At 37.6% G+C, this 288,358-nt stretch overlaps 3 protein-coding genes across 7 annotated transcripts in view; 2 read left to right on the plus strand and 1 right to left on the minus strand.

The window, feature by feature from the left end:
* Positions 1–12,988: 12,988 nt before the first annotated feature.
* On the plus strand, positions 12,989–51,439 carry hmgcra (3-hydroxy-3-methylglutaryl-CoA reductase a). Of its 3 annotated transcripts, none has more exons than XM_051929507.1 (20): positions 12,989–13,084; positions 23,229–23,410; positions 24,286–24,397; positions 24,490–24,577; positions 27,811–27,895; positions 36,831–36,936; positions 37,581–37,687; positions 37,856–37,975; positions 38,297–38,454; positions 39,293–39,534; positions 39,621–39,790; positions 40,987–41,181; positions 41,519–41,677; positions 42,627–42,784; positions 42,879–42,984; positions 43,076–43,246; positions 43,765–43,905; positions 44,099–44,257; positions 47,860–48,014; positions 50,599–51,439. In XM_051929507.1, exons 2-20 carry the CDS (start codon positions 23,246–23,248, stop codon positions 50,651–50,653), a joined length of 2,652 nt encoding a protein of 883 aa, XP_051785467.1. In that variant the 5' UTR covers positions 12,989–13,084; positions 23,229–23,245; the 3' UTR covers positions 50,654–51,439. The 3 variants fall into 3 exon arrangements, with proteins under 3 accessions (XP_051785467.1, XP_028661519.1, XP_028661518.1); XM_028805686.2 differs by having other exon boundaries at positions 12,991–13,074; XM_028805685.2 differs by having other exon boundaries at positions 13,020–13,378.
* Positions 51,440–63,110: 11,671 nt separating this feature from the next.
* Positions 63,111–181,970, minus strand: LOC114654858 (ceramide transfer protein). 2 transcript variants are annotated; one of them, XM_028805687.2, is made up of 18 exons: positions 181,241–181,970; positions 174,101–174,235; positions 159,187–159,303; positions 125,802–125,909; positions 124,818–124,956; positions 120,394–120,477; positions 118,676–118,833; positions 116,264–116,356; positions 113,258–113,344; positions 112,316–112,408; positions 111,774–111,851; positions 90,742–90,837; positions 84,926–85,058; positions 82,137–82,207; positions 77,306–77,434; positions 71,837–71,966; positions 69,749–69,885; positions 63,111–68,713 (listed from the first exon to the last, which is right to left on the minus strand). In XM_028805687.2, exons 1-17 carry the CDS (start codon positions 181,334–181,336, stop codon positions 69,758–69,760), a joined length of 1,875 nt encoding a protein of 624 aa, XP_028661520.1. In that variant the 5' UTR covers positions 181,337–181,970; the 3' UTR covers positions 63,111–68,713; positions 69,749–69,757. The 2 variants fall into 2 exon arrangements, with proteins under 2 accessions (XP_028661520.1, XP_028661521.1); XM_028805688.2 differs by lacking the exon at positions 111,774–111,851 and having other exon boundaries at positions 181,241–181,962.
* Positions 181,971–197,853: 15,883 nt separating this feature from the next.
* The window catches only part of polk (polymerase (DNA directed) kappa), a 109,400-nt gene continuing 18,895 nt past the window's right edge, over positions 197,854–288,358 (plus strand). For both annotated transcript variants that reach the window (XM_028805690.2, XM_051929509.1), the window contains exons 1-8: positions 197,854–197,967; positions 217,028–217,227; positions 220,629–220,748; positions 237,524–237,676; positions 256,776–256,907; positions 274,289–274,439; positions 281,287–281,481; positions 282,372–282,496. In XM_028805690.2, the coding sequence (XP_028661523.2) occupies positions 217,096–217,227; positions 220,629–220,748; positions 237,524–237,676; positions 256,776–256,907; positions 274,289–274,439; positions 281,287–281,481; positions 282,372–282,496 (1,008 nt within the window). In that variant the 5' untranslated portion in view covers positions 197,854–197,967; positions 217,028–217,095. The remainder of the gene's footprint in view (positions 197,968–217,027; positions 217,228–220,628; positions 220,749–237,523; positions 237,677–256,775; positions 256,908–274,288; positions 274,440–281,286; positions 281,482–282,371; positions 282,497–288,358) is intronic.

Genomic DNA, 288,358 nt, shown 5'->3' on the forward strand with positions numbered 1-288,358 from the left:
CAACTGCTGGATACTGGTGTTGAATGCTGAGCTGAAGTCAGTGATCAGCATTCTGACATAGGTGTCCTTATTTTCCCGATGAGACAGGGAGAAGTGGAGAGCAAAGGAATGGCATTCTCAGTGGAGTGGTTTGGGTGATAAATGAACTGCAGGCAGTCATATGTGGTGGGAAATCTAGCTTTCATGAGTCTTATGACATACACTGATGGGAAATCAAGAAAGACAAACTGTTCTGGAATGAGAACTTTAATTATAGCTTGTGTACTTTTGAAAACAGCTGTTAATTTATTTTAGCACCATAAAAGTGCAATACAGCTTGAGCAGTCAGGCACTGCAACTACCCAAACATACAAATGCTTCTTTGGTCTTGGTGGAACAACACCTAATGAGGTCACCTTTAAAAAGGCCTTAATTTAAAGCTTAAACCAGAGCAAGAAATAGGCAACATGTAATCAGTTTTCTGTGCACTAAATGCAAGGGAGAGGATAATTTGCCTGCATTGCCAGACAGTAAGGATTAGGATCCCAGCTGCACCCCAACAAAAAGACAATGTCAGGCCATGGATTTGGCTGCCATGGTCACAGCCATCCTTAGGAATGTGGATCTGCAGGTGCAGCCTTGGCCTACCTTCTGTCCTGACCTTAACCTCATAGGACATGTTTTGGAATGTTCTAGAGTCACAACATCTAGATATGTGACCCTTTGTCTGCTTAAGGCAAGCGGCTTTGTCTAGCCCATCTGCAGGAATAAGATAACAACCCACAACTCTTTGATTTTTTGCGTCAAAGGTTACATGAGATACTGAAGGGCTGCAAGATGACTGTTGCCAATGTTCACTGCTGGTATTGTGTTCCCGTTTTGTTGTTGTAGTGTTTTGTTAACCTATTATTCTCATTAGTTTATTGTTATTTTAGCTGTGAAGGTTGACATTTCAGTCCAACAATTGTTACAGTTCTTTGTTTCCATTAGTGTATAAAATTATGTGCATCATTTAAGATTAACATGAAGGATGCTTGGAGTAAATGGTAGCTCATTGCTTAGAGTTTGTGGCTAGTGCTTGCCATCCACCCATACTTACTTGGACCAGTCTCATTGAGCATCCATATTAAACGTCCAAAGTGCTGGCTTATGACATCAGACCCATGACTAAAGCACACCTGTGCTGCTAATAACAGTAAATAGTAGCAGCAGTGCTAAGACCCTAGTCATATATATCTGTAGGTGTTCTGAAGTAATGTGTAACTCAGCTTGTGCATCTAGAAATGCTCTCTTCTCTTCATAGATAATCTTAATAATGATATGGCTACAGGTGAAAAAACAGGGTATGGTACATAAAGGATGTGTTCTCATGCATAACACATGAATGACAAGTAATCAGAGAGTTATGAAATGTTGCATATTAATCTACTCACTATATATAAAGTCCTAAGCCTGAAAGTGCAACAACGATTTTATGTGATGTTTTTTGTCACGCTTTAAATCTGGTTTATTTTAAAACCTACGTACTGTATATATGTTTGGTATCATTCTCTTCAGAATTTTTCAAACTTTAATGTGATGTTGTTAGATTTTCAGATTCTTATTCCGTTTTTAAATTATAAACTAAAAAATATCAAGAACTCATGTCCCACGAGATGAGACTTTGTGCCAAAAGATTTAACTACGTCAGGGGCCAGAAATAAAAGACAAAGAGTAGGACAGCTGCTGTACAGGCTTTTAAACGTTCGAAGCACCACGAGAGATGCAGATCACATGGCTCAGCAGCAGCAGCAAGCCAGCAGCTGATCGAGCAAAGAGGAGGTAAAAATAAAAACTGTACTTGCTTCCCATTATATCACCATTAAAGAGGGGGTTTCGGAGGAGCGACCACATTTCCTTGGGGTGCGTTTAGCCCCCACTCTTCATAACGCAAGTGTCAGAGACGCAAAGTGGCGGGCGCATAGCGCAGGCCGGAGGGTTGGCGAGCTAAGCTAGCAGGGGGAACCCCCTAGTATACCAATAAAGATTTCACTGAACTCTGTATATGTGACAATAATGCTACTACTTTCTGATCTAGATGGAAAAGAGGATGGATGGATGGATGGATCTCCTTTGGTGTCTAATGTTATCAGTGGAAGATGTACTACATTACCTTTCTTGTTGCCTGTTAAAATTTTACATGTCCAAATTGTTCGACCAATTTTGAACACAACTAATCTTGTCCAACTGCATAGCCCATCACTCATACATAAATTACGCAATAACATTATGAAACATCCTTCTTTCAACAGTAATTTGGCTGGTGAAAGACCAAACGGTGTTAACGGTTGTACATATTCTGCGGGATATTGTACATTGATGTTTTCATCTTCCGCATGATCCCCACCAACTGTTTCAGCATAGTCTATTGATATGCATTTAACCAATTTGCCGTGTAACCAATCGACAATTTGCACATTAATTCGCTTGACTTCATTGCTTCTCAGTGGAAGGATTGCCCGTATACTAATTTCTTTTGTTGATAACCCTTCAGAATGAAATTCTTCAATAAGATTTGGACATAATTAAGTCTTCTTTTATTGGGAGCTTAAAGTGAGAAAAACGTAAACATTTATAAGAGCTGAGAGCGCAGGAACTGTGTCTGACAAAAGCAGGACTGTGGCTGTGGGCCGTAAACCCGAAATGGTTGAGAGGAGGGTGGGACCACTTGTACCAACTTGAAAAAATCTCTTGGCAATAGTCTCATCTTGTCTTAAGATTTTCTTTTATAATAGAGAGACAAAAAAATAAATTTATATGCAAAGAACCCTTCCCCGAATGAAATAGTGCTTTAAAGTAATAATTCTATGAGGAACCATACAACCCAGTAAAGAATAATATACAGTGGTGTGAAAAACTATTTGCCCCCCTTCCTGATTTCTTATTCTTTTGCATGTTTGTCACACAAAATGTTTCTGATCATCAAACACATTTAACCATTAGTCAAATATAACACAAGTAAACACAAAATGCAGTTTTTAAATGATGGTGTTCATTATTTAGGGAGAAAAAAAATCCAAACCTACATGGCCCTGTGTGAAAAAGTAATTGCCCCCTTGTTAAAAAATAACCTAACTGTGGTGTATCACACCTGAGTTCAATTTCCATAGCCACCCCCAGGCCTGATTACTGCCACACCTGTTTCAATCAAGAAATCACTTAAATAGGAGCTGCCTGACACAGAGAAGTAGACCAAAAGCACCTCAAAAGCTAGACATCATGCCAAGATCCAAAGAAATTCAGGAACAAATGAGAACAGAAGTAACTGAGATCTATCAGTCTGGTAAAGGTTATAAAGCCATTTCTAAAGCTTTGGGACTCCAGCGAACCACAGTGAGAGCCATTATCCACAAATGGCAAAAACATGGAACAGTGGTGAACCTTCCCAGGAGTGGCCGGCCGACCAAAATTACCTCAAGAGCGCAGAGACGACTCATCCGAGAGGTCACAAAAGACCCCAGGACAACGTCTAAAGAACTGCAGGCCTCACTAGCCTCAATTAAGGTCAGTGTTCACGACTCCACCATAAGAAAGAGACTGGGCAAAAATGGCCTGCATGGCAGATTTCCAAGATGCAAACCACTGTTAAGCAAAAAGAACATTAGGGCTCGTCTCAATTTTGCTAAGAAACATCTCAATGATTGCCAAGACTTTTGGGAAAATACCTTGTGGACTGATGAGTCAAAAGTTGAACTTTTTGGAAGGCAAATGTCCCGTTACATCTGGCGTAAAAGGAACACAGCATTTCAGAAAAAGAACATCATACCAACAGTAAAATATGGTGGTGGTAGTGTGATGGTCTGGGGTTGTTTTGCTGCTTCAGGACCTGGAAGGCTTGCTGTGATAGATGGAACCATGAATTCTACTGTCTACCAAAAAATCCTGAAGGAAAATGTCCAGCCATCTGTTCGTCAACTCAAGCTGAAGCGATCTTGGTGCTGCAACAGGACAATGACCCAAAACACACCAGCAAATCCACCTCTGAATGGCTGAAGAAAAACAAAATGAAGACTTTGGAGTGGCCTAGTCAAAGTCCTGACCTGAATCCAATTGAGATGCTATGGCATGACCTTAAAAAGGCGGTTCATGCTAGAAAACCCTCAAATTAAGCTGAATTACAACAATTTTGCAAAGATGAGTGGGCCAAAATTCCTCCAGAGCGCTGTAAAAGACTCATTGCAAGTTATTGCAAACGCTTGATTGCAGTTATTGTTGCTAAGGGTGGCCCAACCAGTTATTAGGTTCAGGGGGCAATTACTTTTTCACACAGGGCCATGTAGGTTTGGATTTTTTTTTCTCCCTAAATAATAAAAACCACCATTTACAAACTGCATTTTGTGTTTACTTGTGTTATATCTGACTAATGGTTTAAATGTGTTTGATGATCAGAAACATTTTGTGTGACAAACATGCAAAAGAATAAGAAATCAGGAAGGGGGCAAATAGTTTTTCACACCACTGTAGTTCCATTAAAGAACCATTATTTTCATTAAGAGCTATTACCAGTATCTAGATAAAAAATTAAAATATATACACTAAAATAAAACAGATAAATTAAATATTAGAAGTCATATTTAGCATAGGGCGGCACGGTGGCGCAGTGGGTAGCGCTGCTGCCTCGCAGTTGGGTGATCTGGGGACCTGGGTTCGCTTCCCGGGTCCTCCCTGCGTGGAGTGTGCATGTTCTCCCTGTGTCTGCGTGGGTTTCCTCCGGGCGCTCCGGTTTCCTCCCACAGTCCAAAGACATGCAGGTTAGGTGGATTGGCGATTCTAAATTGGCCCTAGTGTGTGCTTGGTGTGTGGGTGTGTTTGTGTGTGTCCTGCGGTGGGTTGGCACCCTGCCCAGGATTGTTTCCTGCCTTGTGCCCTGTGTTGGCTGGGATTGGCTCCAGCAGACCCCCGTGACCCTGTGTTCGGATTCAGCGGGTTAGAAAATGGATGGATGGATATTTAGCATATTGTAAAAGCACAATTTTTTAACAGCATTACTGTGGGACTTGTGTCTTTGTACTGGTGCCAAGGGTTTGGTGCTCTGCTACACCCCTACTGGCCACATCTGGCTAAAGTGCCTTTCTGTGTTGCTCACAGCCGGTCAACTCAGAGATACAAATCAACCTAAAATATACAGTATGTCTCCAAAAAAAAAAGAAAAAAATTACAAATTAAAGTTTCCAAAGACAACTTACATATAAAATATGCAAACTCAACACAAACAGTGGCCAGGACAGGCATTGAACCCAGGTCACTGGAGCTGTAAAGCAGTAGCAACAACCACAAAAGGAATTTTAGTAATGAAAGGTCAGACAGTCTGCAAAAATATTTTCAAAATCCAGTATGATGGCTTATAACATGGAGCTGCAACAGGCTAAAGCAAACATGTCTCCTTAATAAATCATAACAAACAGGAACTGAGGAAAATTGACACTAGTCATATCTGAAGGTAGAGTAATGTGAATAGTGCTACCCATGAGAGGACCTAGTATCATCATAATTTGTTGCAGATTGACCTGCAAATCAAAAACTTCACAAATAAACATCATTGTATTTTTAAGGGATCAACTATACATTTATCCCTTTAGATCTGTGGTTCTTCATCTTTTTAATCAGAGGTCCCAAATAAGAAAATAGATACCACACTAGGACTCAAGGAGAGGATTATTATTATTAATGACAGCAATCCATACATGTCATGTCATTTTCTCTCCTGTTTAATCCAGACCAGGGTCATCAAGTGAGGTGGGGTGGACTGGAGACTATCCCAGCAAGCATGGAATGCAAGGCAGGAAGAAACCCTGGACAGGGTGCCAGTCCATTGCAGGGTAAGCACACACACACATCCTCACGCCAACCACACACAAGGGCCAATGCAGTGTCACCAGTTCACATAATCTCATTTGAATAGCGGGAGGAAACCGGAGCAACTCGCTGACACTCAGACATAGGAGCATGGGCAAACTACACATGGAGACTCTTAAAAATAAAGGTGCCAGATCCACATGAAGGTTTCAGAAAGATTCTTTGTTTATTTAGATCCATAACAGGCTCCATACAGTAATTTAACATGAACAGATGATTACAAATCTGTGAATTACCAATGGGTCCTGATTTTAAAAGGACTCTTGCTGCATACATATAGTTACACAAGGTATTCTTAATCTGTTAGTGTCCTATTATAGGTAGCCCATAGAGAATTAATAATTAATGTTTTCCTACATATTAGGAAGTTTTTCAAAGCCCAAAATAAAACTGTTTCCAAAATGAAATGGTGCTTTGTACAGCAATGGATCTACTAGGAACCACACAACACAGTAAAAAACAAAGTGCTATTAAAGAACCATTATTTTTCAGAGTGGTCACGAGCCAGCCTTACCACTGCGCCACCATGCTGCCCTCAATTCATACATATACTGAATTAGACAAAAAATAATGACCTCACAATAAATACTGTGGACTTTATTCTTATTTTAATGAGGCACTGTTCTTATCCTGTTGTTCCTCAATTTATCGCTTTCAAAATAATTAATAAATAAGTAAACGCTTCTGTTTCCGTTCAAGTATATTTCTTACATGAATATACTAAAGCAGATTACATCTTGCCTGAAAAAGGGATCTGAATTGCCTCGAAAGCTTGCATATTGTAATCTTTTTAGTTAGCCAGTAAAATGTGTCATTTTGCTTGACTTTTCACTATATTCATAATGGCTAACACAGTACAACACCCTAGTACAGTAAACATATTGTAAAACAAATAATTATCATTCAAAACATGGAATAGCATGAGTTATATTACTGTCGATGTATGCATTAGCAAAAGTGGAGAAAAAAACAATTCTTCTTTATAACGGGTTTGACGCGAGGATAGGATTCTTTTTGAAATCATAGTCATGAATAGTCACATAAATTAGTCCCTTGACTCATGGCGCCGAATTAAGAATAAAACAGACAACAACAACCAAAAATGATGCAGTTTATTTACCTTGTCTTATGTAGCATTTTTAAAATGACGTTTTTCAATCAACCGAGTTCGCAAGTTGTTCAGCGCATCCCGGTTTTCGTTTAATAATTCGGTAAAATTAGTAAAAAAGTTGAGTCAGTTAGCAAAATTATTCCTACAAATGTATGCCTTATTTGTATTTTAGACAGAGGATAAATCTTAATAAAGAATTCTCCAAACAGTCCAGTTTAAAATGTTTGAACGGACACGCCGTGCTGAATGCCGAAGGCTTCACTCTGTAACTGGTTGCGTCTGTCTCTCCCCCTTTTCTGGATTTCGTCTGATCCCACAGACTCGTCCCTCACGCTACTTGTAGATTGAAATGTATCCGTTCACTTTAAAATAGCCTTAGGAGAAAATCGACCCTAGCCAAGGCATGTTAAACTGAATACAAAATCTTTGCACCTCTCTTACCGATTTGGATTCATTCTTTGGCGCAACTGCGACTATTTACGTAACCACACAACACCATGAAAATCATGACGTCCTTGAGCCTCCCTCGTTATTTTGATTTCACTATTTCAGGCTTAACGGCAGGGCGGCTTTCCCTCACAAGCTTGTCTAAAGAGAGAAGACGGTGTCATGGGGGATATTTGTTGTATTTTCATACCATAGCAGCTAAAGCTCTCAGTGATGCATCAATTCTTTATAGGCTACCTCTTGGATCGCTTGCCGCAATACGCTAAATAGAAACATTCTTGAGGTATATCACTCGCCTCAGAATTTGCGACTGTACGGACTCGGCTAATTTTACTACACGATCAGTCATGAACATGTCCATGTAGTTTAAGGAACATTGCTTTAGATGAATAATGTGGGTCATAAATCCCATTACCTTTAAAACCACTACATTGTGGCCCCTGCGGAACAGTTTACAAATACAAAAGTGTCATTTTGAGACAACTATCTTCATGCTAGTTGGAAATAAATGGAGAATCCAATTATGATTCGTCATGTTTCTGACAAAAACACAATCCATCTGCTAAGAGAGATACTCATTCGTATCGGTCAATTCAGCAATTATAGTTTCACACAACAGACCACTGGTTGTTTAAAGTTTATGTTTTGAGATAACAACAGTCTGCTATAAAGGCTTAAGAACAGAACTGGACTATCAGGAAATGTTTTATATTTTTATGATTTTTAAACAGCATTATGGGGGAAAAATTAAAATACAAGTTAAAAATTAAGAATATTCTGAAACCTTAACTGCGGTATCGGTACATTTCTGTAACTGATACGATTAACTTGTGTCAATAAGATTAATATGTCAATTAACAGGGCTCTCTTCGTTAAAACAAACTTTTGATTGTGGAACCATTTTCACCCCATACACATAATCTAGGGCGGCACGGTGGCGCAGTGGGTAGCGCTGCTGCCTCGCAGTTAAGAGACCCGGGTTTTCTTCCCGGGTCCTCCCTGCATGGAGTTTGCATGTTCTCCCCGTGTCTGCGTGGGTTTTCTCCGGGTGCTCCGGTTTCCTCCCACGGTCCAAAGACATGCAGGTTAGGTGCATTGGCGATTCTAAATTGTCCCTAGTGTGTGCATGGTGTGGGTGTGTGTGTGTGCGCCCTGCGGTGGACTGGCGCCCTGCCCGGGGTTTGTTTCCTGCCTTGCTCCTTGTGTTGCCTGGGATTGGCTCCAGCAGACCCCCCGTGACCCTGTAGTTCGGATATAGCGGGTTTGAAAATGGATGGATGGACACATAATCTATTATAATTAAACTAATGTAATCCTTTGAATTTACAATAATCATGCAGCGGTATCGTTAAATGGAATCCTGACAGATCTGATATCCTTTAGCATAAGTCGCAGTTTAGCTTATATTATATCAGACCAGCACTCTGTGTTGGAATGCTGCAAATGAATTTCCGGCCAAATCCTGAATGAAGAAGGATAAATTTATACTCAATAATAACTAAGCAGATCTTTGGTCACTGGGAGGGCACCTGAGCCACTAAAGCAGGGGTGCCCACACATTTTCGTCTTGCGAGCTACTTTTAAAATGAGCAGGTTGAAATGATCTACCTACATTAAAAATTATATATATATATATATATATATATATATATATATATATATATATATATATATATATATATATATATATATATATATATATATATATATATATATATATATATATATATATATATATATATATATACACACACACTGGGGCGGCACAGTGGCGCAGTGGGTAGCGCTGCTGCCTCGCAGTTGGGACACCTGGGGACCTGGGTTCGATTCCCGGGTCCTCCCTGCGTGGAGTTTGCATGTTCTCCCCGTGTCTGCGTGGGTTTCCTCCGGGCGCTCCGGTTTCCTCCCACAGTCCAAAGACATGCAGGTTAGGTGGATTGGCGATTCTAAATTGGCCCTAGTGTGTGCTTGGTGTGTGGGTGTGTTTGTGTGTGTCCTGCGGTGGGTTGGCACCCTGCCCGGGATTGTTTCCTGCCTTGTGCCCTGTGTTGGCTGGGATTGGCTCCAGCAGACCCCCGTGACCCTGTGTTCGGATTCAGCGGGTTGGAAAATGGATGGATATATATACTGAGTATACTTTATACATAAAATATATGTTGTTGTACCTTGCATAACTGAATAACCCTTATGGCACAATAACAATTCAATATATTTATGGTCACTAAAGTATTTGGATTTAATAATCTTCATGTGGGAAAAGGATGACTCGCATAAATAAGTACAGCACAGCAGAATAATGCAGTCACGGAGGTAGCACCTTTCCACATGTTTGGGTACTTTTCCTCTGTGAATAAGTTCTAAAACTGTCCAAGTGCCCCAGACTTCAGCTGAATGTCATCCTGTAGTGTCAAAATCTCATCCTCCACTGTAGAGGAGTTTTAGGTGAAACAGTGTTTCAATTTTTGATGCGGGTGAATCACCCTCAACATCTTCCCTAAATGGATAGCACTTAAATGTAGCGATTGGCTGAAGTAAAGCTGAGTCTTGAAACTGTCTGTCAAAGTCTGACTTACAATTTTCAATCTGCTCTGTGTAGCGTATGCTGTCAAGTTGCGCACACGCCTTCCATTGAGTCTCCAGCTCTGACACGAGGTTTTGGATGTTCCCCAAATCAGGGCGCTGCAGCTTTGAGGACAGATGTTGTATTTTTCGTTTGAAAGCATTAACTGAGATAATCATATTGACCACGGTTTTTGTCTTTTCCTTGCAGCTGTAAATTAAGCTCATTCAACATGTTGGTCAGATCGGAAAAAAATGCCAAGTCTAGCGGCCATTGATCGTTATTAAGTTGCTTGTATTCTGCATGTTTAATGACAAGGAAACACTCCTTTTTCTCCGGCCAGGGGTCTCGAAATCTCAGCAGGAATTTCTCCCTAGCCATCTGCCTCAACGAAGGCCTCTTTTATCATCTCTCCATCTTGGAAGGACTTCTTATGCTTAATGATCGAGTGACTCATCCAGAATGCTTTGGTGTGTCTGCCTTTGCTTTTGAATTCAGCCGAGTGAAAAATGACGACTGTCCGATTAACTGTGATGTTAGTTCCCTCTTCTTTCTCTTTCTCAGATCGCTTTTCGGAAGGAAGTCAGTTTCGTAGTTTTTATGAACAGTTCGAAAGTACCTTTCCACATTTTCCTTCTTTGGAATAGCAATGATAGATTGACAGATCAGACAAACGCACTTCGATTGTGACATTGTGAGAAAAAAAATCCTCTTCCAATTCCACATCCAGCCCATACCCTCCCACGAACAATTTTTTTTAATCCCTTCTTTAGTCGATATAAATTGGAATGCTAACTAGATCACTTAGATAGCCGGAGTTTTGCAGTAGCTCGCGCGTTTGATCGTGCGTGCGGGATGACCAGTGTGTTAGAAGAAAAGAGATCTCAGACTGCCCACCCTGTATGTCAATCAAGCGGCAAATGCCATAGGGAGGATATGATAGACTAACATTTAAAAAAACATTTTTTTTTAATGCAACGCGATCTACCTGCACTATCTTTCCGATCTACTGGTCGATCGCGATCGACGTATTGGGCGCCCCTGCACTAAAGGATACCCAGGTGTTAATCATACAGGGGCCTAGTGTTGTAGGGTGGCAATGCTATGTTCTACACCACTATACTACCCATAAATCCATCGTTATTTTATAAAGTGCATTTAACAGTCATCAAAAATTGCTTTGCAAAGCAAGCAAAAATATAGTAGATCATTAGCCAGAGACTCATGAATAAAAGAATAGAAACAACAATTAAATATTGAAAGACACTAAAGGGTACATCATTATATATCTAGTACGATTCTGAAAATTTTAAAAGTCTGAATTACCCAAAGCCGTCCTAATTCCGGGTTTTCATAAGACATGCAATGATTTGCTTCATGATGTAAAAGTACATAATAACATGAAGAGTTGGATCGAATATTTGAAATCTTAAAATGTTTTAAAGCCTAAAATATTATCGATTTTAATAAAGTTTGTCATTTTCACCCACTGTAAGGGGTCCATAGTCCATAGATGGCTCGATCCCTAGTGAAGGGGCAAAAATCTAAAATAACATATTTGAGATCACTGACCATGAAATAGTCTTATGTTTGACATTTATCTGTTTTAATATTCTGAGAGTGACACTTGAAGGGCTAGAACCACCAGTAAAAAAATCAAATATTAAAAATATTATATTCATGATTGGTCACCTTGAACTATGGCATAAAACGACACTCCACGTGCATATATTACCGATCCAGATTTTTATGAAAAAGAGTAACTTTGACCCCTCGTATCCCAATAGGGGGTGAAGTCCTGGGGTCGGTTGATGCACAACTCCAAGGCCTTCTGATCATTTTTGCTTTATCATATAGGTGTAATTTCCGGCGCAAAATATTGCCTAAATTAAGTCTTTTTTAGTTCTCGAGGGCCAAAAATAAGAAGTAAACCAAATAGCGTAACGTCCTGCATAAGTAGACATCGACAGAAATCGAACGGTGTATCATACGTCGGCATTTTCTCGTATTGGCGAGCCAGGAGGCGCCAGATATAAAGAAATAAACTTAGGTGGTTCCTAGCGTTTAATCGTAAGTTATATATATATACAGTATTGTAATAATATATAAAAGTGTAATTATGGAGGTTAACTTTATATATATATATATATAGAGAGAGAGAGAGAGAATATATATACAGTATATATATATATACAGAATATATATACAGTATATATATATATATAATTAACCTCAATAATTACACTTTTATTATTATTATTATTATTGTGCATATATGTATGTATTTTTGTCATTTAATGTGGGAGCCGCTTTTTGTGGAACCTAGTTCAACTGCAGTATTGGCAGTTTTGCACCATGTAGTCCATGGTAAATCCGGCACTATGTGGTGCCCCCACTCCCGAATGTCCTGAGCTCGTGCTTATTTTGCTTGATGGTTAATCTTAGTCCTGCTGTTGCCTGCAAATTTAATTAAAAAAACAGCTGAGTAAACCGTATGCTTGTATCCTCCTTTCCCCACGCCTCGGTATGACCACCATTTTTTTAATACTGTATTATGTCTTGCCCAAAGGTTTGCAGATTTACTGCTTAATTGCAAAAAATTTTATATAAATAACTACGTTACTTATTTTTTGTCTTTTAACTCGTATACAGTTGATCCAGAATATAAAATACGAGTTTATTCATCTTATTTTCCAGAAAAAAATAATTTTCCGTTACATCATCTCACCATAAGCGTATGGTTTTACATCTAATAAAGACTAGTCAAAAAAACTAAAGGGGCGTCTGTACGGTTTTCGAAGCATGCCACCAAACTTCGCATCAATGAGCTGTTCTTCCACCAATACCATCGCTTCGCTGATGAGCATCCTCACTGAAATTGGCCCTGGTAGAAGTGGCGAGATCACGCGTTCCCTCGCGCGGGCCACTCTGATCTTGTTGTTATGACAACTTGATGACGTAACGTTCGCCATCACAGACACTGCGCCTCGATTGGATAAGCCATCGGACGATGCTGTCGCATTGCACACTCAAGTTCCTGCTGTAGTGGGTGTACCGTCCTGTAGGCTGTGGCCAAAGAAAGGTGTTCAGCTGTCAGTTCTTGAGTGTATTTTATGATTAATTGAATACACTATTTATTATCATTTACACGGTTGGGTGGCCACAGGTTTTATTGGGTTGAGTTTGACAAAGTAACAGGCAGCGAGTTGGACGCACCAAGGAAATAGTGAGGTCCTGTGAACATTTCCGCTTGACAAGGCAGGCAGGCAGCAGTAGCAGTGGCTGCGGTAAGGCTAAAGTGACGAAATCGTGTAGCGTGTTTTTTTTTTTACCAGTCTATTACCGAAAGAAGGTCATACGAAAGAACAGCTTCTGGCAGTGCGGTGGTAAGTGTGGCCTGGTCATAACATTTTTCTTTCGCTTATTTTACACACTTTATGTGAATGTTGTCACACCTATCCAGTCTCTCGTCAGTCTGTCATTTTCCCTTGACAGTGAATACTGTTCATGATTGCTTATTTTGGAACTTGTATATATAACAGGTCATTTAATGTGAGTCGTGAGTATATCGGTGTCCATAATTTGTCTAATTTTAGAGAGATGAACTCGCAGTGTTCATCGGGGTTTCCCTCTTCAGAACTGATATGCTTGTTATTTGGAGCAGTAGAGATGATACGATGTTTTCGGAATGTTGTGCTTTCTTTTTGGATATCTGAGGAAACCGAGTTTATGTAGCGTTAAATTTAGTCCGCTTTAGGGAGGTTTAATAAATAGTCATTTGTAGAGTTGTAATAAGAAAATGACTTACCAGACTACAATGTTTGTCTTAGGTTTTGTAGCTGTTGCCATTCTAGTAGCAATAAATAGGGGCAACTTGACTAAATAACGATGAAGTGGAATTTTTAACAAAGAAATGTAGATTAAACCGGAGTAAATGTAAATTAATCTGCACAATTAATACCGTGCCTTTCACTTTAAACTCTGCACGATAGGCTGTAAAGTATGTGCACAAGCACATTTACGGGCATTCAAGTCACGTTTTATTTATCACATATAGTACGATATGTAGTGAAATGCTTAGCTGCTTAACTCCAAGACTGTGCATTAAAGTCAATATAAAGCATAATAATACATGTGTTTATAGTATCAATAAATATATATTAAGTGAGTGCAGTAGCACACGTTATAATGGGATGACAAAGTGGTGTCATAAATAATACATAATAACTAAATAAATATCTCGATTTAAATAATGTAAGAGAAATAGCAATAGGGCATCATGTAGCGCTGCGCAGGTGGACTGCGGTCAGAAGCTCCACCTCAGTCTCTCTGAAGTGGTCTTCATGCAGTCATGTAGCATTTTCCAGACCACAGCACAAAGAGGCCATTGTTGGGATGTCTGGTATTACTGGTAATTAGCCCTGGTACAACATCACTGGATGTAGATGTCCTGGAAGTTAGGGAGTGCACAACCAGTCCAGCTAGTTGCAGAGCCTTGCAGTTTTGTTTTATAAGTAAAAATTATAAGGAAAAATGAAACTTGTGCTTGTAGAGACTTGTGTTGGTTCCCTGTGGATTGTCATAATTGTTTGCTGACATTAAGATTTATATCTGCTGAAAAAAATGATGAGGCCCCTGTAAGTGTATGGCAACAATCTCCTCCCTGGCCATCGGACCTTACTCTTATTCTGTGTTGATTAGTGTTGTCTTATTTTAATTCTTTGTCTTTTTTTCTAATTTCTTCATCATGTAAAGCACTTTGAGCTACATTATTTGTATGAAAATGTGCTATATAAATAAATGTTGTTGTTATTCTAGACCGCATTATCTATATCAAATGTTTTATGTAATGCATATAAATACCTCCAGCGCATCTGAATGATGGGCTTGAGTGAAGTCCCAACACAGAGGCTGTATAAAAGAATGGGCAGAGTCGCCTATATTTTCCAAGGAGATTTGAGGTTGAATGGTGTATGCAGACCACGCTACATATTTTCTACCAGAATATAGTGGCTAGTATATTCTTCTATATGGTAGTGGCATTAATAATCTGATTTAAAAAAGGTGTTTCAGTTTTGAGTGTTAGGCCGGGCTCACTGGAGTAAGTGGGAGAACAAAGGACACTCAGAAAGCTGCTTGGGTTTGGCTAAACTGAGACATACATTTTAGTAACAGACTGAGACAACTGTGTTGCACCATGAAGCGCTATGCAAGGTTGTTTCTACCCTCAGCCATCGGGGACTATAATGAGTCATCCCTCTGCCGAGGTGGTATTCTGTTCTCTGTGTACTGAATGGTACTGAGCCTGTCTATGAGATATCTGATCAGACAATGATACTATGAGCTAGTGCAATAAACTGTGCAAATGTCTTGAATCCTGTACTGTGGAGTTGTAAATATAAGGGTGTGAAGTTCTGTTCACTTTATATTTAGTAAATACCCACCCTTTAAATTACTTAAAGGTAATTGTTGTTACATTTATATTTTTAACTTATTAGCATACTTAAGATTATTATAATTCTTCTTATATGTATGTTTGTGCCTTTTTGTCTGCCTGTCAATCTATCTAGGAGACACTTGACAAGTGATCGACTCTGTAACAGTAAATTGCAATAACCTGGCATGTCACTGTCCTGCTCCACAGACAGATTGAGGAGATCGTTCCTCCCCCAAACTATGCGACTCTTTAATTCCACCAGGGGGGGTAAACGTTAATATTTAACATTATACATAGTTATTGTCTGTTTTTTTTTTTTTGTTTTTTTTTTTTTCACCTGTATTATTATCATTCTTTAATTTAATATTATTTATTGTATCAGTATGCTGCTGCTGAAGAATGTGAATTTCCCATCGGGATTAATAAAGTATCTATCTATCTATCTATCTATCTATCTATCTATCTATCTATCTATCTATCTATCTATCTATCTATCTATCTATCTATTTAAAATAAGGAAATGTAGACCAAGACTCCATTAAATAAACTCTGCCTAACAGGCTGTGAAATATGTACATAGACATGCTAACAACAGTTTACTTTATAAGTTAAAATTAAACTTGTGCTTGCAGAGACTTGCATCATAATCTTTTGTTGACATTAGGTTATTACTGCTGAAAAGTGATAAGACAGTATGTGTCTGGCTTTATTCTAGACCATGGTATTCATGTCATTTGTTGTATAATGCTAGTTTTTACAGCACAATTTACAATATGACTGTTAAAATATAAATTAAATATGTGCATGGGAAAATTTAGTAAAAGATCTATGATTTAATTTGGGTAATCCAATTTACCCTCTAATGCAGTACTCTTTCCTAGTTCTATGAATAGCAAGAATTTATTAGTTCTGCAGTGGACTTTGCAAACTCCCAATATGAGTACAGCCTCTTAATTCTACTCTACTTTCTAGGAGTGGGCACAGTTTTATGAATAAATAATCAATTAATCTTCAGATTAGCAGCACATGCTATTTTACTTTTCCCAGTGTACAAGTTCTTAACTCGTTTGTTTTCATTATAATTTCAAATTAGAACTTGTTAGAACCCTATAAACCTATATAAGCTGTGTGCAAACTTAGTGAAAATCCTCAAGTCCTTGTTTTTTGTGTACACAATAATCATTCACTGTACAATATATATGTACTTTTAATTCTCTCTTTTGGTAAAGTACTATGTCCGAAGCAGACTTTGGTAATCATGGCCTTCCACGTGTCTCTTTCCATCTGATTTCATCTCATGTTGCTCCTGAACCATCTCACAGCTTTTCCACTGATGGTGCTTCTGTATTTTAGTCTTGCTGTCTTCCCATTGGTTTTACACAGCAATGCAACGCTTTCTGTTCAGCTCTGATGATTTGTTCCAAATATTTTAATTGTCTATTCTTATATCACTTAGTTAACATCTTTTTACATGTGCACTGTTTAATACCTCTTCATTTATTACTCGAGTCTTCATAATTTTTGGCATTCTTCTAAAAAAACACATCTCACAGCTCTCTAGTCTGCCTTACATTGTTTGCTCACATTCCATGTTTCATAACCCAAATGTCTGGTTATGTGTTTTAACTGCATAAAAGCTGTTATGCCATAGCAATCTTTCTCTTGATTTGCTGATCTCTTCATCTATCTTGTGTTAATATGCCTCCTAGGTAACAAAAGTGATCCCCTTGCCTGCTGTTTTCAGATTTTACTTTTAACTGGCATTCTAGAACTACTTTGCCTTTGTAAACATAATGCACTTTTCTTGCAATTCAATTTTAATTAGCATTATGTAAATAATTGCAGAGCATTTAAGAATGTATAGAAGTCAATCTATCTTTTGGCAGTCCCATTTAATTAATTTTCAGAGTGTCCTGAAATCTGTCACGGATTGGGTGCTAATTCATCATAGTATACATTCAGGCACCAAACCAGACTTGCTCATGGGACCAGTGTTGTTTGTATAGTTATGTACTGCAATTGACTTATTACTTTGTGACCTGCCAGCCTTGTGCAGTAGAGTAGGACAGTTTTTCAAAAATAGAATCATTTAAACTCTCTGGTTGTCTCTGGGGTGGTCCTGGGTGATTTAATCTACATGTAATAGGTATATTATATTGAAGAGAGTGGTCCACTTGCAGTTTTAATCATGCTAATAAACAACTGAGCACGAGGTCCTTGAAAATTTCGGGTACCAAAATTAACAAAATGCTGGTACCATACCATTTTGAAGTTTGGGTTTTTCAGTATTGGTATACCATGTACTACTTCCTTATCTCATTATTCCTGTTTTCTTTATCTGAAATAATGTCTTTGCCTCAGAGTTAGAATTTAATTAATAGCCAGGAAGAAACATACTCTTTAAAGATGCAAAGTATCTTAAAGAAATATTTTATAAGTTTTTATACAGAAGATGCAGATCAAGATCATAAATTACTAGGGTACAAAATAAAAAGGGAGTTTAGAAGACAGTTTGTAACTAGGGCTGCAACTAATGATTATTTTGGTAGTCAACTAATTGTTCATTTTGTTTTTCGATTAGTCACAATTATTTCATGCCTGACTGTTTTGATGCCTGCGACCTGTGGTTGCACATCCTGTTCTGGGCTCCAGTGCATGGCTTACCTCATCTGCTCACGTCTGTGCACCAGTGAATGTCACCCTGATGTCTCTGCATTAACACAATTAAAATTAATAACAATCAAAATAACAACCAGTGAAACATACGAATTTGAAAATAATCAGATGTTTTTATATTAGTGTGACCATCACGATAAAAAAGAAATACATTAAACAATACAAACTAAAGTGCACGTAGTCTTTAAACAAAAAAAAGTGCATTTAACTTAACCAGAAAAATACATTGTCAAAAACAAACGTTTTTCATATTTTAGTAATAAATGACAAAATGTAAACATAAACTATATAATGTGTAAAGCCTGCAGTGCAAAGATCAATAAACACTTTCACAAAAGGTTCAAGGATGATTCAGTAGCTTCCGTGGCGCAGCGGTAGGAATTGCTGACTTATAATCAAGAGTCCCCCTGTTCGATCCTGACTGTCTCGTATATTTACCGTTTTAAGTAGTGAGTTGCTCTTATTGTTAATATTATACAATAAACACATACATTTGATTTGCGTCTGTAACAGCCACTGTAAATGTATAGTACTTGTAAAAGTTACTGGGTTTTTTTTTTTCCCACTTTTATTCTCTCGGTCACGATCACGATACATAAAAAACAGAGACATAGGTATATATGATATTTGGAATTGTTCATTTTATGACCTTTATAGTACATTTTGGAAAATATTTGTGGCACAGATGCAACATTATTCATATTCATTCGTGTACCTTCTTGCGCTTGTAATCAGTGACCGCATTTTTTTTTTTTCCCCCGACCTTGCCCAGTCTGCACAGGACTCCAGGACATGCAGAGGAAAGAATGTCAGTGGACCCCGTACATGCCTTGATTGCCGCCAGGTCAAGCTTGTTATAGCACAAGCAATCGGCCACCTGCATGCTCCTGCTAGCACTGAATAAGTTTAAGCCTTCTGGTGCCAGCGTGCAGCACCGGTGGAAAAAAAAAAGAAAGACAAATATATGTGACATTTTGAAGAAATCGTTGTATGACCTGAATAGTACCAATCAGAAAACATCATCGCATGAATGCAGTATTATTTGAAAACGAACAGGTCGGGTGTAAATTTATTACTTGTAAAAGTTCGCTTTTTTCACTTTTATTTTCTCAGTCTCATTCACACTCTCCCTCCCCTCCTGATCTGACCCTAACTAACAGCGCCAGCATAGATTCTCAAGAGACAGCTGCATCATAGCTCCAGGATGCTTGCATTTCGGATGCTCATGCACCGCGGTGGTGCTGCCATGAAAAGAAAGCTCCGCTTTGCATAATCTGCATTCAACTTTTTTTCTTTTTCGGTGAAGTTCTCCCACACGTCAGAAAGTTTCTGTATAAATATTTTTCCATCACCTTCCCCATCCTCTATCTGAGTCACCATTGCAACCACGTTTATTTTCCTCTGCATTCTTCTCCTCAGACATTCTTCTTCGTTGGTAGGACTGTGAGCAGTCTTGACAAACAATAACAAATAATACTGCCCCCAGACGTTCATGTAGTGCATTGCAGTTACAAAAATCAATGTGGTTTTTTGTGACTGGAGCCTCTATTGAAGGCTCTGTTTATGACAAGTCGAAAATGAAAAAATCATAGTTGACGTTGTCGATTACGTCAACTAATCATTGCAGCCATATTTGTAACTGTCTCTGAAGTTTCCTCTCATTACAGTCGTTTCCTCCCTTATCTCAAAAAGATGAAAGGAACATTTATTGAGCATCTCTAATATGGCCCAAATTGGATGGGTATGCTGTAAAGTGGGCCTGTGTCTCATCTAGAATTGGTTCTGGCTGTGTGTCCCTCTTTGTCTCCCTGTGAATGTTGGGGTAGGTGGGTGTGGTGAATAAATTTATATATTATTGTCCTGCTGAAATGGTGTGCTGCTTTCCCAAATGATACAGGCTTTACTTGCATATGCAGGCTACCCCAACAAATTTGTAGCCAATTAATTAGTATGTGGATGCACAAACATTGTGAAATTTCCCAAGTCAAGACTTAGTGGGATTCACAGCATCTGCATATATGTGACAAAAAAATCAGGAAAATTGAAAGGTCAAGTACATAACATACCAAGATGTTATTTTTGAAATGTGCTATATTAATATGAATGAGGCAGTTGCATACAGAAATCTGTAGCTATCTAGTTACATAAGAACATATAGTAAGTGTGACACACAGGAGGAAGCCACCTGATCCAACAAGCTTATTTGGTTAATAGAGGCGATAGTGTGCAAAGATTGGCTGTTTTTAGCTAACTCCACTGATTACATTGTTCAAAAATGTTTGTCTGGAAAATCCTAATAATGCAGCAGTCTTAAAGTACTGTTCATCTATTAGTTTTCTTTTAGTCAAATGCAGTGGAGTAGGTTTTGATTGACCTTTTCCCTAAACTTCAAAAGCCTCACACTTGTGACTAGTCCTGGAAATTCCAAGTAATCCTAAGAATCATGGGGTTGTTAGACCTGGGAGTTTCCTGAAGGATTAATCTTGTAGCAGAGGGAAAGTTTTGGTTTCTTTCTTAATAGGTGCTCATCAGAAAGTTTAGTTGGTGTGTGAAAAATGAAACCAAATCACACTTAGTAACTCTATCAGCTTGGGGTTTTATTCTCATCATAGTTTGCTTGCAATTGAATTTCTGCAATGGCCAAACCTGGAACTTTCCTGAAGGTCTGTGTGAAAAACAGGTGGGCGCCTGCAGTTTTGTCACAGAGTGCAGTTTTTGAGTATGTCCTTGATAGGTGTACCTCCAGCAGCTCCCTCCCTCTTAACTTTGATATTATAAATTACCAGAAAAATATATGTCTAACAAGGCATTGTTGTTTTGTGATCAACATCTATATGGTATGGAATGAGATACTACATACTCAGTGTTGATTAGTGGGTGGCATTGGTTACTGAGCTTGGTGGGGAAGGGGGATGTGGATGTTCTCTCTTAGAGAGGTGTAAACAATTAAATTAATAATTGTAACAATAAATAAACAATGCAACAAATCTTTTTAAAACAAAAAAATAACATTCTTAATTGATTTTTTTTTTTTAATTTGACTTACTGTCACCTCATTGGTTTGCCTAAGACAGATGCCTATAAAAGATACAAATACATAAACAAAAATGTTAAAATCTCAAACTTGCAAAACAGGTAACTATCTTTAAATGTACCTGAATATTATGCAATGCATGTGTTTTCTAAGTTGTTATAATAAGTGGAATGCCAGAACACTGTTTGCTCTGCATTATATGATAAGTTATTGAAAGATGAGATAATCGTGAGAATGCATTTGCCGAGGAGGTCAAGTGGGATCATATTACTGTCTAGAGGAGTTTCAGATTTATGTCTTGAAACAAATTGCAGCAAGGTTTAGTCTGAACATGTCACAAAAGTACAATAGCTGAAATGTTGACATTCCCTAGTCAATGGAATTGTGAGCTTAAGTGAATTACAGTGCATGATTTATTACACAATTGTTTTGGAGTTTCCACACTGATTCAGAGTTGCAGATAGTACAATGTTATGGTCATTTTGACATAAAAACAGGAACACCATAGGAAAGTAAACAAACACCATCGACAACTCGGGTGCAGTGTTCCATTTTTAAAAATTCTAAGTGATTTATTAAATTGATTTAATATATTTCAAAATTGGATGCTGCAATGTCTTTACACTCCCCACCCCAACCCATGGGTGGTCAAGATTGCAGGACAGTGTGCCCATTAATTGCAATGGTAGGGGAAACACTGTTACAGTAAAGACAGCTGATGCCATATTATGTCTGGTTTTATATTCTGTGGTTACTGTCAGGGTGATCCTGGCACCAGACCATGACAATAAGATATTTATTGGTCGCCCTAAAGCTCAACAACACAGATCACTAATGATTATTTATTTTTATTTTGAGGCTTCTATGCTATAGACTGTCTTTGCTTGAGAGTCAAGTTTGAGACTGAACTCTTCTCTTTTTTTGAGCTGTTTTTGTATAAAGAGTTTTTAAAAAGTGCTGAATCAACATTTATTTTATAGCATTGTGTAGTGACAATTTTCTATGAGCTGTACTCTTTTAAAGTAGTCTTTCCCTAACATGGGTAACCTTCCCACCACTTGAAATCTGTTTGATGTAAGCTACATTTTGTTGAAATGTCACATAGTCTTCATTTTGCTAACTAGGGGGAAAAAAGAAATACAAGAGGGTAATGTAAGACGGACGTAGAGGGAGTGGCGTCACAGAAAATGTTTTTTAAGTTAGAAGTTATTGATGGTGACTTCTTGTTCCTCTTTTCTAATCTACTGTTGTCATAATGTCTTGAGCTGCAGTCACCTTTGAACATATGTTGTTAATTGCTAATTTCAGGAATAAGAGAGGGGCTTAATTTAGGGATCCATGATGTCTCTCTTAATTTCATGGTTAGGAACCGCACACTACTTTCACAGTGCTACTTGTAAAGCATACATTTTTAAGGCAAGTAGTGGGGAAAGACACTTCTTCCTCTGTGCTACATCTTTCCTTGTTAGAGTCTATGAACATTAGGTGTTATTCCTTGATGCAGTTGCTGTGCTCATTCTGCCATATTTGTGAAGATGTTTGGTTTTTAAAAGAAACTTTTTTTAAAACTGATAAAACTTTAAAGATCTGAATATTTTGGCATTATAACAACAACTGTATGCAATAGATAGAGATTTATATAAGTCAAGAGTTAAATGTTAAAATATGTTGACATTTGATTGACCTTAAAGTACATGCTCCCGCTCACACTTGTTTGCAGGTTTTCAGTTTGTAGTCCTTTTTAAATAAGTGCTCTACTTTGAAATATTACTTCAGGGAGACCCTTGGAGTGTTGAGGCTGCTAAGATACAAATATTGTGGGGTGATTGCAGCTCCCTCAGAGGTCAGTGTGTGTGCTGCCAGTACACAGCCATTAACTTTCAGTACCACGTTTAGCATAATGCTGGCTTTAAAAATTTGATCCCATGCAATACTACTCAGGGTAGAGGTTATCACACTAATAAGATGAGTTTGCCTTTCAGAAAATAAAGAATTTTTTATTAAATTCTTCATTCCCTCAATAAAATGTAAACATCTTATTAATTGGTAGTGTCTGAATTTTATTTATTTATTTTTGTACATATTTCAGGGTAACCACGAGTTAAAATGTTGACAAGGCTCTTTCGGATGCATGGGCACTTTGTAGCCTCCCACCCTTGGGAGGTGATAGTGGGGACAGTTACTCTGACCATCTGCATGATGTCAATGAACATGTTCACTGGAAATGATCAAATCTGTGGATGGAATTATGAATGTCCAAAATCTGAGGAGGTAAGAATAGAAAGGAATCATGGCTGTCTCTCTTTGGGCTCGTTTCCTAATAATGTTAATAGAACTCAAATTCCAGATTAGCAAAAGCACAAACACCAGTACATTCTTAGTAAGGGAAAATTGTGCAATGAAGGTTAAGGACTGGTCTTTGGCTTGAAACTGTTTTTATATGCCAAATTGGATTTTTCACACACACACCAAACACTAGGGACAATTAGAATCGCCAATGCACCTAACCTGCATGTCTTTGGACTGTGGGTGGAAACCTGGAGCACCCGGAGGAAACCCACGCAGACACGGGGAGAACATGCAAACTCCTCGCTGGGAGGACCCGGGAAGCGAACCCTGGTCTCCTTACTGCGAGGCAGCAGCACTACCACTGCGCCACCATGCTGCCCATAATATTGTTAGGATATAGGTAAAAGTAATGGTTTTACTGAATAATTACTGGATTTTCTATTGCAGCTATCCTAAATTTATGTTGTGCTTAGCCACTGAAAAAAACCTCACATGGTTCAGTGTGGTGCTGAGGTGTCACCCTCTGCACTCTAATCCCAATCTGGGTAGTTCATTGTGTGGTGGGTGCTGCCATGTCTTGCAGTCAGCACAGGCTCCCAACCTTTCTGTATTGTCTGATACCTTATATTATCACCAGTCAGTGTTCGCAAAATACTTTATAAAATGCAATTGTTATTTACCTTTTGATGGTATCTAGTATGACACTTTTTATGTAAAGTTCACTGAAACAATATTGCATTCCTTACCTAGCAAAAGGTTGGCTAGCAATGAGACTCTTGTCTGGCTGGGCCATACAGCCTCATCTTCTTTACTGATTTGTATCATAACTAATGGTTTTCCTTGGTCTGCTTTTACAGGATATTTTAAGTAGTGACATTATCATCCTGACAATCACACGTTGCATAGCAATTGTCTACATATATTTCCAGTTCCAAAATCTCAGACAACTTGGATCAAAATATATTTTAGGTATTTCATATTTTTCTTTTGTGTCTTTAAATATACATGTTTTTGAATATAATTTCTGTAATTAATTCTGTGCATATGCTTTTGCTTTTTAGGTATTGCAGGCCTTTTCACAATATTCTCCAGTTTTGTGTTTAGCACTGTTGTTATTCATTTCCTTGACAAAGAGCTCACAGGACTCAAGTAAGTCTTCTGTTTTTGTTGTGTGCCATATTACTACTTTAGAGCAGAGTTCACCTTTTTTTTTTTATTTATTTAAAGACTTTATGATGTTTTGCTTTTAGTGTAGATTGATGTACAGCAACTTGTAAATGCCAGCTGTGTTCAGCAGGGAGCGCTACCTCCTTGGATGGAACAGGTTCTGACCAGGGGCCTCATGTATAATTTAAATCACAATGTATAAAACCTAAACTTGGCGTAAAGCCACGCACATTTTCACAGTAGCTAAATGCTTGGCGTACGCAAGTTCTCCTCTCAGTTTTGCAAACTGGCAACACCCAGAGTCAAAGCAGTGCTACTGTTCCAATGTGGTTTCCCTTTCTTTTTTAGATCCACATCCCTGACGCGGCTTTATAAATACACTGAAATTAACAGCATACTGTTTATTAGATTAATGCATCTGATTGTAGTTGACCTGTAACAATATAATGGTCCACAGAATGGTCAAACTATTCTAAATACCATAGCTGCTTTAGCGTTGTTACTCTTGCTGCACCTTCTTCTTTCAGCTGCTCCCATTAGGGGGTTGCCACAGCAGATCATCTTTTTCCATATTACTCTCGCTGCACCACTCGGAGTATTTATATCACTTTATCTGAGTGCGGAATCACAGCTCTACAGCAGCTGATTGGAAAGATCAGTATACAGCATGAAGCACACGCTGCCTCAGCCATGCTGTCTATTGAACAGCTCCCATACGGCAAACACTTCAGAGCCTTTCCTCGCTGTTCAGAAACAATTTCATCCCAAGAAATATAAACGCACTCAATCAGTCCAAGTGCTCCTTGTAGAACGCTTTGTAATTATAAGTACAATTACCTCACTGTAAACTTGTGATAGTTGTAATATTGCACAACCTGAGCCACTTTATAAAGTGCATATTTACATATGATGACAATATCATTTTTAAGATGAAATGTATTAAAATATATTATACAGATAAAACTTTAACTTCATTTAAATAATCTATATTGTTAATTATTAAACATGTGAGGACACGGTGCAGCAGCGCTAGCAAGGAGCGGGCGCTCCATTCACGGACTGTTCCGGTCTCTCGCTGTATTCTTATTGGGGCTGGCGCGACACTGGAAGGATAGATGGATAGAATAATTAAACATGTACTACAAAGATATTTCGTTCTAAGCTTACAGATGGCTTAACGTTTATTACAGAGCTGATTGTGTGGTGATTGGGTATTTGGAGAAAGAAAAGTAAGGACAGGAATTGGAGGTTAGTACGTTTGAAAGAGACAGTACTGCTGCAATAAATTATTTAATCGAAGGTCACGCACGGCGTAGCAAGCATCTTGCGTGAGGCATGAACAATCACTGCGCCAATGTGTTCCCATGTTTAATAACATTTTTAACTCCTCTGTCATCATGAAAATGATATCAAGTATACATCTCAGTATTTTAATTATTCAGAGAGCTGTAATATTACGAATGTAATGGATTCTCTGTCCTGTCGGAGGAAGAGAAAGCCCGTTTAAGAAGCACGTAGTGATTCACACACACAGAGCACACAGAAGAACAAATACAAAACAAAGCATCTAATGAGCTACTGTAGTTATAATGGGATTTGAGAAACTAGTAAATTAAGCGATTTTAAGATGAAGTTTATGATGTTCTACTTTAATGACAAAATAAACTACGTGATTAAAGTGGACATTTCAAGATATTAAAGTTGACATTTCGTGCTTTTTTTCCCCCACTGTGCCTTTTCACGGCAACTTTGATATGTGACTTCTTTTTTATTTCGGGCACTGCAACTTTGTTAACTTGAGCTTTCGCATTTCTCCGACACTGTCACTGGATCAACTTCCTTTTGTTGTTTATACCACTGTTTAAACCAACAAATAGTATGTTTTTCCTTGCCTCCACTTGGTATTCGCTGAAATTCTTCTGTTTTCCCTCTTGCTTTTGCCATTGTCTTTTCACAGAATGCTGTGCTTAAGGGCAATTTATATTGATTTGCATATTCAAAGAGACATAATTCTGGGAGGAGTTTGGGGTGTGGCAGCAGGCGCGTGTACGTGCGTTACTTTTCACGCTTACTGGGATTTATGGAGTGGAAGAACGTGGAAGTTGGTGAACGCACAGATTTATGCATCTGGGTTTTTTTGTCCTTACGCCATGTTTTAGTGTGAATTCTACACACAGCGTTATGCATGAGGCCCTTGGACTGCACTGAGAAAGATTAATTTCACTCAAGTTCAAAGTCAGAATGGTAACAGTATAACCACAACACCAAAAACAAAATATAATTTTAGAATTTGTTTCTATTAAGTAATATTTCAGCATACAAACCCACAAACAGGTTCTGTTGGGAGACCCAACCCAAAACAAAAATTGACAGATATGAATGAAAAGGTAAAATGATGTGTTGGCTCTTATCTTCTACTGATGTTGTAGGAGTGTGCAGACTTTTAAAATGTGTAAGGTTACAGAGAGCCACAATTCAAAAGTCCTAGGGTTGAGCAGATCAGCGGCTGTGGGGCACCAGAAGTTATGGGGTCTCCGTATACCAGGGTGGGGTAACACTTTTTGTAACTTTAGGATAATGTTTTGATACAATAAACCAATCAGTGTGTAAATTATTCTCTGAAAAAACAAAGAACTCTGTTACAGCAGAGCCCATGAAATGCATTTTCATGGATATATACAGCACAAGAATTAAAACAAAGGCAAACAAGGCATAACAAAAATGAAAAATGTATACCATAATGCAATGATAATCAGAAATAAAAATGTATATGAAAGAGTAATATTTCATAATGAGTGCAAAGCTTTTTAAATACACAATTATAGGCAATAATAGTAGTTGTAAGTAGAAAATAGCACAGTTGTACCTCTGGCAAAAAGGCAACAACTGAAGGCCAATAATGGTTACTATAGCCACCCTACCACTTAGGAAACAAAGGTTTAGTTGAATTTAGCATAAGTAATGAGAGTTCAGAGTCTATATTCAGATAGATTGGTTAACAGGGGAGCTTGTAATTATGCATTACAATTAACTATTTTCTTGCTGTATAGCTTTATAACTTTATAGTTATTTCTTCATTATTACTGCGGCTCTCTGTTGAAGTTTTGTGTACAATAAGTTTTTTGGTTTTTTTTTTTTAATTACAATGTTTCAGAAGTGGATTTTTTTGATTTTTTTTTTAAGGAATACCCTTTTCTTTTGTTTTTATATTTTAGTGAAGCTTTGCCATTTTTCCTGCTTTTGATTGATCTTTCCAAAGCATGTGCATTGGCCAAGTTTGCTCTGAGCAGCAATTCTCAGGTATGTACGGTATAGTTGACTAATGACTATAAAAGTTGAATTGTTCAGGTACATGAATGAATGGATATCCTTGAAATTTTATAATTTCTGTAATCTCAAAAGAAGACCAGAGTGAGTCTATTCTGGCAGCTGAAAGCATTCACACACACACTTCATTTAGAAACCACACACGCAGTTTTTAGCTTGCCTGTATGTCTCTGGAGTGCAAGTGCAAAGTGAAATCCATGTAGAAAATCTAAACAACAATGAGAAGAACTTAGTTATAAGACCTGAACATTGGTTAATGCCCGACCTTAACACAAATAAAGTTCCCTGTTTAATATAAATAGATAAATAGCATTGAGACACAAATACTGTACTAGTAAAAGTCATTAAATTGGCAGTGCTCCATAACTACAACATCAGAGTGTAGACATCACTGATGATGGTGGCGCACATGGATGCAGTGGCCCGGCGCTCATAGGTTTAGATGTGCTTTCTTCTTATTGTTCACATAACATGCAGCATGCAAGAAGTACTTGATATTGGAATGAAGGGCTTTATTTTACCACCACCTCCCAATATCCTGGATATGCTTCTCAACACATCAGTGCCCACCTGGATTACCACTCCAGCAACGAGGCGGTGCAGGCAGAGATGAGAGAGGAAGCAGAAATGGAGTAAGAGAGCCAGTGTTCATGCTAGACTAAAGAACTCCCTGAAGAAGCCAGCTCTACCCAGCTTGTTCGTCGCAAACACCCAGTCTAAAGTCAGCAAGATTGACGAGCTAAGTCTGTGAATTTTGTCACACAGGATGAACAGCTGGGCCTCATTTTTCATCAAAACCTGGCTGAACGTTAACGTCCCTGATGCGGCTATTGAGCTTGCAGACCGGACTGTTTACCGCTCGGATCGGACGGCTAAATCCGGCAAGGACAAAGGCGGTGGGGGTGTGTATATATGTAAATAATGCTTGGTGTAACTCCACAGTCATTACTGAACAATATTGCTCTCTGGATTTGGAATTCATAACACTTAAGTGCAAACCTTTTTATCTGCCTAGGGAATTTACAGTCGTGTTCCTCACCGCAGTTTTCATCCCTCTACAAGCTAATGTCGAGCTTTGGCATTGACTAAATGGCACGATGCTATGAACAGTCTGTAAAATATTCATCCAGATGGCATATTTATCTTGCCGGGCAATTTTAATCAGGCTAACTTTAAAACTGTGCTCCCCAAATTTTATCAATTTGTTGATTTCCCAACAAGAGGGAATAATACACTGGATTACATATACTGCAATATCACATTTCTTTGTTCTTGACTTCTGCATATAAACCCCTTATCACCAAGACAAAGCCTAATGAGCAAACAGTCAGAGTCTGGATTCAGGAGCCATAACTGAATTACAGGACAGCTTTGATGATACTAATTGGGAACTGTTGAAATAGGCAGCTAAAAAGGACAATCACACAGACTTAAATGCATATGTCCCCTCTGTCTTATCCTACATTAACTTCTGTATGGACAATGTCACTATTACTAAGAGCATCTGTATTTTCCTTAGTAGGAAACCCTGGATGAACAGGAAGGTCCAAGACCTACTAAAGGCACGTGACATTGCTAACTGTATGTGAGACCCAGAGGCCAACAAAACAACTAGGTCAAATCTGAGGAAAGTCATTAAAGAGGCAAAGTGCTGCTATAAAGCAAAAATAGAAGAGCATTTTAACAGCTCTGACTCCCTACCCATGTGGCAGGGCATTAGGTACATCAGACTACAAGGGTAACACCTGCTCAACCAACATTGAAACCTAATTTCTCCTGAGGACCTCAATCACTACTTTGCACAGTTTGACAAGAACAGTAACCAATATATCACCAAACTGACACAAGCAAGAGGCCCCATTATGCATTCTAGTGTTGAATGCACATGAGGTGAGACAAGCTCTAAGCCACATTGACAGGTTCCTGGATGGGGTCCTGAAAGATTGTGCAAAACAGCTGACAGTAGCGTTCACCAGCCTGTTTAATATCTCATTAGAACAGGCCACTGTCCCCACTTGCCTCAAGTCTGCTGCAATTGTTCGTATTTCAAATCAGGCAGTGGTGAAGTCTCTGAACGATTATCGCCCGGTGGCCCTGACCCCTATTTTCATGAAGTGCTTTGAGTGACTTATTCTTAAACACATTAAGAGCAACATCCCCACCTACATTGTCTCACTTACCCATCACACTGCCCTATCACACCTGGAGCAGAATGCCAGCTATGTGCGGATTCTGTTCATCGACTACAACTCTGCCTTCAGCACAACCCAACAACAAACTGGCTATCAAACTACGCAACTTGGGTCTCGGCTCACACCTGTGTAACTGAATTTTAGATTTTCTCACTAACTGACCACAAAATGTGAGCTTGGGTAAGCACTTCTCTTCATCAGTAACACCGGACACTGGGGTACCACAGGACTGTGTACTAAGCCCTCTCCTTTACTCCCTCTTTACAAACGACCGCAAACTTAACCCATAATACTAACCTTATAATAAAGTTTGCAGACAACACCACAGTGATAGGCGTGATCTCTAATAATGACAAAGCAGCCTACATAGAAGAGGTTTGAGAATCTGGAGAGTTGAAGCCAGAACAACAACCTTGCACTCAATTCCAGAAAAACAAAGGAACAGATTCTGGACTTCAGGAGACTGAACTACAGTGGTCGCCATCCCATAAGCATTAATGGCGAGAGGGTGGAGATAGTCCAGAGTTTCAGATTCTTGGGAGTCCACATCAGCCAGGACCTGTCATGGATAACAAACATGATCGCAATGGCCAAGAAAAGTCTTCAGAGGCCTCACTTTCTGAGGTGCCTAGAGAAAGCACAACTCCCACAACAGCTGCTGGTTAACTTCTATAGGTGCACCATAGAGTCTGTTATCACGTACAGCATCATAGTGTGTTTTAATCTGGCTGCACTTCTGAGAACAGAAATACCCTCAAGTGAATCATCAGAACCGCTCAGAGAATTACTGGCACTCAGCTACCATCACTGGAAGATCTCTTCACTACCTGCTGCAGCAGAAAAGCAAAGAACATTTATAAAGGTCCAACCCTCCCCGGCCATAGCATTTTTGCTCCATTGCCCTCTGGCAGGTGCTTCAGAGCCTTGCAAGCCCACATTACCAGGCTAAAGAACAGCTTTTACCCCAAAACAATCGGCCTATCAAAAGTACAGCAATCACTGCTCATTCCTATAAGAGAAACCACCGATTTAACTGAAATTCTGAAAATAGTCATACAATTATACATGACCCATGTGAAACTTATGACCATTACATTGATTGTAATCTTCACTGTGACTTCATAATAGTAACTGTGCTTCTCATAGTTAATGTTTACTTAGATGCCTTAGATAAAAGTTTAAGAGTAGAAATAAACTATCTATAGGCTTCCTTCAAATGATATTTCATTGTATTACACAGTGACAGTAAAGGTATCGTGCATCTTGCGAAGAGGTAGTGTCATTTTCTATCTCTGACTCGCATTTGTGATAGTGGGGAACTTTCCTAATGTACCAGTTTTCCAAAACAAATAAATACATAAAGAACTGTGTTATGAACTTGCGAGTTGTATGTCACTAAAAGCATTAGTTAATCAAATTTAAGTGCTGATTGGTTAGTCAATATCTACAGCAAGGAGCCAGTGGAGCCTTTGGTACTAGTGAATATAAAAGCAAGTTTAGTGGTATGCTACTGTAAATCATTGTGTTGGTTATTTGAATAGTAGTTTTCTGATTGATGGAGTGCATGTTTATTGAGGACAACGTAACAAAACATACCACAAAGACAAGCAGTTTATGATGATATTCTGAGCGTCTGGGTGCTATAAATGATCATCCAGAGGTTAGTATGAGTGGCAATGTGTGCTGACTTTCATGCAGTTTTTCATGTTACAAAAAAAAAAAAAAAAAAAGTGAAGCTGTTACTATATTGCTTGGAGGGTTCCTGAACAGTTAAAAAAAAAGTAAATACTGATGCACATAGTTTGCATGGCAGACAGGAAAGTCCATTCTAGAACTGTAAATAAACAGGTTCACCTTAAATATGGTGTGGTTTTCTATTGTATTTATAGTCAAAATAAATGCATTGTTCAAATACAGTATGAAATGTTTTACAGAGTTGTTACATTCAAACCTGGTGTGCTATGCTGTTAAATCGGCAACACATGACTCTTGAAAAAGCTGTATTTTGATGTAAATCTAAAGTCTTGTACTATTGTATAAATATAATTACAAAAACTCTGATCATTACCCTTTTTATTTATATGTATGTGTGTTTATATATGCATATGTCTGTGTGTATGTATGTTGTTTGTGTGTGTGTGTGTGTGTGTGTGTGTGTATGTATATATGTATAGTGCATCCGGAAAGTATTCACAGCGCATCACTTTTTCCACATTTTGTTATGTTACAGCCTTATTCCAAAATGGATTAAATTCATTTTTTTTCCTCAGAATTCTACACACAACATCCCATAATGACAACGTGAAAAAGGTTTACTTGAGGTTTTTGCAAATTTATTAAAAATAAAAAAACTGAGAAATCCCATGTACATAAGTATTCACAGCCTTTGCTCAATACTTTGTCGATGCACCTTTGGCAGCAATTACAGCCTCAAGTCTTTTTGAATATGATGCCACAAGCTTGGCACACCTATCCTTGGCCAGTTTCGCCCATTCCTCTTTGCAGCACCTCTCAAGCTCCATCAGGTTGGATGGGAAGCGCCGGTGCACAGCCATTTTCAGATTTCTCCAGAGATGTTCAATCGGATTCAAGTCTGGGCTCTGGCTGGGCCACTCAAGGACATTCACAGAGTTGTCCTGAAGCCACTCCTTTGATATCTTGGCTGTGTGCTTAGGGTCGTTGTCCTGCTGAAAGATGAACCGTCGCACCAGTCTGAGGTCAAGAGCGCTCTGGAGCAGGTTTTCATCCAGGATGTCTCTGTACATTGCTGCAATCATCTTTCCCTTTATCCTGACTAGTCTCCCAGTTCCTGCCGCTGAAAAACATCCCCACAGCATGATGCTGCCACCACCATGCTTCACTGTAGGGATGGTGCCAGGTTTCCTCCAAACATGACGCCTGGCATTCACACCAAAGAGTTCAATCTTTGTCTCATCAGACCAGAGAATTTTCTTTCTCATGGTCTGAGAGTCCTTCAGGTGCCTTTTGGCAAACTCCAGGCGGGCTGCCATGTGCCTTTTACTAAGCAGTGGCTTCCGTCTGGCCACTCTACCATACAGGCATGATTGGTGGATTGCTGCAGAGATGGGTGTCCTTCTGGAAGGTTCTCCTCTCTCCACAGAGGACCTCTGGAGCTCTGACAGAGTGACCATCGGGTTCTTGGTCACCTCCCTGACTAAGGCCATTCTCCCCCAATCGCTCAGTTTAGATGGCCGGCCAGCTCTAGGAAGAGTCCTGGTGGTTTCGAACTTCTTCCACTTACGGATGATGGAGGCCACTGTGCTCATTGGGACCTTCAAAGCAGCAGAAATTTTTCTGTAACCTTCCCCAGATTTGTGCCTCGAGACAATCCTGTCTCGGAGGTCTACAGACAATTCCTTTGACTTCATGCTTGGTTTGTACTCTGACATGAACTGTCAACTGTGGGACCTTATATAGACAGGTGTGTGCCTTTCCAAATCATGTCCAATGAACTGAATTTACCACAGGTGGACTCCAATTAAGCTGCAGAAACATCTCAAGGATGATCAGGGGAAACAGGATGCACCTGAGCTCAATTTCGAGCTTCATGGCAAAGGCTGTGAATACTTATGTACAAGTGCTTTCTCAATTTTTTTATTTTTAAATAAATTTGCAAAAATCTCAAGTAAACTTTTTTCAAGTTGTCATTATGGGGTGTTGTGTATAGAATTTTGAGGAAAAAAATGAATTTAATCCACTTTGGAATAAGGCTGTAACATAACAAAATGTGGAAAAAGTGATGCATTGTAAATACTTATATATACATATACATGTACATGTATGTGATCCAGTATCTGCCATGTAATACAAAGAGTACATGAGTCGTGTTTTTCCCTTATTGGGGCTTGTCAGGTGCACACCCAATAAGGGCAAAACATGTGTCCTGTACTCTTTGTATTATTTGGCAGATACTATATCACATATCTACAGTTGTGCTTGAAAGTTTGTGAACCCTTTAGAATTTTCTATATTTCTGCATAAATATGACCTAAAACATCATCAGATTTTCACTCCAGTCCTAAAAGTAGATAAAGAGAAACCAGCTAAACATCCATCCATCCATTTTCCAACCCACTGAATCCGAACACAGGGTCATGGGGGTCTGCTGGAGCCAATCCCAGCCAACACAGGGCACAAGGCAGGAACCAATCCCGGGCAGGGTGCCAACCCACCGCAGCACACAAACAAACACACCCACACACCAAGCACACACTAGGGCCAATTTAGAATCACCAGTCCACCTAACCTGCATGTCTTTGGACTCTCGGTGCAAACTCCACGCAGGGAGGACCCGGGAAGCAAACCCGGGTCTCCTAACTGCGAGGCAGCAGCACTACCACTGCGCCACCATGCCACCACCAGTTAAACAAATGAGACAAAATATTATACTTGGTCATTTATTTATTAAGGAAAATGATTGAATATTACATATTTGTGAGTGGCAAAAGTATGTGAACCTTTGCTTTCAGTATCTGGTGTGACCCTCCTTTGCAGCAATAACTGCAACTAAACGTTTCCAGTAACTGTTGATCAGTCCTGCACACCGGCTTGGAGGAATTTTAGCCCATTCCTCCGTACAGAACAGCTTCAACTCTGGGATGTTGGTGGTTTCCTCACATTAATTGCTCGTTTCAGGTCCTTCCACAACATTTCGATTGGATTAAGGTCAGAACTTTGATTTGGCCATTCCAAAATATTAACTTTATTCTTCTTTAACCATTCTTTGGTAGAACGACTTGTGTGCTTAGGGTAGTTGTCTTGCTGCATGATCCACCTTCTCTTGAGATTCAGTTCATAGACAGATGTCCTGACATTTTCCTTTAGAATTCTTTGATATAATTCAGAATTCATTGTTCCATCAATGAATGCAAGCCGTCCTGGCCCAGATGCAGCAAAACAGGCCCAAACCATGATACTACCACCACCATGTTTCACATATGGGATAAGGTTCTTATGCTGGAATGCAGTGTTTTCCTTTCTCCAAACATAACACTTTTCATTTAAACCAAAAAGTTCTATTTTAGTCTCATCCGTCCACAAAATATTCTTCCAATAGCCTTCTGGTGTGTCCATGTGATCTTTAGCAAACTGCAGATGAGCCACCCCTGTTTTTTTTTTGGAGAGCAGTGGCTTTCTCCTTGCAACCCTGCCATGCACACCATTGTTGTTCAGTGTTCTCCTGATGGTGGACTCATGAACATGAACATTAGCCAATATAAGAGAAGCCTTCAGTTGCTTAGAAGTTACCCTGGGGTCTTTTGTGACCTCGCCGACTATTACACGCCTTGGTCTTGGAGTGACTTTGTTGGTCGACCACTCCTAGGGAGGGTAACAATGGTCTTGAATTTCCTCCATTTGTACACAATCTGTCTGACTGTGGATTGGTGGAGTCCAAACTCTTTAGAGATGGTTTTGTAACCTTTTCCAGCCTGATGAGCATCAACAACTCTTTTTCTGAGGTCCTCAGAAATCTCCTTTGTTCGTGCCATGATACACTTCCACAAACATGTGTTATGAAGAGCAGACTTTGATAGATCCCTGTTCTTTAAATAACATAGGGTGCCCACTCACACCTGATTGTCATCCCATTGATTGAAATCACCTGACTCTAATTTCACCTTCAAACTAACTGCTAATCCTAGAGGTTCACATACTTTTGCCAGTCACAAATATGTAATATTCAATAATTTTCCTCAATAAATAAATGACCAAGTATAATATTTTTGTCTCGTTTGTTTAACTGGTTTCTCTTTATCTACTTTTAGGACTTGAGTGAAAATCTGATGATGTTTTAGGTCATATTTATGCAGAAATATAGAAAATTCTAAATGGTTCACAAACTTTCAAGCACAACTGTAGATATGTGATATAGTATCTGCCAAATAATACAAAGAGTACAGGACACATGTTTTGCCCTTATTGGGTGTGCACCTGACAAGCCCTGCTTCTGCTTCTCACAATTGAGAGGGTGTGGCAGATGTTTGCCGACTGGCCAACCAACCACAAGCCTTTCCTGGTAGACAACTACCCAAATAATCAGATTGCAACTCAGACCTAAGAAAATATATACACAGACACAGGTTTCTTTATTTACATTTATACAATAGTACAACTGACACACACACACACACATTCATACATACGATGTTAATTATGAATGTACTGCATCAGAGCTGTGAACCTGAGAATATTTTAAGATGGATAGTACAAGTAATTAAATTTTGTAACAGTTCTCCAGAACAGTTTCAACATCTCTTAAATGACCACACTTGACTGTTAATTCTGCCTAGTAACAAATTTGAACACAAGGTCTTCCTGAGCCTCACAGATTGTTTTTATTACCTTTTCCTACTACATCACACAGATTGTTTTTATTACCTTTTCCTACCACATCAAATAACTGTACATACAATGTTAATTGGTATTTCTAGATTGGCAAAGTATGAGTAAGCTCTAATGTCCAGGTTTTGTTCCAGCCTAGAGTTCACTGCTGCCAGATTGGCTCTGGCTTTGTGCAACCCTGTAATAAAATAAATGTGATTAGTAAATGAATGGATGTCTGTGGCATTCATTGTAGAATATTTTCATCAATTTAAGTTTAACAAGGATTTTGCCATGTGGAGTATTACTACCATGAACAAATATGGTAGTGGTGTACTGCAGTGTTTAGTCAAAACTGGTGAAATGTTTTGCAGGAGGAAGTAAGGGACAATATTGCACGTGGAATGGCCATTCTTGGACCCACCTTTACACTTGACGCTCTAGTGGAATGCCTTGTGATTGGAGTTGGAACCATGTCTGGTAGGCTGTGTAGCTACTGTATATCAACTGTTACAATGACCATAATAAATGATGTATAGCCATTAAGTATGATTTATATTCTTTTCATTCATAGAAATATTTTGGGTCCTAATGAAACGCATCTTTTTCATGATCCGGTTAAAGTTTGTATGTTAATTATGGAACAATGTCCTTTAATTGGAATTGATTTAATGAAATCAACCGATTTGTTTCCACTAAAAATCTTGCAGGTTCAGTAGAATCTTGTTTGTTCACTAAATATATGTGAATATAAGATGTTTGCTAACAGCCCAGCTTCTGCCTATTTAAAAAGCTGTAAAACAGTAGCCAAATATAAATGAGTATATACAGAAACAAAAGCTATGTCTACAGGGAAGTGTCTTATTTATTGTCAGGTATCCCTTAATCTAATAAGGAAAAATAACCCAGTAGTTAGAATTCTTCGTACCATAGCAATAATTTTTCATTGCTAAATGTTAAGCTGCATGTTCATCCACAGATGGTGGAGCAGAAGCAAACATCAGGTGATCAAGGAGATTTAAGTCAGAAATGTTAACGCTCATACACTGGTTTTGTCAGTGTGAAGCAAAATGATTTGTAAGTATGTAATAACTTAATGAAATGATTCCTTTTCTTTTAATTAGGTGTTCGTCAGCTAGAAATCATGTGCTGTTTTGGGTGCATGTCAGTCATGGCAAACTACTTTGTATTTATGACCTTCTTTCCAGCTTGTGTATCTTTAGTTTTGGAGGTGAGTACACTTCTTACACAGCGAGTAAATAATTTGTTACAGTACTTAATGACTACTGTATTAAATGTCATCTGCATAATTAAAACGGAAATCAGATTTATTTTTGTTGCCTTGAAAACCATCTGTTAAATTGCATGCTTTGCTTTTTCAATTTTTCATTTATATCAGCTGTCTCGGGAAAGTCGTGAGGGACGTCCTATCTGGCAGCTGAGTCACTTTGCTCGTGTTTTAGAGGAGGAAGAAGACAATAAGCCAAATCCAGTGACCCAGAGAGTGAAGATGATTATGGTGTGTTTACTTTCTTTTTGTAGTTTCTATATATCAACCATTTTTTACTTTCAGAACTAAACATATCTACGACACACAGAAGCCCCCATAATAGCATTTATTTTTTGTAGTCTTAATGCAGTTACCTCTCACACTGTGCATTATCAAAGTGGGGCTGATCTTTCAAACTAACTTGCTAACTATTTGATATATATTTAGTATAACTGGTATATTATTAGAGCTGGAGTAGAAATAGCCATTCATCTCTTTATTGCTTTCACTTTCCATATAGTTTACATTTTGTAATATTTTTTTTTCTCCTATTTCTCCTTCTGTGGAAAGTCTTTGGGTCTAGTGCTTGTCCATGCACACAGCCGCTGGATAGCAGAGCCTTCTCCTCAGAATAATACAGCAGACAGCCGCAAAATTACTGCAGGGCTTGAAGTAATGCCAAAAAGAATTGAACCTGAAATGCCACTCTGGCAGTTTTATCTAACCAGGTAAAAACAAGAAATACAGATTTCACATTAATAATAATTTCCAAAATAAAGCCCAACATAATACTTTCCTTGTTTAGTGTTTAAAGGTTTGTTCTTCTGTATGTCAAGAGTTTTCTTGAAAGTAAATTTGAAGTGAGAAATTTATTTTAAAAGCTGAGTCATTAGTGAGGCCAGGAAATCAAACTGAGTGAATATTTAAAAGTATCACAATTTATATCAGTGAATCACTCCCATTGCTGAGTTTAAAAGTGACAACTGACATTGAAGTCACATTTGTAACTTTCTAGTCTTCAGATGCTTCTCTCATTTTTTAAACAAACACTCCTCCCAAAATTAAGTTACTCACCCTGCATTTGTAGTAATGACTGAAAATAAAACTGTTATATGAAGATTGGAGACAACTAAATTTCTGTTACAATGTGCTTCAGTTAGTACTCGGCTTACATGAAATAAATCTGAATTTAACTACTATTTTCCTATATTGTATTTAATAGGTGTTACCTCATCCTCAATAACTCTGTTTTCAGAATCTTAAATTTTTGTTATGATGATTTCAGATTTATATAAGTTGTGTTCACTGTTGTTGCAGGGGACCTAACTTAACCCGCAGTAATTCTGACACGTTTCCTTAAAACGTACTGACACGCAGTTTAAAAAGATGAGGTAAAATATGAAAGCAGATTGCTTGCTTAAGTTTTGGCATTGTTGCAGAGGGTCATTTTAAAATCTTTTTGTCAATATTTCATTACCAACAGGCATTAAATATTTATTCATTGTAATTTATATTTAAGGAATTTATGTTTTTTCTTTTTTTTTTTTTTTTTTCTTTTTTCAACAGGATGGCCAGCATGGATTTGGAGCAAGTAATAACTCTGAGTTTAGCTTTGTTGCTCACTGTCAAGTACATCTTTTTTGAGCAATCAGAAACTGAGTCAACACTGTCTCTGAAAAAAACACCAATGTCAACAATATTAAAACAGGATAAAATAACTGATGAATGTTGTAGGAAAACTGTAAACTCTTCAAAAAGCCCCCAGTGTCCTGCAGCACCGGAAATTTCATTTAAAAAAGAAGAGAGAGGTATTTGGATTTTAGGTATTTTTATTGGATGTGCAGAAGATTAGGTTTTATGTGTTTCTTAAAATGCCCTAAATTTTCATTTTCAGATGAAGTTATTAAACCTTTGCCTGTTGTGAGGACACCACAGGCCACGTTTGTTGTGGGTGACAGTGTCTCCCCTAATGCATCAATTTTGGAACCATTTCAAGACACAGAAAAAAATCCATTGGAACCTAGGCCTGTGGAGGAGTGTTTAGCAATATTTAAAAATCCAGAGGTGAGACTTAATATTTAAATCAAATAGCAGAACAGATTGTATGCTGTACACAAGATGACATTTGATCAAAAAAGTGGTTAAGGAAGACGGTAAAACTGATAAATTCCAGGGCAAGTGAATGAGTTAGGAATCTGTCTTATGTCTGTGTAGTCCTTTTGTGTGCCAGTGTACTTGGAAAACATACATTGACACTTAATTTGGTTAATATATGTTGGTGCCCTCCACTAATTTTGTCAGTCTTGGTAAATGAAAGCAAAAATGGCTGAATGAAAAGCCTTTATTTTTATGCTCTTGGATTGTTAATTCAAAATTCTGCAAAAATTCCAAACTTTGTCTCTCTATTATAATAAAAAAGTTCTGGGATAAGACAGGACTTTTTAGGTTGCAACAAGTCGTGACTTTTTCAGAGAGATACTTTCACGTCCCACGAGACAAGACTTTGTGCCAAGAGATTTAACCACGCCTGTGGCCAGAAATAAAAGACAAAGGATAGATGACAAAGTAGAACGTCGTAAAGAATTCAAAAATGTTGGCACGCTACACATGCAGAGCAGGTTAGAGATAATGAAAGTACTAAAATTTCGAAAGTCTCAAACAAATGATAGTAAAGATTGCATTAGTGCAAACAAATGAAAATTATTACTCTGTGAAATAATGGAACAGCGAAAAGAGATCGAATATATTTTTCGGAATTAAGTTTTAAGTACGAGGTTTGTAGATCGTCTAATTCGTGTTGGAAAAGTAGTGTTTCTTCCCAATGAAGAGGTGTATCTGCGAGAATTAAAACATTTTGTTGTTTGGTGAAAGTGAAATCCACATACGTGAGTAGCCGAGATGCGAAGTGGCTGGTGCATAGCGCAGGCCGGGGGGGTTGGCGAAAAAAAGGCGAGCAGTGGGCACAGCCCTCTAGTATACTAAAATAATTGAAACGAAAAAGAAATTCTCATCATAAATTTTTTTTATTTTTTTTGGAGGGCATGATATGTAGTTTGGCTGCTCTCACTTTTAGAAAAGTATTTAATCTTTCATTTATTGTTTTGTTTTTACATTTAAGGTAGTCATTAGTTTGTTAAATATTTTGTTGCTAATTTCTAAATATGCTGTTTTTGAGGTTAATCTACAGAACAGTAAAAATTTATTTTTAAATATTGTTTGATCAACTTAATATTCACAAAGGCTTTTTTTTTTTTAAACAGATGGGCCCTACATTTTTAAGCAATGATGAGATCATTTCTTTGGTTGCTGGAAAGCATATTCCATCACACAAGTTGGAATTTGTTGTGGAGACTCCTGAGCGTGGTGTAGCAATTCGGAGGAAAATGATTGCAGCCAAACTTAAAAATCCATTTGCCCTGGAATTTCTTCCACACAAAGACTATGACTATAATCAGGTAAGTTGATCTGTAATGAAAAAAAATGCTGAAAATGTATGCATTTGAGGGAAGTGGTTGGTCATGTAACACACCCATTTAGTTTCTGATTTCTAATATTCTGATGAATTAAGATAAGGATTCACTTTTTAGTTGAAACTGAAACCATGACAACCTTCAAGAAATATCTGAATGAGATGTTGGTACAGCTTACCTGTTAAATAAACAAAAAAGCTTGATGGACTGAATGGTGACTTCTCGTTTGTCAGTTTTATGTTCTTTTAGTAGCACTGCAGAGCAGTGCCATATTTTAGTTTGTGGATTTGTATTTTGAAATCATTGAATTCTCCTTTTATAGGTGATGGGAACTTGCTGTGAGAATGTTATTGGGTACATGCCTGTGCCAGTTGGAGTAGCAGGGCCCTTGACTTTGGATGGCAAGCAATTTCAGGTGCCCATGGCAACAACAGAAGGATGCCTTGTAGCAAGTGTTAATCGTGGTTGTAGAGCAATCACTGTGAGTATCCTATTATCAGACATCATAATGCAATGGCGTTCACTTATTCAGGGGGAGATTGGCACAAACAATTACAAATTTTGTTAATTAAAAACGGTTTCTGACTTTTTGCAATGTTTATACAATGTATTATTAGGCAGTAGTTTGGTGGCGGACCATTTCCTGTTTAAAACGTTTCCTACATCATTGCACTGCTACAAAATGTTTGTATTGCATTGCTATGTGTAGCAGTAGGTCTCGCATCTAAAGTGGAATTGTAACTGCTTCCAGTCAGTTTTGTTTGCTTATACATGCCAAAAATTTAGTTGAGATATATTTCTTGAAATGAAATTGATCAGTCCAACAAAATATCTTGCAGTTTTTTGATTCAAAATTAGCACTGTAACCAACTTCTAATGAAACTATGGCTCTTTTTAATAGAAACAACTCATACATTTACTCTATTTAGTTAATTCTTTAGTGTTACTTTAGTGCAATCAATCAAGTCTTATGTTATGAGGAGCCTGTCTATAGTGAATATCATTCTCCTGTTTATGCTTATTTTTGTCAGGCACAGAACAGGTATGTCACATAACTTGCATAGGGTCACATAAAGGGTTTAATTTTACATTTATTTTTTTTTTATCAGTTCAGATACAATTACGTGCAACAATTACTTGTGCTGTTAACTCTAACATGCTGAATCATTTTAGTGTGTGGCGTATTTAGGTCAGTGCAAGGTTTTACAAGAGTCACATGCATATTAAATCTACCATTGTGGGTGTGTTTTTGCAGTATATTTCTAGAAACCTTATTAAGCAATTGAATAATAAGTTAGCACTTGTAGAAATTTACATTATTAAGGTTTTTAGATGTATGTAATGTTATACTCTGCAGGTTATGTTATACATAGAGTATAGTATTATCTTGACAGTATTTTTTTTGCCTTTTTTTATTTTTTAATTGGAAGCTTGGGGGAGGAGCCAGCAGTCAAATCTTAGCAGATGGCATGACTCGCGGCCCCGTGGTCAAACTACCTTCAGCGTGCCAAGCAGCAGAGGTGAAGGCATGGCTAGAAAGCCACGAGGGATTTGAGTGTGTTAAAGAAGTATTTAACAATTCTAGCAGGTTTGTTGATCAAATATTTCCACACCAGTCTGTTATTTTAACAAAGTTTGCCAAAAACAGCTGCTTATTTCTTCTTTTTTTTATTTTAATAAAGATTTGCACGTCTGGAGAAGCTTCTTGTTACGCTTGCTGGACGAACCGTCTTCATTCGGTTTCAATCTAAAACTGGAGATGCTATGGGAATGAATATGGTTTCAAAGGTGTGTTGCTTTATCTTTACCTTATTACTGTTCTGTGTGCCATAAGAAAGCTCATCATGGACATGTTAACCTTTGTGCAATATTTTGGCAGGGCACGGAAAAAGCACTTGGCAGACTTAAAGAAGAGTTTCCTGAGCTGGAAGTTGTTGCTCTTAGTGGGAACTACTGTACAGACAAGAAGCCTGCAGCCATTAATTGGATTGAGGGCAGGGGAAAATCTGCTGTCTGTGAATGCGTCATCCCTGCAAAGATTGTCCGTGAAGTATGTGCTTTTTAAGAAGCTCACTGTGAATTTAATTTCAGGACTACAAGTCAGTCTCTCTCTCCCCCACTGAAAACATAGGAACAGATTATTTGTACATTTGTTTTTTTTATTATCAATTGAATGTACCAGTTGCTATCTATACCTCTTAGTCCATCCCAGCCATAAAGATCAAAATGGTTTGTAGTTCACATTGAATAATCTGATTTACATCTACAAGTTTGCTTCATCCTTCCTTTTCTGAAATTATGCTTTATTGGTTTACTGTTTTTAAACGTGCAGTCAACTAATAGTCTTATTTTGGATTTAATTTTTGTCTCCCTTTCAAGCCAATCATATTTTTATGATCCCAGTGTGTATCCTTCTAATTTCTGTGGAACACGAATGTGGCTAGAAGCTGTCCTAAACTAAATCCCACATATCTGGGCAAAATATCAAAAGTGTGAGCATCCAATATATGTGTTGAATTGATCATAACAAACTTAATAAAATATTTCCATTTTTTATCTTTTGTTCAGGTTTTGAAAACCTCTACAGCTGCACTAATCGAAGTTAACATTAGCAAAAACTTAGTTGGTTCTGCAATGGCTGGCAGCATAGGAGGATACAATGCTCAAGCAGCAAACATTGTAACTGCCATCTATATTGCTTGTGGTCAGGTAAGGCTTGTGATATTCCTCATATGTTTAACATTTTTAATACCAAACATTTTATTTTATTTTGGAGTTTATTTACGGTATTTAAAACTGCATTATTTTATATTTTGCAATACATCTTCATGTAATAACTCTTAGATTATAATTGTATTGTTAGCTTTTATTATATAGTTTAAATAGACCCTGTTTACTTCAGGATCCTGCACAGAATGTTGGGAGCTCAAACTGCATCACCCTTATGGAAGCAACTGGTCCCACAAATGAAGATCTGTATATCAGTTGTACAATGCCATCTATAGAAGTTGGGACAGTGGGAGGAGGAACAAATCTTGCACCGCAACAGGCTTGCTTGCAGGTATGTAATAGAAAGAACTACTTTCTTTGCTAGTGCATTTTAGTTTTGGAATTTTTTTCTAGTAGGACAGTGACCCACTACAAAGCTATCAAATCAAAAATAACTATTACACTAGTTTGTGTAATTTATGATAGTGTGTCAGATATCATTATAACTTTGCTTAATATCCTTCATTTCCTAATCCTTCTCTTTTTTACCTTATTCCCCCTCCCCAAGGTGCATTGCCGAGCAACGAAAACTTGCTGTTACTGGGCCTGAATTGTCATAAAAACGACTATGATAAAATCTGTCACTTCAAAAAAAAAAAAAAAAAAAAAGTTGTGCTGATCAGTTAATACCTTTTTGTAATAATTGTTACAGTACTTGCAGTTCCAGGAAAGGGGGAAAAATTAGGTCTATGGTTATTTCCATGTTCGTGAAACTATTTGCAAATTTGAATTGTATTCCACTTCAGCCACTGTTCAACCTCTTGGCCTACCTCAGTTTGATTGCCACGCTATCTGTATGTATATAGCTGTCGTCTAATGCGTATGGTATTTATACTCTGCAGTGCAATTGCACCAAGGTCCTGCTTTTTGGATTTTAGTAACACAACTATAAGAGGACTTTTCTGTAGTAACACATTGCTTTATAGACTGTGTAGCAGAACAGTTACCAGCCAGTGCCACTGGCACCAGGTACTGTGTCAACTCTGCATTGTTTCTGTCTGTACTGCTTTTATCCCAGCAAGCGAAAAACTGCACCACCAAGCAAATAAAGGTTGATATCCCTCTTTTGATTGTTCTCAGAGTGAAACAAAAGTGCAGTATCTAATGACAAAAAGACTTTATAAAGAGAGTTCAACCTGTTGTCCACAGGAATCACTTAATGTGTGTCACTTGTTCAACAAACATGTACTAATCTTGTTAAATCTCCCATCAGTTAAACAAAAGTTAAAACTTGCCAACCATCTCCACTTTAAAGGAGCAAGTTTTTCGATTTAAGAAAACGTGCCTTCCGCTATTCTAAGTCATGCTTATGACAGCAAAAATAAAACTGGAAATAGTGCATCTTTTCACAAATTCTTGTTACCGTTTTCTTGAGGCAAGGATACGTTTCCTAGCAGTGGGTGTCATGGATGGAGTTTTAACACTTTTAACTTGACAATTTAGTTTTTTTTAATGGCCATGGCTCCGTAACAACAGACAATGCACATTCAAATCACATGATTATTTTTTTTCTTAACGGCAACTACTTTTCCCCTATTATATTCTGTGTTATTTTATGCAACTCGTGGAGGGAGATTTACATTGAGTGGCAGCATAGTTGCAAAGATTGCGCACATATGAATTTGATTGTATGCTGGAAAGCTGAACTCAACTGATTACACCGCATTGCTCTTTTTTTTTAAATTATATAAAAGCGCTAGATTTTTTGACAGAGCCAAGACGCCGGCACATCAATACTAGGTTCATAGATCCAAGCAAAACACTGACTACTATGCACTTTCCATAGTGTATGTATCATGTGCACACATGATAAGAAAATACAGACAAAGTAAAGGCAGAGAGTACGATGGAGTAAACCATAATTAACAGATGGATGCTGTACAAACCAGTCATCAAATTTAATAGGACTGTTGCTGAGGATATGGTAATAACTGAAAATGTTTCAGAGCTAGTAAACTCACCGATACCAATCAATCCAGAAATACACAAGTAGAACATGCAAACTCCATGTAGACCATAGGCACTGTGAGGACTGTTTTCACCCTGCCTATGCTAAAATTTCTGTTCTGACCTTTCTAAACTTTACCATGACTAAAAATAAATGTATGCCTGTAACATCTGTTCAGTTCTTGTAAACCTATTTCACATTTTGTCTGAGCTTATTTCTATGCTAGACCACTGAGGCACAAGCTTGGTGATGATACCGGGCGGGAACAGGTAATATCTTTGTGATATAACAAAATAAGCTTACATATAGTGAAATATAGTGAAAGATTGAGTAATCAAGTGTGACTTTAATCAGTGATTATTGTCCAGTTGTCTATAGAGCACAGACAGCAGTTCACATCTGGGTATCTGCATTGAATAATAGCAGTAAACAGTGCTTTGTGATGACCTGTCAAGGTGAAAAGTATATGCTGGGGAGAAACTGCACACCCAGGGCTGAAACGTTTCCAGGGAGCACTGCCTGTTTTTTGTTTTTTTTTTAAATGGCTAACTCTCACAGTAGTAGTTTTGCTTTTTACTCTTCCTAAAATGACATGGATACGCTGTTTCACAATATTTGTACAATCTCTGGACTCAAATCAAGACTTGATAACATTTTTAGATGAAAAAATGGATATATTTATATTTTTAAGGCTTAGGCGGGGAGTGTTGGCTCTGAGGCTAGGGATCTGCTGTGGCAATCGGAAGGATGCAAGTTTGATTCCCGTAAATGCCAGAAGTGACTCTACTCTGTTGGTAGGCCCTTTTCCTGCAATTCCTTCATCCTGGGTCCTCCAACTCACAGGGAAAACTTGGGGGTTGGTGGCAGGATTAGCACTCCAGCCACCGTAAAAAAAAAAAAAAAAAAAGAAGCCTCACATTGTTTCAGTTTGGTGCTGAGGTGTCACCTGCTGCACTCTGGTCTCAATCCAGGTGGTCCATTATGTGGTGGGTGCAGCAGCGTGCTATCAGTGTATGCTCCCAACCTTTTCTCCTCTCTCTCTCTCCCTTTTACATTGGTATTCTGGTACCCTTCACATTCATTAAATGCAAGAGTAGGCTACATTTTTTTTTTTTTTAAATAAAGGAATGTTTCACTTTAGACCACAGTTTCACATGTCAAACTAATACATACCTTGATGGGGAATAAATAACATAACTTGAAAAATACTAAAGTTCTCCTTTAATCCCAAGACCTCAGTTTTTTCAAACAATATGCATTTAGAGTTTTCTTACTTTAGAATTTGATGCGGCTGCCCTTTGTTGCTTTGAAAAATGCAACAGCTGTGTTTTTTCTGCATTTGCAGATCATTCTTACTGATAACCTTAGTATTGTTTTGACATACTTATTTTTCACAACAGCATTTTTAAGATAAGCTGTGACAGTTTCGGATAGGCAGAGCATTTTACTACTCTCATCACAAGACATGGGCCAACTCAGTTCAAAATTGTAAATCTCTGCATCTCTGTCTAGGTTAGCATTGTCACAAATCTACCCTAGATTATACTTTTCATGAAAGATTTGACTTCCACTTGTACCCTACTGAATTATAGCTTTCACCTGCCTATTGTGAAGCAGCCATCAAATTCCATGCTTTCATTGGGCACTTTGAATTAATATAAGATGCGGTGCCATTTCCCTATGGACACTCGGGACTTGTTTTGCTCAATTGGAAAAATCCTAACCTGTCTGTTATAGTATGGTTGAGGCAGCATGTATATTTAAAGATGTTAATTATTACAAATGGGTCATTAATTATTCCTTTACAATGAATGTTTACTTTTCTATTTAAATTAATCAAAAGAAAAATCATGCCCATATAACTGCTTCATTTATAAATGGCGTCGTTCAGAACTTGTATTGCATAGCTTTACAGTCTTTTAATTAATATTTTTGTATGCTTGCAGATGCTGGGGGTTCAAGGTGCTAGCAAAGAGAAACCTGGTGAAAATGCCCGCCTACTGGCAAGAGTTGTTTGTGCTACTGTACTGGCAGGAGAGCTGTCTCTAATGGCAGCACTGGCAGCTGGCCATCTTGTAAAAAGTCATATGATTCATAATAGGTAAGAATCCTTCATATTTGGTATATGACTAGTAATTATGTTCATTGTAAGTTTTGTGGTACTATTTTCTATTTGTGTAAAGTTTATTCATGGTAGTATAATGATTTGAGCTACAGCTTCACAAGTCCAGTGTCCTGGGTTCAGATCCTTTTCTCATACACCACACAATTGCTAATGTGTGGTGAGCATAACGGTGCAAAATGGCTGCCGTCGCATCATCCAGGTGGGTGCTACACATTGGTGGTGGTTGAAGTGGCTCCCCACTCTCTATGTAAAGTGCTTTGAGTAGTGAGAAAAACAATATATAATATTATAACAGTCGTGTCCAGAAGTTTTGAGAATGACACAAGTATTAGTTTTGACAAAGTTTGCTGCTTCAGTGTTTTTAGATCTTTTTGTCAGATGTTTCTGTGGTATAGTGAAGTATAATTACAAGCATTTCATAAGTTTCAAAGGCTTTTATTGACAATTACATTAAGTTTATGCAAAGAGTCAATATTTGCAGTGTTGGCCCTTCTTTTTCAAGACCTCTGCAATTTGCCATGGCATGCTGTCAATCAAATTCTGGGCCAAATCCTGAATGATGGCGGCCCATTCTTGCATAATCAATGCTTGGAGTTTGTCAGAATTTGTGGGTTTTTGTTTGTCCACCCAACTCTTGAGGATTGAGCACAAGTTCTCAAAGGTTATTAAGGGCTGCGGAGTTTCCTGGCCATGGACTCAAAATTTCAATGTTCCTCAAGCCACTTAGTTATCAGTTTTGCCTTATGGTATGGTGCTCCATCATTCGTCACCAAACTGTTCTTGGATGGTTGGGAGAAGTTGCTCCCTGAGGATGTTTTGGTACCATTCTTTATTCATGGCTGTGTTCTTAGGCAAAATTGTGAATGAGCCCATTCACTTGGCTGAGAAGTAACCCCACACATGAATAGTCTCGGGATGCTTTACGGTTGGCATGACAAAGGACTGATGGTAGCGCTCACCTTTTTTTCTCCAGACAATCTTTTTTCCGGATGCCCCAAACAATTGGAAAGGGGATTCATCAGAGAAAACTACTTTACCCCAGCAGTCCTGAGCTGTCTGAGCACTGTACCTTTTGCAGAATATCAGTCTGTCCCTGATGTTTTTCTTGGAGAGAAGTGGATTCTTTGCTACCCTTCTTGACACCAGGCCATCTTCCAAAAGTCTTTGCCTCACTGTGTGTGCAGTTGCACTGGTGGTGCCCACCGATCCCACAGCTGAATCAACTTTAGGAGCTTGCTGGATTTTCTTGGGTGCCCTGAAGCCTACTTCACAGCAATTGAAGTTCTCTGTTCTAACTCTCTGTATGACAGAGTGATCTCCAGCCTTGTCCTCGTCAACACTCTCACCTGTGTTAACGAGAGGATCACTGAAATGTCAGCAGGTTTTTGTGGTGCCTTTTGTGGTGGAAGTGTTTTTTTTGGGGGGGGGGGGATTAAGTTCATTTCTATGGCAAAGAGAGACTTTGCAATTAATTGCAATTCATCTGAGTGCTCTTCATAACATTCTGGAGTAGATGCAAATTGCCATCATAAAAACTGAGGCAGCAAACATTTTGAAAATTAATATTTGTGTCATTCTTAGAACTTTTGGCCATGACTGTAGTGTTTCTGGCATAGGCTTTGGACCTTGTGTTAAGTTAAATTTTGTACTGTAAAGCAGCATCATTTGTAGTTGGGATTGGATGAGAAAAGAACCATGATGGCTATATTTTAAAAATACAAGAAGGTGCCTTAGAAAAAGCAGCTAGTATAATTGACATAGTTAACATTTCTGTAGAAATACAAGAATAATATTTTGTGTCAGTTAACCAGTTATTTAGTGTGTTTCAAGTGCCGTATGAGGTTTTTCAGCTGGTACTTCATGTAACACGTGCATTAAGTTATTAAAATGGAAATCAAATACTAGAAAAGCTTCCTTCACAACAAAATTTAATTTTTACTTACAATACAGCATCTAAATTGCATATTTTCTTGTTGTTTTGTTTGTTTTTCGGCCACACAGTTTCATATTTCAAGGGCCTAACTCTGTCATCACAAATTAATTACTATCCTCAAACGCCAAAGGTGATGTGACAGCAGTCAGTACAGCAGTTTGTTATCCAAGGCACCTGAAGAATCACCACCTCATTAATGTTTTAACCATTTCATTGTTTTTGATTCAACTTTGACCCAGTTTTTTTTTTATCTGAAATCAGTAAAAGCATGTGATATAAGTGTCTACTTAACCCATAAAAACATTCGAAATGTCATCCGTTCTAATAGGTAGGATCATCAGTTTGGGGTGAAAGATCACCTAAAAGTGGTGTCAGAGTCAGGTCAAAAAAGGCCTGTTAGGTTAGTATTGTAAAAATTAACGTTCACCTTTGTCACTATTCCAGTATTTTCAGTTTGATTTTTACTAGATTGATAAATATAGACATTTTTCTTAATTTCCAACTTCTGTAAAAGGTCATCTAAAAACACTTAGGTCATTTTGGACAGGTTACATATTTGTGTGAATAAATGACATAATAATGGTAGTGATTAAATATTTTAACTGTGCTTGATCTCGTGATTTTTAGGTCAAAAGTAAACTTACAAGAGCTCCCTGGTACAGGCACCAAGAATGCGGCTTGAAGAGAGGGCACTGCCATTTCTGTGAAATGCTGCTGGGAAATGAACCTCTCCAATGACGTGAAAACACTGACAGCTTTTTCTGCGAAAAGTTATTTTGTAAAGGCCATTCAAGAAAATGTGCTTTAAGGTATACGGTACAGGTAGATTGTAAAAAAGACGGATGAGTTCGTTGCCACTTTTACATGTTTTCTTATCTGTAAATTCAAAAGTGTTGTGCTGCCAAACATCCCAACTAACCGTTCTAGTTCAAAAGACATGGCTGCCTGGGGTGAGGATGGAAGATTTGGGGTACAAAGGCTGCAATGAAAGACCAAATTTGTTTTGTTTGTATTTCTATAAATTCAGATTCAGAAAGCTTTATACTGTAAGTTCTTTAAAGACCACCATTGTTTGCTGTACAATTTTTAGTAATTACATAGAGAAATCTGGGGTATCTAGATCAGTCATCATAAAAAGTTGCAAACAGACCCAATAACGGATTAATCCTGCTCTGAATGGTTCAATTTTGCAAAAACTGGACTGTGCCGATTAACAGTTTCTGTCCTTTGGATCCCCCCCCCCCCCCCACTGTAAATTACTTTTTTTTCCTCCCATTTTCTTTGGTCCATTTTATTGGTTCCAGTAATGTGAAGATTGGGGTTATTTTACAATACAGGCACTTAATGTGCGATTTGATTTTATAAAATGCAAATATCATGTGCTAAAATTTCTCAGTGTACAGAACTGAGTGAAACATTGGCCCACCAATCAACATGCAGCAATAAGCAGAGCCCTCCATTGGGTGGAGCGCATACTCTGCAGGAGGTGCCCTCTCTTAGGAACGTCACGAGAACGCAGATTAACGTGCACAGTTTACAGGGGCGTTAAACGGAGGTGATGGAGGGCTGCAGCTTTTTGTTTTCTTCATTTACTTTTCCCCGGCCTCACCCTGTTCTTGCACTTTAAAGTATTGTAGATTTTTAATCCTTGAGAACTGAAGCAGATATGTTGGGTTTTTTTTTTTCTCTCCTAATTTTTTCTTTCTAAATATTTTTTTTAAACTCTTCCTCTAAATGCAGACACATACCAATGGAGTAAAAATATTAGCCGTTGTCTCTCTTATGTAATGTTAACTGGCTGCAGGTTCAGGAAGTAGAGCAAAAAAAAAAGTTATGAAACTTTAAGAAGCCTATAACTGACCAAAGTGAAAAGTGGCAGCCACTGCAGTCCTCCAAAAACGGTGCGACTCCCCATCAGGCTGGGGACTCTGACCTGAAATAGTCTTTCTGTGCGGTGCTACAGAAGACCCCAAATTAGAGTCCCTACCTCTGCCCCAAGGGGGCCGAGCAGGTCGGAGAATGTTCTGGTGGTTTGGGGACGGTTGTCTTTACAGTGGGGTCTTGTGACTCCATGCTGCGTCTTTGCCAACAATGTTAGCATTTGCGGCCGAAGAATCGGATGTAATTTATTGATGAGCCTACTGTATGTACAGTCATTGTATAAAATGTATTATGGGAAAGAAGGTGTCAAGCTATTGTACAGTTTCTCAAATTATTTAAGTACAGATGTCTTAAAATAATGAGTCTATTTAAGCTATTTACATAACCAGGTTAGTATTTTTGTCACAAATTTGGACTTTGTTCCTCTTCAGTTGTAATACTGTGCCATGTATATTTATAAAATAAATAAGGAAACAATGACTGACCATGAGGACTGTTGGAACTTTTCAATCACATTTGTAACCGCAGGTTAGCCGTTGTCATCATGGTGGTCCCGTGGTGTACTTGGTGTATTTTTGCGTAGCTGGTTTAATTGTAATGCACTAAAAAGAAATTGTTACGTAGATGTATCTCACATCTACAGTCAGGAATGTTTTTGTTCATTATTCTCAGAACTGTTTAAAACTTAATTTTGTTATTTCTGACTTTGTGTATATTTTGTTTAAAAAAAAAAAAAAAAAACAAAACTTGATTTTAAATAAATTAATATAGACTGGCCTGATTTTTTTTTTTTTTAATTTGTAAAACAGCATATTAGTGCGCCGATTAGTGTTTCTACAAGTAATTTCATTCATTTTCTGCATCTCCTTTATCTTGTGCAGGGCACAGCAGATGTTCACACACACTTTACTTGATGGCTGACCACCTCAATGAGGACGCCACAAAGACCACACACACAAGGGCCGAGGAGCCGTCAGACGCTTTTTAACAAGCCCACTGCACAATCGAACAGAAGCAGACACCTCTAAAAAGACCTCATCCTCAGAAGCCCACTCTAATGTCAGAGCTGCAACAGATGACAACAAAGTGGTCTGAATTATAAGTTACAAAATAATTGATCGCATAAGTATGTATTCAGTCCCATCAAGTCAGGATTTACTAGATGCACTTTTGTCAGCCTTGTGTCTGTGTGCTCAGCTCTCTCATTCTGACGTTCGCCGTTTCTTTTTGTTTTACTGCAAAAGTGACCCAAGTTCTCCATCAGGATGCATGGAGCTTGTGAGTGATGAGCCTTTGTCGAGTCCAACCACGTGAGCCGTACAGTATTAACACAGCGACCGTGAATGACGTCACCCCTTCCCGCAAATTAACACTCAATATTTTAGTTTTCTGATACGAACATTAAGGGTTAACCACAAAGATGACAATATTAATCAAATTAGAATGACAAGGAGGATAAAACAACGAGGTAGGGTACCGGCACCATTAAATTTGGCAGACCTGAGGACCGTGATTGAGGGACTGAGGGCAGAAGAACGTTAAGAAAGGTGTAGTTTACTGTTCAGTAATTACAAAATGTGGTAACTAGTTGATAAAATGTGCTATAAAATACACAACAAATATATAAGGAAAAACAAAATGTGAAAATACATGAAGCTTCTCCCATTTTTGCCGTCTTTCTCTAGAGCTCTAAGCAAGAGCTGCGTTTGGGGGTGACCACACATAAGGGGCACCAATTTGAGGTCCGCGTGGACCTTTCGAGAGGATTTGTCAAGTTATGTTCTCCAATTATATTTTTGATAAAGTCTGTGTGTTATCTTGCAAAAATGTAGCTGAATACTGTAACGAGAAAATCCGGTGTATCCATCCATCCTCTTCCGCTTATCCGAGGTCGGGTCGCGGGGGCAGCAGCTTGAGCAGAGATGCCCAGACTTCCCCTCTCCCCGGCCACTTCTTCTAGCTCTTCCGGGAGAATCCCGAGGCGTTCCCAGGCCAGTCGAGAGACATAGTCCCTCCAGCGTGTCCTGGGTCTTCCCCGGGGCCTCCTCCCAGTTGGATGTGCCCGGAACACCTCACCAGGGAGGCGTCCAGGAGGCATCCTGATCAGATGCCCAAGCCACCTCATCTGACTCCTCTCGATGCAGAGGAGCAGCGGCTCTACTCTGAGCCCCTCCCAGATGACTGAGCTTCTCACCCTATCTTTAAGGGACAGCCCAGACACCCTGCGGAGGAAACTCATTTCAGCCGCTTGTATTCGCAATCTCGTTCTTTCGGTCACTACCCATAGTTCATGACCATAGGTGAGGGTAGGAACATAGATCGACTGGTAAATTGAGAGCTGAGCCTTACAGCTCAGCTCCTTTTTCACCACGACAGACCGATGCAGCGCCCGCATTACTGCGGATGCCGCACCGATCCGCCTGTCGATCTCACGCTCCATTCTTCCCTCACTCGTGAACAAGACCCGAGATACTTGAACTCCTCCACTTGGGGCAGGATCTCGCTCCCAACCCTGAGAGGGCACTCCACCCTTTTCCGGCTGAGGACCATGGTCTCGGATTTGGAGGTGCTGATTCCCATCCCAGCCGCTTCACACTCAGCTGTGAACCGATCCAGAGAGAGCTGAAGATCACGGCCTGATGAAGCAAACAGGACAACATCATCTGCAAAAAGCAGTGACCCAATCCTGAGCCCACCAAACCGGACCCCCTCAACGCCCTGGCTGCACCTAGAAATTCTGTCCATAAAAGTTATGAACAGAATCGGTGACAAAGGGCAGCCCTGGCGGAGTCCAACTCTCACTGGAAACGGGTTCGACTTACTGCCGGCAATGCGGACCAAGCTCTGGCACCGATCGTACAGGGAACGAACAGCCCTTATCAGGGGGGCCGGTACCCCATACTCCCAGAGCACCCCCCACAGGATTTCCCGAGGGACACGGTCAAACGCCTTTTCCAAGTCCACAAAACACATGTAGACTGGTTGGGCAAACTCCCATGCACCCTCCAGGACCCTGCTAAGGGTATAGAGCTGGTCCACTGTTCCGCGACCAGGACAAAAACCACACTGTTCCTCCTGAATCCGAGGCTCGACTATCCGACGGACCTTCCTCTCCAGAACCCCCGAATAGACTTTTCCAGGGAGGCTGAGGAGTGTGATCCCTCTGTAGTCGGAACACACCCTCCGGTCCCCCTTCTTAAAGAGGGGGCCCACCCCCCCGGTCTGCCAATCCAGAGGCCCTGTCCCTGATGTCCATGCGATGTTGCAGAGACGTGTCAACCAAGACAGTCCTACAACATCCAGAGCCTTGAGGAACTCTGGGCGTATCTCATCCACCCCCGGGGCCCTGCCACCAAGGAGTTTTTTGACCACCTCGGTGACCTCAGTCCCAGAGATGGGGGAGCCCACCTCCGAGTCCCCAGGCTCTGCTTCCTCATTGGAAGGCATGTTAGTGGGATTGAGGTCTTCGAAGTACTCCCCCCACCGACCCACAACGTCCCGAGTCGAGGTCAGCAGCGCACCATCCCCACCATATACAGTGTTGACACTGCACTGCTTCCCCTTCCTGAGACACCGGATGGTGGACCAGAATCTCCTCGAAGCCGTCCGAAAATCGTTCTCCATGGCCTCCCCAAACTCCTCCCATGCCCGAGTTTTTGCCTCACCAACCACCAAAGCCGCATTCCGCTTGGCCTGCTGGTACCTATCAGCTGCCTCTAGGGTCCCACAGGACAAAAGGGACCGGTAGGACTCCTTCTTCAGCTTGACAGCATCCCTCACCGCCGGTGTCTACCAACGGGTTCAGGGATTGCCGCCACGACAGGCACCGACCACCTTACGGCCACAGCTCCGGTCAGCCGCCTCAACAATAGAGGCACGGAACATGGCCCATTCGGACTCAATGTCCCCCACCTCCCTCGGGATGTGGTCAAAGTTCTGCCGGAGGTGGGAGTTGAAGCTACTTCTGGCAGGGGGCTCTGCCAGACGTTCCCAGCAGACCCTCACAACACGTTTGGGCCTACCACGCCTGACCGGCATCCTCCCCCACCATCGAAGCCGACTCACCACCAGGTGGTGATCAGTTGACAGCTCCGCCCCTCTCTTCACCCGTGTGTCCAAGACATGTGGCCGCAAGTCCGACGACACGACCACAAAGTCGATCATCGAACTGAGGCCTAGGGTGTCCTGGTGCCAAGTGCACATATGAACACCCCTATGCTTGAACATGGTGTTCGTTATGGACAATCCGTGACGAGCACAGAAGTCCAATAACAAAACACCACTCGGGTTCAGATCGGGGGGGCCATTCCTCCCAATCACGCCCTTCCAGGTCTCACTGTCATTGCCCACGTGAGCATTGAAGTCTCCCAGCAGAACGAGGGAGTCCCCAGAAGGTATGCCCTCTAGCACCCCCTCCAGGGACTCCAAAAAGGGTGGGTACTCTGAACTGCTGTTCGGTGCATACGCGCAAACAACAGTTAGGACCCGTCCCCCCACCCGAAGGCGAAGGGAGGCTACCCTCTCATCCACCGGGGTAAACCCCAATGTACAGGCTCCAAGTCGGGGGGCAATAAGTATGCCCACACCCGCTCGGCGCCTCTCACCGGGGGCAACTCCAGAGTGGTAGAGAGTCCAGCCCCTCTGAAGGAGATTGGTTCCAGAGTCCAAGCTGTGCGTCAAGGTGAGTCCGACTATATCTAGCCAGAACCTCTCAACTTCGCGCACTAGCTCAGGCTCCTTCCCCTTCAGAGAGGTGACATTTCACGTCCCAAGAGCCAGCTTCTGTAGCCGAAGATCAGACCGCCAAGGTCCCCGCCTTCGGCCACCACCCAACTCACACTGCACCCGACCTCCTTGGCCCCTCCCATAGATGGTGAGCCCATGGGAAGGGGGACCCACGTTGCCTCTTCGGGCTGTGCCCGGCCACCAGGCGCTCGCCATCGAGCCCCACCTCCAGGTCTGGCTCCAGAGTGGGGCCCCAGTGACCTGCGCCTGGGCGAGGGAAAACGGCGTCCAAATTTTTTATTCATCATAGGAGGTTATGTTGAACCGCATTTAGTCTCATCCCTCACCTAGGACCAGTTTGCCTTGGGTGGCCTTACCAGAGGCATAAAGCCCCGGACAACAGAGCTCCTAGGATCATTGGGACACGCAAACCCCTCCACCACGATAAGGTGGCGGTTCGAGGAGGGGATCCGGTGTATCTTAACATTATTTTTATTTAATTCGCACGCAAGCTTATACAGTCCACACGTACCGGTAACAGCGTTTGACGTAACCGGCCCCGCACACCCCTAAGGCCGCCTCTGGCTCTAAGGGTCATTCAAATTTCTGTTTCAAATGAATTCCAGCGGGCGGCACGGTGGCGCAGTGGGTAGCGCTGCTGCCTCGCAGTTGGGAGACCTGGGTTCGCTTCCCTGCGTGGAGTTTGCATGTTCTCCCCGTGTCTGAGACATGCAGGTTAGGTGGACTGGCGATTCTAAATTGGCCCTAGTGTGTGTTTGTGTGTGTCCTGCGGTGGGTTGGCACCCTGCCCAGGATTGGTTCCTGCCTTGTGCCCTGTGTTGGCTGGGATTGGCTCCAGCAGACCCCCGTGACCCTGTGTTTGGATTCAGCGGGTTGGAAAATGGATGGATGGATGAATTGCAGCCACTGTCATGCAGCAAAACACACCGATATCCATAAGCAATAACCTGGCTGATCGAAAACACACACAAAAAAAAAAAATCCCAGCCCGGCTTTTATAAAGTTCTCCCGCGCGCGCTCACCCACCTACCTGTTCACGAGCACCCCCCGACTCCCGCGCCCGAAAAAAAAAACGCGCCTTTTTAATCCCCAGCCGGTGCGCTCGAGTAAAAAAGATTTTTTAAAAACTTTGCAGTCCTTTCACATCTTATCACTTTAAAAGTAGCAACAGCGAGCGACTCTAAAAGAAACAGGCAAGCGGCAACCGACGCGGGACCTGGAGGACCTTTCGAGGAGAGACGCCGTCAAAAATCCTCCGAAGACGCATCGCCGCCTTGCCGCTGACGTCGTACTACACACCTTCACGTGCACCTGAAAGGATGCAGGTACGTGCCATTTCTTCTCTGATCTTTATTTCAAAGGCTGCAGACTAACAGGGCACCGTCTGTATATTGTTCACCCATCAATACTTGATTTACGCCGCGAGTTGGCAAGTTAATTATATTCAACAGGACGCCACAAAGAGAACCGTAGTGTCGGGGGCACATAGAAAAACTAAACGGTTGAGAGGGGAGTTGCATCCTCACATGCGCGGAGCTGCACGTACAGTAATTGTAGTCACTTGGCTCTGCCTAACTTTCAATTTTATTAATGGGCAGCAAATATACAAGCTATAAAAACTTGGACATTGACACAAATAGATGAACATACACAGGCTTGGACCACAATAGAAATAAAATCCTGCAGTACTTCTTTATATTCCTTGCTTTGTGCCCCAATAAACACAAGTCATCACCAATATACTAACAACCCAATTGTGCTTCACTAACTCAGAATATGGAACCAATGTAGGAAGCATTTTAAGATAGACAAGCTTTTATCAGTGGCACCTCAGCCCAAGAACCACCTTTTTCCACCCTCTCAAATTTATGCACTTTTTAATATCTGGAAAACATTTGGGATTAAATCACTTAGAGATCTGTACACAGACAACTTCTTTGCATCCTATGAAGAATTACACTCCAAATTGAACTTTCCAGCAACACATTTCTTTCACTACCTTCAAATTAGAAACTTTGTTAAACAGAACCTGCCCAATTTTCCTCACCCCTCACCTACCTTTATGCTGGAAAAAATATTGATCAGTCTTGAGGACTCGAGACAGCATTTCCATAATATATATATAACCGTTTTACAGTCCCTCCCTTTCAAAGATCCAAGAGGACAATGGGAAAAGGATCTCTCACTCAGCATCTCAGAAAAGGAGTGGAAGGTAGCAATGCAGAGAATTCACTCGAGCTCTATATGCGCAAAGCATACAATTATTCAGCTCAAAATTATATATTGAGCACATCTGTCTCGCTTAGAATTGTCCAAAATGTTTCCAGGGCAAGATCCAACCTGCGAACGCTGCAATCAAGTTCTGGCCTCACTGGGCCACATGTTTTGGGTGAGTACCAAATTAATATCATTCTGGACCAAAATCTTTAAATGTCTTTCACAATCCCTCCTAATCCACTAACAGCTGTGTTTGGTGGACTCGCAGATGGGCTTAAAGTGGAAAAGGACAAACAAACTGTGATTGCCTTTACTACACTATTGGCACGTAGACTTATCTTGCTCAACTGGAAGAATCCTAACTCTCCTCTTTTAAGTCAGTGGGTAACTGATGTTGTATATTATTTGAACATTGTACTTCACCCTCTGCATGAATGCCTTTGTAGATTTCGAACTGTGTTTTGGGTCATTGTCTTGTTGGAATATCCAACCCCTGCGTAACTTCAACTTTGTGACTGATGCTTGAACATTATCCTGAAGAGTTTGTTGATATTGGTTTGAATTCATCCGACCCTCGACTTTAACAAGGGCCCCAGTCCCTGAACTAGCCACACAGCCCCACAGCATGATGGAACCTCCACCAAATTTGACAGTAGGTAGCAGGTGTTCTTCTTGGAATGTGGTGTTCTTCTTCCACCATGCAAAGCGCTTTTTGTTATGACCAAATAACTCTTTTGTCTCATCAGTCCAAAGCACTTTGTTCCAAAATGAGTCTGGCTTGTCTAAATGAGCATTTACATACAACAGGCGACTCTGTTTGTGGTGTGAGTGCAGAAAGGGCTTCTTTGTCATCACCCTGCCATACAGATGTTCTTTGTGCAAATTGCATTGAATTGTAGAACGATGTACAGATACAACATCTGCAGCAAGATGTTCTTGCAGGTCTTTGGAGGTGATCTGTAGGTTGTCTGTAACCATTCTCACAATCCTGTTCATATGCCGCTCCTGTATTTTTCTTGGCCTGCCAGACCTGCTGGGTTTAACAGTAACTGTGCCTGACAGTTTAAACCTCTGAGATAGCTTTTTGTAGCCTTCCCCTAAGACATGAGACTCAACAATCTTTGTTTTCAGATCTTTTGAGAGTTGCTTTGAGGATCCCATGCTGTCCCTCTTCAGAGGAGAGTCAAAGGGAGGCACAACTTGCAGTTGACCACCTTAAATACCTTTATATCTCATGATTGGACACGCCGGTCAATGAAGTTCAAGGCTTAACAAGCTAATCCAACCAATTTGGTGTTTCAAGTAATCAGTATTGAGCAGTGACAGGCATTCAAATCAGCACAATGACAAGGGGACCCACATTTTTGCACAGCCAGTTTTTTACATTTAATTTCATACAACTAAATACTGCTTCACTAAAAATCTTTGTTCGGAAAACACCGCAGTACTCAGATGTTCCTAGGAAATGAAAGACATACCACTGTTATCTTTTTTGTTCTTTTGAAAGTAAGAGTCAATTAGTATGCAGGCTGAGAGGGGTTCCCAAACGTTTTCATATGACTATGTTCTTTCTAAATAACTTTATCACTCTTAAAAAAGTAACACCTGTGATTTTGCTGAGCAGGTTTATAATCCACCAATACTTTAATCAAGAGAGCTTGCTATTAAAATGCACGTGTACAGTATAGGCCAGTATACATGGTGGCACCCTGAACTGCTGCTCTTCAGTGCGGTGAAGCTATCACGGACTGCTTTAACTGGACTCCAAGGGACTCTGGAGATTTTCTTGTTTCCAATCTCTGATCTTGTGCCTTTATGGGTGTCATATTAAAGGGTTGATCAATTATTTTCTGTTTTATATTTGTAATTTATTTAGACCCCTTGCAGAGATCAGTTTTCACTTTGACCTGAAAGAGCCTTTATGATGAGCCCAATTAAATCCAGTGGGTTTCAACAATAACAGTAAAATGTGAAATCTTCCAAAGAGTGAATACTTTTATAGGCTCTACCAGTACACCATTGAGCTGTAGTAGCACTCAGCGTTGCTCTATAACTTTATCTGCGCGTCTTTTTGTAGCTTAAATCATGCGTTTTTCTCTGTGCTAGCAAAACAGCCCAAAAGGTATCAATGTTCTAAAATTACGTTCAAACCAATATCAGTGTTTTTTATTTGCACATTAGCCACAAGAAAAATACCAGATGTTACAGTTGGAATTGTAGTTATAGAGTACGTATTTGAAACCCAAGTGGTGACATCAGATAAGAATTCGGAGACTCTGACTCCACAACTCCATATGGTTTATTTTCAGTGCCATCTCAAGGGGTGAGTGTGGCCCACAGAGTTGTGTGTTGGCAGCGTGAGGGTAAGACTGGTGTGAGCGCAGATTGGTTACATTTCAGTGGGTGGGTTGGTTGGTTTGAACATCCCAGGGCCACTCCTTACTATGCTTACTGAACTCCTCAGTAGTCACGTGGTAGTAGATATTGCTGTACTAAGCAAGATGTTCTCTGCACTTTCCACATTTTCAATTTAGAATTTTTTTTTTCAGCATACTCCATGATAAATGGAATACCCAAATTCTTGCTTCTTGATCTTTCCTGTTATGCCAAATTAGATATACAGTAATCCCTCACTTATCATGGGAGATAGGTTCCAAGGCCGACCGCGATAACTGAATTTCCGCAAAGTAGGGACACCATATTTATTTAATTATTTAACGTGTATTTGGACGTTTTTAAACCCTCCCTGTATTGTTTACAACCCACCTTTACTCTATTAATAACAGGGACAACTGCTAAGCAATATGAAATCAGTAGATAAGTTTACACTTACTGTATAGCGAAGTACACGTAGCTACATATGACGTGATGATGGTGATGAATATGCTGCACAGTAAAAATGATGACGATGAAGGTGATAATCCCCTGAATGCAGTAGCAAGAGCACGTTAATGCTGAATGAGATGAGACTTCCTGGTTAATGCAGCACTCCGTCGCTGAGCCAATCAGCAGCACACAGGAACTTAACTGTATGCTCTGATTGGGTAGCTTCTCAGCCATCCGCCAATAGCATCTCTTGTATGAAATCAACTGGGCAAACCAACTGAGGAAGCAAATACCAGAAGTAAAAAGACCCATTGTCCGAAAAAACCCGCGAAGCAGCGGAAAATCCGCGTTATATATTTAGATATGCTTACATATAAAATGCGCAAAGTCGTGAATCCGTGAAAAGTGAACCGCGAAGTAGCAAGGGATTACTGTACTTGGGACTGAAGTGGAGATTATGAGGTCGTTAGCACTGATCACAAAGTTGATAACCATCTACTAATACCATGCAGTCTGTTATAATACCGTAAGTACAGCTTCTGCCATAGTTTTCTACAGAGCTTCTCATCTTTAAGGTAAATTACTTGCGATCCCTCAACAGCCTTTGTTAGTAACTTGTGAGGTATCAAACCATAAACCTTTTTGAGGTTAATCCAAATTAGCATTCAACCTCTTTTTAACTTTTAATTACAAGATGAATTGCCTTTTTATTTAAATATTATATAGTGTACAAATTTTTATTCAAATTTTTGATTAGCCATCTTTTGCTGATATAACATCCAAACTATGGTAACCCTTTTGATTCAGTTACTCTGTGCAAGTCACCTCCTCAACATTTGACAGTTGGCATCACACACTGAGGAACCATCCTTTCACCAACTCGATAGCGTACAACCACCCTGTGTGATGAATCAAAGATTTCAAGTTTCGATTCATTGGTCCATAAGACTTTCTTCCAGTCTGCAGTAGTCCACAGTCGGTATTTCAAGGCCCTATTTTGTCCTTTAATGAATGGCTTTCTTATTGCCACTCGCCCTGTCAAACCTGCAGCACGAAGTCACCCCTTCACAATAGAATCAGTCTTGCTTTTTTCTGCTATCTTTAAGCTGTGCTTGTGTGTGTATGTATGTATGCATCCATGTATATACAGTGCCCTCCACTATTCTTGGCACTCCTTGAAAAAAAATAGTAAGAAGGGTTAGAAAAAAATTGCGTATGTTGAAATGATCAGAAAGCAACCTGTAAAACCTTGATAAAGCCAGATTTTCAGCCTGTATCAGATATGTCTCCCTTTTTTAGTTGCAATGAGGTCAGTCAGGAGGGCATGTCTCGAGTAGTACAGGGGCTGCAATGGTAGAAAAGCAAACCAAAAAATAAACATGGGATTAATAAAGGCAAAAATGCAAATGTGGACAACCAATGAAACTTGAATTTTCAAACTTGGCACAAGAACACACACACACACAAGATTTCAGTCCATTATATATTTTAATTTCCTTCAATTTAAATACTGTGTTTTAAGTACATAACATGGAAGAGCCAAACTCTTTGTAAACGGATTTACTTGGAATTCTTAACACATTTTCAAAAAAGCTTTACAGACCGATATCATTGTGACAACAGGACCAATCTTTCTTTGTACAGAATTCCCATAATAATAAATTTTATATAAAACAAAACTACACTCTGTACACTTGAAATTGACAATAAATTTTATACTAGATACTGGATAAGCCAATAATCAACTATACTTTTCAGCCTAGAAACATAACAGAACATGTTTATTTCCAGGCATGTTAATCCTCGACATGTTAACGAGGTTTAGAAAAAAAAGTGGAGGACTCCATGTGGTCTTGTGTACTTGATTTCGAAAGAATGCAGCCTTGTTCCAAATGATCTTGGTGTCCAAGATTTTGTGAAGCTGATTTCAGACCTCCAAACTGATCTAGTGATCTAACAGTCCTTTTACTACTTTTGCCAGGTTCTCCCTTTCTGGCACAGATAAAAGCAACGTGTGTCAAATTCATCAATATAAAGCTATATCTGTTGCAAACTGCTCATTTAGTGTAATCAATCACCTTATGTACAGAAATTATCAAAATTACATCACATTATTTGTGCAAAAGTAACTAATGATAAAACTGACAAGACAGACAATCCATGTAAACGCCCCAAACTATTTATAGGAAAGCTTTTTAAAGTCTGAAGAATCTTAATTTCAGTGAGAAATAATCAGATAAAAGTAACAATATTTATATTCAAAAAAGATTTTTGATGTATGAATTTAAAATAATCATATTTGAAGTATTAAAAAAAGCAAGTGCGACTATGAAATTTACAGCTCCCAATAAAAAGTTTTTTTGTTTTGTTTTGTTTTTTGGGTATTTGACAGTCTAAATGATAAACCATGCAGTATGCCTTACTAAGATTAATACAGAGGCACTTCTCTACAGATTTACCTGGTGCATGAAATAGAATTTGCATGTAACTTACTAAGGCATATGCAAGTTAATCTGAATATATTCATCTTGTAAGTGATGGGAAATGCAGAGGAAGTTTTTCCAAAATTTTCAACTGAAATCATGCATATGCAGGGGAACATAATCGATTACTTTTCAAAATAACTGTATGAACCAGTCAAACAGAACACCAAATGCTTTCAGAAATATTAAGTATGCACACCAGCAGATAAAGCATTTTAATTAGTTTTGGCTTGGGAAGTATTCTCAAGGGCAAACTAATTATTGCTATTATTTTAAGCACACCACAGCCTTCATTAGAAGGGTCGCTGTTCTGGTCAACACACAGTGTACTCTAACAATTGCACCTTTACTTCCAAGGCTTATCAATTTGATTCAAGTAATCCCTCTTGACAGCTCTCATGTTTATATACAAATTATGACTTTTTTTTTTTTTTTTTTTATATAATCACAACACAATTGAATAACACGTACAACTAAAAATACAGTAGAAATATAAAAATTTCTGTAAAAGAAAAATATAAAGCTTTTCAAACTTTCTCTCCATCAGAACCACTGGTTTTCATAGGAGAGAAACAGAGAAAATGCAGTCAAAGTTCATTAACAGCCCTCGACAAGTATTACAAACAATACATTTGTTTAAGAAACAAGATGACCCATTTTTAGAAAAATTAGCAGCATGAAAATAAGCCATGAGATCAATGATTATACATAGCAAATTAAAAGAACAACATTTGGGACATTTACAAAAGCAAGACCAAAAGACAAACAATTTACTTTAGACCTGCAAAATGACCATAACACAGTGCTTTGAGTGGGCATTTGTGTAACAGACAGGAGTACGTCCTTTCCTTCTGAAATCAGAGCTACTGCAGTCTTTGTGTACACTGGCTGGCCACTTCAAAATGTTGCTCAGACCCTTTCAAAGGGTTCAAAAAACTAAGCAACTGATGATTGTGTCTAGAGAACATGGCGGTGAACAATCTACAAGACAGTTAGAACCAGGTGTTCATGATTCATTTTATTTCAGCCAATCACATAATGTATTACTACTCCACCTAATCACTGCAGCTGTCCTACAACCCAAGATTTTCAGCAGCCTTATATTTGCTGCAAAATTACTATGGCATTACAAGGAAATTACACTTTTTCTATCTAATAATAATAATATACTTGCTTATATATTAAGAAAATTATTCTTGTGATCTGAGATAAAATATATTGCATTCCCATACACTAAACAAACAGATTTAAAGTAAAAATCTGCTTACTATAAGGTCCCCTGAAATGGTACTTTTTTCTGTTTTCTTTCTTTTTCTTTTTTTTTTTTTTTTTTAATAAATGTGAGAATTTGGAAAGACATTATCTATATATGACCAATTGTGATGTGCTATTGCCCATTATGTTATAGATCATTTGTTTCCATTTTGATTTTGAACATTTTTGTTTAGAATAGCATGTTGCCATCTTGCTCAGTTAACAGACCATCCCTGAGAAGCGTATCATGGCTCTCAATTTCTGTTACAAAGTGCATCTCATAATATAGCCCACAAAAGCCACTGCTCTCCAGGCTGCAGTTCAGTCTCTTCAGAACTAACACTGTGCCCTGAACAACTACCACCTCAAAGACCTGGTGAAACCACTCTACACACCGCATTCAGTTAACAATACAAAATAAAAACTATTTTTGTATTTGGTGCCAGCCCATATCCTCTACATTTTTACGGGGATTTTTTTAAAAACTGTTACAGCTCTCTCATCAGGTTGATAAATGATCTTATTACAGGAATAGCAGCTCAGAACTCTTCATTCATAGCTTAAACATTGCAGCATAGGTTTACTGGTATACTAAAGAAACTCAAAATTTTGATTTGTTGCCTCATTTCTTACTGTGTATAGATATAGTCCTGCTGACAAAAAAATAGGCCAGGATAGTTACATTATGTAACACTGACCATTAAAAAAACTGCTTCTAAAACTAATTAAAACAAGAATAGTAAATGTAATATTCTATCAAATATTTAGCATGAATATGAACAGTATGAATCATCTTCAGAAAGGGCTTCAGAACGCAGAAACATTTCATTGAAGCCAAACTTTAGCTAATATTTACTAAAAAGAGGCAAAAATCTGCATTACAAAAAATAATTTCACATTTCTTGTGTAAACAGAGCTGTTCATCTCTTTGAAAAAATGTAATTTCCAAAGGAAATGTCCGAATGTAGTCCTCAGCTCTGACATACACGCCAATTATGTATTATTTAGATAGACTGTCAGTAAAGCTTCAGTATTAGCCTAAAAAGGGTATTTACAAACTAGTGCCAAAAAGGAAAGAACCTAAAACAACTTTACGACTAATGACTTTATGGTGGTAGTGTTGTGCAAAACTGGCAAAAGGCACTTCATTGTGAACAAATCTGAATACCAGAAAAGAACGGTGCAGCGAATAACACTGAGATGAGGACCATGATAGAATCATAGGCAGTACAAACGATGTGCCGTTGTAAATGTCTGATATTAAGATTGCTGAAGTTCTATACTTGCATAGTCTTACAGCAGTCACTAGAAACTATCATGATTGGAAAACTAAGTTGGTGTGGACAGGACTAAATACAAACTTTATATATATAAAAAAAAAACAAAAAAAACTGCAGTTTCCATTACAATCTTTGCCTTGGAGTACAAGAAGATGGCAAGGAGTGCTGCAGAATGAAATTCCCTCGCAGGGCTATACTTCATTACATTAGGAACATTGTCGAGTACAACTGGACATAAAGCCACACTGGAAATGTTAGCAGAAATGGGTAATGGCTCTTCTAAACAAAATTATTAGTTCTCAAAAGTTAGTATTGTTTTCAAATTCAGAATGCATATCTAACATTCTGCATAATTACTCTTTTTTTTGTTTTGTAATTTTGAAGAATTGTTTTTGTTTATTTTGTAAAAACACAAGTCTTTCATTCCCAGCCGCATTTATTTCCCAGAATACAGCTGACTTTTAGTTTTCAGATGACATCCTCATTACAGAATACCAAACAATATATTAAAACAGAATTGCTTCAGCTGAAGTCCAAACTGCATGAAAATTGCTTTTTTTAATTTCAAAATAACATAAGATTTGACACTGCTACTTGCATTGAAGCATGTTCTGCTCTACAGTTCCAACAGTTAAGCTTTTCTCTTACAGAACACTTAACCTGTAAATGTGTATCAGCATAACCATTTAACTAACTGATGTTCTAGTATTGCTTTGGTAAGGAAACAGCTCATTACTAAATAAACAATGCACTGGGGCCAAAAACACTTGCACTGTGGTAAGTATGCAACAGTTTTAATGACAAGGTAAAGGAATGCGATTAGATTTTGCCCTATGCCAATGCTGCTTTTCTTGTTAATATGATAAAGTTGGAGAGGAAAGGTAGAAAATTAACATTTCCCATATCTACTTTCATCAATATGAATAGTCAGTAATTTATAGATTGGGCCAAATCACAAAAACAGTCTTCTTAAAAAGGTTTTTTTTTCCCCCCACGAATACTTATTTTAAGTAAAACCATTACACGGGAAAAATTGCAGTTTCTTTAAAACTGATTACATTAAAATGTGATATCACTATTCTTTTTATTGAGAATATGCAAATAAAACAACTAATCTCAAGATACAGCCTCTCAGTTTGGTTATATTCCATCAAATTAACCCATTTTCCTCCTCCAGTCTCGATGGTTACATCTTACAGCAGCAGTTGCCTTACTTCTGATCCTCAAATATGTGTCCCTCCACCCTGTTGAGTTCTGAACACTGGAATTAGTTACAATGCTTCCCTTAGCTGCAAAATGAAAGTAAATACAGATGGGAAATGAGTGTGTTAACTAGACATTCTAAATGAGAGAATTTACAGCAGTATTGACAATTCTTTTGTCGGGATGCTTTATCTATTCCTGAATTTATTTATTTTTTTCAGAAAAACATCTTCAGTGCACAGTGCCAACAACATTGTCAGTTCTCAAAACAAACAATATATTTTGTCCCACTGCAGCACTTCCCGTTTTCTAGAGTGTAACTGTCTTTTTAATTTTGCAGATGTACTCTCTTTTGCATATTAGTCATGAATATTGTTGGACACAATGCAACAGGGGTGTTTTAAAGGTGATATACAAGGATTCTAGTTCTCCACATTGTTCATTACAAATCCATAATTTTGCAAAAATGTGGTAGTTGGCTATTATTGTAGGTCTAGAGTATTAACATAACTTGCTTATTAAAGCCATTCAACCAGTAAATCAAAATTCTTAATGTATACATTTGTCACTAGAGCAATATAAATTACAACAATATTTGTTTTTCTCCCCCCAATTGACACAGCAAGAAGTTTTAACGGTGCACAGGTAGTGTTGGATAATCTGGCCTCAAGGTGATTTGTTTCCTATCTAGTATTACTTTGCAGACGCCAGTACTGAAGATCACAAAATGTCTTGACTTGGATCCCACACAGTTCTTCTGCCCAACTCACTTGGAATGGAATGGTTGCACAGTCTTATTTTATACCACTTGAGCAAAGCGTAGAAGACTTGGCAGCAAACCAATGTAAAATTCTAAAGACAAACAAGAAACACTTGTCAATTTATACATCTGGTTTACCATAAATATTACCAACAAGCACTCAAATGCAAAGACAAAAGACTGAGTTCTCAGCAAAGTTAGTTGGGTTGAACAAGTCTCTCTGTACTGTATTACATTTTCATTGCTATCTCTGACACAAATTGATTAACTGTAAAGTTCCAGTAGAAGGATAAGCTTATCTGAATACATCTCCATTTAGCATGCCCACCAACATAAACCAAAAATACCAAGTGCTTCCCAAGTGCATTTAAAAATGCTTTTTCTTATTCATGGAAAAGCATGAATAAAATGTTATGGTTATGAATTTATAAAATTAACTATTAATATTGCAAACATTGTGACTAATAAGATGCCATATTATTTATATATATATATAATTTATTTTTCATTATGGTGCAACACACATACTGTATATTGTAATTCCCCTTAAGTAAAATATTGATGCTTCAACGCTCACTATGTTGTTTGGCCCAAAATTTAAATGAAGCATTGAGCATAAATTATCTTTTGGGTAAAATGATATTCTTGCCAATGACTTTTTCCAGTTTCAATAATCTCTAGCCCCCCTTCCCCTTAATACTTCAAAGAGGTCTGCATTAAATTAATTTGGCTCCAAGTGATTGACTGTGTTTTTAGTGTGCTCTACTGGCAGCTAGTTTCTGCTTTGGTAACAATCAGACTGGGATAGACTTGGCCCCCATATTATTGAACTGGACAAAATTGGTTCCATAATGGGTATGTAGGCACATTATGAGAATAAATGCAGTGTAGAATATAAATCACAAAACAAATGCAAAAACATAACATATAGTACTTGGCAAACAAATATGACTAATTCTAAATATGGTTTGAGAATCTGGCATAATACAATTACTTGTCCAAGTTTACTGTATCCTTCAAACTTCTATTTCCTTTGAAACATTAGTAAAAATACAGTATACACATTTATTAAAAACAGTGTCAGAAGTCATTGTTCATTACTTCTAGATGTTCTTACATTTATTTACCTTGTGATGTTAGAAAAGAATAGTCTTCCCAGAGGTCTTTTCCTGTACATATGTTGTAAATCGTTTAAGGAATTTAGGATACTCCCTCTTGGCTACAGCTCTCAAAACTGATGCTGGTGCCCATCCACCTGGGTTCACTAAAACAAAGAATTCAAATATTTTGAAAATCTGTCTGCATCTTTAAATTCCTAAAACAAGCATTTCATGTTAAATCACTCCATGTAAATGGTTTGTTTATAACTTCCTATCAATCACAATAAAAGGACAAAATTATACTGTTCATAAACTGTTCAGCAAGATATGAAGCCCAGATATACTGTAGAATCTTCTGCGGAAATCATAGATTGTCTTATATAGACCAACTTTTGGAAGAATGCTCCTGTCAGCGGAAAAGCTCAAAAAGTAACTGTTTAGATACTGCATGACTGTATAGTACTCTGCAATTATGATCAGTTTCCTAAATAAAAAACTGAAAACAGTGCTTGAAGCCCCATACCTACAGTTAGGTCCATAAATATTTGGATAGAGACAACTTTTTTCTAATTTTGGTTCTGTACATTACCACAATGAATTTTAAATGAAACAACTCAGATGCAGTTGAAGTGCAGACTTTCAGCTTTAATTCAGTGGGGTGAACAAAACGATTGCACAACCAACTTTCCTGATGCTCTGTTTCTGCTTCCTGTGTGTGTGTGTGTGTGTGTGTGTGCGCACATATGACCTATAAGTCTGAGAATGTTAAGTTTCTATGACATATTGTATATTTGTGTATGTTGTGATGTCAACAGCTATCAAGAGAACTCAAAGCTATTTTTCTATCTAAAGGAGAGGCAGCTCCAATGAGCTTAGTGAAAAAGGGGACCATAGGCTTGCATAAGTCAGGAATATCCCTTGTAGCTATTTCTAAAGAAATTCAGATTCCAATATCATCAGATCAAAGAACTCTTCACAAGTGTAAGTTAGTTAGAGCTATGGTCACTTTGCAAATGGTCTGGAAGACCATCTAAACTGTCACCCTCAGCTGAGAGGAAAACTTATCCAGATGGTCACATGCAATCCAAGAAACACAGAGAAAGAGCATGTTTTACATTGCCACAGGCTGATTGTTCCAATCACCCTTTGTTCTCTGTAATGACGCTCAACCATCGTAATACTGTGCGGGCTGTTTGTTGAAGCCAATGCATTCTTAAGGTTTTTATAATCACTGAGAAAGGGGGGAAAAACAAACACCTCTCTGCAGGCCAAAGAACAAATCAACAGTGACCTTGATTTTCCAGCTGAAAACACCCACAGCAAGTCAGCCTAGTTCAATCAAACTACTATGAACTCTGCTGTCACCACTGGCTAGCAGAAAGAAAGATGATGTGCAATTAGTAAGTCGAGTAAAGAACAGACGTGCAAAAGCCAGCATGAGCTTTCTATGAGCTCAACTATATGCTTATAATAGATGAAAGATGATAATGTAAATATCAAAAGACCCAACAAAGTTATGTACAGTACTGTCCTATTGTCTAGTAATGAATATGTACATGATTCTGCACAGGAACACTATTCAAGTGTGTTTTTTGATATTTTGCTTTTAGAGTCTCTCTTTTCTGCTAAAAACTGAAGAGAGGTTTTTCTGCAAAAAAAAAAAAAAAAAAGGAAATGATTTTCTGTTTGCCATCTTAAAGTGGTCAACATTCTTTCATCTCTTTTGTAATGTAATGAAAAATGCTAATTTTAAAATTTGCCGATAACTTACTTAGAGGGGAAATGAGAAAAGTATAAGCAATGTGTCCATGGTCATTGGATTCTAGAGTGGTTAGGCAGCTGCACCATCCACTGTGCCAACAAGGAACAATTTACAGTACTACACAATGTACACAGGTTTATTTCTAATAATTAGCACACTGCTTGACATATAATGAAAAATTAACACTAAAAACAGCACTACATAAATATATTATGCTACAGACTACGAAAATAAATTCTACACTAGGAACAGGAATCCCCGCGATTTAATTTTGATTCTATAAATATTATATATATTAACACACAGAAAACAAAAAAGTTTATTCCACTTTTTTTGAAAAGAAAATTACTTACCATTAGCAACGTAAGTGATCTTGCACAAGATATTATCTCTACTGATATCTTTGTTACCCTCAGGTGGACTTACAAGTGTCTGACATATCATGGCGATGTTTATTTTGGCACGCACACATCTGTTAGTAAGCTGATTAAGAAAAGGAGGAAAACATTGTACACACAAGTATATTTTGATGGTAAAGTAATATTTAGTGCAAGACATAAATCATATAAACAAACTTCATCTTGGCAACTATGAAATAAGGTCAAAAAATTTCCCTTACTGTAATGTGTTACAGTACAGCTCACAACATAAAATAAAATTATGGAAAATCTTGTTTTAAATAATTTCTGACATACTTTCCCAGAATATATGTATATTAGCTTTCAAACATTTATATTATGGAATAGTATACAAAGCATAATATATATTATACTCATTAACATGCTCAACAGTAAGGATGTGCATGCTCTGCAACTGTAAACAATTTGTGCCTTCCACCCCTTACATTCCATAACTTAGTCCAATAGTTTTCATGTCTAATAGCATGTATGCCAGTGTCATGCAAGCACTTGCTATGTGTATGTAATGCTGTTGATTGTTAGCAAACTACTGTAGTTATTGAGAGTGCTTAAAAGATAACTATTTCACAATAAAGTTCAAATTTGCTTAATGTTTGTAAAACCTTTCTACATGTATTTTACTTGTCTACATTATAAGTAGTAAGTTAAGAATCACTGCTCTGATAACAGGTAATTTTTGGAAAAAGTTCCTAGTCTGAGAAGTATGGCTTGATTACCTATTACCTCCCTCTATATCACTATCTGTACAGAAAAAATGATCCACTACTATCATTTATAGATCAACAATCCTGTCCGCTATCGAAAAGCCCATCACTGTGTGAAGGAGCTCCTGTTTATGGACTACTTTCATTTACAGGTGGTATTTAACAATATTTTAGCAAACATGCATGTTTTGCACATTATAAGCATAGGAATGGATGGCTGGACATGTGAATTGTGTGTCAATTTGTTCATGGACATTTTTGATATGTTTGCTGTTATCCAATATTGGTCACCAGAGGGTCCCATTCTGTCTGAAACGATGCATCTGTTCTCCACAAAAACATGACATTAAAATGTTTTTTTGGTCATTGCTATAAATTACATCTAAGTAACATATAAAGGGGGGGGGGGGGGGGGACTCCTTTAAGCTACTAGGCTTCAATTTGTACTCAAATACATCAACAAAATTCAAAATATAAACATCAATTATATATCTTCTTATATATCTACACATAACCTTAACATTAGAATTACCAGAGCCTATGAAAAAAGTCGTAGATCTGGCCCCCCTTAAATCCCATCGCACCTCTCCATTAGCGTCTTTTGTCCTGTAAATGTGCCGATAAAGACAAGCAGCAAGCAGCCTACTATTTCATGCTCCCACCGCCGCAGAACGGGCGCAAAGTTCTCCCAGTTAGTCAGATCAGTTATGGGTCGTCGTTGGGGGGTGAGTGTGATCGTGATTGTGAGAATAAAACTGAAAAAAGCTAACTTTTACAAGTACCATAAATTTATACCCAATGTCCCATATATTTGTCTCTTTCTTTTTTTTCTCTGTGCTGCGTTGACAATATGCATCAGAAGGCGTGAGCTTATTCAGTGCAAGCAGGAACACGCAGGTGGCCAGTTGCTGTGTGCTACAACAAGCTTGACTTGGCGGTGATCAACGCACATGTACTGTGCAAGGCATGCACGGGGGCCACTGACAAAAGAAAAGAAGAGTGTTCATGGCTCACCTTGCAGTGGAACTTCGTCATCGCTTCTTACAAGAAAAGGCGATGGAAAAAGAAAAGGAGGATGCAACATCGACAAGCTTCTGCTCCAAGACAGCCGCTTTCCCCAGGAAAGTAAACTGAGTCAGTGTCAGGTGCCCTTTCAATGTAAAAGGAACCACAGCATAGAGAGAAGTGTGTACATTGCAAGACGTCGTATATGTAGGAAGGACGGCCCTTGCGCGTGTGTGTGTGTGTGTGAACTGTTAACATTTCAAATTTGATGATTGCATATAGCGCTGAACTGACCTCTCTTGTACTCCAGGACATGCAGAGGAAAGAATAGTACAAAAACACCACCATACAGCACATGAGACTGGCAAGATCGGTGGGGGGGGGGGGGGGGGGGGGGGCGGACCACACGGTCATGGATTACATCCGCAAGATGTTATGCGAATGAATATGAATAATGTTGCATCCGTGCCACAATTTTTTCCGAAATGTACTATACAGGTCATAAAATGAAAAATTCCAAATATATATACCTATGTGGCTTTTTTTTTTTTTTTGACATCATGGACCATTAGGTGCATACTAATTCAGAGTGAGCAGGAAAAAAAAAAAATCAAATGATGGTGAGATACGAAGGCGGCAGATTCACCAGCATTTGATCTGGAGGGATAAAAGCTGACACACAGAGAATGTCCAGTACCGTTCTCTCAAAACACCAGTCACAGCTACAGTTATTCCCATTTTCAGATAAAAAGCAATAGCGTCAGATCCCTGGGGGGGCAGGGCGGTAGTATGTATCGTGTCCGAGAGAATAAAAGTGAAAAAAACGGTAAGTTTTACAAGTACTATAAATGTACATCGTCTGTTACAGATGCGAACCAAATGTATGTGTGTACTGTATAATATTAACAATAAGAGCAGCTCACTACTGAAAACGGCAAATATAAGGGGCAGTCAGGATCGAACCAGGGACTCTAGATTACAAGTCAGCAAATCTTACCGCTACACTACGGAAGCTGTTGTGTCATCCTTGAACCTTTTGTGAAAGTGTATTTGATCTTTGGACTTCAGGCCTCACACATCACACAGTTTATACAGGCAGTCCCCGGGTTATGTACGAGATAGGGACTGCAGGTTTGTACTTAAGTTGAATTTGTATGTAAGTCGGAACAGGTACATTATTTTAACAAATGCTATTGTTGACCGACTGTAACCAAGTGCTCTGCCAATGAATGATGGCGTTTCACCTCTTTCTGACCTTTTTATTATTTCTACTTTATTTTCAATGGTGATGGTTTTTCTCTTCTTTATTATATCAGCAGCACTTGCATCAGATTTGTGTTTCAGAGACACTGTTGAAGGGTGAAGACAAAAGGTTAAGATGAGCTCTACTGCACAGCACTGTACACGCCATCACAGCAGGAAGGCACCAGTCGTCAACATGTCTGATGTATAGGGTGGTCCAGATCTAATTATGCAATTTTCATTACGCTATAACTTATTCAGTTTATTACATAGAAAATCACCCGAAAAATCCCGGACCATCGTGAAGTGTGCGAACTGACGACATGAAGAATTGTCTTCGCGCCAAACTGGAATCGTCCCTGCATAAATCAAAGTCATTCAGACAATCTGGATCTGCATAATTAGATCTAGACCACCCTGTACTGACAAGAGACAACTTCCTGCTATGTGCGTAACAGTACAAGCAGGCTTGCTATTGAGAATGAATGGGGGCAGCGAGGGGGCGGTTCATCACCAGCCCACCTCACAGTCACCTCCACTACAGTATGCTGCCTGCAACGTATGCAACACCACCACCCCCATTCAACACGCAGCCATCCGAGGCACATTACAATGCTACCCCCCGCCGCCCTGTTCAGCCACAACCGGATCACCACTTGCAGCATTACCAGCCACGCACCGAGAACGAACGGGGCAGCCATGTGTGGTGGGCGGGCAGTGAAACCGCTTGCTGCCGGGAGCCACCCAAGGGACACTACACTGTGCGAGCAGCGGAATCACCCCCCTCCAGTCTCCGTCCAGCCACCGCTTGCAGGGTCCGCAGGCCGAAGATGATGGAGCGGCAGTTACTGAGGCGCACGCGTCACAGCAGAGGCCCCGTTCATATGTCGTAGGTTGGATGTCCGTAACCTGGGGACTATCTATACCTACATTTTGTCATTTACTACTTAAATATGAAAAACGTTTGTTTTAACAATGTGTTTACACAGATTATTGTAGAAACGGAACGCGCATGAAATGCATGTGTTCCAAATAACAATCTATTATTTCCACTCTAAAACTCGAGCACTTCACTCCCAGATAAGCAAGACATGAGCTGGGAGAACTTTGTGAACGTTCTGCGACGGTGGGGGGGAAGGAATAGCAGGCTGCTTGTCTTTATCGGCACAGTTACATGACAAAAGAAGCTGATGGAGAGGTGAGATGGGATATAAGGTGGGTCGGATCTACAAGTTTTTTTGTAGTGTCTGCTAATTCTAGTGTTAAACAAAAAGTAACAATAGAAATATCCAGAGGAAACAAAGCAAAATAAAGGTATTTTCTTTACTACTATCAATTAACAGTTTTTATTGTCAAATTTTTTTGTTGCACTTTAGATACAATTATATAATCCCTTGCATCAGTCACTAATGTCTGTATCATCTTACACTATTTGAGATGGGTAAAGCTTTAGAACTGCAACAAGGATTTGGACTTTGACTGCAGCTAATGAAAATGAAAAACAAAAGCAATGAAAAACAAAAGCAGTTGAACAATATGTGTTTATATATAATATTATTGTGCACGTTTTTGATAATTTCTGGTGGTCTGCACAACAAGCAGGACTTGATGAAATCATCTGATTTAAAAAAAAAAGTCAAGTCAAGGGAGGTTTTACAATAGTGAACAATACATTCACACTTAACATACAGTATTCATTTATAGTTCCTTAAGAACATTGTGAAAATTAATCTTTAACTATACTCTGTGAAAAACACCTCAATGTATTACATAGTCCACACAAAGATACCAGTAAATATTCGAATAAAAAAAACAGAATACATCATAAAACCAAGACTTCTAAGTTTATCAATGAATATTCAAACAAATTGAAGAATACATCATAAAGCCATGACTTGAAGTCACATTTGCCAACCAATCACAGGTTTTAAAGTGTACAGTATCTCCACAAATGAAGTGCAGTGTTAGTTTGATGATGTTTAATAAACAGCTGATTTACACATTCTTCAATGAATAATTACAAAGCCCTGAGCACCAAAAAATACTTTGTCAGCAAACAAAATGAGTAAAGTTATTGTGAGCCCGGATCTGTGTTTAATAAATGATTGTGGGTTTGAAGAATCATGCAAGGTGAGTTGATGAGTGGGAGTCTAAAAATGTATAGATCATGCAATGACCAATGGACAGACAGAAACCACTCTCCCAACAGTTTTGAATAACTGGACTTTGAAATCTCTACCAGAAAACATTTTTTTTTGCAGTTAAAGGGTACTACATGTGAACTCACTGAAAAGAAAATACTTGAGAGAAAAAATAACCACAACAAGCATAGTTATGTGGCAGGAAACCTGTTTTTAAGCATGTCAATGCAGTTAGATTATTAGATTCATATAGTTATTAAATGTGTATAACCACATGTATAAACAAAGACAGGAGAAAAAAAAACACTTACAGGAGCACTGTCATGGTCTACAGAAAAATTACAAACAATCCATGTGTCAGGGTCATTTTCATTGTTAGCCAGGATTTTACGTATTGCTGATAAATACAGCACATCCCTCTGAGAGGCAGGCCAAACTCTCTGAAATTAAAATTCATTAATTGGCTTTTTGAAAGAAAACAAAAAACAAAAACATCAGAATGCATACCTCGCATACAAGGATTAGAATAAATATAAAGTCAAACTTGTGAGAAATTACATTTGTCACTTTTCTAACAAAATTCAGTACTCCTGTATAGCAATAACAAATAAATATAGAAAGAAAAAAAAAAAGACATTTAAATTGTGCATCACTTAACTGCACAACTTGGAATGTTAGAGTACTTCGCTCACAAACACCCCCGGCCTGTGCTACACGCCAGCCACTTTTCGTCTCTGCTGCTCACATACTGTATATGGATTTCACTTTCACCAAACAGATCTTTTAATTCTCACGGATAAGCCTCTTCATTGGGAAGAAACACTACTTTTTCCCTTATGGCTATGCGAATTAGAAGATCTACAAGTCTATGACTTGAATCCAAACAATATATTCGATCTCTTTTCGCTGTTCCGTTATTTCACAGAGTAATAATTTCTGCTTGTTTGCGCTAACGTGATCTTTACTATCATTTTTTTTTTTTTTTTTTTTTTTAAGATGTTTGAATTTTAGTACTTTCATTATCTCTAACCTGCTCTGCATGTGTATTGCGCCAACGTTTTTGAATTCTTTACAGTGTTCTACTTTGTTATCTACACACACAAGGGGGCTTTGCCCCCTGCTCGCTTCACTCACCAACCCCCGTGCCTGCGCTACGTGCTAGCCAGCCTCTTTGCGGCTCTGCCGCTCGCGTATGGGGATGCGAATGTACAATTTACACAGACTGTTATTTTCATGGGGATTGTTACATATGCATAATAGAATTAACTATTTTACATTACAGTGAGTAATTAACCATATTAAAAAATAGTAAAACGTAATAATTGGAAAGTAAATTATGTTTCTTGTTGCGTTCAAGTTTTTCATTGCGTTATACGATTTCATTCTGTTTGGCTTTGAAGTTAACGCAAATATTTTTAAAACTTACACTGTAAAACTTCAGTAAAAACTATTTTTTATTTAAATTTTCTTCAATATTGCTTTGAATTTTGAATCTGTGTTTGGACTTGCATTGTGACAACGCAACGTATAACTGTATAAATAAACTGACTTTTTTGAATGTTTGTCTCTGTGATTTGTTAATTATCTTTGCAAAATCTATTCTAATGGGAAACGGTTAACGTTTTAATATGAATGGCATACCAAGATCTCCTTTGTTGTCTAATGTTATCTGGGAAAGATGTACTACATTACCTTTCTTGGATACATCCTTCTTTCAACAGTAATTCTGCAGTGGAAAACCGGACGGTGTTAATGATTGCAGATATTCTACGGGATATTGTAAGTTGATGTTTTCATCTTCCGTAAGATCACCACCAACTGTTTCAGCATAGTCTATTGATATGCATTTAACCACTTTGCCGTGTAACCGATCAACAATTTTCGCATGAATTCGTTGAACTTCGTTTCTTGGTGCAAGGATTGCCCGTGTACCCATTTCTTCTGTTGATATCCCTTCAGGATGAAATTCATCAATGAGATTTGGACATAATATGTCTTCTTTAATTGGGAACTTAAAGTGAGGAAAACGTAAAAATTTATAAGAGCTGAGAGAGCAGGTAATGTGTTGGTTAAAAGCATTCACACGAATGAGATGAGAATGGACCATGTGCGTGTTTGAATATGGTTGACAGGAAGGCGCAACTTGAAACAATCTCTTGTCAAAAGTCTCGTCTTGCAGGACTTGGAAAAAATGTCGTCTCAGGATTTTTTTTATGTAATATATATGTACAGTGCATCCAGAAAGTATTCACAGTGCATCACTTTTTCCACATTTTGTTATGTTACAGCTTTATTCAAAAATGGATTAAATTATAATTTTCCTCAGAATTCTACACACAACACCCCATAATGACAACGTGAAAAAAGTTTACTTGAGGTTTTTGCAAATGTATTAAAAATAAAAAAACTGAGAAATCACATGTACATAAGTATTCACAGCCTTTGCTCAATACTTTGTCGATGCACCTTTGGCAGCAATTACAGCCTCAAGTCTTTTTGAATATGATGCCACAAGCTTGGCACACCTATCCTTGGCCAGTTTCACCCATTCCTCTTTGCAGCACCTCTCAAGCTCCATTAGGCTGGGTGGGAAGCGTCGGTGCACAGCCATTATTAGATCTCTCCAGAGATGTTCAATCGGATTCAAGTCTGGGCTCTGGCTGGGCCACTCAAGGACATTCACAGAGTTGTCCTGAAGCCACTCCTTTGATATCTTGGCTGTGTGCTTAGGGACGTTGTCCTGCTGAAAGATGAACCATCGCCCCAGTCTGAGGTTAAAAGCACTCTGGAGCAGGTTTTCATCCAGGATGTCTCTGTACATTGCTACAGTCATCTTTCTCTTTATCCCGACTAGTCTCCCAGTTCCTGCCAGTGAAAAACATCTCCACAGCATGATGCTGCCACCACCGTGCTTCACTGTAGGAATGGTATTGGCCTGGTGATGAGCGGTGCCTGGTTTCCTCCAAACGTGACGCCTGGCATTCACACCAAAGAGTTCAATCTTTGTCTCATCAGACAAGAGAATTTTCTCTCTCATGGTCTGAGAGTTCTTCAGGTGCCTTTTGGCAAACTCCAGGCAGGCTGCCATGTGCTACTTTTACTAAGGAGTGACTTCCGTCTGGCCACTCTACCATACATGCCTGATTGGTGGATTGCTGCAGAGATGGTTGTCCTTCTTGAAGGTTCTCCTCTCTCCACAGAGGACCTCTGGAGCTCTGACAGAGTGACCATCGGGTTCTTGGTCACCTCCCTGACTAAGGCCCTTCTCCCCCAGATCGCTCAGTTTAGATGGCTGGCCAGCTCTAGGAAGAGTCCTGGTGGTTTCGAACTTCTTCCACTTACGGATGATGGAGGCCACTGTGCTCATTGGGACCGTCAAAGCGGCAGAAATTTTTCTGTAACCTTCCCCAGATTTGTGCCTTGAGACAATCCTGTCTCAGAGGTCTACAGACAATTCCTTTGACTTCATGCTTGGTTTGTGCTCTGACACAAACCGTCAACTGTGGGACCTTATATAGACAGGTGTGCCCCTTTCAATATCATGTCCAATCAACTGAATTTACCACAGGTGGACTCCAATTAAGCTGCAGAAACATTTCAAGGATGATCTGGGGAAACAGGATGCACCTGAGCTCAATTTTGAGCTTCATGGCAAAGGCTGTGAATACTTATGTACATGTGCTTTCTCAATTTTTTTATTTTTAAATAAATTTGCAAAAATCTCAAGTAAACTTTTTTCACATTGTCATTATGGGGTGTTGTGTGTAGAATTCCGAGAAAAAAAATGAATTTAATCCATTTTGGAATAAGGCTGTAATATAACAAAATGTGGAAAAAGTGATGCGCTGTGAATACTTTCCGGATGCACTGTATGTATGTGTGTGTGTGTGTGTGTGTGTTTGTGTATGTATATACTGTGTGTATATGTACACACACACACACACAAATACATAAATATACACAGAGTCAATTGGTATATTAAAAAAAAAAAAAAAATGGCACACCTGCACTTCTCCCAGAAAATTGTTGCAGTTATACATGCTTTGGAATGCACATATTTATTTCTTTTGTTTGCATTAGAACAACACAAGGCAGAGAAAACAGGTGAAATCTGGTATTATATCACACAGAACTCCCGAAATTGACTGAACAAAATTATTGGCGCCTTCAACTTAATATTTGGTAGCACACCCTTTGAAAACAATTAATTGAAATCAACCTCTTCCTGTAACCAAGCAAAATTACACCTTTTTTTGGCTAACTGAATAGATTATAATATGCAAGCTGCTTGCAGTTGCCTGAAGAAGGGGCATAAGCTGCATCAAAAGTTTGCAGTTGCCAGACTTCTCATTGCATCCATTATGGCTAACATGATACAAGATCTTATGCCTGTAATCATGAATGAGGTGTTGTATAGGATTTAGATGCACACTCATTGCTGGCCAATTCAGAACTTTCTAGCTCTTTGTCTTAAATAATTTATTTCTTGGTGCTTTTTAAGATATGCTTTGGGCGATTGTCCTTCTGGAAGTCCCATGACCTCTGAGGGTAACCCAGGTTTCTGACATAGGCCCCAACATTGCTCTCTGAAATTCTCTGGTAGCCTTCAGATTTCATGATGTCCTATACAGTCAAAGCATCTAGTGCTAGAAGCAGCAAAGCAATCCCAAAATACCTATGAACCTCCACCATGTTTGACAGGGTTGTTCTTTTCTCCATGCTCAGTGTGATACACATAGACACAAAGATTAAGTCAACTTTACTCCAGTTAAACTAGTTGCTAGTGTGATTTCTATTCTAACATGTTATTTGCCACACAGAAGTTTAAGTGAAATCTAGTGATTTCTTTACAATTTTGAAAAGATACCAATTTTGTCCAGTCCATTTCTGGAGTTCAGTGTGGAATGGAATCAGATGACTTTTTTTTCCTCTGCTTTTTTATGTTGTTTTAATACAAGCAAAAGGAATAAACATGCGACTCCCAAAGCATTTGAAATTGTAATAAGTTTCTGGGAGAAGTGGCACAGTTTCTGAAATAAGTGAAAGGGTGCCAGTATGTTTGACCATGCATATATACACACACATTCATACACAAAACACACATACATATTCACAGAGATATATATAGATTTACACACTTACCTTGTGCGTCTGATAAATGATGACTGCATTATCTGCCAACGTTTCTACCACATTGAAATTTTCAACAGTTGCTATGGGTGAAGAAAAGGGAAAAATCAAAGATAAAATCAGAGCTGTTAAGTAGCAAGATACAGATGTAAATGCACAATTATAATAATATTTTTCAAAGTGTAAAAATATTAAAAATGCAGATCTTTATGTGAATACAAAAAAGTGACCAAATCACAAGATGCATTAAATATTAGCAAAACAAAATCAGTTTAACTTACTACAACTAAGATATTTCCATTGGATAATATGCTAAATGTGTTAAAGTTGATAAAAAACACTGTTTTAAGGCACCAAATGTACTTAATTTAATTTGTAAGATAATATACTTCGTAAAAATGTCACTAGAAAGCGGTGATGTTATATAATGATTAGCATGTACAAGTATGCTGTATCCTGTACACAGGACAATTATGACCCTGCAAACCTATTAATTTGGTAAAGTGAGCCAAAATTCAAGAACAACCTTGTAAAGACAATTTCACAGAGCAACTTCCACAAAGCTGAATGCATCTGTAAAGATTTGGAATATCAGGCAAGCTAGACTGCTTTAGTAGGTCTCAGCATGCCAGAAGTGTAAGCAGGGAAAACAAATATTGGCCCAACATTTCATGATTAGTTAATGAAGAGTAAAAATTTAAAACTAATTGTTTAACTAGGAACACAAAGAACCTCAGCATATTACTGCACAGGATAAAATTTGCTAAAGCAGCGATTAATACAAGGAAAGATACAGCCTTTTGCTACCAGTGCTAGGGTAATACGGTATGAGTGTGTTACTTAGTCAGATTACTTATTAAGTAACATGTATTGTTATACAATACTTGTATATATATAAATGTAGTCTAAGTTATTAAACAATAAAACATTAACATTCAAGAAGTAAAGATACATTTAGCACTACTGGAGTGGTTTCGGGTAAACTACATTTTAAAGGTGCTATAACACAACAGGGATCCCTTGTGAAAGGCGCTACGCGACCACTGTGGTATAGAAATTACATTTTCTATGTGATCATCCAAATTTCTGCCTGACAACCTTGTACTACGTGTCTGTGATTTACTTCTTAAAATAATCATAAAAGCAACCTTGAATGTTGCGGGGTTTTAGTGACCCAAACTCACCTTAAGGGACAGTAAGTAGTCGTGTAGGGCAATTTACAAACATAATCCTGCTTCGATGGAGCCGATTACACTCATTCGCAAAGATTTCCACTCTCCCAGGAGCCAACGGGGCACTTGAAGTGTCACAAACAGTGCGAGAAGAGAGGTCGCTGCCCGACATTCCGTGCCTCCCAGGGTCCACTTTGGTCTCACGACCCCTTGCCGCTGACAGCAGTCTCGTTTTCACATTGTTTACAGCTCGGTGCAATTAAAAAGTAGAAAGATGCAAAGCTGTTTTCCTCATCTCTTCTACTATCAAGTACTGCCAACTAAACAAAAGTTACAATGTGGCAGTTTCCGCGACAGTCACGTGGATGAATAAATAAAACTTCTCTGTCAGAACGCGCCTGGTGGCAGCCGGCTCAGCGCTGTAGTCCAGACAGGAGGGCTGGGAGAGGGCGACGCGGGGCGCACTTCTATGAGATAGATCGGTGTGTTTGTGTTTACTTCTTTTCAATATCAGTACAATAACTCTCACACAAATAATAATTCGTAAAGACGATATAAAAATGGCGTCTACAAACCAAGTGATTAGTTCCTGTATTATAATACGTTCTGTGGTCATATGTAATTTCTGTTTCAAACACGAAATGAATTTTATACATATAAAAAACGAAAAAAAAAATAATATATGGGTTACTAATCTTTCTCCCACTCCAAAAAAAAGTATTGCTTATTTCATAGAAGTATTGCCTACTGCTGCAGTACACAAAAGTTATTAATATACATTTAGTCCTGAACGTGCTGAGGGATAAACTTTATCCAGCCCATTTAGGTTCACAGGAAGACATTGATCACTGAAGCAGCATTGGGTTAACACAAGAAGCTGATGGACTTTAACAGCTAGGAGACACTGTCAAAATGCTCTCTCAAGTGTCATGACAAATTTTCCAAAGTATCTGGATGAGATACTGGAACAGCTTAGCCATTAGCTAAACAAAACAAGCTTGATGGACTGACTAGTCTCCTCTCATTTGTCAAATTTGTTATGTTCAAACTAAGACACACACACCCAACTTCTTAGGGGCAGCTTTAAATAGCTAAGCTTCTCCTGGTATTCCAGCCACATCAGACAGGTCTCTGCCACCCGAGGAGCATGCTCCTCTCAGGTAAAGGCCCAGGGATGCTATCATATTGATAAAACACACTAAAATTATCACATTTTGCTGTGATTTCCCAAAACCATTTGCTACATACTGTGGCTGTGAAACTCAATCTACTGGACCAAACCCAACTTACAATTCTTATCCCTCTTGCACAGCAAAAAATATTAACTATTCTTCTTGAGCTTATGGAACAAAAAACTAGCTCACATGTTCATCAGTGAGGGAGTGGTACTGTCACTATACATTTCCTGTAGAAATTTAAATGTAACAGTAATCAAACAACAATTCATTAATTACCTCAAATAGAAATCAAAGCTCTCAAAATAAAATATTGCGTGAATGTGTTTGGAAGAGGCTTTTTCAGAAACATTTTACAAAAAAAGTCTAAATTCAGACGTCAAATAATTCTAAATTAAATTATTATTCATACCTCTGCAAAAGGCTTGTTTATTATGCATATATAATAACTTACTTTCCCAGTCATTGCGAACCTCCACATTCCAAAAATAGTGACAGACCTCATGACCTGTCACCCCTTTGACTATGTGAGTTGCTTTTAAAGGATCAAGAACAATGCCATTTTCTTCCACTTCTCTTCTATAAACCTGCATTGTAAACATATTTACATTATTCATGTACATTTGAGTCTATTTAAAATAATCTTAAAACAAAGTATTCACTGCATAGAACTATAAAAGTAGAGCTTATAAACAAAACAAAAAATTGACTAAGCAAAAACACTGCTCAAGTCTGCAAAGCATTTAATACTAGAAAATATCTCCTAAAGAAAGGGAATGAAAAATGGTTCAAAGAAATTTTACAATCAGTACCACTGAGAAATGCATTACTTAGGACCATCTTCACTCCACCTGGAAGTAAAATGTACAGTACATGAGTGAACCTAACAAGGAAGCAAAGCGTAAAATGCACAAGAATTTTGAGGACTGACACTTTAGTCTAGTCTCTTTGACAACTAACTCACATTGCCAGAAATAACACAACTTTAATTTATTTTGTGGCAGGAGAACGATGTGTGTGTGTGGGAAGTGGGAGGGGGGTAATTCATTGGCTTGTGAGGGATTTTAAAGTGTTTACAAGGAATGGTATGAGCATCATGGACTACCTGATTTAATTTGCCATGCGCTGCATACAGAATTAATTCACAGTCATTCTTTCTATTAACTTAAAAATAAATCCAGTCATGTGCCAACTCATGGCTCCATTTGGGGGTGGCCATTTAGCCATACATCAGATTGGACGTATAAGGGTCACAAAGTGTGCAGGTCATTGCAATTCAGGCAATGTGTGTCTGGAGTGGGTAACCAGTATGCCTACTTTAACTGCCAGTAAAGAGTAACATAAACCATGACTCTACTGCTTAAAATCAATTCCATTTGTAAGATTGGTTACTGCCTCACAGCCAGAGCACTTTGGATAGTATTCTGATTCCCAATAACACGGAATCCAATGAGCCACTTAGAAAAGGGATGGATGGATGGAAGTCATGTCCATTGCAATCAGAGGATAAACGCTGCAATGTAAGTGATTAAATAAGTTAGGAATTATGGGAAGGATAATCAAATGTGAAACACAAGTTGAAATATTGTAACTGATAGTTGAGTCTTAACACCCTCACACTGTCAAAGTCATTATTTTTACTTCTAAACTAAATGTATGCTGTGATAAAAGAAATAAGTTCTGATCGTAAGAATTCACCTCAAATTACCCAATTTTCAGAAGTTTTTCTTTTCTTATTAAACACTACTACAATAGCAATGTCACAGTAAAATCTATATATATAATTATCTAAGCTGCCGCCAGAACGGGCAAGACACCCATGAAAGCACGCAGGAAGGAGCCACGCCCACACCCATGAAAGCACGCAGGAAGGTGCGACGCCCACCAACTCAAAGACCATTGGATACGACGAAAACTCGCAGAGCCACGCCCACCAACTCGGACGCGACGCCTCGGAAAACACGCCGACATTTCTGTTTGTCTGTGCTACAGTCCACATGCAGCTCTGAGCCACGTTGACTTTTCAGTTACGACCGCGTGCAACATTGCAAACTGTTTTACAAGCTACATACAGCAATTCACATCCGCGACAAACATGCGTCTTCTTAGATGGTCCTGCAGGAACACGGAAAACATTTCCCCGCCCACCAACACTCCTTTTTCCCCGGCCCGCGTCCACCCTCGCTCTCTAGGCATTCCCACTGCCTGCTCATGTGCCCAGACACAACAACTCACTGACCACCCCGTAAGTCGCTTTCAGCTGTGCTAGGAGTCCACATGCACCTCTGAGCCACGTTGACTTTTCATTATTCTTTTCGGTTATGACGCACGCACCACCATCGTAAACTGTTTTACACGCCATGGTCCTAGAGTTGGTGGGCAGGTCTCCGTGAGTTGCTGTTGCAAGCGGACACATGACCAGGCGGTGTGTATGCTTTGAGAACGAGGGTGGACGCGGCAGGACCATGTAAGAAGAGGCATGTTTGTCGCAGATGTGAATTGCTGAATGCAGCATCTAAAACAGTTTGCGAGGGGAATCCCATGGGATCCTTAAAACAATCCTTTAAAACTGAGGTTAAAACACAATGAAGGAAGCAGTCTTTAAAAACCAATAAGCCCTGTGCCTCTGTTTCATTAGCGTCTCACCTGCTTCACCGATGCAGGCCCTGCAACAGTTGAGACGCTCTCTCAGCCGCTGACCTTCTCTGTGCCTGACTCCACTATAGGCTGCAACAAAATTATGAAAGTTACGGGCGCATTTGTTTCACACAAGCTGTGTGTGTGGGTGGGTTGGTGTTAGTTAGTTAATTAGTTACTCGAAGGATTTCAAGATTTAATATGCACAAGCGGTAACACTGCAAAAGCAGCCCAAACCAGAAAATACGGCTGGCAAAAAGTGGCCGACAAATTAAACGCATGTGCATTGTACTTACTGAAAGCAGTGTTAAGGATTTTGCAAATGTTAATTTTTTCCCTCTGCTTAAAAAACATTTAAAAAGCAGCGTTATTATGCGGCGTATACTACGCCGCGGGTTGGTATGCAGCGTGTAAAACAGTTTGTTTGTCGCGGATAATTTGCCTTTTACTATTACACGAAGAAAATTTCCTGTTAATACTTTGCTACATTGATATAGCGGTGTTCTCAGTATTCAAAGCGCTATCCACACAGGGAGGAACCGGGAAGCGAAACCACAATCTTCCACCGTCTCCTTACTGCAAAGCAGTTAAAGAATACACTGGGCTCGATTTTGTTTTCACTTCTGTTTACAGAGATTGGGTCGTAGATAGCATTGTTGCAATGTTACTTTTCTTGGTGGCTTATTACATTACGGATGTTTCACATGTTCATTTTTTCCCCTGTGCTTAAAAGACATTAAAAAAGTGTTTCTCAACTGTGACTCCGGAACATCTCAGTACGCAAGCTATATTAAACGTCAACAACAAAGACTCGCTATACCTTAATCTACAAGTACTGACATCCCTACAGACGAAGTAACTTTCACCAGCGTGGCCTTCATCACAGATGATCCCGCTTTCAGTCACGGACAATTATATATGCTCTCTCCAGAGGTCCATCTTTTCATTCACTCACAGTGGTATCCACAAACCCACCCCATTTGGACAACTGTGTTGTTCAGGAAGTGTTCACCCATCAATACATAATTATGCGGCGTATGCTACGCCGCAGGTTGGCTAGTGTGGCATTAACTTTCTTACTGGTGCTATGAGAGAGAGAGATTAGGAGCAGGCGTTGATACAGCGCATTTCCGCACCCACCACACGACAAACCAACTCAGGATCCCAGATTACAACTCGAGTGCAGCCACACCGATTCAGATGGAATGGAACAGTGTGAGGTTTTTTTTATGGTGGCTGAAGTGCCAATTCTGCCACCAACCCCCAAGTTTTTCCCTGCAGGGTGCTATGATCAGGATTAAATAAATCACTGATATTCACTGCTGAGGAGGAGTACAAGACACTAAAATCTTACTAATGCAATACAATTTAATTAAATGCAATACACATGTCATCATCAATTGGTAGTCAGTGGCTCTACAAAGAAAACATTTTCCTTTAACTCAACTGGGTAGGAAGGCTTGATTTTTGAATTCCATAGAGGTCATGCAGCTATTTTCGGTATCAATTTTTGCAACCTGAATACAAGTGTCCACTCACACCTGCTACACAATTAAAAAAAAAAAATAAGCAATTGTAAAAATATTACTATAGTGAAGATTAAGCAGACTTTCACTTGTAACATACAGTTCTATAATTTAACTCTTATTATGCTTTCACTTGAAGACGTGTCATCTTGCCGTATGACCCTGACGCACCATTTTTTAGCTGTTATTTTTATTGGCTGTTAATTGACTGGTTCCTGGTGTCTGACAAAGTCCACTTTGCAAATGACACCAGACAACTATCATGATGTGTCCTTAAGTTGCGTCTACGGTCTTGAAATTTCTACCTTTAATACTGTTACACTGTGAATGCTTAAGAGCCGGTTAAAAATATTGACCAGTGTGGTCTCACATTTTATTACTTGTTCTTCACCACTTTTCCAGATGACAATAGGATGCAGTTTTTATTTATCAGCTCCAAGGCACTAAAATTTTCCATCTTTCAACATCAAGTAGCACTAAGCCGGAGTGACAAAACTGGAAAAAAGTGCCTCTCAGTCTTGCAAGAATGAAACTGCATGCACTTTAAATAGGCACAGCAGATAACTGAAGTAGTGTGGTGCACAATTTAATGTAAAAAGAGAGATTACAGTTTCTAATTCAATGGTTTGTTAGTTGCTCCAATATTTAGCACCTTGGGTACAAGGCTATTCTTCAATTCGCATCTGCAATACATGCTACCAAATCTTTTACGGCACATAAAAGTGATGTTTTATACACGCAGGAACAGCTGTACCTGCATCCGTGCAAAACTCTAGACCAACCTGTCACACCAGTGCCTGTGTGTTTGATCCACTGCTGCCTTCTGGGCATTTCCTCCACAAGTGTGTCTCATTGTACATTTCCCAAATTTCCAATATAAACATTTCCAGATCATTGTTCTTTTAATTCTTATAACTTTTGGTCCAATTGAAAGAGTTCAACTATTCTTCAGGTGTAATTTTTTATTGCTTACAATTGCCTTTATCCACATAATTATTACATATTTTAACTTTAAATAAATAATAGCTTGGGTGACTTTCAAATCATATTTTTTTTTACACATTGACAAGTGCAAGTTTAAATATGTTTTATACTTTTAACACTTCATAACAAAGTGTAAAAATTGATTCTCCAAAGTATCCTAAATTTTAACAAAGTTTCCTCTTCTAACCAGAAAACTCAATTTTTAACTTAACTATAACAATTGAAAATTGGGATGTAATCTGTATACAAATCATAATATATTGCATCCTGGTTTCAGTTTTAAATGCACTTCCTCTTAATTTGCACGTGTCCTCAAATTTTTCCAAGTACATGCATCATCAAAAAAATTAAATGATTCTGCTGGATCAACTTTACTAATTGTCATTTAGAATTGGAGTTGGATTAGACCCTTCTCAAACTATCTTTCTCTAACATTGACATCTTTATCAGTATATATACAAACTACATGTACAGGACAAGCTCTAACAAAGAAAGGTTCAAAACAGCATATATACTTTATTTTTAATATGATTGAGCTGCTAGTGTAACTTCATAAATACATAAACAAGAAATAAGCTAATTGGTTTCTGCATGATTAATCTCTTTTCTTTCATCTAAATTTCATCACAATCTCCAAATTAACACTACACAAGAAATCTTAAAACAGGGAAGAACAAAGAAATATGAAATACGAGAGGAGATCATTCAGTTCATCAAACCTGCTTGTTTAGTTAATAGCTTAGCTGTACCAATGTACCTACCACTTGCCTAAAATTTAAAGGTCATGAACTTGACTCAAGAATAAGCAAGATTTTACACAGGATGAATGAAGTAATTAAATTTTAGTTAGTTAAACTGTATTACTGTATATTGTGATTGTTGTTAGGCAAATGTGTCTTATTAGTGAGCGCAATTTCAAGACAAGTATGACTAATACATGCTTCCATATCCTCAAAGAGACACTAAAACTTTCAGGTAAAAATTAAACTCCAAGATAAAAATTGCTGCTGAATGTAGTAAGAACAGCTGCTGAATCAATAAAAACTGCACAACTTGGCAAAAAAGAAATTATAGCAAGGTTTAATTGTTTTAAAAATAGTATTGTGCATTTTTGCAATCCTACCTTCATTTCTCCTTCTTCCACAACAAGTTGCCAATTGGCATCACCGCCTACATCTTGCAGGGAGTATGTCATGTGATTCTGTACCATTTCTTCCACCTACCACAAACAAAAGAAAACCAGTACACCATGTGAGTAAACAGACCTGTACTATCTGCATTTATTGAAATGATTTTTCATTTTTGTCAAAATGCAGAATTTACTAGAGGTCAGAGAGAGAAGAAAAAAAAAAAAAAACACCCACAGGAATTGCAAGCAAGTTTTTCTTTTCTCATTGTTAAATTAAAGGTATTTACAATTTACAGTACTATTTATTTGACAGTACCTACTTTTTAAGCGAGTGACTCATGATAATTAGCCTCAAATGTAGTTCATATAAACAAGTAAACTTTCAATGTAGTTCAGCCCTTACTAGCTTCTGACAGTGCAAAAAATACCAATACAATTAACCAGTAACTTTAAACATTCTATGAAATATACTTCAACTGTGACATTTTTGGCATTTGCATTGATGGCACTAGCAAACTTTACTTGATGGAAATGCCTGGCTTTACCCCAGAAATCCTAGATGTGAACGTATCAACTTAAGACCTACAAAATGCTATTCTTTGTGTCTGTGGCACTCTCTTTTCCTTAGACTACTACATGCAGCCTAAGAAGGAAAGAAAATGATGGTTAAAAGCCTACAACAGTTCCATACATTTTCCAGGTTGAATCACAGCACTACAGCTGAAAGTGAAGTGGGATGAAAAATAGAGACGTATAGTACAGTATTGGCAATAAAAATGGTGTTTATTACCAAATCAAATACTATATAGGAGAGTAGCTCTTATGTAGGTCAGCACAGTAGCAGAATCAATAGCACAGCTGCTTTATAGATCTATCATTATCATTGGAATTGTTTGTCGAGTTTGCATGTTCCCTCCATATCCACATGCAAAATTAGCAATTTTGTGATTCTAAAATAGTGTGAGCAGGTATAAAATGCTAGCATTATGACTAAATCCTGAAAACAATCTTACCATAAGTGCTCAAAGCACTGTAGCACACATAAATGAAGCTACCAGAAACCACACCCTGGGGGTGAAAGGTTGCCATGAAGGAAGAATGGCAATGAGGTGAAACACACAACCAAACTTGCATGGCAGAATATCACAAAAACATATACAGTATACCTTTCCAAATATTACATGATAAAGACATATACATGTGTAATTTCAAGATGGGGCAAAGATATTAAAAAATATTCATTGCTTGAAAATGGTAAGTTTTGAGGCTTTTATTTTCATGTTTGCACCAATGTTTTGTAGATCCCACTTTAAAAAGCAAAAACAGGCATAGAATAAGTTAACAACAAAATCTGCAGTGAAATTAGGATGATTGGGGAGTAAAGAATATTTTTTTAAATTGTATTCAATGTGAAGTCCTCTTATACTCAAATACACTACAACTATCTTCCCTTTACCTAGCTGAATTATGTGGATTTAACTTAACATGAACACCTTTTTATGTTAATGCACACAATGTTACCACAGAGTGGGTTATTTCTGTGTACCCTTGAGAAAAAAAAAATTGGTTGAGTTTTAGATATACTGTATAGTCTATATGACACAACTGCTTCTGCGTTATTCTGGGGTATTTTTGTTGACAAAGTCTTGCATAAAGTAGGCATGTATGTAAAGAAACACCCCATTTGTTGACAAACTATCGCAAAGAGTTTCAGGAGGGGTTCTCATGCCTTTGTACAGGAATGACATTTGTAAAAATACTAAAGATTCTAAGACATCTTATTTCTGCCCAAGTGACACAGGTTTTGTAAGGTTGTGGATGCTTCTTTATTGTTGAAATTTGTTTTCATTAAACTGGCAAAATTGTTGCACATCTTACACCTGTGTTTCTTAACCTTTCTGGTGTTGTGACCCACTTTTTCCCTATATAACTGTCTTGGCAACTCAACAGAGTAGTTGAATCGAATGTGACAATCAGAATGCGGGTCTCTCTTGGTGAATTAGGTGTGATCATCAGAACAGGTGGAATATAGTGGGATCCTTGGTGAACAGTGTGTGATTATCAAGGTGGTGTGGGTAATCAATCATCGGACCCACTGCCATTGTAAAAATATAACTGCAGACCCATCCCATGATAGCCCACAATGACCAAGTGGTTGAGAAACACTGTCCTACATCACAAAACTTTTTATTCTTCTGAACGGTAAATATTATACTTTAAACTAAAATTATGTAATAATACTCAAAGCTTCATTTTATAGATAGTGAAATGTACACTTAATTTTCTAACTGGCATAGTAATTAACTGGCAAGTTTTAGATTAGTTATGGTGAACTATAAACCTCCATAATTTCATCATTTTATCATTTTCAGTGAGGTATGATAGCATATTCAAAATGTTCTTGTGTGAATAATGTGGGGACCCATCTAAACCTTCATGTAAAAAAAGCCACTGGTACAATTTCCCCAAAATTCTGGTTTGTTTAGAGAGATGTGGAAACGCCAATCACATTCTAGTACAGATAATTAACTACACAAAGACCCTTTGGAATCGGTGGTCTTGGTGCAGTACAAAGCAAACACTTGGATGATTTACATGAGGTATGAAGGCGATTAGACACAGGGTGGACCAAACAATGGGAAATACTGTGCATTATGAGTGGAACTGTGCATGTTGTGGTAGTCTGACAGGAATTTAATTCATAGCAAGAGTCCAGGGTTAACATGGCGCATTAGAAACAATAAAAAGGTAAAAAAAATAAAATGTTGGGGTGGATAAATTGTAAATGTAAATAATAGTTTACTGCACTACCACTTTTGCAAACCTGCAAAGTTCTGGTATGTACTTTGGTACTCTGGACCAGCTTTATATATGGAGTCATTTGGGGGTTAGGTTTTGGGTGGTTACCTGCAGCTTTTTACAGCAACATTTATTTCTAAAGTTTTGCTGTACATGAGTGTATATAAAGGATTATGTCATACTGATGCTTTTTTTCCCAATGTACAAAAAAGTCACTTTATCAAAAAATCAACATTAATATGCAGTAATATTGCATTCTCAAATTTTGTTTTCATGCCTAATTTAGACCCCATCAATTACTTTTTCTGTCAAAAAAGCATCACTTTGACATTAAGGGCCATTTTGAGATGAAATTATGTCCTTTATGGTGTCATACACCAGCTGCATTAACTTTTATCACGCTTGGACTAATAAGAGGGACATCATGTTGTTTAAAGATGAAGTTTAGGCCTAAAAATGCATGTTCACATTCTGAGGTTTTTGGGCTAATAGTAGAGAGCATTTTCATAACCTCTAGTATACCTGTTAGGAATGCAATGGTTTCCTCTCATGTCCTTTCTGTAATTGCACAAAGCATGATCTGCTTGGAATGTAGTACTGCTCTCGGATTTAATTTTTCTAAAATTCTCTAAGGCTGAACATTTTAAAATTTCTGACATAAGCATTGCTGGAACATTCCAGCAAAGCCAACATGTGATGAAATTCAAGTTTTTGAATGTTTTAGACAATTTTCTCAGCTATAGTAAGCCCCAGCAGTTGAAAAGAGTTACCTGCAGATTCAGTATACATTTTTATTTCCAGCACTGCATCAGCATTTCTTAAAAACAGTCTAAAAGTTACTGTGCTTTCTCACCTTTTCAATTCTAAAATTAGCTTTAACTGAAAGTAAGTACCTCTTTAACCAGCTGGTTTTTGTATACTCTCTGTATAAAACGGTACATTCTCTGACTTGGTTTTCATGCTGCCCCATCCCTGCAGTCATCACTGCTTTGCAAAATATCCTCTGTATTTTATCTGCTAAAAAGTTCTTCTAGTATTTGAAGTTGGTTTCTTTTCATTTTTGTTATAATTCTTGCTTGTTATTTTGATAACTTTATTGCCAGTTACAAGTGAAAGAAGTAATGGAATGGTTTGCCTTATATATACTCTCACTCTTTTTAATTCATTACAAATTAAGTTATTTCTGTCACAATAAATGATGAGAGGATATGGTAAACGTTTGGCACTCTTGCCCTCACTGTTCCTGGATATGCACATAAAGGTGACAATTCAAATAAAACAACTTGAACAATTATCAGTCAATCACAGCAAGCCTAGCACCTGATCAGGCACCTAATAAATGCCTCTGTGCATGCGATTGTATAGCAGTTGAAAAAAAAGGTGTAATTTCATTTGTGATTGGGTTGATCAAAACACATACAGAGATGGAGCGCATAAAGTAGACTTGTGGTTTAAGGCAACCTAAATTGAGGTTACATTTATATGGTGGCTACTGGGGAATGTAAAAACAAAATATTATACAGTAAGTGAAGCTGACCTGATCTGTCATAAAACCTGAAAACATACTTGCCTTCTTTAGTACACTTGCCAATTTGAAATGCACCTTATTTGTTCTGTATGCGGTAAGCACACAAGTACTTTTTTCAGCCATGCGATAATTGGTGGTTTTGTCATAGATCTGCGTTTGGTAAATAAACCAAATAATTATGGAAAACACAGCAGTGCACAAGCACAACTGTTGTTGACCCTCAATGATTTTTTTTCCCCCCTGGGGAAAAAGTGTTTCTGCCCAATGATAGAAGTTCAACACATGCCCATGAGATGTTTATTTTTATGTTTAGTTACTTTGCAGTGTGAAATGCAACTAAAACTGGAAATTTAACCAAATTAAAAAAATCATTTATAGTCCATTTGCTTTGTTCCACATTAAGGAATGTGAAAACCTCTTTAATTAGGATTTTTCCTTTTTAAATTGCACTCGATACTATCCTACTGAGACTACTGCTTGGTCTCTTATTAAAAAAATCACCAATTCGACACTAATACTGCAAAAGAAATGCATACGTTGCCAAATGCAGTTGTCATAAAACAGGGTTGTCTAACTCCGGGCCTGGAGGGCTACAGGTTTTCATTCTGACCCTTTTCCTAATCAATGACCAGTTTTCACTGCTAATTAACTTCTTTTACCTTCATTTTAATATCCCTGATTTTAAGGATTCAGTCCCCTGAATTTATTCCTTTCTTCATTAAATGGTAGCAGAAATGAAATGTGAACCGAGCTCCAGCTAAATCAATTTCACTCCAACTAATCTTTTAATGAGAAGCTGATTCTTGCTGTTAATTAAACCCGTTATTTAATTAAATGGCTTATTGCTGCTCTCATTCTGCCACAGCAGACATTTCCAAAACTGTTGATTTTTCTAAGAACATTGTCAAAATTGTCTTTCTTTATTTTTAAATACTATATGATGGGCAATGGTAAGATGGTCATGAGGCAACTTGTTTTGCGTCTCATTATTTTTTGGCTGCTAATTAAGGAAAAAAACAACCAAGGGGCCTGAGTCAAGTTAATTAAAACTAAGACAAAATTAGTTAATTAGCAGCAAAAACTGGTTAGAATGAAAACCTGCAGCCACTGCAGCCCTCCAGGACTGGAGTTCGACACTCGTGTCATAAAAGATTGCACATCACTTCTGCAAATCTAATGATGAAAGCATTCTTAATTTCACTTTTTACCATTTTTAATGACAAGAAGGTATTATACAAGCTAATGATCTAAATATCATTCAAACATAACATACTAGCAAAAAATGTAATAGTTAATATTGTTTTCCCTCTATTTCGGTGTCACTTAAAAAAATGTATTGAGAATTTCATATCCATTAGACACTCCAAAATGTTGACTTTAGGTAAATCTCTTTTGCAGCTGGGTGGAAAAACAATGACAAGGGTTATCATGATCCTAGGCTTCCTGGCGATAATTACCTTACTACTATCATAGATGTAAATTTTTTCATCTAAGGGAATCAAAAATATGTTTCATATACAATGGATTCTCCCCATTGAAGCAACCTCATAAACTTAATGACAATAGGCTAAGTATTCAATTCAAAGTAAGTCATAATGTAAATGTTAAAGTTATTTCATCTAAAAAAATAACCAGAAATCTTGCATCCACAATTCTTATAACTCACTGTCAAATCACTAAGACTACAGAAAGGAAAGTAGATGTCATTGTGTTTGTTATTTAGGAAGGGAAGGGTTGATCCAGTGGCTGAAAAACTCCACGACGAGTAAAGTAGAAAGCTAAGAAATCTGTGTCCAAAAAATGCACATGCACTAGATATTTTGGAGAGCCACGTTTACTGTGTCTCTTCCTTTTGGTATTAGCTTTGGTTCGGTACATTCCAGTGGAGTTTCAGAAACAGACAAAAGGTGATGTTCACTAAACACATACACTCAAAAGAAGAAGAAAAAAAAAAAACTTGAGCATCCCTGTAAAACTCTACTGGTATCATGCTCTAGGGTGTTGTGGCTAATGTACTATGGGCTATGTTTTTAAGCATGCATGGTTTTAATGGGAACTTTGTTTTCACATTATAAAACAGACAGGAATGGAAAACATGGAAAAGAGTGATAGTGTACTCTTAAGGTGCTGTGTGGCAGATGCTGCAAAGAATCTAAGCTACTGTTAAATACCATTTGCAAAGTGAGCTGAATTTGCAAATTTTTACCTTTAGTATAAATTGGTTAAACAAAACCTATTCAAGGGCACTGCCAAGTTCACAGATGTGGCACAGGATTTATCAATGTGAAATCCTAAAAAAGTATGTTACTCTCTGCAGGTCAGGTGTGAAATAATGTAGTACTATAACTCTTGCTCATAAGTCATGGTAGAAATGGTTGAAAAAAATCTAGAGAGGACAGCCCCACGGCACCTCCCAACATAAATATGTTGAATATGAACAAAAGCCAGATGTAAAACCAAACAAGTTAGTTCCAATAAGCACCTCTGACAGTGTGACTTGTATTGCTGCCATTCAACCAACCATTACGACTAGTTTATATAAATGACATCACACGCTAGGTGACATTTTTTCAGGCATGCACGTCTCTGAACTTTTTCACAGAATCTGTCTGACTGAAGAAAAAAAAAAAAACATTTGCCAAGGTGCGGTGATATCCTCTGTAAACATTTACAGGCACCAACCTGTAAAACCACTTTTCATTTGTATACTTTGTAGTGTAATAGCTTGCTCTATGAAAGGTGCTGTTGTAAATTAAATAATGTTATAAACCATCACAATAGGTGGATCTGCATGTTTATATTGTGTCTTTTAACAAGAATTTCTCACACCTAATGAATTTTTAGGGTTTTCTGCATGGACTTAAGATGGGAAGTCAGGCTGGAAACCCAGCTGCTAGATAAAGTTATATACTGAAGGGTCAAAGATAAGTTTTGTTTCATTCAGTAAGTAATTGTAAGCCCTCAAAAACAAATATACACACAACGGGAAATAGACACTGAAGGAGAGAAGACTTGTAAATCAAAGGGAAACAGCAATTAGCTTGAGTTCTAAAGTGGACAAAGCTTCTTTGAAGAAAGGGAAAAAAAAATAAAGCTGATGCACTATGTCATTAGAACGACAGTCTCTGGTTAAGGCTATGCTCTATAACTGTGTCCAAGTTTACAAAGAAAATGTCCAAAAAGCTATTTGATTTAATGAACTGCAAAAGGAAACCACTCAGATGTTAACCTCTGTTAAAGATAGCTAGCAACCAGCAAGTGAATTCACTGCTGTTCTATTATTCAAACCTCATTTACAAAACCTCTCCCACTTTCTCTCTATAAATGGCCCAAGTCTATAGAATCCTTGACTATATACGAGATTTTTAACTTGCATCCAGTTCTACTTTTTTTTTTTTTATCTGGAAAATTACATTTGAAAAGGTCCTCATCTCAGAAGTCATATTAGCATCTAATATTATCTTTAATTAATTACTAACTGAATGCAAGACATTCCTAAGCTGAAAATGAGCAGGTTTACAGTGGTAATTCTGTTTATTATTGCCTATTTCCTGTCATTTATAGTCATTCATTTCAAAATGCTATGAAATGAGCTAGACACACACTGAATGTGATGCTATCAGAACAACTGCCAGGTCAGGGTGAATCATAAGAGACAATTGACAATTTGCACATTGTTGTTTTGCTATATTTTAATGATGGAACAGCACTCAAACATTTAATAACCCTTCATATATGTCAAGCAAAACCAATATAAATGTCTCTGTAAACTATGTCATATGTCCTAGGGGGAAAAATTAAGAAGGTGGAAAAAGATACAAGACAACAACATTTGAGGGTGAGAGAAAGAGAGAACGAAAAGGGAGGACCTAAAAGAAATTCAGCTAATGCTAAAGAGCAGTCAACGAGCTATCAGGGTGGTAACAAAATGGGGAGATTAAGCTTGGAGAGTTAAGCAGGATGGTGCAACATTCCCTATAAGAGAGGGTTAGGCCATGATTGCCTTTTTAAACAAAGATATATCCAAGGCCTCCCCCTTCAAAGGCAATGGAAAGAATGTAGTGGTCTGTTGGACCACTAGAGCAATGTTTCTCAAAACTGAATGACACTCTACCCAGTTTTTCTGAAGTTTTTTGACGACTCCCAAGCACAGTTGGTGGGGCAGGGTCTCCTTGATGAAATGAGAACTAATGTTAGAGATGGTTGCCCCCCCCCCCCCCCCCTTCATGATTTGAGTGTAAAAGGCATAGGGGGGTTCCCACTTGGTATATCAAACATACAAGTGACAGAGTGGGAAGTGGAGGATGGATTCTTAGTCCCCCTGGAACCCCACTCATGCACCCAACAATGGCAACCTGTGACCAATTGGCAGGCACCGGTTACCGAAAAGTAGGTCATGACCCAGTGGTTGACAAACACTGCACTAAATGAGATTGTAGCTTAGTGAGAATATTAATACTCTCAATCAAGACAGCCTGAAAGCAAAAGTCCATTACATGGATGTTAATTCTAGCAGTGCAGCATGTTTTCAAAAAAGGAAAACCAAACATTGAGTCAATGTTACCTTAGTTTTAGGAGTAAATAAAAGTAACTGACAAAATGTCAAAAATTATATACATAAAAAAAGATTTCTCATTTAACTCATCTATCATAAAGAATTGTGGTGGCAATTTCCATATAAACAAAATACTGAGTAAGCAATAAGAAATATATTGTTATAGGAATTTGCTGCCTGTTCTGTGAAAGAATGACTAGCACCATCAGCACTATTAGCCCAGAATTTGTGTATCAGTGGACCCCAATCAATAATTATAAATAATAAGTTGCAAACTACATATTCCTCAAACTCACACAGAAGAAACATATACTTTAAAGTTTGTATCACATGTTAATTTAAACACAGAACTGTACTTTTTTTTAGATTTGTTTATCTCCGGGTTCTTTAACAAATAGGACAATACAAAATTTTCAAAATAAAGCTGTAACTGTATTTACTTATGGATTTTTAAATTTAAAATAAATCATTAATTAAAAACAGTCATCCAGGATCACACATTTTAGATTATATTTGCTAACGAGTGTGCCTTGATAAGCCAATTCACAAAAATCAGATTTCTAAAATGCCATGTAAACACTTATTCTAGTTACAGAAACCAGGTTATTGGTCTATGAGAAACCTGGTTAATTTCTTCGCAAAATAACTGTTATTTGGCCATCTAAACCCTTAAACCGGGTTAAGGATTTTGTAGTCCGTGCATTCCAGTTGCACTCTATGCAAATGCTCGTCTTTGAAGTTGCACAGCACTGTTTGAAATGTCAAAATGAAAATAAAAGGGGCGGCACAAGGTTGTGATGATTTTCTGGGTTTTGTGAGGGATGTGTCAATAGAGTGAGGGTATGTGTAGTGCTGTGGCAGTGGTTTATACAAAACTGTTTTAGAGGTCTTGAACAACTGGTTGGTTCCTCATTGCATGTTTGCCTTTACAGCACACACTGAATCTAAATCTGCAACTGAGGTGCAAAGACAACTCTTTCAAGTTTTAACATGCCTTGTTAAGGAAAAAATCCTTTTTATCACGCTATATTAAGGTGGTTTGATAAAAATCAATTTACTGGTAATATGAAAGGCATGAGGCAGAGAACTGTAAGAACAGCAGAAAATCTCAAAAGGATAAGACAAGCAGTAGCCACTCAATATGATGTTAGTTAGAGGAGTTAAACATTTCAAATTGGACTGTTCACTGAATTATTATTATGATTGCTTTAGGTTCAAGCCCCAGGTGCTCTGTGTGTGGAGTTTGCATGTTCTCCCCAGGTGCGTGTACTTTCCTCCTGCAGTCAAAAACGTGCAGCTTAGGTTGATTGGGGGTGCTGAATTGTCCCTAGTTTGTGTATTTTTGTGTGTTCTCTGCCTGTGATGAGATCACACACTTTCCAGGAATCATTCTTGCCTAGCACCCCATGGTTGCTGCAACAGGTTCCAGTTGTCCCATGATCCTGTTCTGAATAAACAGATTTGGATTATGGATACACATTTTTTTCTTTTAGTAATAGTCATGTGAAAAAAAATATGTTTGAAAGGAAACAAAAACAAGTTAATTTTCTTATTACTAGGGGGTTTTGCCCCCTGCTCGCTTCGCTCGCCAACACCCCTGGCCTACACTTCGCATCTCTGCTGCTCGCATATATGGATTTCACTTTCACCAAACAACAAATCTTTTAAGTCTCGCCGATACGCCTCTTCACTGGGAAGTAACACTACTTTTCCCTGATGGCAACATGAATTAGACCATCTACAAGTCTCTTGCTTAAAGTTTAAATCCAAACAATATATTCAATCTCTTTATCACGGTTCCATTATTTCACCGAGTAATAATTTTCGTTTGTTTGCGCTAATGTGATCTTTACTGTCTTTTTTTTTTTTTGAGACTTGCAAATTTTAGTACTTTCATTCTCTATCTAACCTGCTCTGCATGTGTATTGCACCAACATTTTTGAATTCTTTACGACGTTCTACTTTGTCATCTACTCCGTCTTTTTATTTCCGGCCCTGTGTGTTGTTAAATCTCTTGGCACAAAGTCTCGTCTCGTTGGACGTGAAAGTATCTCTCTGAAAAAGCCACATCTCGTCCCAGGCTAAAACGTCACGTCTCGTCCAAGGATTTTTTTTATTTTAATAGAGAGATATGATCATTGTTATTTATCTCTTTACAACTACATTGTCACTGTAATAAAAATACTCTTCTTGGGTTTTAATACAGTACCAAGCTTCTAATTCTGGTCCTTAGATTTAAAAGTTTAACCCCTCATGTAACTATGTCTTATATGGTCAAACAAAGTCAACCACAGATCACTGCTCAAATCTCCTTTGAGACTCACTGCTGGTTGGAGTTATTGTGTTTGCTTTATTACCTCTTGAGCCTAACTGCAGCTTGAAACTGCCAATAAAGTTCAAACTGTCCTCTGTATCTACTGCTGCTATTTAAAACATCAATCAGTTATGAATCTGGTACTTGTTAAAGCATAAAATATAAAGCCACACTTTTAGAAAACTGGGTAAAGAGAACAAAATTTATGCAAGAGTTTAGTTCACCAAAAAAATGAAACGCAAACCAAGAATCAGAACCATTCTGCATCAACAATTCTGTTGCTTTCACCACGAGAGAGAGTGTGAGAGAGCAAAAGTTAGGCTTCCTAATAGAAAACATTTAGAACCAAATCTCCCAATGTTTGAACATTAACCAAAAACACACTACACAAGTAGCGAATGCTGGAGAAAGACTGAGGATCTGTGAAATGCTATGAAGCTACAGTAGTCTATGCCTATCGCTTCATTTATGTGAATTCAGCATAGTGCTTGGCACACTGCAAATTTAAGTTTTACTTTTCAGTAATGTTTGATCCACTGTTGAGCGAATCCAGAGTTGCAGTTTAAAAAAGTATTCAGTATTAAATTTCATGAAATAATAGGAATATTAACTTAGACTCTCTTTCCTCTAGTATTGATTCCCTTATGGACATTGATAATTTATCCACTTCTGAAGAACTGGTCTCACACTATAACACTGGACTTAATGGTATTCTTAACTCTGTCGCTCCATTAAAAACTAGATTGGTTTCTTTCTCCTTTTCTGCTCCCTGGTTCACGCCTGAACTTCGGCTTTTGAAAGCCAAAGGCCGGCAACTTGAACGGTTATATTAAAAAAACTGGACTCTGTTCACAAACAGATGTACAAAAACCATATACTTTATTACAAGGACTGTATTGCCCAAACTAAAAATAAACTTTTATACCCTCATTATTTCTTCCAATGAAGGAAACACCAAGTCACTGCTATCACTACTTAACAATATCGCACAACCCCCAGATTCTTTACCTTCTCACCTTTACTCAACTGAATTTTGTAATTCCCTTATGTCCTTTTTTAATGAAAAAATCCAGAAGATTCATCAATCTCTCTGTACGGATTCTTCCAGTACTTCATTTGAATTTCACCCATCAACTCACTCATTTTCCTCTTTTCAGCTTCCTACTTTCTCAGAAATCTCAGATCTTGTCTGTAAGTCTAAGCCATCCACCTGTCAACTGGACCCCCTTCCTACAGTTCTAGTCAAAGCCTGCCTCCCCTCTCTGGTCCCTGTTATTTCTGATATAATCTACTCTTCTCTCACTACTAGTACTGTTCCTTCATCTTTTAAAACTGCTGCAATAACTCCAATACTGAAAAAACCTGGTGCCGATCCGACTAATTTCAGTAATTTTCGTCCTATTTCTAATCTACCCTTCATTTCCAAAATTCTTGAAAAAATAGTGGCTATTCAACTTCATTCTCATTTATCTCAAAATAATCTGTATGAAAAGTTCCAGTCTGGTTTTCGTCCCCTCCACAGTACAGAAGCGGTACAGAAAAATTACTAATGACCTCCTTATGGCAGCGGATTCTGGTTTAATTACTATTCTCATCCTCCTTGATCTGAGTGCAGCCTTTGACACTATTTGTCACAGTACTCTTCTCAATAGATTATCTTCGATTGGCATTACCCACACTCCACTAGGTTGGTTCAGATCCTACCTCTCAGGCGTAATTCAGTTTGTTCAGCTTAAAACTTTCACATCCCAACCCACCGCTGTTACTTCAGGTGTGCCCCAGAGCTCTGTCCTGGGGCCCCTCCTTTTCATTATTTACATCCTTCCCCTTGGCAATATCTTTCGTAAATACTGTATAACATTAGCTTCCACTGTTATGCTGAGGACACCCAGCTCTATCTCACTAGCAAACCTACTGCTTCCTTTCCACCCTCCTCACTTACTGATTGCACAGCAGAAATCAAATCCTGGTTTTCTTCAAATTTTCTTAAATTAAATAGTGACAAAACTGAGGTTCTCCTCTTTGGTACAAAATCAACATTTTCCAAAACTGATCATTTTTCATTTGTTATTGAAAATTCCTCTGTCCCCCCTTCCCCACAGGTTAAGAGTCTGGGTGTCATCCTTGACGGTACTTTATCCTTTCAGTCCCACATCAATAACATCTCCCGGTCTGCATATTTCCACTTGCGTAACATTAATTGTATTTGCCCCTCCAATCACTCCCCACACCACTGCTATCCTTGTTCATAGCCTTGTCACTTCGTCTGGATTATTGCAATTCCCCTTTTCTTTGGTCTTTCTCACAATCTCTTTATAAGCTTCAACTGGTCCAGAATTCAGCTGCCCGCATCATTACTAGAACCCCCTCTATTCACCATATCATTCATGTTTTGCAGTGGCTTCACTGGCTTCCAGTTGAGTTCCAAATTCAATTCAAAATTCTCATACTAACTTTTAAGGCTATCCACAACCTTGCCCCTCCATATCTGTCTGACCTCCTCCATGTTTCCATTCCTCCATCCACTTGACTGTCCTCTTCGTCCATCTTACCACTATGGGGGAGCAGAGCATTCAGTTGCTCTGCTCCCCAGCTTTGGAACTCACTACCATCTGATCTTAGAAATATTGAATCATTTTCACTTTTCAAATCTAAACTTAATACTCATTTGTTTAAGACTGCTTTTTCTCGGATTACAATTGCTCTGTCTGATTTTAACTTTTGTATTTTACTTTTGTTTATAATCTGTTTTGTCTATTGTTCGGTGTCCTTCTGTTTATATAAAGGTGCCTACAAATAAATAAAATGTATTATTTTTGAATACAATTTCAGAAACCTAGCGCGTGTTAAATCCTGAATAGTCTTTTGTATTCTGAATACACAACGCTGGTACTTGTATTCCAGCACTGCCCAACCCTGGTCATAGGTTTATAGTGCCACTAGCACAAATTAAATGTTGTTGTCTAAATATATTTGTATAATTGGGTAAGGTAAAAGAAAGTATTTTTGTGTTTTTAAAATGTTTCCCCTTTTGCCATTGTGGGCTGAAAAGCAAGTGTACCATTTATCATTCCTACTACAGCTCTATCAATTTCTTTGCTTCATGAATCAAGAATTTGTTCATTTTGTGTATGACTGTCTTCCATAATTATAACTCTTGCTGGACTGGAATTAAGAATGCCGTTTCCTTGTATTTCATAGTTTTCTGTTATTTCACAAATATATGCTTAATCCCTCATTAATGAACTAGATGGTTTTTTGAATCTCTCAGTCAATGATATGACATACCAGCTGGGCAAAACTACCAGCTTGTGTGCTTTTCCCTCTACTGAGCCCCTAATCATGATAAAATGTTTTAAACTCCATAAACTCTGTTAAGTTGGGTTAATTGTAATAATACATATACAAAATATTATGAACATCCAACTTAGCTATATGCTGCATGGCTTTTTGATGCCAGTTTCCTTACCTGAAATATCTCAGAAAACATTTGTCTTGCTATCAAGTATACCAGCCTATATGCACAACGTGAAACCATATACAGGTAAAATCCTGTTACAGGGAATACCGAAGTAACAAAATTATTGAGAATAATGAATACTTTTTGCTGGCCTGGTCAAACATGCATGCAACATGCATGATTTAATTTTAATAAAATGTAAATTTTAGTATAACAAACATGTTTGACCAAAAATGGCCACCAAAGATAATAATGCAATGCAAAAAAAAATACTTAATGCCACCCCTATACTTTTGCAGAGTTTCAGGAACCCTGCAACAGGCTGTCTCTTTCTTGTTAGACCAAAAGAAGGTGACAGTGTTGCAAAATTTCCAGTCTCAGGCAGTCTCAGTGAGGCTCAGCGAGTGTGTAGGCACATCATCATACATGTATAGCCGAAATTCTGAGTCAGTGCTCCACCAGGTATCCGCATAGGTAGTTTTGTCGTGTGCGGATATTGTACTGTTCGAGTTTCACAGCACCTCTCAAAGTTTTTTTGTGATGAACAAAAACAAACACAAAAAAGTTTGAAACTGCATCGGTTTACTTGCCTGTTTAATTACCAGACGCTGCAGGGCAGCTACGGAGCTGTCCCTCCACCGCTGCTGTTAGAGATGGCAAATCGCTTGCGACCCCAGTCACAATAGTATACATATATTCCCCATATTTGTTAGAATGAAATTTTTATGGTGCCATGAATTTTGTTACAATGGGATTCCACCTGTATTAAATATAACATCAGAGGATATACAGTATACAAGAAATGTGCAGAATGTTACCTCGGATCATGTTTCTCTTATTCAAAAGCTTACTTCTTGTTCATGCTTTTTTCAAACCAGACTTAGTTTTAGAATATTTGGTCATTGAGATTTGATATGGTGTGTTTCATAAACCAAATTTACTTCAAAGTGAATAACTACCAAACTGTACACAAGTAACATTTACAATATGTGCACATAAATGTTGCTACTCTTAGGATCCAGCTTAGGTCCATTAGGTTACCACCTACTAAAAAAATGAGCCTGGACTTGGCCAGACTCCAAGACCAGGCTGTTTCTAACGAGTTTGCATGCAGTTTGTGTGAGGAACTTTCAGATTTGGGTACGACTACTGATCCTAATCCGTGACAAGACCCTGAAGGTTGCTGAGGGTTATGTTGGTGTTACCAGTGTTCCCAGAAGGAGGTGTTTCATCTCACAGGGCACACTGGATATCATTGAGTGGAGTCGCAGCACACGGCTCAATGGCAACTCTGGTCTGTACCAGGAACTGAGAGGGACGGCTCTGAGGGCAGATACAGAGGCGTTTGTTAGAGGAATCTGTGAGCAAGTGACACACCATCTGTGGTCTAGCGACCCACATCCTGCTTACAGAGAAATCGAAGAATTACACACATCTGAATAGGGATGGGAATTGATAAGATTTTCACGATTCTGATTCCATTTTCGATTCTGTTTAACAATTCGATTCTTTATCGATTCTCTTATCGATTCTGATTTTTAAAAAAGGAGAACACACAGGTCGATTAACTTAGAACTTTGTTTTATATCTTATCTTTGAACAAGATAGAAATTTAGGAGTAGCATGACCTTACAAACCCAACAGTGAGATCTTAAGATATCCACAGCCTACGGCTCCTCGATGGGGTGCCACGGGGTCCCCAGAAAAAAATGTGTAAATGTAAAATAATAATAAAATAAATATTCTTCTGTAGCAATAACAAAGTATAACAAATTATTCTGTGGCACAAGAATGTCCAGTAACATTTACACTCTCCTTTTTAAAAGTATATATGAGCTGAGCACTCAAAAATAAAACTACATCAGCCAGCAACAAATACAATCAACTCAAGTCCAATGGAACTGTGCACAGTGCAATTCTGCAACCATCAACTATTTTGACAGCTACATCCATGTTGGCCGCATTATCAACAGTGGCTGCCACAACCTTGTCTTTGATAGCATACTCCTCCAAGATCTCATCAGTCTCCTCTGCTACAGCTGTCCCTGTCTGTGCCTGGTACACTGATTTGGTTTTGAGGACTTTTTCTTGAGCCTGGCCATTCCTGACATAATGCAGCGTTACTGTGAGGTAATGATCTTGACTAAAACTTGTCCATCCATCTGCAGTGACGGCTGCCTTCAACACGTTTCAGCTCAGAAATGGAAACGGATGAAACATCTGGTAAGAGGAGAACACGCAAATTTGACATTCCCTGACTTAGCCTACAATTAAACACATTCACTTACCGAAAATCGGGGGCATCTACTGTGGCAAATGGGTGCAAGCCTTTTACCACAAACTTAGTCACTGCTCGGTGACATTCGTCTATCCTGGCCTGTGTCATTTTACTTTTCCCCGCCTCTGTGAAAGGAGAAGCTACCGGTAGACTGCAGCGAGAACTGCCAGCATCTGAGACAGCCAGACTCTGTCTGTCTGTCTGTCTCTCTCGTCATGGTCATCTAAATGCAATGCACAGTAATAGCAGGTTTTGCAATAAGGCAAATCGCGCTAACATAATATGCAATGTTAGTTGATTAGTTACCTGCCGTATTAACTGGAGAGGACCTGCAAACGTTACCGCTGCTGCTGGGTTGAGATTCACTAGTCCGGAGCGGATCAAAAACACAACATTCATTTAAGGTTATCGCGTGTTTTGTGTGCAAATGCTTTTGCATATTCGTAGTGTTTCCTCCCTTTGATGAAATATCTACTTTGCAAGTATTGCAAGTTGCCCTGTTGTCATCCTTTCTCGTAAAGTATAATCAAACTTCTGAGCATTTGTGCCGCTTAGACGCCATGTTTCCTGCTGGGTAAATGACGCTACGCAACGTGGTGACATCATTAGAGGCGACTGGAATCGATAGGGGAATCGTTTGCAAAAATGGCAAACAATTCCAAGGAATTGAAACAGTGGGAACTGGTTCTCAACAAGAACCGGTTTTCGATTCCCATCCCTACATCTGAATCTGTTCCTCAGAGAGTCGCAGTCAGGGCAGCTGATGGAATGGTCCTTACGGATGACACTGCAGTTGTGACCCACTGGGCTGGCTACTTTGAGCAGTTGTTCAAAGCTGATCCTCCGGCTAGGACGTTGGATATCTCTGGGTCCACGGTGCTTGAGGCTGATCCTCCAATTAGATGTGAATCACCCAATCTCACTGAAATTGCACAGGTGGTGAACCAGCTGGGTGTGTGTGTGTGTGTGTGTGTGTGTGTGTGTGTGTGTGAGAAAGGCTGCAGGGTATCTGGGGTGAACTTCTCCAGGCTGGTGGTAAGGCTGTCCTCCTGAAATTGCAAGAAATCTTTGCTTCCATTTGGGAGACTGGCATCATCCCAACTGACTGGAAAACAGGACATGTCATCCCTATCTGGAAAGGGAAGGGTGATCACCTGGATTGCAGCAGCTACAGGGGGATAACACTGATCTCGGTACCGGGCAAGGTCCTTGCTAGAGTCGTCCTCAATAGGAGCCGTGATCACTTGCTCACCTACCAGTGACTGGAACAGTCTGGTTTTACGCCTAAGAAGTCTACCATCAACCGCATCCTGGCACTGAGGGTTCTCATGGAGTGGAAACTCGAATATTGGCAGAGTTTCTTTTGCAGCCTTTGTTGATTTTCGCAAAGCGTTCGACTCAGTTGATCGAGCTGCCCTGTGGGACATCCTGAGGATTCGCGGGATCCCCTTGAGGTTGCTGGATATCATGGCCAGCCTGTACACTGGTACTGTGAGTGCTGTGCAGAATGGAGGCAGGACCTCTGCGTTTTTCCCAGTTGATTCTGGGGTTCGTCAGGGGTGTGTTCTTGCTCCTACTCTGTTCAGTGCTTGTATGGACTGGATGTTGGGCAAGGTCATGGGGTCCAGCGGCTGTGGGGCATCTGTTGGTGAAGAAAGGTTCACGGATTTTGACTTTGCCGACAATGCGGTGATCTTTGCGGAGTCAATGGAAGCTCTGATCGGGGCACTCGAAAGACTGAGCGAGGAATCTGACTGTCTGGGCTTACGAGTGTCCTGGATAAAAACCAAGATCCAGGCCTTTAATGACCTCTTGGGCACAGCCATCAGCAGTGTGTCCGTTTGCGGAGAGAGTGTTGACCTTGTTGAGAGGTTTGCTTACCTTGGCAGTGACATTCAGGTCTCTGGTGACTCTTCCTATGAAGTCAGTAGATGGATTGGGAGAACATGAGGGGTCATGAGGTCGCTGGAAAGGGGTGTGTGGCACTCCCGATATCTATACAAAAGGACGAAGGTCCAAGTCTTTAAGAGTCCTGGTGCTTCCTGTCTTGCTATATGGTTGCAAGACATGGACGCTATCCAGTGACCTGAGACGAAGACTGGACTCCTTTGGTACTGTGTCTCTCCGGAAAATCCTTGGGTACCGTTGGTCTGACTTTGTGTCAAATGAACGGTTGCTCATGGAGTCCTGAATGAGGTACATTACCTGCATTGTGAGGGAGCATCAGTTAAGGCACTAGGAAATGTGGCGAGTTTCCCCAGAGGGTGATCCAGCTCGTAAGATCCTCATTGTTGGGGACCAGAGTGGCTGGACCAGACCAAGGGGTCGCCCACGTAACACCTGGCTGCGGCAGATAGAGGGTCATTTCCGGAGGGTGGGACTGGACCGCGTGTCTGTCTTGGGTTGCAAACCAGGATCCCGAGTTGTTTCATTGTGTACTGGGTGCGGCAACCCACTGTACCAGTGCATGCTCCCCAACTTGACTTGACATAAAACAAACAAAGTCTCTCAAGTTTAATATCAGTTTTCAATGGATCTGCCTATTGAGCTTTATTGCCAAGTTACAATGTATACTTTCAAAAGAGGGGTTCCCCCCCACTTGCTTCGTTGTGACCATTGGAACTAGTTGTAGGCTCACATACAGGTGGACTTTAGAGAGAATGTTGGTCAGCAAATAGGTAGTAGGAACTGGTTCAGTTTCTTTTTATCAATTAGTCACACTTTTAAAAATAAGCCTGCCAATGGCTCAATTTTTCTTTTTGGAAAGTATGGATAGCAGTCTGTTTTACTAATTGTAATGCGGTCTTCAAGATGAATAAAATTTTAAACAGATGAAAAATACACCAAGGTCATCCCTTACATATATGCATATATGTGTCAAGTAAGAAAAGTGGGGGGGTAGGGCAGTGGTGAATGGGATCAAAAAAAAAAAAAAAAAGATCAAAATCATCTTACTCGACATGTTACTACATAACCACCTGTACCACAACACAGGTTGAGTGTCACTAATCCGAAATGCCTCCTGACCTTAAGTATTCTGGATATTTTCAGATTTCGGAATATTTACATATACATAATGAGATATCTTAAATTATCATTTAAGATAAATTTCTTGGTAATAATTCTTATTACCAAGCAGCTATTATGTGACATGACAAACCTTTTAAACCTCAAAAGTGATAAATATGATGCACATTTATGAGGGACAATGCTGTGTATTTACACTGAGAAGTTTATATAGGCTAACTATTACCACTTGTCAAGGAACTGTCTAACAGGTCAGGAATATCTTGACCAACCTTCACTCCATCATGCCTACTGTGTGCTGGAAGCCATTAACTGGCGACGCCCTACAGCCAAGCTTTTTTAATTCAGAATTTTCAAGCATGTTTGAGACACAAAAATACAGTACTGTGGTCTTCAAGTAATCCTAAAAATAAACTCAGTCATGACCTAGGCATTTCCAAAAAATTTATTTACTGCACACCTTTGATTTTCATTTATGTTTCTGATGATTCACAGCTATTAAAATATAAAATATTACTTTTGAATAATTTTGTTAAGTCATAATAAATACTCTTAAAATTCCAAGATTGGCGTCAACATTTATAACTTCACCCAGTATTGTTTGCACAACAGACATCACTAAAACTACCATTAACCACAAAAGCTTTACAGCTTGTTCCTGCAGGACTGGTTTTAGTATCTTATATTTAACTTTGTGCATGAGATATGTAAAACTATACTGAAGTATGGGTAGACATCTTGGTAACAATATAAATTTAATGTTACTTAAAAACAGCTTTAGAATAAAATTGCTATATATGATTGAGATAAATATGATGATTATTCAGTCGCGCATAAATAATCTGTTCCACACAAATCAATGAGGGGATTAACATCTGATCAAGCTAACAGTAGTTAGAAAGAAACACTTTAAAAAGTAAAACCACCAATGTTACAAAAACTGTAAATACAAAACAGCTTCGAGTGACAAATAATGAAATAGGTATACTAAAAACCCTCAGGTTTAGAATGTATAAGAGTAGCAAAGAAAAACAATGAAGACTGCTCTCTGCTTAAATACAGTACCTTTGAGCTGAATCTGTGAACATCATCAGAGGCACTGACTAGATCAATGGAAGACATGGAGGGAGAACGACTATAGGGCTACCACAGAGACAGACAAAGAAAAAACCCAGAAATCAGAACACAAGCACAACAAAGCAATTAAATCAAAAGCTTTTGCACGAGATAATGAAAAGTAAGAAATAAAGATCCATTAAGAATTAAGCACAGCTGGGCCCTGCAGCTTTATCGAAACATGCAGCTGATTTAATAGCATTCAAGTACAAAGAAAGCAATTGCTTCTAGAAATGACTTATTTTAACAAAGATCAGCATAGCCATTGCTAAAAACTGAGCTATACCAATTTTTCAGATGCTAATGTAAAATTTAGTTGCGAAAAAAAAAAAAACTTATGAATTACATCCAAATGGAATCTATCTTATCATTACTAGAAACAAAGATGACAAGCAAATAATCACAAAAGCAAATGTAATTTTTTTTTTTTTTTTTTTTTTAATAAGTCTCATCTACACATTCATTAAGCAAATGCTTAAAAAGAAAAATACCTGTTGTGCAAATCTGTGCGTACCAACCACTGAATATGCATCATCAGAAGGCACTGCTGTGGGTCTGTGTATTCTGCACTTTTCAGACTGGGTCTAGGAAAAGAATAAGCAGTATTTAAAAAACATTGTAAAAGAGAAACCATTTCCATACATAATAATGGTTCTGATTTCATTTATAAATTGTCCATAGATAACATTTTGTTTTATCATTACAAAAGGCTGTTTATGCTATAAACAATTAACAGATCAGTCTGTAAATTTAGCTATCTTAGTATGCAGCAAAGAAACTAGACAGACTACAATGCTTCATCTGACAACAAACAGTATCCCTGTTTAGTAATGGACTTTGTCATATAAATTTATTCTCACTAACCCTGAAAACTTGACAGATTAAAAAAAATGCTACAACTCAACTTATAATTATTGATAACTACTATACTTACTCTACAACTAACTAAACTATTATTGTGAGGTAATTTGAAAAATACATAAACACTAGATTTATTGCTAAAAATTCTAAAATGCAGCTACAACCAGTATGTAAAAATGTGGGAGCATTGCAACCAAGAGCTTTGTCTCAACACAATAGAAATGTAATCTGCAAAATAAATTCAACTTTTATCCAGTTTTCATAAAGTAGAATTTACAATACCCTTCATAATTTACCCTCTGCTCCATAGTTTAAACTTGTAAATTAAACAAGTTGGACATGACTAAAGTGAACATTGCTTAGTTTATTTTAAAGGTACAGTATTTGCATACATGTTGGCACAGCATGTAGAAACTGCAGTGCTTTAGACAATTCAAAATACAACAGACATCTGCTTCTCCAGCAGTTTAATATAATAAATGAACATTTAAGGACATAGTGAAAAAGTTTGTATCAAACAGCAAAAATCGCATTGCTGAGAAGAAGAAAAACAAAAGAAAGAAAGAAATTACCTGTTCTTCAATTTTGTCTTGTCTGTCGAGAGCAGCTTCAACTGCATCAAAAAATTCATCTTCATTAATAAGGCTGTTTGGCCCCTCCTGAAAGAAATTGGAAAAACCACAATTAACCAGGATCAAATAGCTAGATAGCAATGAAAAATAACCTCTCTCAAATACACACAAAGAACTACTGATATTAAAAAAAACACATCTGAATTGGCAAACAAATCACAGAGGTGAAGCATTACATGAAGGTACCAAGGAGCCATAAGCAGTCTTCAGGTTCACCTCTCTTCTAAGGAAACAATGAAATAAGAATCTAACACTAGTTTGCTCAATATGACAAATGTGTTACATGAGTATTTTCAGGCAAGGATGATGGAAATTTTGAGATGTTACTTATATTCATTCACTAATCTTGGTACCACCTGTATGCTGGTTAGTAAATGCAAGTTAGAATTTCAGTATACTCCGTATATATAATAATGACGACTCAATAAACCCTATTGATAAGAAAAGGGTTAACTGGACCATGAACTCCCTTCTGAATAATTACTGTACCTTCTATGCAGCAATGATTTAAGTTTCTGGTTCGGCAATAATGCAATAGCAACATGCAATCAAGGGCTGTCAAATTGAACAGCTATTCAAATTTATTTTGAATTTAAATAAAGGTCTTATTTGAAGGCAAAAGCTGACATTTGATTGTAATAAGACAGTTGCTTCTTTCACCTGCACTAACTCCAGACATGTTGTGTAAAGCTGTAGTATATTGTAGTTTTGTTTTTACACTTCACTTCCACCATAACCCATTTTGTAATGTTGAATGGGTTAGCTTATCTTTATTAGCAAAACTTACAGCTGTACCACTTCATAACAGTTTTTTCCCCTCTCTCAAACCCACAAGTGTACTTGGAGTAGTTTTTCTCTAAACATTTTTCCAGTGCCCTGAAGGATTCACTTTGTATCTGATCCTGTCCTGTTCACTATTAAATGTGAGATCCCAGACTGTTAAATATTAAGACCTTTACATTAAAGCAAGTGGAAAATAACTCCTAATTCTGATTTTCCTTTAGAATGAACATTTTAAAATCCCAGATTTAAAGAGTCTGCATGCCATGTCCTACAATTAATCTCTGCCATATGTTGCAGATTTTATACATGATATCTTAAACAATGATGGATTTAAACATTTTCAGGCTACCTACATTAAAATATTTCTGCATCTGTGAATAGGGTTGGAGGAGAAAAAAGCAGATTGTGTGGACCATAACTTCATGCCATGATGATCCCATAAGTCACTCACTTTCCCAGGCATGTCCACAGGTATTAACAGGAATTTTATTATGAAAACTGATATTAACTGTACCACGTCACTGGCCATTGGACACCTCCAAAATAATAAAACAAACCAGCTTCAACCTGCCTACCTCTTTATTGCTCTTTTACTTCGCTCACTATTCTCCATCTGTCACAGCCCTTCTAACTGACTCATTTCCTTGTGATCCTTGTCAGCACAGCAAGCGATAACAGCAGCCACGAAATGGAGTCTAAACCTATTGACACTGCACTCTTCTATGTTATTAAATTTCTTAACATTTTCTCATTTGTGGTGCCTATGCAAATCACAAAATGCTTTTAACAATGTTCCATAGGTACTAGATCACTCGGCTGGTGTCCCTGTGCTATAAAATGTATTGTGACTGTTAAATTCTCCAAGTACTGCCAGGATTTTTGTTTTTTTGGCTGGTGGTGTTTTTTGCAGCTGTTATTATAATAAAGTGTAAAAAAGGATGTACCAAATGCACATGTATACATTTTCGGAATCTTTAACCTAAGTTTGAATATATCTGAATATTAATGCATTTTTAAAGTTATTAATATAAACTTCAAAGTTTCTTTTATGAATAATGACAGCCCTAATGGAAACATTACAATATGTATAAGCTTTTCAATTTAAGACTATTGCCTATGTTACATTACTATAGGAAAAGGCCACATAAATGGGAAATTAAGTTTTAGTGAAAAACTATCACACTTACCATTACAAAATTACAGGCTAAATTAGAACAGAAATACTTCCTTTAGACCCTTTGGATAGAAAAGTTTCAAAAATCTCCCTTAGGATAACAGTGATGTTAACACTCATCCCTGCAATTCCTCTTCAAGCTTAAGCTACAACTTGACATATCGTCTGTAATAGTAGTAAGGTTCAGCATATACATAAATGGGAAACGCTAAGCCTCATGGGATTGCCTTGTTAAACTGAACAATCTCCCCTCTCCCTGTCCTCTGTTGACCAATGGTCCAGCAGATAAACCCTTGCTTAAGGAATAGTGATGGTCATAGAAACAAACTTGATCCCTTAGCACTAAAAAAAAAAAAAAAAAAAGGGTGTAAACTAGGACTGTGACCTAAACGTTAAACTTCACATTAACCATATTAGTAGGACTGCATTTTTTCTAAGGAAGTTTACAAAAGTTAGACCTCTTACAAACACTGAAAGATGCTGTTTTTAGCTGATTACTGTAATGCAATCCTAATAGGATTCACTATTAAAAATTATGCATTTCATTTTACATTAAGTTAGGCATTTTGTAACCTTATTTTCAGAGTAACCTGCAGCTCCTTTAATTGTGTGCACAAATAAACATTTTGAGACTTGAGTGGGAAATGATGCATTGCTTCACTCTGGGGACACGTGTAGCAGCACAATTCAGTTAACTTATCATTACAAGCTGCATGAGGAAGAGAAAGTGTCCCATGGCAACTATTGTCTTCAAGAATGTAAGTAGTGTTAGTGATTTATTGGCATTTACCTCTGGTCATTTAAATTTTGCATGGAATGGCAATGGTGAAGGACCTTGTCTTTTTTCACCAATGTGGGGATGGGATGTACTTACAGCATGGCTTCTACCCGGTTTAAATAAACAAAAAAAATCAAAACACCCAGTGTTAAAACGACTGGTCTACTTGATGAAACCTCAAAATGTCTGACAACAAATCTATTTTCAATACCTCATAATCAGGCCCACCAAAATGAGATTTCTTCTTGAGTTCTGCCACTGCAGTCTTATAAGCATCTTCAACTCTTCTTCTTTTTTCCATTTCCTTAAATCAAATGAAAGAACAATGAAACAGAATAATAGCTTAAACTATTTAAGAAAAAACATGATTAACTTTATAGGAGAAAGAAGCCAAACATGTTTATGTTGGGTATTCCTAACAAAAAAAAACCCTGAGCTAAAGTAACACAAGTGTTAAAAATGTATAGTTCTGTTAATTGAAAATTATTTAACATAAAACTTCTTTGGAAGAAGCTAATTTACATACATACATACACACATACATATGTGTATGTCTGAGAAGCTAAAAACTTTACACTTTTAAACAAAAATGCATTTTAACATTAAAAATCAATCACCTATGATTTTAGAAAGCCAAACAAGATTTTTTTTTAAATAAAGCGCTTTGATTAAGTAATTTACATTAAAACAAAGTACTCATTATTTACAAAATCATGGTTATTAAGGATGGAATATATTTTAAAATACTGGAAATTTGAATTCTTATTTAAACGTTCATAATCCATTTAAAAATGCATCAAATAACTATAGAAGAGAATGAAAAAGAGAAATATGCAAACAGGTCAATATATAAGCACACAGTTTTCTTATGATAAAAGCAACACAACAGAAACAAACTTAACAAGTGCCTCAAGGCTTTCTAAACCTAAGGACATGTCAAATTTAAATATTGTCAATAATCAATGTTCTACAATCTTAAATTAGAACAGCAAAAAGCAGAATATTTTAAGAATAATGCAAGGCACTGTACAAAAATATCACTCCTTGTCCTTAAGAAAATCCATTTTTGTTTGCTGTATTTCAGAGCCTCATTCCCTAGGAAAGTTTTCATCTTCACAGAAAGTAAGCCTGGCTGTCGGACAGAGTTCGAATTCATTTTGAGCAGCAATACTCTGGTTCAGCAGTCTGCCTTGTAAACGTCTGTACACTATCTACAAATTGTCAAAATGCAGTACTTCCGGGGTGTCAAGCTTGAGTAAAGCAGCTGAGGATTAACTGGTTTTACTGCTTCAGTGTCACTTTCCTAACTAGCGATCAGGAATTTAAAAAAAAAAAAAAAAAAAAAAAAAATATCAAACCTGTCGTATAAAAACACACACAGGAGATTGCTCAGTTCAGGATGTCTGAAATACTGGTATGTATAAAGTATTCATTATTACCAAATACTTTTTCAGTGTTTAATTATAGAAGTTTTAAGACCAAACAAACCGGTTACAACAGGGTGTACAGTACAATGAGCAGACATGACTAAGTTACTAACTCTTATCAAATAAAGACAGGTCAACTTAAAATTTAAAAAATCTAATACTGATTTATCATTGCTGAGAATAAACTTTTAATTCAATGATATTTCAAAGTACCTTTGGATTCTATGTTTATATTAGGGGAGGGGACTATAGAAGACTTCCTAAAAAACTGACAAGCAAGCAGTGTGTGGTGGGAAAATATAACTCTTTTCCCACCCCAGTTGTGCTTAAGAAGGCTAATAGCACAAATTACCACTAAAATTGTATAAAATAAACACAATAACCACCCTACAATATTCATATAATGGATATAAAAGTATGAACTGGTATTTCTATTCAAGGAAGTTACTGTGGTGTATAATTTTTTTTTAATTTGATTAAAGAATAAAAGTAAAATGTAGGAATTATATGAAGCCTTAAAAAGGAGGATAGCCACTCAAAGCTGTCACCATTTTATGCAATTGGCACATTAAACTCCATAACAATGAAACCAGGCAACAAGTGCAGAATGAAACGGGTCACAACAGAGAAACTGTTGTTAAGCAACTGCATTCTTGTTGTTTTGATGAACTGCCTTAGTCAAACTACAGACGGATTATTTTTTATTTTTTCCCCCAATACAAATTCAGAATCCATATAAATGAGTGCATATTCTGGTTACAGATTGCAGATACATCAAATTTACCGTGCATTTAATTCAGCTATGTTGCTCAACTAAAAAGATTAATGTTATGAAGCTTTTAACACAAAAAGGGGTGGTGGTACTGCAGAAAGCCTGACAGAAAACATTTAACGTTAACTTCATTTTAATTGCATCATTGTGAACTTCTGGTTGTACTATGGTAGAAGGTGAACCTTTGATTTGTTTTCTCATTGATTTTGTTGAGTTAATGTACATTTCTCATAATGGCTGCTGTAAAAAAATCATAAAATAACCATCTTAGGAGGTGTAAAGCAATTTTAAAAATACAAATTTTAGGTAATAAAAATGATTTACAAGCAGACCCTGCAATGTACTACAAGGTTTTAAAGTAAGTTATCCTAAAATAACCTGAAATATTCTGGGCTTCAACAATTTTCCAATGGCAATTACATACCTTATCAAGTCTTTTTTGCCAGCTATCCTCACGCTTAACCATTAGATCAATACAATGTGAAAGAGTTGCCAATATTCCCGCTGTGGTGGCCTTGAAAGTTATAGCTTCTCCTTTGAAGTCAATCCCATTTATTCCTTTTGGAGTCACACAGGGGAATACTGTAATTTGCATGAAAAGTAAAAAATAGTATTATCATGACTGCTGACAAAACAAATTTTCAATTACACTATAAACCTTCGAAATCCAGAATTACTGACTTCAATTTACAAATAACCACATTCAGGTGTACAATAACTCAAAGAAAACTGTTATTGCCTATAATATGCTGCACTGTGTATTATTCAAAGATAGTAGCATTTACTATGCATTGTTGACTTCACTATAAAGTAACTTAAAACGATTATAAAATTTATCTTCAATTAAACATCTTTAATTAAACATTCATTTAAAAACAATCTGGGCATGGTAAAAATGATAAAGAACTGTTATGTTTTCACCTTTTTCATAAATATACACTATAAATGATAAACAGAAATGTAAATATAAGACTGCATGAAGAAAGTGTTTATGGTAAACATTTAGAAAAGATAATCTGTGCACCAAGTAAATAAATGGCACTGAAGGAGGTGTTGGGTCTGTGAGGCACAGAGGATAGACGTTAAGCAATGCTTTTCTTTTCTTAAGAATATGCAGTCAAAGTTTCCAAGTGTCTAAAGAACAAAAGTGTAGAAGGCAGTAATTTAAATTCCTGCTTCTGACTTAGTGTAGAATGCTCATCAAGTGATCAAGATTACATTAAGGGGTTAGCATCCATTAATAGTAATTAATATTCACTTTGAGATTATGCAGATGTTGACTGGTAACACACCATGCTATGCTGATATGCATCCCCTTACTGAGCCAAAGAAAATGATTCATTTTCTCATTCAATTTTCTCAAATTGCAATAAATAAATGACTAGCCAGAGTATCCCAGCATTACCTGGTATATTTTTATAATGGGTCAAGATAAGAAAGCAAATACTTGACTGCTTTTTTAAAATGACCCTTTTTTTTATTGCAAACTTAAATGCAAATGTCTCATCCATCTTCTACAGTACCTGTCTAGAAACTTTTTTGCTCTTAGGAGCCAAGAATTTGTTCTTTTTGAGTATGATTCAATGCCGTAACTGCAGCATCTCCTTGTTGGTTTTGAATAACGAATGCTACCAATTTAATTTTTTCCTAGTTTACTGTAGCTTCATGAACAGATGTTTAATCCTTTATTAATACATTTAAAGGTTTGCTGAATAATTGATACTACATGATAGCTAAGGAAAACACCCAAGTTAAAAAATGTATCATTCTAAATCTCAGAATTAGTAACAAACAGAAAGGATAGTAAACTTTAGAAATGGACAATATCTGCTGGCTGGAAGCAAGCATGACAAAGGAATTTGCAAAATAAAGATAGCAATGACAAAATGCATTCAGCAGCTAGAGAGATGTCGGAGATGCAAATAAGGAAAATTACTCAAGGGTCCATTCATGCACATCACCCAATCCAATTAGGAATCATTAATTAAAAGAACCTATACATCTTTGTGCATGTGAGAAAGCCCAGTGAAAACTCAACAAAGATGACACCCTAGTTTACATTCATACATTTCTGACAAATGTTCTTTCCTTATCTTTACACAAACTTTAAAACAAAGATATATATACAAATTTTCAACTCACACTTTTCTTTGCTGCCATTGTTATTGTGTAAAAAATCCCCATCAGGTCGAGAAGTAGGAAAATCATCTTCATCGTCTTCCACAACTATTAATACAAATTTGACAGAACAAACCAATCTAGTTAACATAGTGCTGTTGACAGTAGAAACATTCAAATTTGAAGAAAAACCATGTAAAAATAGTTTTTGGGGAAATACTCATCCAGACAGCACACATAATGAAGAGCTGCACTGCTTTAAAAAAAAAAAAATTTAAAAAAAAAAGAGCAGATGTTTCAACATGCAGCTTGTAACATGACAATACCTATATATCCATCACATTTCTGTATACGCATCATCTGTTTCAATGAATTGACAAGGTTAAGTTCATCTGCATTCTTTCCTAACATTCTGTAAGCTCATGAATGTGGCTAAAAAACCCACACCTAGATGATTCTTCAAATCTTGGGTTGAGATTAAAGTGCTGCCTACAATATGCAGAACACAAAGTTTGATAAGCAGTTAATGTTGAAGTAAATCAACAGAGCCAAGTATAAGGCTCACATATCCTTATTATGCAGGTGTGGATAAGGCAGAGGGTTTGAATTGCTTCCACTGGTTTCAAGCAACTAATGTGTTGCTTTATTATTTAACCCTATCAGCTAAACCAGTTGTGAACAAATTGCAGCACTTAGATTTCAAAACCTTCCATTGAATGCACAATATTTTCCCCAGAATACAATACCCAGCACAACTTTATAACTCACAAATTTCAGCGTTCAGTATATTTAAGAAAAAACTGTATAACCTGAATGTTTACCCTCTTTCATTAAAAATAATATACAGTACATAACCAGAACATTTGAACGAATTAACTTGCAACCAACTATATCCTGCATGCTCAAATTAAGGCACCACTTTGTAAATGTTTCTTTCTGTGCCACAGAGCCGATTCGATAAGAGTGGCAGTTCTCTACTTGCGTGAGCACTGGCAGTGTCTCCCGATCAGCCACCTGCTTTGTGCTAACCCGGTAAACTAAAGAGTATACTTTTATTCGGATTAATTCTGAGACCGGATATCTTTTGAAATTCTGTTAGTGCTGTTAGAACTGCAGGCACTGTGTTTTCTGGGTCTGATATATATAAAACCATATCATCTGCATATAGAGAAATTTTCTGTTCCAGTCCTACTCTGATAATCCCCTTTATCTGATAAAAACTTCGACAGTGAACCGCCAGTGGTTCAATAAACTAAAGAGACCATGCCAGTCAGTATTTGTGTTTAGGAAAAGTACAGTACTATAACATTACGACAAAGCAAAGAATCTGTACTTATATACAGCTGAAGTAAAAAAGCTTTTATTTAGACTCCCAAAAACACTTGACATTGGTTTTCCCTTTTTCAAATGACCTTATTTATGTGTATGTTAAATTCTTTGAATCAATAAAAGGCTGATCACAAAAATCTGCACTTTAACATACACCAGGTACTAAAGAAAAGAGTTTACTTTTCTTTTGTTGGTGTAAATGCTTTTCTTTAGACTCTCATGTCTATTAAGTCTAATGTTGTTCTTTGAAAAACTTGATTTTACAAAAAAATCTTATTTGAATACAAAGGTGATAATATAATGTAAACATTTCCTACTGTTTACAGTTCCTCACACAAACAGCCTTCTTGCCTTTTAAAAGCATTCAGTCAGAGTATTCTTGCACTCGAGATCTCAGGTTCACTGTTAATTTAGACTGGAAATATTAAGCTCCCTAGTATGCAAACTGTCTTGACTTACCCATTAAACACAATTAGAAATAACTGCTACATTTCTAATTTTAAATTTTGTTAGTATAACAGCAGCCTTTCTAAACAAACAGTCTTTTCAGCAGTGCATATTTTACTTATCTTTGGCAACACGCAGTTTTACACATAGTCTGCACTATAGTGGACTGGTCATTTAACATGCATTGCCTAGAGAAATAAGGTGTAATATTTTAATTCAGCTGTAACAGGAAAAAGGAAAATATTGTAAGTCAGTTCTTGACCACCTGCTTCTGCCCACTGCATTTATCTGGCTTACTGAGCTAAATTCAGGGCTAGGGATGCTCCGATCAATTAGCCACCATTTGAATTTGGTGGATTTTCACTAAAAAGATTCGATCAGTCATCAGTAAAAAGGCCAGTCACCAAAACTGATATTTTGAGCTCCTGTTTTTCTAAGCTTTACTTAATTTAGTTGCAGTAAGTAATACTATAGTTGAGCTAGCACGTGTCTTTTTTCTTTTGTTAAGGAATTCAGACCTTTATTTTCTCCTTTAAATTAAAATGGACAGTGAGCTTGTTTAAAATGCAGAAGCTTATGGTTTCAACTGGAAAAAGATAGACAAGTTTGAAATTGCTGTTTAGTAAACAATAGGCTTTTTAAATATTTGTACTGTGTTTATTATTTGTTCCTGTGTGTCATACAACACACGTTTTGTTAAGATCAAGTACTACATAACTAAAATTGTAATCCATATTTCATTATTATATCTCAAGAGCAAAAAGCTGTACAGCAATTAAGGATTTAAGATGATTAAAACCTAAAAGTGCATGTATATTTAAATTTGAGCAGTGTTTAATTGCCAGTATCAATTAATTGAATGTGTGAAAATATATACGTGACAATTTTTTTTCCTGTTAAAAGAAAAGGTGAAAACTTTTTTTTTTGTAATTACGCCTGGTTTCAGATAGGTACAAAAAAATGAAAATATGACAGCTTGTAATTATGAGAAGTATTTTAATTTCTTTAATGCCATATGTATTATGGATAAGTATTTTTGTATATATTAAAGTATGCATTTTAAGGAAATTTTATTTACTTTAGTACTTTATATAGAGTGGAGTGGTGGCTCGGAGGCTAGGGATCTTCAGTGGCAATTGGAAGGTTGCTGGTTCAAATCCCAGAAATGCCAAAAGTGGTTCTACTTCACTGGGCCCTTGAGCAAGGCCCTTATCCTGCAATTGCTCCATCCTGGGTATGATGTTAATCTGCATCCAGCTCTGCATGTAGGCCCTCCAATCTGTAGGGAAAAATCTGGGTGTTGGTGGCAGAACTGGCACTCCAGCCACCATAAAAAAACCTCCCACTGTTCCATTCCATCTGAACTAGTGTGGTGCTGAGATGTCACCCGTTGCATGGCTGCACTCATGTCCTAATCTGGGATCCTGAGTTGGTTTGTCTTGTGGTGGGTGCGGCAATGCGCTGTATGAGTGCGTCCTCCTAATCTTAGTACTTTATGGTCACTGAGCAATGAGCCTACAGAATTTAATTTTGTTTATAAAAAAAATGAACAGCTAACACCTGTGGTCTATAGTTGAATTATAAAAATACATTTTAACTTAGACACAAGTCTTCTATGCATCTCGTTATGTAGGAGCTTATTGTATAAAGGTTTTTAAAGGGATAAAGGGGAAAAAATCCAATCAGGCTTTTTTTTTTAGGGCCAATACTGAATCATATTGCTGATTCACATTTTTTCCCTTTATCTCTTAAACTTTTACACTAAAGCCATATATAATCAGATGCTGAGATGCTTTATGTTCTTTATTAACTAGTAATAACTTTGGTATTTTTATAATTAAACTATAGACCACAGGTGTTACCTGTTCACTTTTTTGTAACAAAATGAAATTCTGATGCCTTATTGTTCAGTGAAGATAATACTAAACTTTCCTTAAAATATATAATTTAATAATGTAGAAAAAAATATTTATTCATAATACATATGGCATTCAATAAAATAAAGTGCTTCTCATAATTACAAGCTGTCATATTGTTGAACCTCTCCTGCAATGTACTCATTTGAAGCAAAGCTTAAGTAAAAAGAAAAAAAAAAATAGGTTTCACCATTTGTCTAACAAAAAATAAAATATTCATAAGAGGCTCATCAAGAAGATACAAGGGTAACACACTTAAATAAAAAAGATATTCTGCTGATAAGCAAACAAGCCTATTGATTATAAAAGGAAATTTAACATTCTTTTTTATCTCGTTTTTCTAATTGAGAATGTGAGCTGCTTATCTGAGTTTGAACACCAAGCAAGTTGTGGTTTATCACCTGTCCTAGCAGTATCAATCATAATTTGTGAAATATCACATCCATAATTCTAAAGTAACTCAATTAAAATGCCATTGCATAGATAGGTGGAAAAATCTCTTAAAGAGAAAAATAAAGATTACACATAGTAAGTCCCTGCATATTATCATAGTGGGTTTTCACAGAAATCAGTTTACCATCTAGCAGTTGCTTTTAGAATTGCAAAAGTCATGGGAAAAAAACACTCCAAAAAAAGACTATGACAGGCAATGCAGCAACTGGGTAAGACTTGACAAAAAGCAAATTAATTTGTGTTTAGGTACAACATTCTAATAAGTTCAGATGTATATAGGGCAAAAAAATATTTAAAAATTACCTTTGTCCCTCTGGAGCTCATCTTTGGAAACAGCATCAGCACAGGCATCAAAGTATTTTTGCAGAGTATCTACTTGTCGACATAAAATGTCTCTGAAGGTCTCCATTTCAGCAAGTTTCTCTCGTAAACTGTGTCCCTTCTGTAAAGCAAATTTTTCTTCTTTACACTGAAGATGTGTTTAACAAAAAACCAGAGATGGGCAAACTGCAGCCCATCAAGAAATGAAGTGACACCACTTGTTTGCTTTTAATAATACAATAGTTTGAGAAGAAATTTTAGGGTTGTGACCAAAAAAAACTTTTTAAAGCTCCTTATCAAACTTAAATAATATTTATTGATAAAATTATCCTCAATAATAGGACAGATTTGAATCTTAAAACAAAGTACTTTAAATTTCTGAGATTGCTCATTATTTCTAAATGTATATTAATATAACCAATTAAATCAAACTCTTAACATTTTCTTATACTAAGCAGAAAAGGCTTGTATGGGCCTTTTTTTAATTAGATGCGTTTTCTTTATTACAGGTTATAGATTTAAAACTTCCATAATTTGTAGTATTAGGATATCTCTGTGAATCAGATGTCATGCAGTTGTTAGCACTGTTGCTTAACAGTTCTTCAGGAAATTTGAATTCTGGCCCTCAACACCATCACCGCGGCACTTTAAAATCCTAACAGCTATGGAGAGGATCTGCACTCTAGATACTCCAGCTCTATTTTCAAAAACTATTTTTATCAGGGACCACTAAACTTTGGGCTTATGTAAATGCTATTAAATTGTTAAAATATCATTTTGGGGGGAATGGGTGTGTGTGTGTATAATATATATATATATATATCACACACACACATAAATGATTACTGTGCAGTTTATCTACAACAGCAGCTAGATGGTAAAAACAAAAGCTGTAATAGTATTTTTTTCAAGAACATTTTAAAAAACAAATTAAGCAAGTATATTAGATTTGAAGGTTACACTTACTTTGAAAGATGATGTGGAAGTAGCAGAGTAATTGCTTGCTGCTGAAGTGAGAGACAGCATGGAACCATGACGACGCAAACTGGACTCCGACCCATAGCCAGACTCTGCCTGAAATCGAAATATTAAATCTTATCAAGGCACAGAATTTAAAGTCAATTACAACTACTACTACAAACTTTGATTGTTGCTCATGTTACTTATTAAAGAATAGCTCTGACGATTTCACGAATGACATTACAAAAGAAGGATTCTGCATTAAGTGTAACATTAAAAAAAAATGTAAGTTCAAAAAGTGTTATTAAATCTTTGGACATATTTAATACAATGCTATATTCAAGTAATTTTCTCACATTTTTTAACGGAGTGTAAAGTCATGAAAACAGAAGCTTTTTAAAAATCGCATATCAAATCTAACAATTTTGTATTGCCCTTTGTAATTTCAACAGCATGATCAGAGTGTTCAAGTTGGGCCAGTCATGGGGAGTTTGTGCAAACTCTACACAGTCTTTGTGCTAACTAGCTTATATGCTGCACTTTTGTCTTGTCTCTACTTAATTAACCATTAATTTCCTTTTCACATCTTAATGTTAGCAAGAATATGTAATCTGCTTATCACCTTCATAATCACAGCCAGACAGGAACAGCTTCACATTGCTCTTTTAAACAAAAACTACATCATTTAAGAGAAAAATGGTACAACAACAACAATTTATTTCTTGTATAGCTCCAAATCAAACAAGGAATGCCTCAATAGGCTTTAATAGGCCCTGTTTTTTGGACGGCTCCCCAGTCTTGACTCTCTAACAAGAAAGAGAAAAAAAAAAACAAAATAAAAAAATAAACTCCCCCAAAAAACCTTGTATGGAAAGGAAAAATGGAAGCGATCTTGGGTACAGTAATTCAGAGATAGACCCCCTTACAGGTAGGTTGAGGTAAATATAACACACACATAATACTACTAGAAGAGAAGATGATAAAGGAGGACAGGACCAAAATATACAAAGCGAAGATCCAGAGACATTCAAGAAATATAGTTGACAAAGAGTCAAGGTAAAACCTCTTTATCAAGCATCTACAAGGTTGGTCATGAAGAGATTGCAAACTATGTGGAAAAGAATATACTAATCATTTAGGCTTTCAGAATACAATGTAATATTCTTAAAAATAGTATTCTGGCATAGAAGAAAGACTGCTGAACCAGAGATTAACACAAAGAGGATAATTATTAAACTTGCACAGGAGAAGGTTAATACCAGGATTTGTACAGTACAGGGACGAAAATTTTTAATATGAAATCTATAGAGTAAAAGTGAAGATATATAGTGAGGAGGAACAATAAGGAGGGAAATTCAACATGATCAGAGTCCAGAGCAAAGCTGTGAATGAAAGGTGTTTGTTTTTTTTAAACTGCTTAGCAATGATGACAGTAAAGTGAACATTAAATGTTCAGACACTGTAAAGAAAGGGGAAGGGAAGATACGGGCCAGTTAATTTTGAACTGGTGATTTTTCTCAATATTAAAATTATTTTCCACATTTTTGAAAGGCCTGACAAAGTATCACCTAGAAAATATTTCCATCTAACCAAGTAAAATGTATTTTACAAGGGAAAATATTTAGAACTGTGAGTAACTGAGTAAAATGGCTACAGGCTCAAAGGATAGACTGAAAAAGGCAGGGGGGATGGTTTGGGGACAAAAACCCTAGACTACCTAGATTCATAAGGAATAGATGTTAAGGGGTGAAAAAATGTGTATACTGTTAAAGCAGAGTATACACTGTAGTTTCATAACATGGTAATGATTCATGTCCAAGCCTCAAGTACTTGCACAGTTGCCATATTAAGGACCAAATAAGACATTTAAGTCATCTTTAGCAGTGAATGACAGACAAGCAGATTTCACTAAGGTGGGCTCTTCAAGAACATGAAAGAGGTGGCCAACATAACACAGGCAGCATGGAAAGATGACCTTCCTCTGATGTAGAGTATAATTTAGAGTTTGGCTAAAAATACATTTGTAGGGATTGGGAAAAAGGACTGACTGGAAAACAATTTAGGAAAAAGCTTCAAAATTGCATATTACTCTGGTATACTAACTATTTCAGCTTCAAATCCCTGGTTAACAACATAAGGTTTTCCTTTTCAAACAAAGCTAAATAGTTAAAGTTCTGTAATTCAATTAATTAAGGTCCACAATAACTGACTGGCAAGTTCTATTAAATAAATTTAATAATGATAATACGACTACATTTTATTAAAAGAGCACCTATTTATCAAAGCCTGCAAAGAAGTTTAATTTAGTTGATAAAAACTTAAGACAAAATACTCATTATTTCTGTGACAAAAATGGAAGAAAAACTAAAAAATGTGCCTTTAATGATGAAAACTAAGACAAATGCTTCTAAAATCATATTTGATGAAAACTAAACAAAACGAAAATGTTACAAAATGGACCACCGAACAATGAGTGATGTGAAGCTCTTTGAACATCTCTATCACACATGCCATGGTCTGCCAAGAAATAACGAGCATGAATGCAGTGGTGCAATTTTTAAAAACATGCATGCACCCTTGTAACTGGATAACACTAGTTTCGGCACCACCAGGAAACATCAGCCAGAATCCTGCTCCATTGCTGTCCGCTATGATGAGCCAACATGATTGTCGGAAGAAAAAAAGCGGTCATGTATATGTACCAACTTTAATTACAGTGATGATGAGAATAAAACCCAGTGCCAGCCATGTGGCATGAAGCTCACATTAAAGAACACAACAAACCTGAGGGGCCACCAAGAGGCACACCATCCTGAGATTCATGTCAAGGTATGTAACATCATCTAGGTGGTGACTTGCCTGATGCCAATACTGTTACCTCTGGCATGGGGGGGATTAATTGCTTTTAATATAGTGTCCTTCACAGTTCCGATAAAGGAATGGAAGCTTCGCAATCGTTCGATTGTAATGCGCACATCTACAGACCAGAGCTGCCAATAGCTGACCAAGATCTTTTGAAGTAAATCCTTTCTACACCTACTCTTCATTTTATGTTCAATAATCACTACATGTTCTTTGGCTCATTCGTGTCCATGTTAGTGTAATAGTTTAGAGGTACAGTATATTCTGTGCATGTTCAAATGTTAAACAAGATATCCATCTGATTTTGACGTTTTCATTTTGCTTTTACTTTTAGTTGACTAAACCTGATCTACTTTATCTCAGCTAAAATGAATTGATTTTTATTGACTAAAACTAACAAATGACTAAAATGTAACAAACTAAAATGCAATTTAGTCAGAAGACTAAGACTAAATACAGTATGTATTGTCAAAATGAACACTACTCCCATAACACAATTGAAGGTCAATGATAAAAACCTCACTTTGTTCAAAAACTTAATGAGGAGTACATGTGTATTCCCACAAATATACAGTGGTCTATTAAATCTAGTATATGCCTTACCATTTCAGAATAAATTGGCATTAAAAAAAATAAAAAAAATTTTGAATTTGAAACCTCATTGATGTAAACCTCTAAAAGACTACACAAAAGCAACAAATTATAACACAAACCAAAAAACGACCATCCCAAAGACAAACGTTGACCAAAAACACTAAGCTGCATTTGCAGCAGAATCAGGAATTTTGTCATGTTCTTAAATCCACAGCATGCAAGAAATTGCATAATTTTTTTTTTAATTTTGCACATATGCATTAAGTTTCCCAATAATCTTTACTATTTTTGGTAACATTTATATCAGTTTTGAAGCAATGCAACACACACACACTGGAGAAACACAACTCCTCCAATGTTAAGATTTTTTTAAAAGTAAATACAGAGAATTCAGTATCACAGTTACAAAAAATATAGATTATAATTTAATAAAACAAACAAATAGACACATAAGAAACAAAATTCTAATATATAGCTGTGATAAAATGACCATGTTATAAATACAGCACTACATGCAAGCTGAAGAAAAAAAATAGCTACTAATAAAAAGCACAAATGGCATTCTTACCATAAATATTAAACAAATGTCTTACAATAAAGGCTTATATAGATTTCAAAATTTAACATTTTATCTTAACTTGGAATGACAGTACAGAATGTTTATGAATTCATCAGTTCATGATGGCAGAGAAGAGAAATAGATTATGAAATATTGTAGCTTTGAGTGCAATAACAATTGCATTAGCTGTATGTAGAAGCCTGTGAAAAATCAAAGGGGAGCCTGGGAAATGTGTACAGTTTTTCTGTAAAAGAATAATTTTAACAGTTTCAAAATGTCAACAGTAGTCTTTGATTACTTGAATGACAAGCTTTATCTGCAAGAGACTCTCAGAAAATTACGCACAAAGGCAAGCAAAAATGCTTGAAAACACTCAAGAATATGGATGTATTGGAAGGCGACATTTACCCCAGATATTTAAGGTTCACCATCTTGTTTTGTTTTCACTGACATGCTAAACTGGTGGTGTAATTCTCGATTTTCTGTGCAGGGAAATGGGCACAGACAAAATTAGTTATGCACAGTAAAATTTCCAAAATAATTATGCAAACACTGGTCACATTCTAGTTGTATGTGATTTCGTACCACATAAAAAGTGATCTACATCCAGTCTGGGAAGTGCCAATTCCTTGTTTATTTTGTTTTGCTGTTTTCTAAAAAGATTCGATCAGTGTTACATAGAAGTGAAAAGAATATTTGTAAGAGAGCTGCAGTGTGAACATTTCCATAGTAAGAAATGTTTTGGCTTCCTCAAATAAAATGCTTTAATAAACATTTCTTATTTGATGTTTTAGTTTGAGACATACAAAAAAAGTCAGATAAGCGACATGTTGCTCTAACTGGGATATATTGTCCTTCACAATGATGACTACTGAGATGTCACTGTAACTGGGGTTTTACTGGGGTAACTGTGGTATATGTTTTAAATATAATGGTTTTAAAATTCATGCTAGTTAGTCTTTCAACTATCCTAGGACAGCAGTACAGCAGAGACTCTTGAACCAAATTCTCAACCCTTATGTTGTATTTTGAGTTCACTTTGATTTTCATATTGTTAAAGCAGAGGTTTAATATCAGACATCATTTAAAGCAGTAATACCTTCAAAAACTCCAGCTCACATGAGTGCTTGAATGGTGATTTATATCAAATTTAGTTTTGGAGTTCAAGAAGCAAGAACCCTTATGTGGAATTACTTTATGTCCAATCTTCTATCCTGACAGAGTAATTTCCATTAGAGATAAAATAAAGCTCCAAAACAAAAAGAAACAAGAAGCCAATATCCTTAACATAAAAGTGGATTTAAATCATCACAGGATATTTTTGGCATGTGGCTCATTTTGATATATGTACATAACCCAAAAATGTTTTTAAATTAGTTGTTGATGGCTGTCCTACAGCCAGAAATACCCAAATATGTATAACTATTTGTGTATTTAAGTGTAAATCAATGTTTTCACTCTTATTCGACAAAATGTTGAACTTCAGTCAAACAAAATGGGAATGAATTGCAAGATCTCTCAAAAGAATCATAGTATTATTGTATTGTGCCCCAAGTACCTGGACATCACCATATTGTGGGGTCCCTGTCGATTAATAGGCCCTAATCTCTAGAGTGCAAAGAACAGCATTAACATAAATAAAAGCAGACTGAAAAAATTGATAGATATTTAAAAGATAACCACAATATATCATTTAACAAGGTAAATAAGTACAGTTCTATTTGATAATTAATGACCTTTTCAGTCCTGTATGTACAAAATGCATATGCACAGACTGAAAACTGAAATATAACTTTTACAATAAAAGAAAATCTAGACTAGCTGCAGTTTTTGATGACTATTATTCAAGACATCTAAAAAAAAATCAATACTAAACTACGATTCCAATAGGAGACCACAAAATAAACTAAACATGACAAATAAAAAAATAGTAATATTTGAATTAAAAATGCAAGAATTATAAATCAAAAATATTAAGGACTTCCTAGAAATTAGAGATCAAATACAAGCTGCTTAAAAAAATGAAACAGCACAGATTTCACTTCATTATAAACAATTATGTATTAATACTGAAAGCTTACAACATGCACAGCCCACCATTTGAACAGAGCAGATCAATCTTGCAATTCACTTCAAAAATCAAAGTGGTCCCAAAATACAATAAAGAAGGGGGAAAAAAAAAAAAAAAAAAAAAAAAAAAAAATCACAATATGAATGTAATTTCTAAGTGAAGAGCCAAAGTATGAAAGCAAAATAAACAAATCCAGCTTGTAAACGTGAATCTGCATTTAATAAACATTGCCCAAAGATTAACAGCAGTATATATAAATAATGCCTTAACAGTTGTTAAAAAAAACCAAAAAAATAATTAAAAATTATAAAAATGTGCATATCCTGCATGGCATGCCGAACATCCAGATGAACAGTAGACAGCTGGTAGCAAAAATTGTAGCAGCCTTACAAAACTGCTGAGCCGACATTATTTCTATACTGCAAAAGCTCTGTCGCAGTTTCTATCTCATCTTTACATCCTTTGAAACGATCCTTTGCATATCTTTCTCAAAATAAATGAATAATGCTGTCAGCTTAAAACCATCACTTTTAGAATTTATTAGCACAAGACAATTCAAGAGCTGAAGACAGTAGCCCACATTATGCTTCTACTTTTCCCTCTAATCTGTCCTATATGCCGGTTAATGGATCTATTAAGTGGACCAATAATGTACAGGCTGGAGGGGGAGGGTGTATTAGGCAGGTTTGAAAATAAATCTTGTTAAACTGCACTAGTATATTTGTTCTGCGTTTTCAAATAGGGTTTAAATGCAATATTTTACAGGAAAAGATATGACCTTAAGAATAAACTACTTTGTGAAATTGTAAATGATTTACAATTTATGGAGAAGAGGTGCAAGTTTACATGCATTTGTTTTGGTCACTGTTACATCAGTGAACACATTTTCTCTTAAGGACTCGCTGGGTGTTATATTACGAGCTCAAGTAAGCCCAATATATAGCCAGTAAATTCAGTTTATTACACAGCGCAATGATAGTGGAACTTCTTCATGTCAGTGACAAAAGAAATTTATATATATAAAAAAAAAAAAAGGATTTAAAATTAACCATTCATTTTTAAGAGCTACTTTCCAGTCCATTTCTTTGACTATAACACTCATATTCATCATATGGTATCAGATCATGATTCAAAACCACTCTCTTTTTATTTCTCTAATTCTTTTAGCAGCCCAGGCATATCAAAACTTACATACAGTAGGTTGTGCGTGTGTATGTTTTTTTCTCCTTCTCCTGAAGAGGTGCTCATGCATACATTTGCAATGGAATACTTTAGGCTGATGACTTACTGGCAGCCTGTCAAGCTAAGCACTACACTACACTACACTGCACCATAAATACTCTTAAAGAGAAACTCCCCTAATTTATACTAGCCTGTCAGAAAGAAATTGGTTTGGGGCAGTAGTCTTATTTAACTATTTTCTTAAACAATTACAAGGCTTCACTTTTCCATGATGTCACAAAAAGCCATAAAACATCACCTAGATGTCCTATTACTGAAAGGATAATACAAAAATAACGAAACAATTCAGATAAAACAAGAGCACAACATACTTCTTTAAATATTACTCTAAAAACTGCCATTTCAAAATTTGTAGACTGTATATCTAGTTTATGTCTCTCTGCCACACACACAGCAGAGTACAAAATATATTACTGTGAAATATCAGCTGGATTCTTTGTGGCACTGCCTGGAATGAATACCTTTAATACGGTTATTCGCAGCGTGTTTTATCTTTGACACATGCCACTTGGTTTATTATCTAAATCTACCAGGCTTGATTCATTCACTTAAACCAGGGCAATCCCCAATGTAGGGGGGGGGGGGGGGGGGGGGGGGGGGGGGTAAGTAAAAGAATATACTGGCAAGCAGGAAGACACAAATTCCATGCTTATTCAATTAATTTATTGAATGCTTATTTTGCAAAAAGTGCTTGAATTATAAATTCCATTTGATATGTAACCACTACTGATCAAAAACTGAAAAATAGCAGTCAAGCATATAGCTGTAAAGACACTAACAAGTATGATGCTGCATGTTTATTATTAAGGAAAGCTACACTAAAGTTATATGAGTTACACAGTCTTCAAGTACCACAACCACCCCTAGCACCTCTTCACCCCACCTCCAAGCCATTATTAAAGCTTTGTGGTGGTAAATGGTTTGTTAAGTGGGCTTAATTCTCTCCTTAGTTTGAACGAACTGAAATTCCTGCTTTTCAAAATTCTGTCCAGATAACTTTTTTAAACCTTAGGAAAGTATCTAACAGATCAAGATTGGTTCTCTCATGAGATACAGCATATAGTATTACAGGTCCTTATTCACTATATGCTCTACCCCAGACACCTTCTGGTTTTATCCATACATTAACATGGGGAGCTCTATGAAGCAGACAACTTTTCTGGGATTCTTATCTCAGCCTTACTCACACATGCACATTCCCTGAATTTATGGATAAACTCCTGGAAAAGCACACACATCAAAAACAGAAAGAAAAATGAGATGAAAGGTAGAATATTAACACCTACATTTGCCCCTTACACTTGGTAAAGGAAATCTTTCATTTGAAAAGAAATACTTTTCCAAATGCAGTGTTTGAAGACTGTATTTAAATACATTTTAATATTTGTTTTTCCGCCTACAAGTTTCCAATGAATTACTGAATATGACAATTTGGCACAACACAATACAAAACAATGACTGTGACAGTGGATATTACTGTTATTCTGGCATACTGACCAAGATTGTTTTTCCCCTCAATTGAGGAGTATTATCTCACCATTAGGGATGAAACAAGAAACCAATTATTCATTGCTTGAAAGGTCAGTCCAAACTCCTTCAAATGCATGGAATGGAAAAGTGAAATCTCTTAGTCACCACTAAAACCATACAGCAATTATGGAGCACTTTAATGTCTCCAAGGATGCTATTCAATAAAATGAAAAACACAGAGACACACGAAATTTGAGCTTAAATATTTTGTTAATGCTTAATCCATACATCTATGGGAATCATCCAGTAGAGTGCAATTACAGAAAAGTCCCTATATACCTGGGACCCAAGGTCAACTGGCTGATAAAGCAAACATTCACAGTGCAGACAGTTTATGCTACAGGAAATTCATAAAAATCAGAGGTGACAATCAAATTAAAAGGCCCAAAGCAGTATATAAATGGATTTTGGCAATATAAAAAAAAAAAAACAAAAAAAAAAAACAGCTTTTCTAACTTTGCTTCATATAGACCTACATCTCTGATACCAGACATGTGAAATCTGTGTGTTTTTGTACACAATGTGTAGTATAAAAACCACAGTAAGAAAAACTATATTGCTTAGCTTTTTGGAGCATTTAATGATAAAATGTTGGTATTCTTATGCCTGCCTAACACAATTACTGAAATTAAGAGCTGCATTTATATTAATTTACTTGCTAATTGAGGAGTTTCTCAGACTTTCCTCTAAGCTGACACCAATACAGAATATATTTTTTCCCCAAAAGTGTGAAATATACAGATTTCCAGTCGCAACACAAAACATTAACAATAGCCTCTCTAAACTACTAGTCATTAAACAATCCTTACAACATTCAGTATAACAAAATATGTAATACACAAAATCATTTTACATACTCTATGGACATTAAATCTTTCTGCTCTTATACCAGCTGATAAGTACAGAATCTAATCCTTTAACTTTAAAGTGAAGCATTATTTACAAAAAAACCACACACCACTACCCCAATGTTGTGTTTTATAATGGAGCGAATGACGTATATTGCAAAATACTGTATCCATATAATTTTAAGAAAAAAAGCAAAACACTGTTGCGAGATTGGGCCATTTTAATAGGAGACAGGCTATGTGCTTCACTTCACCGCTCGGCTTCCTCCTCAGCACCTGTCAAGGATTGTGTTGTGGTATGCAAAATCTGCATATTTTGGTCTATGTATTCATTATATTTTGCACAAAACAAAAAATGATGATCAAAGATAGGTAATGTTTGTGTCAGTCAAAAACTGCTTTACGGAAAAAGATAAAATTCAAGAGAAATTTGATGTTGATTCGCAGTTTGATTTTTTCACCAGACATTATCGCGGCAACTCGTGTAGGGATTGTTGTGCAAATACTGACTGGGCAGAATATACCTAGCCGGTCGGCAGTTTGAGAAGGCATGTAGGAGGGGATATGGCTCTACGATGCACATCCAGCCAACCTCCAGATGATTATTCCAGGAAAGCCCCAAGCCCTGTCTGGTTATTGTTGTGTCTCACCTCGTATATATATCCAGACTTTGCTATCCAAATTTTCTTCTATGCTTTTCTCTGCTGGTATTACTTCTCTTTAATAAATTCCATGTTGCTTTTAAATTTCTATATTTTGTCTTCCAATCTAGAGTGACTGAAGTAAGGTAAATTTCTTTGAGCACCTCGAGCAGTGAGGAAGTGCCATATGATCTGATCTGCAAGGTTTACCGAGCTGCAGATGAAAAGCTCTGTCCAATAATGAACAGTGCGTTAAAGTAAAGCATTCACTGGCTGATAAATGGCCTATAGCCAGGGATGTTGAGCCTTTGTATGTCTGAATATATTCTTGGAGACCAAAGGAAATATTTAGGTCTGAGATGTATCTAAGACATTGGACATTGTTTGTGCCTATGATAAGCAAGTCTCTTGGAGTACTAGGGAAAGTAGACTGTGCATGTGTTATTCATACGGTACCTGTGTGGGTTAAAGTGCTAGGAAATAGCATGCATGTGTATACGTCGTTCATGCGGTACTTCTGTGGTTAGGGTCTGTGTGTATGCGTACATCTATGTATGTATGTGTTAATCTTAAGTGCGACAGTAGAACAACCTGGTAACCAACTTAATGAATACACTTACCCTTAAAGAAAAGAAGGTAAAAAGGTAAGTAGAGGGGAAATATCACAACACAGCCCGGGTGAGGAATGTGCCAAGCGCCGCCATCAGCATTATTGAATGCAGATGCCCAGATATAAACTGCCGTCTTTTTATCTGTAAATAACTAGACAATAATAACCGAAAGTCACATAATCAGTTATAATGTTTCGCTATATGAAAGCTTATTTTGTTATTTTGCAAGGATATTGCCTGCTGAAACTAGACAGTTAATACAAGGATGTGTTTCAGTGAAAAAAGAATATTGAGAATGTGACTAGCATGCACTCAGAATTGAACAGACATTACAGGCATCCATTCACTTTCCTAACCCTCCTAAGTGCAAGGTCCTTCGGCATCTTGAATCTATCACAGCAAGCACTGGGTGCAAAGTAGGAACAACCCCTAAAACATACACAGTTCACTGCAGGGCAAACACAATTAGCCAATTCTCCTAATTTTAATCAGGCTGCAATTAAATTTAATACAGGTGTTTTAGCTGTAGTGAGAGAGGACATGCAAGTGATGGGTGTAACAGAACAAGATGCAGAAGACAAAGATATGGAAGATGATCTGCTGTGGCAACCCCTAACAGGAGCAGCCGAAAGAAGTAGTAGTACAGATGTTTTAGCATAGGCAGAGTGGTAGCACAGAGCTATTAATCCTGTGTCATAGTACCAGGGTCTGCATGGAGTTTGCACATTCTCTCCGTGTATATACACAATAACTGCAATCAGTGAGTCTCAGTGTGCTTACTCACTCAAAAATATCTTCCATTTTTTATTACCATATCCACGGCAAAAGGGACTCCTCCTGTATTTAAAAAAAAAAATTAGAAAACTGCTTATTGCCATTTCAATCTATTCTATCACAATCTCATTCATTGAGTAAGGTTTTTAATAAAGCATGTGTATAACACCTCACGGAAGTTGTGACATTCAGGTGGCTTGGCTCTTTCAAAAATGTAAGACTTTTATAATAAGAAAAAAAAACTGCTATGTAATCACATTTGCCATATGTACGAGAAACAATTTTATAAAAAATAATTTAAAAGTCTGAGCTAAAAAAATTTAATACAAGTGGCTTCACATGCCAAGTGATAATCTCTACAAACAGGATTATACCCCTGACGGCACTGGTGCAAAACACCATAACACTTTTTAATCTTGTTTTTTGAACTGAATTCTTGAGTGTTGTTAAGCATATGATGATATATTATTCCATGAAAGATGATGAATCAAAAGTTTCATTTCTTCTCACACATGAGCTTCAGGCTATGATGCCTCTTTAAACTTGCCCTGCTTCAGTAAGTAAAGAGGTGCATCATGTAGAGCAGGGGTCTCCAACAAATCGCTTGCGAGCTACCGGTAGCTCGCAACCCCATTCCAAGTAGCTCGCCAAAGGGTTAATGAATCCTACATAAATTTGAAAACTTGATTAGTCAAATTAGGGGTGGGTGATCTTTTCCAAAAAATCATATCACGATCCTTTTAACACAAAAATCACGATCCACAATTCGAATTGCAATCTCTTTTTTCAATTTGGCATACACTTGAGAGAATATCCGGACTCATACTCATCAAGACCTAAGTAACAGTTAAATATCAAAGAAAGTTGAATTCAATTGTACTCTCGTTCGCTAGCTAAGTAGAATTAAGGAATGCGCCCCGAAGCTGGCAAGTGAATGAAGAAGACCCCCGCCCCCAGCATGTTCTGTGGATCTCGGATTCGCGCAAATAAATCTGTATCGCAAGCAAACTCTGATACACAGTGAAATGAGAGAAGTCGCAAAATCAACCGGAATGTTCAAGCAAATTATAGAAAAACAAAAACAATCTAAATCCGTTAAGTAGTTCTCTCGTGAAAAGCAGACAGACATACAGACACAGAGAGACATAGGATTTTATATATTAGTAAACCTTCAAAATAATGTGCAGTTAAAGTCTCAACAGCATTCTCAGCATTTCTGGAGCTTAGTAGAGCCAGATAACTTAAAAATCTTCAATAAGAAGCTCTGAAAATGTCTGCTTTGTTTTGGTCTACATACAGTACCTCTGTGAGTCTGCCTTTTCTGACACGAATGTCATGAAATCAAAGTTCAAAACAAGACTGACAGATGAACATTTAAATGACTCCATAGGAGTGAACCTAAGTGGCTACACTCCACCATACACCTCTCGTTGACTCCATGCAGTGCCAGTCATCTAACTAAACAACACATCACACATGCAACTGGACATGTGAATACTCTTGTGAAGTGAAACAGTGACATGTAACAAAATGACAAAAGTAACATCTATGTATTTGTAATTGCATTGTTTTGTTTTGACAGCATTCATGTTTTAATTCAATCGTGCAAGATACACTAGAAAATGCACACAGACATGCAAAATGCACTTACAGGTGAACTAAATATTTTTTGTGATGTTTCAATGCAAAATGTGAGTTGTGGACATCAATATTTTGTAAATGTTCAGGCAAAACAAGCTTATTCAGTTTGTTTGGGCTGAAATAAGCTATGAGAATACAACGTTAGACTACATGAGTAGCTCTCAGCCATTTTCATTTTGTAAAAGTACTGTATCCAAGTACTGTAAAAGGTACAGTAAACGGCAATCTGCAGACTATGTCGGAAATCAGTTGCTGCTAAAAACAGCTTGACAACTTATGTCACCACCACCACCACACAAAATATGAAGAATACGGAAAGCTTCAGCAGTCAGTTGTCCAAAACAGGTGTAAATCACCTAAGGTACCAGCACAAAAACACACTCAGCGGAATCTTTCTGCAGAAAGTGCCATATAAGCATCATATAGCATGACATAACAAGCGTCATCACCAATTACATCGGAAAGGATATGGTGCTAATTCAAGCGGTTGAGAGGGATAGTTTCAAACAACTTTTGAATACTTTAGACCCAAAATACACACTGCCCAGCCCAAAATATTTTGGTCAAACAGTTGTGCCTAAATTGTATGATTCCGTGTCACCAAACTCTGATACTTAAACTGCAGATGGTTTCACATTTTGCCACAACAATGGATTTATGTTCCAGCCAAACATCCAAGCCATACCTTTCCTCAACAGTGCATTTCATTGAAAAAGCCTAGCAATTGCAAAGCTACTGTTTGCAAACATCCTATTTCCCAGAAGACCACATGACAACAGATAGCATTATCACTGCACTACAGATTAACAACTGGAGGAAGCTTCCTTGTTTTAGACACAGGCTTCATATTCTCATTGGCGAGTAATTTGGGTTCCTCTATTAAACACAATTTAGGTGAAACTGATCTAGTACATAGGCCTTTAGATATTGGGGGGGGGTTGGTTAGAGAGAAGGAAGAAAAAAAAAAAAATCAGTAAGAACAAATTAACCACCTGTTCAGATGAGTTACATAAGCACAACATGCCTATCAGGTACATTTTATTTTGCAAGCCACCTTGGTTGGTTGGGTCCTCGATTCCAAAACGCATTTTTTTTCTTTCATTATTTAAAACAGATTTCTGGCTCTATCCCGACCATATGGCTGGAGAAGTTGGAGCACGTGATGACACAATGGAGGAAGCAAAATAGAAAAAAGTCTTTTGGCAGCCATTAAAAAAAAACACATCACAGGATTTCAAAGGAGGCGAATCTCTCCACACTGCCATTTAAAAAGTTCAAGAGCTACTTGATAATACTGGAGATGGACAGTGCTATAAATACACGAGTGGTAGAAAATACAACAAGTACATTTCCCCAAATTGTGGAAACTTGCCAAAAAAAAAAAAAAAAAGTACCTATGCATCCCTGCCCCAAGCAGCCCTTTTAAGAGGGCTTCCAACACCAGAGGAAATGTTGTTACATGTATCCGTGCTGCTCTGAAGCCACTGAAGCTGTGACCAGACTGGTGTTTGTGTCACAACTTGAAGTTTCCTCAGATTTATATGATTGTTTTAATTTTTCTGATATCTTTGTACAATATTGGACAGAACTTGTTTACAAATACTGCACAGAAAAAAAAAACTATAGTGTGACAAAACCTTGCATTTTTACACTATGGTATAGTATAGTATGTTAGATTTTAGTTCTTGCACATATGCTACACAATTCACCTTACAGAAGAGCAGTTCAATTATGATTAGGATTTTATGCCCTTTTAATTCATATCTTCTTTACATTAAAGGTGTTTATAATGCTCTCATTATAACAGTTGTTGGTCTTAGTGCAGTTTACTGTGTAAATTCTGTAAGCCACTATGAAATGGTTTACTCATACTTGCACGGTTTGATTTCAGTAATACTTTGGTTATTTTACTTCAGTTTTAAGAAAATAAGGGTTTTCCTTAACTTGTTGTTTCCATCAATCTCTTTAGTAAGCTACAATTAATGTCCTATTAACAAGAAAAAAAAACTAGATCAATACGACTTTTACAAATATATTTAAGGGATGCAAAACATTGTCTAATTATCTTTATTGTCCAAGTCATAATCTTTTGCTAATATTTGCACAGCCATAGTGCAGATGAAAAGGCAATAATGAGTTTACAATACTGCCAAGAGTTAATACTACAATTGAACCCTGCTTACAGTGAATGTTTCAAAGTTTATTCCAAGTTTCTAATCAACTTAGGTTTTAAATTGCCAAGACTACCTCTTTCTATTGAAATGCAAACAGAACAGAACAGAAGCAGAGATGTTTGCTTAACATTGAAAAACCAACAAGGCAGGCTCCAATTTTGGCTGCATACGTCCACTAAAAATTTCTTTTGTGCAACTTCTTACAAACCGATTTCAAATGTACTTAACTGCAGGAAAAAACCTCAAAATTATAAACTGTAAAACAATGACATCAAAAATATTTTGTATTGTTAATATATGATAAAAACCATGGGTTTCACCTATTTTGACCAAGCAAATATTTGGTATGTTTTAGTACCTAGATAATAAGTGAAACTTTAAAGTGTGTAATTTTGTCAATATACTGCATTTAGCTACAAAATACACAGGCAGAAAAAACTAAAGGCTTTAAACTGTGGAAAGATTATAATTAGTCATGAAATTCTGCTTTTTACATGGTCTCTAGGATGTATATACCTTAACTATAAACTAACTAAATCCGCCATGTTTTCCCCTTGGGACAAATAAAGTGCTTCAAATCTATGCTAAGAACCTGTAACATTTCTAAATGATCATTACAAGGCTTAATTCATGTTCACAATCAGCAATGGAAACTAGGTATTTTCCTACATTATCCACATACTTTGCAATAGCAATGCACTCTTAATTACATAAGAACCCAAGAGAAACCTTAGGCTAGGTATTTGTTTAGCTATTAGCAAAGCTGTCCCAATATCTCATCCAAATACTTTCTAAAGGTTATCAAGGTTTCAACTTCAGCTATATGGCTTGGTAGTTTGGTCCAGATTCCCACAGCTCTTTGCATAAAGGAGTGTTTTCTGACACTTCACATTGATAAGCAAAATGACAATTTTTCTAGAATATTATCGATTTTCTTTTTCTTTTCTTAAAAATCATACTTAATGTTTTAAAAACAGAAACATGATCAGCACATGAAATCATACTACTGCTATGTATTTAAAAAAAATGGGCACATGCATCATTCATAATAGTTATTGTGGAAATGGTCTCTCTTAGATTTTTGTTCAGTTGTTGGTGTTACCTTCCAGTGAGTATATTTTCCCTCAAGCTGTGTGAAGTGTTACTTCAAATTCAAAAGTTTAAGTTGTTTTTAATAGAACTTAGGACAGAGCTCAATGTATTTTAGTGTTTTAATAACTGTGGATAACTGTCAAATTTGACAGCTGCATGTGTTTATTTCAATCGCCAAAGGAAGTCCGATTACATGACTAGATATTACTATGAATGGACAAATTAGACAATTCTGTGGCCACTTTCCAGGCCAGTTGCACACTCCTAAACAAATTTCAAATTCACTCTTTTTTCTGACTGCAAGATCTGGTGCTGACTGAAGTTCAACCTTAATCTCTGCCCTTTTTCTTTCTTTTTATCTTTTAACACTCTATGACATGATACATAAAACATGACAGCCAAGCTCCTCTTCTGTTTACAACATCTAAAACACCCATGCTCCTTAGTCCTTGTAGCTGCATTAGATGCACTGTACTTCTGGGTAAGTGTTCACTGGTTGTCAGCTCTCACATACATGTGCCCACCCTCACAATTTAAAATTAAACCCGTTTGATATTTGTCAAGAAGAGTCGCAGACCACATGGCCGAACGTCACAGGATGCTACAACTACTCCTAACTTACTAAAGATTATGTAAATGAAGTCTGCAATTGAAAAAAGAAAAACAACAGTTCCAGCTTTTTAAACCCATCTTTGATATCAACAGAACTGAATTTACTAACAAAGGTAAAAATAGATATGTAAGGAGGGTGTCTTATGCAAAATACAAGCTGCATTGCTACCAAGTACAAGAAGCTTTTTAAATGTTTGAGAGTTTAATCTAATTTTTAGACAAATCAAGCAAGGTCATTGTTGCTTTCATTGCCTCAAGTGGCCAGATGGCAGTCACATGCCATATGGCTAACAAAGAATGTAATAACATTTACCAAAAAAAAAAAAAACCAAACAAACAAAACAACCACCACCTGACAGACTTTTTGAGGAGTAAAGTCACTACTCTGAGAAATGCTGTTACATTACTTTACCCATCTCTCTATTATAAAAAAAAATCCTGGAATGGAAAGCAAAAGCAATGCAACAATACATGATCTTCTCGAAAGACATTTAAAAGACCCGCGAGACAAAAGAGGCTTGCCACGGATCGTCTCATGGGGACCGTAAACATGAGACTTGGTGCCAAGAGATTGTCCCAGGTCCATAGCAAAAAGGACAGCGGCTGTACAGGCTTTAAAAAGATCGAAGGGCAGCGCAACAGCAAAAAAAAAAAAAAAAAAAAAGACAATGCGAGCAGCGTTAAATGTCCTGCAAGAAAGAATTTAACCTCGCCCGGGGCCAGAAATAAAGGACAAGTATTGTTTTTACAACGTCACGCGTGACCAGGCAGTGAGCCATCATTTAAAACAAGTTCACAGACATCTAACCTAGCAGTTGTTGGATTGCTTTTGGCAGACAAGCATCATGTGCTCCCAGCTCTTAAAACAACGACATGCGACAGGCAGAAGAGGCAGCTAGCAAGCAGCAAAAAGACAGCAAATGATCCAAAAGCATATCCTTAGGGCTCATTTATATTTCACGCTCAGAACGTGTACGTGCCTGCATCATGGCTGCCACGCGTTCTGAGCGTTCATTTGATGCGTCCTCTGAGCAGGTCCTCAGAAATTAACGCAACGCGTGCGCGAGTTGCAGTACTAGCAAAAAGTCGGGGGGGCGCAGTGTGCTAAAAGTTGGAATGTGACTTCAGAGTCTCTGTTTACTATCTACATGTGACAGAAAGCCGCTTTGCGGATCCTACGAGATCGGTGTGCGCGCTTTGATATTTGATAAATGGCTCAATGTGGTGAAGCAAAATGCCAACATATAAATGTATTCGTGGTGCTTTTATATTCAAGTGTTGCATATTCCCGATCGTAATGACACGATACGTTTTAAAATTCTCACATACCGTCTTCTGTGCTATCTTTTTTTCTAGGGCTTCCTCTGCTCCTGACAGCAGTGGATCGCCAGCTATAGATCACCACACTGAGCACATTAAATGTATGATATTCCAACTCTCTGGACATTTAGAATCCTTAGATTTAGGACATTTAGAATCCTTACATTTATACTTGATATCACTTTCATGATGAAAAGCATTAAAGTATGTATATTACATTTTACAGATGAATCGGTAATTTCGTTTAAATAATGAATACTGTTAATAATTACACACATGGGGTGACACAGTGGCGGAGTGTTAGCGCTGCTGTCTTGCAGGGACTCACGTTGCTGATATTCCCTGCCTGGAGTTTACACGTTTTCCTGCTGGCCAATGCTTGCTGGAATGGACACATCCCTGGATTTAATCAATAAACATCCTTTTCAGAGATGTTGCGGTAAGGTGTCATCGGAATTTAATGGGTGTTCTAGGCAATTCACAACACAGAGAAGCCGAACATGTTCTCACCGTGATATCATCTCGCACTGCCACCTGGCAGATTCCTCCAGATTTACGTAAAGTACGCGCGCAAGTATAAACACTTCAACGCTTGCGTAGCAGGAGCATCCACTGCAGCATGCGTCGCGTGAAGTATAACTCCGGCCTAAGCGTGCGTTCAGCCGCAAAACCCTTCACAACACGAGCAGTATTATACGTCTGGCAAAGAGATGTAACCACGCACGGGGCAGGAAATAAAGGACAAGTATTGTTTTTACAAAAGTTTTTAAAGTAAAAGTGAAAATAATGCATATGTAACAATTCCCAAGAAAATAATCTCTTTAAATTGTAGATTGCCTGCCTAAGGTAAAGTCATCCCTGATGACTGGGGAATGTGGGAATGAGGGGTCCTTTCATTGGATTAGCGCTATTTCAGATGTGGAATAGCAAAATGGGGGAGGCAGCTTGATGAATGAGGTCTCCGGGACTTAAAACAAATCCAAATCATAGTATGTGATCCATATTACTAACCGAGAATGGTAAACTGGAAGGCACGGACCCAGGTACACGGCAATGGACGCAGGAGACATAGTGCGCAGGCGCCTACAGCGCACGTCTCATAAACCGCAAGCGAAGTCTGATCCACCGCGAACGAAGGAGTCACGGCTCAAAAACGAAAGAGCTCAACTAACGAAGGAGTCACGGCTCCAAAACGAAATAGCTCAACTAACGCCACACAGAAAAGAGGATTCTGCACTGCACCCCAGAGTCAAATGGAAGACACTACAGAGTCCGCAAAGGTCCACAAAGATAGTACGGAAGGCGCGAGAAAGTACGAAAGGCGAAGGCACCTACAACGCGCTTCTGAACTAAACATCCACACTACACAGCATGGTCCGGGTAATAAGAATAAACAAACTCTCCATATTAAACGTTCGGCATCCTCACACGTCCAAACCATATAGCATATGTGAATCACATTACAGTGATGCATTATTAACAGTACAACCACAGAAAACGCTCCTTATTAACAGTAAGTGCAATTATCCATATTACTAACGATAGACAATGGAAAACCAATGGAGTCAAGGTCACGACTCCAAAACGATCCAGCTCAACTAACGGAGCTACAAAAATGAGCCTGCATGGATAAAATCATTAAACATGGGCGCCTACAACGCGCGTCTGAAACCTTCGAAGCCAAACTGTCTCGGCTCCAAAACCATACAGCTCGACTAACGGAGCTACAAACACGAGCCTGCATGGACAAATACAATGAACATAGACGCCTACAACGCGCATCTGAAACTGCGGAAGCAAAGCAGGCACGGGTTCAAAACGAAACACCACAACTGACGGAGATACACAAACGAGCCCGCCTGGATACAATCAATGAACGCAGGCGCCTACAACGCGCGTCTGAAATGCCGCAAGCAAAGCAGGCACAGCTCCAAAAAGAAAGAGCTCGACTAACGGGGCTACAAACACAAGCCCGCCTGTATAAAAACAATGAACGCAGGCGCCTACAACGCGCTTCTCAAACAACGCAACCAAAGGAGTCATGGCTCCAAAACGAAACATCTCAACTGACAGACATACAGAAACGAGCCCGCCTGAATACAATTAATGAACGCAGGCGCCTACAACGCGACTCTCAAACAGCAGAGGCAATACATAAACGGCAAAGAAAGGAACGACAAACAGCCGCTAAACAATTCCGCCAATTAGCTGACAACGCATTCTGTAATGAGTCCACTATTAATGAACATTCATTAGGATTAATGAATATCATTTGCTGTCATTGTCATTCACTTAACTTCCCTGAAGAAACAACTGGCACTACAACTAATGAGTTTACATGTTGTGGTCAGAAGGGTCAGGTTAGACTGCCTCCTTTAGATGACTTTCCTGAATATCTACGGAAGCTTCTAACTAACAATGTACCCGAAAGTAAAAACCTTATGGACTGCATTTGATCCTACAATAGTTCATTTCCTTTTGCATCTACCGGGGTAAATATCAGGCCACCAGCTGGCAATGGCAGACCCTTCCTGAAAACAAGCAATACACAGAGCTGATAATGAGAAACGTTGCTGAAGTCATAAACAGTCACCCATTACCTAAGTCTACAAAAGTACTTACAGGATCACATTCTAACAATACTGTTTTGATTCCTACAGTTGACCTTCCAAGTTCTTACCTGGAATTACCTTTTACACTTAAACGACACCAATTTCCCATTAAACCTGCATTTGCCATGACGATCAACAAATCCCAAGGACAAACCATGGACAGAGTTGGCATATGCCTCTCTGAGCCTGTACTTGGACATGGACAACTTTATGTAGCCTTCTCACAAGTTCGGCGTTCATCTGACATTAAAGTTAAAGTTGTAGATATTCCATACCAAGGAAAACTCATTCAAGGACAACACACCATCTTTACTACAAATGTTGTGTATAAAGAAATATTCCAATAAATCTTCCAAATGTGCCATGCTATGGGTTCTTTACTTCCTTTGTTCGTCATCTACACCTTTACACTCCAATATATCTCATACATACATCAATGTATTTCGGATTACCCAACACCAGGGGTTGGCGAGCGAAGTGAGCAGGGGGCGAAGCCCCCTAGTATCATCGAATGTGAAATTCTACTTTGTACTTCTAGAATTTTTATACTGTATTGAGGATTACTTGTGTTCTGTTCTGTGTATTGTATTGTATTGACCCCCTTCTTTTTGATACCCACTGCATGCCCAACCTACCTGGAAAGGGGTCTCTCTTTGAACTGCCTTTCCCAAGGTTTCTTCGATTGTTTCCCTACAAGGATTTTTTTGGGGGAGTTTTTTTCTGGTTTTCTTAGAGGGTCAAGGCTGGGGGGCTGTCAGGAGGCAGGGCCTGTTAAAGCCCATTGCGGCACTTCTGTGATTTTGGGCTATACAAAAAATAAATTGTATTGTATTTCCAATAACCCAAACTTTGGGGGTGGGGCAAAGGGGTCTTAGTCTGAAAAAAAAAAAGATCATACCCATTGGGGCCACAAAATTATCTTACCTTAAAAATATACAGACCTTACAAACTGCTGTTTTCAATGCCATTACAGAAAAAAAAAACATCTTCTACTAGCAACCAAGAAATAAGTGTACCTAGGCTAACCCAACTGAAAACTTTACTCTGAATTAAAAACTTTTGTTATCCTGGGAATGCCTCAACAAGTTTGTGGTAATGTTATGTTCACTGATTGGCAACAGCCACTGATGCCAAGCAGAAAGAGAGAGAAGCCTGAAGGATTTTTGGAACTTGTGTGGGATTATGATTTTGACTGGTTACATCTCCCTAAATGTAAGTTGCACAGAAATGGTTCATATATCGCTTTAAAGCTTTTCTTCCCACTCTATATTTTGCTCTCCCCAAAATGAAAAATTACCATGTTATGAGTGATTAGAATATTAAAAATTAAATGGCGAAAAAATATTTTAACATTGGTAATTTTTTTTTCCCCACTAAAGCTAGCTTAAAATATTATGGACATCTCTAGAAAATGCGGTCTTTGGTTTGAGTCATTGCTGAGCTACCATTACATGGTTTCAGGTCACTAATGGCTGTTTTTCATAGAAGCCACACTGACATGAAATAGTGCTCCAAGCACAGGCGCAAGTCATTAGTGACACCTGCGCTTACCATACTATTTCATGTCAAAATGGCTGCTGGAAAAAGGGCCCATTCCTGATAAATGCCAGTACTCCACCCTGCATTAATCAGGGTGGAGTATCAGGGATCTTGAATATAATTTACTTAATTTAAGGCCCTTTTCAGTAAATCAGTGTCTCTCAAGAAGTCTAAAGTGTAAACAGAAGAGAAAAAATAAAATATTTTACCATTAATTCTATTTTGTTTTAGTTACTTTGGCATTATTGTTCTTTTTATTCTTTAATAACTATAAATTTTTATTTTTACTTCAATTAAAATTTTCACAGCTAGTTCTTGCTTTAGTCTGTTTTCATGAACCCTAATAACCTTGTACCATTCGCTGATCACTAACTCCTATTCAACATCATTGTAAGGAATTGTGGTTTAGATGCACACTTCAGATAAGCAATGAGACTCCTTCGGCTAGCACTACGGACATTCTATAAAGTGATTCTACATATTTTTGAAATCGAGGACTCGTCAAGCATTCCATTAAAAATTCATTTAAAACAACAGTTAACATCAATATCTGTAAAAAGAATATGGAGGTTTTAACAGCTATTACATTAAGTTACTAGAATGTGAAAGTACAGATGCAAAGAACACTAAGAAACAAAAGTACTAAAACACGAAAATCACTCATGAGCTCCTAGATGTTTAAGGTTGGGGAGCTGCAACCCTGCCCCTTTGCTTAAGTACAAACAAAAGGGAAAAAAAACTCTAAAGTGCACCAATCCTTTTTTTTTGGACAAACTATTTAAAGGAACAAAAACTTAAGAAGCAAATAACTAACTGCAGTATATGCCACCAGCCTACTAAAAGAAAAAGCAGCCCAAATGTAACCAAGATTATCAATACATAATAGTTAAAGAATCAAATTTCATTGACATTAACTGTTAACTGATAACACTGTTTATTATACTGACAATAGTGCTGAACCGGAGAAAGTTTTGAACACTTTTCTTAGTGTGCCTAAATTATACACCCCAGTGGTTCTGTCTCACTAAAGTATGCTTTCTCTCTGCTTGGTCTGCTTGTTGCTTGACTAGCCTCACTTCTGCTTTAATGTATACACTGCATAAAGGCACCAGTGTGTGACTACTTATAAATATGCATCTTGTGCATCATTTTAAGAATGCATCTTGTGCATCATTTAAGCACATGAAAGGAAAAGGACCAGTGGAAAAAAAAAAAAAAGCTTCAATCTTCAAACTAGCTAAACATTTAAAGGTTTGTTATTCACCTCCACAATTCATATATTAATTTGTAGCAACTTATGCTAATACAAAGCAAACCTGAATTTGCAAACACTAACATTAAACCTAGATTTAAAGAAGGAAGCCCTATAGTCACTCTGTAGCACTAGATACTACGTAAAATGTGTTTTCACCATCTGAAATGAAACACTGCACACTCTACACTGCCCTTAAAAATGGCATTTGAGAAAGAATTTGTGCGATCTATGGTATACAACCAAACAGCCCAACAAAGAACAAGTTTAACTGTTTGTGGCTACCCATGCCCCTTTCATTAAATTGCTTCAGAGTAAGCCTTTATTATAATTCTAATTTAGCAACTTTCTCAAAAAAATGGCATCAGGAAAGAACTACTGTATCACTTACCAACCACACAGCATAATCAAGCTTTTTACAAGTGCTAAAAGTTTAATTTATATAAATGACCTATATGAAAATGATTAACAAGCTGCTTAATTTTGCAGAAGACACCTCACTAGGTGGAAAGGCCAGGGTGATAAAAAAAAATGATTGGAATTAAATCTTAAATTTTATCTCAATTTTCTTAAACAATTTTATGATAGAACATATGAAGAAAGTAAATAGGGTAGCAGCCAACATTTATGTTATAAGTTCTTTAATTAGAACATGAACTCACAGATCAAAATTAGTCAAGAGCTATTTTTTCCAAAATGTTAAATTTTCTTTTTTGGATAACCACAGATACATGGAAAAAGTTACCAAATATTGCAGTATATTACACTCAGAGGTATGTTGTGAAAGGCACATTTTTTTCCCCCCAAAGACAGGTATTTAGGGATAAGCTGTGTTTAGTAAAATGGCCTCTTTAGTATGAAAATGTATGTTCTCATGTGCATACCAGTTCAGTACTACATTATTATAATTTTGTTTAATTTGTTATTTTGGGCAAAATGCTGTATGTCTAAAATAGTCCTAACTAGAACAATAGTTTAATATGAAATAGTTTGCAGTTTAAAAACACATGGGAGAAAAACAAAAACTTCTTGAATTATATTGGGGAAATACAAAAGTAGTATTATTGAGCAAGGTATGGTTCACCAAGAGAATTTCAAAACTGCTAGATAGTATGAGAGGATATAATCAGTATGAACTAAGAATCTATAGGTCTAATTTACCTTAACATTTTGAAATGTAATAAGCCAAGAGTCATTTAAAAAAAAAATTCCCTGAAACTTCTGAGTACTGCATTAGATATACACAAACTAGACTTAAATGTGTGAAATCTAAACTGTTTAGGAAAGCATGCACTTGAGGAATTAAGTGTTAATGTCTAAATCTCAGAAACAAAAAACAAACCATTTAAAATGAGAAAAATTAGCAACAAGTCTTGTTCCCACCTTAAAAACAGATTACACAAGTTTGCAAATATTTTCCAATACTAACAGACTGTAGGTTGTAGTAAATTATTACACCACTAGAGGACAGGGATAAATCATTCTGTCAACAGAACTGTATTAAAAGGTTACTATAGTTCAAAGCCCAAAAGTAACCAGATTCTTTCATCGATACCCATGCCATATAGCATTCCACTCTGCTGTTTGCAACAGGCCCTTACCCAATATTTATGTTAATTTTTGACACTTCTCAGAATACAACAAATTCAGTGTACTACTGGGAACTAAGTGACCTGTATGCAATAAATCAGCAACCACCTCACAAAAATTTGTCAGACTTTACACAGAAGAATTTCAGGCATAAATTGTGCTTTCCTCAAAAAGCAGTGAAATGAATGAGCTACATAAATGTGTGCAAATGCCCTCAAGTCAAAATTTTACTCCATTTGCATGAAGAATTTACAATGTGTTACGACAGAAGTATGTTCTCATTCACTTCTGAAAGGCAGTTGCTCAAAAAGTAAGCTACTTGGTAGTTGCACACATTATAGCCTTCTGTTCTGTATACATGTAGTAGATAGCATCACTTTGGGTAGTTGGAGATGCTGAACTATTTTAATGTCTCAACTCTTAAGCATTAAAAATGCTTTAATAAGATTGTATAGGGCTGTCAAATTAAACAAAAAAAAATATTAGAACTTAAGGTGTGTTCATATATGTTCAAAGTGCTACTACATGCATTTGAATGCTTTATTATTATTATTAATAATAATTTTGCTTATCTGCTTGTGGTGCATCTGGCAAAGCATGAAGTGCTAATGATTTGTGCACGTTGTAGACTTAATTTGAAATACACCACCCATCAGAAAAATGTGAGTTTCTGTGTATGGAAAGGGACTTAACTTGAGATAAAACTGGAACCAGAAAATGCTTCTGATATTTAAACACATTAAAAGCACTTGTTACTTTAGTCCCCTACCATGCCTTTCTGATGGTCTCTGCTTGGACAAACGAGTATTTGGCTTGCCCACCATCATCAGTAACCAGTAAGCAGGTGTTCAGTGTTAAGGCAAACTTACAAGGACAAGAGAAGCTCTCTTCATAGTGTGAACACAGAGAAGCTATGCTTCTTATATTATAACCTTTACCGGAACTCTGATCACGTTGCTCATATTACATGCTTTTTGCAAGAACCGAGTTTTATTGTTTTATTTCATGTTTTGTAAACAGCACAGACTTTAGCAATACTGTTTCACAATTTTTAATATTTTTTTATTTATACTGATAGTATAATTCTGACTTGTATTGATACATATTCACAAAATCAAAAATAAATAACAGTATAAGTGACACTTTTTTGTACATAGTTATAATAGAGAGACATGCTTACAAATTAGATTAATAAAATCTTGGGACGAGACATGACTTTCTGAAGAGACTTTTTGGAATAAAGTCCTGCAAGACAGAGACTTAACATGAGATTCTTTTAAGTCACACCCTACTTAGACCACGGTCATCTAACCTCTCGGTCGTGCGAATGCTTTTGTCAGACACACTTCCTGTGCTCTCAGCTCTTAATTTTATCAGGGCAATAATTTTATACATTCTAGATGACACAAACAACAACAAAGTGAAGAAGAAAACAGCACGTCAAAAAGTGACCCAAAAGCGTTGGAGAGAAAAGAATGCAAATAATAATAATCTATATATGCAAATTCTGAAAATAAAAGTAATAATCAGCCCAGACCAAGTGTAATTGAAAATCTCGTAGGTCCAATCGGGGTCAGAAATAAAAGACCAAGAGCAAAAAACAAAGTAGAACTTCATAAAGACGTTCAAACACGGCATGATTCACATGCAAAGCAGGTTAGAGAATATGAAGGCAGTGGAATTCGAAAGGCTCAAAAAAAAAAAAAAAACATTGGCGCAATACACATGCAGAGCAAGTTAAAGAATATGAAAGTAGTAAAATTCAAAAGTATCACAAAATTATACTATCACCGGAAATTATACTCGGTGAAATAACGGAACAGCGAATAGAGATCGAATATATGGACATAGTTGATATGTCAGAAGTATGTAGATATTGTAAGGCTTTAAAGTTTAAGTTGGAGACTTGTAGATCCTATAATTTGTGTTGCTATCAGGGAAAAGTAGTGTTTCTTCCCAATGAAGAGGCATATCTGTGAGAATTAAGATTTATTTGGTGAAAGTGAAATCCACAAATACTACAGGCAAAATATCCAAGTCTACTATAATCTGTTCGTGTTCGTATCATTCGATGCTCAAAACGTAGATTTAGCAGCGAGAAACGAAGTCAAACGAATTAACACAAAAATTGTTGATCGGTTACATCGCAAATTAATTAAATGAGTATCAATAGACTATGCTGAGGCAGTTGGTGGTGATAGTGCGGAAGATAAAAACATCAAAAAGAAACGATATTCACTCACGGGCAAGTTATACATTGCGTTGTCACAATGCAAGTCCAAACACTGAATCAAAATTTAATGCGATCTTGAAGAAAAGTTAATTCCAAATATTGTTTTTACTGAAGATCTAAAGTAAAGGTGAAAATAATGAATTGTAACAATTCCCATGAAAACAATCTCTTTAAAATTGTATATCTGGTTAACCAAACCCGGGGGTTGGCGAGCGAAGCCCCCTAGTTTTGCTATAAAATATAGAAGATTTATTTGAACTTCATTCAAAATACAAAAGTGATTAGAGCACAAAGAAATGCAATTTGGTTTAATGAGAGTAATTGCAGTTTATTAACAGGTTCAAAACTGTTGCTTTCCATCTAAGCACTAAAGTTACAGTTTAAAAAAAAGAAAAGGTATAAATATGTTGGTCCATTCTGAAAATTAAACCAGACTAGCAGAGGAAATAAAATCTGTATGTACTGTTTAAAACAATTGCTAATTTGAGAAATAGGAAATATGAACTGCCATGAAATCAGAAATTAAACCCAAAACTTTAAAACAATTTCAAAATTGAACTTTTCTTGATAAATATGTAGTTCTTGATTAGCTTACCCATCACATCTTAAGAAGTTTCAGTCTGGCTTTTGCACTGGTCACCAAGTAGAATTGTCATTATCTTGCAATGTAAATGACATTTTAAAAATTTCCACGGATGAAGGAAATGCTTCAGTTAGGTTAAGCACAGGACCATGACTCCACTGATTACTCGATACTTTTAACACATACATTAAAAAAAAAAGTTGCGCTCCCCAATACAGCCCTTTCATGGGTTAGCTAATACTTATCTAATCAATTTCAGTATGTAGTCTGATGAAGTTAACTAATTTCGCATCAAATGCTGCCACTAGGTGATCTCTTTAGGAAAGCATTTGCTTTTCCTTATATTTAGATGATACCTATTTTTCTCGTAAAATTGTCAGAAAGTCAAAGGAAAGGTATGGATGGATGAAACAAACCTTTGAATGCAGAAAAACGTTAACTGGAGGGAATGATACAAACAGAAGCAAGATACTGTCACTTTTTATAGCGTCACTGAACAGGCACACAACTTATGTCTGACAACATTTAAAATGCATATTACAATACTGCCGAAAACAAATTTTTCCAGGTTAAAAAGCTAATTCAAACAATTATTTCTAGTAAATCCGAGAACTGCAATACTCTCTTCAGCCCAATTCAGAATGCAAGCTATGAAATATAACCAAAGGATTTAAGAATTATTCCATCCAAAAAGTATACACATTAGCATGCATAATTTATATTATTTTATGCAAAAGTTTAATAAAATCCACTATCAATTTATAACTTGCTAAGCTTTTGAGGCAGCAACTTCATTTTAATATATTTTATACCTTATGGAAATAGCAACATTTCAGTAGTGAAATATTTTTTATTGGACCAACAGAACAAATTTAATTTGCATTTAAACAATAATAGGTAGGTGCATAAATCTGGGCACCCCAAAGGAATAATCCCATCAATATTTAGAACCTCCTTTTGCTAAAATACCAGCCTTTAGACACCTCCTATAGCCACTTCCAAGTCCCTGAATTTTAGCTAGTGGTATTTTGGACCATTCTTCCATAAAAAATACCGCCAGTTCAGTCGGGTTCTTGTAGCTCTCTGGAGATGGTCTGTGGTTTGTCTGTGACCATTCTAACCAGCCTTCGGCTGTGCCTTTCAGATATATTCTTGGCCTACAACATTTTTTTTTTCCCACAAGGACTGTTCCTCTGGCCTTCCATTTCCTAACTACATTTTTGACTGTGGAGACAGACAGTCCATACTTTTGTGATACTTTCTTGTACCCTTCTCCCAATTCATAACACAATTTATCTTAGTTTTTAGGTCAGTAGAGTACTTTAGAGGTTTCCATGTTGCCACTCTCTAAGAGAGAACCAAGGACAAGTACAACTAGCAATTACCTATGTTAAATAACCTTTTTCATGATTGGTTGCATCTGTCTTTGTAGTTTAAGGTCTAATGAGCTAAACAACTTTGTGCTGCAACCTGTCAGCATTAAATGACTACAGGTCTTCAAATTAATGCAATTAAAAGGATGCCCAAGCTTTTGCACATTCCATTTTTTACATTTCATACAACTCAATGATACACTGAGAATTTTGGTCTGATAAACATCCCCTTGTCTACATTTCTCTAATAAAAAATGGCATATTGCTGTGATCTTCTTTTATGAAAAGAGAGAGGAAATTATCATGCAATCTCAGAAGGGTGCCCAAAATGTTAAATTAGCATTATGCACGCGTGCGCGCTCGCACACACACATACACACACACACACACTTACACTTTATTGGTTACTCTGTTTTGTCTAGTCATGGTTGGGAGAAGTTGAAAATATCAAACATGAAGAACAAAAGTAACAATTACTGATACAGTAGGTGTCAAATAAAGGACCAACAATGAACAGCAAACCAAACAATATCAAAATGCCCGTGATAAAATCTCAAATTACTTGTGTCACATAATCCACTTCTCAAAACCTAGGTGGGATCTATCCATCCCTTGGGGAACTGGTACAGTACAGACAAACACTTAGCAAGAAAAACTATTTTGCACATACTATCACGATTAAAACTTTCAAGTGAATTGTACCCAGTAAGTAATATGACAGGGTCCGAAATTTCACGTGTAGTTTTTGGTACAACAGCAGGCAGACTGCAAAAGAGATTCCAGGTATAGGCTACCTTCTGAACTACAACAAGCCATCCTCAGATAGACATTCTCCCTTACAGATGTGTATTTGGACACTACTCTTCAGTTTAATCAAATTCTTTTTTCTAACTGGTTTAAAGCTTGTTGTCTGTGAACCAAGGTTGTATTTTTATTAGGGGCTCATACATAGACTTTGTAATTACTCATTTTTGCTAATTTTAAGCACTGCTTTTGTTTAACTTCTATATTTTGTCTGTACATCACGAGTGACTGAGTTAAAGTAAATACAGGGTACCTGGGGTTTGCAGGCAGCCACAATTAACCTACCCCAACTGAGACCACAATAGGTTTGCTGGCTAAGAAGGGATGCCTTCCGTACTAAGCAGCACAAACAGAAGAAATACACCATTGGTAAGTGGAAAATAATAAAAAAAATAATAATTAAAAAAAAAAAGTCTATGGAACAAAAGTCTGGTCTGTGCAACCTGAAACTAGATAGCGCTTGTCTGGAGTACAGAGAAGTGAAGGCTGTACAGGCATCACGGACAGTGAGTGGTGCGGAGTGTGCATGTACGTGTGTGTTAGTTAACCTTAGGGTGCATTAAAGTAAGCCATCTCATAAATGTGGTGAGCTCCACTCATTACACAATAATGTAACTGAAGATTGGTTTCCTCTCCTCTGTGGTCAACTGGCCATTTCATAATTAACTGTTTATGGACTGATATGGTCATGATTGTTAGGTTAACCAAATTAAATTTGCTCGGTTTAACTATATGTTAAACTCTATTTGTATTTTTATATATGGAAATGAGGTAAAATGCATCATAGCTCTAAATTTATTACTGTGCTCTGAATCTCTTCTCATTTTTGAACTCTGTTCAATACTAAACTGGAATTGAATAAATGTTCTATATTACTCACTCATTCAAGTAAGGATTTCAGTTTATACATGCATCAATTAACTGGATGTTTAAACTGTGCTATGGCAGCCCTGTGCACATAATTGGACAGCTTAGGAGGACAGAAATTATAATTGAAACCACATTGAGGGAGACAGAAAATAATTTACAAAAAAAAATATCTTAAAATAAAGTTTCCAGTTGCACAGGGGAAGATTGCTGCACCACACCAATTAAAAATCCAAGCAATTTGGTAAACTGTTAGTATAATGAATCAGAAATATGTAAACATTCGTACCATGGTCAATAGTTTACAGATTTAATGTTTAATATTGTGCTCCGAGACCAACAATGTTCTGACACTTCTTATTAGTAAGCTCATACTACACACTCCAGTATCTGTCTGAAACAATCTCTGCCTTGTTTGGTGAATGCCTGACTGTAAGCGTTTGCATCCATGAGGGTGTTAAAGGTGCCAGTGCAAGAACACTTAAATGATTACAGCCTTATTTTTCAGATTGTGCAAAATAAGGAGGAGTGACAAAAGGGTTCCACAACCCCTTTTATTTAGTTTATCAGAGGCTGCTTTCCTATTTGTAATACTTGACTACAAATTAAAACTGCAAAAAAAAAATGCACAATACACATTATAACAAGGGAGCTACACCGATATGTTGTTTTCTCTGAAAAGCACATGGTGATTGGTCAGAGGGGGAAGGTCTTTGGTTTTTTAAGTGTGAATACAGTGATCCCCTGCTATATCATGGTTCAGCTATCGCGCCCCTGCTACATCAAGGATTTATTATTATTACTAGGGGGCTCTGCCCCCTGCTCGCTTCACTTGCCCACCCCCGGGTTTGGTTTACCAGATAAACAATTTAAAGAGATTGTTATTTTCATGGGAATTGTTACATATGTATTATTTTCATTTTTACTTTAAAACTTTTGTAAAAACAATATTTGTCCTTTATTTCCTGCTCCTGGCATGGTTAAATCTGTTTCTCGTGGGACTTCTAACGCTGCTCGCGTTGTGAAGGTGGTCTGAACGCACGCTAAAGAGATTTGATCGGTTCAGCTGCTGTCTTGCTGCTGCTGCTGGCCAGCTGTGTGTTCTGCTAGTTGCGCTTTGTGTCAATCATTTAAAATCCTGTACAGTCGCTGTCTTTTTGCCACTTTGCATCTCTGCTGCTAGCATTCTGAAGGTGTTTGGGGGAGGTGTATTGGGGGGGGGGGGGGTTGGTCACTGTCTCACGGGTTTTCCTTCCTAAGGTTGTAATGTCTAGTCTCGCATGTTGTCAAAGTGTCTCTCCGAGATGATCTGGTCTCGATTGCTTAGCTCAACCCCCCATGAGGCGCGCTACGCTCCCGTCACTTCGCGTCTCTCCCGCTCACATTGTGAATGTGGGGGGCGCTCGCTTAACAGACACTAAGGAGAAGCGGACAGATCAGCTACTAGCTTTGTGCTGCTTCTGCCAAGATGCATGTTCTGCTTGACGCTCTGCACGTCGATCATTTAAAAGCTATACAGCGGCTGTCCTTCTGTCTCACTGCCTTATATTGCGTGACGTTAAAATGTCTAATGCAGGATGTCGAATTGTCTTCCAAGAAGATCACAACTCATCTCACTGGTCTCCCTTCCAAGATTTTTTTTTTTTTTTTAATAATTGAGAGAGGTTACTCATATCCTTAGCCCGACATCCACATATCATATGTGTTTACAAAGTGTGTTTTAATAAGTTTACGTGTGTTTAAAGTGAGTGGGAGGGGTATTTTAAGGCTTAAACTATAAAAAAAAATATTTATATGGTCTTTCTATATCGCGGATTTTCACCTCTCACTGATGGGTCTGGAACGTAACTTCTGCGATAGGCGGGGGATCACTGTACTTTTGTAATTTCTGTAATGGTTTTCATTTTCAAAATCAGCTAAATGTTTTGCAATTGCATCTTTAATTAAAAATAACAAATTTTAATTACCTTATGTTGCTCAATAGAATCTATCCATTGTTGTCTGTGGTCAGGATCTTGTGCTCGTAGATACCACACACTGTCATTTACACTGATATCAAATCGACATTCATCAAATTCATGAGGCTGTAGACATAAAATATTAAAAATGATTAAGATGAGATTATATAGCAACAGAAACAAACTTAAAAATCTAAATCTTTACATAAAAAAAGGAACTAAATTACATGAGAATCTAAATTAATCTAAATTAACATAAATTGACTAATTTAATATTTAAGACAATCTATTGTGAGAATGTGAAACTAGGTACTCAATTTTTTTTCAGTATTTCCCAAGGAAGACTAAAATTCACTGACAAATGGTCTATTATTAAAAAAATAAATTAAAAAAAATAAAAAAATAAAATCACCCCACTACATATGCAAAACTAAGTTGTTCAGAATCATAAGCAGTGCTGATTATCAAAATTTTTTTCCTGGCTTTTCTCAAAATTCACCAAGCATTTTTCGTACTGAATATGCTGTATTCGTTCACTGAAAATTTTCATGTAAATTCGCCTTATAAATGGGTTAAACATTTTTCCCCAGGAACACAGAACTGCAGCAGCAATGCACAGAACTTGCATGCATGCATGTTGCAAGATCCTTGCCGAGCTACTTCGATGACACAATGACACCATCCAATCAGTACTCCAGCTTTCCACCCTGCACCATACACACACTTGCACTATTTTAATTTGAGGGGTACACTACCCGACCACAATGAGAACATTAGGAGTACTGCCACTACATATACCATACTGATTGCTGTTGTAGCACATCATGCCCAAAGAAGCCAGCCACAACCCAAGGGGGAAAGAAAAAATCTGCATACCTATAAATGAATAAGGATTAAGGATTGTTTGCAAAATGTTTTCTTCATGGAAGAAAGTGTAAACCATCTGCACATAGCCTGAAAACCAAAGACACACTTTGCTACGCCCAGAGCTGCAGCTCCAAACATCAAAACAAGCCGGCATGGCTAATTTGTGCCCCATGACTAGAACTCTGAGTGCAAAGATATTTTATATATTATATACACACACACTCACCAGCCACATACATACATACCATAGATACTCGCGTATAAGTCGAAAAATCTATGCCTTAAAATTCATTCAAAAAAACAGAATCGACTTACCCGCGGGGCAACACAATTGTCCATAGAATTTGGGTAATGACATTGTACACTCAACGCTTCACGGTGTTAAGTCACCGGTCATCTGCCGTTTCCCATGGTCTTTGAAATAATGCCAGCAATACTATTGCTAATTAGCTAGTTTTTTTCTAATTTCATTAAATAATTCTTTAAACTGTGAAATACTTGAATTTGAGCATTAGCTTTTGCAGGTTTTGGATAACAAACATACCATTAGCTGCCACGTGCAACCAGATTTGGAATCAAAAGAACCAAGGCAACGTACGCTATCAATGCGATGCAAGCGCAGCCTGCGATTCAAAAAATTTCTCTGCCCACCTGTTTGTCTCGTCTGACAGTAGCTGAAAAGCAGCATCAGGAGAAAGCAGCCTGAAGTAGTCCAGCAGCGGGTGATCTGTCGTGTCCAACAGCAAGCCATGCTGTCTTGTGAAGTCCGGTAGGTGCATCGGCTGCACGAATGTGTTCAGCTGGCGCGGCATTGGCTGGTGTCCGATCAGCTGATGCCGGCTTCTCACTCTCTTGCTCGATTCCGAGTCCGACTCAGAGATAATGTGCAAAACATCGTCTGCCGAGTGTTTTCTTTTCTGCACTCGCTTCGCTCCCTTGTTACATATCGACGCCATCTTGCCTTTGTTTAAATTTGTTTACATTTAGCAACTCCTGCACATGCAAGGATTAGTTGCCGAGTCAACGAGTCTGGCATTTCTCCAAGCACAGAGGGGAATGCCTGTGACATGACAGTGAGTTTTGTCGCCATTAGCAGCTGATTGTCGCCCTCTATCTCCGATAGCTGTCAAGTTTTACCCTTGACTTATACGCGGGTCATAACAAATTTCGTAATTTTCGGCTTAAACAATACACTCGACTGATCTGCGAGATCGACTAATACGCGAGTATATACGGTACATACATACATACCAACTCACCAGCTGCTTTATGAAGTACACCTGTTCAACTGCTTGTTAAGGCAAATATCTAATCAGCAACCTGGCAGAAATTCAGTACATTTAGGCATACAGACATCATCAAGATGACCTGGTGAAATTCAGACCGAGAACAGAATGGGGAAGAAAGGCAATTTAAGTGACTATGAATGGGGCAAGTTTTTTGGTGCCAGACGGGCTGGTCTGAGTATTTCAGAAAAAGCTGATCTTCTGGAATTTTTCACACACAAACATCTCTAGGGTTTACAGAGAATTGTCCAAAAAAGGGAAACGTCCAGTGAGTGGCAGACTGGTTTAAGCAGATAGAAAGGCAACAGTAACTCAAATTACCACTCATTACAACAGAGATATGCAGAAGGCATCTCTGAATGCATGTCAAACCTTGAGGGAGTTGGACTACAGCAGCAGGAGACCATATTGGACGAGACTCCTGTCAGCCAAGAAAAGGCAACTGAGGCTACAATTTGCACAGCTTCACCTAATTTGGACAACAGAAGATTGGAAAAATGTTGTCTGGTCTGACAAGTTTTGAATTCTGCTGCAACGTTCGGATGGTAGAGTCAGAATTTGGTGTCAATGACATGAAACCATGGATCCATCCTGCCTTGTATCAACTGTTCAGGCGGGTGGCAATAGTGGTGGTGTATTGGTGTAGGGGATATTTTCATTGAACACTTTAGGCTCCTTAGTACCAATTGAGCATTGTTTAAATGCCACAGCCTACCAGAGTATTATTGCCAACTATGTCCATCCTTATATGGCAACAGTGTACCCATTTTCTGAGGACTAGTTCCAGCAGGATAAAGCAACATGTCACAAAGCTCATGTCATCTCAAACTAGTTTCTTGAACTTATTGCTAATTTGTGGCCATTTGCTTCCTTTTGTTTGTGGTAATCATTTTGCTTTTGTGGATAGCACTGCTGCCTCACAGCTCACTCAGATCACGTATGTGGTCACAATAACTCAGCATAGTAGGCAGATGCTTCCCTAGCCCTCTGGAAGAATAAAATATCCCTGTACCACTATAAGCCACTGAAAACTAGTTCAGTTCCTCATTCCTATTGACTTCAATGAATTACATGGAGTTCGGCGAAGATCCCAAATATATGAATGATTTTGCCAAACTCACAGTGAAACAAACCCTGCAGGGTTCGCTCATCACTAATCATGTGCCGATGAGAAGTTCAGCAGACTAATAAGTTCACAAATATTTTTTGAAGATTTGGAATGCATTTCAAAAATATCTTGAATTTGATTCAGATTGTTAGAAACTGCATTGTATTGTGTGTGGAGTATGAGATGCATCATTTTAAAAGAGCAAATTCTACAACACAATAGGTCAATAGTGTGACACATACATTAATAAATTCCATGGTAGAAGATATCTGAACGTGTTCAGATTAGATAGTCATTTCCAAAAGCCTTTTTTTTTTTTTGAGCCTTTCTAATTTCACTGGTTTCATAGTCTCTAACCTGCTCTGCATGTGTTTAGCACCAACGTTTGTAAACATCTCTATGAAGTTCTACTTTGTCTTTTACTCACTGTCATTTAATTCTGAGCCGGATTGGACGTGCTTTTTATCCCCATTTCACTTGTTCCAGGCTGATTATCACGTTCCTTATTTTCTAAATTTGAACGTAGATTATTGTTTTTCTTTTTAGCATTTTTTTCTCTCCATCACTTTTGGGTCTCTGTTCTCAGCACTTTTCTTTCTTCTTCGTTTAATCGTCGATGTTTTATTTCTACCCTATTCATTTCATTTCTACCGTACTGACCTTATACACTTTATATGCACTGAGAGCCCTGGAGCTGTGTTTTTTTTGATATTGCTTGTAAGTAGGGTGTGTCTTGCAAGACTCTCGTTCTATGTTCCCGTGAGACGCACCGTGGCAGGTCTCTTTCGTCTCACGGGTCTTTAAATTATCTTTCGAGAAAGATCACGTATCGTAGACTATCAGGACAGGATTTCTTTTTATAATAGAGAGATTAAGATATGCAGTAGATGAAGCTACAGATGAAATGATGCACATTTTCAATATGTAAACATTTAAGTTTTAAGAATCTTTAGAAATAATTAACAATTACAAGTGCTAAAGACCAGCACTTTTTGGCACACATTATCTTTATGGATTGCTGCAATTTTTCCACCTTTTCACAGGCAGCACTTCAGTCCCTTCACAGCAACCAGCTGAATCTTAATGACATTTTAGCAGTAGTTACAGATAATGCATCATACTGTCTAAAAGCATACCAGGAAGTTTTAAAAGGGGTTATGCCTAACAGTGTACATTCAACCTGCTTGTGCTACGTCAGTTTGGTGGGAGAGAACTGGCAGAACTATACATACTTTAGTGAGGCTGCATAACTAGTGATGTCGGTTAAGTCTGCCCTCTTCAGGAAGCCTGCCAGGAACCCCTAGGTGGAATAGCTGGTTCGAATCCGTACAGTACCTCTCTGAACATATTCACCTGCACAAAAAGTTTTTTCTGGCCGAGAACACATCAGCTCAGGCTGTAACAAATATCCTAGACCCTAAAAGTGAAGTTAACCTTCATCTCACAAGGATGCATCAAACTAGTAACTAAACTAGCTCTTACAATTCTGGAGGGCACTCACTGTCCTACTGCAGTCTCAGCATACAGCATTGTGGAGGATCTGGGCTCCTACCTGATGAATGGAATTGCAAAATAAGGTTCAATTGTGCTAGTGTGCGGTTTCATTAAAAGGAATGTAAAGTGCCATTTTATTATTACTTGTTTTGTTGTAGCTATTGCTACTTACAGCAAAAAAACATATCCAAATTAAGAAAAAATAAAACTGAAAATCAAAAAAAAATAAAACAGATTCCATAAGGTCCTACTTTTGTTTAGCCTCCACATAATGGGACAGTCAATTCTTGATCCACACGATTTATACCACAGAGTATAAAAATTGTCCATGGTTACACAGTAACATGGACATAGCAACACCATACTGACTGTATTTCAGATGAAACATTGTATCTAGTTTTAGAGTCACAAAACTCAAAAGCTTTATGCCACATCTTGCTCTTTTTCACATGATGGACATGTATCCATGACAGTCTGCCCTTATAATTCATGAGACTTTCATCAATGCTCGCATCACAGTCCGGAATGTAAACACTAAAATTTTACTACAATCGCCTGGTATATCTCCCAAATTTTCTTCATTATGGGTGCTGGATGGGCATTCTCGAAGTCTTCATTGTTGGTAAAGTGCAGATATTTCATAATTAGTGAAAAGCTACATTGAGACATGATTTCTCCAAAGAATAGCAGTACTGACAGCACTTTTACAGCTCAAGTGATTCTCGGTTCGAACGCAAGACGCATCTGTACAGGTGCCCGAATGATGCTCTGGTCTAACGCTACGGAAGTTATCACATACTTTGTCATGACTTAAAAAAAGGGGAGAGGGCAAGGATAACTGTTGCATTGCTGTTTCAATATCGGTTACAAGTGAAAGCTGGAATAGCAAATGGGATGGCATTTTGAGCAGATTAAATTCTGAGGAGATTCTGCAAAGTAGTGATGGCTGTTGGGAGGAAACAGCACCACAATCAAGTCAGAGAAAGTACTACGCTATATGCAGAGAACATCCCGAAACCATGTGTAAAAGGTAATTTAAGCACTGAAATGATGAGAAAGCACAGCAAAATTAGATTATTTCCTAGTCAGCCTGCAATATGTAACAAATGCTGATGCGGTGCCGAGTCCTTTCATGAAATTAAAACACTGATTAGGGGGGTGGAGATGGGGCACTGATGTTTCAGTTGACGGGGCTTTCTACCACTGAAAAAAAAACAAAATATTCATCAGCTTGCTGATCACATGTGAAGCCATGAATGTTCCAGCAATGCTCCTGACACAAATTTTCAAAGGTTCAGCATTCAGAAATGGACATTAACCTTTCAAAAAAGGTCTATTCACCATTACAAATGGTGTCTTACCTTATGCAGTTAGAGAGGAATTTCATAATAAAATAAGATGCTCACCATTAACCTATATGTAATCTGGGCACCCAGCTGGTTGTAAAATGCTCATATTCTTTGCCTAAAACCTGCAGACTGAACATGCTTTATTAAACCTAAACCTTACATTTAGTGACAGTCGGAACTCTCTTAATGGTCCAAACTTGACAAATTTTAATGCAGCTGTACACACTGATCATAGTTTGTGGTCAGCCAGCGTTATAGGACACTGTAAAGGACAGAATGCACCTCAGAATAACCCTGAATGCCAAAGCGATAATGTTTTGACAGAGAAATTGATTTGTGGGTACTAAATTAGGTCTAAAAACAAAGTTAGAGAATATATTAATGCTGTATTTCAGTTCATCTTTGTTAAAATATTTGTTTTCTTTGTTCAAGACCAAACATCATAGTGTCACTGCCCTTCAAAACTTTGCTAACTTGTTCTCTTTCAAGATGCGGATTGGGTTTTGTGTACAACAAAACTTTACTGTAAATGTTCCTGTGAAAGAGTTGCAGGCAACCCTTTACCCTGTATATAAAGTCGGGCTATACAGTTTAAGCAAAAGAAGATTAAGAGGTGACATGATTGAAGTGTTCAAAAATTGTGAAATGAATTAATACAATGGATCGAGACTGTTACTTTAAAAAGAGTTCATCAAGAACACAGACACAGTTGGAAACTTAAGGGTAAATTTCACACAAACATTAGGACGTTTTTCTTTACATAAAGAATGATAGACACTTGGAATAAGCTACCAAGTAGTGTGGTACACAGTAAAACTTTAGGGACTTTCAAAACTCGACTTAATGTTTTTTTGGAAGAAATAAGTGGTGAGCTTTGTTGGGCTGATGTTCTAATACATAAACCCTCAAGCATTTACTGATTTGACAAGAATTACATTTTAATATAACAAATAACAAATGAGTAAATAAAAACAAAAAATGGAAAAAACTTTAGGGAACCAACCATCTTGAAATAATTAAGCCAGAGGAATTAGCTGTAAGCATTTTAAACACTGAAATTATCTACCTGACAATGATAAGGGATGCCTAATAGGCTTTAGAACTTAAATCACTGCTGGAGGCAAATTATTTTAGCATACCAAAATCAATATTTTCTATTTATATTGCATCATGGTCTTTAAAGTATAAATTGTGGCAGTCAATGGGACAACTGCTAAACAATTCACAAATACTGGTATGAAGCATTTTCAGTGCTAGGACCAAAATTCCCTTTTCTTGGCCCAGACTGTGGTCAGTTTTCAATTTTTTCCATTTACAATTACTGGTTGAAAGTTAGATCCAGTATTTCCAGTTTTTACACAAGACCAAAAACATCCAAACTTAAGTGTGCAACATTAATTTGCAGTAGGTTTAATTAATTCCGGGGGAGTTGGGGTTAGGGTCTCTGCCTGATAAGGAATAACTACCACTACTGGGCTATAACCCTTCATTCCATCTGGTCCTGGCTATCCATCCCCACCTCTTTCATCATGATTGCATACTGAACCCTCCATTGTTACTCCTTTCCATCTTTTTTCCATTGTGATCCAACTTCTATAGGCTTTCCCTTACCCCTATAGTCTTGTATGCCCTCATTATTTGTCATCGTGTGGAAATCATATCAACGTAGCAATGACATGGCATACATGCACCTCTATTTTTCATAGCAATGCCCTTAACGTCAGAGGCCACTCATGTCTTTACTGTTTGGCGGAATGCAGGGATTGGAGAACTTGGTGACCTCACTATTTAATGATAATGGTCACCCTATTGTCCCAATCTCTCCAGTCACATTTTTCTCTTCCTTATTTACAAATTCATTCATTGCTAGGTATATAGGGTCTCCCTTTTTTATCTACTCTCACTACCCATCCCCTTGACTCCCTAACTTTCTCATTCTCCTCCTCTAAGCATACAGTTTCCAGCCTCTATATCGTATTGTGTAACTCATTTTATAAACGTCTTCGCTTAATTTCAAGTTTGCCAAACACACCTCTATCCTCCCTGTACTGCACCTGCTTGGGGGTGGGATTCATAATGCAAAACACTGTTCCTGAATTCCTACTCAACAAACCCAACTAAAGTTTGTTCATGGGGTTTACCCATAATCTCAGTAAGTGCTACCCAATGGTCTCGAACCCAGTGCCCTGTCACTTTTGTACACGGAGTGTTCCAGCCACTTTCCTCCAACTATTTGGTTCTTCCCTCCTGTTTTTACCCTTTAGACATTTGTATTTTGCCCCTTGTCTTCTTTCCTATCTATTGATATTCCTCTATTGCCTCAAACTCTTAATTATTTTAGATCTGTTCTCTCTGTATCTCACCTCTTACCAGCAGAACCTTATCAGTTTAGGCAGACATGCTGCTAAGCTTCTCCTTGCTTCATAATTGAACCTCAAGGAAACCAGCAGTATATGTGTATATTGTTTTTCTCACAAATATTGCTAGTCTTAAAATAGGCACAGTGCTGGAATGGCTTCATGTTAAATAGCAAAAACAATCTAAGAATTTGCTCATTGTTTATATGGCTGCTTGTAAACTGAAAAAAATAACTTGAACAAGACTAATTAGATAACCTGCCTCCCATCCACTTCATCACTGCCTCCTTCGGCTACACTGCTCCACTCACCTTCTCACCCTTAGTAGAGTTGTGCTCCAGTTCACAAACTTAATGGAAGATATATTTGACTAAATAATATTGTTGCGCAACATTTTAACCTTTGACTGGATTCCCCTTTCCAGTATGCATATAGGTCTGACCAACAAAAAAAAAATGTGGCTCTCCTAAAGCATACAGATTAATAATTCAAAACTTCCTCATGAATACTTTGGAGTAGTTTATAAAAAAATTGTAAGCAAATCAATTCATGTGACTTAATTGAGCAAAAAGCATCTATGTTTTGATAGGTATGAATGTGATCCCCTCTCTCTCTATTATTTATTTTTTATATATAATAAAAAAATGTAAAGTTGACTGACCCACCAATCAACCAAAACATTATTTCCCCATTAACTTAAAAAGCTCAAAATTTGGACGATGGTACATCTAAATCAGTAGGCATCCATTAAGATAGGAAATTTAGATACAGTGGGTACGGAAAGTATTCAGACCCCCTTCAATTTTTCACTCTGTCATGTTGCAGCCATTTGCTAAAATCATTTAAATTAATTTTTTCCCTCATTAATGTACACACAGCACCCCATATTGACAGACAAAAAAAAGAATTTTTGAAATTGTTGCAGATTAAAAAAGAAAAACTGAAATATCACATGGTCCTAAGTATTCAGACCCTTTGCTCAGTATTTAGTAGAAGCACCCTTTTGAGCTAATACAGCCATGAGTCTTCTTGGGAAAGATGCAACAAGTTTTTCACACCTGGATTTGGGGATCCTCTGCCATTCCTCCTTGCAGATCCTCTCCAGTTCTGTCAGGTTGGATGGTAAACGTTGGTGGACAGCCATTTTTAAGTCTCTCCAGTGATGCTCAATTGGGTTTAAGTCAGGGCTCTGGCTGGGCCATTCAAGAACAATCACAGAGTTGTTGTGAAGCCACTCCTTCGTTATTTTAGCTGTGTGCTTAGGGTCATTGTCTTGTTGGAAGGTAAACCTTCGGCCCAGTCTGAGGTCCTTAGCACTCTGGAGAAGGTTTTTGTGCAGGATATCCATGTACTTGGCCGCATTCATCTTTCCCTCAATTGCAACCAGTCGTCCTGTCCCTGCAGCTGAAAAACACCCCCACAGCATGATGCTGCCACTGCCATGCTTCACTGTGGGGACTGTATTGGACAAGTGATGAGCAGTGCCTGGTTGTCTCCACACATACCGCTTAGAATTAAGGCCAAAAAGTTCTATCTTGGTCTCATCAGACCAGAGAATCTTATTTCTCACCATCTCAGAGTCCTTCAGGTGTCTTTTAGCAAACTCCATGCGGGCTGTCATGTGTCTTGCACTGAGGTATGTGGGAAAATGAGGGAAAAAATTAATTTAAATGATTTTAGCAAATGGCTGCAATATGACAAAGAGTGAAAAATTGAAGGGGGTCTGAATACTTTCCGTACCCACTGTATATGAAGAAAATCGTCCGTAACTTGGAAATTGTTTTCAAAAATGTACTGTGCAAACTACAACACCACTCCACACAAACATTTAAAACTCAACTGCATAGTCCAGTATGAAGATTGCATAAAAGCTAAGCACGGCTGCACTTCTTTCCAATCCAGATAACTTAAATTACCTGTTTACGCTAAAGCATGTCTACATATAGCAGGCTATCAAAAGTAAAATCACATAACAGCAGTTGTCATGTTCTGTCTATTTATAAAAAAAATCTTCTCGGAAGCAAAAGCAAGGATACGATACGTGATCTTCTCGAAAGACATTTAAAAGACCCGCGAGACTTGCCACGGTGCGTCTCGCGGGGACCATAAACATGAGACTTGGTGCCAAGAAATTGTCCCAGGGCCATAGCAAAAATGACAGCAGCTGTACAGGCTTTAAAAAGATCGAAGGGCAGCGCAACAGCAGCCCCCCCGCCGACAACGCAAGCAGCGTTATACGTCTTGCAAGAAAGAATTTAACCATGCCCGGGGCCAGAAATAAAGGAAAAAGATTGTTTTTACAACGTCACACGAGACCAGGCAGTGAGTCATCATTTAAACAGGAGTCCACAGACCTCTACCCAAGCAGTTGTTGGATTGCTTTTGGCAGACAAGCATCTTGTGCTCCCAGCTCTTAAAACAACGACATGCGACAAGCAGAAGAGACAGCTCGCAAACAGCAGAAAGACAGCAAATGATCCAAAGACATATCCTTAGCATGTATTCAGACGCCGCCCCCCCCAACACGAGCAGCATTATACGTCTGGCAAAAAAGAGATGTAACCACACACGTGGCTGAAAGTAAAGGACAAGTATTGTTTTTACAAAAGTTTTAAAAGTAAAGGTGAAAATAATGCATATGTAACAATTCCCAAGAAAATAACAGTCTCTTTAAATTGTAGATTGCCTGCCTAAGGTAAAGTCATCCCTGATGACTGGGGACGGGGGAATGAGGGGTCCTTTCATCGGATTAGCGCTATTTCAGATGTGGAATGGCAAAATGGGGGCGGCAGCTTGATGAATGAGGTCTCCAGGAATTAAAACAAATCCAAATCATATTATGTGATATCATCTAATGTGAAATTCTACTCCGTATTTCTAATACTGTATTGAAGATTTATTCTGTTCTGTGTATTGTACTGTATTGTATTGACCCCCTTCTTTTTGACACCCACTGCACGTCCAACCTACCTGGAAAGGGCTCTCTCTTTGAACTGCCCTTTGCAAGGTTTCTTCCATTTTTTCCTCCAAGGGTTTTTTTTTGGGAGTTTTTTCTGGTCTTCTTAGAGGGTCATGGCTGGGGGGGCTGTCAAGAGGCAGGGCCTGTTAAAGCCCATTGCAGCACTTGTGTGATTTTGGGCTATACAAAAATAAATTGTATTGTATATCCGGTAAACCGAACACGGGGTTGTGCGAGCGAAGCAAGCAGGGGGCGGAGCCCATAGTTTAGCAAAAGACAAGGCTCCAATTAAAACTTTGTGAAATGAACGTTTTAAAAAAATGATCAACAATCAGGGTATAATAAGTTATCCCCTCAGAACTCTTCCAAAGTTGTGTTGTATTCTCTTTACTCCAAATATCAGACAAAAATTAAAATGGATCTGAAACAAGTAACATTTTATGCACCCATGACCGATTTGTGGTTGAGCAGAATTATGGGAGCATGCCCGAGGTACAATAGTTCACTATAGGAAGAGGAATATATGCTGAAAAGCAGATGTATGTAATGGTCTTTTTTGTTACAATACTTTCTTCATGATTGGGGTCAGTCTGCTTGAGCACAGTAAAGGAATATTAGAAGCCAAGTGGCCTGGTCAGCCTAATTCGACACAAACATAAAAAAAATAAAACATTAAGTTTCCATGTGGTCTACTTCCTTTCATTATTAAAATATGCAATTTTCAAATGAACATGCAGAGGTGAACAGCACATCAGAGCTGCATGAACCTGCTTTAATCAAAAAGATCACACCTATATCAAGCCACAGACAGTGAAAGGCTCATTACTACTACTGCATAGCCAATGTGCATTAAATGCAGAAATTTAATTGCTTGTGCCACAGCTCATCTTTACGCACCATTATGCAAAAAAACTAACAGTTTTTGACTATTGAGAATGACACATTTGCTGTACAATGAGGGGGTGGACAAAATGTTGGCCCAAGTCCCAATGGCTGTAACTATATTTGACTTTGTCTTTAAATGTCCATGTTCTGTGGACAGCCACCAGAGGTGTATTCTCCCCTAGGATGCAGCTGGGGAGATATGTTGTGGTGACCTTTAGGGATGCACCGATCCCGATACCAGTATCTGGTATCGGCCTCGATACCACATTTTCTAAAGTACTCGTACTCGTTAAAAGTCCCCCGATACCGGGGACAGATACCACGGTCTGAGAAATGTCTATGTTTGAGCGGCGTGTAAGGGGTTAATCACAAGCGCCGAGTGCCCGCCCCCAGGCCCCGGCTGCAGCTCAGAGCGGGGAGAAGGCGAGGCGAGACATGTCAGCCGTGTGTAGGGTTGCCACCCGTCCTTTAAAATACGGAATCGTCCCGTATTTGAGAATGAAATTGCGCGTCCCGTTTTGAATCAATACGGGACGGGTTTTGTCTCGTATTTTTTTTATCATTTTTTTTTTTAAAGCAGTGTCTCATGCAAATCATCCCACACGCATTTTATGAAGATGCCTCCTTTCCTACTTTTGATTGGGTAATACGGGATGTGGCCCCCGCTGCAGTATGCGTCCCTTATTTTTTTTGTATTAAAAGTGGTAACCCTAGCCGTGTGGAACTATTTCAAAGTGAATGAAGACGACAAAACAAAGGCGGACTGCAAATTGTGCTCAGCGAAATTGTCCAGAGGAGGCTCAAAAGGTAGCGCATTTAACACAAGTAATTTAATCAAGCACCTAAAATCCCAACACGACAACGAGTACAAAGAGTTTACCCACGCTTCTAAACCAACACAACCCACGCTGCAGCAAACTCTTGCAAGACGAGAGAAAATGTCCAGAGACAATCCATGTGCTGTGAAAATAACACAGGCAATTATCGAGTACATTGCATTGAGTGACCAGCCACTCACGGAGGTAGAAAATGTGGGATTCCTGCATCTCCTCCATGTTCTGGAGCCCAGATATGATGTCCCAAGCCGCCGCTACATGACTGACACGGAGCTGCCTAAACTACACGACTCCGTGAAAAAACATCCACAGCCTACTGCAAGCCTCCTCTGCATTTAGTTTCACCACGGATATTTGGACAAGCAGTGTTAGCCCCGTGTCGCTAATTAGCCTAACCTCCCAGTGGATAGATGAGAGTTTCTTGTTTTTTTTGTTAAATTATATGACTAAAGCTGTTACAGTGGAACCTCGAGATACGATCACCTCTGTATACGAGAAATTCAAAATACGAGGGAAGTATGAGCGAAAAATTCAGATCTAAATGCGAGCATTGGCTCGCGTAACGAGCCACGAGCCAGGCTGTGGGTATAGCTCGCGGCTTAGCGAGGGGGCGTGGTAGCAGTTGCGAGCCGCGATCTGCGGTGTCTGCGTTTCTCACTTAAGTGCACAGGTGGGAAACTGCCCACATCCATGATTGTTCCTGTGGCTGATGGGCTGCAGCTGCCATGTCCTCCCCGCATATATAGAGAAGCGCGAGCCGGTTAAGGGGGAGAAGAAGTAAAAGAAAAGAGAGGAGAGAGAACGGAGGTTGCGGCAGGCAGGCAGGCGTAGGAAGTCGGTGCGGGAGAGCAAGCGAGTGCAGGCTCGCGTGTAGCTGAACAGTGAGTTGAACAGGCGAGCCAAACAGCTGAAGCAGGACGGTGTAGAGAAGGTCACCTGCATTAAGAGTGTCTCGCCTGTTGCAGAGCCCGCAGGTGAGACGCTAACAGAGAAGAAGCACCGGGGATTGTCATCTGTTTTTTAAAGACTGCATCCTTTTGACGTTTTAACCTTGTGTTAAAAGATTGTTATTCTTGTGTATTTTAAACCTCCACTTCACAACTGTTTTAAGGATTATTTATTTAAAGATTTATTGAATGCTCTACTGCACTTTGGACACCTGTTTTGATTCTTTTAATAATCAGTTATATTATTTACCAGTGTTATTTATTAAAGGTAGACTACAGTATATATAATTTATCAGTGTTATTTGTTAGGAAAATTGATTTTTATGTTAATATATTTGGGATGCGGAACGGATTAACTGGATTTCCATTATTTTCAATGGGGAAGTTTGTTCTAGATACGAGAAATTCGCTATACAAGCTCAGTGCTGGAACGAATTAAACTCGTATCTAGAGGTTCCACTGTACCTGTAAATTTAAATCATGTTTTTATTAAGTACTCGGTATCGGCGAGTACTGAAATGCAAGTACTCGTACACGTACTCGTTTTCCAAAAAAGTGGTATCGGTGCATCCCTAGTGACCTTAATATGTAAATGAGAAAACAGGAAAAAAATGTAATTTGGTGGTGCGAATAAAATACAGGCGGACGAGTATTAACAGGTGGCAAGAATAGTAGCGTTTGAAGAAAAGGAAGGTACAAGCAAAAACAAAAAACTCTTAAAGCAAAATGTGTTTCCAAGGACTACATGTAACATTATATTGACTATCACAATGGAAAAACTGAATTCAGGAAACAATATTGTGCATACTCATAATAGTAAATAAAGATCAATTACCGTTATGACAGCTTTGCTGAGACAAATAGATCCCCTGCACCCATACTCTCTTTCATCTTCGGACTTGTAGTAACTTAAAGTGTTGTTTTTCAAAACAACCCATCGATCCTGCCATCCATGAATATAATTGGTCCACTAGCAAACAAAGTAATATGAAAAACAATTATTAACAATTACAAAAAAACAAAATCAGTATACAAGCTGTAGGGTTAACTGCACATGATACTTCAATACTTGTAAACTAGGAGACATTTGTAAGTAAATTGGGGAGAGCAAACCTGATGTCACTTCTACAGCCTAGTGTATAATATTAAAACAACTCGGACTTGAATGAGGGGTGAAGGTATTAATTATGTCAATTCATAATGAGAAAACAGAAAGGCAATAATGCACCAGCTCTGTAACATACAATAATGAAAAAAAAAAAAAACTAAAAATTTTTTTTGCCAGAATTAAAAAACCACAAATTTATTATAGCTTCTGTGGCATGCAAAACTTTGAGCACCCTTGCTTAAAATGTCTGTTACTATGAATAGTTAAGTAAGTAGAAGATGAACAGATTACCAAAAGGCATAAAGTTTAAGATGACACATTTATTTACTATTTTAAGAAAAATGACAAATTTCATATTGATCATTCTCAAGTACAAAATACCAAAACACAAAATGAAGGGTCTGAAGCATAAATTTGGGAACCCGACATGGTCGGTACTTAGTAACACTCCCTTTGACAAATATCACAGCTTGTAAATGCTTTTTCTAGCCAGCTGAAAGTCTTTCAATTCTTACTTGGTCCTTCCAAAAGGCTTAATTCTACAAGATTCTTGGGTTGTCTTGCATGAACTGCTCTTTTCAGATCTATCCACAGATCTTCAATAATGTTTAGGTCAGGGGACCGTGAGGGACATGGCAAAACCATCAGCTTGTTCCTCTTGAGGTAATCCATTGTAGATTTTGAGGTGTGTTTTGGATTGTTATCTTGTTGTAGGACCCAACCTCTTCTTTTAACTTCAATTTTTTATAGATGGTGTGATGTTTGCTTCCAGAATTTGCTGGTATTTATTTGAATCTATTCTTCCCTCTACCAATGATATGCTCCTTGTGCCACTGGCAGCAACACAAGCCCAAAACATGGCTGATCCACCCCCATGTTTAAAAGTTGGTGAGTTGTTCTCTTCCTGGAATTCGGCATCCTTTTTTCTCCAAATGTACTTTTGCACATTGTGGCCAAAAAGTTCTATTTTGACTTCATCAGTCCACAGGACTTGCTTCCAGTATGCATCAGGTTTGTTTAGAGGTTTCATTTGTAGGGCCCTATGGAATCAGTTTTCTTTTTCACATATTCAGTTTTATTTTTTTTTGATTTTCGGTTTTCACCATTTTATTTTTCCTTGATTTGGATTTTTAGGTTTTTATGTCTTTTTTTTTTTTTTTTTACTGTAAGTAGCAACAGCTACAACAGAACAAACAATGAAATGGCACTTGCATTCCTTTTAATGAAACCGCACACTAGATCAACTGAACCTTAATTTTCAGTTCCATTCATCAAGAAGGAGCCCAGATGCTCCACAATGCTGGATGCTGAGACTGCAGTAGGACAGTGAGTGCCCTCTGGAACTGTAAGAGCTGTTACTAGTTTGAGGCATCCTTCTGAGATGAAGGTTAACTTTACTTTTAGGGTATAGGATAGGGGGCCTCAATCACAGTTCTGGAGGGCTGCAGTGGCTGCAGGTTTTTGTTCTAACCCGGTTGCTTAATTAATTATTGCAAAGAATTGCTTTCTAATTTCATGGCTTGTTAATGCTTTAACTCTTCTATGTCAGGTAATTCTCATATCCTAGATTTTCTTCTCCTTCCTAAGGACATCTTCCAAATGATTTGAAGGCTAAAATGGAGGAGTAATTCTCAGTCCTTCCCTTTAAAAACTCTTCACTTTCTTTCCAAGTATTTAATTAAACCCAATAGTGCATGATAAATACACACGGGTGTAAATGGTAATAAGCTACATGGAGAAATGCTGGTCTCTTGTCATTTGCATGTTTTTGCTAATTAGGAACCATTAAAAACCGAGAATACAGCTGTTTAAGACTAAAATAATCAATAAGGGTTCCAAATCTTAACAAGCAAAACAATTAAAGTGAAGTGTTACTTGAGCAATAAGTGCTTCTTAATAAGCAAATGGGTTGGAGCAAAAACCTGCAGCCACTGCAGCCCTCCAGAATCGTGATTGAGGATCCCTGGTCTAGGATATTTGTTACAGCCTGAGCCGATGTGTTCTCGGCCAGAAAAAACTTTTTGTAGAGGTGAATATGTTCAGTGAAGTACCCTACTGATTCGAACCAGCTATTCCACCTGGTGTTTCCTGCCAGGCTTCTTGAAGAGGGCAGACTTTACCGACATCACTAGTGATGTAGCCTCACTAAAATATGTATAGTGCTGCCAGTTCTCTCCCACCAAACTGATGACATGGCACAAGCAGGTTGAATGTACACTGTTAGGCATAACCCCTTTTAAAACGTCCTTGTATGATTTTAGACAGCATGATGTATTGTCCAACTACTGCTAAAATGTCATTAAGATTCAGCTGGTTATTGTGAAGGGACTGAAGCGCTGCCTATGAAAAGGTGGAAAAATTGCAGCTATCCATAAAGATAACATCTGCCAAAAAGTACTGGTCTTCAGTACTTGTAATTGTAATTACGTAAATTTCTAATCATTCTTATTCCTAAAATGTTTACAGATTGAAAATGTGCATCATTACATCTGTAGCTTCATCTACAGCACACCTTAAAATAATTAATTACAAAGCAAAAACAAACTAATCAGCAAGACACTAAATCCAGGAAAAACAGGAAAAAAAAAAAAAAAAGAGAGAGAGAGAGAGAGAGAGAGAGAGAGAGAGAGAGAGAGAGACCCTCTTTTAAGGGTTTATTGCATCTGAGGAAAAGCCTGCTCTTCTGTCCAGGTTTGTAGGTGCAGAGTTTATAACAGAAGAGTCAAATGTGGACCTTGCGTGCCTCGTCTCTGCAAGGGAAAACATTTATTAAATTCAGAAACATTGTTAATTTTTAAAAGGGATCCCATTAATAACCAGTGGCGTTCACTAATAACATTTTTCTATGCTAAAGACTGTTAATGCCGGTTAAATATAATTTCATGTACAATTAGAACTGCCTATATAAAAGAATTACCATATAGACAAATGTTTACTTACCTATCACTATGTTGAGAACTATGTGTTCTCAGCTATCTGTGGCTTCATAAACTGCAATACATTTTTCCGCCACAAATCTTTTGAAGAACGGAGTCCATAGTTGTTCAAAGATGCGAGTTTGACAAAGGCTGCTTACATTTTCTGGCAGCGCACCTCCTTGTTTACAATGCTTAAGAAAGGACACGTATTTGTCATTTTTTCAAGCGGTATCTCTGACTCACATGACCACAAAGTCCTCCACAAACTGGGTTCCTGCATCGGACAATTTTGTTGTTTCATCTATTGTTACCTGAAAGGGAACACTTTTTGATCTTAAAATTTTTCCTTGTTCTTGAGAAGGGTTTTAGATTGGACATGGTTATTGCAAGTATGTTTTCGTATCCAGTCTATGGTATGTTGGCAAAACGTGGAGAAAAGTTGTTGTCCAGATTCGTAAAAGTCACCAGGATATTGTGGTGCCCTCAATTTTGCAGTTGAGCTCATGTGCCTTAGTTTTTTACATAGTTAAGGTATCTGATACTGCTCACTTTGGCATTTCTGTCTTGTGCAGCTGGCTAATTCGTGTGCCTTTAACAAGAAAGCATACAGGAAACATGTGCACAAACAAAGGCACAACTGAATTTGTACGAAGAATTGCGTTCGCTTGAAAAAGAACAAGCTAGAAAATAGTATCTGAATGTCTGTAGTTCGATCATTAAATTTAATGGTAAGTTTTGCAACAGTCTCCTACTCAGTCTCTAAATTCCACACATTTCCATTTTTAAATCTAAAATCTGTTTTTGTGTTTTAATCCCATGATTCTGTCCTTGTTTTCCACATCGCGGAGATCACAGGGCCCTACATTTGCAAACTTCAGGTAATGAATTTTGTGGCAAAGACAAAAGGTTTTCTTATGCTGACTCTACCATTTGTTCATGTGTCACTGCACAGTACAACAGTGTACCACCACTCCAGAGTCTGCTAAATATTCCAGGAGGTCTTCTGCAGTCAAACATGGGGGTTTTATTTGCATTTCTAGCAATCCAACAAGCAGATATTGCAGAAAGTTTTCTTGGTCTTCCAGACCTCAATTGACCTCTACCATTCCTTCTGACATTTCTTAACATTAAAACAGAGGAAACCGCTACCTGAAGATGTTTTGCTATCTTCTTGTAGCCTTCTCCTGCTTTTTGAGCATCAATTATTTTCCAGAGTGCTAGACAGTTGCTTAGAGGAGTTCATGGCTGCTGACTGTTGGGACAAGCTGTGAGGAGTCAGAGAACTTATAAAGGTTTGCCATTTGCTTCACCTAGGGTTGCCTAATGATGACTTTGAACAAGCCATAGCCATAATGAGCCAATTAAGGTCCGAGACTCTGGTAAACATTACCTGAGACCTCAAATATCTGGGGGTGCCCAAACTTTTGCATAGTGCTACTTTCCTTTTCCCCCTGTACAACTGTACAAAATCAATACACTAATCTTGGATAAAATGCCGAAAAGAAATGTGTCATCTTTAAATCATGCTTTTTGGTGAACAGTTAATCATCTGCTAACTTAATTATTCACAGTAACAGACATTTTAAGCAAGGATGCCCAAATGTTTACATGCCACTGTACTTTGTTGAACACTAAGTTTTAGAAGCAACACACATACAACTATACACGTGTATAAGGAGCCAAAATCATGAGCAAGTACTAAGGGTTTAATCTGCAATGTGATTTTCAGTTCAGAGACTTGGTCAGTAGAACATTAGAAATATTTTGATGAAAACAGGCCATTCAGCCCAACAAAGTTTGCCGATCCTTTCCACACAATTCCCCCAAAAGTCATATTTTAAAGGTCTCTAAAGTCCTACTGTCTACCATACTACATACTGTACTTGGTAACATATTTCGTCAATGGTTGTGTGTGTGAAGAAAACTTCCTTATGTTTGTATGAAATTTAACCTTAGGAAGTTTCAACTTGTGCCCTCTAGTTCTGGCTGAACTCATTTTAAGGTAACAGCTTGGACTCAAGGTACTAACTCCTTTAATGATTTTAACACTTCAATCATGTGACCTCTTCACCTCCATTTGCTTACACTGAAAAGTTTAAATTTCTTCATTCTGTCCTCATAACACTCAGTCCCGGAATCAGCCTAGCCTACCTTCTCTGGATATCTCTGTATCCCAAAAAGCAAAACTGCAAACAGTACACTAGGTGCAGCCTCGTCGGTACTATAAAGCTTAAGTATAACCTCCACATGCTCAATTAATGCTTTCTGCTAAAAATATTTCAAAAGACAAAACTGTCAGTACATACTACCATACAAAATATGTTGAAGTTTCTAATAAATACTGTACACAGTATAGGAGACACTTTCAACTCCATGTATGTAGTAGAGAAGGCAGAGTGAAAACAAAACCGAGTGCAATTATGAGTAATGCTGCACATCATCTCTGTAATACGCTAACACACACCACTTTCAATAAACGACTTATTCAACAGAAATGTGTCAAGAAATTAAGGGGCTCCTTTACACCAATGACAACACAACCGCATAATACCTTACAGTGGATTTTGATTTTCCAATAAAATAAGTGTGTGTGTGTGTGTTTAATATTTTTATATATATATATATATATATATATATATATATATATATATATATATATATATATATCACACACACACATACATAAATATGAAAACACGGTTTATTGAAGGAAGTTCTGTAAAAAGCCGCTATAAAAAAAATGCAAATAAAGTAATATCTCGCTGCAATATAACCATGACGCAGGGGCACACCATTATTTAAGACAATCATTAAAAACACATATACACAACAGTGTTGCAAAGTACCCCGAGCTAGACAGGTCAAATCTGGAACTTAATTGGATTTATATTTAAACTTGAGAGATAATCCTTCTATGCTATGAAACCAATGATGCCTGAAAAAAACAAAATAATGAAATAAACTGGGTCTCCTCTGACAGAAAATAAAAACCTCGTTCCGTACTTTTTTCCCCTTTTCTCTCAAGAGAAGGTCGTACAGGCTTTCAGGAGAAACGCTGGGTAAAAATCACTAATGCGTACTTAGGACCCAATTTTTTTATCAACCCCGTCACATGCTTCTGTTAAACATTACATTCGCCAAAGCAGAATGCCGGAGCAGAGGTCTACCTATACGACCTGTAATCCTGCAAATATTTCGCAATAAGATGCAAACACTTGACCACCAGAAAATGAGACTGGGTGGATTACAGTGACGAGACATTGTCTACTTCAAACTACTTCCATTGCGCAAGTAGAATCAGGAAGGCTTAACGATTTCCACGACGTAAGACATCACGGTTTTTAATAATTTAAAAAAAATGAATAAAGATCATTTTTAGCAGAAAGCACTGATTGGATGCCTGAACATTGACGGCGGGATTCTGGTTTTCTGTAATGATTACTGAATATTTTGTTACTTAGGCTTGTAAAGACGCTCATGTGACAAGCCCCTCCCCTCAAACATACGACTTTATTTCGGAGCCATCACCTGTATAATCTATTCCCCTCTTCTATTGGGAAATCGGACATTGAAATGGCTGACAAGAGATTGTTCTTATTTTATTTACAAAGTAATAGCTCTACCAATACATACCACAACACGAAAGAGGTTATATGAACGTTGATTTGCGGACGCATTTCACATAGTAAAGCTTTCAAGAAGCAGAAACACGTTGCTGTACAAACCCCTTGTGTAATGAGAGTAACACAAATGTATGATCGCGTTCCCCGCACTCCCTGGGAGTTTTGACAGTGAAAATCACTTAATTTGTCCAAACTGTCCAGAAAGTACGTTGTGTCTGGCTCAAGTTAAAAAAAAGTGCAACAAGCACTGTTGATGTCACAAGGGAATCCTCAAAACGACGATGTACCCACCAGCTCTACCCGCCCCCTCACGCTGGCGTACTTACCTTACTGAGAACCCCGCATAGCTCAACAGGCGGCCCGGACTCCGTCTCCAAATCCTCCTCGGAGCCCGAAGAATTCCAACTCTGATTGTCCGACATGAAGATACGTCAATTTTCAAAAAATAAAAAATAAAAGAACGTGCAATATACAAACTCCAAAACTTAGCTTCCCTTCCAAAAGAAGAATAAAAAACGGTGGCAATTAATGACGGTTAGTTATCGAGAAGAATTTGTAAATATCAGAAGATAAGGGAGCGGGGGAAGGGGACCGGGGAGCAAACAAAAAAAAGACAACTCCGTCTGAAGGTTGTTACTGGAATCAAAAACACCTGAACAAACTAGTCTTCTGTAACCTCAGCCGCCCCTTTCTGAGGGTTCCTCATTATTCGTGAAAATTCAAAGTCTGGACATGACCAAATACCCTGGTCATAATTTAAAAAAAAAAAACAATTAGCTCTCAAGCAAAACTCGCACGTTTCGATAGTCAAGGTAAAATCAAATCCCGTCTCTATTATGTGTAGGCGAACGAGTGACTAGGGTGAGCCCCGTCAGTGGCAAAGGCTAAATGAACGCAGATGGGGCCGCGGATGACCAGCCTAAACAGACGCCATCTTTTCTGACGTTTCCCTCTCGCTCTTTTGCTCCTCCCGCTGAGCAATGAGCCACTTCACAAGTCGTGGAGGGCGCTGGCTCGTCGTGACGTCACGCGCCTCGGCCCCTCCTTCCGCACGTGTCCAGGCAAGAGCGTTCCCTTGGCAACCGTCTGCTAAGTGTTGGCTGTCAAGTAGCGCTCGTGTTATTGCCTGACTCACTAGTGAGGATTAACGATTGGAGGGCCCAGCGAGCTCTCATTTGGCTCAAGTGCGATTGGGCTGGAGGTTGAAACCTTGAACCTGCACGGCTCCTGTCCGAAAGCCCGGACTTCCATCGAATCATCGAGAATATATGTATAGGATCCAAATGTCCGCTTCAGCGTTAGGGAAACTTAATCAATTTAATGAATTACATTGTATAGAAGGGGTAGAGTGTTATCCTAAAACACGTATGAGTGGAATTTGTTTAACTTAAACTGACACATTTTTTGCTAATGAAGAGAAGCAGCAAAAAAGTGTAAATCATTAATGGGTGACACAGAGGTCTTGCCTTAAAATCCTGGGCTAGGTTTCCTCCCATACCTCAAAGGCTTAAAGGGGCTGCTTTTAACTGGTTCAGGTCATATCTTACTGGTAGACACTTTTCAATGACTTTCAATTCCTTTTTCGTCTACTGCTCCTGTTAAATGTGGCATTCATCAGGGATCCTTTTTGGGTCCTGTTTTATTTTCTATATATCTTCATCCCATAGAAGCTATTTTTAGGAACTTTAATATTTCTTTTCTCTGTTGTGCTGATGACACTCAGGTTTATATTCCTGTGTGCAATTCTGCAATAATTGGCTGCACAATTGTCTTGTGGAACTAAGGTCCTGGATGGCTGACAATTTTCTCAATCTTAATAAAATAAAACAACCGCTGAACTGGTCCTGCAGCCAAAGCTCAAATTGGTTTTGATCTTCTTGACTCTTTTGTAGACTTGTGCAAAATACAAGTTCGGAATGTTTGGGTTATTTGTGACAGTAACCTCTCTTTTGAGAAACAGATTAATTCTGTGGTCAAGAGCTGCTTTTTCCATCTCTGTCTTTTAGCCAAGGTTAAGCCTTTTTTATCTTCTAGTGATCTTGAGAGAGGGTGGCGCAGTGGGTAGCGCTGCTGCCTCGCAGTTGGGAGACCTGGGGACCTGGGTTTTCTTCCCGGGTCCTCCCTGCGTGGAGTTTGCATGTTCTCCCCGTGTCTGCGTGGATTTCCTCCCACAGTCCAAAGACATGCAGGTTAGGTGGATTGGCAATTCTAAATTGGCCCTAGTGTGTGCTTGGTGTGTTTGTGTGTGTCCTGCGGTGGGTTGGCACCCTGCCTGGGATTGGTTCGTGCCCTGTGTTGGCTGGGATTGGCTCCAGCAGACCCCTGTTTCGGATTCAGCAGGTTGAGAGAGCTACTCATGCTTTTATCTTTTCTTGGCTTGATTACTGTAATTCATTTTATTCTGGGATCAATAAATCCCTGATGTGCAGGTTGCAGTTGGTTCAAAATGGTGCTGCTCATTTTTCGGTTGGGACAAAAAAGTTTGCCTCTGTATCTCCTATTTTAGCCTCTTTACACTGGCTGCCAGTTAGCTTTCAAACTGATTTTTAAATTTTGCTGCTGGTTGTTAAATCAGTATATGGGTATGCTCCTGCCTATTTATCTGAATTGTGTGTTATACACCAGCCTTCCAGAGAGCTTAGATCTACAGGTCAGTTGTCTCTTGTTGTCCCTCATACTAAGTGCAAAACTAAGGGGGTCAGGACTTTTGCAGTTGTTGCACCTTGTCTGTGGAATTCTTTACCTGCGTACACTAAGGAATCATTTTCAATTGAACTGTTTAAAACTAGATTGAAGACATATTTCTGTTCTCTAGCTTTCTGTGACCTTCAGTGATACTGATGGTATCCCTCCTCTTACTCATTTGTTTGTTTCAATTTACTGCTGGTTGTATTGTTTTTTATTGTATTTTATTCTGTTTATTTTGTATGTTGTTACTTTTATGCTTTAACTTTAAAGCTCTTTGTCTACAGCATTTTACACAATGTTGTTTTAAATGTACTATAAATAAATTGACATTGACTTACATGTGACCACTGTACAGTATGTACATTCATTACTTTTCCCTTAGGGACAAATCTATCTATCTATCTATCTATCTATCTATCTATCTATCTATCTATCTATCTATCTATCTATCTATCTATCTATCTATCTATCTATCTATACTAATTCTGGGTAGGACCCCGTTTTACTCTTAAACAGCCTCTGTTCTTTCTGACATTCCTTTGAGATTCTTGTCCGTGTTGACATGATCTTCCGATTGGGAGAACGATGGTGTGTTTTGTCTGCTGCTGCACGTTTTTGTTGTGTTTGCTCCAGGATCCATTTTGTTTATTTTAATGCTTCTTTGTACAGCACTTTGGGCAACCTGTGGTTTTAAATGTGGCTTTATAAATAAATAATCTAATCTAATCTAATCTAATCTAATGTAAACTAGTTATATCAGTTCCTGCAGATCTGGCAGCTGCACATTCATGCTGCTAATCTCCCATTATTCTACATCCTAAAGGTGTTTTTATTAAATTCAGATCCAATGACTGAGAGGGCAACTGAAGAACAATTAACTCATTGTCATGTTAATGAAGCCAGCCTGTGATGACTTTTGCTTTGTGATATGGTGCATTATCATGGTGAAAGTAGCCATTAGAAGATGGATGAATTGTATCCATTAAGAGATGCACATGGTTAGCAACAATGCTCAAATATGCTGTTGCATTCAAGTGATGACTGATTGGTATTAATAAGCCCAGAAATATGACAAGAAAACATTCCCTACACCATTGCATCACTGCTGCCAGTTCAGAGACTGCTAACACAAGGAGGGTTGGGTGCATGATTCATGCTGTTGATGCCAAATACTGTCCCTACCACCTGTTTGCCACAACTACTAATTCTAATACTAATTTACTAATATAACGCTTTTCCCATGCTCAAGGTGCTTCACAGAATCTCATAAAGAAACCACAGGTATATGTGTAACATTGGATACAGATGTTTCCTGAACAGAATATTAAAACAAATAGAATACAAGATAATAAACCAGAGCAAAATACTAAATTCAAATATAAAAGAAAGCCTAGCAAATAAGATAATTTGTGATATAACACACACATGCACATTATACTAATTATCTGGACAGAGAGGAAGACTGAAAGAGGAGGCAGAATGGCAGGTTAAGTTAAAAGCCTTCCTGAACAGGTAAGTTGTTTTTTAAAAGAATGAATGGAGTCAGCTGATCTAATTAATTTAAAAAGGTCATTCCAAAGTCTGGGCACTATATAGCTGAAGGCCCTGTCACTCGTAGAGTGCAGGTTAGCGTGGGGCACAACATGATTACCACAATCAGAGGACCTTAGTGGGCCAACAGGAGCATAGTGATGGAGAAGGTCACTGAAGTAGTCCGGTGCAAGGCCATTTAAAGCTTTGTAGGGTAATAATTGAATTTTATATTCAATTCTATAAGACACAGGGAGCCAGTGGCGGTGAAGCAGAATGGGTATTACTTGCTCGCTATTGCTGGTCCATGTTAGGACTCTTGCAGCAGAGTTTTGAATCAACTGGAGCTGTGGTAGAAGATTAGAGGCCGCACCTGCCAGTAGGGAGTTACAGTAATCTATGTGGGATGTGATAAAAGCATGGACAAGTTTCTCAGCATTCGAAAAGGAGAGTCAAGACCAAACACTGGTTATGTTATGGGGGTGAATGTAGGAATGTTTCTTAATGTAGTTTATGTGGGCAGAATAAGAAAGCCAGAAATCAAAAATGACACCAATATTCCTTAGGATTAGAAAAAAGTCTGATGAGATCACTGTCAAGAGTGACTGAGAAGGAATTAATTTTCTTAAGTTGCTCTTTAGTGCCAATTTGCAAGAGTTCAGTCTTGTTGCAATTTAATTTTAAAGAAGTCTGCTCCATCCAGGTTTTAATTTTACTGAGGCAAGTTGTGAGCTGAGAAAGCTCTGATGAAGCTGAGTATCATCTGCGTAAAAAATTATAACCCAGTCCATAGCTACAAATGATATGGCCAAGGGAAAGATACAGAAGAGCAGAGGGCTGAGGACAGAGCCCTGAGGAACTCCTTGTGTGACCGGCATTGAGCTGGACTTGCTGTTGTCAAGACTAAAAACTCTTGCCTGTCAGTCAGATAGTTCAGATAGGCTTTAAACCACTGGAGGGCAGTACCAGCGATACCTAGCGTATTCTCCATTCTGAACAGTAGAATGTCACGTCTGACAGTATCAAACTCTACACTAAGATCTAGCAAAATGAATACGCTGGTTTGTCCAGAGTCTGCTGCCATAATCAAATCATTAGTTCTCTGAAGCAGAGCAGTTTCACAGCTGTGCTGTGCCCTGAAACCAGACCGAAAGGGTTCCATCAATAAGCCGAAAATCATTAAGATTGTCAGCATCAAGACCAGACTTTTTAACAGTGGTGTTACAGACACAGTTTTAAAAGTGGCTGGCATAAAGTTAGTGTCAAGGGATGTATTTATTATTGTTATAACAGTTGGGATTATGGTACGAAGGCAGGATTTAAGAAGTGGTGGGGATGGAGTCCAGTACACAGGTAGTGGGCTGCATCTTACAAAGCAGGTCATTAACAAATGCAGATGTGACTGGTGAAAAATTAGAAAAAGAGCTGGATGGAGTGGGAAGACAGGAAAAGATATAAATAGGTGATGGATTTATGTTAGTTGGATTATTTAGATCTTTAATGTTATTGCAGAAAAAGCAGAGGGATTTTTCACAGACTTCGGTAGAAGAGTTAGTTGGGCCAGATGCAGGTTGAAGTAGTTTATTAACTATAGAGAACAAAAATTGTGAATTTCCCCTTGGGATTAATAAAGTATCTATCTATCTATCTATCTACCTACCTACCTACCTACCTACCTACCTACCTACCTACCTACCTACCTACCTACCTACCTACCTACCTACCTACCTATCTATCTATCTATCTATCTATCTATCTATCTATCTATCTATCTATCTATCTATCTATCTATCTATCTATCTATCTATCTATCTATCTAAAACTATCATGGCCACTTTCTATTATTCTGCCATAATGTGTGTTCTTTGCTGCAGTTAGTGCATCCCTGTAAGCCCTTTAATGGTCAGAGAAAACCTGGATGTACACGGTGAGGCCAGTCTTACGTGACATTCTCTCAAGGCATCGGCCAGTTGCTTTCATAGAGAATGACTCTGAATTGTACCATGGAGCTGCTCCTTATACTTTAAAGGAGCTAGCTGCTTCATCTAGTTCTGAAAGAAGGGCTGTGGAATAGTGATCAACAACCCTATCTAGTGTTGATGGAATATGTGAAGATAGAAAAAGATCAGAAATAGAACTAGTAAGGATAGAGGGACAGATATTTTTAAGGTTTTTGAAACAAATTTGACTTTTATAGGTAAGAAGTGGGAGAGGTAATGAGACAGTGAAAAGTCCTGTTTTATGATCAGAGAGTCCCAAATCACTGCTACAAGTGTTGCTGACAAATAAGCCAGATGTGCAGATCACGTCCAATATATGACCACCAGAGTGAGTACGAAAATCAACATGTTGCACCAAGTCAAACCAGTCCAGTAGGAATTAATGTGTCAGCTTACATGTAGTAATGTCAATATAGGTATTGAAATCACCAAGAAGAAAGACTGTCTTGCGAAAGGAAACTTAAGTGGGTTAATAATTCAGTCAGATCAGATAAAAAAGATGCATTGTGTTTTGGGGGAAGATAGAGAACAATGAGTAAGACAGGACCTGATTTTGTTTTTTACTTAAGTGCCAGACACTTGTGAAAGACAATGGTCAGTCAATTGGCATTCTTTTGATGTTTAGTTTAGCTCTAACAATTATTGCAACTCCTCCTCCTTGTCTTGAGCTGTGAGGCTATGCAAAGTAAATGTATCCAGATGGCGTCGCCTCTGTGAGAGTCGTAAAATCATTTGGTTTTTGCCAGGTTTCTGTTAGGCAAAGTATGTCAAGGTTGGAGTCTGTAATGAATTTTGATAGCAGCAGCATTTTGCCATTAAGAGATCTTGAGTTAAACAATGCAATATTAGCTGATGAGAGTTCATTGTAGACAGATCCATGATCAGAATTTATTTTAACAAATTGCAAATTTGGCCCACTGACACTCCCATTTCCAAAACCATGAATAGAGTGGTGTATTCCTGAACAAATGCTGCCATTGAATTTTTCAGGATATAAATAGGAAAATTGACTTCATTCAGAACAATGGGTGCTCTAAATTACCATATATATAATATTATATTAATTGTTTTTATGTTAGCATGATCTATGTGATCCTTTCAAAGAAACAAAGTTGTTCTCCCTCAAGAACTCTCTAAAATAGTGAAAATATTATTTTGATTTTTTCAATAAAAAGTCATGCAACCCCTTTTTATGGTTATTATTTTTTACTTTTGCATAATTTGACATTTATTACTGAAAATTAATGTCTGTTAATTCTACATCTTTTCTTGTTAAATTGTAATAAAAACCGAGTCACAAAAAAAATAATAAAAACAAAAACTCCATGAAACCATTCATGTTTTAATTACTTTTTCATCCATCCACACATCAATTTTCCAACCTTCTTAATATATTTCAGGGTTGCAGAGACTAGTCTATCCTGACGGCACTGGAGGTAAAACAAGAGACAATCATGGACAGACATGCAGACACCAATCCATTGCAGAATACCAGTTTATCCAGTTCAGAGTCACAGCAGTTAAATGCCTAAATCTGAAACTGAACAGTTTTTTTCCTTGGAAATGATTTTTCATTGGTTTAGTAACATTTATTAGACGTGTCCTTAAATGGCTTCTTGCTTAATTGGATATTACAATGCTAGTCAGGTTTCTTTAGTTGACTTTCTGAAGAACATTCTGTGAATTAAAATTCATGATAACGTGCATCCATCCAGTAATTTTCTGAACAGGTTTTTGAGAGCTGTAGTCTTTCAGAAGCATCACATTTAAGACAGTTTAATGCTGAACGGGATCCTCACTTGGAGAGCACACTCACATATACAGTAAATACTTAGAAATTTAGATTCACACATTAAATTTTTTACAGGTCTTTAAGATGTGATATAAGTGCCAGTTAAATCCATGCAAAAATTAGAAAATCAACAAATTTGAAAGAGGTTAGTGACCATGGAATAAAATGAACCCAGTTCCCTGCAGCAGCAAGAGAGCAGCATTAATTCTTTCATCATTATGCCACCCGCTGTCAATTCAAATTATTTTTAATTGGTACTCTTTACAACAGAGGCTGGTGCAGACAAAGTGTGAAAGCAGTTGAATTCTCTTTTAAACAATTCAGTTTAAATGGTACTGATATTGGTCTCTTTAGCTTGCGTAAAGGAAATGCACATGATTTTAATTTTACTGTAAAAGTCATTAACAGGTAGACAGTGCCAGATTATGGCAATATAGTGCCACATTACTAGGGGCTGCTACCTCACAGCTCCACTGAACCTGGATCAGCTACTGACCAGGTTGCCATCTGCATGTAGTTTGCACATTTCACTCCATTACTATGTGCATTTTCCCTCGACAATGTGCTTTAATTTTAAATCCCAGATAGAAATGTAGTGCACGTGTGAGAGTATGTGCTGCAATTAACTGGTTCTGGTACTGTACCCAAGTTTACCAGGATAGGCTGTGGCTCTATGTACAGTAACATGATGTACCAATAAAAAAAATTGACTTTTTCAAAATGGGCACAGGCTTTGATTAAAGGGCTTTAAAATACTTATTTTTATTTTTGCACCTGCATGTCTTCTTACACTACTCTATAAAATATCCTAAGGAAAAAACAAATAATCTGTTTAAATGGAATTCATTACCACAAAAATGGTTCACCAGTGAGAGGCAGTTCTTAGAAGTAGTAAAACAGCCATCAACCTGTTTTCAGAATATTTTTTGTACTGCAGGAATGAATGTGAACAGTCATGGACACAAAACATGAATTAACCCTGGAGTGAAGGCCAATTAGTTCCTAAAACTGAAGTAAGTAATTCACTCATTTATTCATTTTGTGAACCTGATTATTTCCACACAGAGTCACAGTGTGACAGATTTTATCACAACAGCAGTTGAAGCAAGAGAAGAGCGGACATTAAATTGGACACAGTCTTTTCTCGTGGGACATACCTGTCCTCACCCATGCAAGGTTAATTTAGTGGTGTAATTTTACATAACACACATCATTTACAATATAAGTGAGAAGAAACCAGACTGTCTGGGTAAACCTATGGGGAATTGGACTCCGTAGACAGTCTGAACTCAGTATTCTCGGACTGATATTACATTGCTAGGCACAGTGAAACCATGATGTTAAAACTACTTTATAATCATTATGAATTCACAAATTAAGTTAAGGGGTAGTATGTTGGTACTGTGGTTGGTGCTGCTGTCTCCTGCTTCATATGTATAAATCTGAGGCTGGTCACTGCCTGTGATGAGATTGCATTTTGGCTTGATTTATGTTCCCACTGCCTAAGCAAATACATTTTGGGTAAATTAGCATCTCTAATCTGACCTTTTATTAAGAATTATTGAATATGTGTGCATGTTGCATGTGATGGGCTGGCTCCTATCTTACAATTTTCATGGCTTGTGTGACCATGAACTGGATCAATTTTTGTTTGATGATGTATGGACATATGGATGGATGGATGGAAATGAATGTTAAAAACCAACAATAAAACCTGTAATGTGAGAAAATTTCTATGATAAGCCTAATTTTGATTTTTCTTTTACGAAATGATGAATTTTGAATTAAGAATTATCCTGCCCTAGTGGCACAGGCAAATTATGCTAAACCAAACTAATAAAGGTATACAATAGAATGTGAAATAGAATGCTAGGGGCACCTGATCTTTCTGTCTGTCTTAGTGCAATCAGTACACAGATATGTTCTATTTAACAAATTAGTTTTTTGATCCTGATTTTTTTAGTCATCAACACCATAGCCATTCTTGATGATGGCCAACTTTAAACTGTTGTTATCTTCAATGAAAACTCTTCTTACTACTGAATTAAGCCAGATGTAATAATTATTTTTAATCAGACAAATCTGATTTTTATTATATAGCATCTTTTAATAATGAACACTACCCTTGGATGCTTTACAATTGCAGGAAAGTTGTTTACAAGTTACAGTACTTAGTAACAGTCACACAGCCATTGGTCGATATTTAACTGACAGTTCAAAAGCTGTGACACTATGTTATGCCCTCTTCAGTCATTCACAAGACTGTTTCTCATTTTCAAGTGTTATAAAATAAAATATTGTGAAGTGTCAGTTTACTACCTTAATCCCTCTTAAATATGTTTGAGAGCTGAGTCCATCTTAGACAATACTCATGTTATTAAGAAGCTTTACTAATTGGTGCCAGACAAGAACTATCTCTGTATGGGACGCCAATTTATTGCGCGCCCCACAATTGTAAACAACTACTCTCACACACAATAAACCAGTTTAGAGTCTCTAATTAACACCAACAAAGTAACAAAATGCAAATTTCACATAGACAATGACAAGCCCCTTCTAAAGACTATCTGCTTATATGTCCATTGTTGATAAGTTTCCTTTATTTTTAAAATCCAAAACAACAGGAAAACTTCACATACTCAGTCCCCAACCCCTATTAAAACTATCCCCTTACAGCTCTGCTGTCAGTAATTTTTTTTTCACATAGTCAACGACCAGCTTCTGTTTAAAACCTCATGTCCCCTCATGTCTCTGTTGTTGATGAGGTTCTTTTATTGTCAACATCCAAATACAAACTAAAAGTTCACTTCTGCTCCTCTGCTTTTCAAAACTTAGATTCTTAACAATCTCTTGATCTCAGCTTTGCTTTGGTATTTGTGATTAGCTGTTTGGTTAACTTTGCTCAAATTAAATGTGTTAACTACCTTTGCATTAAAGGGGCAGAGTCTATTTCAACAGCAATGCATGGGCACAATGTAAGAGAAACAAAATCAGACTGACCTGAACTGAATTATTGAAAAAATAATCAGTCAATCCATATTTTGTTCTAGCCAGCCTCTGTTCATAAGGAAACCAATTAAACATGCTCTGAATTGAGATATGGTATGCATGCATACACAAAGGGACAATTCTAATCACCAATTATCCTAATATGCACATCTTTGGGATGTAAGAGGAAAGCAAGGGTAGCCAGAGAAAAGTCACCATAGATATAATGGACTATTAAAATGCAAGGACAGTGGATTCATGAGGCAGCAGTACTAACCATTGTGCCACTGTGTGTTATCTGTATATCGGTTGCTTAGCAAATATTACTGTGCCATACTTCTGCTTTGAAAATAACAGTATTTACTGTAAAACATAAAAAAATAAAACACCTATTGATGGCTTAAGGTTTGGGATTAGGAACAATAGCTTTGTTACAATACATTATATAACCTTTTGAAGATACTGTAGAATTAAATAATGAATTTGCATTTGTTTCGATAGAATTATACATCGTAAAGAAGAAAGAACTTCATTTACATACCATAATCACTTCCTGATAACCAAAATATTGTATTTACATTTTTGGCTTTTTTCACAAACAGCTAAAAAAAACAGCAGTAACTTAATCTGAGAAAGTGAAACCCTGACATCTTCAAGGCACCCAGAGGAATATGGGATTATGTGTTCTCTCAATTACTTCTACACATACAAACATTCATTGTGGTGTTGTTTAAGAAAGAAATCCAAATCAGGTAATTTTCAGTAGCACAAACATTAATAGATATGAAATATTCCAAGTATTATATATCTATGAAGCATCACTCCCATAATTCACTTTGTCATATGCAAATCAGCCTTCAGAACATTAGAACACTTGTATTTTATAGACTGTAATTTAATTGTATTCTCTTAAAATAGTTCAGCAAATGAAATATTATGAAGATGCTTTTGAGAATTAATCAGAAAATGTAAATTACTTAACAAATACATCAATTATTTGGAAAGCGTGATGGGACAGTAGTTAGTCATGCTGCTTCTGTGCTCCAAGAACCTGAATTTGAGTTCACACCCAGTTATTGCCTCCATACAATTTTTATTAAAATTTTTAATTTCTTTTTTTATTATGACCACATTCACATGGTCTTTCTCCAAGTACTTCAGCTTCCGCACACATTATGAAGATGGTACTAAGGTGCTTCAATGAAGCACGGAGTTAAGGGTCTGAATTCTTGTGTCAATGTGATATTTTATTTTTTTAATTTTTTACACATTTGCGAAAAAATCCTAAAATGCTATTGTTGCTTTGTCATTTTGGGGTATTAAGTATTGTTGATAAGAGGAAAAAAGAAGTTAAATGATTTTAACATAAAGCTGCAATGTAAAAAAATGAGTAAAAAGTGAAGGGGTCTGAATACTTAAGGCACTATACATTGGTCCACTGTGAGGCAGTGTCATTGTGAATGCATAAGTCCTGTCATAGACTGACATCCCACCCAGGCTTGAATTCTACCTTGTGCCTGAGTTTCTTAGGACATGCCCCAGCCCCCTATAACACTGTCACAGAAAAAGGGAATATCAGAACTTTGATGAAGTGCCATTAACAGCATGAACCATCATGTGGCACTTTATTATGCAAACATAATAAAACACTGTGGCTTTGGCACAGGTCGAAACAAGAATGAACTTGTGTACCTTTGATAGTCTGTTGTTAGCACTAATGTGCTGTCACAAAGTTATTACTTAAAGTTGGCTGACATTGCTGCTCCAATATATAGCAAATGATACAAGTAGGAGCATGAATCTAGAATGCAGTATTGACATATTACAAGGATCATGAAAAAGATCAACTATAACATGAAAAAGTGAAAATAATACAGAGAAATCAATCAAAGCAAACAAAAAAGCCGTGTAAACACTTTCCTTTATACAGAACCATTCCAAGGTGCTTTACAGGTACAGAGCTATATTAGATAATGTAAGCCACAATACTAAATGATTATTCTCCTAGTATTTTGAAACCAATCTTTTGGCACAGTGAAGATGGACCCAAGGGTTTATTTGTTGTCTTACCAGTTTAATCAGGGTAAGCAGAATTGCCAGGTACCATGGGAGGAATTGTGTTGACAGCTGTATATTATGCTTTATGGAAGATTCTGGAGATGACAGTAAGCTATTGTAAATGATATGTCTGCTGATGTGTAATATGATTCTTATGTTAGTACAAATCAGAACTCAAGTCACCACATTTTAAACTGGTTGTAGCTTTAGGATACTTCATGAAGGCCACTTTCACCCTAGCTTCTTCTAAAGTGGTCACTTTTGAGCCTGAGTTATATTTTGGTAAAAGTCACTGTGACTTTCTCATTTTAAATGAAAGACTCCTTGTTAGCTGTCATTCTAAGTATGAAAATGTTCTTGACATACTAAATGAAAGTAATGCACATTGAAATACTTGTCACCCAATGTAGCATGTCATATGGTATCCATACCTCTCTGGTCAATCAAGTGAAGGAATTTGGAGGATCAAAAGCAGAATCAACTGGCAAGAATAACAAGTATTACTAACCATAAAACAAAATAAAAATCCTTTGGAACAGAAGAAAGAAATTTGAAAGAAATTTCTTAAGCACATTATTAGAGGAGAAATAGTGCTAAAAGATCTTGATAAAAATGAACACGAGTGTAAACAAGAATAGTGTTTGCTAAGAAATAAAAAAGTAAGGGACTCATATACCAACATCAAGTGAAGAACCAGCTTAGAGAATAGCAGGGAGAGGAGAAGGGTTGGATCCTTCATGAAGCAGATCATTAAAATTGATTATAATTCCAGTCATTTTATCATTGCATTTAACTATTGTTATATCTTATTCATAAGGTCAAAAATGTTGGGGTAGAGCTGGACCCTGAAATCTTCATTAATTTAAAGATTTATTACTTTGATGATAAACAATAAAATTAATTACTATTAGACTGGGCATAAAAAATTATGTTTCACAGGGTCATGGTGAGGCTGGAAATTATCCCAGCAACACTGGGCACAGGGTATTACCTTTCCTTGAAGATTCTAAGTTTGTGAGTGTAGACATGTACATAAGCACATATGTGCTTATGATGGACTGGTGCCCATCCATATTTCATTCTCGCCTTGCAACAGACAATGAAATGGATCAATGAGTTAGAAAATGGAAAGACGAATCTGTACTTGAACAACACATTGCCCAACTTTTGTCTTTGTCCACATCAGCGTGCTCTCCATGAACTTAAACCCATAGATTTAACAATTGGTGTACATGCAAAATAATAAACACCAGAAATGGGGTGACATTTATTCTTAAAGACACAAGTTCATTGCAAAAGACAAAACCCATCATCCTACCAAATTTTAACAAAGGTTAAAATGCTTTTTAATATGGCAATCCTTATATATAATTTTAAAAACATTTTAGTAAGTTTCTGGTACAGATTAATGTGTTGTCTAGGGATAATTAAAGAGATGGATAGATGGACATCTTTGTAGCTTTTTTTACGTACCGGTGTCCTGTTCAAATATGTTTTCTGTTATTAAAAGGTTACAGATATCTGTGTACTGATAGCACTGAGACAGGCAGAAAGCTCAGGTGCTCCTAGCATTTTATTTTATATTCCATTATGTTAATGGTTTAATTAGAACCACTTTTGAGTTGCAAGCTCATAAAAAAAGTGAGTTCAGCACCTGACTTCCTCACGCTAATTGCCCCACAGTATTTGTGTGCTGTGATCAACCCCCTTTGATTTTATTTCCTATTTCTAATCACCAAGAAGGAGCATTCTTCCACCAGCATGTCAAAAGCCAATTGGCATAGTCAATGAACAAAGATATGTCCAGAAGCCATAAAGGTTCATAACCACTAGCTAAAGCAATTAAGTGACAAAACCTGGTCTTGCTCCAACTATATAAAAACAAAAGTGGTTGTACAGAGGATCTGTTCTTGGAAAGTGCTTTGAGCAAGGAAATTAAATCTATAATAATTTATTGTTTGCTCTGGGTACTACACTAAAGGTTTGTTGAATTTCGGATGAATAAGTTATCCTATCTTTTCCTGCAATGTTACAAATACACACATTTTCTGAAACATTGTCAAATTCGAGATTGTGCGGAGAAAAAGACTTATGTCTGCAATTTACTACACCTAAACTAGTAGCAATCCTGATATGCTTTTTAGGTGCATTCGCATATAATACGCAAAGTACCTGTTGTGAAAGCCACTGTCTGTCTGTCTGTCTGCATGAAACAACTCAACCCCCATGGACAAATTTTGTTGAGATGTGGCACACTTATTTCCTTTCAAATTTCTTGAACAGCTGTATGAATTTTTAAAATTTCTTCCATTGAAAAGAATTAGCGAGTTTGCAAACTCGTACATCTTAAAATGGAGAAAGGTTGTGTGCGACTTCTAATAGGAATGAGTTTACTGTTTCAGTTTTACTTTTGAGAGCAGTTAGTTGCTTGAACTTGTACATTTTCCTCTTTAACTTGTCTGACAGCCACTCAGATGCTCAATGCAAGTGAATGAAACGGCAGGCAGTGTGTGTGCACAAACAGTTCATACCACTCAACCCATCTGCTGCTTTACGAAAGTCAACTAACAGAGTAGAAAAAAGTCACTTCTCTGGAAATAAAAGGAAGGGAAAAGCAATTGTGTAAGCATATGTAAGACTGATTTAACAATATTATCTTCAGATTACTGTAAAGATCCTGCAGCTAAATGGTGTTTGAACTCATTCATAACACATGAAAGATACAGCTGCGCAAACTAATATAAACAGAGGACAGATTTAAAAATGGACTGTGACACTGGGAGAATGGAGGCTTCAGTGGCTTAAGCCGATCTGGCACCCAGCCACAGTTCTTTCAGTCCCAGATATACCCGAACAATCATGGCAAGCCACTGATCTTCTTGCTCATTATGAACCATTCGTAATCCATCATACAATAAATCAGTTCCTTTCCAAGTTATTATTAATAATCGTTTAACATATTACTGTTTTAACTAATATTAATAGCTAGATGGGGAACTTATTTCAATTCCTTGTCTCCTTTCATAAGTTACTGTTGATTTTATGGTAGTATTGGTCATTTTGCAGTAATAGATATTTTTCAGTTGGTAATTATTGAATTCTACACAGACCTTCCACCACTAACACACATCAATCAATGCCATTTTCCATCACTTGAATAGGTCTCTGCTGTGTATGACATCTACTGAGCCACAACAAGCCTACCTGTACAGTAGTCCATGTTTAACTCCATTGTAAAGTGCTGTTGAAATGCACACATTTAATGTAGTCTATAAACACATATAATTGCATTATATTATCGCTATTACTTTTGAATATGACTAGCTGTTACAAAACTTTTTAAATAAATAAAAATGTTATAAGCGACTACTGGATGAAGTAAACAAAAAATGTGAAATGTTCCAACTTTCGTATCATTTAACTTGGTAGCTGAACACACCTGAAAGTTACGCCATGCGCTCATTGCCTAACTTGTTTGTAATTAATGAAGTCATATTTGTTTGGTATTTACAAAATAGATCTAAAACTTTTTTCTTCTTTTTTTCAATTGTACGGTAGGCTTACAGCAAAGATCTATAACTCTTTTTTAATACTCCTTTCGTTCAACTCTTTAGACAAAGTTGTATCATATTATTAAATCAAATAACCATTTTTGGCCATAACATCGCTTTCTCATTTACCACATGATGGAAAAATGGAAGTAACATGGCATCCTTTGACAAACAATGTAAATCAAGTTATCATTTCCGTTTCTATCTTTTAATTACTCCAAAACAAATCCCTCCAAATGTCTGCAAAATAACACGCTCAGCCGAAACCAAAGCCTTCTGGGAGACACAGCTCACGCCTGCGCATTAATAACATGACGTCATCGTTATTTTGCCCTCGATAATCATGGCTGCCTGTAGAGAATACGCAAGCTAATGACGACGTATTATTGATGGCGGTTGCGGAAGTTGGTGAAATACAGTGGCGGCAAAATGAAGTTTAAGTAAAGGTACGATGCTATTCTTTCATATTAACATGACAACTTTATTAACGTACATGATAAATGGGGATATCTGGATATTTTTAAGGATTAGTAGTGTTAACATGTACATACACTGTTTTGCCCTGTGTTATATAGTAACTACGATAAGCTCAGCTTTTAATACCATTTGTGACAGTGTTTTTCATTTTAACTGCACGTCAGCAAATATTATTACTTTAGTATTTTTTAAGTTGACTGTTCGGCACAGGTCCCAGATTGTTCATCGGCCTCGAAGAAGACAATGATTTGCTTTTGTATAATAGCGAGTGTATGCTACTGTAGGTTTACAAACAATGTCGAACTGGTTGCCTCAGATATCAGTTCTAAAAGTGAATGGTCCAGACGAGATGTCATGGGGAGACCGTAGAAGACTGCTGGTGTGTGCGTCCTAACTTGTCTCAACATTTAATTCTGAATGTTTGAGCTAGATACCCTGAACGAAGTAACGCATGTAAGCGTATTATTTTTCATAAATGGACTGTTTCTTTAGGATAGTTTTGTAACATTTATGTGGTTAAGATTAGCGGAATGTTTTTGTGCCTTTAACTGACATTTTGCTTCCTAAAACTCCACATAAGGCAGCACATTAGTGGTATGAATAATATATGTGTTAAGTAGTATTCATAATGTATACTGGTGCCAGTTAGTGACAAATGACCAGACTTTTAACAAGGAGGTCATCTGGGTAATACTGAGAGGAGTAAATAGAAGCAAATGTCTGGTGGACAAAGACCAATTGATATCAAATGTATTCAGTGATATTTGCAATTTATTCTGCTGTTAATAACAAATGATTTGTCCTGTGTCCAAGTCTTCTTGGTAGTGCTGAGCTGAATACATATAACCCTGTGACCATAACACAATACAAAGACATTACAAAGACTAAGTTTTGTGTTTAAGGCAAGAGAATTTGAGTAGTTCAGCATGTGATTGCCAGAACCATGCTTGTCATTTATTTATATATATATATATATATATATATATATATATATAAAAAAGGTTCAACACACGTGAATAGGCTTTCATTGTTGACCTTTTGTCCTGTTATAAAGATGTGGTTTGTATTTGTTTAACTTATATATGGTAAGATAAGTCTTTTATCACAGTGTCCTACACAGTCCAGATAATGGAATTGAGGTTTTAGATTCATTCCCTGTTTGGACTCTACAGATGTCTGTTTGAGGATCCATCCTTTTTCTAACCTGCATATACAGTTCACAGTTACATATCTCCTTTGTTATGCATACAGGACATTGTGTGAGGAAACTGCACAATTGGCAGTGCTAACAACAGCTGAATATTGCAAAAAATGAGGCAAATATCAAACACAGTGACTGTTTGACTTTGTACACTGGTGATGAAATTAGCTGCTCCATTTATTAATATCATAATAAAATGTGTGTAGTGTTTGAATGCTTCAAAGAACAAAGGAGCTTCTCCTGGTAATCATAAATGCATTGCAGAGACACACAGTTACAGCAATATGGACAAAACAGCATACTGAATATGAATCTACAGATTCTACATTTGTGTCAGTTGTGAAATGTGAAGAAGGTTATGAAAACACATACAAGTATATCATGTATAATATTTGAATGCTACATTGTCAAATCTAATACAGTCTCACAGGTACAATTTATTGATTTCAAGTAACATCAGTCTATTGTTTTTCTAATTCTGCATTGTAGACATGCTAAACAATAACAAAGTATGATCATCCTTGTATGATACTTTGAAAACAGAAAAACAAAACTTGTTTTTAAAAGAGTCCTTGATTGATAGGCTAATCTAAAACAGAGAAATATGATTTCACACTGGGAGCTTTGGAAGATATAAAAAATGGGCAGTTTTGGACAATTAAAGCCCACATTTGAAAGTTCAATTACTTTGATTCATGTGTTAATATCACTGTTTATCAGCTTATAATGCAAATGTAAATCTTACAGCAGTAAATGTTACAAACCTAACAAAGGGATTCCCTAGCAAACCAGATTTTAAAAGTATGCTGTTACCAAAAACAGCTTTAAAGAGTTTATTTAAATGAAAATATTCTGAATTAACTTGGAATTTACTGATTCACCAGTACATATATTATAATGTTATTTCTAGTATTGACTTTAGGCAGCATGTTTCAGTTACATGGGAGAAAATGTTGGAGAATAAAATTAAAATGAGCATATTCTGTGTATGCAATATGTATCGTCTACGATAATATCTTTAATGTTGTTTTAATGATGTGCAAGCTGACATTATTGAGCATGTCACTTACTTTGCAAAAAACAATCAACACATTTACTGTGTCATGTAGCCTAATCTTGCTGGGCCAGATGTGATTCTTAAACAAGAAAACATGTTTGGAGACAACTTGCTAAAAGGTTTGTAGTCAATAGTGGGGACATCCTGCACTACAAAGGCTACACGCACAGGACTTCTTCTTAAATACCCATCCCCAGTTCCTTCAGTCTGTGAAGTTTAAACTGAAGCTTAATGATTAATTTATACATTTTATTGAGCGCTACTGACAGAAGTCAGGTAATTAGTTCCACATGAGAAATGTTTCTGTGTGCCTTCCAAAAATCTTGGAAGGAGACGAGACGTGATTTTCTTAGAGAGACACTTATATGTCCCACGAGACGAGTCCATGCCTGCGGCCGGAAATAAAGGACAAAGAGTAGATGGCAACGTAGAATGTCGTAAAGAATTCAAAAATGCTGGTGCTGTACACATGCAGAGCAGGTTAGAGATAATTGTAACAATTCCCATTAAAATAACAATCTATTTAAATTGTACATCCACTTTCCCATACGTGAGTAGCAGATCCGAGAAGTGGCTAGTGCGTATTGCCCGCCTGGGGGTTGACGAATAAAACGAGCAGGGGGCAGAGCCCCCTAGTGTTTACAAAGTAAATCCTGTAAAGTGATCCCCCGCCTATCGCTAAAGTTACGTTCCAGACCCATCCGCGATATAGAAAGACCATATAAATATATTTTTGATAGTTTAAGCCTTAAAATACCACTCCCACACACTTTGTACACATGTAAACTTATTAAAACACACTTTGTAAACACATATGATATGTGGATGTTGGGCTAAGGATATGAGTAACATAATCCTCTTTAATAAAACCCCTGTGTGTGTCCAGTGTCCGTGTGTGTGTCTTCTGGTGAAGTGCGCATGCGCAGGGTACGGTGCGATGCTTCAAAGCACATACTTCAAAGGCCGCCTGATGTGTCACACAAGACAGAGAGGGCGGAACCTATAAAATATCTCGCAGAAGATCCAATTGGATTTCGGTAAATGAGGTAAGACCTAAAACAGAAAACACGAAAAATCCAATCGGGTACTGAGACACGGAGACCAGCTTCCCCATTGTTGTGCAAGTGTTCACTCTGAGGATGTCAGATTTGCAATTAAGAAGCTTGGCCCGGTAAAGTAAAAGTAGATTTATTTTCGCGCACATTACATCAGTTGCTGGGGAGAATCTGCTGATTGCCCACTGTTGTGACAGAAAATTAAACGCATATTACGGACAGCAGAGCCAGTATTACTGTCGGAGAAAATTACAGGCATTTTACGGGAAAAATTTAATGAGGTAAAAGGTCCCTTGCCATTTAATATAGACTGTTCCTACTAATGTTTATGGACTACTGTTCTAGCGCCCGTTATTGTAACGGGCTTAATGTCTAGTATAATAATAATAATGTAGCGTACCATTGATTCATTCAAGCCGTAATGGCGAGTATCGTCCACGTAATGCTTTCCTTCCCATCTTAGAAGATGCAGGACGCTTGGGAGCCATCGTAGGGCTTAAAACAAAACGAAAAGTTCACAAAAAGTTTGCTTGCAACAGTCAGACCACAAGCAAGGTACACGATATACAGAGAACTGAGATGCGTCGGGGACCCATGCTCGCTGCTCTTGCGAGATTACACCACGTTAGCAGCAACCAATCAGAGCCAAAGAGAATGAAAATCCCACTCTGATTGGTTGAATCTCCTCTTTCAGCCAATAACAGGCCTTGTAAGAAATCATCTGGGTACTGTAACGCAAAACTCTTTGTCTACTGTAGTGACTGCTGAAAACCGTATGCTTTGTTAAGAATTTGCTGCAAAGTACACTACAGGTAGGATGTACTTATTGAATTTTTCCGCGATATAGCGGGTGCGCAATACAGCGGGGGATCACAGTAGACCGCTTTGAAATGGTTTACTCATACTTGCACTGTTTGATCTCAGTAATACTTGCATTGGTAATTTTGATGTTTTTTGTATTGTTTTTACTCAGATGCTTCAGTTTTAAGTAAATAAGTAACACCCATTTTCCTTAAATATGTTGTTTCTATTAATATCATTCATAAGCAATAATTATTATCCTATCAACAACAGCAAGCTGGAGCTAGTACAATATAAGACTTTTACAAAAACATTTTTGAAGGATGCAAAATATTGTCTTTGTATCGTTATTGAGAAAATCCAAGAAAATATCAAGATATCATTTTTTGGCAATATCACACACCATTAGCACATGGTAAGAAAAATCAGCACATAGACTTATTTTACTCAGCTGGAAGAATCCCAGCCCACCACTTTAAGTCAGTGGGTAAGTGATGTAATATACTATTTGAAATTGGAAAAAATCAATTTCTTCAAGGAATCTGTTCAAATCTTTTTTAAAATATGGCAGGATCTAAACAATAACATTTTAGAATTAGCTTCTATATCAGGGTAAAGGATACTCTTCCTTCCTTGTTGCTTCAAAGATTTGCTTTGTTGGCTGGCTCTCCTCTCTTTCTTTTGGGTCGGGGTTGAATGTTTTATTAATTTTGATTTGATTGTATGGATTGTTATTTGCTTTTAAAAATTTAAAATTCTTAAAAAATTTAAAAAAAAACCAGGTTGTTAATGGTGATTTTATTTTTTAGAAACCCTATGTTGAAATCCAACCACAATTGTGTAACATCCTGCAATTTGTTACACTGAATGAATCCACATGTCCATCGCACATTAAATTGGGTCTTTCATTGTAATTTGATATTTATGAATGACAATACTAGTTTAGCTGGACAACTATTTTATTGATATACCATTATTTTAAAATTGCTGCTACTGTTCGTATTTATATATTTTATCTTCTGTTACAGGAAAAGGCAAAATATTTTCCACTTGTATAACAGAGATTCTTTTAAATAAAAAGCTGGTTAAAAAGATGTCTTTTTTAACTAGTATCAAATATTTATAGAGTATCATGAAATTTCACTGGTATTGCTTTTAAATACAATAATTCTGGTATCATGGCATCCCTAGATTGGGGGCACTGGTGGGTCTGAGACTTTTTTTTTTTTTTTTTTTTGTTTTGTTGTTTTTTGTGACTTTTCTCATTGGCTTGTTTCTTCATTGTGTTTAAAGTTAAAAAAAAAAAAATAAAAAAGCGAGGCAGAACAAATTGCAACAAATGTGCCTGTTGTTCTGCCCTCCTTTTCAAGTATTGTGTTTGATTGAGGAATTATATCAAAAAACTACATTTATTTTACATTTTGAGCTTGGCCTAACCTGAACAAATACAGTGCCTACACATCAAATAGTTGTCTTCTATTGATCAATGTCAAAAAAGCCACATGAAATCCATTGTGATTCAATGTTATGTAGCAATATAATATAAAATCTGCTGAGGGGGTGAATATGTTGTATAGTCCCTGTATGTTGCTGTGCATAGCCTCATAATACTAGCTCTCTAGCAGCAGGAAGTTGGCTGGTGAACCAGTTCACACTGTGCTCAGCTGAACACGCCCATCACAGTATTTGGGTTGTAATTTAAGAGTTTGCCCTTAGGGACAGAAATAATGGACTTTCTTCTGACCCTGGAAATAGCTCCAGGATGAGACTGAAACTTCTCTTTCTGCTTAACGGGAAGTAGTTTGAATAAAGTCTTCCTGGAAGGGAAGAAGAAGATCAGACTGATGGAAAGTGAAAGGAAGAGGGTGGTTACAAAATAGTGCTCCTGCAACTAAATAAATATGGCTTAGAAAATGGATGTGTAGAACAAAGTGGCATTTCACTTTTTTCTTTAATAAGACATAAGACTTTCACTGAAGTTCTTATTCATGAATATTTAAATCTGTGAATACATACTTAAACCCATCCTCAACCAAACTGAACTTAGGCAGCTAATTAACATGTTTCTCAGTAAAACTGCTGAAGTGGTCCTTTTCCCTTGGTATTAAACATCTGGGTCTCTCAATTTATAAGGGTTTTAATCACAGTCAAATGATTCCCTTGACAGTTCATCTTAAAGTCTGAGATGTTTGCTGTTGGAGTGTTTCATCTTCTGATCTTTCAGGAAGGAAACTGACCATAATTCACATTTGAAAGCCTTAATGCCTAAAACTATATCATTTATTATTTAAATGTTGGAGTTATTCACATCCAAGAAACCAAAAGTATAATGACACTACCTTCCTTTAAAACCGAGAAGTAGTAAATACTGTCCACTTAATGAATAAACTCAGCTGGATATTCTGCTGTGTGTTGCAGACTCCCTATTGCTTAGGGTGTAGACCTCAGTTATACAGTTAGGTCCATAAATATTTGGACAGAGACAACTTTTTTCTAATTTTGGTTCTGTACATTACCACAATGAATTTTAAATGAAACAACTCAGATGCAGTTGAAGTGCAGACTTTCAGCTTTAATTCAGTGGGGTGAACAAAACGATTGCATAAAAATGTGAGGCAACTAAAGCATTTTTTGAACACAATCCCTTCATTTCAGGGGCTCAAAAGTAATTGGACAATTGACTCAAAGGCTATTTCATGGGCAGGTGTGGCAAGTCCGTCAGTGGTGGCTCTGAGGCTAGGGATATGCCCTGGCAATCGGAAGGTTGCCGGTTCGAATCCCGTAAATGCCAAAAGGTACTCTGCTCTGTTGGGCCCTTCAGCAAGGCCCTTAACCTGCAATTGCTGAGCGCTTTGAGTAATGAGAAAAGCGCTATATAAATGCAAAGAATTATTATTATTATCAATTAAGCAGATAAAAGGCCTGAAGTTGATTTGAGGTGTGGTGCTTGCATGTGGAAGATTTTGCTGTGAACAGACAACATGCGGTCAAAGGAGCTCTCCATGCAGGTGAGAGAAGCCATCCTTAAGCTGCCAAAACAGAAAAAGCCCATCCGAGAAATTGCTACAATATTACGAGTGGCAAAATCTACAGTTTGGTACATCCTGAGAAAGAAAGCAAGCTCTGGTGAACTCGGCAACGCAAAAAGACCTGGACGTCCACGGAAGACAACAGTGGTGGATGATCGCAGAATCATTTCCATGGTGAAGAGAAACCCCTTCACAACAGTCAACCAAGTGAACAACACTCTCCAGGGGGTAGGCGTATCGATATCCAAGTCTACCATAAAGAGAAGACTGCATGAAAGTAAATACAGAGGGTGCACTGCAAGGTGCAAGCCACTCATAAGCCTCAAGAATAGAAAGGCTAGATTGGACTTTGCTAAAGAACATCTAAAAAAGCCAGCACAGTTCTGGAAAAACATTCTTTGGACAGATGAAACCAAGATCAACCTCTACCAGAATGATGGCAAGAAAAAAGTATGGAGAAGGCGTGGAACAGCTCATTATCCAAAGCATACCACATCATCTGTAAAACACGGTGGAGGCAGTGTGATGGCTTGGGCATGCATGGCTGCCCGTGGCACTAGGACACTCATGTTTATTGATGATGTGACACAGGACAGAAGCAGCCGAATGAATTCCGAGGTGTTCAGAGACATACTGTCTGCTCAAATCCAGCTAAATGCAGTCAAATTGATTGGGCGGCGTTTCATGATACAGATGGACAATGACCCAAAATATACAGCCAAAGCAACCCAGGAGTTTATTAAAGCAAAGAAGTGGAAAATTCTTGAATGGCCAAGTCAGTCACCTGATCTTAACCTAATTGAGCATGCATTTCACTTGTTGAAGACTAAACTTTGGACAGAAAGGCCCACAAACAAACAGCAACTGAAAGCCGCTATAGTAAAGGCCTGGCAGAGCATTAAAAAGGAGGAAACCCAGCATCTGGTGATGTCCATGAGTTCAAGACTTCAGGCTGTCATTGCCAGCAAAGGGTTTTCAACCAAGTATTAGAAATGAACATTTTATTTCCAGTTATTTAATTTGTCCAATTACTTTTGAGCCCCTGAAATGAAGGGACTGTGTTCAAAAAATGCTTTAGTTGCCTCACATTTTTATCCAATCATTTTGTTCACCCCACTGAATTAAAGATGAAAGTCTGCACTTCAACTGCATCTGAGTTGTTTAATTTAAAATTCATTGTGGTAATGTACAGAACCAAAATTAAAAAAAAGTTGTCTCTGTCCAAATATTTATGGACCTAACTGTATGCTTTAGCAGTCCTCTACTTCAAGTAGAATTCCAGTACCAAGCCTAAGTGCTATTAGATGGCCTGTAATGGTCTCCAGCCTTACTTAAAGAAAGCAAAGTGCACAAGAAAGGGTGATAACAGTGATATGTTGGTCTTGCTAAAGCAAGAATTAACTGATCACTTACCCATGGTAAACTATTTAGTAACAGTGGATTGCTGTGTAAAACCTTGAACATTAGCTCTTGGGAAAGACACCGTGAATGCAGTCCTGATCCTTTGGAGTGAAATAATGTTTGACACTAAGTATAAATGTAGCAGGGACCATCTATTCACATTTGATAATTTTAAACTGATTTATTATTTGCATGCTATAGTCCTGATGATCAAATGTGATTTTTTTTTCCCTTCTATAAGAACACATTTTCTTATGGCTAATGTAATTAATATATGAGTGATGCCTCTTTTGGCATTATTGTTAACACAAATCACCTTAATTCTCACTTGTGGCATTAAAGAATTCAGTCCTTTGTTGCGTATCCCTTGCACACAATGACTGCTTGAAGTTTGCAATTCATAGACATCACCAGGTGCTGAGTATCATCTGTGGTGATGCTCCACCAAGCCTCTAATGCAGCCTCCACCAAGCCTCTAATGCAGCCATCTTCACCTCCTGAATGTTTCAAGGGTGTGACCCGTTACGTTTTCTCTTCAGCGTATGGAAGGCCTGCTTAATTGGATTTAAATAGGGTAACTGCCTTGGTCATTCATGATCATTATCTTATAATTGGATGAATCGTTGTCCAATGAGTTTGGAGGCATTTACCGGAATTTGAGCAGAAAAAATGTTTCTATACACCTCAGTATTCATTATGCCGCTGCAGTCAGCAGTTCCATCATCAGTGAAAATAAGTGTGCCAGTACCTGTGGCAGCTATACATTCCCAAGCCCCAACCACCTTGTTTAACTGGTGAGGTGGTATGCTTTCAATCTTGGATAGTTCCTTTTCATCTTTACTTTTTGCTCTTGCCATCACTCTGATGCAGGTTCATCTTTGTCTCCTCTGGCGACAAGTCTTTTTTTCCAGAAATCAGCAGGCTGTCTTTAACATATTTTTTTGCAAACTAATCTCGCCATCCTATTTTTGTGGCTAACTAGTGGTTTGCATCTTGCAGTGTGGTCTCTGTGTTTCTGTTCATGAAATCTTCTGTGGATAGTTGTCTCTGACACACACACATCTGCCTCCTGAAGACTGTTTCTGATCTGTTGGACAGACATTTGGGGTGTTTTCTTTAACATATTAAGGATTCTTTTGTCATCGGCAGTGGAGTGATTTCTTTGCTTTCCAGTCCCTTTGCTATTACTTAACTCATTTGTGTGTTCTTTCTTCTTAATGATATTCCTAACAGTTGATTTAGGTAATCCTAAGATTTTATCAATGTCTCACATGGTTTTATTTTTATTTTTTTAGCCTCATAATGACTTCTTTGACTTTCATTGGCACAGCTCTTGACCTCATGTCTGTAGGTAGAAGCAAGCTTAGATATCTTAACCCTGCGCTAATTAAGCAATGAAACACATTTGAGTAATAACAAACACCTGTGACACCAATTATCCCAAACATTATGGTTCCCTGAAATGGGGGACTGTGTATAAAAAGTATTGTAATTTCTACAAACTGTGATAAATCCCCTTAAACTAAAGTCTGCAATGTGCACTTTAGTCACATCTGAATTGTTTAATTTGTAATTCTAAACTGTGAAGCAAAGTGGTAATTCAAGGAAAAATGTGTGTTTGTCCCAAACATTATAAGCATTGTTTCTCTTAGAACTTTTATCATTCAAACATTTATTGTTTACTTTATATTGTGCTATTAATTGCATTGTTGAGATGAAAATATGTATTAAACTGTTGTCGGCTGCTGTTTTTCTTAGTAAATGACCAATATTTTCTTAGCTTTCATGACTTGCTCAAAGCCACATACAACTTCCTATTACTTACCATGTTTTGTTACCCTGGAGATGTAACCGTTTATCTCTCAAAATGCATTGATGTTGCAGCCTGCATGACATTAGTGGTGTCATTGCAAAATCACCAGAAGTCCATTCACATTTTTGCTTGCATTTTAACAAGCAAAACAAGAGTTTCAACAAGAGTGCAAATGAGTCATGTAAATATGACTTTCTGTTATGGTTTTAAATTTCAAATTCAGATTATTAATTTACATTTTTCAATTTTAATATTAAATAAGTAACTGCTTTCTTGCTGTTTCTTTTTCAGAAAATCATGATATGTCTAAGTCAAAGTAAAAAAAACCTGAGGATTAAATTTCCTTTATTATCACACAGGCTACAGCTATGTTTTCAATAGCAGATTTCATAATGGTGATGGATGCACAGCACGATACATGGTGACCCACCCAGGTGTTGCATTAGATTTTAGATTTTGCCATTTACTGTGGGTTGCACTAATGAGTGAACATGAATTTTATAACCTTTTAATATTTATCTGATTTAAGCATATGTAATTAAACAAGGGACTTACTTCTAGTAGATTACAATATTTTCTTGTTGAGGTGGCTTACGGCTGTTTATGCTGAAGTCACTTCCTAACAATAAAACGTATTGTAACTCCATTTCCTCCCAGGCTGTAATTTCTAAAGAAAACTGAATGCTTTGGCTTCTGGCCAGTCACAGGATTTCAGGAAACAAGGTAGCTGACTTGAGTGAAACAAATACTCGAAATAATTATTTACTGTATAAGAAATGTCCCTCATTTATATAAGTGGTTTGGGGGAGGTTGGCAGGGACAGAACTGTTGATGGTACAGGGCAGAAGAGATTTCTGTTGACAGGAGAGAGATACACAGACATTGGCGGCAAGAAACATCCTGCACATGCTGCAAAGGGACAGTTCAACTCATACTATATGTATGCAACATATTTTTGAAATGCAACGAGAGAGGCATATGCATGCCTGTGGAAAAATTACGTTCTCTATAGAAGTATGTGGTGCATGCGTAGGGCAGTAGTAGGCAGTGATTCCTGGCCCTGTGACATAAAGAGAGTGAGGCAATTGAGGAGGTGTCAACAGTGTCAGCTAGAAGACACACTCTTTTAGAAGAGAAATCATTGGACTATGTTGAGCCTCATGATAGAGGAGGTGTAATGTCAGAGGTGGCCAAAGGTGACCCTGGGAATTTTTATTTGTGATGTCACATACCCAGAATCTGATAAAGTGACAGCTCAGGAGGAGAGTGTGTGAGACATTTAAGTCAGGGCAGGATGTTAAGAGAGTTGGAGTACGAGAGAAAAAAGAGAGAGAGGATGAGAAGGGGAATGCTTCAGTGTGATAGATACAGTGGAACCTCAGGTCATGAACATCTCTGAACACGTACAAATCGGGTTACAACCAAAAAGTTCACCAAACTTTTGCATCTGTTCACGACCACACACTCGGGTGACGAACAAGCCAGTTTCCCTTCCAGTTCGTACGTGCCGCTGATTTCGTGTTCAGTCTCTCCCTGTGCATTCGCTGTGAACTCTTTGTGCTCTATTTCGTTTCCCTTCCGGTTTGTACGCGCTGGTGATTTACCCACGCGTTCAGTCTCTCCCTGTACCTGTACAGTACATTGTTCTCGGTCAGACGTGCATCGCACAGAGGGACTTTAACTCAAAACTGTAATCTCCTTTCCACCTAGTTCGTCCTCACTTCCTTCATGCCAGAACTCGACTCATGCAAGGTTAGTTTACTTGATTGTTTATGGTTAGTTTTTGTATAAATTATGGATTTTTCAAATGTTCATTTTTTTCCCTGTGCTTAAAGCTCATTAAAAAAAGTGTTTACAGCGATCGTTTCGTATTAGCGTGAACTCCTGAAATGTTACTTTCTTGGTTGTTTATGGTTGGTTTTTAAATAAAGTTTGGATTTGTTCAAATGCTCCTTTTTTTTCCCCCTGTGCTTAAAACTCATTAAAAAAAAAAAAAAAAAGTGTTTACAACGATCAGTTCGTAAGGCTATTAGCGTGACCTCTTGAAATGTTAGTTTTCTCTGTTCAAGGTTTTCTCAGTGTAATTCAATGTTTTTACATTTAGTTTACTATTACACTGTGCATTCTATGGTATAATTAACTATTTTTGTGCTTAAAAAATCTTTAAAAAAAAAAAAAATATATATATATATATATATATATTTACATTCCGCTCGTATGGTCCAGAACGGATTAATTGTATTTACATACAATCCTATGAGGAGATATTGCTTCGGGTTCCATTGTACTGTGTGTGGCAAGTGAGCAAATGAAGACACGTTCAGTATATATTTAGGTGGACTCAGGGAGCCAAAGTGTTCTGTTTTTGTTCTGGCTATTTGTACTTCGTGTTATTTTTCTATATCCAGGAGAGATCTTAATTTAGAGGTTATTTTATTTTGCAGACTGTTACTAATTCAGAATCTTAAAAACCTGAAAATGAGATACTAAAACATCAGAGACAAACGGCACTTAGCTTGACTTTCGATAATTTAACTCTTTAAAATAAACAGCTGGTAAAACACAGGAAGTCAGCACTTCATCTGAAGAACTGTTTGTACACAATGAACATGGGCAGTTTCTTTTCTGTGACCTAGGTTTTGGATTTTTGCAGTTTCCTCATGTTTTGGGTAGAAGAAAAGGTTCAAAGTCTGAAAGGCTTGACCGGGCAGCAATTAAATGTTAACAAATCAGTGTAGACAGATTGTTGTTAAGTGATTATGTTTGCTTTTTTAATTATATTTTTCAACTTAGTTATCCTGAAAATCCATTTTCCTTTCTCTCTCTATGTAATCAGAATATTCTATCAAAATCTTGGTTATGTATAAGGTATTGTTTTATTGACCTTCAATAACATCTTGTTTTTTAAGTCCGTCTCTGGATATTTAAATTGAAAAGATCTCTTGCTTTAAAGCTAAAGTAGTTTACAATATTCCTAGTATAACCTTAGATACTCTCTATGTGTGTATAAATTCAAGTTCATTCCTACTATTCAGAAATCCTACATGGTTTAACTTAATAAAGGGGGACAATCCCACTGAATTTTCAAGACAAAAAACACTTTGATTATTGACATTATTGTCTGTTTATGAAATTTTTTGGAAACAAATGTCTGGTATGTGCTTGCTTTGACAACTCAGTATTATCAATCAGCTGTCAGTTACAGTTGTTTTAACTTTTAGTATTGTGCGTTTGAATTAGTTAGTTGAAACGATAGCAAGATTTATTATGTTTTAATAAAGCACCATACATTGACCTGATAAATGAATGGAGGCTTTGTGTTTATCCTCTAATTGTAATGAACATGGCTACAGATGCCCATCCAATCATCCATCCATTTTATAGCCAGTTTATCCAATTCAGGGTCGCTGGGAATGGATGTCTTTATGGCAACACTGGGCACAAGGCATACATTGTACACAGTGCACTGTTTTCACACATAATTGCCTACAACGGTGGTGAAATGAGCTATTCCATATTTATTCCAAAATAAAATTAATTTTGTTATTGTTTCAAATCATCCACTTTCTCCAGATATTCTCCAGCTTTTAATGCTTTGAAACATGAAGCAAGTCTGAATTTCCGTGGGAGCATGCATCGAGTGTGTGACCTTTATTTGTAGAGTTTTTCAAAGAGGTACAGAGTGCTGATATAATAAATGTAAACTTAGATTTCAGTAGTGGAGCTGTTTTGGAGAGAATGGGGAAATCTGCTGCTTGAGTGACATGTTGAATGCAAATGGAGATACAGGCACAGTAGTGTAAGAGGTGTGGTGGAGAAATTTTGGGTGCTTCACCCATTCTGACTTCTAAAGAATCTTCTCAGGCATTATAGAGAAAAAGCTTATGAAAGCCATGTGAGGAGTAGTATGCTCTGTGTCTTTGACATATGGCCAATAAAGGTGAAACATGAAATAAACTTGGAAAAAACAGAAAGGAGAATGATTAGGTACATGTGTGGAGTGTTGTGAAGTATGAAGAAGACAAATGCTGAGATAAAAGACTTGATCTGAAGGACATGTGTTGTGCTTGTGTTGAGGAGAAACAGACTAAGGTGGTTTGAGCATGTGGAGTGAATGGGAGAGGATAGCTGTATGAAAAGGTAAATTAAGATTAATTTGGAAGAGATAATGTCCAAAGAGGAGATGAAAAACACATGGTTTGAAGGTGTTGAATATTGAAAAGAATGGGTCTCAAACCAAGAATGCCCATTTCCAAGGAGAGTGCAAGAGAAGGTTTTAGGGGCAACCACCTAAACTGGGTAAACTTGGACAATTGCTGTGTAACTGGCGAAAATGCCTAACTATTGAACAACAAAGTGGTCTTTGCATTTTTTTTTTACATTGACTTTAGGAAACACACAGTGCCTTCTCAGCTAAAACAACAGACTCAAGAAAAATACGGACGCAGAGTCAACTTAACTGCTGTGCCGCTCTGTCATTTGTGCAACCTGACCATGGGTAAGTAAGAAGCTGCACTTCAGTATGAGAACCTTAATGACAACATTCTTGTCGAAAACTACTACATTGCAGTCAAGCTGGGAGCTGGAAAGAGTCAAGCTTTTCTCAGCGAAGCTTGTCTCTGTCCAAAGTGAACTGAGGAAGACTTTACCACCAATATGGACAAAAGTATTTGTGGCACAGGAAAATTAGGGCAGTGCATCACAAAGAGAGTAACCCAGAATCAAATTTCCAGTCTACTCGGCACTGAATATCTCTGACGTCTTTGTATTGTAAACTTGCCATGTCTTTGTTAAGATGAAATAAAACTTTAAATTGTTACTAAGCAGCCAGTCAAATTAATTGCTTGTTTATTTTTAACTGTTACTGTGTAACACGATCAGTAATAGCTCTGTCAGGCTTTCATTACCTTAATAGCAAGCAAGAGAGCCTTGTGACATTGGATAATGTTTAATGCCAGTCCCTCTCTCACAGCTATACATTTAAGCAAAAGAGAACCTTAAGATATCATGTAAATTTTTCAAAAGAGAAAATGACACCCTTTTCTGTCTTGGGAGTGACCCACAGAGTGAACTTCTAAATAATGCTTGCTTTTTTGTTTGTTTTTTTTTTTGGTCATGAGATGTTTTTTTTTTTTTTTTTTCCATTTATCATTGACTGTCCAAAATAAAATCCTACGCTAAATTATTAAAACATAAGATCTTGCCATCCACCACTACATCATTTAAGTTGTTTATGGGATTTTTCATTTTTATTATATATATATATATATATATATATATATTTTTTTTTTTTAAGCAAAATCTAGTGTAGCTTTAGATAATTGATATTTTATTTTTTGCAGTTCAGTTATCACCACATCTAAAAAAAGATGCTTCAAAGACATAAAGAAAATCAACTGCTTAAATGCAAGTTAATCTTTGGTTATATACAAATTTAGATTTTTTTTCTAGCATTTTACGCTTTTTACAGGAAATGAGTTATGTTTCCATGTGAATTAAACGTAATCTGATAGCCTATTATATTCTGTAGTGCATGGTGAATAAATTACAAATGTACATGTATTTCTCCTTTGTGGATTGGACTATGTTACTACGCATAAATATATATTTATACTGTATATGTGTGTTATACATCTTCAGTAATGGTTGTTTAAGCCAGGGGTTGTCAAAGTTAGTCCCGCAGGCTCACTGTTGCTTCCGGTTTTTGCTTCAGCCAAATTCATAATCAGTGACAACTGATAACACTGATCTCAATTAATTAGCTGGTATTTTTTTCTCTTCTCTTATTCTACATTAAGAAAGCACAGAGGCATGATTTTTATATTTATAAGACATTTAGAAATATTTCTGTTTTTGCTAGAGATTCAATTGAATTATATTTTGTCCTTTCACTGTGTAGTTTATTCCCTTCGTTGTATCTTAATAATGACAATTAAAAACCAAGTACTGTAATTAGTAAATAAAGGATTGAACAATTAGAACACCAAGAAAAATAGAATGAAAATATTGTTAAAAAGAAAAAAATACATTATTCCCATATAACAGCTTAGTACAGTACATTTTAATATATATAATGTGTATATATATATATATATATATATATATATATATATATATATAATTAATTGTTTTTTTTGTTTTTTTTTTACCAAACTTAGTTTTCTAATTTCAATATTGTTTCCAAAAGTAGCAGAATTTGGGCAATAACAGTGCACTTAATTAACCTAGGAGTCAAATTAAACACAGAAGCTGGTTGGAACAAAAATAGTCACAGTGGGTACCCAGAACTGAAGTTGAGGACCCCTGGTTTAAGCCTTCTCAAAAAACAATGTGCTCAAAGCAAGTTCTAAAGCAGCGTGTCCTCTAGTTACAGCTCCCTTTGTGCATTGTCAAACTTGTTTACAGCATTCAGTCAAACTAGTCTGCCTTCTGCTATATGTTATGTTCATCCCAAACTATGCTACATAATGAACTATGTAAAAGGCAGACTGCCTATAATGTAGTGCAGTACTTGATAACTCCTCCCCTAATTAGTGCATTATGTAGTATTATTTTACTTACAGGGCTTCCTAATCTGCTGAAGGTTAATGTACTTATACTTGTCTTGGAGCTGTATAGCACCTTAAATATTGTGTGAGACACTGGTTGTGAAGTATATGACTTTAGTAGGTACGTGGTACAACTTTCTCCTAAGCCATGTAATTGTCCCATGTGCAAAGTATATAGACGACTGTAAGTTGTACAACAAAATCCTTGCTTCCAAGTCTTCTCAGAATAGTTGACAATACCATATCTTAGGAAAAAGTAATAAATCAATAAATAAAAAGAACATACTATTTGTTATGTTACAATATTTGTTCTTATGACTGACTGTTCCACAACCATAAAACTTTATTTTATTAATTTTAATTAAAAGCAGATAACAATCCATACAATCAAATCAAACTTAACAAAACCAAAATTCAACTCCCACCCAAAAGAAAGGGAGGAGAGCCAGCCAACAAAGCAAGTCTTTGAAGCAGCAAGGATGGAAGAGTACCCTTTTCCCCCCCCCGATATAGAAGTTTATTCTAAAATGTTAATGATTAGATCCTGCCATGTTTTTAAAAAGGTTTAAACAGATCCTCTGAGCGAGAATTTGGCTTATGTAACTTGTCCAGTGCCGTTGCAATAGCAATGTGTGTGCAGCTGACCGCTCCGATTACATTTGGAAAACTGGACGTTGCTGTGAATTGCTCTTTGATGTTTCCCAGTTCAACCACAGTGTAAAGAAATCTTATATATCTGAATGACAAGCAGATAATACCATCCTATACAGCTGGCATGGTGCGACTCAGAGATGACTGAGAAATACCCCATTGGTCAGCAAGTTCACGTTGAAAAGCTCCAATAGCTAAAAACACGAGAGTGGACTGAACTGCAAAGAAGCAGGCAGAGCACAGTTCGCCAAAGTCTGCTTTTGTAAAGCCAGTGCCAATTCAGCACACAGCACCAAGAGGATAGCTTTTGGAAATCGAAATCCACTTAGAAGCCAGTCATCATCATCATCTATAAATATGTGCTGTCTTCTAATTCTTCCATTTGCGATGTCTTCTAACAATGCTAAATCAGCCATGGTAGTTGGAATAGTTTGGCCATTCCGTGCACCATTATATTGTTACAGATTGATTATAATCAAGTGAATTAAATTTGTAAACAATTTTTAATTAATTTCTGTGTATTTGATAAAACCCACATCATAAATGTGAATCTAAAAAAGAAAAGCAGACCACAGAAACTGTAGCACTGCTTTGACGATTAGTACTGGCAGTTTGCAAAACCAAACGGAAACTCAAGTACGCACAGTGTGAGGCTGCCATGAAAATGTGCGTGGCTTTACTGCAAGTTTAGTTTATATACATCTCGAAGTGAGCGTGGAAACGGGCATATGCAACATTTTTGTGCGTATGCACCGTGTATACGTGAAGCCCTAGGTCTTTATGGCCTATATATTTGCCACCCAGTAATAAAATAAAAGTTGTGTGGATGTTTAGAAGATGCGCGGATGTTTAGAATTACAAATAAATGAGGCTATGATTCAATCCAATTTCTTAAAAAAAGATTTGTTATGGTATTTGGAAATGGTTTGAAATAGAAAAGGGTGGACCTTCTATTCACATCTTGTTTAATTTCTTTTTAAACTATTTTTAACTTTAATGTATTTCAATACAAAAAACCCAAATCTATAATCAATTAAAACACATTAAATAGGTAACCATATGAAGAACATGTTGACTTTTTCATTAGGTGAATTGTTGTTAAAGGTACTCTTGAGAGTATAATTTCAGAGCTTACAAGGTAGCAGATAAATCTTAAACATTGTTCTATTCAAAATTGTTTTAATTAATACTTTTCCAGAAGATATCTGATCTACACTTTTCTACTTATAGGGATCTTTAGTCAATTGCCGTTCTATATTTACGTTTTTCAGAAATTTTACTTTTGCATTTGTTTTTTTTTATTGCTTCTTAACCAGGTCATGATTCATCATTTCAAATGCTTCAGTTGCGGTAGAAAAGTGACAATATGTCAGTTTTAAAGTTATATTTAGATCTTGCTGATAAGTTTCTATTTCCAATGAAGTGTGCTAGATATAACAAATTTGGATTGAAAGGCAGTTTTTTTTCTTACAGGGAAAGAAGACATAGAATGATGTAACAAGGAAGTACTTCTTTCAAAAGACGTAAATTACGACTCAGTCATGGAAAACAATGTTCAGACCGCCTCCACTGGTGGAGGTTTTCAGCCATGGATGGCTGTCAATGATAACAAGGCTGGAATGGAAGGATTAGATAAAGAGAAGATCAACAGAATAATATTAGAAGCTTCAAAAGTAAGTATGATAGATATGTCAATTATAATCTAATTTTCAAAAATTTGTTTTGTTTTATTTTAGTTTGCCACCTTAAAAAGGGATTAGAAAAAGGGTAAATAGACCTGAAAAAAGTTGTTTTGTCAGGGCTTGAATTTTGGCATGGAACTGCAGGTGTCCCACCTATTCTTTAAAGAGCCCTTCCCATGTTTTAAAATCCAATCCCAAATGGGAAAATCCCACTGTCCTTTCAAGATTCAAAAAAGAGGATGTGTTCATTATTGACACTTTTATGCCATTATGAAATTAGGTGAAAAATAAAATGACATTTTTCTGCATGCTTTGAGAGTTTGATGATGTGAACCAACAATTGTCAGAAAAACACATTTACAGAGTGGCGAGATTAATGGTTTTTAATACATCACCATACACATAGCCATGGTAGAGAAACGGCGGTTTCATATTAATCCTCATAATGTTATGAAGATGGCTACAGTTGGCTGTCCAACCATCTATTTTCTAACAGGTGTACCCAGTTCATGGTTGTTGGGAACTTGGTATTGCTGAGTGTAGAAGTTAATAAGCAAATGCAATCTTTCAAAAAAAAATATAATCTATGGTTAGGTTCAGAAATCAGCATTATGTATATTTACAAATGCACACATGGTTGGAGAAGATAATATGGAAACACATATGGAATGTAATAGGACTGAATCTTCTTCTTCTTCTTCTTCTTCTTCTTCTTCTTTATCTTTCGGCTGTTCTCATTAGGGGTCACCATAGTAGATCATCTTTTTCCATATACAGTGGAACCTCGGGTCACGAATGTCTTGGACCATGTACAAATTCGGGTTAGGACCAAAAAGTTCGCCAAACTTTTGCATCTGTTCACGACCACACACTCAGGTGATGAACAAGCCAGTTTCCCTTCTGGTTCATACACACAGATGATTTCCGCACGTGTTCAGTCTCTGTGTGCATTCCCTGTGCGGGGGGGGGGGGGGGGGGGGGGGGGGGGTTGGGGGGCGATGGCTGGCTGCATAAGGCTGTTTTTAAACAGACTGATTCGAGCATTGTTTTAACCTCGTTGTATTTAATGAAGACTTTTTTCTATTGGATTTTAACCTCTGCTTCACTTCTGTTTACAGCGATTGGTTCGTAGGGTGCATTGTTGCAATGTTACTTTTCTTGGTTGTTTACTAAATTACGGATTTTTCAAATGTTCATGTTTTTCCCTGTGCTTAAAACTCATTTAAAAAAAAAAAGTGTTTACAGTGAGCAGTTCGTAAGCCTATAGCGTGAATTCCTACAATGTTACTTTGCTCTGTTCAAGATTTTCTCAGTGTTATTCAATGTTTTTACATTTAGTTTACTATTACGCTGTGCATTTTATGGTGTAATTAACTATTTTTTGTCCTTAAAAATCTTTAAAAAAAATATATTTACATACATTTCGTACTGTCTGGAACGGATTAATTGTATTTACATACAATCCTATGGGGGAAATTACTTTGGGTTACGACCAAATCGGGTTACGACCAGAGTTTTGGAATGAATTACGGTCGTGACCCGAGGTTCCACTGTACTCCTATCCTCTGTATCTTGCTCTGTTACACCCACCACATCCACTTTCTCTCACCACATCTGGGAACTTTCTCTTAGGCCATACTCTTTTCTTCTTATCTGGCATTTCCATCCTTGGCATCCTTTTCCCAATATATCTAGCATCTCTCCACTGCACTTGTCTAAACCAACACAATCTTGCCTCTCTGTCTTTCTCTAATCCTGTCCAACTTCGTCACACCAAATGCAAATCTTAACATCTTTAACTCTGCTACTTCCAGCTCTGTCTCCTGCTTTCTGGTCAGTGCCACCGTCTCCAACCCATATAACATAGCTGGCCCCACAACCGTCCTGATGACCTTCCCTTTCACTCTTGCTTATACCCGTCTGTCACAAATCTCTTCTGACACTCTTCTCCACCCACTTCACCCTGCCTGTACTCTCTTCTTCACCACTCTTCCACACTTCCTGTTACTCTGTACTGTTGATCCCAGGTATTTAAACTCATCCACCTTTGCCAACCCCTGCATCTTCACCACACCTCTAACCTTCCTCTCATTTGCACACATATATTCCGTCTTGTTCCTACTGACCTTCATTCCTCTCCTCTCTAGGACATGTTTCCACCTCTCCAGGGTCTACTCTACCTGCTCCCTACTCTCGCTACAGATTACAATGTCATCAGAAAACATCATAGTCCACGTGGACTCCTGTCTAATCTTATCTGTCAACCTGTCCATCACCATTGCAAATAAGAAAGGGCTCAGAGCTGATCCCTGATGTAATCCCACCTCCTATTGCAGGCCTCATCACTGTCACACTTCTCTCATACATATCCTGTACAACTCTTACGTACTCTTCTGTAGAGAATGTAATAGGACTGAATAGTAATAAAAAAAAAAAACAGGTTTTACTTTTTGGAAGGGGGAGTAAAGAGGTGGATCTTCATTTTGAGTCTTAATATTTAGAAAAATACTCGCATAAATATATTCCATATTGCAAGGTAATCTCAGAGAATGAATAACACAAAGCCGGATGAATGTTCAACAAGTAAGATACAGCAGAGTCCTGAAAGCTAGGTTTATACAGGTGCTGGTCATAAAGTTAGAATATCATGACAAAGTTGATTTATTTCAGTAATTCCTGAGCAGTGCCACAGACTGATCGACTCCATGCAACGCCGCATTGCTGCAGTAATCCAGGCCAAAGGAGCCCCAACTAAATATTGAGTGCTGTACATGCTCATACTTTTCATGTTCATAACTTTCAGTTGGCCAACATTTCTAAATCCTTTTTTTTGCATTGGTCTTAATTGATATTCTAATTTTCCGAGATACTGAATTTGGGACTTTCATTAGTTGTCAGTTATAATCATCAACATTAAAAGAAATAAACATTTGAAATACATCAGTCTGTGTGTAATGAATGAATCTAATATACAAGTTTCACTTTTTGAATGGAATTACTGAAATAAATCAACTTTGTCATGATATTCTAATTTTATGACCAGCACCTGTAGATTATTTTTTGTAATACAGGATTCAATAAGAGTAAGCACTGTAGAAAAAACACTTTGCTATGTTTGATTTCTTTGAACTGAGTTTCCCTTTGGTATTAATAAAGGTTTATGTGATCAAATCTAATTTTGAATTGTGTGCAAGGAGCTGAAATATGATTCTGGAGAATACAGGAAGTTATTGCACTCTAAGCAGTGAGGACAGTGGCATTTACTGAATAATTCCTTTACACAGTGTCCTTTTTTTCCGTGCACATGCATATTTCTTCTGTAAATTAATTATTCTTTTGTGTAACTTAACATTAAGGTAGCCTAATCAGTAGCTTGTTTCTTAAATTTCTAGGGTTCAAAGTTTTATGAGAACGAATTAAAGAAGGAGCAGCAAGTAAATCAAAGGATTGAGAAGATGATGCAACAAAAAGAGCTGATCACAGTGCAGCAATTAAGAAAAGCTCAGTTACTGGTAAGTTGGAACTAGCTAAGAAATATTTTTTTAAATACAGTATATTGTGAAGAAGAGGTCGTAATGACACTGTAACAATGCAGAATTTGGCCCCATGATTGTCCTAACTCGGAGATTAACCGTGACTGTCTTCCATTACGTGGTTTGTATCCCTTCCCTCTAAACTTGCATACTGTACTGTGTTTACTGCAGGTTCTCTTCAGCTAGATCAGTGTTCATATTCCATTACCAAGAAGATAAAGGTGACAGCAGCTTAAAAGTTTTCAAGCTGAAATTAGTTTTACTAGAATACAAAATATTATCAATTGTGTGCTGTACCGCTGACCATTTAAGGTAGAGTGGTTAATTTTGGTCTAGTCTCCTTAAATCAAAAAATCTCTAAATTTGATTGTCTTTTTTAAATATTAATTAAATTTAAATGTAACTGCCATAAGAATGCTGTTTGAATGTTAATGCATACGAAGATGAGAACAACTATTTTGCCTAGCTGGTGCATACTTATCTATTTCTTACTTATTAAATGGTAAGATTTTCTCATTTCATAGTTTTAAATTACTTTAGCAATACTTTTACAGATACTGGAGTCACAAACTTAGTTTTTGAATAAATCATTTGCTTCTGTTTTTCATTCCATTAAAAGTTTTTAATTTGATGTAACTTTAATATGCTTTTTCTTAAAATCAGTCTTCAAATAAAAAAAAAAGATAAACATTCTTAAAAAGCAAATTATTCATTAAATAGTATAATTGTTCACATAGTAGATAATTTTTTTTCTATAGTCCGATATTGCATGGCGATGCTTCTTGAACATTGTATATAAAATTGAAGATAATCTTGCACTGGGGTCATATAATATAGAGGAAAGAGAAAATGCCCCACACCAGTATAATGCAATGCGGGCAATAGAGTTTTGTTATGGAACTATCAGTTTCACTTAACTGAAAATTTAATAAGGTTTGAGTTGGATTACTGAACCACACTTATTTTAAGAAACATAATAAAAACTATTGATGATAAGACCGATTCTAGAATTGGGATAACTGCTTGCATCTCACATGAAAGGCTGAGCAAAAATAAATGAGACAAAACCGACTCTTAATACAAATTTAGCTGTTTCTTTTTTTGCTTTTCTCCAGAACAGTGGGTTAGTTTCTAGTTGATTTTACTATGAGTTTAAGTCTGCAAATTTTATGTAATGTCACAGACAATAGTATTTTGATATCACAGCTTTCAATGAGAGAGGCACTAAGCATTGTGAAATGAAAAAAATCTATCTATTTTTCTAAATTCTACCTATACTTTCAAGTCAGAAAGCTTGTGAAGTGTGAAAAATTGATGAATATTTGTAGTTGATGTTAATCAAAAATCATATCAGTCCTAATAAATCCTCCCATCCATCCACAATTGAACTCACCCAAAAGAAATGAATAAATAACAGAACCATGCATTTACAATTGGTTGAGGCTACAGCACAAGCTGAAGAAGGGTCTGACAGCATACTACATTACTTTAAGACATACCTGGTTTTAGTGATAAGGCTGTATGTTTGTGTTATTCAAAAGCTGCTTTTTGTATTATGACATAATTGAAGATGTGAGTTCCAAAATCTGCTAATTACACCTTTTGGTAAAATTTAGTGAACACATGATTGTGACTTTTCATGCAGTTGGTCATGCGCCGAAAATATGTTTGAGCTTCAAAACCTGCTAATTGCAACAGTGTAGCGCTATAGTTTTACGGATTTAGTTTCAAAATCTGCTTACGGACCCAGATTTTCCTATTTATCTCCAAAATTTATCTTAGCTGATTTTGGAACTGAGCTCTTCAATTTGATACTCTAATCAAACAAACTTTTGACAACTTATTTTTTTATTTTGTGTATGCTGATTAAAAAAAATAATGTATTTGACTCCTATTATATAGGATGTACTGTAGTCTAGTCATAGTGTTAAGTAATATGTAATGGCGGAAAGTTATTGACTGTGCTATTGGGTATTGTCCAGAAGATTTATGAGGTAAAGCAATATGCATCTGCAGACTTGACTTGTTACATGATGATTGCGTGTAGTTTTTTTGTTTAATATGTAGCCTCAATGATATCTTCTTTTGTGCAATAATATATAGGTCTTCAAGATAAACATATATTTTGTTACATATACATGAGGTTTTTTTTTTTGTTACAATAAATATACAAGAAACATGGAAGACACATTTTCTGAAATAGAAAACTACTACTTTTATGCTGTGCTTCCTCAATAACAGACTCATTGGTCTTTTGCAGAAGTGAACACAATTGATAAAAGCACACAGAGCTCTTTTTTTTTTCGAACGTTTTGATTGTTAATACTGTCCAAGTTTATAGAATAACTAGGGATGCAAAAATATTTGATAATTTTGTTAAATTTGAAAATAAAAATATTTCAAAGGAAGCATAATTATTAGAATATATCTATAATGTTACTTTTGGCAAGTTTATATTCGGGGCCTCAGCATCCTCATTGTCATCTAGTTGAGACTTGCACTAATGCAGTACTGGCACGTTCTCTTGGTGGGAGTTGGGTAATGTTGTACGCCTGAGGCGTGAGAAATAGATAGAAATATCTTTGCTATCACACAGTGTATTGGGGTGATAAGTACACCAAAGCAAAGAAATAGCACAGAGGATGTGACAGTACAACAAACTTTCATACATTTACTTGGTTAAACAATCAAAATGGAAAGAAATATAAATGAATAGCAACACACAACGCTTAAAATTAAACCCAATTGTGTGGGGTGTTTGTTTATTGCTCCATAATCCCCTGTTGAGTCTCTCAAAACAGTAACAAAACATCATTAAAGGTTCATAAAATAATGCTTTCCTCTAGTATGTAGAATTGTATGCATGTTACTGCTGCTTGCATTACAAAATTCAGTCCAAATGATGACACACTATGTGCATTGATAGTTTGAACCTAGGTTTTGTCAACTTCTTTACTGAAACATAGACCTAATTATTAAAGGTATAACCAACCAAATAGCAAACTGAAAGATTACTTAATTTAAGAAGTCTTACCTTTTGAGTCTTGTTTTAATCTGTAGAAGGTTGAAACATTTAACTTCTAAACTTGTGCTGCCTAAGGCCGGGTTTAAACTTCACGCAACGCACGCTGCAGCGGATGCTCCTGGTATGCAAGCGTTTTACTGTTTATACTTGCGCGCGTACTTTACGGAAATCTGGAGGAATCCACAAGGTGGCAGTGCAAGATATCATTACGGTGAGAACAGGTTTGGCTTCGCTGTGTTGTGAATTGCCTGGAACACCCATTAACTTCGGAAGACACCTTACCGCAATATCTCTGAAAAGGATGTTTAATGATTAAATCCATCAATCCAGGGATTTGTCCATTCCAGCAAGCATTGGGCACGAGGCTGAAACAATCCCTGGGCAGGCATCAGCTCATCGCAAGGTGAATACAAGCACTCACATACACTAGCGTCATTTTAGTGTCCTCAAATCTGCATATCTTTGGAAGGAAACTGGAGCACACTGAGGAAACCCAGAAGGAAAACATGCAAACTCCAGGCAGAGAATACCAGCGACTTGACTCCCTGCAAAACAGCAGTGCTACTGCTCTGCCACCCCCATGTGTGTAATTATTAAGAGTATTCATTATTTAAACGAAATTAACGATTTATCTGTAAAGTGTAACATACATACTTTAATGTATTTCATCTTGAAAGTGATATCAAGTATAAATCTTAGGATTCTAAATGTGCAGAGTGTTGGAATATCATACATTTAATGTGTTCTGTGTGGTGATCTATTGCTGTTTGCTGCTGCTATCAGGTCCGGAGGAAGCCCTAGAAAAAAAAGACGGCACAGAAGACGGTATGTGAGACTTTTAAAATGTATCGTGTCATTACGATCGGGAATATGTGACGCTTGACTATAAAAGCACCATGAATGCATTTGTATGTCGCCATTTTGCTTCAGGTGCTCCGGTTTCCACCCACAGTCCAAAGACATGCAGGTTAGGTGCATTGGTGATCCTAAATTGTCCCTAGTGTGTGCTTGGTGTGTGTGTGTGCCTTGCGGTGGGCTGGCACCCTGCCCGGGGTTTGTTCCTGCCTTGCGCCCTGTGTTGGCTGGGATTGGCTCCAGTAGACTGCACACTGCGCCCCCTGAAATTTTGCTGGTACTGCAACTTGCGCACACGTCGCGTTAATTTCTGAGGACCTGCTCAGAGGAAGCGTCAAATGAACGCTGGGAACGTGTGGCAGCCATGATGCGGGCGTGTACGCATTCTGAGCGTGAAGTATAAACGAGCCCTTAGACCCTTTAAATTGAAAATAAAGATGTAGTAAGAGTAAAGAGCAGGCTTTTTTTTTTTAAATATTTTTTTAACTTTGTTAAGCTCCTTAGCATTAGACCCAAGAGTTACTCGGGCTGAGAAATCTGTGCTAAAAGCGCTAGTCCCGAATGTTACTCGGGAAACTGTACAGATGTGTCTTGCGTAAGTGTTAGAATTGAGAATTACTTGAGCTGGTAAAGTGCTGTCAGTGCTGCCATTCTTTGGAGAAATTAAGTCTCAGTGTAGCTTTCCACTAATGAAATATCTGCACTTTACCAACAATGAAGACTTTGATGAGAATACCCATCCAGCACCCAAAATGAAGAAAATTTACTTAAAAATGAAAAAAAAAAATTATTTAAAATACCAGGCGATTTTAGTAAAATTTTGGAGCGTTTACATTCCAGACCGTGATGTGAACATCAATGAAAGTCTCATGGCTTATAAGGGCAGACTATCATGGATACAGTACATCGCATGAAAAAGAGCAAGATTTGGCATAAAGCTTTATGAGCTTTGTGAATCTAAAACGGGATACGTATGGAATTTGGTTCTGTACACAGGAAAAGGGACAATGTTTAATCCGGTTTACAATCAGTATGACGTTGCTACATCATTGGTGCTGGCTTTCATAGATGCTCAACTGGATCAATGTTACCGTGTAACCATGGACAATTTTTATATTTAACATCTTGCTGCAAAGAAAGACATGCATATTGAACAGTGTGTCCTAACCGTCATGGCATGCCTGAAGATTTTGGTAGAGATAAATTACAGTGAGGTGCGCTACTAGCTTGGCAAAAGGGTAAAGTGCATGCACTGAAATGGAAGGACAAGAAAGATGTTTGTCTTCTTAGCACTGTACATAATGCGGCTACAGTCACTGTACAGGCAAAAGGCAACAAGCAGGTTAGGAAGCCTTGTGCAGTGGTTGACTACAAGAGCACAATGGGTGGCGTAAATCGAGGGAATCAAGAATTGACATTCTGTCACGTTCTACTAAGGCAACAAAAGAAATACTCCAAAAATATATTTCATCATCTGGTGGAACAGTGCATTTGGAGTGCATTCATGTTATACAAATATACAGCTGGCAAAACTGCATCTCATGCAAACTTTACATGCCAGCTTGTAGAACAAATCATTGTCGCACATCCACTGTCCACACTACCGCTAAAGAGATGCGGTCGACCCAGCACATCACAGATCAATCCAGAGTGTCTTATTGATTGACATTTTATTGATTGTATTCCTCCAACAGGGAAAAAAACAGAATACAACTTGTACCTCTGCAGTGTGCTGTTCAAAAACTGATTAATCTGGAAAGAAAATCCGAAAACAAAGACGCTGTTATTGTCCCAATTGTGTCTTTCACTGTGCTCTAAGATTTACCGCTCAAAGGACTCCTTTTGAGATTCTATACTGTTTTGGCATCATTAGTATTATTACTACTGTTATTATTAATTTTGTTATTATTGTTCATCCATCCATCCATCTTCCGCTTATCCGAGGTCGGGTCGCGGGGGCAGCAGCTTGAGCAGAGATACCCAGACTTCCCTCTCCCCGGCCACTTCTTCTAGCTCTTCCGGGAGAATCCTTAGGTGTTCCCAGGCCAGCCGGGAGACATAGTTCCTCCAGCGTGTCCTGGGTCTTCCCCAGGGCCTCTTCCCAGTTGGATGTTCCCGGAACACCTCACCAGGGAGGCGTCCAGGAGGCATCCTGATCAGATGCCCGAGCCACCTCATCTGACTCCTCTCGATGCAGAGGAGCAGCGGCTCTACTCTGAGCCCCTCCCAGATGACTGAGCTTCTCACCCTATCTTTAAGGGAGAGCCCAGACACCCTGCGGAGGAAACTCATTTCAGCCGCTTGTATTCGCGATCTTGTTCTTTCGGTCACTACCCATAGCTCATGACCATAGGTGAAGGTAGGAACATAGATCGAATGGTAAATTGAGAGCTTTGCCTTACGGCTCAGCTCCTTTTTCACCACGACAGACCGATGCAGAACCCGCATCACTGCGGACACCGCACCGATCCGCCTGTCGATCTCACGCTCCATTCTTCCCTCACTCGTGAACAAGACCCGAGATACTTGAACTCCTCCACTTGAGGCAGGATCTCGCTCCCAACCCTGAGAGGGCACTCCATTCTTTTCCGGCTGAGGACCATGGTCTCGGATTTGGAGGTGCTGATTCCCATCCTAGCCGCTTCACACTCAGCTGCGAACCGATCCAGAGAGAGCTGAAGATCACAGCCTGATGAAGCAAACAGGACAACATCATCTGCAAAAAGCAGTGACCCAATCCTGAATCCACCAAACCGGACCCCCTCAACGCCCTGGCTGCACCTAGAAATTCTGTCCATAAAAGTTATTAACAGAATCGGTGACAAAGGGCAGCCCTGGCGGAGTCCAACTCTCACTGGAAATGGATTCGACTTACTGCCGGCAATGTGGACCAAGCTCTGACACTGGTTGTACAGGGACCGAACAGCCCTTATCGGGGGTCCGGTACCCCATACTCCCGGAGCACCCCCCACAGGATTCCCCGAGGGACATGGTCGAATGCCTTTTCCAAGTCCACAGAACACATGTAGACTGGTTGGGCGAACTCCCATGCACCCTCCAGGACTCTGCTAAGGGTGTAGAGCTGGTCCACTGTTCCACAACCAGGACGAAAACCACACTGTTCCTCCTGAATCCGAGGTTCTACTATCTGACAGACCCTCCTCTCTTATTATTGTTCATTTCATATTATTTTTATTAATCATTACTATTATTACTTGTATCATTATTATACTGTCATTTTTCATGCCAAACATTTTTTTGGAATAAAAAGCAATGCTAAGGAGATTAAATGTGTTGGCTTTAAAGAAAAAAATGTTATGTCTCATTTTTGTTTGAAAGAGCTTAAATTTTCTTGATTTAATCTGCCATAGGCAGTCAGTTACTTATAAGATTAAATTAGAGAAATGGTTGCATAAATATCAGCCAGTCCGCTAAACAAATGATTCTGTTTGTCCTTTGTTATGCTTACATTACAGGCATTCACATGCTATTTCTATACGTTAATCTAAAGTAAACTATGTAAATTATAGATGGGAATTATCAAACCTGTGTGTTCAAATGTGTTTAGGAGTGTTTTCTCCTGTCAATGGCCTGAAAAAAATATTCCTTAAAAAGACTGAGAACTCAGTGTAAGGCCAGGTAGGGTCAATATTCCATCAATATATACATATCTATCTATCAGTTAGGGTCAATATTCCATACATTTTTTACTCATGTAAAAGCAATGAAACATCCATGTGGCTAATTTAAGATCTCCAGGAAATGTGAGGTATAGGAGTGAAAATGGAACATCCAGAAAATATGGAAACTGCACAGTACAGTGGTTCAGCCTGGATCCAAACTGACAATTCATGAACTATAAGGCACGTTAATCACTGTGTTGCTAGATTCTCACTGTTAAACTGGCTAGGTGTTTACTAACTAGTAAGAATTCTATTTCTAGGATAAAACTGAAGGATTACTGCTTTTAGTTCAACATCTGGTATTTTGAAGATGGAAACAGCTGCCTTTGATCTCTTGAGCTCTTTGTCATTGTCCATGATGTGGTCTTTCTACTTTTTTATAAAAAAGCTTGCATTGGCTGCTTGCCTTGTGTCTTGAGAGTTCATAGAGAGCGCTTGACAATGGAACTCGGCCAATGTGTAAGGAAGCTCCTTTTCTACTGTATGTTACAGAGCTCAGTTGTTGACATTTCCCTTTCAAATCAAATTGTTACTTTGCCCCCCTTAGCTGGTTGATTTATTGGTACAGAGCCAGATAATGAAGGCTGACAAGGGGTACAAATACACAAGCCATTGCTCACTAGTTATTAAGGAAGATGCTGAGTTTTCCTATTGGATTATGACTCATTTTGGGTGCCTCAGAAATATGAATTTTGAGTGATAATTGCTTTATAATCGAATCCATCAAGATTGTTAAGGAGAGGCAAGGGGTTACTTACTACGCAGCTCTGAGTTATCATGATTAATGCTCCTATTTTTAAGAGGGGGAAGTAGCATGTTTGCAAGATGTTGGTCTTCATTTTATTTATGCATATTTTGAAGCCTGCAGTAGGCCAACAAAGAACATAATTTAAACAATTCAGTAACATGTTTACAGTGTTTCCCTAAATGGCTGTGTGTCAATCTCTCTCCTCTCTGGAAGCTTCCTATTGAATTTCCTCCTGTTTTGTGCCAACCTGGAAACTTGTTTTTCTTAGAAATATGTTGCATCTCTTCACAACATTTTAAAGATTTTATTAGCTTAATGTTAACAAGTTTCATATTAGATTATTTTTCATTATTTTCTGTTTCGTGTTTTTTCAATTCTTTAACTTGGATATGCCTCTGGAAAAAACTTTTCTAAAGCCTTCTCTTAATTTATTCCCTTTTTTAGCATGTGCTTTGACAGAATGACTCCCATCATGCTTGTGGATAGTGTTTTGAATCCCTCATCAGTGATTTTCATTGCAAAGTGATGTGTCTTTTTAAGCTCCTCAAAGAATAGTGTCCTTTTCCTATTACACAAGAGTATACTACACAATAATCTATTCTCGGTCTAAAAGATCTGAAGGAGCAGGCACATATTCCCACCATATGGTTTATTTAGTGTTATAATTTATTTAAAAAAAATACATTTTCTAATGTGAGTAGTAAATAGTAATGGATGACAGGGAGGTTAAGCTATTATTGATTGCTTCATTAAAATTCATTAACATGAAATTAAAGTTGGTGGGACATAGAAATCACCCCACCAGAAATTAGATGAAATTTGACTTTTGATTTGTCAGGTTTTTTTTTTAGCCTTTTCTTGTGCAGTAGTTATGGATGACAAAATTTTTTCACGTGGGTTACTCCTCTTTTGATTAAATAGGAAATCTAAAATGATCATTGTAGGCAGCCATGCAGAATTTATTTACAGATTATATTCTGTTTATTAAAGTATATCATCACTGGGCTTTTAAATAATATTGTTTAACCTAACATTTCCCAATTTATAGAAATGCAATCTAGGCTTTTATCTGTATTATTTATTTTTCAATGTTTTTGTTCATCTTAATCAGATGTTCCCTTTAAATAGCCTATGTAAATATTAACTTTTTAATTGTTTTGTTACATCACATTTGGAAACCACAAATTTAGTAATTTAACATAAGTTTACCTTGAGTTTTGCATTTGCCACCTACTTCATATCACATTAAACAATGTGCTTGAACATTAGTTACATTCATTTATACATTGGAACATTTCAAGAAAAGCAGCAGCTTTACACTATTTAAATGTTCTCTTGCTTGTGCTGAACTACATCTTCCAAAATTTGCCTGACCACCACTGTCATGAAAATCCAAGCCAGTTTTGCATAGTAGTAAGCTGTGGGCCTTTTCAAATTAATTTGGGCTGTTTGCTGCTGACATACAGGCTGTGTATGCAGTCCACATAAATAAAGATGTTTCAGTCTTAAATCTCTTGAGCTGATCATGAGGTAAATAGGGAGGTCAGCTTCATATGATCACAAGACTGTTAAACACAAGACTCACGGTATTTGAACAACTTCTAGAGCTTTCTTCCTTTTCAAAGCACGAGTTTGCCACCTCTCTGAAATTCCAGTCATTTTTCAGGATTACCATAATTTTCTGTCAAAGTATAAAGAAAGTGTCTGTATGCAGTTAACCCTTATGAAGATATACTTATCCATAAGTAGAGTATTTGTCATGATGACAGATTAATCATACTGAAGATTCTGAAATGAAATGTACTTCATTTGGGTCAGATGACTTAGCTTTTAAAAGAGTGAATGTTTAAACTTTTACTTAAAGGGTTTGTATTTTCCTTTATACAGTATGTGTTCCTTGCAGTGTGTCCTGTGTTCGAATTCAGACTCAAACATATAGCAGCAGTGTATGATTTTATAACTCTCAAGAGGAATATCTTTCTTTTAATTTGTTCAATACCCTTTAATTTATATTTTTAAAAGTGCTGTATTAAACTGGTTTTCATCTAGGAAATAATTAATTAACCTTTGCTCTAGAAGCATTCAATGATATTTTCAACAAGTTCAATCAATGTTATTGCCACAAAGTAATTTATATATTTGTTATGTTTGTTTCATTTAACTACACTTTATTTATAATAGTATATTATCATTATGGTGTAAGGTGTCAAGGGGGGATACCCAAGAGCTACTTCAGCTGCTCATTTACTTTCCTTCATCACTAATTTAAAAAAAAGGGGGGTGGTAGTTGACATCCATCCATCCACTCAGTTTCTGAACCAATATTAATCAGTATAGTAAATAGTTGCAGTGAGCCGTTTCTAGCAAAATTCAGTGCAAAGTAGGAAGCTATATTTGCTATATTTCCATGTATTTTGGGTAATGTTGTTTATATAATATCTCTCATTATAAAAAAAAAAAATCTTGGAAGGGAGACGAGACGTGATCTTCTCAGAAGACAATTTGACGTCCCGTGAGAGACACTTTAACGTCACATGAGACAAGGCAGTGAGACAACATTTAAAACAAGTTCATGGACATCTAACCTAGCAGTTGTTGGAATGCTTTTGACAGACACGCTTCATGTGCTCCCTGCTCTTAAAACAACGACAAGCAACAAGCAGAACACGCAGCTCGCCAGCAGCAGCAAGCCAGCAGATGATCCGACTGCTACTCCTTAACATGCATTCAGCCAAAGTCCCCCACCATCCTCCCCCCTTCACAACGCGAGCGGCAGAGACGCGAAGTAGCAAAAGGACAGCTGTTGTGCTGCTATACAGGCTTTTAAATGATCGACGTGCAGCATGACAAGCAGAATACGTCGCTCGCCAGCAGCAGCAGTAACAAGCCAGCAGATGATTCAACCGCTTCTCCTTAGCGTGCGTTCAGCCGCCTCCCCTTTCACAATGCGAGCAGCATTATACGTCCTGCGAGAAAGAGATTTAACCACGCCCGGGGCCGGAAATAAAGGACAAGTACAGTATCCATCCATCCATTTTCCAACCCGCTGAATCCGAACACAGGGTCATGGGGGTCTGCTGGAGCCAATCCCAGCCAACACAGGGCACAAGGCAGGGAACCAATCCCGGGCAGGGTGCCAACCCACCGCAGGACATACACAAACACACCCACACACCAAGCACACACTAGGGCCAATTTAGAATCACCAATCCACCTAACCTGCATGTCTTTGGACCGTGGGAGGAAACCGGAGCGCCCGGAGGAAACCCACGCAGACACGGGGAGAACATGCAAACTCCACGCAGGGTGGACCCGGGAAGCGAACCCTGGTCTCCTAACTGCGAGGCAGCAGCACTACCACTGCGCCACCGTGCCGCCCCAAGTACAGTATTGTTTTTACAAAAGTTTTAAACTATAAGTGAAAATAATGCATATGTAACAGTTCCATGAAAATAACAATCTTTTTAAATTGTATATCCTGTAAACCAAACCCAGGCTGGAGTGATTTTCATGAAACTTGGTACACGTTTCTCATTGGTCGACTAAAAATACTGTAGGGTGAAATCAACCCTATCCCATCCCCTTCTGGGAAGTCTGGGAGTGATTTTGTGGTCTAGTATGCATGCTATCATCCAGTTGACACTCGGAACGACCACCTGAGGGCGAACTGGGGGTGACAGCCAGTATTCTATATGTTTGAGCAGCACCGCGCCCCTGTTGCTTTTGAAATTAAATAGAGTTGAAAGTTGCTTAGGTGAAATTCACATGAGCAAAGGGCAATATTATATATAATGCCAAAGTGTTGTCATAAAGGAATTGCCTGAAACATAAACTGAATTAGTTTTAAACAGATAATTATGTGTAAATGCGTATTATGAGTAAATTCTGAATGTTTGGTTTCTACTGTCAAGCATGAAAGAAATCAGTGCTGTGGCCTATGGTTGCTTTGCTGATAATGGAGTTTTGAGTAATGATTTTGCCAAATGTATGCTAATTGTTACCAGTATCGCTATTGCGGCATACTGCAAGACAATACCATCCCATTAGGATTATGGTTAGCTAGGACATCCTTCATTCTTCAACATTATAGTGATACAACAATTGTCTGGGATTATTCTAGAATTACCTGATGGAGAAGAAAAGTGAAGGACAACTCAGACTAATGATGTGGCTTGCCCAGGCTCCAGACCACAATCCCACAGAACTTGTATGGGAAGAACTGGATAGAAGAGTCAAAATAAAGAAACTGATAAGTGCACTTACAACTCTGACAGATTATCTTGAAGAAACATTTGATTGAAAGTTGTTAACCAAACACCTCATTTCTTTGAAGCTTTTATTAAGCCATTTTCAGAAGCTAGAGATTTTTAATCTGACAACAGAGTAGTTATGCACAGTTGTGCAGGACAGTATTCTTACAACAAAAATGATCATAATGGAAGACTTGTAAGAAGGAATCTTTTATGAATACATTGTAAAAGACAGTATCTGAAGAATACAAATAAGATGAAGCATTATGTTCAACAAACTGATAAAACAAACTCTTAACTATTGAAGGTATATATGTGTAAAAAAGGAAGTGAAGAATTTGAAGAAAAGAACTCCTTTTGGTTACACATGGAGTTGGATCTGCTGTCCTTCAGGGTTGTTTGATACCTAGTGGCAAATAAGTATTTGCATGGATGGAAAGAGGAATGGATTCAGCTATAAATGACAAAGTCCCATGATTAGTGAGGAAATTAAAGATGTATGAGATTTGAGCATTTAACCAAGACATCAAACCAAAACAAAACTCATAATTGACCAATGGAGCACTTACAAAAAGTTATTCAGGTTTTGGAATAACCCTCATAGACCCTGGATTCAATATTATTGAAAATCTGTGTGTGTATTACATATGCATACATGAAAATGTAAGAGTGTTTCTGAGACTGAGGGTTAATTCGAGAAAGAGTGAAGTAAACATCCTAAATTGTATATAGAAAAACTCTTACCTTGTTGTAAGAAACATTGTGAAGCTGTAGGTTTTGTCAAATTAGGTGTTATTTCAGTTGTCTTCTCTGATGCTCAAAATGATTGCAAATCTATTTGTTTTATTTTTTAAATTTGTGAATTTCAGCAAATAAAGAGTGGTTGTGTTTTGTTTTGTTTTTTTAAAAAAGCCTTGTTTCACTCTGCATGTTACAGAGTAATAACAAAATGTTTGGAGGCTAAGTAGGATCTCTGTGTGTTGATATTGAGCTATTCATTTTTTTTTTGATAACCTGTGATAACCTTCCTAAACATTATGCAAATAAAACAGAAATGGAAGTGTTATAGTGTGGCTAGTTAAAGTTTATTGCTCACCCCAGTAGAAATGTTATAGCTTAACATAAAATGAACTAATAATGAAAGGCCACTAACGCATCTAGAGTATGTGAGGGACTTTTGGAGGAAAGCATGAGCAAGAATTCTTAAAAGCAGACATGAACATCTGCAGTCATAGTTACTTGAGGATGTGCCACCACTATTGAATTAAACTGTTCCCATACTTTTGAACATATTCATCAATGAATTTTCTTTAAATTTTATTTTTGTAAATAACAGTATACAGGTGCTGGTCATAAAATTAGAATATCATGACAAAGTTGATTTATTTCAGTAATTCCATTCAAAAAGTGAAACTTGTGTATTAGATTCATTCATTACACACAGACTGATGTATTTCAAATGTTTATTTTTTTTAATTTTGATGATTATAACTGACAACTAATGAAAGTCCCAAATTCAGCATCTCGGAAAATTAGAATATTGTGAAAAGGTTCAATATTGAAGACACCTGGTGCCACACTCTAATCAGCTAATTAACTCAAAACACCTGCAAAAGCCTTTAAATGGTCTCTCAGTCTAGTTCTGTAGGCTACACAATCATGGGGAAGACTGCTGACTTGACAGTTGTCCAAAAGACGACCATTGACACCTTGCACAAGGAGGGCAAGACACAAAAGGTCATTGCTAAAGAGGCTGGCTGTTCACAGAGTTCTGTGTCCAAGCATGTTAATAGAGAGGCGAAGGGAAGGACAAGATGCGGTAGAAAAAAGTGTACAAGCAATAGGGATAACCGCACCCTGGAGAGGATTGTGAAACAAAACCCATTCAAAAATGTCAGGGAGATTCACAAAGAGTGGACTGCAACTGGAGTCAGTGCTTCAAGAACCACCACGCACAGACGTATGCAAGACATGGGTTTCAGCTGTTGCATTCCTTGTGTCAAGCCACTCTTGAACAAGAGACAGCGCCAGAAGCGCCTCACCTTTGGACTGCTGCTGAGTGGTCCAAAGTTATTTTCTCTGATGAAAGTAAATTTTGCATTTCCTTTGGAAATCAAGGTCCCAGAGTCTGGAGGAAGAGAGGAGAGGTACAGAATCCACGTTGCGTGAGGTCCAGTGTAAAGTTTCCACAGTCAATGATGGTTTAGGGTGCCATGTCATCTGCTGGTGTTGGTCCATTGTGTTTTCTGAGGTCCAAGGTCAAGGCAGCCGTCTACCAGGAAGTTTTAGAGCACTTCATGCTTCCTGCTGCTGACGAACTTTATGGAGATGCAGATTTCATTTTCCAACAGGACCTGGCACCTGCACACAGTGCCAAAGCTACCAGTACCTGGTTTAAGGACCATGGTATCCCTGTTCTTGATTGGCCAGCAAACTCGCCTGACCTTAACCCCATAGAAAATCTATGGGGTATTGTGAAGAGGAAGATGCAATACGCCAGACCCAACAGTTCAGAAGAGCTGAAGGCCACTATCAGAGCAACATGGGCTCTCATAACACCTGAGCAGTGCCACAGACTGATCGACTCCATGCCACACCGTATTGCTGCAGTAATCCAGGCCAAAGGAGCCCCAACTAAATATTGAGTGCTGTACATGCTCATACTTTTCATGTTCATACCTTTCAGTTGGCCAACATTTCTAAAAATCCTTTTTTTGCATTGGTCTTAATACATATTCTAATTTTCTGAGATACTGAATTTGGGACTTTCATTAGTTGTCAGTTATAATCATCAACATTAAAAGAAATAAACATTTGAAATACATCAGTCTGTGTGTAATGAATGAATCTAATGTACAAGTTTCAGTTTTTGAATGGAATTACTGAAATAAATCAACTTTGTCATGATATTCTAATTTTATGACCAGCACCTGTATATTTTTGTATATGCATATGTAATTGGGGCTATCACAAATTAATGGAGACCAGACAAAAGAAATTTTTGAGAAATTGTCTGTGACCTGCAAAAGGAAGATTTTACTAGCTTTGAAGCAGCCATGAGAGTAATCGAAAATTATATATTGTAACACAATAAAATATAAGATTGTTCAAAAATGGCGAAGTCTTTTACAGTCAGTGTTTAATTAATGCTTCATATCATTCCCAGCCTTTTCTAAGTATGAAGAATACCTTAATGTCTTGACATAGACATAATGGTTATTAACAGGTTTTAATGTACTTCTCCATGCTGTAAAACTGCATCTTTCATATGTTGAGGTGTACAGTATTTAATGCATTACTGTGTTTTTTTCTGAATATACTTTTCAGAGGCAAGTAAGGCCAGTTACTTAAATTAAAAACATATTTTCTAATCCAGTTTCATAAATGTGCATAAAATCCAAAATATGTAATGGAGCTGCTTAAAAGGACAAGATGGTGCTTTAAACAAAATACTGTTACTGGACCTCTTGTGCTAATTTAATTGGAATTGTGCCACAAACTGCATGCAGGTGAGGAAAAATACCATCATCTTTCTAGACAAGAGTGAGGCTGCACTCTAAAAGTAAAAAGCCAAACCACAATTAAAGTGCAAATTTTACCTGCATAAAATTGAACAAACATCAGTGACCTAAAACCTGTTGCGGCAAAAGAGTAAGCAGGCTCTTTTTATGTTCACTCTTCTTGTAAAGCTAGAAATTAGCACTCCTAACAAGATTTTCTGAGGTATGACTTTATGAGCTGAGAGTTTGGGGCTTGTTGTGCTAAAGAAATATAACTATTTGTTAATTTGTACTTAAACAGATATAACATTTTAAAATCCCAAAGACATTTTAGGATTACTGTGTATGTTGTAGAAATAGATTCTCTATTCCTAAGGCTAAAGTGGCAATTAAGAAGTTAACGTCCTATTCCTGTCCAATGATTATGAAAATACTGCAAGTTGGTTATTGAAGAAAAAATATAACTATATAAGCATGGCACATGAATACATTTTCAGGCCATTGATATCATTTGTACATTTATCCAAGCGTTGTCTTACTTTTTCCAGTCTAGTACTTGTATTACTCTCTTGTTCGTATCTTCTTCAGTCTAACAATCATCTTTTTACCAAATTCAGAAAATGTGGATTAGGTTCATTTGTACCACATATTTTGCAACTATTTGTTTATAAACTCTTTGTTATGCTCCACTAGGTTGATAAACTGGTCAATGATTTGGAATGCAGCCGTGACCTTGGACGCATTATAGTGCATATTGACATGGATGCCTTCTATGCTGCAGTTGAAATGAGGGACAATCTAGACCTGAGGGATAAACCAATGGCTGTAGGATCAATGAGTATGCTGGTAAAGTTGATACTCTTTTTCTTAAATGGTACATGAATTTGTAGAAATCTAATTTTTTATGTTTTATTTTTCACAACATGTTGGTTGAAATTTTTGTTATTTTTGCTGTTATTTTTTTTATTGTGTTTTGCTACCTACAAGAGTAGATCTTGTGGGCAGTCCCTCCATTATATTTTGTTAATAATCATTTATAGTCTTTATTGTGCCAGATATAATAGCAGCAAATAATTTGGGGGCACTTAATGTTTACTTGGTCTCTGAATTGTATTGTTTCAACAATATCAAATATCGCAAATATTTCATTTTCACACATCAATAATTAATTGAAACATACAATATATGTAAATTTTATGATGTTGTGGATAATTTTAAGATCCTGTTGTCCTGGATAATCTCAGGGATTTTTTTAGAAGAGAGCATGTCTTCCTCAGTTAGTGAATGGTTGGATCTTGTAGGAGTTTATATTCAGTCATATTAGGTTGGCACACTGGTTTTTGTTTTTTTAAGCAAAAAGTTCGCTATCCCAACTCTACACTGTGCTGAACTTCACCAGTAATACAAGTGCATTGCACAACAATCTCTTCAAATGGTCAGAGTCAGGACAGTTGAGTAAGCTTTAAAGGCAAATGTTATTGTGATAAGCTGAAGTGTTCTTTAAATACTGGGTTTTGAAAAACTAATGATTTACACAGAACTTGTTCAATTTCAGCGCCAGAATGTCAATTTTTCCTTTCATTCATTGGATAAAAACTTAGCTTTAGGCTATCATTGAATGCCTTTCATTCACAATGGAGAATTTCATATGATCTGCTAATTAATGGCTATGGAAATAATTATAAATGCATTATATGTATTTATACTACGTTGTTTCATAGTGTGCGTCAGGGCCAAAAGCTGTATTCAATATGTGTGTAGCTATTGTATAATACTGTGAATGTTGGAAGTCTACTGGGACAAATAATAAGTAAACTGTTATAGTGATATTCCAATTGACAGGTTTCATGGTAGGTATCCTCAGTCAGCTCCAGCCCGAGATTTTAGTAATTTATCCAATCCTTCAGAGATAGTTTGTTAGTTTTCTGCCTAAAACTGAGTCAGGAGTCCCTGAGAAGCCAATCTTTATATATAATATTCTACTGTGGCTGTTTGTTTGTCTGTCCAGGATTTTAATCGCCTGTAGCTAAGGCAATCGCTAAGGTAATTCATCTCTCTTGACTGTCTATGTCTACCCCTAACCCCTTCTGTAATGCTAATGCTTTGCTAGGACATGATAATTCTTTAACAAAGTCTTCCGCAAAAGTGCACTGCATTACTACTCTAATAACTAATCTCAATGCACATAAAAAATCTAGGCAGCACGGCATAAACACTTATAATTTGATTACAATTACACCTGTAGATGTGCAATGTATTAAATCTATAGAAACAGATTATAGATTAAATAAAAAATATGCACAGAGCGGCACTAATAAAAATAACTTAATTTCTATTTCAGATACCCATGACACACATAGAATTCAGCTCTGCTCCGCCGAAACATTCAATATGGCACTATTAAATGTTAGAGCATTAACCAACAAGACGTTTTTCATAAACGATCTTAGTAGTGATAGAAAAATTGATGAAAAAAAGTGAAACGTAGCTTAGCTCAGATGGTACAGCTGTTTTAATCGAATCTGCGTCTCCGAATTACAGTTTTACTCGTGCGGATTGCCAGGGAAAGAAGGGTGGCGGCTTAGCAAACTTTTACTTGTGCCGGTTAAAATGTAAAGATGTCAGTTTTGGTAAATTTAAGTCCTTTGAGTATCTTGCCGTTGTTATTCATGGAGATTCTCACTTTATAGTATTATCCGTGTATAGACCTCCTAAATTTAATGCATCTGTCTTTGAGGAATTCTCAGACTTGTTGTCAATCATAATTACGAACTATGACACACTCCTAATAGTCGGCGACTTTAACTTTCATATCGATAATCAGTGTGACCCAAAAGTAAAAGAATTCATGAACCTCCTGGACTCTTTTGATTTGAGACAGCTCGTTAATCAGCCTACACATAAAGCAGGTCATACGTTAGACTTAGTAATTACCAAAGGACTAAAAGCTGATATAAAGCAGGTCATTGATACGGGTCTATCAGACCATTTTCTTTTACTATTTAATATAGAAATATTGATAGAAAACATTCATGAGAAGCATATTGTTAAAAAACGCTTCTTTGATTCATCAGCAGCTTTAAAATTTACAAACATTGTAAGCAACCAGTCCGTTTACCTGTATATTGCTAACTGCAATAATGTAAATAGTAAGGTAGAAAAATTTTATACTAAGATGAGAGCTGCTGTTGACATAGTTGCACCTGAAAAGACAGTTAAAAAATCTTCTAGCATTGTTATACCATGGAAGACCCAAAGAGTGTCTGATTCAAAGAGAACATGATGTAGAGCTGAGCGTAAATGGAGAAAAACTAAACTAACTATCCACTATGAGATATTGAAGGTTAAAATAACAGAATGCAATAACACAGTCCGTCTTGAGAGGTGCTGCTATTTCTCTAAGATTATAAATAACAATGCTAGTAATCCCAGAATCTTATTCTCTACGATTGATCGTCTGCTAAACCCAGGTAACTCAAAGGAATGCCTCCAAAATACTTCCAGTGAAACTTGTGAGGCTATTGCTGTATTTTTCAATCAAAAAATTAATGATATTAGAAATAATATAGTATATCTCCCCAACACTGCTGATCCTCTTAAGCCCCAGTAGTCCGTTATAAACAAATTAAATTCTTTCACCAGGATAGATTTACCTGATTTACATAAAATAATTTCTCAACTGAGACCCTCCACCTGCGTCCTTGACCCAATACCAACAAGTTTTTTTCAAAGAAGTATCGGGCATGCTAATTGATAGTATTCTTGACATTTTAAACTCGTCATTAGATACGTGGGTCTTCCCAGACTGTCTTAAGACTGCTGTAGTTAAACCCCTACTCAAGAAAAATAGTCTTGACCCCTCTGCTTTTGAAAATTTTAGACCCATTTCTAACCTGCCTTTCTTCAGTAAAATTTTAGAGAAGACAGTCATTATGCAGCTAAATGACCACCTCAATAAACATTCTATTCTTGATAAGTTTCAGTTGGGTTTTAGAACAAATCACAGTACAGAAACTGCACTCATTAAAGTAGTAAATGACTTGCGGGTAAATGCAGACAGAGGCCATTTATCTGTTCTCATCCTCTTAGATCTGAGTGCCGCATTTGACACCATTGATCACAATATTCTTAGAAATCGCCTTAGTCAATGGGTGGGCCTCTCTAGCAGTGTCTTAAATTGGTTTAAATCCTACCTGGCAGGTAGAAAATTCTTTGTTAGTTGTGGTAATTACAACTCAAAGACACATGATATTCTATATGGTGTTCCACAAGGCTCTATCCTGGGTCTGCTGCTCTTTTCGATCTACATGCTTCTGTTATTTCAGATTATCTCGGGGTATAACGTGGGTTACCACAGCTATGCTTATGACACGCAGCTGTATTTATCAATAGCGTCTGACGACCCCGACTCTGTTGTTTCACTAACACAATGTCTTTCTTGTGTTTCTAAATGGATGAATAGTAATTTTCTCAAGCTAAATAAGAGAAAACAGAAATTTTAGTGATTGGCAATAATGGATATAATGAGGTTATTAGAAATAAACTTGATGCATTAGGATTAAAAGTCAAGATGGAGGTAAAGAATTTAGAGGTAACTATTGACTCTGACCTGAATTTTAAATCGCATATTAATCAGATCACTAGGACCACATTTTTTCACTTAAGAAACATAGCAAAAGTTAGACCTCTTATATCATTGAAAGATGCTGAGAAATTAGTTCACGCTTTTGTTTTCAGTCGACTAGATTACTGTAACGCACTCCTGTCAGGACTACCCAAAAAAGACATAAATCGTCTGCAACTAGTGCAGAATTCAGCTGCTAGAATCCTAACTAGGAAAAGAAAATCTGAGCACATTTCTCCAGTTTTGATGTCACTACACTGGTTACATGTGTCATTCAGAATTGACTTTAAAATACTGCTTATGGTTTACAAAGCCTTAAATAATCTTGCTCCATCTTGTATATCGGAATGTCTGACATCTTATATTCCAAATCGTAACCTTAGATCCTCACATGAGTGTGTCTGCTTAGAATTCTAAGAGCTAAACTTAAAAGAAGAGGTGAGGTGGCCTTCTGCTGTTATGCACCTAAAATCTGGAATAGCTTGCCAATAGGAATTCGCCAGGCTAATACAGTGGAGCACTTTAAAAAAACTGCTAAAAACACATTACTTTAACATGGCTTTCTTATAATTTCAATTTAGTTTAATCCTGATGCTCTGTATATTCAGTTAATTATCATAACTATTTATGGTGGCTCTAAAATCCGTACTAACCCCTACTCTCTCTTCTGTTTCTTTTCCTGGTTTTCTGTGGTGGCAACCTGTGTCACCTCCACCTAATCAAAGCACCATGATGTTCCTACATTGATGGATTAAAAGCCAGAAGTCTACATGACCATTATCATCAAGTCCTTCCATGAGAACCCTAAAATACAAAGAGGACTGTTCATTTATGTTAGGTAGAATGCCCAGAGGCGGTGGGCGGTCTCATGGCCTGGCACCCCTGCAGATTTTATTTTTTTTCTCCAGCCATCTGGAGTTTTTTTGTTTTTTCTGTCCTCCCTGGCTATCGAATCTTACTCTTATTCTATGTTAATTAGTGTTGTCTGATTTTAATTCTTACCTTGTCTTTTTTTCATCATGTAAAGCACTTTGAGCTACATTATTTGTATAAAAATGTGCTATATAAATAAATGTTGTTGTTGTCGTAGCTCACAAACCGTTTGACCTACTGACCTGAAATTAGGTACACATATACTACGTGACATCTACTATCCGCTTTCGGGGTAATGATTGACCTCCAAGGTTATTCCTCTTTTTATTTTTATTTTATTGTAGAATCAACTCTCGGTAGCAGCCAGCAGGGTGGTTGTGCGGCATATGCGTATGGGCGCCATTCTCATCCCTACCACCTTCGCCATCACTTCCCCTACCTCTTCATATCTTAAATCATTTATGAGGCAAATTGAAGACTTAAATGCCAGCTTAAGTGAAAAATGAAAGAAAATGTACTAAGCAATTGCAACACAAACACTGACTTAATCTGTTTTAATGCGAAAAGATGTAGACGAAAGAAGAAAAGTAGCAGGCCACTAGGGTGGAGAAAAGAAGAGCTGCTCACGAAGCAGCAAGCGCAAATTAATGCTAAATGTAAAGAGAAAGAGTATGAAAACTATGAATGCTCAAGTCAAGTGTATTCACTGCACGTTATAGTGCAGTGCGCCGTTACTGGTAAAATTAATATTTGTATCTGAGACAGCAGTAAGATTTAAAATTATCCAAAGACAGCAGCACCACTTTCCTCATCTAATAGTTAAATGTTAAAAATGTATTCATGTATTAACAGTTTAATCCAACAAATATCTGTTTTGATATTAGTACTAGGGTGTTGTACCGTGTTAGCCATTATGAATGTTTTGATATTGTGATTTAAGAAATATGTTTGGTGTTTTTTAAAGTCAGTTATTTTATCACAGTCATTGTAAATATTAACTTGCCACATAAAATCACAGATTCTTGGAGCTATTTTTGTTGAGGTAAGAATACATTTCCTCTTCATTTGTCTGCTTACTACTGTCATCGTGAGAGCAGCTTACATGTAAATAAGGATGTTGATCAGAACAAAAACAAACGTGTCTGAGTAATTTTGTCTTTCAAGAAAATGAGTATATCCATGACGTAAACTCAAAAACTTTGAAAAAAAATAAGGTGCCGTTTTCATAGACCTCCTTATAGTAACCAGGAAACCTTAAAGTGATGGCTTGAAACACTTAGATTGAACGTGAGCACTCGAATTGAAGACCTACTGAAAGTGTACCTGTGTGTTTGCAGCTTCATTTCTCCATAGAGGACTACTTGCAGCTGAAGATAAAAATAAAATGTGTTCTTGTATTCTTCATAATTGAAACCAACTGCCATTTCACAGTAGCTGCAAATGAAGTCTGAAATATACAGCTGTAGAAGAATAATAATAACGGCAATGTTGTTTACAAATAAGCTAAACACTGTACAGATGAGTTGCTCTTATGTAGGACAGCAAGGTAGAACAGTCATTACTTGTGCTGCTTCATGAATCTAAAGTTCTGAATTGTGTACCTGGTTGTTGCCTATGTAAATAATGTAAATAATAATCATAATCCCCATATGGTCTATTGGATCTCTCATGCAGCAATGCTAAGTAAGCATTTAATATTGAAAAGATAAACAAGCAAACTTATTCTAATTAAAGCTGCCCATTTGGTCCTTCAGGTTTTGATGCTTTCTTCCAGTTTAATTTTAGAAAATCTGAAAATGTCTCCAGAGCTCTGTGATTGTTGATAGGTGAAAATTTGTCTGTATTAGTAACACATACTACAGAATCACATACCAAAGTAGGCTCGGCTCCCCCAACACATCTAATTCCAACAGTAGAAGCGGTATGATCTACTTTCTTGCGACAGAGGCACACTTCCTCATCGGCCATTACTTCACATTTTCCACTTGTGCACCACCATTCAGCACTTGTTTGCTACATTTCTGTACTTTCCCATTGCATATATTGTTAATTTTGTCTGTGCAATTTTGCAGTCCTCCTTGTTCTTTCTTCTTTGACCTGTTGGACCTCCTCATCAGTATTTTCTGGCTTGTACAAATACATTTAAGTGATTTCACCAAATGTATCCCCATCTTCATAGTTGCACAGATCACCAATTTAAGATGATTGCTCATTTGTCTAAATCCTGAAAGAAAATGTACCCATAAGATTACAATTCTCAAAATGAAAAGGAGATAGAGGAAACCATGCCCCTGGGGGGTGAAAGGTTACCACAGATGAAGATACAATAGGCAAGCTGTGGGGCAGAGCTCGTTTTCTTCTCAGTTGGTCGAATCTCACAGAAAGCTTCTTTACTTTTTTTTTTTTGTATTCCTTTCTAAAGCAACATGAGTACATTGTTTTACAACATCTGTACCATCTCAAGATGTGAATTAACATCTGATAACATTCTTCACTGGGGGAAAAAATTGACTGTATTTGTTTAAGTTTAAACCTTCTTTCATTTTTGGACTTGTGTACCCTTTAAGCCCCTTTTTAAGCTGCAAGAACAGATAAGGTATTTTTAAAATTAATAAAAATGCTTCACTTTAGGACACAATTTTATGTATCAATATATACAATTATTGTGAATAAATAATCTTATCATTTCAATCTTTCATTAACTCTTGTAGCAGAAATCTCAAATTCTGTTTCTTGGGATTGAAGCTGCTGTAGGTTTGCAGTCATATCAGTTTTTTTTAATGACAAACCAGATCTTGCCATTAATGAAGTAGAAGGACAGCTAATACAAACAAAAATAAATAGTACAGACATTTATCCTCCCCTCTTAGCTACTTTATTTGCACCTAGGCAATCAATTAGAGTCAGAATCTTAGAAAAAGATGAACAAAATAGGGAGAAATATTTACTCAATTAGTGTTTTCCTCTGCATGTTCTGACAGCAAAAAAGTATATTTATGTCCTTAACAAAGAGGTAAAAATTGAATAACAGTAAACCTAGAAGTACAGGCTTAAGCTTCTTAACAGCATTAACATATTTTTTTTAAACAAAAATCCTTAGTAAGTGAGAATGACACTACTGGCTTTGAGAGACCCAAATGATTAGAAAAGTTTCAGAAAGTGGAAGTTAGACAAGCAGAAAAATCTCCGGAAGTGGTAATAATAATAAAAAATAATAAAAAAAACATGTAAAGCTTACATGCTTTCCTGTGCATTTGTCACCCTATCTATATTTGAATTACATGAATTACAAATAGCTTTATTGTTGTTTTGTTTTAAATGGGTACAGGCCCAAGGTTATCAATTCTGGATTATTCTTGAATTCTACTGCAGAGAGTTTCCAACTGCCTGCCTTGCATTTGTCACGTGTTATCATTGTTTACATGAAAATGCTACAGACACTAGTCACTCTGAGCAGTGAAAAGATCTATATATATAATTCACTAAGCCGGGAGACAAGTAGCCACCCATGGAAAGCGGCGTGGATTCATTAAACCACCGACAAGTAAGACGCCAATGGCGCACGCAGGAAGGAGCCACGCCCACCAACTCTTAGACCATTGGATATGACGAAAAAAATCACAGAGCCACACCCACCAACTCGGACACGACGCTTCGGAAAACATGCCGTCATTTCTGTTTGTCTGTGCCACAGTCCACTTGCAGCTCTGAGCCACGTTGACTTTTCATTAGTCAACCTCAGTGGAACCTTGGTTCACACAGAGGCAGCGCCAGAGAGACAGAGGCACACACAGAGGCAGCGCCAGAGAGACAGAGGCACACACACACACACACAGAGGCAACGCCAGAGAGAGCCGCACACACACAGGCAGCACGGGAGAGAGAGCCACGCACACACACAGAGGCAGCGCCACAGAGAGACAGAGGCACACACAGGCAGCGCAAGAGAGAGCCGCGCAATCCTTTAAAACTGAAGTTAAAACACAATGAAGGAAGCAGTCTTTAAAAACCAATAAGCTCTGTGCCTCTTTTTCATTAGTGTCTCACCTGCTTCAGGCCCTGCAACAGTCGAGATGCTCTCTCTGCAGCTGAACTTCTCTGTGCCCGACTCCACTACTGTCAGTCGCCTGATTAAAAATGGCCTTTTGAAGGGGAGCTATGGACCCGCTATACCACAGGAACACATTGCCTTCGAGCCTGCTCTCGCTCACTCTAACGTACCGGCTTTCTCTCTCTCTCCTCACTCGCTCACACACTGCACAGGGGAGAAATGCCCGAAACACGAGTCTACCCGGAAACCGTTTCAGCCACACTTCCACGCCCCTCGCTACACTGCGAGTGCGATGATTATTTATTTAAAAATGGGCTTTTGAAGGGGAGCTGTGGACCCGCTATACCACAGGATCACCTGTGACATTGCCTTCACATTGTTTTCCTTTTATTTATGATCCTGTTGAGCAGATCTGACACCCAGGCAAACAACACTGAATAATCAATAGCTGCAACCACTTTGCCCGCCCCAACTCCTCACCTGAGTCGGTTTTGTCTGTGTTCAGCAGTGTTTCCCAAACTCGGTCCTGGTGAACCCCTGTGGATGCAGGGTTTTGTTCCAACCAGATTCCTAATCATTAATGCCGGTGGAACTCATCCGGGATAAGTCGGTTTTTCAAATGCAGAGGTGTAGCACATTAGTCTAGCAGACTAGCTGGATGTAAAAATGTCATTGACGAAACTGTTGCTCTCAAACTTCGCAACATGGCTGTTGGCTTTGTTTGCCAACATTGGGATAATGTCGGCGACGTGGTCACAAACTGCAACAACTCACCACACAAGGACGTCCTGTCTCTCGAGGCATTCACACTGCCAGAAGGCAACCATGGGATACCAGCTGCAACAAAATGATGAAAGAACGGGTGCATTTTTTTCACACAAGCTGAGTGGGTGGGTGTTAGTTAGTTAATTAGCAACTCGAAGGATTTCAAGATATAATATACACAAGAGGTAACACTGCAAAAGCGGACCAAACCAGAAAAGACGGCTGGCAAAAAGTGGCTAACAAATTAAACGCATGTGCATTGTACTTACTGAAAGCAGCGTTACAGATTTTGCAAATGTTCATTTTTTTTCCCTCTGCTTAAAAAACATTGAAAAAGCGGCGCGGATTGGTTTGCAGAGTGTAAAACAGTTTGTTTGTCGCGGATAATTTGCTATCCACACAGGGAGGAACCGGGAAGCGAACCCACAATCTTCCACTGTCTCCTTACTGCAAAACAGCCATACTACTACAGGGCCACAAGGCAGTTAAAGAATGCACCGGGCCACATGTTCATTTTTTCCCCTGTGCTTAAAAGACATTAAAAAACTGTTTCTCAACTGTGACTCCGGAACAACTCAGTACGCGAAAAGTGGCCAGAACTGCAAACAACAATGAAAACTCTACGTGACTCACAGGTAGTGATGGGCCGCTCGATACTCAGGTTTTGACACTGTGTCGAGCTTTCGAAGCACTGCAGATTTTAATACTTGATCTTACCTATATCATGGCAAAGTACAGGGATTAACCTTTATTTTCTGTCTACTCCGTTTTAATTAAGACGGACAAAAGAAAACATTTAAGGCTATTAAATGTGATCTCAAGAAAAGATCAGGGTTAATTATAATACTAATAACAGGAGCGATTATAATGATACAGTGCAAAAGTAAATACTAATTGAAAGAGCCAGGAATGCATGAGGTGAGGCGTCTTATTTTGTTTAACTCTTGCTATCATATAGTGCATTCTGCCTGTCAGCGTTAGTTATATTTATATTTTTTAGACATCACACACTACAAGCTGCTGACGAACCCTTCTCTTCGTTGTCAGTCTGTAGCTACGAAAAAATAAAAGCAATACGACTTTTAACAGACGTCATTGAAGTGTATCAGAAGTTTCTGTAATGTTAATGAAAATGGCTAGGAGGTGTCACGAGAGAGGTGAGTGTCAAATGCTTCGAAGCTTCAATACGATTTCCGACACAATTGCTTCAAACGTGTTGATGCTTCGTGAGGCCTCACTCCGCCCATTACTACTCACAGGTTACTGAACAAGAAATCAGCAGACTAGCATGACGAATGGGGCGTAATGGGCGTCCTTCCCCTCTCCTCTGGATTTTTCAAATGTAAATTTTTTCCCTGTGCTTAAAAATCATTAAAAAAAGCGGCCTGATTATGCGGCGTATGGTACGCCGTGAGTTGGCTAGTATGGTATAATTTCCTGAGAAATGATTCTTCTAAAAATAGGGTATTTTAAGGCTCCAAGTACATAATAAACTCTAGCTAAAATCGTGTTTTTGTATATATGAATAAAGCACTTTGAGACTCCAAGAACATAATAAACTCCATATATTTCACAAAATGCAGTAGTGTTGTAAAGTTCTAGTAAAAAATGCGTTTTTATGTAGTATCTTTCACCATACTGAGAAGTCCATATAAAATTTGAGCAGTGTCAAAATAATCTGGCAAATGAACAGTGATCTGCCTTTCAAGGAGCTCAGTGCTTTTGCAACTTATTGTTTATTATTTATAATGTATGTGAAATTAAATTTGTAAAATTCTGTTCATCTTTCTAGCTATCTGAGGTAAGTGTGCCAATTCTTTCTTCATTTTCTGAGACAATGATATTCAGGTTTCAGTAAGAATTAGATACACATATCCGGCATGTTCATTTTATATTAGGGTCATTTTCCATGAGGTGTCACATTAGGAATTAGATTAAGGACCTTTATCATATTGAATTAAATATATGTGGGTTAAATTTCCAGTACTGTTATAATTTTTGGTCAGCCTCTAATAAAATACACATTTTTTTTTTTCTCTTTTTCCAAAACCAAAAAGAATTGTAACATAAAGATCCATATTACTAACCGAGAATGGTAAACCGGAAGGCACAGACCCAGGTACACGGCGATGGACGCGGGAGACAAAGTGCGCAGGCGCCTACAGCGTGCGTCTCATAAACCGCAAGCTAAGTCTGATCCACCGCGAACGAAGGAGTCACGGCTCAAAAATGAAAGAGCTCAACTAACGTAAATAAGACATGAAGCAACAACGCGCCCATAGCTAACGACTAACGACACAGCCACACAGAAAAGAGGATTCTGCACTGCACCCCAGAGTCAAACGGAAGACACTACAGGGTCCGCAAAGGTCCACAAAGATAGTACGAAAGGCCCAGGCGCCTACAACGCGCTTCTGAACTAAACGTCCACACTACACAGCATGGTCCAGGTGATAAGAATAAACGAACTCTCCGTATTAGACGTACGGCATCCTCACACGTCCAAACCATATAGCATATGTGGATCACATTACAGTGATGCATTATTAACAGTACAACCACAGAAAACGCTCCGTATTAACAGTAAGTGCAATTATCCATATTACTAACGGTAGACAACGGATAACTAATGGAGTCACGGTCACGGCTCTAAACCGATCCAGCTCAACTAACGGAGCTACAAAAATGAGCCCGCATGGATACGTAGGCGCCTACAACGCGCGTCTGAAACCGCGGAAGCAAAACTGTCTCGGCTCCAAAACCAAACAGCTCGACTAACGGAGCTACAAAAGCGAGCCCGCATGGACAAATACAATGGACATAGACGCCTACAACGCGCATCTGAACCTGCAGAAGCAAAGCAGGCACGGGTTCAAAACGAAAGACCACAACTGAAGGAGATACAAAAATGAGCCCACCTAGATAAAATCAATGAACGCAGGCGCCTACAACGCGCGTCTGCAAAGCAGGCATTATGGACTGCATTAGATCCTACAATAGTTTATTTGCTTTTGCATCTACCGGGGTAAATATCTGGCCACCAGCTGGCAATGGCCCATACTGCTTTCACGTATGTGGACAAATATTACATCGGATTGGAACAGTTCACCCTGAACCATATCACAAACGCAAATATGCACAAATCTACGTGTTAGATCCAGATGACGCAGTCTATCAACAAATGAACCTTCCTGAAAACAAGCAATGCACAGAGCTGATAATGAGAAACGTCGCTGAAGTCCTAAACAATCACCCATTGGCTAAGTCTATAAAGATGCTACATGAGGTTGAAAGGGAGGCCAATACAAAAGCAGATGCAGAAGGTGTAGCGCCAACTACAGTTGCTTTAGTGTTAATATAGGACAAAGAACATGATCCAAGACGATACAATCTTCCCATTGTTAATGAAGTTGCAATTGTCTTTCAAAGTGAAGATGGTGAGCCTCCATTTGACCGCGATATTGTCCTGCATTTACGTCCTGATGGAACCAACAACTTTATGTAGCCTTCTCAAGAGTTCGGCGTTCATCTGACATTACAGTTAGTTATAGATACTCCATACCAAGGAGAACTCATTCAAGGACAACACACCATCTTTACTACAAATGTTGTGTATAAAGGAATATTCCAATATATCTTTCTAATGTGCCATGCTATGGGTTCTTTACTTCCTTTGTTCGTCATCTACACCTTTACACTCCAATATATCTCATACATACATCAATGTATTTGGTTAATACCTAAATCACAAACAGACATAACTGCATTTCTAGCCAAAAAATAATTCAAAAATTACAAGCATTTATAATATTGTCTTGAATGCCATACTTAGTGTAGGTTGCTTTTAAAACCACACAGATCTTGATGTTGATATATTTAAAAAAAAAATTCACATTACTGAAAATAAATGCAAGTGCGTAGTCAGAACTTTAGTTGGCACCAAAAACACCAAGCACTTCAACTAACACATACTTTAGTAAAACATTTTGAGGACATTCTAATACCCACTATTGTAGTGTTAGATGTAAACACAGGGTAATTTAAATTTCAGTCTTTACAGATTTAAATGTTTGTACTGCACTTTTCATATTAAGTCTAATAATTACTTCAAATTTGATTCCTGTCGCACTCAACCTGTTTAACACTTTTTCATTGCGAATTCATATCTTCTAAGAATTAGAAAGAAAATTATAGTACATTTCATCCCTAAATGAGACCATATAAAAGAAACTTAACAAAATACAGCAAGCACCATCCATACAGATCAGTTTTACATTATGACTTATATAGATAGTATAAACTGTCACTTGACTTGTTGCATAAAACAGTTCAACAAATGCAAAATCATAATTTATCAGTGTGCTAAAAGTTTATTACTATGTGTGCAAAGATGGAAGGTCATTGCCAGTGTCTGCCAGCCACCCATATTCAACAGTATGTTATAAAACTAATGCTTGGACAGTTGGGAAATGTTTTTACTTGGTCAAAGCAGCCACATCAATTACTAATTCCAAGAAACAAACCTTGTAGGATAAAACAAAGGTGTATATCTTTGTTTCCAGACAACAAAAAAGAATACACAAAAAGAGTGTTGCCTGATCGGAAGTTAAACACCTTCAGAAGAAGTCTTAAGTGATTTGTCATATTTATAGGAAGTGTAATTTAGCAGGCTTTATTTGTTTATTTTTTTTTAATTCTAAAATCTCTTGCATGTCACAACACAAAACATATTTTGGAGATGGTTTAAAAAAAGATTTGATTGTGTTTTGGTGATTAACATATCCTAATTTTTTCACGTTGAAGGCCCTGTCACATTACATGTTGTTTCCAGTGATTTTTCACTTGCACACTTCATTTACATAATTGTTGTGCACCATTGTGTAATGTGGTATCCCCCGTGTTTCAGTCCAACCAGTCTTCAGCTTGGCCCAAAAAAAAATTAAACATGTTTGACTTTGTCTTAAATTGCATTTGCTGCCTAATGTGTACATGACAGCTGACAAGTACCAATGAGTGCTCACCCGGAATGCAGGATTTTTGTCTAGATATCGGTTTGAACCTCACACAGAGGTCATGTGTGACTGACGAATGCCTAACTATTCCAAAACAAAAATGTGCAAGACCTTTGTCCGACCAGTGGCCTTCTACGGTGCTGAAAGCTGGCTGACAACTACACAACAAGAATAAGTGCTACACACTATGTAAATGAAAGTTCTTTGATGGTCACTTGGGCTCACATGATGGGACCATGTCATGAACATGGACATTAGGAAGATAACAGGAGTAGCGGCGATTACCAAAAAGACGCGAAAGTCCCACCTGAGATGGTACTCTGCAGTGGAGAAGAGACAGTGGCCCAGATAGCCCTACGACTAAGTCCAGTTGGGAAGCGACCATGCAGGAGACCCAAAAGTTCTGGCTCGACAAATCAGCATCAACCTAGAAGACGTCCTAGACCAAAAGAAGTGGAGAAGGGCATCGAAAGCAATGGACCCTACATTAGTGTGGGACAAATGATAGGAAAGAGTGGTCGGTCTGCACTTCACAAACTTCTGACACTGAGTGTAGGATTTAGGTTATCATTTATATATCTGATCAAAAGGATCAAAGCCAGTTTACGGTTGCATCAGTTATCAGTAAACTGTGTGAGTGGGAGCAGTTGATCCCAGTCCCCCGAATCTGCTTTTATAAACTTTTGTAATATCTACTTTAACATTTCATTGAACCACTCAACCAAGCCAATTCTCTTTGGTGATCTTGTGACATTTTTAAGTGTGTAATTCTTATCATGTCCGCTGTTTGCTTCAATGTTTCTGAAGTAAACAAAGTCCATTTGTCTGTTATGATTTTCATTGAGATTCCAAAAAACAGAGACCCCATATAATTCCTAGGCAGGCGTTTTAGAAACAGCCACCCAAAGCCATATGATTTCAGGGTATTGAAGGGGGAGGGATATGTGTTTCCTAAGACTACAGCATTTATAATATGCTTCAGAAAATCATCCTTCTATGGAATTTCCAGTGCTTGTGTTTAAACATCAAGGGTAGTTTGCTTGGAAGAATAAATAATTCTGGGCTAAGGCAGTAGGTTTCCTCCCATTTCTCTCATATCCATTGCATCCATCAGAAAAATTAGTGTTAGAAAACAATTTTAGCACTTACCTTTTATATATTGTATATTCTTTTAACCAGCTGGCACCTTCTGAACGTGTAGCTGTTGACAGAGTTGGATGACTTTTACATTTACTTGTATTGAGTTATTTATTTTTAATCATTGTTAACAAAACATCCCTGGATTTTAGTCATTGCTGGTAAAAATTCTCTCAGGCTAAAAACATGCCCTATTCTGCCTATGTTATATTCTGAATTACACCATATATTCAAATCCATATGCTGAATAATGAGATTTTTTTCTCATATGCTATATACATATGTATTTTAAGATGCTCTTTTCTTTATCCCATACACTATAACAAACTTGTGATGTGCTTAAGTTACTTGATATGCCAGAGTTTGGCAATTAGGTAAGAGCTAAAGATCACTGTGGTTGTGGATTTGTCTGTAGTACACTGTGTCTTCTTAGGGCAGTGGTTCTCAAACTGTGGGGCGGGCCACCCTAGGGGGGTGCGAAGATGTGAAAAAAACAAAATCAGAATCAAAAATATGAAAAATACATATATTGAAACCAAAACAAATTAACTCAAACTACATTCTGATACTAGAAAAAAAAATATAGAGTTAGATAAATGTCGATAAAAGTTAAGTAGGTATAATAAAATATGCATCTATGATATATCATTAATTAAAAAAGAACAAATTGGTATTAGTGGGCTCCTTTCAAAAAAACGTTAGGGGGGCGCAATTAAAACTGTTATGTAAACTCAGGTCGCAAATACATAAAGGTTGAGAAATGCTGTCTTAGGGAAAGGATAAACTCCATAAGGCAGTTTACCTGGGCTGTTGAAACTCATAGGCTATAATACAAACCATTGTGGTACCATGCTGCATTATAGCATTAGGCTAACTCCATATTTTCCTCAATTGTGTGAGACTGTGTGAAGTCCGCACTGTTAGGAACAACATAGTATAGCAATGCATATTTCTTTTCTTCTTTAAAAATTACTTGTAACTGGCCATTTAATGGTTTATGTCTGAGTGCCAACCTTAACAGTTCAAGGTACTACTCTTTTTTTTTTTTCTCTCTCTCTTCTAAAGTGTGTTTCAAATGGCATTCTTGGGGAATTATTTGAAAACTTTCTTAATGGTTACGTATATCACAATCAGCTTTTTTTTATGGGAAATATAATTTCGTGCCTTTACTTTGACTTTCCCACTTATTGTGAATGTGACCTGAATTGAGACAATGGATGAAAAAAAAGATCCCATTCTAACTTTTTCATAGTTACCATGTGAACATTATACACTGATGTTTAAGAGTAGTAGATGAGTAGAACAAAATGATAATCTGAAAAATTTCTGTTGAATTTTGCAATCCATGTAATTACATTCAAGTATTCTTATTCATTTGGGAATAATCATGCAGGTTAAACTTTATCCATTTTGTTATTTTCCAAAGAAAAGGGAATACCAATCTATATGGTACATAGCTGTTATTACTGAACTTGTGCAAGTGCCAGGTGTAAGTTGTCACCAGTGATTCACACTGTTTTAATGTACTTGTAAATATGTCTCAAAATTATCAGAAATATATTCTGAAGACATTTTTACATTGTCTTCTCTTGTAGGTGACCCAGTGGAGTATGCTATTACTTGTTGCTTTAAAAGTTTAGGGTACACCAAGTATTTAGCTTTGCTAATGCTACTTTAGAACTGTTACTCCAGAAAAGAAAGGCACTTGAAACAAATACAAATCTGTGTTAACAGTTTTTGCAGCAGTAAATTAATGTGTTCTTTTTGGGTGTGTTATACTTAAAAACACGCAAGACTTGTGTTGTAAAGAGCTTAAGTTTGGATAATGCATTGTAGATTCCATTGAGTCAAATAACACCAATTTATCTAAATGTAATTGACTGTTTTTGCTTGGAATGATCTTCATTTGGAATAATTCTATGTTTTATGTTTCTTTTATGAAATAAATGCATTTTATGACATTGACTTGCTGCATGAGATATTAATTTAACTCATATGTACAACTTTGATAACTCATAGGTACAGCTTTAATGGCTCAGAATTTTCAGGTTGAGTAGTTGCTCTCAACAAATATCACATCAACTCTTTTTGGAGAATTTGTAATTAGTTCCTTTCTTGTTTTAGAAGTCATGTATCTGTACTGAATATAAAATTATTATTACTGACCAAGGTGGAGGAAGGGAGCTGGAATGTCTTTTGGGACCCCAATAAAGTAACAAGATAAGAGAGGAAAAAATATAAAGTCTTTGTAATGAATCTTGTCACAATCTGTAAATCACTGTTTACTCTTTTGTTCAACCGGGTGCTTCATAAAAATGCTTTAATTATTCTGTTGTTTTAGTTAATTTATTGAATTACTAAATTGTATTATTTATATTGATTATCCAAACAAATATATTGGAATTTTTGTGATATGCAGTGTTTTGGGAATTAAGCTATGCAGAATAAAAACAAAAAGGTAAATAATATGCAATATAGCTCAGAAGATTAATGTATTTTAAAGCACTCTGCCTGGAATTGATTTATGGGCAGTTTTGCATGATAAGGTGTAGTATTTTTTCTTTTCTTGACAGGTCTAGTCTATGTTATTAATGTTCAACAGAGAAAGTGTGCTACTTTTTTCTCATAAAGTAAATGTTTACTGCCCCATAGCTGTGTGTAGGGTTGGGTATTGGCACTGATGTCCCGATCTGATTCCAATTCATAATACCCCAATTCAATTCAATATTGATTTTATTTTGAATTAGCATGAAGTGATATATTTGAAGTGGTGGCTGTTTTAGGGAGATTACATAAACACACATAGAGAACATTAATATAATGTAACAAATTTCAGTAACATTTTATTTGAAGGGTGTCTACACAGTGATTTCATAACGTGCATAAGCATGGAATGACATTTAAGAAGAAATACTTGATTAGTAATGAACAGTTAACATCAGTATTTGGAAGATTTGGAACAAAATATCATTGTTCTTAAAAAAAAACAACAACAAACAACAACAAATTCACCTTCTTCTAATACAGTACAATTTGTGTTTGCATAATTAGATGTCTGCACCTCACCCACTGAACTCTGTCTCCACCCCATCCCGCATTCCCTAGCAAGAGCTACTCATAGTAAAGTGCTTTTTTCGTAGAAAGCCTTAATAGCCGCATTAACAACATCTACTTGTTCAGACATGAAAAATGTAGAAAAGCAAAAATCTATAAATAGTAATTGAGCAGGATAGAGATTCACAACATCGATTTTGAGACTTTACAAATTGATATCGAAGTGTTTAAATGAAAAATAACGATTAATTGGAAAATCAATATTTTTACCCAGGCCTAGCTGTGTGTGTGGGGTATAGTTGTTTACTTTATTGCATGTGTATGTCAGCATTTGCCTAATCAATTTTTTATATGCTGATCTGAATCTGCAGTTGACTACTTTTGGCTTTAAACATCCAGTTTAATTGGCTTTACCTGTTTCTTTTTCAGTCAACCTCTAATTACCATGCAAGAAAGTTTGGAGTCCGTGCTGCAATGCCTGGCTTTATTGCAAAGAAACTATGCCCAAGTCTTATCATAGTACCACTAAACTTTGATAAATATAAAGCAGTAAGTGCTGAGGTAAGTAATTTGTTTGTTTAGCAAAAAGGAGTTCACAAGGTTAAGCTTTAGAAAAACTGGTTCAGTTTATCATACGATTCACAACAACCCTTTTTGTGCTCCTTGAATTGATTGTCTGCTTCTAATAAAACAGAATGTGAATAAACAAGTTTTGTTTGGTGAGGTCAAATTGCAGTTTAATTGCAAGTTTATATGGTCAGTTATAGGGGATTTCGTCATGTATTTGTAACTTGTAATAGGAATAAGTGACAGTATTGTGTAACACGGGCGGCACGGTGGCGCAGTGGGTAGTGCTGCTGCCTCGCAGTTGGGAGACCTGGGGACCTGGGTTCGCTTCCCGGGTCCTCCCTGCGTGGAGTTTGCATGTTCTCCCCGTGTCTGCGTGGGTTTCCTCCTGGCACTCCGGTTTCCTCCCACAGTCCAAAGACATGCAGGTTAGGTGGATTGGCGATTCTAAATTGGCCCTAGTGTGTGCGTGTGTGAGTGTGTTTGTGTGTATCCTGTGGTGAGTTGGCACCCTGCCTGGGATTGGTTCCTGCCTTGTGCCCTGTGTTGGCTGGGATTAGCTCCAGCAGACCCCCGTGACCATGTGTTCGGATTCAGTGGGTTGGATAATGGATGGATTGTGTAACACGTGTTTTAAACAATTACTATATTTAAATGAAATAATTTTTCATTATAATAAATGGGCTAAGGGCGACTGCTCAAGTAGTTTTGTAACATAAATTTTATGTGAGACTTATCTGTGAAGACTAAGAGAAGAAAAATGTAAAACTTCTGACATCTGCCTTTACAGTCCTGTGTATTTTGACAATGTTCTGCCCCTTTTTTTTTTTTCTTTTTTGCAAAGCACTTTCAAGTTTTTTGCCAGTTTTGCACATGAACTAAATATTGAGTTAGGGATTTTGGAAGTTTATTGGTATTTTTTTTCATGGTAGAAGTAAAAGTATTTTATTAAGTATTGTGTTACAGATTCACTTTGTAGTACTTGGACTTGTCATGTTTTGTTCCTTTTACATAAGTGCTAAGTATTTCTTGTTACTGATAAAGTATAAACATCATTAGTTGGTGTAAGACACTAGAGGTCACTGTTGCCTCTTTCTACCCAACAGACAGACACACTGCACACAGGATAAAATCAAAAAGAAGATCTTTATTGTTTTTTCTTCTCGATGCAGTGCTCCAAAACACCTCCGCCACCATACACAAACAAAATAAATACCACTATTCACAAATCTCTCCTAAACTCCTCCCACCAAGCTCTGTCCTGCTCCCTCCCAACTCCAGCTCGCCTGGTGAGTCTCCACCAGTCCTTTAAATAGTCTTTGACCCAGAAGTGCTTCTGTCCCTCTAGCCACGTGACTTGTCTGCACTTCCAGGTCAGATGGAGACTTGTGGATTTCTTCAGCCCGGATGTACTCCTGTGGTTCCGTCCCCATAACTCGTGAGTGCTTCCGGGCTATACAGGAAATATAAATTCTCGATTCTTCCTGCAGCTTGTCCTGGTGGCACCCATGGCACCCAGCAGGGCTGTGAAGCCGAACTCTAACTCCCATGGAGCCCTGCAGGAATCTGGGGTGCCGTTATGCTGCAGGGGCATCTCCATCTGGCTTTCTGGAGGAGGCAGTGTCCCTCTGTAACTGCTTTCCCCCATTTTTCTCCTTTCTGGGTGTCCCGGCTGGGTTGAGCAGTCAGCCATCCGCCACAGTTGGATTGTACTTTTGTATCGTAGGTTAATGCTTGAAGTGCTCAATGTTAGAACAAGGAACAGTTGGCGTCATATTACAATGGCAGTGAAGTGTAATTCTTTTTTTTCATGTTTTTTTCCCCCACAAGATTTCTTGTGTTCTCTCGGCATGTGGTCATTGGTCAACATCTTCTTCTTTTGGCTGCTCCCGTTAGGGGTTGCCACAGCGGATCATCTTCTTCCATTTCTTTCTGTCCTCTGCATCTTGTTCTGTTACACCCATCATCTGCATTTCCTGTCTCACCACATCCATAAACCTTCTCTTAGGCCTTCCTCTTTTTCTCTTCCCTGGCAGCTCTGTCCTTAGCATCCTTCTCCCAATATACCCAGCATCTCTCCTCTGCACATGTCCAAACCAACGCAATCTTGCCTCTCTGACTTTGTCTCTCAACCGTCCAACTTGAGCCGACCCTCTAATGTACTAATTTCTAATCCTATCCATCCTCGTCACACCCAGTGCAAGTCTTAGCATCTTTAACTCTGCTACCTCCAGCTCTGTCTCCTGCTTTCTGGTCAGTGGCCCGGTCTCCAACCCATATAACATAGCTGGTCTCACTACCGTCCTGTAGACCTTCCCTTTCACTCTCGCTGATACCCGTCTGTCACAGATTACTCCTGACACTCTTCTTCACCCATTCCACCCTGCCTGCACTCTTTTTCACCTCTCTTCCACAATCCCCATTACTCTGTACTGTTGATCCCATGTATTTAAACTCATCCACCTTTGCCAACTCTACTCCCAGCATCCTCACCATTCCACTGACCTCCCTCTCATTTACACACATACTGTATATTCTGTCTTCCTACTGACCTTTATTCCTCTACTCTGTAGAGTATGTCTCCACCTCTCCAGGGTCTCTTCAACCTGCTCCCTACTATCGGTACAGATCACAATGTCATCAGCAAACATCATAGTCCATGGGGTATCCTGTCTAATCTCATCTGTCAACCTGTCCATCACCATTGCAAATAAGAAAGGGCTCAGAGCTGATCCCTGATGTAATCCCACCTCCACCTTGAATGCATCCATCACTCCTACCGCAGACCTCACCATTGTCACACTTCCCTTGTACATATCCTGTACAACTCTTACGTACTTCTCTGCCACTCCTGACTTCCTCATGCAATACCACAGCTCCTCTCGAGGCACCCTGTCATATGCTTTCTCCAGGTCCACAAAGACGCAATGCAACTCCTTCTGGCTTTCTCTAAACTTCTTCTTCAACATCCTCAGAGCAAACATTGCATTTGTGGTGCTCTTTCTTGGCATGAAACCATACTGCTGCTCACTAATCATCACCTCACTTCTTAACCTAGCTTCCACTACTCTTTCCCATAACTTTATGCTGTGGCTCATCAATTTTATCCCCCTGTAGTTACTGTAGTCCTGCATATCCCCCTTATTCTTAAATATCGGCACCAGTACACTTCTTTTCCACTTCTTTAAACAATCTGGTTAAAAACTCCACTGTCATCTCTCCTGAACACCTTCATGCTTCCACAGGTATGTCATTTGGACCAACGGCCTTTCAATTTTTCATCCTCTTTGTAGCTGTCCTTACTTCCTCCTTGCTAATCCATTGCACTTCCTGATTCACTATCGCCACATCATGCAACCTCTTTTCTCTCTCATTCTCTTCATTCATCAGCCTCTCAAAGTACTGTTTCCATCTGCTCAACACAGTCTCCTCGCTTGTGAGTACGTTTCCATCTTTATCCTTTATCACTCTAACCTGTTGCACATCTTTTCCAGCTCAGTCCCTCTGTCTAGCCAATCGGTACAGGTCCTTTTCTCCCTCCTTAGCGTCCAACCTCTCATACAACTCATCATACACCTTTTCTTTAGCCTTCACCACCTCTCTCTTCACCTTGTGCCTTATCACCTTGTACTCTTGTCTACTCTCTGCATCTGTCTGACTATCCCACTTCTTCTTCGCCATCCTCTACCTCTGTATACTCTCCTGTATTTCCTCATTCCACCACCAGGTTTCCTTTTCCTCCTTCCTCTGTCCAGATGTCAAGCCAAACACCCTTCTTGCTGTCACCCTTACTATATCTGCAGTAGTTTCCCAACTGTCTGGTAACTCTTTACTACCACCCAGTGCCTGTCTCACCTTCTCCCTAAACTCAACTTTGCAGTTTCAACTTCCACCATTTGATCCTTGGCTCTGCCCTCACTCTCCTCCTCTTCTTGATCTCCAACATCATCCTACAGACCACCATCCTCTGCTGCTAACTACACTTTCCCCTGCTACCACTTTGCAGTCTTCAATCTCCTTCAGATCAACTCTTTTGCATAGGATGTAATCTACCTGTGTGCATCTTCCTTCACTCTTGTACGTAACCCTGTGTTCCTCCCTCTTCTAAAAATATGTATTCACCACAGCTGTGTCCATTCCTTTGGCCAAATCCACTATCCTCTGACCTTCTTCATTCCCCTCTTTGACACCATACCTACCCATCACCTCCTCGTCTCCACTGTTCCCTTCGCCAACATGTCCACTGAAATCTGCTCCAATCACCACTTTCTGTCCCTTGGGTACACTGTTCATCACTTCATCCAACTCACTTTAAAAATCTTCTTTCTCCTCCATTGCACACCCTACTTGCGGGGCATATGCAGTAACAACATTCATCATCCCACCTCCAATTTCCAGCTTCATAATCATTACTCTGTCTGACACTCTTTTCATCTCCAAAACACTCTTGACATACTGTTCCTTCAGAATAACCACTACCCCATTTCTCCTCCCATCCATGATAGAACAATTTGAATCCACCTCTGATCCACCTGGTCTTACTCCCCTTCCATTTAGTCTCTTGCACACACAATATATCAACCTTCCTTCTTTCTGTCATATCGGCTAACTCTCTCCCCTTACCAGTCATGCTGCCAACATTCAAAGTTCCTATCCTCAGTTCCACTCTCTTTACCTTCCTCCTTTCGTCCTGCCTCCGGACACGGCTCCCCCCTCTTCTTCTCCTTCTTCGTTCAATAGTAGCTCAATTTCCGCCAGCATCCTATTGACTAACAGTACTGGTGACGGTTGTTGTTAACCTGGGTCTTGACCGATCCGGAGTGGAAATTTGTATTGTTGTCCGCATATTGATTGGGCCAAATTTTACACCGAATGCCCTTCCTGATGTAACCCTCCCCATTTATCCGGGCATGGGACCAGCAGAAAGAAACACACTGGTTTGTGCATCCCCTGTGGCTGGGTTGGTCATTGGTCAACATACTGCTGCTTTAATAAGGCAGCTGACAAAGAAAACCATGATGGAAAGATATTGAAAATAGAGTGTGAATTCCAAATGCATTGTGTGCACATCTCTTCCAGCTTTGTGATACAAATCTACAAAACATGTCATGACTTCCTGATAAGCTCACAAAATCTGTTGGTTACTGACCTTGGTGTCTTGCATAAGCCAAGATGGCGTATTGGTTTCAAGTTCAGAAAATTTTAATTCAATGGTTTCAAAAATGACAATGTACCTGATTGTATTATTTAACTCATAAAACACCCTCAGGCACTCCTTGTAGCTAATAACCATTCAATCTTGGAATCATGCTTTGTTTATGTTCTCATGCAGTGTAAAATCCTTTTTATAGTGTGGAGACCAAAATCACAATTCCCAGATAAGGATTCACAATTAATTATTATTTTATAATAATCTCCATAAATATATATTCCATAGCAGGTTATGTAACTTGCTATTCTACTATCCTTCATTATTGGTTCTGTAAATACTTCTTATATGATGTACTTTAATTTTTTCTTTATATATATATATATATATATATGGAAATACAATATATGGAAATGAAAGTCTATGAGTAATCCACACAAGGAGAAAACGAATCACATATCTTAAAATAGTTTTTTTTTTTTTTTTATTCCTAAGCTTTCAACTACTTACCTGGTGTCATTTACAAAGGAAATTGATTAAACGTGTTGGAAGCAAAGGTAATATATAGCAAATGAGGGGAGGGGGGTGCAAGGGGGCAGGGATGGCTCAGTAAGGCGGGGTTCGAAGGGTGTTGGTCATAAAGGCTTTTTTATTATTAGGTGTCTTTCTTTTTAAGCTTGCGTATGCTGTGTTCATGTCCAAAAGTCTGCTAATGGTGTTTTCATTTGAGAGCCATGATTCAGCCAGCTCTCTGGAACTTTTAGTATTAGCCTGAAATTCTACTTGCATCATGTCCCAGTTAAACCTCTGTCTGCTTGAATTTCTATGTGCATATATCCAAAATTGTGTGTCCTTCCTTCTGACAGTGTTGCAGTGTTCTGTTGCGAGTGTTTTATAGTTGTCCCACATATACAGCTGAGCACGCACCACATGGTATAATGTATACTGCATCCCGTGTCTCTGTTGCAGATTTTTGGTGCTTTTAGCATTAAAAAGAACAGTCTGCAGAGTGTTTGCAGGTTTATGGGCTATTTTGATGCTTGATTTGAAGAGAATGTGTGCTGTACTTTCCAATTTGCCACTGTGATAGGGAAGGGTGTGCTGAGTAGAATGTGAGATCAGGTTAGAGTCGATTGTTTGCTCAGGTCTGTGCGCCTTCTATGTAAGGATTGTTTGATAAGCATCTTGGGGTAGCCGTTTGATGTGAACAGATGGAGAAGATAACGTCTTTAATTCTTTTTAGTGTTCTTTGTACTTTAGTGCTTTCAAATCGCTGCATAACCAGTTCAACTAACAGTCCTGATAATGGAGATCCCATTGGCATGCCCTCTTTCTGAATGTAGCATTTCAATTAAAATGGAAACAGATTTTATGGCCAAGTGATATTAAATGCATTGTTTCCTTTGTGGTCAGCTTTGTTCATGTCGTTATGGTGGGGTCGTTATTTAGTTTTGTCAGTAAAGTCTTTGGCCAGAGGAATTGGAATCATGGTATACAGCAGCACAACATCAAACAAGACCATGATTTCATCATCATAGATGGATAAGTTTTTCAGGCACTGCAATGCTGTTTCAGCGCTATTAAAAGAATACTCATATGTTAAATGTTTCAAGGTTTGAAAAAGTCTTTTAGGTTGTAGTTATATGCTGTCTCACCTGTTAGGCTGACCACTGGTCTGAATTTCAAAGGGGTTTTGTGGCTTTTTGGGAGGCCGTAAAATTCTGGGCAGATCACATCATTTGATTTCATTTTGCAATAATCCCAGTTTAAACGGTTATTATTACAGAGTTTACTAAGAGATGTGTTAATTCTATTCAAGGTTGTTTTTGTTGACCATTTCATTCTATATATAATATTATAATATACACACAGCAGAATCTCGCTTAACTGACATAAACTGGCCGGCAGAACGTCGGATAAGCGAAAATGTCGGATAATGGGAGGTGTTAAGAAAAAGCCTATTAAATGTCAAACTATGTTATAATTTTACACATAACGAACCTAATACGTAATGTTTTCGGTTCACGAATGTCTCTGAACACGTACATATCGGGTTATGACCAAAATTTTGCCAAACTTTTGCATCTGTTCACACACACGGTATACGAACAAGCCAGTTTCCCTTTTGGTTTGTGTGCGCCGATGATTTCCGCACATGTTCAGTCTCTCCCTGTGCATTCCCTGTGCAGCAAGAGAGAGAGCGAGCAAGCGAGAGAGAGACACAGACACGCACACGCGCACACACACACACACACGCATGCACACGAGAGAGACACACAGGAGAGAGACACATGCGCACACACACACACACGAAAGAGACACACGGGAGAGAGACACATGCGCGCACACGCGCACACACATGAAAGAGACACACGGGAGAGAGACACATGCGCACGCGCTCACACACACACAAACACACACACGCACGCGAGAGAAAGAGGGAGAGAGAGACACACGCGCACGCACACATGCGAGCGGGAGAGACACAGTTGCATGCACACGTGCGACCGGGAGAGACACAGTCACACGCACACACGCCAGAGAGGGCAGGCCACATAATCCACTGTAATCATGTTTTACAACAAAACAACAGAAAAATTTAACTGAAAAAATGAACTTGGCAACAAAAAATAGACTACGCTCATGCTCGCAACTTGCAGTTGTTGTTGCCGATTGATGCGTTTTTTTTTTTTTGCGGTGGGACATCGAATAATACAGAATGTTGGATAAGCGAAGGTCGAATAAGCGAGACTCTACTGTATGTACATATGTATGTATGTATGTATGTATGTGTGTATATGTGTATATATATATATATATATATATATAATATAAATATGGAAGCGAAGGTCTGTGATACGGTTTGCATATTAGCAGCTGGAGATCCACAAAGGGAGAAAAATGTACGTCCTGTTGATTTTGTATGTGTATAGATCTGTGATTGTGGGTCCTTCCTTCTAACGGCGTTGTGATGTTCCTGTATGCGAGTTGCAATTCTTTTTGATGTTTGCCCTATATATACCGCTGGGCAAGAACTGCATGGAATGCTACAAACTATGTTTCGTGTTTCTGCTGTCGATTTCTTGTTTTTAGTGTTGAAAAGGACAGTGTGCAGATTGTTCGCCGGTCTGTGTGCAATTCTGATGCCTGATTTGGACAGGATGCGTGCTGCGCCTTCAAACACACTGTGTTGATAAGGGAGTGTGTACCAAGTGGGATGGGGGGACTGGTTCGAGTCAATTGTTTGCTGAGTTTTTTGGCATCTTCTGTGTAGGCATTGTTTAATGAATGTCTTTGAGTATCCGTTTGAAGTGAAAAGGTGGAAAAGATAGCGTCTTTCTTTCATTTTTGTTTCCTTCGTGGGTGTGGACTCTTCTGTATGAAGTTTTAACACAGCTCCGTTTATGAGACAATGGGTGGTTGCTGGCGATCAGCTGAAGCAGCTGGAGATCCACATTTTTCTCCCTTTGTGGATCTCCAGCTGCTAATTTATATAATATACAGTGCATCTGGAAAGTATTCACAGCACATCACTTTTTCCACATTTTGTTATGTTACAGCCTTATTCCAAAATGGATTAAATTTTTTTTTCCTCAGAATTCTACACACAACACCCCATAATGACAACGTGAAAAAAGTTTACTTGAGGTTTTTGCAGATTTATTAAAAATAAAAAAACTGAGAAATCACATGTACATAAGTATTCACAGCCTTTGCTCAATACTTTGTTGATGCACCTTTGGCAGCAATTACAGCCTCAAGTGTTTTTGAATATGATGCCACAAGCTTGGCACACCTATCCTTGGCCAGTTTTGCCCATTCCTCTTTCCAGCACCTCTCAAGCTCCATCAGGTTGGATGGGAAGCGTCGGTGCACAGCCATTGTAAGATCTCTCCAGAGATGTTCAATTGGATTCAAGTCTGGGCTCTGGCTGGGCCACTCAAGGACATTCACAGAGTTGTCCTGAAGCCACTCCTTTGATATCTTGGCTGTGTGCTTAGGGTCGTTGTCCTGCTGAAAGATGAACCGTCGCCCCAGTCTGAGGTCAAGAGCGCTCTGGAGCAGGTTTTCATCCAGGATGTCTCTTTACATTGCTGCAGTCATCTTTCCATTTATCCTGACTAGTTTCCCAGTCCCTGCCGCTGAAAAACATCTCCACAGCATGATGCTGCCACCACCATGCTTCACTGTAGGGATGGTATTGGCCTGGTGATGAGCGGTGCCTGGTTTCTTCCAAACGGATGCCTGGCATTCACACCAAAGAGTTCAATCTTTGTCTCATCAGACCAGAGAATTTTCTTTCTCATGGTCTGAGAGTCCTTCAGGTGCCTTTTGGGAAACTCCAGGTGGGCTGCCATGTGCCTTTTACTAATGAGTCTAGCCGTCTGGCCACTCTACCATACAGGCCTGATTGGTGGATTGCTGCAGAGATGGTTGTCCTTCTGGAAGGTTCTCCTCTCTCCACAGAGGACCTCTGGAGCTCTGACAGAGTGACCATCGGGTTCTTGGTCACCTCCTTGACTAAGGCCCTTCTCCCCCGATCGCTCAGTTTAGATGGCCGGCCAGCTCTAGGAAGAGTCCTGGTGGTTTCGAACTTCTTCCACTTACGGATGATGGAGGCCACTGTGCTCATTGGGACCTTCAAAGCAGCAGAAATTTTTCTGTAACCTTCCCCAGATTTGTGCCTCGAGACAATCCTGTCTCGGAGGTCTACAGAAAATTCCTTTGACTTAATGCTTGGTTTGTGCTCTGACATGAACTGTCAACTGTGGGACCTTATATAGACAGGTGTGTGCCTTTCCAAATCATGTCCAATGAACTGAATTTACCACAGGTGGACTCCAATTAAGCTGCAGAAACATCTCAAGGATGATCAGGGCAAACAGGATGCACCTGAGCTCAATTTTGAGCTTCATGGCAAAGGCTGTGAATACTTATGTACATGTGCTTTCTCAATTTTTTTATTTTTAATAAATTTGCAAAAATCTCAAGTAAACTTTTTTCACGTTGACATTATGGGGTATTATGTGTAGAATTCTGAGGATTCCATTTTGGAATAAGGCTGTAACATAACAAAATGTGGAAAAAGTGATGTGCTGTGAATACTTTCCGGATGCACTGTATACCCCTCCACACCATTCACCCAATCATTACTCGTACTGCGCACATCCTCTCTCCATACCACCCCATGACACCCTCAGTGCTAATTCGTCCTTCAACCTAGTCGGTTATAATGGCAAGGCAGAAAAGCAAATTATCTATTCAAGCAGGTTGAATTTTAGAAAAATCAAGAACAAAGAGAATCGTCCAATAAACGAAAAAGAGAAAAATGTCCTTACCATTATGCAAACAGAAATACGAAAAAGCATTGCTTATAGAATATAAGTTAGAGGATAAAGTAATTCATAATATTGTAACAGTCTGGAAAAGAAATTACCACCAAGGCAGTGTGTCCTAAAATGCTATACAAATGATGTTGCTCAGAGTGCTGTGGAGAGGGGTGGGCAGAGGAGCCACATGTGCCACTCTTAAGTAAAGTAGACACTGAGACACTGGAGGCCATAAATTGTTAAGGATGTTCCTTTAGTTCAGTGATTCTTAACCTTTTTTGAGTCATGGAACCCTTTAAGAATCTGATGACCCCCTTCTCCAGAAATATTCACATAAACGCAACTTTGCATGCATTGAATATAATATACTTTATCTATTGAGATTTGATTGTCTCATACATATATGACATACACAAAGTATTAAACTTTAAAGTAAAAAAAACCCCAAAAAACTCCTTTTTTTTATGCAAAAAGTAATGGCTACTCATTATAATTATGAAATAAAATTCTCTTATACAAATTAAAACAGCTTTTCTTCTACTATTACCACTACTACATCTACTCTAAATCAAGATACCAGGTTGTATAGTGAATATAAGTCTATGTGTGTGTATATATATATATATATATATATATATATATATATATATATATATATATATATATATATATATATATATATATATATATATAATGTATACATATATATAATGTATATATATATATATATATAATGTATATATATATATATAATGTATATAATGTATATATGTATAATATACACACACATACACAGGTGGAATCATTTTCTAATGAAATTCATGGCAGCATAAAAATATTTTGTTTAAACAGAAATTTCGTTATAATGAATATGGGGAAAATATGTATACTATTGTGACTGGGGTTGCCAACTATTCGCTATCTCTAACGGAGCGTCACGAGGGCAGCTCTGTAGCTGCTCTGCTGCGTCTGGTAAACAGTAAACCAAGGATAAAGCTCTGCAGGATCAAGATTACTGTGCAGCATGCTTGTTGCATGATGTTTATAACATTTGACACTGGACTTTGACCTATTCATCATCGCACTCTGCTGGTCTGCCACAGTGGCGATTCCAAGCCTCTGGTGGTATTCTAATCTGAAGATGGGAGCTAAAGCAAAGAGACTGCACCTGCCTTCTCTATACAGTAATAAAGTACCTGTATTTTCCTTGGAAACCTGGACTAACCTTCCTGTCTCTCATGCTACTCAGTGATCCAAGCTTGATAATAACTGGATAAAAAAAAAAACAGAACTTCTTAATCTGCAAAAAAAATTAATTTGAAAATGTTAAGACGTTAAATGTAACTTTTTTTTTTTTTTTTTTTTTATAGAAATGCAGGTGTGGTGCAGAATGAAAATGAAGTGTTAGATGTAACTTTTTTCAGCATAAACTGATGTCATTTCTCACTTTTTTTTGTTAACTGCAAAGAGAAGTGTGATAAGCACTATAAAACTCGAACAATACAGTATCCACAAACGACAGAACTACCCAAGTGGATGCTCGATGGAGCACTGACACAGAATTTGGCTATATATTTATGATGTTGCGCCTACACTCTTGCCAAGACTGGCAATTTCATAACAGACTGTCACTTTTTTTGGCCTAACAAGAAAGAGACAGCCTGTTGCAGGGTTCCGGGACTCAGCGGAAGTATAGGTGCGGCATTAAGTTTTTTATTGCTTTGCATTTTTTCCTTTGGTAGACATTTTTGGGCAAAAAAAAATTTGTTATACTGAAATATACATTTCATTAAAATAAAATCCATAAAACATGTTATTGTATAAAGATTTTCCAAGGCCAAAAAAAAAATTGTTGTTCTGAAAATTTCATTACTTCATTCACTGTAATGGGATTTGACCTGTGTGTGTGTGTGTGCATGTGTGTGTGCGCGCGCATGTGTGTGTGTGTGTGTGTGTGTGAGAATGCGTTGAATAACTGCAGGGCAACATTCACCTTTTTGCTAACTGTCATTACGGTTGGCTAATCATTCAAACATCTTTTATTCACATACCTTTCATTTTTTACAGCTATTACTCTGCACTTTTTCATAAAGGAGTTTTCTTTATACGGTACAATAGGGACGATCCTGGTTATCTTTTTCGGTCAAAAGGTTAAAGAAACAAATGAAATGCTACTTTGTTAAGATGTTTAACTTTAGCATGTTCAGCTAGAGACATTGCTGATGATTCTGTGTTCCACAGCCAAACTAAATGTTGCTGCAAAGGCCTGTGATTTATTGGCAGCACCCATTATGCATCTGAGAATATTGTGACTATATTGTGGATCAGAGACACACCTGATGAAAGCCACACAAACTGAATTTGGTGTGTCTAACCTTTGTTTTCTTTTTTCAAGTCTGTTAATAACGTTTACATTTTTTACATTTTGCAGATACACATTGATGCAGCCTTTGCTTAACTCCACCCAAACCCCTCCTCACCCTGTGGCATCTTGTAACACTTTTACAGGACTCTATGTCACTGTTTTTCTCATTCTTTTAACTTTCTGGTTTCATTTATCATTAATCCTCATGTTCTGTCTTTTTCTGATACACCTGAAGAGTAACCTTTTTCCAGCGTGAGCATTAATCTTACTTTTGTCCTGTTTTATTATGGATCTAGATGCACATGTGAAATCTGTTTATTAAAAAAAAAAAAAAAGGTAATTTCAAAGGCACAGGAATTCCCCCCTTGCTAAATGCAATCCACTGTACAAAAGCAGAAGAATGCAAAACTACAGCCTGCCTACTTGTTAGTCACTCTAAACTTTCAGCCTTTGCCATCTGCCAAAGGCACTCATAGAAACTATTGCAGGGCCATTTTGTAGACAAAATACAAAAGTAATTCATTGTAGTTGATTTATGTTAATTTTGAAGGCTTTCCACAAGAGTGGTCTTTATTAAGAAGTGAAGAAGAAGAAAATCCCATTATTCTTACCCATAAATATGTGTATGGCAGTTAATCTAGAGGTTATGCTGATTTGTAGCATATACTTTTATGTCCTGGTGAAACTAAAGTGAGACAGTTATCAGTATGACTAGCACAAGTGCAGGTCTTCACTCTAGCCAGGTCACACTATCTCCACCGTAAAGTGTGGTGAAGGTAGTAGTATTCTATGGAAAGCCTGTCAACAGCACAGGCTGGCATTCCAGAATTTGTCTATTCAGACAAATACAGTATTATGTTTGATGCAGTTCACTTTGTTTTGAATTTAAGGCTGGAAAATTAGTCTGTGTTTTATCGTGATGGTGATTCAAATTACATAACTAGAACAATACTGGACTGGTGTAAATCAAGAAATTAGATGTTCTTATTTTTCTCAGAGTCCTGCACTTAATATAATGAACAAGTTGCACCAAGACTTTAAATTATGCAAAAGGTAATTGGCAAATTTCACTCCATGATAATATGCAAAAGGTAATATGCATTTGTCTAAAAATATGCTTTTTGGTATTCGGTACACCGTATTAATGGTTGCCTGAAGTGGTACAATAGCATCGTACATTAAGGGATGGAATATTTAAAATATAATGATATTTAAGGATTATTTTACTGTTGACTTTTTTCTGTTTGGGAGGGGCTCTATGAAGGCTTGCTCATTAAATTTTCTAGGTAAGTGCTTTAGTATGGGAAGAAAGGATGACTACTTTTTGACCACATCGTTTGTTCTGAGATTTCCAATTGGTAGTATATATACAAGGGGTTTCAGTTCAGCCTTGCATAACCTCAGACAGAAAGATGAGTATTACCTTCATATTTTATCCATATGAGATCATTACCTGACAGATTTATTTAATGCTAAAGCCATTGTAATATTATGTGGTTAGTTGTGTCTCACATCATAATTAAGCAAAAAAATGGAATGAATGGTAATTATCTTGATAATGGATAAAATGCTAAAAACAAAACTGAATTGTTTCACATAGTGCTTTAGGCAAAACTGAGGGCACAATGCAAGTAAGGGTACATTTGGATTTGATATATAATTATAAATATGATTTTATCAATAAATGTCTGACAATCTCTACATAGGAGAGTCACTTGTAAGGGTATATGTAGCATGTCTGTTGTAAGAACACTAACTGGGTTTTTCTTTGATTTTATTGGATTTGGGTATAAGTGATGAGTGATTATTATAATTTCAAATATCAGTAGTAGCATTTCCTGCCCATACACTACTAGATTTTAATGCCAATTTTAGTACTATACAACCTCATATTATCTTGCATTTTTACATGTGTTTGTTATTTTTTATAACTGGCCACTGTTTCACATAATTTGTGAGGATTGTCTCTATTTTAATCTCATCATCTAGAGTAATATTCACAGTTTTGTGATTTTTTTTTTTTATGCTATGTCTAAAACCTATTTCAGAGAACAGTTTGTATGTGAGCACACCTCTAATTGGTTCAGGGATACAATATTAATTTCCAATGTAATGTTCTAGTTTTACCAGGGTCATGGGTGTCTTTTTTTTTCTTTCTCTAGTTTTCCTCCCACACCCCAAATATGTGCTCATTTGAATGCTTACTTACTTACTTTGCCCCAGTATATGTGTGTGGTTGTGTCTGTAAATGTGCCTCCACAGTGAGCTGGCTGATTTCTGCTTTGCTGTTGGGGCTGCAGGGATCAGTACGAACTCTACATGATAACAAAATTAGATAAACAGGTTAGGAAATTAATTGATGATCTGAAAGTTATTTTTCTATTTATACCACAAGTAATAATTACATCTTACATTATGTCAACAATGTGTTTACCTTTTAAATTGCATACAATCTTACTGAATCAAAGAGCAATTTAAACTATTTTCCTCTTGTTTATAACTTTATTTCAAAATAATGCATATTGTTTTATTTTGATTTTTATTATAAACTGTACAATGCTATGACTATTCCTATAATAAATATGAGTGTAAAGCCTGAGCTAGGGATAATTCACAGACAAGACAAGCACACATTTTTTTTCAAACTGTAATGCATTTAGATGTTATGTTTCTGGAATGTGGGTGTGGATGACTATTGGCAGTCCACATTCTTTCATATAATTCACCATTGGGGATAGCAGCTGTTCTGAAGTTTGTTTGTGGAAACATTTATCAAACATGAGATGAGGAGTAGTAGGCTTAGCATAACTGTGCTGTTCTTAGTTACTCAAGAATTTTGGGGGATGTCCTCATTGCACTGTTTATGGTGCAAGTACAAATTTAAAGGAACTGACTGCTGAAAAAATGTGCAATGAACAGCTGCTTAATTTAACCTTTGAAAAGGAGCAAAACACAGAAAATATTGCAGCATATTTAATTCCTATCAATATTTTATCAGTGTATTTTTTAGTTGACTTCAGTGCACATTTTACTTTTTATTCGCATTTGACTTTTTAATGGAAGGCTTTTAGAAATAATGGACTATAAAACAGTTTCCAGTATTTTAAAGTGTTTAAGTGTTTGCATACTACATTCAGTTTCTCTTTTCTTTCATGTTTAAGGGCAGATTCATGACACTAAAAATCAGTCTGAATCTTCTATATACTCAAACATTAAGAGCTGTAATTTCAATTATACCTTTGTCTACCTATACTCAGTCAAGATTCAAGATACTATGTTATTTGAGAACCTTATCTAAAACCATATCAGAATTTGAATTTCAAAAACACTGGAAGTAAGACTCATTAGACATCCTTGCTCTGTCTATGTGGGGGTTTAAAAACTACGATTCATGAATGACTGAAGCAAGGACAAGTTTAGGACAAGGGTGCAATGTGGGATTACAGTACAAATTAAGCCTACATTGTTTTTAATTCACAGCACATGCTTGAGACTACATAAAAAACATCACAGCAAACAGAAATTCGTCCAGTACTATGCCACAAGATCATATTGTCAACAACAGATTGTATTGATCAGATACGTGTAAGGTGGCAGTGATAGTTTTTGTGTTTCATTTATGTTTTTTAATATACCTAATTGGCACAACTATTATCAACTACATTCCTGCTTTCCGTTTTGAGTTACCTTCCCTGGCCATATTTTTGATTTTGTTGGGAAACCGCAACTGCAGGTATTGTAATGCTGAAGATTTTTGTAGGGAGACACTCAAGCCGGGGTCAAGCTAGTATTAGTTTTTCTTCTTTCTTTGCTAATGTGTTTATCAAAAACATATATGGAAGTGATGAGTAAGAAAATAAATACAAGTTTGATGGGCTATAATGGCATATTAGCCTTAGACAGTGAGTGGGCCATTTTGTTAATGCTTTAAACTGGCTTCATTCTTACACAGTAGGCAGAACATTCTTTGCAAGTCTTGGAGATTGTCCTTTTAATGCAACAGAAGGCTTAAGGTACATGGGAGAGCAAGAGGGAAGTGATTGAAAGTCTTGGCTAGGTCTTGGCTGATAGTAACCTAGAAATCACCTTTAAAGCTGCATAATGGGCAAGTTGCCTTGACTTTGTTGAAAAGAAATAACAATGAGCTAAGACTCATTTAGTGAAGAATCTGAGGCCAGGGTGGGGAGAGGAGAAATGAATAAAGAAAATTCTTGCTATAGTTAAATGTGTAAGTGGTAGAAAGACAAGAACACCCACAGGGCTGGGTCCAGAGTGATATCATCTTAAAGGCCAAAAGTATTCTGGCTATGCATGGTGGTACTGAAGTCTATAAGGTCTGTAACAATGCTGTTAATTATTTTTAAGGGTCACACTGACCATGGAAGCACAATCCATTTAAATCAGCACCTGGAAAATATTTATAGTAAATAGTTTTATTTATGTCATATTTTAAAAAATGCTTCTTTAAAATCTCATTGAATATTTTTAATCTCTAATGACTTAACTTACTTTTTCTTAACATTTTTAATAGATCCGTGAAATATTTGCAGAATATGATCCCAATTTTTCACCTGTGAGTCTTGATGAAGCCTACTTGGATATAACCGACCATCTGGAGCAACGTTGTTGCTGGCCTGAATCCAGGAGAACATATTATTTAGAGAAAGAAATCACATCTACAGGTACTGACAGGTTATCTGGTTGATTGCAAAGGTTGAGTGAAGGGCAAGGTTAATGTCACAACTTTGAATATTTCATGGTAAGCCTGTATCACAAATGTAGGTTGTTCTTTTTTAGATGTGTTCACATATAATAGCCCTGTCTGTCTGTCTGTTTGTCTGCATGAAACAACTCAGCCCACCATGAACTGATTTTATTGAAATGTAGCAAGCTTATTCTTCAAAGAAATTTGTCAAGACAGTCCAGTTTTTTTTTTTTTAAATACTGTACAGGTAAAATTCCATTACAACGATCTTCCAGGGACCTAAAAAATATTTTGTTGTAATGAGATTCTCTATTTGTAGCTATAGTGCTTTCTTTAACTTGCGTCCAGGCGGATGCAATCATTTCAATAGCTTTTTTAGAATTAATTTTAATCTCCTCCTGTCTACAAGTTATGCTGACGAGAGTTTTTCTCAGCATTTCCTTGCAATAATACACTTTCAGGGTGCAAATGATGCCCAAATCCAGTGGCTGAAGCACTGCTGTGCAAATGGGTGGGAGGAATTCAATGCGAACATTATCTAAATGTGGAAGCATGTTGTGGGCAGCACAGTTATCAATCAGAAGCCAAATCATTCTTTTCTTCTTCTTCATATTGTGAGGTTTCTGAACTCTTTTGGGATTCCCCCCCACCCCACACCCAACGGGAATGTCACGCTGAAGTGCGTCCCTTAACCGTGATTGCCAAGTCTGTGGAAGATTGTTTGTTCGTTGCCGGGGCAGGGCAACAGCAGGCTCACAGCGGTGCAGTGAGGCGCCACAGAAGCGAATCCTAAAAGATTGGGGTCGTGCTGTAAGTCCCTGTCTTACACGAGGCTGAGTCTCAGTACTTTAGCAAAACCAGCTTTATTCAACTTGAAACAGGAACAGCAGGGTTATTTATTGTAGCAGGGTCTACCACTCTCCTATAAACAGACACAGCAGTCAGGCAGGGTTGTGGCCAGGTTAATGGCCAAGTAATCCTGTTACCTGCATTTACATTGTTCCTTGCATCACCCATCGAGATCTTTTCTGTTTACTTTGGCGGAGAGACGCAGCAGAGTTGTGAGCCTGCTGTTGCCCAGGCAACAGATAAACAGTCTTCTACAGACACGGTGATCACACTTCAGGACACTTTTTGGCGTGTTGTCCAGCTGGGGATGGTCCCAAGAGAGTTTAGAAACCTCGCATTTTCTTGAATGAGTGCCGCATTAATAGGAATGTTTCTTGAACGAGCATCACTGAACCATATAAAAACGGCTTTTTCAACGTCTTCAAATGCAGCAGTTCGCATATGTTTGTAACCTGAGATTTTTCTTCTTTTTTTGCTCGGTCTTACAAGAAAGTTGACAGTGTCGATGACGAAATTCCGAATTCACTGGCAACATTTCTTTCTTTTTGCCGCAATCGAGAGCTGCAAAAATTTTAAGTTTTCTTTTTTTTCCCTAATATGAACTATTGTTATTTTTTCATGTCTGCCATTTCTATAGGAGGGTGACAATGAGTTAAATTCCAATGGATGTTTTTCAAATGTTGACAAGCAATAAGCAAAAGGTATCACTGTAAACCACCGAAAACAAAAGCAGCAAAAAAACAGTACGAGCAAAGTTCAAAGGAAGAAATTTTTTTACAGTGTTTCTGTTTGAGGATCGTTGTGCACAACTGAGCTGCGACCACAGAACTAACTTCTCTGTGAATGATTCATTCAGGCATTTCAATGTCTTTTGGGCACTTCGTTGTAATGAAAGTATTTGCTGAATGTACTTTGTTGTAACGAGATTTCTATAGACTCGTGTCATATGGGGAAACTGTCGGGACCATAAAAATACTTTGTTGTAGTGAAAATTTCATTGTAAAGATATTTTTTGTAATTGGAATTTTACCTGTATCTTGAACAGATCACTCTCTACAAAGTTTTGAAATTTCAAAACCATTGAATACCATTGATGAATCTATGAGCTTGTTTGTCTTAAATCAAAGAAACATTTTGTGTGACTTCAACTACAAATTACTGGTTCAATTTTAACTTGACAGCAGTTACACTAACTTTGTATGTTTTATATACAATACAATACAGTTTATTTTTGTATAGCCCAAAATCACACAGGAAGTGCCGCAATGTGCTTTAACAAGCCCTGCCTCTTGACAGACCCCCAGCCTTGACTCTCTAAGAAGACAAGGAAAAACTCCCAAAAAAAACCTAGTAGGGAAAAATGGAAGAAACCTTGGGAAAGGCAGTTCAAAGAGAGACCCGTTTCCAGGTAGGTTGGGCATGCAGTGGATGTCAAAAGAAGGGGGTCAATACAATACAATACACAGAACAGAACAAATCCTCAATAAAAAATAAAAAATAAAAATTTTTTTAGAAGTACAGAGCAGAATTTAACAGTAGATGATATCACATAATAAGATTTGGATAATTTTAGACTCCTGGAGACCTCATCCATCAAGCTGCCTCCCCCATTTGGCCATTCCACGGCTGAAACAGTGTTGGGCCAGCCAATCCGATGAAAGGACCCCTCTTTCCCACGATTCCTGCGATCCTCCATCAGGGATGACTTTACCTTAGGCAGGCAAAACAACTTGGCAGGTGGGCCGTGGCACCAAGTGCCACATTTGAGTACAGAGAAGAGAAACAGAATAGGTAAGGGTTAGTATCCAATTCTAACTATCATGTTACTTATGTTTTAGTGCTAATGACTGACAACAGAGATGCAGTATGTACAGTTAATCAGCAGCTCTAGTCAGGATATGCTAAACTGAAGTAGTGAGTCTTCAGCCGGGATTTAAAAGCTGAGACCGAAGGGGCATCTCTTATAGTAGCAGGCAGACCATTCCACAGTTTAGGGGCCCTGTAAGTAAAAGCTCGACCTCCCATTCTTATTTTATTAATCCTTGGAACCATAAGCAGACCAGCATCTTGAGATCTTAATGTGCACTCTGGTTTGTAAGTCATGATAAGTTCAGACAAGTAAGCCGGACTTCGGCCATTTAATGCTTTATATATTAAAAGAAGGATTTTGAAATCTGCCCTAAACTTAACCGGGAGCCAGTGTAAGGATTTAAAAACTGGAGTTATGTGTTTGTATTTTCTTATTCTTGTAATAATTCTTGCAGCTGCATTTTGGATTAACTGGAGGCTGTATAAAGAACAGTTTGAACATCCAGTGAACACCGCATTGCAGTAGTCAATCCTACTAGAGATAAATGCATGAATTAATTTCTCAGAATCCTGTTTATTTAAAAAGTGCCTTAATTTCCTAACATTTTTAAGATGGAAGAAGCATGTTTTGGACAACTTTGTAATATGCGCCTTAAATGACATGCTAGAGTCAAAGATAACTCCTAGATTGCGGGCTGATTCAGTAAAATTAATATGGATTTCAACTGAATTAAATGATGACAAAATATTGTTATGATCAGCGTCATTCCCTCCAACAATTAACATCTCTGTTTTATCTGTATTTAAAGACAAGTAGTTCTCATTCATCCACTCATTTAATTCGCTAACACAGCTAATTAACGACATCGGAGAAACTTCATCTGATTTAAATGAAAGGTATAACTGGGTGTCATCTGTATACGAGTGAAAATTAACATATTTCCTAATGATAGATCCCAGTGGAAGCATGTAAAGTGAAAACAGTAAAGGTCCCAGTACTGAGCCCTTTGGGACACCATATTGAACTTCTGTGTATAATGATGGAGTACTGTCAGCACATTTCTGTACATATTGGAATCGATTTGATAAATAAGAACTAAACCAAGTGAGCACGGTGCCTGTAAGTCCAACATCATTTTTTAGCCTGTGTAGTAAAATAGAATGGTCAATGGTGTCAAATGCTGCACTTAAGTCCAACAACATAATTACAGTGGACTTTCCTTCATCAGAGGATATCAGAATGTCGTTTACAACCCACGTTAGTGCCGTTTCTGTACTATGACCAGTGCAAAAACCAGACTGGAATTTCTCAAATAAATTGTAATGCGTAAGGTGTGACTGAAGCTGATTGGCGACTACTTTTTCTAGTATTTTAGAGAGAAACGGTAGATTTGAAATAGGCCTATAATTTTTTAGTATGTGTGGGTCTAGGTCTGACTTTTTAAGTAATGGTTTAATGACTGACACTTTTAGTGCATCAGGTACTGTGCCATGCAATAATGAACTACTGATAATGTTTAGAATAGGCGCTGCAAGAACATCCATTGCACTTTTTACTAGTTTTGTTGGCTCTGGATCTAGGGAACAAGTAGTGGGCTTCATTTTAGAAATTAAAGTTAAGAGTTCCTGCCCAGTTACAGGATTAAAATTACTAAAGTGCTGAATGCAATGTGAGACAGGGTCTGCTAAGCCAGTATTTGGTTTGTAGTGTGATGCAGAGATCTGGGATCTTATATTTTTAATTTTCTCATTGAAGAAGTTCATAAAGTCTGTACTGCTAATATCTGTTGGTATTTTGCACTGTCGATCTGAATTTCCATTTTCCAGTTTTCTTCCTCCTATAGTTTCACCTCCTATAGCCGCTACTGATTAGAAACTGTTTCCCAATACAAGCTAATGCAACACCAGCAGAAGGCATACGCAGATTAGGAATTTACTGCCATGAGCTGTTTCTGCAGAAATCTCTTCATTAGCAACTTGTTTCAGCTTTATAAAGTCTTCTCACTTGCTTAAGCACAAATGGAAAGAGAACCAGTGCAACACCCTGTCATACTTCCCAATGCTTTAAGTCATAACAGAAAGTTAAATGATCTTCCTTACTGTATAAGTATAAAAAGAAACTAAGGGGGAACAACAGGATTATCTAGATATGAATCAAGTACCCTACATTGTGTAAACCCTTTGCCCTTCACTTACAATATTCCCTAACATTTGTCATAACTGAGACTTATTTCACTAGAATTATTACAGCCAGACATGTGTAAGTAAAAAAAAGGAATTAATTACCAAAGTTTTTATTTAGATTTTGTTAACTTTAATTGCAAATTGTCACTGCATGTGAATATGGGATGTGTGTATGTATATATATATATATATATATATATATATATATATATATATATATATATATATATATATATAATATATATATATATATTTCCTATGCATGTGCGAATGTAAATGGTTCATAAGATGGACTTGAGTCCTTATCAGGCCTGCTTTCAACCTTTTTCCCAATCCTGGTGAGATAGACTTTGGCTCCAGCAATCTCGAATTGCAGTGAGAAGGCTTTAGAACTTATTTACTGAAGTCAGTCCATTGAAGACTTCAGTGGTGGCACAGCCCTCTTAAACACTTCAATGTTATGCCATTTGTACATTTTCTAGTTTGTTATTATTATATGTAAATTGTGTAGAATTATTGTGAATACAGTGGTGTAGAAATATTATAGCACCTTTCATATTTTGTACTTTTTCAATGTGTTTATTAAATTGGAAACTAAATATTACAGTTCCAAAAGCTTTTCCAGGACATTTTCAAGGAAAGGATCAAATAAAGTCTATGTTCAGTTCTGACAAGAATATTGTCAAGAATAATAAAGTGTACTTAGGTATCTAGTTACCATTTTGTGTCCTAGGAAGTGTTGTAACTATCTGACTATCTTATCTGCTTTCCTTGTTCAAGTAATATATGACCGTAATGATGGGCTGTTTTTAATGTTTATGAAAATTTACCAGTGGTTTTACATGGGAGTTTTTTCAAGTTTCTAAAATGCGCATAGTGCATTGTATTCAGTATACTGTAGCTCAAAAAAATGACCTTTAATTTCCATATTGGAATGAAATTGCTCAGCTGAGAACTTAGTTTCTGAATGGGGCATATAGTGAAACATGATGACACAGCAGGTGATTTTCACATAGAGAGGAATGAATAGACAGATCCATGACTACTTGGCATGATCTATTAGGAAAGAAGGAAGGAGCTGAATGTTTTCAGTTTCAGCAAATGAAGATTGAGAGGCAATATGATTGAAATATTTATAAAATTATTGAGGGAATTAGTATGGTGAATCCCAGGTATGACTGTAAATTGAGTTCTTTAATAGAGGAAAACAAGATTTCTTAAGGGTATGTTTTGAACAAATGACGTTTGTCTTCACTAGAGAGCCAGTAATTTCTAGATTGTGTGGCAGACAGTAGTACTTTCAGGACCTATAACTTGACTTCATGTTATTTTGGAGAAATTATGTGAAAGAGATTGATAAGATTTGTTGAGCTGAATGGCCTATTTTTGTCAAAATTATTCTGTTGTTCATACTTTTGTGTGTTTTAATCTCTCATTTAAAAAATGAATTCAAGTATTGATGTGATTAAACATTAGTATAATGGCTACACTTTTACAAAACTGTATCAAAAATGTGGAGCAAGTTGTGTATTCACATGGATTTTCTCTAGGTACTCCAGTTTCCCCTCACATTTCAAAAACAAGCAAGTTAGGCTGATTGGCAATATTAAACTGGTACTCTTGCAGTGTGCCTTAGTTTAAAAGTTGCAATTCAGTGTTAAAGCATAATGGCTGTAGCATTTTCTGCACCAGAGAAGATTAGAGTTTCATTCACAAAATAATTACATAATTAAATTGTTTCTGTGGCAACACTAGCATGAAAACTTAACAGATATTTCATGTAGGTTGTTCATAAGGTAAGGCATGTGTTAATTTTCATTTTCTCTGACACTGTAATCGGCTTATATATTTTACTGACACTAAAATCAAAACCACTATTTTTTAATGATAAGTCGCTCAATGACCTATTAAAGTTACTGGGAGAGTGCTGTTTAGTATAGATGCTTTCCTCATTTTCTGTTTATGTTTTGTGTTTTTTGAAGAGCATACCAGTGATCTGCAGCTTTCTGGTAATACTGATGGCACTATATCGCCGGTTTTGTTTGAAGACAGTCCTCCTCCTTCATTAAACACTGCTCCTGAACAGAAGCACATTGTTTTTGGTATATCTGCTGAGGAAGCAGTGCGAGAAATGCGCTTTAGAATTGAGCAGAAGACATCATTAACAGCCAGTGCAGGTAGTATATATTCTTCTGTGATCAAGTTACTGGTCTGTAATTTTTAATCATGTTCTTTAATTGACTTCTAAATGATTTTGACTGATATATAAAGATTATTTAAGTCAGCTTTAAGATTTTAATATGCTGCATGCATCTGGCTGTAATTTACTATATTTTCGTAATTGGTAATTCAGATGTTTTTTAAGTTTTGCATTTTGTAGAAATATAAATATTGTTTCAGTTTACTCAATAGTTTAAATTACATCAAGTTACTGGCCTTGTCTCCTAAACCCACATCATTGACCTGGTGGTCTTTATCTTTAGCTATACCCTGTAAATGAGAAAAAGGTTTATTTGCTCATTGCTGACATTGCCCTGTGACCTTATAATCAATTCAGTGTATTCTTAAATTGGACCATTATTTGAAGATAGATTCAAAGTGCAGGAACAGTTTTACAGATCTGAGCTAATGAACATTGTGGTTGCCATACTTTTTTATCTGTTTGGCTGATAAGACCAGACTTTTTTTTTAATTAAAAAGGTTTTCAGTTTGTCATTAAACTTAAAGGAATCAAAAGATGTATATTCCAGTGTAGTTTTACACCATTTTTCAGTGACGGGTCACCCTTTCAGGGCTCTAGAGTCAAAGGATATATGTTAATTTATGTATACATTTTGTTGACATTCTCAAAAATGAAAGTAAGTACCGGTAATCACAAATTTACAAAAGATAAAAGGAGTTTTCAAAAATTATATTTTAACTAATTTAAGATAAATACAGTATATGCAATCAGTTGAATAACTAAACCTAATTACAATAAGCTGGTGCACTTTCCTTTTGAAGACCTTAATGTTTTTTTCTTGTGATTTTAGTTTAGAAACTAACATATTCTGCCTACTACTTTCAGGTATTGCTCCAAATACTATGCTAGCAAAAGTGTGCAGTGACAAAAACAAACCCAATGGTCAGTACAAAATTCCAAACAATCAACAAGCTGTGATGGACTTTATTAAAGACTTGCCAATAAGGAAGGTATGTTTTTCAATTCTGTTTTTGTATCGCATGAGGGATGGGTATTTTCAAATTAAATTTGGAAATCCTTACATTGCATTCATTAGAACATTGGGACAGTTTTAACGACAACGGGCCATTTAGTCCTACGGACTCCCCAATCATAATTACCGTGTTTCTCTAAAATGACATTATAGTCGAGTTTTGAAAGTTTCCAAAGTACTACTATCTACCACATTGCTTAGTAGCTTATTCTATGTGTCAGTTTTTTTCTTTTGTGTAAACTGTGGTTGCCTGTATGAAAATGATGTATTGACTTTTTTTTTTGGAAATTCTAATTTTCCTGAAGTGTTGCTAAACGACATTTCCTGCTCAGTGGCCTAACATCTAACTTCATGTTGGACCTGTTTTACTACATTTAAGGATTTCCTTTCTCTCTTTGCATTGCTCTTTAAACTTGTGGAGGATACCCAGAATACTAGAAGGCAAACCATTTAACAGATCAACCAGTCAGAAAGAGGTGCCATGGGAACCTGGCAATAGTCAACAAGAAGAAGCGAGGGCTCCTTACTTATTACTAGTGTAATTGGTTCTATGTTGACCATTTATGATTAAGAATATGGGTTAAGACCAATACTCTCCTACACGGCTACAAATAATTTTTAGCTAGGAGAATCAGGATCATGTTGCCTTTGGTTCACGTAATCTTTTGAGAAGAAGGACTAGAGGTGTGAATTAGGAGAGCTCTGAAGCTGTGGTTGAAAAACAGGGTAAGTGAATGGATATCCCAGTAGACACTAAGAGATGCAAATCTGCACTGGCCTTCTTATTTTGTCTTGTTCTTTTTAGATTTTTGTGGGGGTTTTTTTGTAAACTTAAAATCATTTTTAATGTCATTGACATTACTTTTGGAGAGACACAGCTAATATAATCTGTTTTCATAGTTTCTTTAACATGGCTGCCCAGACTTTCACACCTTGGACTTTTTGTTTTGGCCTGGAAGGCATCTTTTTTCCTTTATATTTAAAAAAAAAAAAGACAATTGGAATTTTATTATTTCTTCTTTCTGGCCATTTTGTCTGCAATACTCTTAAAGTCCACTTGAGGCCAATATTCATTGTTGGATTCAGTGAACATAGTGCTTGTAGGGCCGTTTGCTGGATATGTTTTACGTTTGGAGACACTCTTAGAAAAAGGGTCACTGAAACTCTGAAAACAACTAGCTTAAAGTAGATTAGCAGAGCATATTATTTTTTCTGGTGGTGAAAAATACTTTTTTTTTTTTGCATATGAGACATAGTATGGTGATTTTAAAAGAGCATAATGTAGTTATGCACTTTGACTTTTGTTTCAATATGTACTAATATAAGGAGTGATCAGCTTCAACCTGAAACTGTTTTTCTACTATGTTGATATTGTAATTGATCAATGATTAGCTTATGTGTAGCCAAGTATGTGAATTATAAATTTCTAGAATTTATGGTTTTATAGTGTACCTAGAGGATATCGACATGGGTGATGAAAATCACGCAATCAAATATTTTGTTACCATTGAATTTCTAATGCTTGAAAACAATATGCCTTCTAATGTTTATTCCCTCATATTCAACTAAGTTTCCTGTCTCCTTCATATGCTCTACCCAAGAGATGAGCTCTCATGACAGGATGTTTCCTAAAGATGTACCAAGGTCTGACTGGCCTTTGACATCAAATACTGATGAAAATGTTGCCACAATGGAGTTAATTGTAATGCAAAATCAAAAAGTGAGGGTTCTTGAGATAGCATATTTGGGTACCTGATGTTGGCTCCTGAAATAAAGCATCAACATACCCAATGTTCCAACGATAATTTCACCGTAACAGAGATGAATAGGGAGCAATTGTAGAAGCATTTCATAACTGGCAGTGAAAGCAGAATACATTGTTATCATCCAGAATCCAAACAACGGATACAAAAGAGAAGCATGGTATTTCTCCAGCACCATAAGAAATTCACAAATTATTTTATGCTGTTGAGAGTGTAGTCCATATTGATTATTACTCTTACTTGCTTTGGTATTTTCAGCTGTCAGTTGGGGAATAATAGAAAAAGGATAGTTGACATTTTTCTTTGCTACTTCATGACAATTCCTGCTCACATTGCACTTGTAGATGCTGCTCTGCAAAAACTGTGGATTCAAGGAGATGCCACAACCACACCGTTCTTAGAGCTGTCCCTGTCTAACTACCTCCAATTGTCCAGTTTAAGGGAATATCTTGGGATGCACTTTGTTAGGTCAGCTAAAGAAGAGCAGTTACAATAGCAACAGAAGCCATTGAATTTCAGTGCATAGAAAAATCTTGTGAATATTATAACAGGTGTATTTGTGTTCAAAGAAATGCTTTAATTTGAAAAGCAAAACAGTTTTATTTTTACAGGTGTTTCATAATAGGTTAGGGTTAAACCTCATTAATCATCCTTCATTGCTATCAATCAAGTGTCTTGTAAATAAAACATTTTCTAGGGACCATTTCATATGGTTTCATATCCTGGCAAATGAAATCAGCACATTGCTTTGTTTGATTTTATCTCAGTTACTACTTTTGTAATTGGTGTGATTGTCAGTTTCATTTGTTTGTTTATAATGGCGCATGCCTGATCCTTCAGGCTTGCTGTGCCTGCGTTATTGGATCTTACACATTGTACATTTAAAGGTTTTATTGCAGCAAACAAATTGTCCATGGCTTCCTTTCATATCAATGACAATTGAGAATAACTGACATATTTCCCAGATCCTTTTGATATTTTAATTGTGTAATTTCATTAGTTTAAAAGGACCTTTTTAGAAACTTTTTGAACATTGATAATTCCATTTTTACTTGTCTGTGCCACCATACAATTTCATCCCCAACTTGGTAGGCCTTCTGCAGTGATGTTAATATTCTCTGCTGTCAACACCTTAAGTTAAAGATTTGAAATATACATGAGAATGCTGTTGGGGCTACCTATAACATAACAGCAATGATCACAAGAAGTAAAAGTTTTTTTGCCACTGGCAAGTTTATTTAAAAATGTCTTTCATTATCTGCTTAGTGTATGTACCTGTTCAAATAATTGCCTATCACAAAATAATGATAACTTGTCTCACTGGACATGACAGAGCAGCAGAAGTAAAATACTTTCAGTCTCTGAATTTTACAACTATGAAAGTAAGAGGTTCCAGTGTTTTGTTTTACTTTTCTGTTGTACTAATGGTTGGTTATTCAACTTATTTGAGTATTTCACTGAATAAAATAAGGATACTGCTGACAAATAAGCTATTTGACAATTTACTCCCTACAGTCTTATTATATTTTTAATCTTTTTTCACATGATGTTCAGAGGAGCAAATAAAAAGGACCATTATAATAGGCAACACTAAAATCTACAACTCCACGCCCATTTGGCGGTTGTCCACTTTTGCAAATTACATTTCAGTCCATTAGGCCAGAAACGTTTGGCACCCAAATCGTGAGACTAGACTATTTTTAACATGATGTGTCTCTAGTAGCGCTACTTCTTTCAAACTGCTAATTTATTTACTTATACTGGGTCATTCATATATATATTTTAGGTAAATCCAATAAACAAACACAGGTGGTACAACTTTTGTTTCATTTTGGCTTTGTGGGTGTTTGATTTCCATTTGTTTCTGCAGTTTTATTAAGTGATGTTTTTATATCAACCAGTTGGGTATATGCAGACATACCTTAGCTACCTGCCATTTGCATGTAATTCTTTGTCTTTTGAAATGGACTAATCATATAAGACTGATTAAAAATTATATCAAGCCAAAAACATAAAGATCATACAGAGCACTACACATTAGGATATTGCTTGCCATTGAGCACAGAAACAAGCTTAGCACCTTTTTCAACTAAAAGCATAAATTTACATCTGATGAAGAACTTAATTGGAACAACATCAACATCAGGGGTCCATCAGAAACAAGTCTGAGAAGCACCATGTTACAACATGAAATATACTGTAGACTGAGGTATTTCAGCTGTGGGCTTCAAAGTGTAGAGTACAAGCATAATACAGTGGTTTATTTTGTGAGAGTGAAATTTAGGCATTGTGCTGTGGGCCTGACATGATTAGCAGGTCATAGCTATGTTTGAGCATACCCATTTAACAATGGTGTTATTGATCGTTGCCAATAACTGTATTTAACAAACTCTAGCACAGTGAGAAATACTTTAGAGATGGTTAATAAAGTGTCATCTATGTCACCTTACCTGGGGAATTGTTTTTAGGTTATTTCAGATTTATTTGTTGCATTATTTCTAGTAATTTTCCAAAATATATCCGTTTATTGCTGAATTAATTTCTGTGTTGGTAGTTGGATTTTTGGTTTCTGCTAGTTGGATTTTACAAAGATGAATAAATAATTGCTAAAATAGGTCAAAAGTTCCAGTTGCACTCAGAAGAGTCAAGATGTTTGGTTAGCTCAGTCATTTTCATTATAACTTAAAAGTCTATTTCATTGAAGTTCCCTTCCATTTACCACCTAAAATGCATTCCAGAAACACCTTTGGACTTGCTTAAATAAATATGTTATTTTAAGCTCACTTTTATTAAAGTACATACACTATGTTTATCTCTTGCAGTAATCTGTATATTTTAAGATTAAATACTTTCCTTTTGAACCATTGTTCATAGGTTCACTGTTTGATTATGTAAAAGTAAATATTTGCTTAAACTTTTGTTTCTGTTGTCTCTTTCCAAATTTTCATTGGCTTGTATTTCTTGTACTATTTTGATTATGTGTGATTGGAATGCAATTTATTTTCTTAAAATTTTTACAGTGCTTTTTAGGAATTTGTTATTTTATGAACACTGTCATTGATTGTTTCTTTAATCTAAGTGCACTCAATGCATAGGTAGATGTGCTGCTAATTATTTTTCTAGTGTTTACATTAGTATATAAGCATATGCAATATGGCACGGTGGTATAGTGGTAGCGCTGCTGCCTCGCAGTAAGGAGACCTGGGTTCGCTTCCCGGGTCCTCCCTGCAGGGAGTTTGCATGTTCTCCCTGTGCCTACGTGGGTTTAGTCCGGGTGCTCCGGTTTCCTCCCACAGTCCAAAGACATGCAGGTTAGGTGCCTTGGTGATCCTAAATTGTCCCTAGTGTGTGTGTGTGTGTGTGTGTGTGTGTGTGTGTGTGTGTGTGTGTGTGTGTGTCCTGCAGTGGGCTGGCGCCCTGCCCGGGATTTGTTCCTGCCTTGCGCCCTGTGTTGGCTGGAATTGGCTCCAACATACCCCCGTGACCCTGTGTTAGGATATAGAGGGTTGGAAAATGACTGACTGACATGTGCAATATAAATGTTGGATACTGTACATATCCTTGTGGATTATGTTATAGCCTGATGCTTTACTAAGTCAGTGTATAGATTTGTTTTGATAGTATTCTAGCTATATGCATTAACTTGATGCCCTCCTCAGTTTCCAGCGTTGTCATCATCATGCCTGTATCCTGTCTAGAGAGAAGAGCACCTACCCTACAAGTAACTAGTGTCTAATGATCGATTCAGAATATAATGACATAGTACTATGGATACGAAGTAGAAGAAATAATCAGTATCAGTAAAGCATATCTATAGCTTTTGCTTACTGCCCTTCTTAAAACTGTGTACTTATACTTGAAGAAGCTTGATTTTTTGAGGTATATATTAATTCATATATTAATTCAGTGCAGTGTGCCACAAGTTACCACAGGTGCTCAAAACTATTGCAGTGATGCTTGCTCACCCACTCACACACAATTGTTCGCATAGGGCCAATTTTGTACTTGCCAGTCAAGCTAAATTGTACATATTTGGAAATTGGGAGGAAATTGGTATATCCAGAGAAAGCCCTTGT

This window comes from Erpetoichthys calabaricus, chromosome 7, assembly GCF_900747795.2.
Source record: "Erpetoichthys calabaricus chromosome 7, fErpCal1.3, whole genome shotgun sequence".
NCBI classification, from domain to species: Eukaryota; Metazoa; Chordata; class Cladistia; order Polypteriformes; family Polypteridae; genus Erpetoichthys; species Erpetoichthys calabaricus.

What these genes read in the sequence shown, in the direction of transcription:
- hmgcra (XM_051929507.1), top strand. Translation starts at nt 23,246, where the DNA reads ATGTTGACAAGGCTCTTTCGGATGCATGGGCACTTTGTAGCCTCCCAC. An exon ending in TGGATCAAAATATATTTTAG is followed by an intron (nt 24,398 to 24,489) that starts GTATTTCATATT and finishes TTTGCTTTTTAG; the next exon opens with GTATTGCAGGCCTTTTCACA. An exon ending in CTCTGAGCAGCAATTCTCAG is followed by an intron (nt 27,896 to 36,830) that starts GTATGTACGGTA and finishes AATGTTTTGCAG; the next exon opens with GAGGAAGTAAGGGACAATAT.
- LOC114654858 (XM_028805687.2), bottom strand. Translation starts at nt 181,336, where the DNA reads ATGTCGGACAATCAGAGTTGGAATTCTTCGGGCTCCGAGGAGGATTTG. An exon ending in TTCACAGATTCAGCTCAAAG is followed by an intron (nt 90,838 to 111,773) that starts GTACTGTATTTA and finishes TGTTTGTGGTAG; the next exon opens with GTGGAAGAAATGGTACAGAA. An exon ending in TAGACCATGACAGTGCTCCT is followed by an intron (nt 71,967 to 77,305) that starts GTAAGTGTTTTT and finishes TTTCTTAATCAG; the next exon opens with CTTACTAACAGATGTGTGCG.